Source organism: Triticum aestivum, chromosome 4A (assembly GCF_018294505.1).
Source record: "Triticum aestivum cultivar Chinese Spring chromosome 4A, IWGSC CS RefSeq v2.1, whole genome shotgun sequence".
NCBI classification, from domain to species: Eukaryota; Viridiplantae; Streptophyta; class Magnoliopsida; order Poales; family Poaceae; genus Triticum; species Triticum aestivum.
The window spans coordinates 419,274,399-419,562,756 of NC_057803.1; positions in this window are offsets into that span (position 1 = coordinate 419,274,399).

A 288,358-nucleotide genomic window follows, 5' to 3' on the forward strand; every position below is an offset into this window, starting at 1 on the left:
TGCGTTTGGCAACCAGAGCACAAACCACAACACATGGCCCATGTTTGTATGGATGTACAACCTCTCCCCTAGTTGTGCATGAAGTCAAAGTACATACACATGAGCATGCTGATTCAAGGGCCAAAACAGACGGGAAATAATATTAATATGTATCTGGGGCTACTGAAAGAGGAGTTAGACACGTTATGGAAAACACTAGCCAAGACATGGGACACCAACAAAGGCGAGTATTTCTATATGAGAGCCGCACTGATAACAACGGCGCATGACTGTCTCAGTTACGGATATGTCGTAGGCCAGGTGTGCCACAGATATTGAGGATGCACTCGGTGAATGGAATATACAATGTCTCATCAGCTATCGAAAGATGGGTGTCTGGGAAAATCGTGTACATGAGGCATCGAAGATGGCTCGAGAAGGATGACACGTGGAGAAACCATGGAGATCTATTCAATGGTTAGGCTGAGCATCGAGGACCTCCACGTAAGAGGAGCGATGCTGAAATCGATGAGCTATTGAAAAACTGGGAACAATGCCCCACGTCGAGAAGGACGATGAAAAAGCTCCGGAGCCGCTGCTGAAGGTATGGAAGACGAGGTCTGTTTTGTGGTACTTGGAGTACTGGGACAAACTAGACACGCCTCATTGCCTTGATCAAATGCATATCACAAAGAATGTCCTTGAGAGCTTGCTTGCAACACTGATGAACATGCCGGATAAGACCAAGGATGGGCCGAAGTGAAGAAAAGACTTAGAATATTTGAACATCAGGGTAGATCTCCACATGCCGCCCTGTAAAAGGTCGGAGGATACGGAGACAGAGGTGGGGGATAGGGCCAAAAAAGTCAACAAGAAGGAAGAGATTTATTGCCCCCCTTCTTGCTTCACCCTAAATCCGAAGGAGATCGATCAATTCTTCAAGTGCCTTACCGGAATCAAAGTTAGTTCCGGTTACTGTGGGAAAATAACCAGATTTCTAGACACCAAGAAGAAAAGGTTCAGCGGTATGAAGTCTCATGACTATCACGTGATGATGACGCAGATCCTTCCAGTTGCCCTTGGAGGTATAATGGACGAGCACATTCATGAGACGCTTACTGGACTCTGCAACTTTTTGACATTATATCTCAAAAGTCGATCAACGTGAAGCAACTCTAAAGGCTACAAGAAGAGATTGTTATCGTACTAAATGAGCTTGAAATTTAGTTCCTGCCCGCGTTCTTTGATGTCATGGTGCATCTGTGTCTCCACATTGTGGACGACATCATCGACCTTGGGCCGTCATTCCTTCATGGCATGATGTCGTTCGAGAGGATGAATGGAGTCATCAAAGGATTCATTCATAACATGTCCTGTCCAGATGGATGCATCATGCAGGGCTATCTGACCCAAGAAGGAATCTTCTTCTATGAGAATTATCTAGCCGACAAAAACCCTGTCGTTGGTTTGCACGTTAAAAAGCACCTTGGGAGGCTCAGAGGAGAAGGTCACACGAACGGCCGGAGGGACATTCATGTGGACTACTCTGGTCGATGCAATGACTTGGACATAGCAAACTTAGTAGTGCTACAACACCTAGATGTGCTAGGTCCTTTCGTGGAGTTGCACATAGAAACCATCGTAAAGAAGTAGCGTGACCAGGAGCTAAGCAAGACAGGCGCCAAAGTTACTAGAGAGCAGAACTCCACTTTATTGCGTTGGTTTAAAGCGCATGTTTTTTCAAATCCCCCGGAAGAGGGCAATGTAGATGGATTGCTCGTATACGTCTTAGCACATGGCCCCGTGGCCAACCTCGTGACATATCAGGTGTATGATATCAATAGATACACATTTTACAAGGAGGGCAAAGACATAGACAGTGATTACAAGAACTTAGGGGTGATGATGAAATGCATGACCGACGACAACAACACTACTAAATGATTCTATAGAAGGGTCGAAGAGAACTGAGAGCTTAACTATGCTATACTGCACAGTGGGATGATGTTCCGTGTCAGATAGGCTAAGGCAGTCAAAAGAGAGAATCGGTACTTCACTACCATGTGTATACCTGACGCGAAGAGCGCAACTATCATGAACGCCATTGGAAAAACTGAGCCATGGGTACACGCCAAGCACGTGACACAATGCTTCTTCATAACCGACCCGAGCAATCCGAGCCGTGTTGTCATGAGGAGAGGCAAAAGGAGCATCGTCAGAATTGGCGGGGTCGCTAATGAGGAAGACTACAACCAGTACAGCGAACCGATGAGGGAAGATGACGATGAAGATGAAGCATATGTCAAAAGAAGAAGCAAGACTACATTACCTAAGAAAAATCATACTCCATGGAAAAGGAAAAGTCACAATGAGGTGCTCAATTATTCGGTAGCGAACAAGAAAGGAAAGAAGCTCACTCAGAAACATAAACATTGAGGCCGAGAAATCTTATCAGTCAAATGATGTAATATATATGTTCCTATTTTGTATACACACTTAATAGTTATCGGTCAAATGATGTAATATATATCGCCTTCGCACCATGCATATACATATGGTTCTGGCACTCAATCGTCTTTCGCAGGAGAAAAAAAAAGAAAAAAGAAAAAAAAGAAAAAGAAAAAGAAAAAGAAAAGAAAAGAATAAGAAAAGGAAAAGGAAAAGGAAAAAAGAAAAAGAGAAGGAAAAGAAAATGAAAACGAAAAAAGAAAAAAGAAAAGAAAACGGAAAAGGAAAAGAAAAGGAAAAAAGTGAAGTAAAAAAGAAAAGGAAACCAAAGGAAAAGGAAAAGGAAAAGGAAAAAAGAAAAGAAAAGAAAAAGGAAAATAAATAGAAATTGCTAGTTCCTATAGTGGTAGCGCGTTTTCTCGACCAACGCTATAGCTACTTCCTATAGGAGTAGCGCATTTTATATACCAGCGATATAGAGAACTTAACTATAGCTCTGTTTCCAACCAGTGCTACCACTACTTTCGACATAACCTCCACGCGGGCTTTCTCCCCCGGTCAGTTTTCCCCCAAATACCCACTCCTCTACTGTTGCCGTCGTCGCCCTCCGCCCGCCCTACATCGTGGTCGGGCTCCGCACGCCCTCCCGTCACCCTCCGCATGCCGTCTGGTGCCCTCCCTCACAGTGCGCCCGAGCCCCGACCCGACCCCGACCTCGATGCTGCGCACCCCCTCCCTCGGCCGCTCTGCCTCCTCCTGCTCCCTACCTACACCGGTGCTCGAGGTGAGCATGCCTACACCTCCTCCTTGTCGCCCCTACCTCTGCCTAGCTAGGGTGCTTAAGTAGCTATAGATGCTTAAGTAGCTAGGGTTCACCTAATTTGTAAGGGTTCATCTAATAAGTTAGGGTTCATCTAATAAGTTAGGGTTCATCTAATAAGTTAGGGTTCATCAAATTAGCTAGTACTTGTAGATGCTTAAGTAACTAGGGTAGTAGAGTTAGGGCAGTAGGGTTTAACTATAAATGTCAGGGCATTAGGTTTAACTAGATGTTAATTAGGGTAGTAGTGTGATAGCCTGGCTTATTAGGGATGATAGACTACTCATATCAATAAGGAATTCCTTCTTTTCGGCAGCCCATTCGGACAGAACTCCAAAGTTAAGCGTGCTCAGCTTGGAGTGGTGTCAGGATGGGTGACCGACCGGGAAGTTGCTCCCGGGTGCGCACGAGTGAGGACAAAGTGCGCATAAAAGACTAGTATTGATCTGTGGGGCCAGACTACATCCCGCCAGGAGTAACGACCACCGGCGGGTGTGTCCCGGAAAAGAAGGAATTCCTTATTGATATGAGTAGTCTATCATCCCTAATAAGTTAGGCTATCACAAGTAGGGTTTAGTTTAGAGAAAGAATAATATAAAAATATAAATTTCTATTAGTGCTGCTAGTCGAGTAGGTTCTTAATTTTTACTGAATTTTTATTAGGACAAAAATTTAGGACATAATTTGAATTGAGTTGTAGGATCCATAATTTGAAATTTAGGACAATAATTGAGTTCTAGGGTTCATAATTTTTATTAGCACATAATTTTTATTAGGTCAGTAATTTAGGATAGAAATATGTAAACATTCTAGGGTTCTAGGTTTCTAGGGTTCATCCATCTATATTTGGTTTTTGAATTGAGTTTGAGAGAGCATGAGATTTGTGTAGATTTTCTTGAAGTGTCAAACACTAGGATATGCAAATTTGAAGTGGTCATGTTATATGCAAATTCCTAAATAGTGTTTTCTCATGTATATCTACAGTTGTAGTTGCGCAGGTACAGGTTCTTAAGTGGTCCTGTTATATGAAACATTGAAGTGGTTCGATTGTGCCCATGTGGTGTTTTGTTGTTTGCGAGGAATGATTCCGAGTGGCCAATGTTTTGCCAAGATGTTGATTCATTATCGTTCTGGCAAATTTCAAGGGCTCGATTTGTCCATCTTTTTAGCAAAGGTCATGCCAAAATTTTCTATGAATTTCGGCATGACTTGTGCTAGAAACTAGGACATATCGAGTTCCCGATATTTGCCGCCAAGGGAATGAATCAACATTCCAGCAAAACATAGGCCTTTTATGTCATTTTTCTTTTTCTTAGGTCTAGAATTAATTGACTAGACTTAATCGTAGGAAACATGGCTAACAACGATGAAGAAGGGGGTTCTGATAATTGTTGTGTCTATGAGGCGGCAGCTAACTGTTTGAGCTATCTGGACGAGCAACGACAGTTGTTGCAGTAACCCCCTGTCACATTCGAGGGTTGCACCGAGACTGACACCGACACCGACACCAGTGCCGAGACCGGCGCGGATGCTAGTGAATTAGCCGGTAAAGAACCGCCACCAAAGCGGATACGACGCCCAAACTAGGTCGCACTACTAGACTGGTGGTCATGGCAGTCGACCTCGGCAATTTCGAGCCAACAAAGCCCGAGGAAGTGCACATGTGCTACGGCAATCAAGTAGGCTGCATCCTATGGGAAACCGCCACCATCAACGACAAAAAATTAAGGAAGACACCAGATATGCAAAACTTCCTCCTAACGAAGCTGCACCAGAGACTCTTGTTCCCGGGCCGGGATGAAAAAGAATATACTCGACCGTGGCAAGACTCGGCAATGAAGAAGATAAACAACAAAGCCATGGGAAAGTTTAGCGGCGCATTGACCGCCTGAAAATTAAGGGTGAAACATTGGATCATCATGAAATAGGAATCCTACTCCGATATTGTAAAGGATAATCCGACTATTACGGAAGAGCAGTTCGCAATATTAAAAAAGGCTTGAATTGCCGAATCTACCAAACAGAAGTCGGAGTACATGAAGGGGCTCTGAGAAAGGAACATGGGGTACCACTGCCTCAAAAGCCATGGTTACGCAGGGAAGAGGAAAATATGGGCCAAGGAGGACCCTAAACGCGAAAGTTTGGGGCTCCCAGACCCCTTGGCGGAGTTCAGCGTACCGCGGGAGCTTGATGTCATTAGGACCCGGTACCATTGAGACCCAGTCAAGAAGGTTTTCGAAACTGATACGATCATGAGGGAGTTCTTGACACTATTGGCAATTATTAATTTACCACCATACTTTAGATTCTCATCAATTCAACTGCATGTTTAATCACATTTGTAAACGATCCGTGTTCCTTTTGCAGAAAGAGCAGCATAGGATTGTGGCCGAAAGCAACTCGCCAACTAAGGCTTTGGCGAGACCCAAGTGGGACACCCCATTCAACCGGGCCTTGAACGTATTGAAAAGACTCCCGGTGGACACTTGGTCATCATATGGTCCTACTTATTGAGCTTGCGTTGGGGAATGAATCAAACACTTGCACCCAATGCGATAAAGGGGTTGCCAATCCCTTGACGGTCACTTGCAAGGATGAGATCTATAGAGATAGATATAAAAGATTACTAAAACGTAAAACAAAGTAAGAACAAATAAATTGCAGCGAGGTATTTTTGGGTTTTTTCATTTACAGATCTCAAAATATATAATGGAAAATAGAACCGGGGGCATATGTTTCACTAGAGGCTTCTCTCTTGAAGGAAAATAATACGGTGAGTGAACAAATTACCATCGAGGAATTGATGGAAAAGCGCAAAGTAATGACAATATCCATTGCAATAATTATGAATATAGGCATCACATCCATGTCAAGTTGTCTTACTCCTGCCTGCATCTACTACTATTACTCCACACATCGACCGCTATCTAGCATGCATCTAGAGTATTTAGTTCATAAGATCAGAGTAATGCCTTAAGAATGATGGCATGATGTAGATGGATAAACTCAAGCAATATGATGAAAACCCCATCTTTTTACCCTTGATGGCAACAATACAATACGTGTCTTGCTACCCCTATGGTACGTCCATTTTGCATCATGTTTTCTTACTGTTATTTATGATGTTTTTATCCATAACAATGATTTTTGGAGTAATTATAATGCCTTTGCTCTCATAATATGCAAGGTATACACAAAGAGGGAGAATTCCGGCTGCTGGAAATCTGGACCTAGAAAAGCTACGTCAGGCCACCTATTCTGCACAACTCCAAACAAGCTGAAACTTCACGAAGATTTTTTATCAAATATATGAAGAATATTTGAGCAAATAACTACCAAGGGGGCCTACCAGGTGGGCACAACCCACCTGGGCGCGCCAAGGAGCCCAGGCGCGCCCTGGTGGGTTGTGCTCACCCAGGCCCATCTCCGGTGCCCATCTTTTGGTATATAAGTCATTTTGACCTAGAAAAAATAAGAGCAGGACTTTCGGGATGGAGTGCCGCCTTCTTGAGGCGGAACTTTTGCAGGAGCACTTTTGCCCTCCGGTGGAGCGATTCCGCCCGGGGAACTTCCCTCCCAGAGGGGGAAATCATCGTCATCATCATCACCAACAAATCTCCCATCTTGGGGAGGCAATCTCCATCAACATCTTCAATAGCACCATCTACTCTCAAACCCTAGTTCATCTCTTGTGTTCAATCTTGTTGCCGAAACTATAGATTGGTGCTTGTGGGTGACTAGTAGTGTTCATTACATCTTGTAGTTGAATACTATATGGTTTATTTGGTGGAAGATTATATGTTCATATCCAATATGCTATTTAATACCCCTTTGATCTTGAGCATGATTATCATTTGTGAGTAGTTACTTTTGTTCTTGAGGTCATGGGAGAAATCATGTTGCAAGTAATCATGTGAACTTGATATGTGTTCGATATTTTGATAGTATGTATGTTGTGATTCCCTTAGTGGTGTCATGTGAATGTAGACTACATGACACTTCACCATATCTGGGCCTAAGGGCATGCATTCTGGAGTAGCAATTAGACGATGCGTTGCGAGAGTGACAGAAGCTTAAACCCCACTTTATGCGCTATTCCGTAAGGGACCGATTGGATCCAAAAGTTTAATGCTATGGTTATAATTTATTCTTAATACTTTTCTCGTAGTTGCGGATGCTTGCTGGAGGGTTAATCATAAGTAGGAGGTTTGTTCAAGTAAGAACAGCACCTAAGCACCCGTCCACCCACATATCAAATTATCAAAGTACCGAACACGAATTAAGCAAACATGATGAAAGTGACTAGATGAAAATCCCGTGTACCCTCAAGAACGCTCTACTTATCATAAGAGACCATTTTGGCCTGTCCTTTGCCTCAAAAGGATTGGGCTACCTTGCCACACTTTTTTCACTACTATCGTTACTTGCTCGTTATAAACTACCTTGCTATCAAACTACTCTGCTACTTACAATTTCAGCACTTGCAGACATTACCTTACCGAAAACCACTTGTCATTTCCCTCTGCTCCTCGTTGGGTTCGACACTCTTACATATTGAAAAGATCTACAATTGATCCCCTATACTTGTAGGTCATCAAGGCTATTTTCTGGTGCTGTTGCCGGGGAGTGAAACGCCTTTGGTAAGGAAACATTTATATAGTGTGCTGAAACTTATTGTCACTTGTTACTATGGAAAACAATCGTTTGAGGGGTTTGTTCGGGGTATCTTCACCTAGACTGGAACCACAATTAGCTACCCTCAACCTACCGCACCTACTGAAAAATATTGAATATGAAATTCCTTCGGGTATGATAGAAAAACTGCTAGCTAATCCTTATGCAGGAGACGTAAACGAACATCCTGATACACACTTGATATATCAAGAACAAATTTGTGGATTGTTCAAGCTTGCAGGTTTACCCAGAGATGAAGTTGTGAAAAAGGTTTTCCTTTTATCATTTAAGGGAAAAGCACTAGCATGGTATAGGCTATGCGATGATATTGGATCTTGGAATTGGAATCGTTTGAAATTGGAGTTCCATCAAAAAATTTATCCTATGTATCTAGTTCATCGTGATCGGAATTATATATATAATTTTTGGCCTCATGAAGGAGAAAGTATAGCTCTAGCATGGGGAGGCTTAAGTCATGTTACATTCATGCCCCAATCATGAGCTCTCAAGAGAAATTATTATCCAGAACTTTTATGCTCGGCTTTCTCGTAATGATCAAACCATGCTAGATACTTCTTGTGCTCGTTCTTTCATGAAGAAGACTATTGAATTCAAGTGGGATATTTTGGAAAGAATTAAACGCAACTTTGAAGATTGGGAACTCGAGAAGGTAAAGAGACAGGTATTAAACTTAAGTATGATTGTGTTAAATCTTTTATGGATACCGATGCTTTTCAAAATTTTAGCACTAATGGACTTGACTCTGAGATAGTAGCCTCCTTTTGTGATTCATTTGCTACTCATGTTGATCTCCATAAAGAGAAGTCGTTTAAATATCACCCACCTATTAAAGAAGAAACTAAAGAACCCATGCCAGTTAAATAAGAAACTGTACTTTACAATGTTGATCCCATTGTTCCTTCTGCTTATATTGAGAAACCACCTTTCCCTATAGGATAAAGGAACATGCTAAAGTTTCAACTGTGGTTAAAAAAAGCTATATTAGAACACCTAAACCTGATGAACAAATTAAAGTAGAACCTAGTATTGCAATGGTTAAAGATATCTTGGAAGAAGATATGGATGGGCATGTTATTTACTTTTGTGAAGAAGTTGCTAGAATTGCCAGACCCGATAAAAAGGATAAACATAGACCTCTTGTTGGCATACCCTTTGTCTCAGTTAAAATAGGAGATCACTATTATCATGGTTTATGTGACATAGGTGCTAGTGTGAGTGCTATTCCTTACACCTTATATCAAGAAATTATGAATGACATAGAACCCACAGAGATAGAAGACATAGATGCTACTATTAACTTGCTAATAGAGACACTATATCACCAGTTGGGATTGTTAGAGATGTTGAAGTCTTGTGTGGGAAAATAAAATACCCTACTGATTTTCTTGTTCTTGGTTCCCCACAAGATGGCATTTGTCCCATTATCTTTGGTAGACCTTTCTTGAACACCGTTAATGCTAAAATTGACTGTGAGAAGCAAACTGCCGGTGTTAGTTTCGGTGATGAGTCTCATGAGTTTAATTTTTCCAAGTTTAGCAGAAAGCTTCATGAAAAAGAATTGCCTAGTGAAGATCAATTAATTGGTCTTGCTTCTATTGTTGTGCCACCTACTGATCGACTAGAACAATATTTAATAGACCATGAAAATGATTTACATATGCATGAAAGAAATGAAATAGATAAAATTTTCTTTGAACAACGTCCCTGCTTAAACACAATTTGCCTATTGAAACTCTAGGAGGTCCTCCTCCACCTAAAGGTGATCCTGTGTTTGAATTAAACAATTGCCAGACACTTTGAAATATGCTTCTTGTTGAAAAGAAGATATATCTTGTTATTATTAGTGCTAACCTTTCAGAACATGAATAGGAAAGATTATTGAAAGTTCTAAAGAAGCACCGAGCTGCTATTGGATATACTCTTGATGATTTAAAGGGCATTAGTCCCACTCTATGTCAGCACAAAATTAATATGGAACCTGATGCTAAACCCGTTGTTGATCACCAACGTCAGTTAAAGAAGTTGTAAGAACGGAAATATTAAAACTTCTAGAAGCTGGTATAATTTATCCTATAGCTGATAGTAGATGGGTAAGTCATGTTCATTGTGTCCCTAAGAAAGGATGTATAACTATTGTTCCTAATGATAAGAATGAACTTATTCCCCAAAGAATTGTTACAAGCTATAGAATGGTAATTGACTTTAGAAAATTAAACAAAGCAACTAGAAAAGATCATTACCCTCTACCTTTTATTGATCAAATGCTTGAAAGATTGTCTAAGCACACACATTTTTTGCTTCCTTGATGGATACTCTGGTTTTTCACAAATACCTGTTTCTCAACTTGATCAAGAAAATACCACTTTTACTTGTCCCTTTGGAACCTATGTTTATAGACATATGCCTTTCGGTTTATGTAATGCACCTGCTACTTTTCAAAGATGTATGACTGCTATATTCTCTGACTTTTGTGAAAAGATTGTTGAGGTTTTTATGGATGACTTCTCCATTTAAGGGAAGTCTTTTGATGATTGTTTAAGCAATCTTGACTGAGTTTTGCAGAGATGTGAACAAACAAATCTTGTCTTGAATTGGGAGAAGTGCCACTTTATGGTTAATGAAGGCATTGTCTTGGGTCATAAAATTTCTGAAAGAGGTATTGAAGTGGACAAAGCTATGGTTGATGCAATTGAGAAAATGCCATGTCCTAAAGATATAAAAGGTATTCATAGTTTCTTAGGTCATGCTGGTTTCTAAAGGAGATTTATCAAAGACTTTTCTAAAATTTCTAGGCCTCTTGCGAATCTTTTGCAAAAGGATATTCCTTTTGTTTTTGATGATTGTTAAGAAGCCTTTGAAACACTCAAGAATTTCTGCACCTATTATTCAACCACCTAATTGTAACTTGCCTTTTGAAATTATGTGTGATGCTAGTGATTATACTGTTGGTGTTGTTCTAGGACAGAGAGTTGATAACAAATTGAATGTTATTCATTATGCTAGTAAAACTCTAGACAGTGCTCAACGAAACTATGCTACTACTGAAAAAGAATTCTTAGCAATGGTGTTTGCTTGTGATAAATTTAGACCTTATATTGTTGATTCCAAAGTAATTGTTCACACCGATCATGCTGCTATAAAATATCTTATGGAAAAGAAAGATGCTAAACCTAGACTTATTCGATGGGTTCTCTTGTTACAAGAATTTGATTTACATATCATTGATAGAAAAGGAGCTGAGAACCCCGTAGCTGATAACTTGTGTAGGCTTGAAAATGTGCCTGATGACCCACTACCTATTGATGATAGTTTTCCTATTGAGCAGTTAGCTACAATAAATGTTTCTCATAGTACTCCTTGGTATGCTGACTATGCTAATTACATTGTTGCTAAATATTTACCACCTAGCTTTACATATCAACAAAAGCAAACGTTTTTCTATGATTTAAGACATTACTTTTGGGATGACCCACATCTTTATAAAGATGGAGTAGATGGTATTATTAGACGTTGTGTACCTGAGCATGAACATGGACAAATCCTATGGAAATTTCACTCCGAAGCTTATGGGGGGCATCATGCTGGAGATAGAACTGCTCACAAGGTATTTCAATCCGGATTTTATTGGCCTACTCTCTTCAAGGATGCCCGTAAGTTCGTCTTATCTTGTGACGAATGTCAAAGAATAGGGAATATCGGTAAGTGTCAAGAAATGCCTATGAATTATTCACTTGTTGTTGAACCATTTGATGTTTGGGGATTTGATTACATGGGACCTTTTCCTTCCTCTAATGGGCATACACATATTTTGGTTGATGTTGATTATGTTACCAAATGGTTAGAAGCTATTCCAACCAGTAGTGCTGATCACAACACCTCTATTAAAATGCTTAAGGAAGTTATTTTCCCATGGTTTGGAGTCCCTAGATATTTAATGACTGATTGTGGTTCACACTTTATTCATGGTGCTTTCCTGAAATGCTTGCCAAGTATGATGTTAACCATAGAATTGCATCACCTTATCATCCTCAGTCTAGTGGTTAAGTTGAACTTCGCAATAGAGAAATAAAATTGACTTTGCAAAAGACTGTCAATAGGTCCAGGAAGAATTGGTCCAAGAAATTAGATGATGCACTTTGGGCTTATAGAACAACATATAAAAATCATATGGGTATGTCTTATAAAATGGTTTATGGAAAAGCTTGTCATTTGCCTCTTGAGTTAGAACATAAAGCATATTGGGCAATCAATGAGCTCAACTATGATTTCAAACTTGTTGGGTGAGAAGAGGTTATTTGATATTAGCTCATTAGATGAATGGAGAACCCAAGCTTATGAATATGCAAAATTATTCAAAGAAAAAGTTAAAAGATGGCATGACAAAAGAATCTAGAAGCGTGAGTTTAAAGTTGGAGAATATGTTCTTTTGTACAACTCTCGTTTCAGATTCTTTGCAGGAAAACTCCTCTCAAAATGGGAAGGCCCCTATGTTATCGAGGAGGTTTACCGGTCTGGAGCCATCAAAATAAATAATGCCGAAGGTACTAACCCGAAGGTTGTTAAATGATAACGAATAAAACATTATATCTCAGGTACACCCATTAATGTTGAAAGTAATATTATCCAAACTTTGACACTAGAAGAACACATAAAAGAGTTCTTCCGGAACACTCTAGAATCGTGAAAATAAGGAGGTACGTGATACGGTAAGTAAACAGACTCTGAAAAATCTGCAAAAATATTTTTTGTCAGTTTTGGAATATTTAGAAAAATAGGAAAATAAGAAACTACCGGGAAGTGTACCCTGGTGGGCACAAGACATCAGGGTGCGCCAAGCAAGCGCCCAGGTGGGTTGTGCCTGTCGGTGTCAGAACCGGTAGATCTCGGGTAGGGGGTCTCAAACTGTGTGTCTAAGGTCGATGGTAACAGGAGACAGGGGACACAATGTTTTACCCAGGTTTGGGCCCTCTCTATGGAGGTAATACCCTATGTCCTGCTTGATTTATCTTGATGAATATGAGTATTACAAGAGTTGATCTACCACAAGATCGTAATGGCTAAACCCTAGAGGTCTAGCTTGTATGGCTATGATGATGTATATCTTCCTTTGTACTAAGTCCTCCGGTTTATATAGACACCAGGAGGATCTAGGGTTACACAAGGTCGGTTACAAACAAATGAATCCACATATTTAGTCGCCAAGCTTGCCTTCCACGCCAAGGAGAGTCCCATCTGGACACGGGTGTAGTCTTCGGTCTTTGCATCTTCACAGCCCATCAGTCCGGCCCATGGCTAACAGGCCGGATGCCCCAGGACCCCTTAGTCCAGGACTCCCTCAGTAGCCCCTGAACCAGGCTTCAATGACGAGGTGTTCGGCGCGCAGATTGTCTTCGGCATTGCAAGGAGGGTTCCTCCTCCGACAACTTCCAAGTAACGTATTTGGTTTTTAATTCAAGGTCGCGCCCCTCGGCTTCTGTGCATCGATGACTTCAGCTGCCACGCGTCGGGAGAATGCAGACAGTCAGGGTATCCTTTTGCAAATAACACCCTGCCCATGCAAGAAAGAGCATCTATTTAAAGAGATTGGGTCTCAGATCCATTCGGCATCATACGGAGAAAATCCCCAGAGATTGCCAGGAAAGACCATTCCAACATGGCCAGCATCCCAGCTCTCCTCCTCCCATTCCAACCTGGAGAAATGTGAGTGGGAGAGGTGCTCTGTGTCCCACAGTCGATTGGCGAAGTTGCAAATGTAGGGATTTCTCCCCCCTACGGATCTGGTCCCTGTTCGAGCAGGCTTGGCTCCCTTCAACGGCAAAACCCAGGCGGAGGATTTCCCCAATCCTTCCACAGGGGAACGAGTGTGCTTCGTCCCCTATCTACTGAGGGGCATGGGATTTCCAATTCACCCATTCCTCCGAGGGCTTCTGGAGTATTATGGCCTCCAGCTACACAATTTTACCCCAGCCTCCATCTTGCATATTGCGGGATACGTCGCCTTATGCGAATCATTCCTGGGTTGTGAGGCCCATTTTGATCTGTGGAGAAGGCTGTTTTGTCTTCTCCCATGCAACCACGAGGGGTCGATATTTGAAGTGGGCAGGGCCAAAATATGGCGCATTGCTGAGACTGGATACCTATCCGGCACACCGAAGAAAGCTTCCTTAGAGTGGACCTCTGAATGGTCTTATATTGACGACGTCGCACTTCCCGACCCAGTCCAGATGGGCCTCCCCGAATTTTCAAGTGCTCCGTTGAAGAAACACCATAGTTGGCGTCCTTGGAGCCTCGAGGAAGAGCATAGCGCAGAGATCAGTCTGCTGCTGGGCAAGATCGAGATGCTCGCCCTCTCCGGATTGTCAATAGTCGAGGTAATGGCGGTCTCATAACACAGGGGGTCCAACCACTCCAATATAGAGGGCTACCCATGTGGTATTTCAATGGGGAAGACGATGCCTCCTGCTATGGTCGGAAGGGCCCGAAGACTCCCGCCGCTCTCGCCAAAATATTGGTCGAACTGTATAAAGGGGAGCAGGAGGAGTTCACCCATCTCCAAAATCGAGACGGGTTTTCGATGTACAATTCTCCTAGCTCGGTAATTTCTAACTCCACTGTTCGACCCCTCTCCCTGAATTATTTTGGAAGGGCGATATCTTATTCACTCATGACAGGAATGGCGAAAGGCTGTCGAGGGGATCCATGACCCTGCAACTCAGCTGGAGAATCACAATCGGGATCTTGACCTCGGATATGAGGAAGATCCAGACATATTCGTGGAGCTCAAAGATGGAGTTTTCTATCAGACGAGTTATGACGGCACGGATGTACCCATCATCGCCGATTACCCCAGCCTCCTTCCTGTTTTGTACGTAAGTAATCAGGAGACACTTTTGTTGGGGATATTACTACCAGTATGACCCGCCCAGGAGGGGCTGGGTCAGCCCTAATGGTGGGTTACATAAGAAGCCCAATATACATTCAAGATGATGGTTTATGAAACATATAGAAGGCCCAAGGGCCTGGGGCCGGCTTAAGGCCCGATATTGTAAACCGCCGTATGTAAGGAAAGACTTGTGAAGAAAGGCATGTAAAGGAAGTCACCGAGCCGGACACGATTATGAGCCGACAGGGACTCTGTAGGCCACCAGGCGTCAACCCGTGTATATAAGGGGACGACCCGGTGGCGGTTTAGGGCGAGAAAGAACCAAGTCGATAGCCAAGCCGGCGAGTAGAGCCTCTTGGAGATCAAAACCTCAGCAATACCAATCCTAACTAGACGTAGGCTTTTACCTTCATCGTAAGGGGCCGAACTAGTATAAAAACTCTCTCATGTGTCCTTTGTCCCGATCAACCCCCTTAAGCTTCCTAGTGCGATGGCCCTACGACTGAGTCCTTGCTCTAGGACATCTGCCGTGTCAACTTCGCGATAGTTGGCACCCACCATGGGGCCAACGCACGATGGATTTGAGTTCTTGAAGGGCAACTTCGAAGGGCTCAAGGGATACGCTGTGGGCCGGATGACCAAGAGTCATCGCGGCAAACTCTACATCGACGACGAAGGCTGGGGCCTCGAGGCCGGCTCGATCGAGTACGGGTACCGGGACCCTTCGGCGGAATTCACGTCTTCATCGGCCGGATCGGCGAGTCAGGCCGAGGGCCGGACGTCCACACCAACCTTATCGAAATGGCTCAGCGCGCCGGGTCCTCCCGTGTTCAATCTGTTGTGAAGCATGCCTTCGTAGGCTGCGTCCATGGCGGTGAATACTCCGAATGATCGATGAAAGGCAGGGAGACGACCATCTGCTCTGATACTGCATCATCAACAGGTGAGACGGACTCGTTGTATCAACTGCAAGATGGCATGCTCGGGGGCTGTTCCGATGGCAGCAGTATTCCGGACCCCCTTGAGCCACCGAATTGGGCCTGAGTCTTCATGGCAGGGACGCAGCTCGGGCAGAACTCCACCGCAGCGATAGCAGCAGCCACCGGGTCGGCAGCTGTCGGGTCAGGAGACCCCGCGCGCCCCCCGGCTGAGGTTCTAATGGACCTCGTGGATAAACTGATGGCTCTGTTAACCGCTGTGGTAGAACTAGCAGATAAAGCCCAGCATGATGTAGAAGTGGCACGCGTGCGGGAGGAGATGGTGCAAGCAATGGAAGGTCTAGCCGCGGAGGAAACCCAGATGGCAGCAGAACGAGCAGCTCTAGATGCTCGTGCCCAGCAGCTTCAAGCAGAAACTTTCCGGCTCTTGGTGGATCTTAATGCATCAAACGAGGTCATGTGGAGGAGGCATTAGAAAACTCAGTCGCGTCTGCCTCTAATGCTAGATCCGAGGAACCTGTTCCATACACCCGAAGCTGGGGGGAGCAACCTGCCGGAAGCAAACCAGGTCGCGATACCTGGTGCACCGGTTCAGCCACGGACCATGGAGCCTCCTCGCATAAATACAGCTCCTCCTCGTTATGTAGCAACACCTCCGGGTCACTTCTCCAACCCCATGGAAAACCTCATCGCAGCGTTGGCTCGTTTGGCAGCTCTCCCAATGGAAGGCGACTCGCCAGCAGCCATTGAAACCCGGAGGGTAAGAGAACTACTTCAGACAGCTTTGGCCCAACAGGATGCATACTCTTACAGTCGAGACATGATTCATTCAACCCCTCGCCCAAGCCGGAGCCCGAGCTACAGTAGGCACATGGAGTCCGCAGAAATGTCAAGTAACGCTCAACGCCACAACCGGCAGTATAGGCATGCGCCGGTGCGGGCTGGAGCCCTTAACTTGGCGGATCAGGAGAGGATTCATCAAGAGGCGGAACAGGCGGCTGAGATAGCAGTAGAGTAGGCAGCTCACCAAACCTTTCCGGCTTATCCAGCAACCTCGATTGAGGCAGGAGTGGCCACAAGAACCGGAGGCGTACCTTGCTTGGTCCCAGCCATACGCAATGAGCGGTTGCCCAAGGATTTCAAGGGGCCTCGTAAGGTACCTAATTACACGGCTGACTTACAACCAGGGGCTTGGATTGAGAGTTATGAGATGGCTATGGAGCTGTTGGAGGTTAGCGATGCTGCAATGGCCAAGTATTTTACCATGATGTTGGATGGAATGGCTCGGACCTGGTTGAAAGGATTGCCACCCAATTCTATCGGCTCATGGGCAGAGTTAAAGGCACGGTTCATCCGAAACTTTAAGGATATATATAAGCAGCCAATGTCGATTGTGGACCTGACCAATTGCAAGCAAGAGGATGGAGAATCTACAACCCATTGGGTGCGCCGGGTCAAGGAGATAATACATTCATCTGATAAGATGGATGCCGGCTCAGCAGTTTTGATGTTGGAGAAAAATTGCCGTTTTGAACCTCTGAAGCAGAAGTTGCGGCAGCTTAAACATGACTATAATGACATGGGAACGTTGATGGCGGCTCTTGTCAAGTATGCTGACTCTGATACCACCAAAGACCCGGTGTCTGACGAAGAAAAGGCAACAAAGGGAAAGAAGAACGGCAATGGCAAGGGTCACCGGCATAACCCGGCGAATCAAGGAGGTAATAAATGTAAGGCTGATGAATTTGTTGCCAATACCAATGTCTAGGGTGGTAATCAGCGGCGCAAGGGAAGACAACCCCCTCGATCGGGCGGGTCAGGCCCCACCCTTGAGCAGTTGTTGAATGAACCTTGTCCAAAACACGGCACCCGGGAGAAACCAGCCACCCACTTGTGGAAATATTGCACGATCATGAAGGCATTTAAAAATTCGAATGCATTTGATGGGGGTCACGGCCCAGGTGGCGGCTCAGGTGGAGGCGGCTTTCAGGGCCCAGGCGCCGGTTCAAGCGGAGGAGGTTTTCACGGTCAGGGTTATCCTGGTCACCAAGGAGGATATAATTAGCAACACGGCCAAGGGAATCAGCAGCAACAGCAATCCGGCTATCAGAGCAACCCGAAGTAGTTGAGTAGCAGACAGTATCATGTCTTTACTACCAGTTTATGTAAGAGGGACCAGAAGCTCCACAAGAGGGCCGTCAATGCCGTTGAGCCAGCAATTCCACGTTATTTACGTTGGTCGGAGCAGCCTATTGTGTGGAGCAGAGAGGATCACCCGCCCCGGGTTGATAATCTGGGTCACTTGGCTTTGGTAGTGGCACCTCAGGTTGGTGGGTATAAGTTTACTAAGGTACTCATGGATGGAGGCAGCAGCATCAACATCCTTTACTATGAGACGTTCCGCCAGATGGGATTGATGGACAAAAATCTTAAATAATCGAACACTATTTTTCATGGTGTGGTACCTGGTAAGTCAGCATACCCAGTTGGTACGATCGAGCTGGAAGTAGCCTTTGGGGATGAGTATGACTCCAGAGCAGAAAAATTAACCTTTGAAGTGGTTAAAATCAAAAGCCCATATCATGCTCTGTTTGGGCGGCCGGCTTATGCCAAGTTCATGGCTCGGCCGTGTTATGTATATTTGCAGCTCAAGATGCCGGGTCACAAGGGCACCATTACATTCCATGGGAGCCAGAAGATAGCCTTGGAATGTGAAGAAGGGGATGCTGCCGATGCTGAATCTGTTTGTGCAACAGAGGAGTTGAAATTCTACAAGGATCATGTTGACCCGGCGGACATGACGTCATTAAAGAAACCAACAACAGAGCATCAGCCGGAGTTAAAATTCAAATCAGCTGATGACACTAAGATGGTTGACTTTGTGCCTGGCGATTCATCCAAACAGTTCATCATCAGCGCAAATTTGGATCCGAAATAGGAAAGCGCTCTCATCAAGTTCATCCGTGAGAACCGAGACATCTTTGCATGGAAACCTTCAGACATGCCGGGTGTCCCGAGGGAACTCGCTGAGCACACTCTTAATATCGATCCAAAGATTAAACCTGTTAGACAGTTTCTCCGGCGGTTCAATGAAGAAAGGCGCAAGGCCATCGGAGAAGAGGTGGCCTGGCTCTTGGCAGCCGGGTTCATCGTGGAGGTCTTTCACCCAGAATGGTTAGCTAACCCGGTGCTTGTACTAAAAAAGAATGGCACCTGGCGCATATGTGTGGATTACACAGATTTTAACAAAGCTTGTCCGGCTGATCCTTTTGCTCTTCCCCGTATTGATCAGATTATTGATGCTACGGCGGGTTGCACACGGTTGAGTTTCTTAGATGCTTACTCCGGTTATCATCAGATTAAGATGGCAGTGAAGGATCAAGAGAAGATAGTGTTCATAACTCCTTTTGGGTCTTTCTGCTATGTGTCTATGCCTTTTGGGCTTAAGAGTGCCCAGGCGACTTACCAGTAATGTGTGCAGAATTGTCTTCACAATCAGATTGGGCGCAATGTTCATGCCTATGTGGATGATATAGTGGTGAAATCCAGGGAAGAGGAAACCTTGGTCACAGACCTAAAAGAGACTTTTGATAATCTTCGGGTTTACAAGATGATGCTTAACCCGGCCAAGTGTGTTTTTGGAGTGCCAGCCGGCAAGCTCTTGGGTTTTCTGGTGTCTAACCGAGGTATTGAAGCTAACCCGGTGAAAATCAAGGCAATTACATCTCTAGCCAAACCAACCTGCGTCAATGATGTTCAACGACTGACGGGTTGTGTGGCCGCTTTGAGCCGGTTCATAAGCCGGTTAGGGGAAAAGGCTATGCCTCTGTATTAGTTGATGAAGAAAACGGATGTTTTTGTTTGGAGCGATGCTGCGAACGCCGCTTTTGAGGATCTAAAGGCACAACTAGCTGAGCCGCCGGTCCTAGCTGCTGCAATTGAGAAAGAGTCGCTATTGTTATACGTGGCTGCCAACTCACGGGCTGTTAGTGTGGCTATGGTGGTAGAGCGCAAGGAGGCTGGAAAAGAGCATCCGGTTCACCGACCAATTTATTATGTCAATGAAGTGCTAATTGAATCTAAGCAACGATATCCACATTGGCAGAAGCGTGTTTATGGGGTGTTCATGGCAAGCCGGAAGCTTAAGCATTACTTTCAGGGACATCCAATCATGTGATCAGCTCTGCTCCTTTGGGGGACATTATTCAAAACAGAGAAGCCACGGGGCGAGTTGCCAAGTGGGCAATTGAGCTTGGGTCTCATGGGCTGAAGTATGTTCCACTTTCTACAATTAAGTCTCAAGCCTTGCTGACTTCATTAATGACTGAACAGAGATGCAGATGCCAGAAGAGAAGCCGAACAACACATATTGGACTATTCATTTTGATGGATCCAGGCAATTGGAAGGCTCGGGGGCTGGAGTCGTATTAACTTCCCCACGAGGTGATAAATTTTGTTATGTGTTACGGTTGATGTTTTCATGCACTAACAACGCAACAGAGTATGAAGCATTGCTCCATGGTCTTCGAGTGGCAAAGGAGATGAGCTTGAGCCGGGTCAGATGTCTTGGTGACTCAGATCTAGTGGCTCAGCAAGTATCTGGCAAGTGGGATTCCAAAGACCCTCTCGTGGCGGCTTATCGCCGAGAGGTCGATGCTATTGCAGGATATTTTAAAGGTTATCAAGTGGAACACATTGACCGTCGAAAGAACGAAGCAGCTGATGCTTTAAGCCGGCTGGGGTCTCAGCGTAAGCCGGTACCACCCAACACCTTTTTAGATGTTTTGCATAACCCCTCAGTCAAGTTGCCCACAGAAGAAGATTTAGCTGTTCCTGACCCGGAGGCGCAGTTGGTGGCGGCTCTTCATGTCATCCCAGATTGGATATTGGCTTACATGACCTGGGTAGAGTTGCTAGCGGATGAGACTCTGGCTCGGCAGATAATCCAGTGATCTAAATCCATGACGATTTCGGATGGAGAGTTATTTCATCGCAGTGTTTCTTGAGCGTTCCAACGACGTGTTTCCCCTGAAGAAGGTCAAGAAATTCTTCGTGAGATCCATGAAGGCGATTGTGTTCATCATGCCAAGTCAAAATCTTTGGTAGCCAAAGTGTTTCGTCACGGTTTTTACTGGTTGACGGCTCACGCTGATGTAGAGGATCTGGTCAGTAGATGTGATGGATGTCAAAAATTTGCACGATGAGCGCATGTGCCGGCTCAGGAGCTCCGGATGATTCCAATCACTTGGCCGTTTGCGGTTTGGGGGCTTGACATGGTGGGACCTTTCAAAAGGTCTAAGGATAAAAAGACACATCTCTTACTGGCAGTTGATAAGTTTACTAAGTGGGTTGAGGCAGAGCCTGTGAGTAAGTGTGATGCAGCCACGATGGTTCAGTTCATGAAAAAAGTAATCTTCCGTTTCGGTTTTCCACACAATATTATCACAGACAATGGCACTAATCTGTCTCAAGGGGCTATGGAAGAGTTTTGTCAGCGAGAGCACATCCGGCTTGATGTTTCTTCTGTAGCTCATCCTCAATCCAATGGTCAAGCCGAGAGGAGCCAATCAGGAAATTCTGAAAGGGCTAAAACCCCGGCTTATGGTTCCTTTACAGCGAACGCCGGGTTGTTGGGTAGAGGAGTTACCCTTAGTGTTATGGAGCATCAATACTACGCCCAACAGGTCTACGGGTTACACACCCTTCTTCATGGTTTATGGAGCAGAAGTAGTATTGCCCAGTGACATCCGTCATGACTCGCCCCGTGTGGCGGCTTATGTTGAAGCTAACAATGAAAAAGCCAGACATGATGCACTTGCCTTATTAGACGAAGAAAGAGACCTAGCAGCAGCGTGGTCAGCAATTTATCAACAGGACCTGCGTCGTTATCACAGCCACCGGGTTAAGTCCATGACTTTTCAAGAAGGCGACTTGGTGCTCCGGCTCATCCAGGATCTGTCAGATGCGCACAAGCTATCCCCACCTTGGGAAGGACCTTTTGTGGTCAGTAAGAATTTAAACAATGGGTCATATTACCTCAATGACGTTCGAGAGCACAAAGGCTCACGTAAGTCGGAGGAAGAGACCCGCCGGCCATGGAACATTGCTCAACTTCGGCCGTACTACACCTGAGCTACCGGCTCTGATCATGTACATACGTTCACATTGTATATACGATGATAAGCAATAAAGTAAGACCATCGGTCTCTTTTCCTTTCAAAGACTATGATTCTTTATTATTTTTTATTCGCAACTGACTATTAAGGAGCTGATCATATTTGAATCAAGTTTAACCTTTTTAGTCTGGCTTATGATCGTATTCGAATCTAGCTGCAAATCTCAAGGTCACTTGGGGGCTTCCTGTTCAAACATAGGTCGTATTCGAACCAAAGAGAACATAGCTGTCGTAACCCTCTTGATCGGCTCAAGGCCAAACTCACTTGGGGGCTTCCTTATCGTATCCGAATCATAGCTTAACCCCTTTTGAGTCCGACTTGGATCGTATTCGAATCAGGGTCGTTAAAAACCTCTCAAGGTCATTGGGGGGCTTCCTGTTCAAACATAGGTCGTATTCGAACCAAAGAGAACATAGATGTCGGTACCCTCTTGATCGGCGCAACGCCAAAGCCACTGGGGGCTATATGGTCGTATTCGAACCTTAGCTTAACCCCTTTGGTCCGGTTTACTGATCGTATTCGAATCAGAAACCCCCAACCTTTTGAATACAGAGTTAAAATTATGTTTATTATCTATTGCTTGACTTTGAGTTTTTGTTGTTTTCAATATTACCAATAACATAGCCTGGTTTTCTTTGCCGGCTCAATTATTGGACAACACAGCCGCCCGGGCTATTCAAGCCGGTGGTTCAAGGATCCAAAGGTACGAGCTACTAAGATATGATGATCTTTGAGTATTCAAGGAGTATTAACTTTTCATACATATTGAATTATCAATTCATCACCCGAGTTATTTAAACCAGCGATCCAAGGATCAACAAGGATAAGGTATGGTTTTTACTTATACGTGCTTACCTGCTGCGTTAACTCAAGAGTTAGTATTAAACCTTATCCTTTATTTACATTTGTCTCTGTTTTTCTTATTGAGGTAAATTTATGGGTTGTACATTAGGTGTTTTAGCCTAGTTGGTTCTAAACCGCCTTGCCAGTCTTTTCCTTGTATTCACAGGAACAGAGTTCAACCATTGCAGAGACAAACATTAAATAATGCATACATTGACATCTGAAACACATATTCACATAAGAAGTACTTTTTGCATGATGGCATAAGCAAACATGCAATGTTTTAACTAAAGTTATTACAAGGCTTTATAAGCCTAGGAAGATGATCATCGTCCCTCTCTCGCCGGTTCACCACCTTCTGTTTGCTGGAAGTTGGATTTTGACCAATCAAAGCCGTTCATGGCGACAAATTCAGCTTCTTCATCAATCAGGCCGATCGGGTCAATTTCCGGGGCAAAGGTATCTTCTCTCGCAGGTGGGATCAGATCTGATACTTTGTATGAAGGAGTGGCCATCTTCTTATTTTCACTATCAAAACCCGACTGGTACTTGTCAACATTGGTGTCATCTCCAAGATTAGTCGCCTGTGGCCGGACTTTGCGGACACAGGCTATGAAATCATCATGACTAAAAGGAGACCCGTCCTCCTTCACGATAGGATGGCCCCTTGCTACGTCCGGCGGCTCTAGGTCTGGCACCCAAGCCTTGGAGCGGCTTAGAGCAGTCAAAGCTCCGGCTCGCGCATAGGAGCGTTTTACTTCTTGGAACCGGGCAGGAAGGATGGACAGCTTCTTCAGGACATCGCTTAGCCGGTTGGTTCCTTGATTAGCAGGAGATATGGAAGCCACAGCCCGTTGTGCGCCGATATATAATTGTTCAACCAGAGAGTATACTGCTTTCAGTTTAATCAACGGATCTTGGCTTAGATTCTTACTTTGTGGGCCTGCATATATTTTTAACAGTCAGTTGGCGGATTATACTCTGGTTTGGCATAAAATACATGAAAGGTCAAAACAAGGCAGCTTACCAAAGATAGCAGCGACCATCTGAGACACCCGACCCTTTAAACCGTTCAGCTTGGTTGATATTTCTTTCAGGGCTATTTCGGCTGTCTCAGCTTGCTGGGTCAGAAGTATTTTCTCATCTTCCCAGGTTTTCTCTCTGGCAGCAAAGCTAGCCTTCAAATTCTCCGTTTTAGAAAGGTTTATTTGCAGTTTGGAGGTGGAAGACTTGATTTCTGACTCCTGACTCGCTAGTCGGGTCTTTGCGTCAGTCAGTTGAGAGTTTAGTTCAGACAATGCATTCTGTGAAACATTAAGATAAGTCAAGACTTAGTTTTAAATTCCAGTATCCAAATTCAAGATTCAAGTCCCAAGTACTTTACGAATAAACCACTTGGCACTTGGGGGCTAATGTATGCCAAATCAAATTTTTATGACTCTACCAACATTTTGAAGTCCCAAGTCCTTTACAAAGTAACAACACTTGGCACTTGGGGGCTAATGTACGCAGTTCAGCAAGTTTATCATGGATAAATCGGAATGTTAAGTACTTTGCAGATGGTTTTAAATTCTGAAGTACCGATTCATTAATGATCAAAATAAACCGGTCCTTGGGGACTATGGGTGAAGTCTTGTTCTATCAATATCAGGCAAAGATTCAGAGGTAAAGGTCTCGACCTATATTTTAAGTCTACATGTTATTCCATTTCCCTCATAATCTACAGACTTGGGGGCTGAAGGAATATTGGTAAACCGGAAACAACGTACCTCATATTTCAACTAAAGCTGCTTGACCATCTCGATCTTAGACTCACGACTGGAGTGTACATGATTGAGATAGCCGGATAAGATATCACTGGCATTAAGACGGTCGTAGTTGGCAACATCAAAGCAAACCTTCTGCCTCTCCAATGCTTCTTTCTTAGTTGTGCACTGAGCCAACACCGTTGGGTTCCCCGGCTCAACAAAGCGGCTCCCAGGAATTTGAACATCTTGAAAACGTGGAGACGGCGGGTTAGTTGAGCTTGACGGTCCAACTGTGGAAGGATTCATAGTGGCTTTGTCAAGGGACGACTCCGAAGGATTTGCTTCATTGATAATAGGCAGGTCTTCTGGGGCGGCAGTTAATGGAGAAGGCGGCCTAGCTGGCTTAGATGCTAGTACTGGCGGGTCTTCCGCCGGTTTTGTTACCTTTGCCTTCTTGGATTTAGCCTAGCCGCTAAAGAAAAAAATATATATTACAGGACAGTCAACATCAAGATGCAATTGATCAACCCAGAAGAAAAAAGGATTTCTGATTACCCACGAGCAGTCTTGAAAGCCGGAAATTGTGTTTGTGATGAGTCGCCTCAAGAACGAGGCACCTCCTGAACAGGTAAAAGAAAGGAGTTAAAAGGAATACAATGAGCAGGATTCATTATAACAGGTTAAGGACAATAAAAGTAAACCTCGTTCGGGCGTTTCCGAGGGGTCTGTTGAAGGTCGACAACCGTTTCATCTTCAATCTCAGCTTCACGACGGCTTTCATGTTGTTGCTTTTTCAAATGAAAGTTGGGATCCAAGTGAGCTAAGGGGTTGGAAAACCTTACTTTACGGATCACTCGTCGAACTTTGTGTCTTGGTAAGGGCTCTGAGTCGAAGGAAATGATAGTTACCTCTGCTTCCCCGGCCTGACTGGCCCCAGTGTCATCCTGGTAAGGATCAGTGTCAATAAGATTGTTAAAAAATTGGCCAAGGGAATCAATGGCTACCTCCGAGTCAGATGTATCATCAAGCTTCATTAAATCTTCAATAGTGTTTTTCTTCTTCTTCTTCGATTTCCGGGTCGTCTTCTTGGTGTTCATGGAGGCGGCTTTCGCCTTCTTGGCAGCTTCGTGGTCATATTTCACCTTCCAAAAGTCAGAATTGGCCTGCAAAGACAAGAAGAAAGATCAGTGTTAAAATAGTATAGCTGGGCAAAATACAAAGGAAAGGAGATCAGAATGTACTTACTTCTGGCACCGGGTTAAGCTTGCAGAAGGGATTTAACCAAACAATACTGCAATCTTCATATTTCCCATTTACCAAAAGGGTTGACATTGAAACAATGTCTTCTTCGGTGAGTTCAACTGGGCTGTGACGAAGAGAGTTGTCCGGGCTTCCGTCATATTCATACATCAGTTTGGATCGACGGCCTAATGGAATAACCCGCCATGAGATCAAGCAGCGGGTTAGATCTACTCCGGTTAAACCATTGCCCAACAAAGCATTGATTCTTCTGATGGAGGGAAGTAACCTCTTGCGTTCAGCAATGGTGAGCTTATCCGGAAGGGTAAACTTGGAGTCAAGACGACCGGAGCGGTAACCCGACAGAGGCTTCTCGTTTGCTGGAGAAATATCCTGACAATAAAACCAAGTTTGGTTCCAGTCCTTTGGGTGACTTGGTAAGACGATGAGAGGGAAGATAGCGCCCTGACGGCGCTGAATTGAGATGCCTCCAAGTTCTAAGCTAGGACCGTTGGTGCATTCGTTCTGCCAGTTTAGATAAAAGTACTCCCTAAACAGCTCTACGGTGGGCTCTTGCTGAAGATACACCTCACAGAGTACTTGGAAGTTACAAATGTTGGAAATGGAATTGGGTCCAAGGTCCTGAGGATGGAGTTTGAAAAAATGAAGGACCTCTCTGAAGAATTTTGAGCCGGATGGTGAGAAGCCATGGTTCATGTGGTCAGTGAAGACAATCACTTCTCCGTCTTTTGGATTGGGGCCTTCTTCCTTCGGTCAGGAGCACGATAAGACATGACATTCTTTGAAGGTAGAAACCCAACAAAGAAGAACTCTTTTAACCGTTCCTCAGTTATGGATGAAGGGACCCAGTTACAGACCGTGGGTGTCTTTGATGGCATGATGTGCGGAGAACTGAAAAATAAATAACAACATGCCGGTTCAGTCTACGGTCAGTTATAAAACAAGTAATGGTGGTTTAACTAAGGGCTAATGACATATAGGGAAAAGAAAGTCGGATCGGTAAGCCGCCATGACTACAGATTTTCTCAGAAAGCAGATTTAGCAAAGTGTTGGCATAAACACGTTTTACCAAGCTGTCATGGTTATTTTGGATCAAATGGTTGTTCCTGAAAAGAAAAATAATCTAGACCTAAATATCTAGTACAGATGAGTTCATCAGCGATAACGAAGCATTTGTACAAAGAGAAGGGGATCTACGGCTATCAAAATGGATGCCAAACAAATACCGCGCGAGTTATATCTCCTTTTTGGATCCCTAGAGGTTGCGGAGGAAGAACTACCAGGAAAGTTCATGAAGAACGATGAAGAACACCGACGAACTCGCAAAGCCCTAATGCAGATCTAAAAAGATTGAGAAGGCGAGACTTACGGGTGTGGATTCGCTGCGGAGGTTTGTCGTGTTTCTCTGGACAAGTCAGGTGGATGCAGCGGCCTGAGGTGGAGACGAGGAGATCTGCGGCGGCGACAGAGCTCGAGCGGCAGCAAAGCAGTGGGAGGAGGAAGACGACCGAAGGAGGAGAATGAAAAAGACCTAAGTGGTACCTATTTATAAGGGAGTAAGCGAACAGGCGGGCGCGAAAATCAAGGAGACCCGAATAATGATTATCCAAAATAAACGGACGCCTTGATTCTCGGAAGGCATTAAAAAATGAAAGATCCGTTGAAAGATGACGTCATGAAGGTTTTTTGTGTTTTTAAAAGATGACGTCACGGCGGGTTACAGAAGTTTTCAGACAGAGGATGGATTCCACCTAAGTATTGAAGATTGACAGAGAACAAAGTTCAAAGTCAACTTGGGGCCTAATGTTGGGGATATTACTACCAGTATGACCCACCCAGGAGGGGCCGGGTTAGCCCTAATGGCGGGTTACATAAGAAGCCCAATACACATTCAAGATGATAGTTTATGAAACATATAGAAGGCCCAAGGGCCTGGGGCCGGCTTAAGGCCCGATATTGTAAACCGCCGTATGTAAGGAAATACTTGTGAAGAAAGGCATGTAAAGGAAGTCACCGAGCCGGACACAATTATGAGCCGGCTGGGACTCTGTAGGCCACCAGGCGTCAACCTGTGTATATAGGGAGACGACCCGGTGGCGGTTTAGGGCGAGATAGAACCAAGTCGATAGCCAAGCCAGCGAGTTGAGCCTCTTGGAGATCGAAACCTCAGCAATACCAATCCTAACTAGACGTAGGCTTTTACCTTCATCGTAAGGGGCCGAACTAGTATAAAAACTCTCTCGTGTGTCCTTTGTCCCGATCAACCCCTTTAAGCTTCCTAGTGCGATGGCCCTACGACTAAGTCCTTGCTCTAGGACATCTGCCATGTCAACTCCACGACAACTTTGTCCGAGTGGGTTTTCTCATTCTTCCTCACTCACCACACCATCCTGTGCTCGGCTGATGCATACATCTGAGCTGCTCGAGATGGGCTTAACTGAGCCACCGAGCAACATTTGAAAGATGTGCAGGTAAGTTTACCTTGTCCAAATTTGATAACCATGTGCCCCTAGTCCCCGAGAGTTGAATGCCTAGAGGTTGCGGAGGAAGAACTACCAGGAAAGTTCATGAAGAACAATGAAGAACACCGACGAACTCGCAAAGCCCTAATGCAGATCTAAAAAGATTGAGAAGGCGAGACTTACGGGTGTGGATTCGCTGCGGAGGTTTGTCGTGTTTCTCTGGACAAGTCAGGTGGATGCAGCGGCCTGAGGTGGAGACGAGGAGATCTGCGGCGGCGGCAGAGCTCGAGCGGCAGCAAAGCAGTGGGAGGAGGAAGACGACCGAAGGAGGAGAATTAAAAAGACCTAAGTGGTACCTATTTATAAGGGAGTAAGCGAACAGGCGGGCGCGAAAATCAAGGAGACCCGAATAATGATTATCCAAATAAACGGACGCCTTGATTCTCGGAAGGCATTAAAAAAATGAAAGATCCGTTGAAAGATGACGTCATGAAGGTTTTTTGTGTTTTTAAAAGATGACGTCACGGCGGGTTACAGAAGTTTTCAGACAGAGGATGGATTCCACCTAAGTATTGAAGATTGACAGAGAACAAAGTTCAAAGTCAACTTGGGGCCTAATGTTGGGGATATTACTACCAGTATGACCCACCCAGGAGGGGCCGGGTTAGCCCTAATGGCGGGTTACATAAGAAGCCCAATACACATTCAAGATGATAGTTTATGAAACATATAGAAGGCCCAAGGGCCTGGGGCCGGCTTAAGGCCCGATATTGTAAACCGCCGTATGTAAGGAAATACTTGTGAAGAAAGGCATGTAAAGGAAGTCACCGAGCCGGACACAATTATGAGCCGGCTGGGACTCTGTAGGCCACCAGGCGTCAACCTGTGTATATAGGGAGACGACCCGGTGGCGGTTTAGGGCGAGATAGAACCAAGTCGATAGCCAAGCCAGCGAGTTGAGCCTCTTGGAGATCGAAACCTCAGCAATACCAATCCTAACTAGACGTAGGCTTTTACCTTCATCGTAAGGGGCCGAACTAGTATAAAAACTCTCTCGTGTGTCCTTTGTCCCGATCAACCCCTTTAAGCTTCCTAGTGCGATGGCCCTACGACTAAGTCCTTGCTCTAGGACATCTGCCATGTCAACTCCACGACAACTTTGTCCGAGTGGGTTTTCTCATTCTTCCTCACTCACCACACCATCCTGTGCTCGGCTGATGCATACATCTGAGCTGCTCGAGATGGGCTTAACTGAGCCACCGAGCAACATTTGAAAGATGTGCAGGTAAGTTTACCTTGTCCAAATTTGATAACCATGTGCCCCTAGTCCCCGAGAGTTGAATGCCTAGAGGTTGCGGAGGAAGAACTACCAGGAAAGTTCATGAAGAACGATGAAGAACACCGACGAACTCGCAAAGCCCTAATGCAGATCTAAAAAGATTGAGAAGGCGAGACTTACGGGTGTGGATTCGCTGCGGAGGTTTGTCGTGTTTCTCTGGACAAGTCAGGTGGATGTAGCGGCCTGAGGTGGAGACGAGGAGATCTGCGGCGGCGGCAGAGCTCGAGCGGCAGCAAAGCAGTGGGAGGAGGAAGACGGCTGAAGGAGGAGAATGAAAAGGACCTAAGTGGTACCTATTTATAAGGGAGTAAGCGAACAGGCGGGCGCGAAAATCAAGGAGACCCGAATAATGATTATCCAAAATAAACGGACGCCTTGATTCTCGGAAGGCATTAAAAAATGAAAGATCCGTTGAAAGATGACGTCATGAAGGTTTTTTGTGTTTTTAAAAGATGACGTCACGGCGGGTTACAGAAGTTTTCAGACAGAGGATGGATTCCACCTAAGTATTGAAGATTGACAGAGAACAAAGTTCAAAGTCAACTTGGGGCCTAATGTTGGGGATATTACTACCAGTATGACCCACCCAGGAGGGGCCGGGTTAGCCCTAATGGCGGGTTACATAAGAAGCCCAATACACATTCAAGATGATAGTTTATGAAACATATAGAAGGCCCAAGGGCCTGGGGCCGGCTTAAGGCCCGATATTGTAAACCGCCGTATGTAAGGAAATACTTGTGAAGAAAGGCATGTAAAGGAAGTCACTGAGCCGGACACAATTATGAGCCGGCTGGGACTCTGTAGGCCACCAGGCGTCAACCTGTGTATATAGGGAGACGACCCGGTGGCGGTTTAGGGCGAGATAGAACCAAGTCGATAGCCAAGCCAGCGAGTTGAGCCTCTTGGAGATCGAAACCTCAGCAATACCAATCCTAACTAGACGTAGGCTTTTACCTTCATCGTAAGGGGCCGAACTAGTATAAAAACTCTCTCGTGTGTCCTTTGTCCCGATCAACCCCTTTAAGCTTCCTAGTGCGATGGCCCTACGACTAAGTCCTTGCTCTAGGACATCTGCCATGTCAACTCCACAACAACTTTGTCCGAGTGGGTTTTCTCATTCTTCCTCACTCACCACACCATCCTGTGCTCGGCTGATGCATACATCTGAGCTGCTCGAGATGGGCTTAACTGAGCCACCGAGCAACATTTGAAAGATGTGCAGGTAAGTTTACCTTGTCCAAATTTGATAACCATGTGCCCCTAGTCCCCGAGAGTTGAATGCCTAGAGGTTGCGGAGGAAGAACTACCAGGAAAGTTCATGAAGAACGATGAAGAACACCGACGAACTCGCAAAGCCCTAATGCAGATCTAAAAAGATTGATAAGGCGAGACTTACGGGTGTGGATTCACTGCGGAGGTTTGTCGTGTTTCTCTGGACAAGTCAGGTGGATGCAGCGGCCTGAGGTGGAGACGAGGAGATCTGCGGCGGCGGCAGAGCTCGAGCGGCAGCAAAGCAGTGGGAGGAGGAAGACGACCGAAGGAGGAGAATTAAAAAGACCTAAGTGGTACCTATTTATAAGGGAGTAAGCGAACAGGCGGGCGCGAAAATCAAGGAGACCTGAATAATGATTATCCAAAATAAACGGACGCCTTGATTCTCGGAAGGCATTAAAAAAATGAAAGATCCGTTGAAAGATGACGTCATGAAGGTTTTTTGTGTTTTTAAAAGATGACGTCACGGCGGGTTACAGAAGTTTTCAGACAGAGGATGGATTCCACCTAAGTATTGAGGATTGACAGAGAACAAAGTTCAAAGTCAACCTGGGGCCTAATGTTGGGGATATTACTACCAGTATGACCCACCCAGGAGGGGCCGGGTTAGCCCTAATGGCGGGTTACATAAGAAGCCCAATACACATTCAAGATGATAGTTTATGAAACATATAGAAGGCCCAAGGGCCTGGGGCCGGCTTAAGGCCCGATATTGTAAACCGCCGTATGTAAGGAAATACTTGTGAAGAAAGGCATGTAAAGGAAGTCACCGAGCCGGACACAATTATGAGCCGGCTGGGACTCTGTAGGCCACCAGGCGTCAACCTGTGTATATAGGGAGACGACCCGGTGGCGGTTTAGGGCGAGATAGAACCAAGTCGATAGCCAAGCCAGCGAGTTGAGCCTCTTGGAGATCGAAACCTCAGCAATACCAATCCTAACTAGACGTAGGCTCTTACCTTCATCGTAAGGGGCCGAACTAGTATAAAAACTCTCTCGTGTGTCCTTTGTCCCGATCAACCCCTTTAAGCTTCCTAGTGCGATGGCCCTACGACTAAGTCCTTGCTCTAGGACATCTGCCATGTCAACTCCACGACAACTTTGTCCGAGTGGGTTTTCTCATTCTTCCTCACTCACCACACCATCCTGTGCTCGGCTGATGCATACATCTGAGCTGCTCGAGATGGGCTTAACTGAGCCACCGAGCAACATTTGAAAGATGTGCAGGTAAGTTTACCTTGTCCAAATTTGATAACCATGTGCCCCTAGTCCCCGAGAGTTGAAGAAGTTGGGATAAATGTTTTAAGGATCGAGGTATAACCAGGTTCTTACGGAGAAGAATGACCTGCTAGCCCAAGAGCTGGAGCAGTGTCGGACACAGCTAACTGCTGCTACCACCAAACTGGAAAAGTTCAAGAAGGCGTCCTCTGGTAATATTTCCCTCCATCGAGAAAAAAAATTATACGCCATCTGTATTGCAACTGCTACTTGTCTCATAACTGGGTCACTGGACCAACTGGGAGAGGAACTGAAGGCCGCACAAACGAGCAAAAAAGAGGCGAAGAGACAACATGCCGCAGGAGATCGTGTTCTGACTCGAGTCAAAGAGGAGAAAAACAAACTCCAGGATTCAAACATCAAACTGGGAGAAGAACTGAAAGATGTGTGAGCTTAGCTAGCCGACTCAGTGAAGGAGAGCAAAAAGCTGCGAGGCGGCATATTTAGTATGTGGCCAAATTTACCTTGTAACAGTTTGGCGGTACAATTAGCTGATATAGATGTGATTGCAGGTATGTTGACAAGCCGTCCCGAAGAGGAGGCGTCCGGATCATCAAGTGATCTTCTGCAAGTGCTATCGCAGTTACACGAGCAAGCTCGGCAGGCAATGCAGAGTGTAGCCAAGGCCTTATGGCCACCAGCGGGTATGGAGAAGCTTGTAGAGCTGTTCAAGGGAGCGTGGAGGCGTATCCGACTGTGGAAGATATAGGCCTGCCGAGAGGGTGCGCGACAGGCCTGGGCCATGGTAAAAACGCAGTATACCAAGCTAGATACGAATCACATGGCCCGAGTCAGACTGCTCAGGTCAAATGGGGAAGAAATTCCCGTTAGTTTAGTATATGAACAAGTAGAACTAGCCTCCAGATATTCCCAGCAGGATTGTAAATTAGACCGCCTGCTGGATGGCATAGAGGAGGAAATTTTTGAGTCGTAGTGACTATGTACTTTCCCTGACATATGTGATTCTAGCTGGATTATAAAAACAATTGTCATGGCCGACCTTTTCGCTTCGACCTCTGGACCCGAAGGTGTGGAGTGTTTTCGAATACCATACTGGTAGAATATACCGGGGTATTCATGGGAACTAGGCATAGGGGTCATAGTTGCTTGAACAGACAATGTGTATCCGACTAGTTATGTTATATTACATTATGTAAGAAACATCTTCCAGAGAGAATAGTTCCATTAAGGATTCCTTTCCCTTGGTGTGCATGCGTTTAATGTGCATGTCCAAAATGTGATTGAAGAAATCGTAGAGTAAGTAATTTATGGGGTTTCACAATGGACTGAATGCGGAAACGTATTTAATTCACCGACCAAATATTCCCTTAAGAACGCTAGCTTTCGGCTTCACCCAGTCTGAGGTACACATCTGGATGATCCGACAGTAACAATCGCAGAGGTGCTCCCTTTATGCCCTAGCCGACCTAACAGGAACGTAGGGCATAAGCACAGGAGCCAGGCAACCCATTTTGGCCAAAACTTAAGTCATATAGATGCATATAATGGCAAAGAAAAGGTACATATGGGAAGAACACATATGTGGTGAGCTTGATGCTCAAAGAATAATAGCAAGCTTCTGTACAAGAAGCCCCCAGGTATAATGGACATACAAATTTGGAGATGTACGCATCACGGGAGCACGGTTTAGCCGTACTAAAGCGGTAGGCCTAAAGAGCAAAACGAAAAGAGATAAAAAAACAAAAAGAGAGAAACAAAATAACGTTGATAACAGGAGGAAGGAGACGAACACAGAGTTCAGCGCTAGGCATCAAATCGTTGGAGTCTGGCCGCATGCCAAGGGTACGGCTCCAAGTGATTGTCTGACGCATCACGCAGGTGGTACGCTCCTCCGGTGAGAATTTCGTCAATGATGAAGAGACCCTCCCACTTGGGCTTGAGTTTTGTCTTTTTTTCTTCTCCGGCAGGCGTAGAACGAGTTCACCAACGTTATAAGTCTTGGCCCACACTTCTCTACTTTGATACCTACGAGCTTGCTATTGATAAAATGCAGAACGGGCTTTTGCGACGTCGCGCTCCTCCTCCAGGACATCTAAGCTGTCCTGTTGATCAAGCTCGGCCTCTCTCTCTTCGTACGTGCACACTCGAGGTGAGTCATGAATAATGTTGTAGGGTAACACTACTTCCGCACCGTACACTATGAAGAAAGGTGTATATCCAGTAGTGAGGTTGGGCATGGTCCGCAACCCCTAGAGTACGGAGTCAAGTTCCTCCACCCAATGCTTGTATGATTCTTTGAAAGACCGCACTAGTGTAGGTTTGATGCCGCTCATAATAAGAACATTAGCCTGTTCGACTTGACAGTTTGTCTGCGGGTGATAGATAGAGGCGTAATCGATCTTAATGCCCAGATTAGCACACCAAGTTTTCACTTCGTCGGCTGTGAAATTAGAGCCATTATCGGTGATGATGCTGTGTGGAACACCATAATGGTGTACCACGCCGGATATGAAATCTATTACCGGCCCCGCCTCAGCTGTTTTGACTGGTTTGGCCTCTATCCACTTAGTGAATTTATCCACCATGACCAGCAGATACATTCTCTTATGGCTTCCTCCTTTAAGGGGTCCGACCATATTGAGTCCCCTGATCGCAAAAGGCCAAGTGATTGGGCTTGTTTGTGAGGCAGTGGGGGCATATGGCTTTGGTTGGCGAAGAGTTAGCATCCGATGCAACATTGGACAAGGTCCTCTACATCTGCTCGGGCTGTCGGTCAATAAAAATATGTACGAAAGGCCTTGCTAACAAGGGCCCGAGCTGCGGCATGGTGACCGCCGAGTCCGGCGTGAATTTCCGCCAAGAGCTGCCGCCCCTCCTCCTCGGAGATACATCTTTGAAGAACTCCAGTAGCGCTTTTCCTATGGAGTTCTCTGCCATAAACGTTGTAGGCCTTCAAACGCCGGACAATGTAACGGGCCTCATTCTGATCCTCGGGAAGCTCCTTCTTATTAAGGTAGGACAGGAATGGTTTGGTCCATGGGCAATGACTGCCATGATGAGATGCGCCGATGGTGTTATTTTGGTGGTTGTGCCTTCGACGATATCGGTGTGTTCGGAATCTGGGGTTGTGTTCGGATCCGGACTGGTGTTGCCGCCCTCCCCCTGCCACACCACGGATGGCTTAGAAAGCCTTTCCAGAAAAATGTTGGGTGGGACGGGGTCGCGCTTAGTAACTATGCGAGCAAGAACGTCCGCCGCTTGATTACTCTCTCGGGCCACATGATGGAACTCGGGTCCCTCGAACCGAGACGACATTTTTAGGACGACATTATGATAAGCTACCATTTTCGGGTCTTTGGCATCGAAGTCTCCATTTATTTGAGATATTGAGAGGTTTGAGTCCCCACACACTTCTAGGCATTGTATGCCCATGGAGAGAGCCATCAGGAGACCATGCAATAAGGCCTCGTATTCGGCTGCATTATTGGAGTCTGTGTATAGTATTTGGAGTACGTACTGAATGACGTCTCTAGTAGGGACGTTAAAACGATGCTCACTCCTAGTCCTGCCAGCATTTTGGAGCCATCAAAATACATACCCATTTGGAATATGTGCCATACTCTTTAGGGAGTTCGGCCTCTGTCCATTCGGCGACGAAGTAAGCCAGTACTTGGGATTTAATAGCTCGACGTGGTTTATATGTAATGTCAATTGGGAGGAGCTCAATGGCCCATTTGGCAATCCGGCCCATGGCATCGCGGTTGTTTATTATGTCGTTGAGTGGTACTTCGCAAGCCAACGTGATCGAACACTCCTGAAAGTAGTGTTTTAGCTTTCGGGATGCCATGAAGACCGCGTATGCTATCTTTTGATAATGGGGGTACCGGGATTTGCATGGACTAAGGACAGTGGATACATAGTATACTGGCTTCTGAAGCGGGAATTTGTGTCCATCCTGTTCTCGTTCCACGATGAGTACGGCGCTCACCACCTGATGTGTTGCCGATATGTATAACAACATGGGTTCACCAACGTTTGGTGCGGCCAGGATTGGGTTTCTCGCTAGAAGGGTTTTTATTTCTTCCAATCTGGCTGTTGCTACGTCCGTCCACTTGAAGTGATCGGGTTGTTGTAGAAGACGATAGAGTGGCAGTGCCTTTTCTCCCAATCTAGAGATAAAGCGGCTTAGAACTGCCACGCAACCCGTGAGTTTTTGGACTTGCTTAAGGTCTATTGGCGTAGCCAATTCTGGAAGAGCTCAGATTTTGGCTGGATTTGCTTCAATTCCTCTATTGGAAATGATGAATCCTAGCAGCTTTCCTGTGGGGACGCCAAAAACACACTTTTCCGGATTGAGCTTAATGTCATATGCACGGAGGTTGTCAAATGTGAGGCGCGGGTCGTCTATTAGTGTTTCAACGTGCATTGTCTTGATTATGACGTCATCTACGTAGGCTTCAACTGTCTTTCCGATCTGTTTCTCCAGGCATGCTTAAATCATGCGTTGATAAGTGCCACCAGCGTTCTTGAGTTCGAAGGGCATGGTGTTGAAGTAGAACGGCCCATATGGAGTGATGAATGTTGTTGCAGCTTGATCGGACTCCTTCATTTTAATTTGATGGTATCCATAATATGCGTCAAGGAAGCATAATGAGTCGTTTCATGTAGTAGCATCAATGATCTGGTCAATGCGGGGGAGGGGGAAGGGTTCCTTAGGGCAAGCCTTGTTGAGGTCCTTGAAATCGACTCATAGGCGCCAGGGCTTGTCTTTCTTTGGAACCATCACCAGGTTTTCCAGCCAGTCCGGATGTTTTATTTCTCTAATGAATCCTGCCTCGATTAGCTTGGCTAGCTCCTTCCCCATAGCTTGATGTTTGGGTTCGGAAAAGCGCCGCAGTGTTTGCTTGACCAGTTTATATCCCTTCAATATATTGAGGCTGTATTCGGCCAACTCATGTGGGGTTTCTGGCATATCAGAAGGGTGCCAGGTGAATATATCCCAATTCTCACGTAGGAACTCTCGTAGCACGGCGTCAACCGTTGGGTCTAGTTGTGCTCTGATGGATTTTGTTTTTTAGGGTGCGTTGGATGGACTTGGAATTTGACTATTTCTTCTGCTGGTTTGAATGAGGTGGATTTGGGTCATTTGTCTAGGACCACATCATCCCTGTCCACCGTGGAGCGCAACGCGGTTAATTCTTCGGCCGCGAGGGCTTTAGATAATGCCTCGAGGGCCAAGGATGCGGTTTTATTCTCGGCACGGAGTGCTATGTTCGAATCACTAGCTAGAGTGATTATACCGTTGGGCCCAAGCATCTTAAGCTTCATGTATCCATAATGGGGTACCGCTTGGAAGCGCGTAAATGCATCTCGCCCTAAGAGGGCGTGATATCCGCTATTGAAAGGGCCACTTGGAGGGTTATTTCTTCGGACTGATAGTTCTCCGGTGTGCTGAATACCACGTCGAGTGTGATTTTTACCGCACATCGTGCCTCCCAACTAGGAATGATTCCCCGGAAGGTCGTGTTGCTTTGATAGATGCGGCTCCTGTCTATTTCCATTTTTTGTATTGTATCCTCATAGATGAGGTTTAGTCCGCTACTGCTGTCCATGAGGACCTTGGTGAGCCAAAAGCCGTCCATGATTGGACTGAGGACCAAGGCGGCTGGTGCTCAGACTATCCTATATTTTGGTTCGTCACCGGCATAAAAAGTTATAGCCGTGTCATTCCAAGGGCTTAATGCTGCTATTTGACAGACTTCGGCGAGTCCGCGTAGTGCTCTTTTGCGCCTATTGTTTGAGGCGAATGTCTCGAAGACCATTAGTACTTTGGGGTTGTTGTCCTCTGGGGGTGTTGTTCTGGGTTATTCTTGGTGAGGATATCCTCGCCGCTCTTGGCCACTTGCCGGAGTATCCAACAAGCTCTAAGTCTATGTGTTGGTATGTTATCCGGTGTTGCGTGTATTTTGCATGGCCCATTGAGTCATCCTTCTAGAACGGTTCCGTGCCCCGTACTGGGCCTGTATTTCTTTACTATTGAAACGATCGTGTTGCAAGGGTGCGCCCTTTTCGCCTGAATAAGGGGTTGAGTGGGGACCAATGATTCCCAATGGGCTGGTTGAGTTTTCCAGGCGCTTTCCATTGCGCTGTACTTCTGTATGATAGTTGCCAAGTCAGAAAAGTGTAGGATGCGACGGCAGTTGATGGCGTTAAGGATTCCTTCGTCCCTGCAATTGTTGCGGAACACTGAGATCGCTTCCTTGTCGCGGCAATCTTTAATCTTGTTTTTGACTAGAAGGAATCTGGCCCAGAAGTGGTGGAACGTTTCCTTAGACTGCTGTTGTATGCTCATGAGAGCGCTTGTATTCGGGTGGGTGGATTTAAATCTGAACACTGACCCAGTTTTGGATCCGGAGTCTGAAGGTCTTCCGAACATAACACATCAGGCTCCGGGATGTCCACTCATTTATTAGGCCCGTCGTCCGATTCTATGTTCGGAGGGAAGGATGCATCTCCTCGCGGGTAGGTGTCCGGCTCTTCGAGACCAGAGATCCGGACATAGTCCGTCCTTAGTATGGAGGAAGAGTTGTCGACTCGCTCCTCGACTACCTCTATCTGGTGGGTGATCGGTGGAGATTTGATTTCTCTCTGATCGGGTTTAAGCCCAATTCGATCGTAGTCTGTAGCGACACCCAGGGCGCCGATGCGATCTAGGAGCTCATTTAAGGATGAAAGCTCCGCCGGATCCATCTGCTTGGAGTGTTTGGAGTCGATATGAAGTGGGTTTTCGATGACCCGAGAGGTCATTGTCGGCTTAACGACCGAACGGGCGTTCATGATAAAGCCGCCCAGGCGGAGGGTTTGGCCTGGAGCCAGCGTTCCTCCGGTGGTGATATTATCCTTGCGAACAAGGCGAGACATCGATACTGTCATCGACGTCACAGTGGAACTCTCAATCAAAGAACCAGTGTCGGTGTCAAAACCGGCGGATCTCAGGTAGGGGGTCCCAAACTGTGCATCTAAGGTCGATGGTAACAGGAGACAGGGGACACAATGTTTTACCCAGGTTCGGGCCCTCTCTATGGAGGCAATACCCTACGTCCTGCTTGATAGATCTTGATGAATATGAGTATTACAAGAGTTTATCTACCACGAGATCGTAATGGCTAAACCCTAGAGGTCTAGCTTGCATGGCTATGATGATGTATATCTTCCTCCGGACTAAGTCCTCCGGTTTATATAGACACCGGGAGGATCTAGGGTTACACAAGGTCGGTTACAAAGAAAGGAATCTAGATATTTAGTCACCAAGCTTGCCTTCCACACCAAGAGAGTACCATTCGGACACGGGTGTAGTCTTTGGTCTTCGCATCTTCACAGCCCATCAGTCCGTCCCATGGCTAACAGGCCGGATGCCTGAGAACCCCTTAGTCCAGGACTCCCTCAGTGCCCACCTGGGACACCTTCCAGACTCCGTTTTTTCGTTTGCTTGTCCCCCAACATAAAAAAATCTATATATACTTCCTGAACCTGTTAACCACCGTATCACGGAGAAATCCCGTGTCCTTCTTTCTTGCCGTTTTCTGTGCAGTTCTGAAAATATGTCGTCCCAAGACTCTGAGGGTGAGAGCTATGTTGCTGATTTCATCGCAAACCCCAAGTCCTATGGGGATGTGGAGAACTATAGTTGGACCTCCGAAGAGGATGAAGATGAATCAGTTTTTCCCCGTTTCAAAAACGAAAGAATGGAGGTTTTATGCAAGAGGATGATAAAACTCGAAATAGATAATGACGAGTTAAGGATAGATAATTTTATTCTCCGATGGAAGCTAGAGGAAATGAAGGGCAAACCCTCTGCTTCTTCATCACCACCACCACCTTCTTCTTCAACACCAAAAGAGAATTGAGTATCGGGTATGGGCACTCCCCTTTGCTTCTGCCAAGCTTGGGGGAGGTTCCCCGATATCGTATCATCCCCACTATCTTTTGCCTTTACTTATTTTAGTTCGACCTTTTGCTTTAGATGAATAAAAGTTTAGTTCGATGCTTTCTTTTCGAGAGTTTGCTTAGTGATTTATCCTTGTAATCATGTGCGAGATATATAGTAAAGTTTACTTTGAGTTTTTGCTTTCTTTATTTTCATGTTGTAATTGAAAGAAAGGAAATAAATGAAAAATATCATATGCTAATCTTATGGTAGGTGACGACACCACATAAGGAAAAGAAAAAGTATAAAATTTTATTAGAGATTGACAAACATAGCATTAGTCAATGATGCAACTCATGAAAGAATTAATAAGGGAAGAGAATATTCACATATAAATACACTATCCTAGGAATCTTTTGTTATTGTGAGCCCTCATCAAAATATTATATGCCAAATTTTTTGATGTTGGACAAGGAAGACAACCTAATGGTTCCTATTTGTTTATATTCACATAGAAGTAATATTGTCATGGATCTTTAACATGTGGTGCTTGCCCCTATCTTTGCTAGCCAAAAATTCCGCATTAAGTAGAGACATTACTTGTGCATCCAAAAACCCTTAAACCCAAATCTTATTTTCAAGTGTCCACCATAACTACCTAGGGATTGAGCAAGATCCCTCAAGTAAGTTGTCATCGGTGCAAAAAGGAAATAAAAACTGCTTCTAAAAGTGTGAGATCATTTAGTGTAAGAGAAAATTGAGTGTTGCATGAACTTGTGATGGTGAAGAATAAAAGCGACAGACTGCATAATAAAGGTCACTATCACAAGGGGAAATGCAACGTGATGTTCTTTTGCACAAAGGGGCTGAGCATACAAACAAATAAGCGCATGACAACCTCTGCTTCCCTCTGCGAAGGGCCTATCTTTTACTTTCATGTATTTACTTTTATACAAAGAGTCAAAGTTTTCCTTCTATTCCTTTTTATTTTTCTCCTTTGGCAAGCAACATGTGGTGAGCAAAGATCTAGGCACATATTTCCGTTTGAATATAGATAGCATGAATTATTATTGTTGAAATCACCCTTGAGGTGAATACGTCGGGAGGCGAAACTATAAACCCCTATCTTTCTATGTGTCCGGTTGAAACGTTTTGCTCATGTGTATGCGGTGAGTTTTAGCAATCATAGAGGACTATATGATGGTTGAGTATGTGGACTTGCCTAAAGGCTCCGATACGTGACCCTTCCTTAAAAGATGATGAATTGTAGTTGCAAAGTTGACTGAGAACATAGTTTTTGGTTTCTAATAGAGTTTTTGCTTTATATTTCAATAGTGTGATGAATTGTCACTTGTTCATGAGAAGTCTGTGATAAAAGTTCTATGATATGAGTCTTATGTTTAAGTTTGTTGCTGTTATAATAATGAACATGATGCTTCTATGTCCGTATTTTGTTTTTATCGACACCTCTCTCTCTCTCTAAGCATGTGAACATGTTTTTCGATTTCAGTTTTTCGCTTGAGGACAAGCAAGGTCTATGGTTGGCGGAGTTGATACGTCCATTTTCCATCATGTTTTCTTACTGTTATTTATGATGTTTTTATCCATAATAATGCTTTTTGGAGTAATTCTAATGCCTTTTCTCTCATAATATGCGAGGTATACACAAAGAGGGAGAATTCCGGCAGCTGGAAATCTGGACCTGGAAAAGCTACGTCAGGCCACCTATTCTGCACAACACCAAACAAGCTAAAACTTCACAGAGATTTTTTATCAAATATATGAAGAATATTGGAGCAAATAACTACCAGAGGGGGCACACTAGGTGGGCACAGCCCACCTAGATGCGCCAGGGAGCCCAGGTGCGCCCTGGTGGGTTGTGCTCACCCAGGCCCACCTCCGGTGCCCATCTTCTAGTATATAATTCGTTTTGACTTAGAAAAATTTAGAGGAGGACTTTCGGGATGGAGCTTCGCAGTCTCGAGGTGGAACTTGGGCAGGAGCACTTTTGCCCTCCGGCGGAGCGATTCCACCGAGGGAACTTCCCTCCCGGAGGGAGAAATCATCGTCATCATCATCACCAACAACTCTCCCATCTTGGGGAGGGCAATCTCCATCAACATCTTCAACAACAACATCTCCTCTCAAATCCTAGTTCATCTCTTGTGTTCAATCTTGTTACAGGAACTATAGATTGGTGCTTGTGGGTGACTAGTAGTGTTGATTACATCTTGTAGTTGATTACTATATGGTTTATTTGGTGGAAGATTATATGCTATTTAATACCCCTCTAATCTTAAGCATGGTTATCATTTGTGAGTAGTTACTTTTGTTCTTGATGTCAGGGAGAGATCGTGTTGCAAGTAATCATGTGAACTTGATATGTGTTCGATATTTTGATAGTATGTATGTTGTGATTCCCTTAGTGGTGTCATGTGAACGTCGACGACATGACACTTCACCATATTTTGGCCTAAGGGAATGCATTGTGGGGTAGCAATTAGATGATGGGTTGCAAGAGTGAGAGAAGCTTAAACCCCAGTTTATGCGCTATTCCGTAAGGGACCGATTGGATCCAAAAGTTTAATGCTATGGTTAGAATTTATTCTTAATACTTTTCTCATAGTTGCGGATGCTTGCGGGAGGGTTAATCATAAGTAGGAGGTTTGTTCAAGTAAGAACAACACCTAAGCACCGGTCCACCCACATATCAAATTATCAAAGTACCAAACAGGAATTATGCCAACATGATGAAAGTGACAAGATGAAAATCCCGTGTACCCTCAAGAACGCTCTGCTTATCATAAGAGACCGTTTTGGCCTTTCCTTTGCCTCAAAAGGATTGGGATTCCTTGCTACACTTTTCTTACTACTATCGTTACTTGCTCGTTATAAATTACCTTGCTATCAAACTACTCTGCTACTTACAATTTCAGCACTTGCAGACATTACATTGCTGAAAACCACTTGTGATTTCCTTCTGCTCGTCGTTGGGTTCGACAATCTTACTTATCGAAAAGAGCTACAATTGATCCCCTATACTTGTGGGTCATCACCCTACTTTGTAACTAGTGAGATCACCACAAGATTGAACCCAAATCTAAGCACCTCTCCCATTATAACAAGAACCAATATAGTTGGCCAAACCAAACCGATAATTCAAAGAGAAATAAAAAGATATCAATTCATGCATATAAGAATTCAGACAAGATTCAAATAATATTCATAGATAAACTTGTAACGCCCTCGATGCAGCTATAGCTCCCATGTGTCGAGGCACGACTTAGTGGCATAACCGCATTGAAAGCAATGTCGCAAGTCAGGCAATCGTTACAACATCCCATGTAACATATAATAAAAGGGGGAGATAACATAGTTGGCTTACACTCGCCATGTCACATCAGAGTACATAAATAACATCCATCAGACAAATCACTCATGGCCCGACTACGGTGCCAAAATAGAAAAGACCCCCAACATGCGACAAGGCCCTGAATCGATTACCCCAAGTAGGCACCACTACTGATCATCCGGAAAAGACACGTAGTATCGCTGAGAGTCCTCGTCGAACTCCCACTTGAGCTCGTAATCGTCAACTGGAGCAGAAACACCTGGACCTGCATCTGGAGTTGTAGTATCTGTGAGCCACAGGGACTCAGCAATCTCACACCCACGCGATCAAAACTATTTAAGCTCATAGGAATGTATAAGGCAAATATATGTGGAGCTGCAGCAAGCGACTAGCATATGTGGTGGCTAACTTATACGCAAAAGAGAGCGAGAAGAGAAGGCGAAGCACGAGTGAGAAGCTAAAGGAACATCCTGCGCAAGCATAACTCCAACACCGTGTCCACTTCCTGGACTCCGCCGAGAAGGGGCCATCACGGTAACACACACGATTGATTCATTTTAATTAAGTTTAGTTCAAGTAATCTACAACCGGACATTAACAAATTCCCATCTGCCCATAACCGCGGGCACGGCTTTCGAAAGATCAATCCCTGCAGGGGGGTCCCAACTTAGCCCATAACAAGCTCTCACGGTCAACGAAGGAATAGACCTCCACCCAAGACACACCAATCAGACTCGGTATCTCGGTACAACAAGATGATTCGACAGGTTAAAACAAGTCCAGCAACACCGCCCGAATGTGCCGACAAATCCCGATAGGAGCTGCACATATCTCTTTCTCAGGGCACACTCAGATGAGCAATCCGTACAACTAAAACCAACCCTTGAGTTTCACCGAGGTGGCGCTGCACAGGGCTCTACTTCGGACCAACACTCAGAGGAGCACTGGCCCGTGGGGGGCTAAAATAAAGATGACCTTCGGGCTCCGAAAACCCAAGGGAAAAAGAGGCTAGGTGGCAAATGGTAAAACCAATGTTGGGCATTGCTGGAAAAGCTTTAATCAAGGCGAACTATCAAGGGGTTCCCATTATAGCCCAACCGCGTAAGGGACGCACAATCCGGGAACATAACACCGATATGACGGAAACTAGGGCGGCAAGATTGGAACAAAACACTAGGCGAGAGGCCGAGCCTTCCACCCTTTACCAAGTATATAGATGCATTAAAATAACATAGCAATATAATGATATCCCAACAAGTAAATAAATGTTCCAACAAGGAACGGCTCCAATCTTCACCTGCAGCTAACAACGCTATAAGAAGGGCTGAGCAAAGCGGTAACATAGCCAATCAACGGTTTGCTAGGACAATGGTGGGTTAGAGGTTCAACATGGCAATTGGGAGGCTGACAAGCAAAAGGTAGGCATCGTAGCAGTGGCAAAGCAAAAGAGCGAGCAAACTAGCATAGCAAAGATAGTAGTGATTTCGAGGGTATGATCATCTTGCCTGCACAGTTGTCAGAGTTGACTGGATCCTCACAAGCAAACTCAACGGGCTCCTCGGTAGTGAACTCGTCTCCCGGCTCTACCCAACAAGACAAACAAGCAACAAGGATACAATCAACCACGGGCAAGACCAAGCAATATGATGAAATGACGATATGCTATGCGGGATGCGATGCGGGATGCAAAATGCAAGATATGACAGCAAATGCATGAACCTGGCATCAACTTGGAAAACCAAGTGTGCCACTGGATAGAGGGGATGAAATCGCTTGAAAACGATATAAAGATCATTGGAATCGGAGTTACGGTTTGGAAATGGCGAGCGTTTTAAGATATGACACCGGTCTGCGATTTACAGCAAGTAGGCATCTAAATGCAACGAAATGAACATGCTAAAACCACCAAACATGAAAACAAAATACATGGCAGTGATGTACACAAGATGGTTGAAAAAACACTAGCACTGAGCCATAGGCAAATTCATCCCTTAAGCGGTTCAAACAAGCATGGCTAAAACGCAAATGCAAAACAGATTCTAGACTTAGTGAAATTAACACTAGTCTGAAATTTCAGATCACGATGCTCTCTTTGGAGCAGCAAAACAACATGATAGAAAATCTGAACATGACAAGTAAGAACATGGCATGGAGCTACTCAACAAGCTTAACAAAACAACCAAAGTGACCTGGGGCCAAAAGGGTTCACAAAATACTCTACCGAGCTCACGAACATCGCTCGAACACAATCAGTTTTCAGACTTAGTGAAAACTGAGACACGCTGAAATATAACTCACGAAGGCATGTAAACAAGCTCGATGCACTCACTACGGTGCAAGTCATGGCAAGGAAAGCATATAACTAGCAAGAAGGCACAATGTTCTAGCTACACATGGCAAGAACAAAGGCATAGCATGCATGGAACACTAACGGTAGCATCGGCAAAATCGCAAACAAGTTGACGATCTGCCCAGATTAACAACGAAGCAAAAGTTGAGCTCGATTGAGTCAACCTAGAGCACTCCACATATGTAAACAAAGACATGGATGGATAGAGCATAACATAAATATCAAAACTCCCTTACTGATCATCCTCAAAAGAGGCACGGATCATTAGGAAACAAGCTGGACATATAGCATCATGAACTAAAATATCCCAGACTTAGGGAAAAATCACTAAGTCCCTGAAATCAGCAATCTCAGGTACCTCTCTTCGCAAGCTTGCACAAGACAACACACACATCCTAAAAATGCATGGGTGACACCTCTGGAAAGAAGACAAAATGCTTAACAATTCATCCCAAAGGAGCACAGGCATATCATGCACGAATTAAACATAGCAAAAATGACAAAAGTGCGTGATGAACTAACGGATCTGCAATTTAACTCATGAAGCCTCCTTCTAACAGCATTTTGGGCATCAAGATGACCTCAAATGCAAATGATGCAATGGAATGAAATGATGTACATGTCGAGGCGAAGATTTTGATATATCATATGCTCAAAACGGAGCTACGGTTGCGGAGATACAAGCAGTCAAAGGTAGCAAAAAAAATAAGGGGAGAGGGAAAGTCAACCCCTAGGGTTTCAAAATTCCAGATCTGAGATCCAGATCGAGGCACGGGAACCGAGGCGGCCGGGGTACTGTAGCTCGCCGGAGTCGGAGCTCGTCGGAGACGCGGGCCGTCGGTCGAGGAGGAGGTTGCCGGGGCGGCGCCGGCGTGGAGGCGGTCGGCGCGGCGCGGCGACGGGGACGGCGAGGCGGCGGCGGCCGGCTCGGACGGGGAGGCGTGCGCCGGCGGCGGAGTTGCGGCACGGCGGCGGCGGCTGCTCCGGCCGCCGGAGCCGGAAGGGGCGGCGGCGCTGGAGGCGGGGAGGCGCGGGGGCGCCTGGGCCCGGGAGACGGCGCGCGGGGGCCGGGCGCGGGCCAGGCGGGCCGGCGGCGATGCGGTCCCGCCCTGGGAACAGGTGGCGGGCGCTGGGTGGCTGGCGGCGGTGGGCGGACGTTGTCCGGTCGGATCCGGACACGTCCGTCGGTGGGGGAGGGGGGTTGATCTGTTTTTTTTTCGAGGAGGACGGGGAGGAATCTGAGATTAGGAATGGGGGGGTGTGTATATATAGGCATAAGTGGAGCTAGGAGAGTTCAAATGAGGTGCGGTTTTCGCCCACACGATCGTGATCGAACGACCGAGACGATGGAGCAGAGTTTGCTGGGTTTTTGGGCCAAATTTGGGGGGTGTTGGGCTGCAACACACACGAGGCCTTTTCGATCCCTCGGTTAACCGTTGGACTATCAAACGAAGTCCAAAAGGTACGAAACTTGACAGGTGGTCTACCGGTAGTAAACCAAGGCCGCTTGGCAAGTCTCGGTCCAATCCGGAAATGTTTAATTCCCAAACACGAAAAAAAGCTAGAAATGACCACCGGAGGAGAACAAAGCGCCGGAATGCAAAACGGACAACGGGGAAAATGCTCGAATGCATGAGATGAACACGTATGCAAATGCAAGGCACGTGATGACATGGTATGAGATGCATGAAAACGAAAACAACACACGGAGACAAGGACCCGAACCCGAGAAATAAATATAACTTAGCGCCGGAGATGGCAAGAGTTGGAGTACAAATGGGGAAAGTTACATCTGGGGCGTTACAAAACTGATCATAAATCCAGAACTCATCGGATCTCGACAAACACACCGCAAAAGAATATTACATCGAATAGATCTCCGTGATCGAAAGGGCAATAGAGTTGATGTAGAAGCCCTCCATGATTGAATCCCCTATGGTAGTGTGCCGGAAAAGGCCCCAATATGGGATCTCATGGGACTAGAAGGTTACGACGGCAAAAAATATTTTGGTGGATGCTTCTGGTCATTTGGGAATATTTGGGAATTTATAGGCCAAGAATTAGGGTTTGAGGAGCTCCGGGGGCCCACAAGCCCTCAGGGCGCCCCCCTGGGACGCGCCCCTGAGTCTTGTGGCCTCCTCGGGACTCCTCTGACTTCATCTCCCAGTGCTACGTGCGTCTTCTGGTCCAACAAAAATCATCGTGAAAGTTTTATTCCGTTTGGACTCCGTTTGATATTCATTTTCTGTAAAACTCAAAAACAAGGAAAAAACAGAAACTGGCATTGGGCTCTAGGTTAATAAGTTAGTACCAAAAATAATATAAAATAGCATATTAATGCATATAAATCATCCAAAACAGATAATATAATAGCATGGAACAATCAAAGATTATAAATACATTGGAGACATATCAAGCATCCCCAAGCTTAATTATTGCTCGTCCTCGAGTAGGTAAATGATAAAAATAGAATTTTTGATGTGGAATGCTACCTAACATATTTATCCATGTAATTTTCTTTATTGTGGCATGAATATTAAGATCCATAAGATTCAAAAAAAGTTTAATAATGACATAAAAACAATAATACTTCAAGCATACTAATAAAGCAATCGTGTCTTCTCACAATAACATGGGCAAAGAAAGTTATCCCTACAAAATCATATAGTCTGGCTATGCTCCATCTTCATCACACAAAGTATTTCATCATGCACAACCCGGTTTTAGTCAAGCAATTGTTTCACACTTTAGCATTCTCAAACTTTTTCAACTTTCATGCAATACATGAGCGTGAGCCATGGATATATCCCTATAGGTGGAATAGAGTATGCTGGTTGTGGAGAAGACAAAAACAAGAAGATAGTCTCACATCAACTAGGTGTATTAATGGCCTATGGAGATGCCCATCAATAGATATCAATGTGAGTGAGTAGGGATTGCCATGCAACAGATGCACTAGAGCTATAAGTTTATGAACGCTTAAAAAAGAAACTAAGTGGGTGTGCATCCAACTTGCGTGCTCACTGATACGTCTCCACCGTATCTATAATTTTTGATTGTTCCATGCCAATATTCTACAACTTTCCTATACTTTTGGCAACTTTTCATACTATTTTAGGGACTAACGTATTGATCCAGTGCCCCGTGCCAGTTCCTGTTTGTTGCATGCTTTATGTTTCGCAGAAACCCCATATCAAAAGGAATCCAAACAGGATAAAAGCAGACGGAGAATATTTTTGGAATATTAGGAGAATATGGGAAGAAGAATCAATGCGAGACGGTGCCCGAGGTGGCCACGATGCAGGGGGGCGCGCCTGCCCCCCTGGGCCCCACGTAAGGTGGTTGCTGCTATTATTTTGCCACAAGAAAGCTAATTTTTAGGACAAAAAATCTCGGCGAAGGTTTCAGTCCAATCAGAGTTACTAATCTCCATATATATACAAAACGGTGAAAGGGCAGAAGAGGAGAACACAGAAACAGAGAGAGACAGAGAGACAGATCCAATCTCGGAGGGGCTCTTGCCCCTCCCATGCCATGGAGGCCAAGGACCAGAGGGGAAACCCTTCTCCCATCTAGGGAGGAGGTCAAGGAATAAGAAGAAAAAGGGGCCCCCTCTCCCCTTCTCTTTCGGTGGTGCCGGAACGCTGCCGTGGCCATCGTCATCATCACCGCGATCTTCACCAACACCTCCGCCATCTTCACAAACATCTCCATCACCTTCCCCCCTCTATCTACAACGGCCCACTCTCCCGCAACCCGCTGTACTCTCTACTTGAACATGGTGCTTTATGCTTCATATTATTATCCGATGATATGTTGCCATCCTATGATGTCTGAGTAGATTTTCATTGTCCTATCGGTGGTTCATGAATTACTATGATTGATTTAATTTGCTTGTGGTTATGTTGCTGTCCTTTGGTGCCCATCATATGACCGTGCGCGTGGATCACACCATAGGGTTAGTTTTATGTTGATAGGACTATGTATTGGAGGGCAAGAGTGACAGAAGCTTCAACCTAGCATAGAAATTGATGCATACAGGATTGAAGGGGGACCAATATATCTTAATGCTATGGTTGGGTTTTACCTTAATGAACATTAGTAGTTGAGGATGCTTGCTAATAGTTCCAATCATAAGTGCACATAACTCCAAGTTAGGGATGACATGCTAGTAGTGGCCTCTCCCACATAAAACATGCAATCGGTCTAGTAACATAGTCAATTGCTTAGGGACAATTTCGCAACTCCTACCACCACCTTTCCACACTCGCTATATTTACTTTATTGTTTCTTTATCTAAACAGACCCTACCTTTTTATTTACGCGTTGTTTATTATCTTGCAAACCTATCCAAAAATACCTACAAAGTACTTCTAGTTTCATACTTGTTCTAGGTAAAGCGAACGTCAAACATGCGTAGAGTCGTATCAGTGGTCGATAGAACTTGAGGGAATATTTGTTCTACCTTTAGCTCCTCGTTGCGTTCGACACTCTTACTTATCGAAAACTATTGCTATCCCCTATACTTGTGGGCTATCAAGACCTTTTTCTGGCACCATTGCCGGGGAGCAATTGCATGGGGTGAATACTCTCATGTGTGCTTGTTTGGTTTATCACTTAGTAATTTTTATTTGCTGTTCTTAGTTGTTTTGTATCTTTATTTATGGGTAGGAAACGCAAAAAACCAAAAAAATTAGTTGTACCTACTTAACCAATGGTTGAAGAACCACTCAAAATCTATCACACTCCTCAAGCTTTTTACTTGGATCATCTTCGATCCCTATGTTCTCATGCTGAAACCCCAACTAGCTTAGTTGAGGGAAAATCCTTAGATGAGCATGCTTGTTATGTGCTACACCGTGCATCTGAAAAAGGGAAACATTTAGTGGATCAAATTCATCGTTTGCAATGCTATGCTTGGAATTTATGTGAAATATATGATGTTACTTGTTGTTCTGAAAACCCTAAGAAACACCTTCCCTACCAATATGAGCTTATTGATAATGGTATCATATCTTCATATGCTAAGGGTGTTTATAATTACTATGATGTTCAACAAATTGAAGAATTTGTTGCTTTTAAGAGTGCTTATGAAATTGCTTCTTTGATTGAAACATATGATGCTACTCTTTACAAATCTGAAAATTTTGCCATACTTGAATATTGTTATGATAATTATGCTTCTAATGCCTATGTTAAACCATATATTGAGGACTCCTCCGCTGTCCAAGAAGAGACTAATATTTTGCAGAAGTCTATGGAAGAAGAAATTGATGAAACTGTGAGCTCATTGGATGAAAAAGATGATGACGAGAGCGAAGAACAAAAGGAGGAAGAGCGGATTAGCTACTCGTTCCCACCTTCTAATGAGAGTAACTCTTCAACTCATACATTGTTTAATTTACCTTCGTGCTTACCGAAGGATGATTGCTATGATGATTGTTATGATCCCGTTGATTCTCTTGAAATATCCCTTTTTGATGATGCTTGCTATGCTTGTGGCCAAGATGCCAATATGAATTAAGCTTATGGAGATGAACTTTCTATAGTTCCTTATGTTAAACATGAAATTTTTGCTATTGCACCCACACATGATAGTCCTATTATCTCTTCGAATTCTCCCAACTACACTATATCGGAGAAGTTTGCACTTATTAAGGATTATATTGATGGGTTGTATTTTAATATTACACATGATGATTTTTATAGATATAATATGCATGTGCTTGCTGCTCCTACTTGCAATTATTATGAGAGAGGAACTACATCTCTGCCTCTTTATGTTTCCAATACGAAAAAATTGCAAGAAACTGTTTATACTATGCATTGGCCTTTACTGTGTGTGCATGAATTGTTCTTTTATGACATGCCGATGCATAGGAAGAGAGCTAGACTTCGTCATTGCTTGAATTATGTTACTTTGTGCTCACTACTAAATGCCAAATCATTGCTAATTAAAATTGGCTTTGATATACCTTGGGATCCGGGTGGATCCATTACTTGAGCACTATATGCCTAGCTTAATGGCTTTAAAGAAAGCGCTGCCAGGGAGAAAACCCGGAAGTTTTAGAGAGTCATTTATTTCTGCTGTGTGCTTTTATAAGGTTTAAAAATAAAAATAATGTGCCAGGATTTTCCTTTAGGATGTTTACTTTGCTTGTTGGTTTGTACGGTGCAGGACAGAAACTTTGGCTGTACTGCGTGATTTTACATTTTTTACTGGAACGTTAAACGGTTCTCAAACTTTTTGCAATGTCTTTATTTACAATTTTTTTATTTTTCCTAATTTTTGTCGAATTTTTGGAGTACGATAGATATGGTGAATGTTCAGATTATTACAGACTGTTCTGTTTTTGATGCATAGTTTGCTTGTTTTGATGAAACTATCGATTTATATCTGTGGATTAAGCCATGGAAAAGTTATATTACAGTAGCTACAATGCAAAAACAAAATTTGAATTGGTTTGCAATAGTACTTAGAGTAGTGATTTGCTTTATGATACTAACGGATCTTACCGAGTTTTCTGTTGAAGTTTTGTGTGGATGAAGTGTTCGATGATCGAGAAGATCTCGATGTGACAAGAAGGAAGAGATGCAAGAGCTCAAGATTGGGGATGCTCGAGGCACCCCAAGTAAATATTTAAGGAGACTCAAGCGTCTAAGCTTGGGGATGCCACGGCAGGCATCCCCTCTTTCTTCAACAAGTATCGGTATGTTTTCGATTCGTTTCGTTCATGCGGTATGTGCAAATCTTGGAACATCTTTTGCATTTAGTTTTCACTTTTATTTTATGCACCATACTGGTATGAGATAGTCCTTGGTTTATTTATAGAATGCTCTATGCACTTCACTTATATGTTTTGACTATGGCTTTATAGAATGCTTTATGTGCTTCACTTATATCATTTGAAGTTTGGATTGCCTGTTTCTCTTCACATAGAAAACCACCATTTGTAGAATGCTCTTTTGCTTCACTTATATTTGTTAGAGCGTGGGCATATATTTTGTAGAAAGAATTAAACTCTCTTTCTTCACTTATATCTATTTAGAGAGATGACAGGAACTGGTCATTCACATGGTTAGTCATAAAATCCTACATAAAACTTGTAGATAACTGAATATGATATGTTTGATTCCTTGCAATAGTTTTGCGATATAAAGATGGTGATATTAGAGTCATGCTAGTGGGTAGTCGTGGATTAGTAGAAATACTTGTGTTGAGGTTTGTGATTCCCATAGCATGCACGTATGGTGAACCGTTATGTAACGAAGTCGGAGCATGAGGTATTTATTGATTGTCTTCCTTATGAGTGGCGGTCAGGGACGAGCGATGGTCTTTTCCTACCAATCTATCCCCCTAGGGGCATGCATAGTAGTACTTTGCTTCGAGGGTTAATAAACTTTTGCAATAAGTATATGAGTTCTTTATGACTAATGTGAGTCCATGGATTATACGCACTCTCACCCTTCCATCATTGCTAGCCTCTTCGGTACCGTGCATTGCCCTTTCTCACCTCGAGAGTTGGTGCAAACTTCGCCGGTGCATCCAAACCCCATGATAAGATACACTCTATCACACATAAGCCTCATTATATCTTCCTCAAAACAGCCACCATACCTACCTATCATGGCATTTCCATAGCCATTACGAGATATATTGCCATGCAACTTCCATCATCATCATATACATGACTTGAGCATTTATTGTCATATTGCTTTGCATGATCGTAAGATAGCTAGCATGATGTTTTCATGGCTTGTCCGTTTTTTGATGTCATTGCTATGCTAGATCATTGCACATCCCAGTACACCGCTGGAGGCATATAGAGTCATATCTTTGTTCTAGTATCGAGTTGTAATATTGAGTTGTAAGTAAATAACAGTATGATGATCATCATTATTAGAGCATTGCCCCAGTGAGGAAAGGATGATGGAGACTATGATTCCCCCATAAGTCAGGATGAGACTCCAGACGAAAAAAGAGAAAGGACAAAAAAGAAGAAGGCCCAAAAAATGAGAGAAAAAGAGAGAAGGAGCAATGTTACTATCCTTTTACCACACTTGGGCTTCAAAGTAGCACCATGTTCTTCATATAGAGAGTCTCTTGAGTTATCACTTTCATATACTAGTGGGAATTTTCATTATAGAACTTGGCTTGTATATTCCGATGATGGGCTTCCTCAAAATGCCCGAGGTCTTCATGAGCAAGCAAGTTGGATGCACACCCACTTAGTTTCAGTTTGAGCTTTCATACACTTATACCTCTAGTGCACCCATTGCATGGCAATCCCTACTCCTCACATTGACATCAATTGATGGGCATCTCCATATCCCATTGATTAGCCGCGTCGATGTGAGTCTTTCTCCCTTTTTGTCTTCTCCACACAACCTCCACCATCATATTCAATTCCACCTATAGTGCTATGTCCATGGCTCACTCTCATGTATTGCGTGAGGGTTGAAAAAGCTGAAGCGCATTAAAAAGTATGAACAAATTGCTCGGCTTGTCATTGGGGTTGTGCATGATGTGAATATTTTGTGTGCTGAAGATGGAGCATAGCCAGACTATATGATTTTGTAGGGATAACTTTCTTTGGCCATGTTATTTTGAAAAGACATGATTGCTTTATTAGTGGGCTTGAAGTATTATTGTTTTTATGTCAAATGATAGACTATTGCTTTGAATCACTCGTGTCTTAATATTCATGCCATGATTAGATTACATGATCAAGATTATGCTAGGTAGCATTCCACATCAAAAGTTATCTTTTTTATCATATACCTACTCGAGGACGACCAGGAATTAAGCTTGGGGATGCTGATACATCTCCATCATATCTATAATTTTTGATTGTTCCATGCCAATATTCTACAACTTTCATATACTTTTGGCAACTTTTTATACTATTTTTGGGACTAACATATTGATCCAGTGCCCAGTGCCAGTTCCTGTTTGTTGCATGTTTTATGTTTCGAAGAAACCCCATATCAAACGGAATCCAAACGGGGTAAAAACGGCAGAGAATATTTTTGGAATATTTGGAGAATATGGGAAGAAGAATCAACGTGAGACGGTGCCCGAGGTGGCCACGAGGCAGGGGCGCGCCTGCCCCCCTGGGCGCACCCCTGACCCTTGTCGACCCCTCGTAAGGCGGTTGCTACTATTCTTTTGCCGCAAGAAAGCTAATTTTCATGAAAAAAATCTCGGCGAAGGTTTCAGTCCATTCGGAGTTACGGATCTCCATATATATATATATATGAAATAGTGAAAGTGCAGAAGAGGAGAACGCAGAAACCGAGAGAAACAGAGAGAGATAGAGAGACAGATCCAATCTCAGAGGGCCTCTCGCCCCTCCCATGCCATGGAGGCCAAGGACCAGAGGGGAAACCCTTCTCCCATCAAGGGAGGAGGTCAATGAAGAAGAAGAAGGGGCCCCCTCTCCCCTTCTCTTCCGGTGGCGCCGGAACGCCGCCGTGGCCATCATCATCATCACCACGATCTTCACAACCACCTCTGCCATCTTCACCAACATCTCCATCATCTTCCCCCCTCTATCTATAGTGGTCCACTCCCCCGCAACCCACTGTACCCTCTACTTGAACATGGTGCTTTATGCTTCATATTATTATCCGATGATGTGTTGCCATCATATGATGTCTGAGTAGATTTTCTTTGTCCTATTGGTGGTTGATGAATTGATATGATTGATCTAATTTGCTTGTGGTTATGTTGTTGTCCTTTGGTGCCCATCATATGAGCGCACGCGTGGATCACACCATAGGGTTAGTTGTATGTTGATAGGACTATGTATTGGATGGCAAGAGTGACATAAGCTTCAACCTAGCATAGAAATTGATGCATACGGGATTGAAGGGGGACCAATATATCTTAATTCTATGGTTGGGTTTTACCTTAATGAATGTTAGTAGTTGCCAATGCTTGCTAATAGTTCCAATCATAAGTGCATAGAATTCCAAGTCAGGGATGACATGCTAGTAGTGGCCTCTCCCACATAAAACTTGCTATCGGTCTAGTAACATAGTCAATTGCTTAGGGACAATTTCGCAACTCCTACCACCACCTTTCCAGACTCACTATATTTACTTTATTGTTTCTTTATCTAAACATCCCCTACCTTTTTATTTACGCGCTCTTTATTATCTTGCAAACCTATCCAAAAACACCTACAAAGTAGTTCTAGTTTCATACTTGTTCTAGGTAAAGCGAACATCAAGCGTGCGTAGAGTTGTATCGGTGGTCGATAGAACTTGAGGGAATATTTGTTCTACCTTTAGCTCCTCGTCGGGTTCGACACTCTTACTTATCAAAAACTGTTACGATCCCCTATACTTGTGGGTTATCAAGACCTTTTTCTTCTCTTCTTGGACAGCGGAGGAGTCCTCAATATATGGTTTAACATAGGCATTAGAAGCATAATTATCATAACAATATTCAAGTATGGCAAAATTTTCTGATTTGTAAAGAGTAGCATCATATGTTTCAATCAAAGAAGCAATTTCAGAAGCACCCTTAAAAGAAACAAATTCTTCAATTTGTTGAACATCATAGTAATTATGAACACCCTTAGAATACGAAGATACGATTCCATTATCAATAAACTCATCATCATGCATCTTTGAAAGGTAGCAGGTTCATTACATAAACCAAAAGGCATACGTCTATACGCAAAGGTACCGAAAGGGCAGGTAAAAGTGGTCTTTTCTTGATCATCAGCTGACACATGTATTTGAGAGAAGCCAGAGTAACCATATAGAAAGCAAAAATGTGTATGTTTGGGTAATCCTTCTAGCATTTGATCAATAAAAGGTAAGGGGTAATGATCTTTTTTAGTAGCCTTATTTAATTTGCGGAAATCAATTACCATCCTATAACCTGTAATAATTCTTTGCGGAATCAATTCATCTTTATCATTAGGAACGACAGTAATACCTCCCTTCTTAGGGACACAATGGACAGGACTTACCCACTGACTATCAGCAACGGGATAAATTATACCTACTTCAAGGAGCTTTAATATTTCCTTTCTTACCACTTCTTTCATCTTAGGATTCAGCCGTCATTGGTGATCAATAACTGGTTTGGCGTCTTTCTCCAAATTTATTTTGTGTTGACATAGAGTGGGACTAATGCACTTAAGATCATCAAGATTATATCCAATAGCAGCACAATGCTTCTTCAAAGTTTTCAATAATGTTTCTTCTTCATGCTCTGAAAGGTTAGCACTAATAATAACAGGATATATCTTCTTTTCATCAAGATAAGCATATTTAAGAGTATCAGGTAATGGTTTAAGCTCAAACACGGGATCACCCTTGGGTGGAGGAGGACCCCCTAGGATTTCAACAGGCAAGTTGTGTTTCAGAATAGGTCCCTGTTTAAAAAATACTTCATCTATTTCCCTTCTTTCATTCATAAACATATCATTTTCATGGTCTAGCAAATATTGTTCTAAAGGATCAGTAGGAGGCACAACAATAGAAGCAAGACCAATAATTTCATCTTTACTAGGAAATTCTTCATCACGGGGTTGTCTACGGAATTTAGAAAAATTAAACTCATGAGACATATTATCCAAACCAATAGTAACAACATCCTTCTTGCAATATATCTTAGCATTAACAGTATTCAAGAAGGGTCTACCAAATATAATGGGACAAAAGCTATCTTGAGGGGAACCAAGAACAAGAAAATCAGCAGGATATTGAACCTTACCACAGAAGACTTCAACATCTCTAACAATCCCAATTGGTGAAATAGTATCTATGTTAGCAAGCTTAATGGTAACATCGATATCTTCTATCTCAGCTGGTGCAATATCATGCATAATTTCTTTGTATAAGGAAATAGGTATTGCTCTAGCACTAGCGCCCATATCACACAAGCCATGATAACAATGATCTCCTATTTTAACATAAATAACAGGCATGCCTACCACAGGTCTATGTTTATCTTTAGGGCCAGGTTTAGCAATTCTAGCAGTCTCATCACAAAAGTAAATAACATGCCCATCAATATTATCAGCCAAGAGATCTTTAACCATAGAAATATTAGGTTCAACTTTAACTTGCTCAGGGGGTTTGTGTGTCCTAATATTACTCTTGTTGACTACAGTTGAAGCTTTAGCATGATCCTTAATTCTAACAGGGAAGGGTGGTTTCTCAGCATAAGTAGTGGAACAACAGGATCATTATAAGTGATAGTCTTTTCTTCAACTTTAATAGGTGCAACTACTTTTACTTCAATGGGAGGATTATATTTAAAACACTTCTCCTTAGGGAGATCAACACAAGTAGCAAATGATTCACAGAAAGAAGCTACTATCTCATAGTCAACTCCATATTTAGTGCTAAATTCATGGAAAGCATCGGTATCCATAAAAGATTTAACACAATCAAACTTAGGTGTTATACCTGACTCCTTACATTCGTCGAGGTCCCAATCTTCAGAGTTGCATTTAATTCTTTCCAATAAATCCCATTTGAATTCAATAGTCTTCATCATAAAAGATCTAGTACAAGAAGTATCGAGCATAGAGCGATTACTCAGAGAAAGCCGACCATAAATTTTTTGAATAATCATTTCTCTTGAGAGCTCATGATTGGGGCATGAATATAACATTGAATTAAGCCTCCCCCAAGATTGAACGATGCTTTCTCCTTCGCGAAGCCAATATATATATATATATATATATATATATATATATATATATATATATATATATATATATATATATATAATTACGATCACGATGAACAAGATGCATAGGATAAAACTTCTGATGAAATTCCAATTTCAATCGCTTGTAGTCCCATGATCCCATATCATCACATAGCCTATACCATGTCAATGTCTCTCCCTTAAAAGATAAAGGGAAGACCTTCTTCTTGATAACATCATCGGGCATACCTGCAAGGTTAAATAATCCACAAACTTCATCCACATAGATTAAGTGTAAATCGGGATGCAATGTTCCATCTCCTGCAAAAGGATTAGCTAGCAGTTTCTCTATCATACCCGAAGGAATTTCGAAGTAAACATTTTCATTTTCAGTAGGTCCATTAGGTTGAGGAGTAACTATTGGCTCTACCGGTCGGGGTGAAGATACCCCGAACAAGCCCCTCAAAGGATTACTTTCCATAGTAACAAGTGACAGTAAATTTCAGCACACTATATAAATGTTTCCTTACCAAATTCCACCTACCAAAGGTGCTTCACTCCCCAGCAACGGCGCTAGAAAAGAGTCTTGATGACTGAGGGAGTCCCCGGCCACAGACTCCAAGCCACTCGCGTCCGTGCCCCTCCTATCTGATTGGGCACCGATCATGGAGTTCACCTCCGCGGATATGCTAAACTCATTAAGGTCTCTATCCTTGTTAGGAGACCCTTGGCCGAACTATGTCCGGCTCGAGTGGGAAGCGGACGGCGAAGAAATTCGTTCCCCACCCACCACCCACTTAATAGCCACTGTCAACGACCTAACCGACATGCTCGACTTCGACTCCAAAGACATCGACGGTATGGACAACGATGCGGGAGACGAACAGGAACCACCGCCCACAGGGCGCTGGACTGCCACCTCATTGTATGATATATACATGGTGGACACCCCCAAAGAAAGCGATGGCAATAAGGCAACGGAGGATAATTCCCCCAAGAATCAATCCAAGAACCAGCATCATCGGCGCCGCTCTAAACCCTGCCATAGCAAAAACAGCGATACCGGCACAGGAGACAATAATGCTGCAAATAGTGTCGAAGACGAAGACAGTCCCCTCTAGCCAAGCTTTGAGCAGGAGGATGGGCAAGCCACCCCCAAGGAATAGGCAGCAGACAGAGAATCAAAGGATGACAATTACATGCCTCTCTTTGAAGACGAGGTGAGCCTCGGCGACGAAGAATTTATCACGCCCGAGGATCCCGTCGAACAGGAGCGCTGGCTTATTGCCACAACAGAAAGCCTGAAGAAAAAGCAACAACAGCTTGAAGCTGAGCAAGATCTGCTAGCAGATAGATGGACTGAGGTCTTGGCAACCAAGGAACACAAACTCGAGCGCCCAATCAAAAGTTTCCCAAAGCGCAGGTTGCTACCCCAACTTGAAGAGGAAGCATTAAAGCCTGCGCTTCCAGCATATGATGCGGCAGACCGGCCACCTCGTGGCCGCGACAAAGTGGCATATAAGCCCGAAGTCCATCCCACACCCCATCGCCGGTCAAACAAAAACAGCAAGGCCCGGGGTAACACGCAGGACCCGCGATACGTATTGGAAAACAAAGCAGGACACAAAAGATCGATCTTCGGATCACGAGGGCGCGCCCCAACACATGATGACGACCGTCATGCCGGATATACCAAAAACAAATCCGGCCGGGCCGAACACAGCAGACAAGACTCGTACGAACTGCATTTTGACATAGCCCGGCACAAAGGCGCCGCACACCCCCTATGCTTCACTGATGAAGTAATGGATCATGAATTCCCAGAAGGGTTTAAACCCGTGAACATTGAATCATACGATGGTACTACCGACCCCGCGGTATGGATCGAGGAATTCTTCCTCCACATTCACATGGCCCGCGGGGATGATCTACACGCCATCAAGTATCTCCCGTTGAAACTCAAAGGACCGGCTCGACATTGGCTGAATAGCTTGCCAGCAAACTCCATCGGAAGTTGGGAGAACCTGGCAGACGCATTCCTGGATAACTTCCCGGGCACATATATGCGACCACCGGATGCTGATGATTTGAGTCACATAACACAACAGCCCGGAGAGTCAGCCAGGAATTCTGGACCTGGTTCCTAACCAAAAAGAACCAAATTGTGGACTGTCCGGATGCCGAAGCCCTAGCGGCCTTTAGACATAACATCCGTGACGAGTGGCTCGCCCAACATCTCGGCCAAGAGAAGCCAAGGTCCATGGCAGCCCTCACGACACTCATGACCCGCTTCAGCGCAGGCGAGGATAGTTGGTTGGCTCATAGCAACAACACAGCAAGCAACACTGGCAAATCAGAGGCCAGAGATAGCAATGGCAAACCCCGGCGCAACAAACACAAACGCCGCAAACATGGTGAAAGCGCCGAAGACACGGCAGTCAATGCCAGATTTAATAGCTCTAAGTCCGGTCAGCGGACAGGGCCACTCAAAAATGTCAATTCGGGTCCGTCTAGTTTGGACCGCATACTCGACCGTCCATGCCAAATTCATGGCCAACTAGGAACACCAGCCAATCATACCAACAGAGAATGTTGGGTCTTCAAACAAGCTGGCAGGTTAGGCGCCAACAACAAAGATAAGGGGCCTCAAAACAATGACAGCGACGAGGAGCCCAGATCACTAAATAGAGGAGGACAAAAGAAATCTCTCCAGCAAACCCAAACGGTGAATATGGTAAACGCCACCTACACTCCCAACCCGGACCAGATGCACACCCTTAGGGATGTCGACCTAACGAAACCAGTCAGCCCGCAATACAAACTAGCACCGATCAGCTTCAACCAAATGGATCGTCCGGTCAACACCAGTCACGGCAATCCAGCTGCACTAGTCCTCGACCCAATAATTGACGGGTTCCACCTCACACGAGTCCTTATGGACGGAGGCAGTAGTCTAAATCTGCTTTACCAGGACACAGTGCGCAAGATGGGCATCGATCATTCAATGATCAAACCCACTAAAGCCACCTTTAGAGGTATTATACCAGGCGTGGAGGCCAGCTGTACCGGCTCCATCACCCTCGAGGTAGTCTTTGGATCACCAGACAATTACCGTACCGAAGAATTAATCTTCGACATCGTCCCCTTTCGCAGTGATTATCAGGCACTGCTCGGGCGAATTGCATTCGCTCGATTCAACGCAGTGCCACATTACGCCTACTGTAAACTCAAGATGCCCGGTCCGTGCAGCGTCATCACAGTTAATGCCGAGGCCGAACTCTCCCTTGGTTCCACAGAGTATGCCGCCGCTTTAACAGCAGAAGCAATGGAGGGCACCTTCCAATCAAATCTTGAGTTGATGGCTCAAACACTGGACACATTCAAAGTAGTCCGAACTACTTCGCGGCAGGAAAGCCCGAATCGTCCAGGGCTCAACTAAACATTCCGGCAAAGTCGAGAACATGCCACATATCGCGGCTGGAGCGCTCTCCGGCACACAAATATTTCTTACATTTCCTTTGCAGTCTCACCTCTGCGCAGACCGAGACCGGTGACATGGTAACAGCTCAAAGGCACAAGGGAATATTTAGATATTCCTCGCGACGTCCATCCAGCTATACTCCGGATCTGCACACATCTTCTTCCTCCCCGGTCCCAGCAGGTTCCACAGTCATATTTCCTTTTTTATCACATTACCTGTACTCATACGCTTCGACGTATTATCCAAATACAACATGTGGACTTATATGACGCTTATTTGCTGTTATTTCTTATTGAAACTCTTTTGTTAAGTGGCATCCGTATACCGTGGTATGCCTTCGCCAGGGGCTTCGTTTTACATAATATGGCAATAAAGTCCGAACACCTTCACGAAAGTTCGGCACCCCGAACTTATATCATTATGTGCATCAGCTCCGAATCATGTCTTGGGTCAAATGTTGGGTTTGCCCGGATCCCATGTTTTGCTGCCTTATGTTCCGCTATATCGGCTAAGGCGGCACAAGGAGAACTAATGCGATTGTGTCCCGGTTCTTTCGGACGAGCACCTCAGTAGAGAAAGCCGAAAACTGACTGTCATGATACGGCGAGAGCTGGTCAGCTGTTCGAGAGGTTGTAAAATTTTAAGGATTTCTCCCACATAATGCCATAACCAATGCAGCGTGTGATGGATCGGTTCTTCTGATCAGGTGCTTATAGGGCCCCTCATGCGGTCTTCTGAACACCAGGGGCTACGCCTACCTTCCTAATGCTCCTATGGCTAAGTGATAATGATAAAGCCCAATAGTCCAATTGCCTGGTTCGCCGTGCTGAACACCTCCTTGAAAGGACCCAACACTGGGGTAAAGAGTGATCAGGTTTATCCCGAACACCCCCGTATTTCTTATGAGGGGGCTGAAGATGACGACTGGCCAATTCTCAGGTTTAATATATAAAACACTCGTGCAGGAGGGTAAACCTTTATAACAGGCAAAAAATAATAGAAAGGACCTGGTTCACACATTACATAGGACAACATGACTATATTCATGGAAATAAATGTCCTTGGTGCATTGCTCCGCCGCAAGGCAGGATCCTTTCAGTACACTTTCATAATACAATTCAGGTTTGCGGTGCTCCTTTCCCTCTGGCGGTCCCTCGGTCATCAGCTTTTCAGCATCCATCTTCCCCCAGTGCACCTTTGCGCGGGCAAAGGCCATTCGTGCACCTTCTATGCAGACCGACCACGTGATGACGTCAAGTCGAGGGCAGGCACTAACAAGTCGTTTCATGAGCCCGAAGTAGCTACCTGGAATCGGCTCGGCGGGCCATAGCCGGATAATCAAATCCTTTATGGCTAGTTCGGCCGCCTTATGCAGTTCGATCAGCTGTTTCAGTTGATCGGTAAAAGGCACCGGATAATTCGGTGCCAGATACTGCGACCAGAAGAGCTTATCCATAGTATTCCCCTCTTCGGCTTGGTAGAATTGGGCGGCATCCGATATGCTGCGAGGAAGTTCCGCAAATACCACTGGAGAAATCCGAACTTAAAATTATAAAGCATAATTTTCTCCTGAAACACTTGCTTTACATGGAAAAAAACCTTACCCGTCGTGATCTCCCTCGCCTCTTGGATCTCCTGCAGGGCGCCTTGGGTTTCCCCATGAGCATCACGCACGGCCTAATGAGCCCTGGTGAGTTTGGATTCTTTCTACGTTAAACTCTGCTCCAGGGTCTCGCATTTTTTCATGGCCTCTTGGAGCTCTTGCCTAGCTTCCACAACCTTGGCCTCGTGCTTCTCACGAAGAGCCTGCTCTGCGGCTGCCTTTTCCTCGGCCTCGGCAACGGCCTTCTTCAGAGACTCGACTTCGGTCATCACCCCTGGCGCAAATCATGACACATATTCTAGCATACTAAAAACTCGTTCGCATCGAACGCAACCTGTGCATACCTTGTTGATCTTCCAACTGCCTTTTTAGCTGGCCAATCTCCGCTTCGGCCCGCTCCAGACTTTGATTCAATCCGGAAACCTCCGCGGTATGAGTGGCAGTAGCCGCCATAGACGCCTGCTTACAAAAGAATAGAGATAGATGTCATCAAATGAGTCTTCCTGCAAAAAATATACTTGATCCTCTGTCCGGTTCTTTCGTTCACCGGACAATGTATCAGGGGCCACTATCCATACTATGACACTCTTCGAAACCATATAAAACATACTTCAAACCCTCTTATAAGGCCGATACAGGCTTCATTCAGTCCATTTTCAGCGGATTGAATCTTCTCGATCACCACACCCATAAGGGCACGGTGTTCATCGATGATGGTGACGCTCTTCAGCACCGCCAATAAAGCACCCAGCGCCTCTGGTTGGACAGAGGTCGCAGGTGGAACAGGGACACCCTCTCCAGCGGAGGAAGGCCGCCTGCTGGATTTCGGAGTCGTATTGGTGTCTGAAACTGTGTCCGGCTGGGGGCCGAATTCAAGATTGTCCCCTTCGTCGACTCCTGTGGGGATCTTCTCCCCCATGTCTCGGGCCCCTGAGGTTTGACCTCCAGGCGCCGCCTTCACAATTTTCTCCGCCCCTCCTTGGACGGAGTCCCTCTGTGATGAAGCCTCGTTGTTGATCACATGTTCAGGGGGAGGGGTCTTCTGAGGCGTCCCGCTCTCCATAGCATCCGAGCTCAGCAAATCCTCGGACGAGGATTGTTCGGAACGGGACCCCGTCGGACTACAAAAAATATGGCTCAGGTTAAAATGCTATGCCATGATGGGTCCGGACACATGAACGTGTTCGGATTTTATATACTTACGAGTTCACTAGGGGTTGGGCCCTAGGAGCCCACGCCGGGCTGCTATCGGCGACGGCAGTGGACTCTTCTGGAATAAGAGTTTTTCCCCTTTTAGGCGACTTGGCCTCCAAGTGTACGGAGGCCATCCTCTTCTTTCTTCCCCCTACTGGGGATTCGTCTTCCTCCTCCTCGTCCTCTTCGGAGGTGGGTCGGGCATGGTGATGAAGGCCGCCCCGGGTTTTTTTGGCCTCCTTTTCGGTCTTCTTCTCCGCCACCTTGTAAGGCGCCGGGTCCAACATCTTTGTCAGAAGTGGGCCGGCCGGTTCTTCGGGCAGCGGGGCAGACATTGGATCCACCCCGCCTTCTTTGTCCAGCCCTAGGAGAAGTTGTGTAAAACACATTAAGCATTTCCCTTGAGTTATGCGAATAAAACGTATGGTAACTTACCGAGCTTGCAGGGCGGGACAGTTGGTACCCACGGTCCTCGGCCGAGTCCGGCCATGATTTGCCGGGCTTAAAAAGCACCTTCCAGATGTCTTTGTGCGAGGAGCCAAAGAGCTCTTGCAGGGTCTGGTGCTTGGCCGGATCGAATTCCCATAGATTGCAAGTCCGGTGTTGACAAGGTAGGATCCGGTGGACTAACATCACCTGGACTACATTGACAAGTTCGATATTCTTGTCCTCCATACCCTTGATGCGCGTTTGGAGCGCCAAAAGTTCGTCAGAAGAAGACCAGTCCAGTCCCTTCTTGAGCCAGGACGTGAGCCGCAGAGGGGCTCTGGATCGGAACTCGGGACCGATGGCCCACTTCGCGCCGCGCGGCTCTGTAATGTAAAACCACTCCTGTTGCCACTCCCTGACGGAATCATTGAAGGTACTCGGGGGCCATGTGACGTTGGGTATCTTGCTCACCATAGCGCCCCCGCACTCAGTGTCCTCACCGTCCACTACCTTTGGCTTCACATTAAAAATCTTCAGCCATAAGCCGAAGTGTGGTGGGATGTGGAGAAAAGCCTCGCACATGACAATGAATGTCAAGATATTGAGGAAGGAACTGGGGGATAGATCATGAAAATCGATCCCGTAATAATACATGATGACGCGAACAAATGGGTGGAGGGGAAACCCTAGCCCGCGGATAAAATGAGGGAGGAATACGACCCTTTCGTGGGGTTCCGGGGTAGGGACGATCTGTCCTACCGTCGGGAGACGGTGGCCAATTTCCTGGGCTAGATACCCGGCCTCCCGAAGTTTCTTGATGTCCTTCTTCCGGATGGTAGAGGCCATCCACTTGCCTCCCGCTCCAGACATATTTGGTGTGGTTCTTTGGAGAAAATGCGAACTTGGGCGCTGGAGCTCGAGTGCGCAAGAATGGATGGGCAGAGGAGAAGAAGGCGTGGGTAAAAAAGAGGAGTCCTTATTCCTTTATAAGGGCGGTAGAAACTGCGTGCCTCCCCACTTGCCTGGTAAAACTCGCTTATTCCCCAAGCGTCGTGATTGATGGCACGGTTGGGTTACCCACACCCGTATTGATGAGAATCCCGTGATAAGGGGAAACGATCTCTGCTTCGACAAGGCGTGCCAAGAAAACCGCCTCGCAATATGTGCAGTAGCTAGTTGAGAAAAATGGTTCGAATAATAACTGGGGCCATGGCGTGATGTCACGTTATGAAAAGTTGTCAGCAGATTAGGTTTGTGGAAACATTATACACTCTACGGTGGTGTGTGGAATTTGTTTTGCAGAGCCGGGCACTATCCTTGTGTTCAAAATCTTCTATGGAGTATTTGGAGGAGGAACCCGCCTTGCAATGCCGAATACAATCTGCGGGCCGGACTCATCATCATTGAAGCCTTGTTTAGGGGCTACTAGGGGAGTCCTGGATTATGGGGTCCTCGGACAGCCAGACAATGTACTTTGGCCGGACTATTGGACTATGAAGATACAAGATTAAAGACTTCATCCCATGTCCGGATGTGACTCTCCTTTGCGTGGAAGGCAAGCTTGGCGATTCTGATATGTAGATCTCCTCCCTTGTAACCGACTCTGTCTAACCCTAGCCCCTCCAGTGTCTATATAAACCGGAGGGTTTTAGTCCGTAGGACAACAACAATCATACCATAGGCTAGCTTCTTGGGTTTAGCCTCTTCGATCTCGTGGTAGATCAACTCTTGTAATACTCATATCATCAAGATCAATCAAGCATGAATTAGGGTATTACCTCCATCGAGAGGGCCCGAACCTGGGTAAACATTGTGTCCCCCGCGCTCCTGTTACCATCCGCCTTAGACGCACAGTTCAGGACCCCCTACCCGAGATTCGCCGGTTTTGACACCGACAATGACCCACAAGTGTAGGGTATCTATCATAGCTTTTCGATAAGTAAGAGTGTCGAACCCAACGAGGAGCATAAGGAAATGATAAGCAGTTTTCAGTAAGGTATTCTCTGCAAGCACTGAAATTATCGGTAACAGATAGTTTTGTGATAAGGTAATTTGTAACGAGTAGCAAGTAATAAAAGTAAATAAGGTGCAGCAAGATGGCCCAATCCTTTTTGTAGCAAAGGACAAGCCTGGACAAACTCTTATATGAAGGAAAGCGCTCCCGAGGACACATGGGAATTATTGTCAAGCTAGTTTTCATCACGATCATATGATTCGCGTTCGGTACTTTGATAATTTGATATGTGGGTGGATCGGTGCTTGGGTGTTGTCCTTCCTTGGACAAACATCCCACTTATGATTAACCCCCATTGCAAGCATCCGCAACTACAACAGAAGTATTAAGGTAAACCTAACCATAGCATGAAACATATGGATCCAAATCAGCCCCTTACGAAGCAACACATAAACTAGGGTTTAAGCTTCTGTCACTCTAGCAACCCATCATCTACTTATTACTTCCCAACGCCTACCTCTAGGCCCATACAATGGTGAAGTGTCATGTAGTCGACGTTCACATGACACCACTAGAGGGATGACAACATACATCTCATCAAAATATCGAACGAATACCAAATTCACATGACTACGAATAGCAAGACTTCTCCCATGTCCTCAGGAACAAACGTAACTACTCACAAAGCGTATTCATATTCATAATCAGAGGGGTATTAATATGCATAATGGATCTAAACATATGATCTTCCACCAAGTAAGCCAACTAGCATCAACTACAAGGAGTAATCAACACTACTACCAACCCACAGGTACCAATCTGAGGTTTGGATACAAAGATTGGGAGATGAACTAGGGTTTAGATGATATGGTGCTGGTGAAGATATTGATGGAGATTGACCCCCTCCCGATGAGAGGATCGTTGGTGATGACGATGGTGATGATTTCCCCCTCCCGGAGGGAAGTGTCCCCGGCAGAATAGCTCTGCCGGAGCCCTAGATTAGTTCCGCCAAGGTTCCGCCTCGTGGCGGCGGAGTCTCGTCCCGAAAGCTTGCTTATGATATTTTCTCGGACGAAAGACTCCATATAGAAGAAGATGGGCATCGGAGGGCCACCAGGGGGCCCACGAGGCAGGAGGTGCGCCCAGGGGGGTAGGGCGCCCCCCCACCCTTGTGGCTGGTGGGTGGCCCCCCTCTAGTACTTCTTGTGCTCAGTATTTTTTATATATTTTGGAAATAACTTCCGTGAAGTTTCAGGACTTTTGGAGCTATGTAGAATAGGTGTCTAATATTTGCTCCTTTTCCAGCCCAGAATTCCAGCTGCCCGTATTCTCCCTCTTTATGTAAACCTTGTAAAATAAGAGAGAATAGGCATAAGTATTGTGACATAACGTGTAATAACAGCCCATAATGCAATAAATATCGATATAAAAGCATGATGCAAAATGGACATATCACTCATGAAGACCTAGGGAAATTTGAGGAAGTCCGTCATCAGAATATACAAGCGAAGGTCTATAATGAAAAATTCCCGCTAGTATATGAAAGTGACAACATAGGGGACTCTCTATCATCAAGATCATGGTGCTACTTTGAAGCACAATTGTGGAAAAAGGATAGTAGCATTGCCCCTTCTCTCTTTTCTCTTATTTTTTTGGTGGGCTTCTTTGGCCTCTTTTATTTTTGTAAAGTACGGAGACTCATCCCAACTTGTGAGGGAATCATAGCTTCCATGATCCTTTCCTCACATGGGACTATGCTCTAATAATGATGATCATCACACTTTTATTTACTTACAACTCAAGAATTGCAGCTCGATACTTAGAACAAAATATGATTCTATATGAATGCCTCCGGCGGTGTACCGTGATGTGCAATGATCTAGAATAGCAAATGACATAAAATAATGTACAAGCCATGAAAACATCATGCTAGCTATCTTACGATCATGCAAAGCAATATGACAATGATGGTATGTGTCATAATAAAATAGAACGGTGGAAGTTGCATGGCAATATATCTCGGAATGGCTATGGAAATGCCATAATATGTAGGTATGGTGGATGTTTTGAGGAAGGGTATATGGTGGGTTTAATGCACCGGCGAAAGTTGCATGGTACTAGAGAGGCAAGCAATGGTGGAAGGGTGAGAGTGCGTATAATCCATGGACTCAATATTAGTCATAAAGAACACACATACTTGTTGCAAAAATTTATTAGCTATTGGAAAAAATATTAGACACATGCTCCTAGGGCAGAGGTTGGTAGGAGTTAACCATCTCGCGCTCCCAACCTCCAGACAAAGGATGACAATCAAAAAATAAATCATGCTCCGACTTCGTCACATAACGGTTCACCATACGCGCATGCTACGGGAATCATAAACTTTAACACGAGTATTTCTACCAATCCACAATTACTCGCTAGCATTACTCTAATATCACCATCTTTATATCTCAAAACAATCATAAGGAATCAAACTTCTCATAGTATTCAATGCTCTTTATATGATAGTTTTTATTAAATCCCTCTTGTATGCCCATCATATTAGGACTAAATTCATAGCCTAAGCAAATTACCATGCTGTTTAGAGAGACTCTCAAAATAATATAAGCGAAGCATGAGAGTTCAATAATTTCTATAAAACAAAGCCACCGCCGTGCTCTAAAAAGATATAAGTGAACCACTAGAGCAAATTGCCTAGCTCAAAAGATATACGTGAAGCACATAGAGTATTCTAATAAATTTACGATTCATTCGTGTCCCTCTCAAAAGGTGTGTACTGCAAGGATGATTGTGGCAAACTAAAAATCAAAGACTCATATCATACAAGATGCTCCAAACAAAGCACATATCATGTGGTGAATAAAAATACAGCCTCAAGTAAATTTACCGATAGACGAAGACGAAAGAGGGGATGCCATCTAGGGCATCCCCAAGCTTAGATGCTTGGTTGTCCTTGAATATTACCTTGGGGTTCCTTGGACATCCCCAAGCTTAGGCTCTTGCCACTCCTTATTCCATAGTGCATCAAATCTTTACAGAAAACTTGAAAACTTTACAACACAAAACTCAACAGAAAACTCACGAGATCCGTTAGTATAAGAACATAAATCACCACTCTTTTTCTACTGTTGTTAACTCGTTATTTATTAATATTGGTGTAATATCTACTGCATTCCAAATTCTCCATGGTTCATACCCCCCGATAGTACCCATAGATTCATCAAAATAAGCAGACAAAACATAGAAAACATAATGTGTCAAAAACAGAAATGTCTGTAGTAATCTGAAAACTTCAGACACTTAGTAACTGCTAAAATTCTGAAAAATTAGGAAAACCTGGGAAATTTATATGTAAATATTGTCTAAAAAATCAGATCAAAAGCCCACTTCTGTGATTTGTTAAAATTATTTTACTCGATGCAAAAGTTTATGTTTTTCAACAAGATCAAATTAACTATCACCATAAGCCATCCCAAAGGTCTTACTTGGCTCAAACACTAATTAAAACACAAAAACAAAATTACTACAGAGGTAATAATGTGTATTTATTGCAAAACAGAACCAAAAACCAAAAACATAAAAATAAAATTGAGTTGCATCCTAACAAGCGCTATTGTTTAACGCCCCTAGCTAGGCATAAAGCATAAATCTAGGTGTTGTCATGCAAGTCCTTCTTAATCAAATCTTCCAAAACATTTCTTAGCAAATCTTTCTTTTATTTTATTTCCTTTCTAGTAGGTGAAATCAATTTATGGAAAGGACTATGATTAGTGACCTTGACATTCATAAACCCATAGTCTGGATCATCACCGTAAATATCATCATATAAAACACGTATCTCATTTTTAATAGGTTCCTTAATCATCTCTTCTAACCAATTATCATTGAATCCTACATAAATTCCCCTACTTATCCAATCAAATTTATCATAAGTTTCAAGGTGGATAGTTTGGGTAATTTCTGAGTAGTGAACTCTCCTCCTAAGATTGTCATTGTCAGATTGATAATCTCTAGATTCCAAGCAAGGAAAAGTTTCTTTATCATGGAGAATTTCTTCAATCGGAGGATGTTCAATATATTTATTATAGAAATAAAAAATTTCCCTAGCCTCTTGTATTATAAAATCAAATTCCCGCATAAGGATAATAGTGGCAATCTTTCTAGCTTTAGGATGATTAATATTGGGGAGTTCGTGAAACACCATTTGCAAAGTGGGATGGATGTGCACAAATTTTCTTTATAATTTATCAATAAGCATGACAATAGCATCCGCATAACAATTTCTATCAAGAAGAATAGATCTCTAATTAATAGGCATTATTCTTGTACAATCAAAAATATTCTTGAATGACACTTTTCCCAATAATATTACCGTCTCCCACATGAAAAGTTTTTGCTTTATAATTAGGAGGGGTTTCAGTTTCGTGATCTAAAGAACAACAATCAAGTTTTTCCTCAACATTTATGCTAGCAATTTTCTCAAAATTTTCAATGATAGCCTCCCTAGTTTCAGACATGATGGCAACAAACCGATCTAGCGCACGAGCAAATGAGAAGCAAACGAAAAGAAGAATGGAAGAAGGGCGAATAAAAAGGAAAATCTTTTTGTGTTTTTTTGAAAACATTTTAGAAGTGGGGGAGAGGAAAATGAGTGGCAAATGGCAAATAATGTAGTGCAAGAGCTGAGAGTTTATGACAGGTACTTTTTAGGCTTGATGTAGATCTCCTCGGCAATGGCGCCAGAAATTCTTCCTGCTACTTCTAGATCTTGCATCGGTTTTTCCCTTGAAGAGGAGTGGGTGATCTAGCAAGTATATATAAGTATTTGCCTTATTTTTGAGAACCAAGGTCTCAATCCAGTAGGAGATACACGCAAGTCTCCAATCTATGTACCTGCACAAAGAATCAAATACTTGCACCCAACGCGATAAAGGGGTTGTCAATCCCTTGACGGTCACTTGCAAGGATGAGATCTGATAGAGATATATATAGAAGATTACTAAAACGTAAAACAAATTAAAAACAAATAAATTGCAGTGAGGTATTTTTGGTTTGTTTGGTTTATAGATCTAAAAATATATAATGGAAAATAGACCCGGGGGCCATAGGTTACACTAGAGCTTCTCTCTTGAAGGAAAATAATACGGCGGGTGAACAAATTACTATTAAGCAATTGTTAGAAAAGCGCAAAGTTATACGATATCCAAGGCAAATATTATGAATATGGGTGTCACGTCGTGTCAAGTAGACCGAGTCCTGCCTGCATCTACTACTATTACTCCACACATCAACCGCTATCCAACATGCATCTAGATTAGTAAGTTCATAAGAACGGAGTTACGCCATAAGTAAGATGAGATGATGTATAGGGATAAACTCAAGCAGTATGATGAAAACCCCATCTTTTTACCCTTGATGGCGAAAATACAATACGTGTCTCGCTAGCCCTACTTGGTCACTTGTGAGATCAATGCAAGATTGAACGCAAAACTAAGCACCTCTCCCATTGCAAGAAGAACCAATCTAGTTGGCTAAACCAAACCGATAATACGAAGAGAAATACAATGATATCAAATCATGGATATAAGAATTCAGAGAAGATTCAAATAATATTTGTGGATAAAGTGATCATAAATCCACAATTCACCGGATCTCGACAAACACACTGCAAAAGAATATTACATCAGATAGATCTCCAAGAACATCGAGGAGAACATGTTATTGAGGATCAAAGAGAGAGAAGAAGCCATCTAGCTACTAGCTATGGACCCGTAGGTCTGTGGTAAACAACTCACGCTTCATCGGAAGGGCAATAGAGTTGATGTAGAAGCCCTCCGTGATCGAATCCCCCTCTGGCAGGGTGCCGGAAAATGCCCCAAGATGGGATCTCACGGGTACAGAATGTTACGGTGGTGGAAAAGTATTTTGGTGGACGCTTCTGGTCGTTTGGGAACATTTGGGAATTTACAGGCCAATAATTAGGGTTGAAGGAGCTCTGAGGGGCATACAAGCCCTCAGGGCGCCCCCCTGGGGGGCACCCCTGAGGCTTGTGGCGTCCTCTGACTTCATCTCCAAGTCCTACGTGTGTATTCTTGTCCAAGAAAAATAATGACGGAAGTTTTATCCCATTTATACTCTGTTTGATATTCCTTTTCTGTAAAACTCTAAAGCAAGGAAAAAACAGAAACTGGCACTGGGCTCTGGGTTAATAAGTTAGTCCAAAAACTAATATAAAATAGCATATTAATGCAAATAAAACATCCAAATATAGATAATATGATAGCATAGAACAATTAAAATTTATAGATACGTTGGAGACGTATCATATGGACGCGTGCACGGCGTCGGAGAAGGCGCCACGTGGGAGCACTACTACCGTGAGGGTGCCGAGGACAGAAATAAAAGATGGAGGTTAAGCGAAATAAACATCGACAAGAAGGTTGAGATTGCGGTTGATAAGAAATCAGTTGAGACCAAAGAAGCGATATGACCTGAGTTGCTGAACGAGGCAGTCAAAGTAGTGGTAGCTGCTGCAAGAGAGGAAATGGTATCTTCTTTTGGTGCCTTGATTCCGGCTGTCATCAATTGGACCAAGAAAAATCCAGATAAAGAGGCAGCGGACGTTCCCCTGCCCAGCTTCATCGGCAACAGCTGGTTTAGCATTGCACCAGCACCTGCTCACGTGACCGCACCTCCTCCCGCACCTTCTCATAGCAGTCTGTCCTCCATCTCTGGTGTGGTCGGTAGGGCTTCGTCTTTGGCTGAGCTCGACGCCCAAATGGTAACTACCTTTCACACCGGCCCTCTTCAATATATGTATAATCTCCCGTTTCTGTTGCCTTTTGGATGTCTCATGTCACAGACATGTCTTCACAGGCAGAAGAAACACCGTGCACCACACTGTACACCATCAGCGGCCAGAAGGTGGACGTGGGAAAGGCGACGATAGTGAAGCTGAAGGAACAATTTTTCCATAGCCAGCCGATGCCCCCTGTTGTCTTCAAGGTTTCTGTGGCCAGTGTCAAAGCGTGCTACGAGAAATTGGCTCCTCCAGTATCACTAGGGGGAGATGACGATGAGACCCTGCCACGGCTTGGCAATTGCAAGAGTTGGGGGTCCGGTTGTGTCTGAAGAGTCTCCTTTGTCTAGAGGGTGCCGAGAGCACACAAACGACCAAGCAGCCTCAGGAAGGTATGAACACCACCACCCCACCTACCCAATTAGCGGCGCCTGTCATGCCGGGTGATAGCTGATGTTGTGAGGAAGATCAGGCTCCATTAGTGGTTGATGATGTCGCCGCCGTCAAAGAAGCAATGGCTGATGCCATGGACGAGGATGATGCCATGGACAAGGATGATGACCCTCTACAGTATGTCAATACCGACAGCTATGATGATGGAGGATTGATGTCTCAGTAGTATTACTCAGGGTTTGAGCGTGATGAGTTGATGCCTGAATTGCTGGAGCAGGATCGTCTAAAGTCCGATTGCACAAAGTCTCTCTTCCTGCAATCATCGCATGACACACCTTCAGATGCGCCTCAACCCAGCAACAACAACATATAGCTCGTGCATTAATGCTGATCCCGACAACACTAGGGGCGGTGGTCAGGGACGGTATGATAGGCTCACTTCCGGAACCAAAGAAGCACAGGAAGAGACCAAAGAAAGGTCCTAATGCTGCGAAAGCTGCTTCTATGAGCCATCCACCTCCTCAGCCTCGAATGGAAGATCGTATACCTGCCAAAGGTGCGGCGAAATACCATATCTCTGGTGATCCGATCCTTCCTAAGGCATCATTAGAGGCCTTAGACGGCGATCTAAGGAGACTTCATGACGATGTGCTGTTGAGTGAGAAAAGCATTATCGCCTCGAAAAATATTGGATACTCGCTTGTCACATCCCTAGAATAATGCTTTTAACTAGTGGCATTGCATCCATGCATCTTTTCTAAATTCTGAAAATTGAACCAAGGAAATTTGAAAGCCTCGAAATTTATTTAAAAGAAGGGTAAAGAACCTTGGTAAATTGCATTCAGTGTTTTCCAAAATGTTCTTATTAATTGTTTGTGCTCTCGGGACCCCGATCCTAAGTCACACCGATCTAGCATGTAACACATCATATCACTTTGCGGCCTCACGCATGGTAACCCACGGCTGCCGCCTTACCTTGGCCGGGACCTTTTGCGCCTTTTGGCTCACGTATATGCTTGTGTCGCTAGCATCCATATGATAGAGAACCCGGGCCGACATGGCTAGTCGTAAATCCAAGGTGGCACAAACTTACAGGGATAGACATACGTAACCCAGCAATGAACGTATCGGTCATCAACGTATGAACCCAAGTCATAGCAAGTTACATGGACTTAAACGAACAACGCGTCACATTTCCTCGAAGGGACAGACACTGGAACAAAGAAGGATACATGCCGGCCAACCTAAGTGTTTTGGAGTAGTAGCAAACTGCCATGGCTCAGTGGCAACACCAGGAGACATTCCCCCATAAGGAAGGCTACCATGAATAAACAACTAGGTGTTGGACCGCACACATACCAAAGCATTTTAGTAACATACACACAATATTCTCAATATGTGTAGATACAACATGGCATCACAACATAACTCTACGACTCAAAATATTTATTTGAAAGGCTCCAAAGAGCCATACATAACATGATATTACAAACGCGGTCACATTATCCATCCACAAGGAAGTCCGGCCAAGGTTTCCACTACGGCCCCAAATGATCTGTGCAGGGTTCCCAAGCCCACCAAATGGGTGCCACTTGGTACACTGGACACGGTGCCTAGTCTATCCCAAGCGCACCTGTACCAAGTGCCACTTGGTAGACTACAACATAACCTACAAACACCAGAAACTAGTTGCAAATCCTAGATAGAGATCGAGGCGGTTAATAAGTTGAGAGGGGCACTTAAGCATTCCAATGCGTGGTAGTAACTGTCTTGGATCACAAACACGGAACTTAGTTCCTGAGGACGGTCCCAATGAGACAACCCACCATGTAACCCTACATGGCTTCTCATCGCTACCTTTACCAAATCGTGTTCACACACTTAGCTATGAACAGTAGGACATGTTCAAAACCATTCCAATTCATCCCAGATGAATCAGACCTGACACAATTCTAGGAATAGCAGGCATAACTAGCAAGAATGAATGAGTAGGCACATCATGGCTCAAACAACTCCTACTCATGCTAGAGGGTTTCAACTATTTATTATGGCAAAGACAGGTCATGCAGAGGAATGGGTTCAACTACCACAACATGTAACATTTGAATCGTTGTTGTCCTAATGAAGTAAAAGAGAGCAAGAGCGAGAGAGTGGGATTGTATCAGAATGCTCATGGGGCTTTGATTTCCTGACACTTCTGAAGATAGTATTGTGTCTTCATGAGTGTCATCGATCACATCATCGGAAAACGTCTATCGAGAGAGAATAAGCACCGGCAACAAAGAAGGAACACAATCAATGCAATGCAACAATATGATGCATGATCATGACATGGCAATATGATGTTGATTGAGCTAATGCAACTAGCAACACAATATGATGTTGATTGAGCTAATGCAACTAGCAACTAGCAACGCAATAGGACCGGTGCTTGGGTGCTGCCTTACTTGGAGAAGCCTCCCACCTATGATTAACCACTCTCGCAAGCATCCACAACTATGAAAGGAGAATTAAGATAAATCTACCCATAGCATTGAACATGTGGATCCAAATCAGCCGCTTACGAACCAACACATAAACTAGGGTTTAAGCTTCTGTCACTCTAGCAACCCATCATCTACTTGCTACTTCCCAATGCCTCCCCTAGGCCCAAATCATTGTGAATTGTCATGTAGTCGACATTCACATAACACGACTAGAGGAAAGACAACATACATCTCACTAAAATATGGAACAAATACCAAATACACATGATTACTTATAATAAGACTTCCCTCGTGTCCTCGGGAACAAAAGTAACTACTCACAAAGCATGTTCATGTTCAGTATGAGAGGGGTATTAAATATCATTAAGGATCTGAGCATATGATCTTCCACCTAATAAATCAACTAGCATCAACTACAAGGAGTAATCTAAGGTTTTGAGACAAAGGCTGAATACAAGAGATGAACCAGGGTTTGAGATCAGATGGTGTTGGTGAAGATGTTCATGAAGATTGGTCCTCCAATGATGAGAGGATCATTGGTGCTGATTGTCGGTGTCAAAACAGGTGGATCTTAGGTAGGGTGTCCCGAGCAGTGGATGCTGGATCAGTGGGGAACAAGGGACGAAGGAGATGATGTTTACCTAGGTTCGGCCCCTCTCGAAGAGGTAAAACCCTACGTCCCGCTTGATTATATTGAAGTGTATAGGGTGATTATAGAGTCGATCTACCATGAGATGAGATGAACTAAACCCTAGGCGAGTAGGATGATGGACCTTCTTCTAGCCTCTATACACTAAATTGTCTTGTTTATATAGACACGAGGGGTACTAGGGTTTCACATGCTCGGTGACAGTAAGAAGATAAACATGCCAGTTTCCCTATCTTGACTCGGGTAGACACCAGACGTCATAGCCTTTGTTGGCGGGCTGGTAGCACAACAGCTCGTGCACCATGACCAGTACAGCATGCGCGTTCGCCGGCCCGCAATGAGTGTGGGAGGATGTGGCCGTGACCAGAGTGAGAGAAGGCTTGGTGGTGCGGCCATCACGCTGCACAGAGGATGGGAGGGAAGAGTCATGCTGCTCATGCGCGGCAAGGTTAGTGGCAGCGTCGGCCGTGGGAGAAGGGGAGTGGTGAGGGGCGCCCCGACCTACCAGTGCCGGGCGCTCGGCACGATTACGGCGAGCATCAGCCATGGAGATGGTGGAACTAAGGAGGAACGATGAGAAGGAACTTCGGCACGCCCCTACCTGGCATGCCAAATGTCGGAATCGGGGCTCTGCAGACCCAACAAATGTTTGAACTCTGGAGCATGTGCGAAGGACTCCGCTTGTCTACAGCAAGATGCTCACTGCCCCACGGCGATGCTCCGTCGTGCTCGAGCGGGCGGAAGAAGAAAGAAACACAATGATTTACCAAAGTTCGGGCCACCTGTCAGTGCAACAAACACCCATGTTTGCTACTCGGACTCATGCACAGGCGTGGAGTCTTTCATACGTCATGTATCCATACTTGAGTCAAGACAAGCCAGAGAAACCGCACTTCGTGGGATCAAGGAGAGCATTAAGAAGATCAAGTTGAAAGGAGCTCACCTTAGGGAAGCATCTCTTGCTGAGCAAGAGAGCCCATCCGGGTCGAGGCAACACCTAACAGAGCCAAGACCAATTCGCCCTGACCGGGCTTGCCAGGGCCGCCAAGATGAGAACCTGCCAGGGTCCCTGCCGGCAGGACTTCGCCAAAATGCCACCGCCGCACCTCATCAAATCCAAGTCACTAATCAGTGCAGTGTCAAGCTCTCTAATAACCAAGTGGATCCCACCAGGCACCTGGCAGCATGGCGAGGAGGAGATTAGCTTTATTGACACCCGTCCAGATGGTGTGTCACGTTACCGAGGAGGAGATGGCGAAGCGGCTCGACAGGCTTGTCGGTCTTCAACCTCAGCATGATACCTAGAGGAGCATTTATTGCACTTTTCCTAACTACCAGTGTTAGGTACAATAGCACTGTTAGCTATCTAATCACACCAAAATGACTGTTTTGACACTATGGTCGTGCCTTAAGCTATAAAGGAGGCCTGAGGCAACCTAGCAAAGGGTTGGATTTCTAGACTCCCTAAGACTTGTACGCGCATGTAGCTCCCCCCAAGGCAACCTTGCCGCGCTGGGGCAGGCCGTTCCATCATGTTCCTTGTAGGATCGAAAGTATGTCTAGAGGGGGGGGGTGATTAGACTACTTGACCAAATAAAAACTTAATCTTTTCCCAATTTTAGTTCTTGGCAGATTTTAGCTATTTTAGGACAAGTCAAGCAATCATCACACAATTCAAGCAAGCATGCAAAGAGTATATTGGCAGCGGAAAGTAAAGCATGCAACTTGCAATAATGTAAAGGAAAGGGTTTGGAGATTTCAAACGCAATTGGAGACACAGATGTTTTTCCCGTGGTTCGGATAGGTGGTGCTATCCTACATCCACGTTGATGGAGACTTCAACCCACGAAGGGTAATGGTTGCGCGAGTCCACACAGGGATCCACCCAAGGGTAACGGTTGCGCGAGTCCACATAGGGCTCCACCCATGAAGGATCCACGAAGAAGCAACCACCCACAAAGGGTCCACGAAGAAGCAACCTTGTCTATCCCACCATGGCCATCGCCCACACAGGACTTGCCTCACTAGCGGTAGATCTTCACGAAGTAGGCGATCTCCTTGCCCTTACAAACTCCTTGGTTCAACTCCACAATCTTGTCGGAGGCTCCCAAGTGACACCTAGCCAATCTAGGAGACACCACTCTCCATAAAGTAACAAATGGTGTGTAGGTAATGAACTCCTTGCTCTTGTGCTTCAAATGATAGTCTCCCCAACACTCAACTCTCTCTCATAGGATTTGGATTTGGTGGAAAGAAGATTTGAGTGGAAAGCAACTTGGGAAGGCTAGAGATCAAGATTCATATGGTAGGAATGGAATGTCTTGGTCTCAACACATGAGTAGGTGGTTCTCTCTCAGAACATATGAGTTGGAATGGTGTATGTGTTCTGATTGCTCTCCCTCCGAATGAAGAGGAGGTGGAGGGGTATATATAGCCTCCACACAAAATCCAACCGTTACACATAGTTTTCCAATCTCGGTGGGACCGAATCAACAAACTCGGTCGGACCGAAAATGTAAACCTAGTGACCGTTAGAGATTTTCGGTGGGACTGACATGCAACTCGGTAGGACCGATATGGTTAGGATTTGGGCATAACGTAATCTCGGTGAGACTGATTACACAAACTCAGTGAGACCGAATTTGGTAATTAGCTAACCAGAGAGTTGGTCAGGCAAACTCGGTGGGACCGATTTGCTCTTTCGGTGAGACCGAAAAGTTACAAAGGGGAAACACTGAGTTTACATTGCAATCTCGGTGGGACCGATTCGCTCTTTCGATGAGACCGAAAAGTTACGAAAGGGAAACAGAGAGTTTGCAATCCCATCTCGGTGAGACCGAGATCCTTATCGGTAGAACCGAATTGCTAGGGTTTGGCAGTGGCTAATGACAAGTGAAACTCGATGGCGCCGGATTGGAAGAATCGGTAGGACCGAGTTTGGCTTAGGGTTTAGGTCATATGTGGATATGGGAAAGTAGTTGAGGGTTTTGGAGCATATCACTAAGCACATGAAGCAAGAGGCTCATTAAGCAACACCTCATCCCTCCTTGATAGTATTGGCTTTTCCTATAGACTCAATGTGATCTTGGATCACTAAAATATAAAATGAAGAGTCTTGAGCTTTTGAGCTTGAGCCAATCCTTTGTCCTTAGCATTTTGAGGGTTCCACTTTCACATCCATGCCATGCCAATCATTGAGCTTTCCTGAAATAATCATCTTGGAATAGCATTAGCTCAATGAGCTATATGTTGTTATGAATTACCAAAACCACCTAGGGATAGTTGCACTTTCATTCCTCTAGATCAATCCACCAGAGAAGGAGTAGGGGTTTACACTACAAAGTGGCCTGAACCTGGGTAAAAGAGAGTTGTCCACCGCTGCGCTGCCCCTGCTGTTTCCGCTCTTTGTGCAATGTGACTGTCCCCTTGATGAAGCACAAAGGGGCATCCCTGCAGCATAGGTGATTGTTCTTCCGTGCCGACATCTTTGGCGCGCCAGATAGGAGGAATCGCTTGCGCGAACTTGAAGCAGTAACAAGCGCGTCGATCTTCATCATCAACTTCCCCTCAATGAAAAATATAGCACGGCGGCGCACCCCTCTGCTTTAGAGGCCTCTTCGCCTATGGCTGCTAGAGCCATGGGTGTTGCGGCCACGGCAGGCGGACCTGGCACCACAGATGGTGCCACCAACCCCCTGGTCACCGCCGGAGCAGGAGCAGGCGCCGCGGGGGCAGCCCAACTCCCTCAACCTTTTGGCGAACATGCTCACACTGTTGCGGGCCAAGGTGATGTCCAGCTACCAACTCCTCATCACACTAGCGAGCACGAGCAGCGCGGCGTCAGCGCTTGCTCCGGTGCTTGTCAGCATCCACTAGCGATGCTGTCCAGAGGGGTGGCGATGGGACGCACACTCCATCCCACACAGGGCGAGTGACACAGGAGCCTGAGCGACACCGTCAATCCTCCTTGACCAAGCCCACATGGAAAGGGCCCAGAAGATCAAGATGCTGGCCATCAGGGACAACTTCGACCATGCACAACCGCTCTTTTGATTGGTATGATGCGACAAGGGCAAGATGATGCTCTTTCTGGTTCGTTCACGCCATGCGGAGACGGCGGCCAAAGCAATAGCGAGAGCTCAACCATTGCTGAAATTTCCTCCTGCAGCAGATGATGACCCACAAGTATAGGTGATCAATCGTAGTCCTTTCGATAAGTAAGATTTTTGAACCCAACGAGGAGCAAAAGGAAATGACCAGTGGTTTTCAGCAAGGTATTCTCTGCAAGCACTGAAATTATAAGCAACGAGTAGTTTGATAGCGAGATAATTTGTAACGAGAAAGTAATGATAGTAGTAACAAAGGTGCATCAAGGTAGCCCAATCCTTTTGAGATAAAGGACAAGCCAAAATGGTCTCTTATGATAAGCAAAGCGTTCTTGAGGGTACACGGGAATTTCATCTAGTCACTTTCATCAAGTTGGTTTGATTTTGTGTTCGCTACTTTGATAATTGGATATGTGGGCGGACCGGTTCTTAAGTGCTATTCTTACTTGAACAAACCTCCTACTTATGATTAACCCCCTCGCAAGCATCCGCAACTACGAGAAAAGTATTAAGAATAAATTCTAACCATAACATTAAACTTTTGGATCCAAATTAGTCCATTGCGGAATAGCGCTTAAACTAGGGTTTAAGCTTCTATCACTCTCACAACCCATCATCTAATACCTACTCCACAATGCATTCCCTTAGTCCCAAATATGGTGAAGTTTCATGTACTCTATGTTCACATGACATCACTAAGGGAATCACAACATACATACCATCAAAATATCGAACACATATAAAATTCACATGATTACTTGCAACAAGATTTCTCTCGTGACCTCAAGAACAAAAGTAACTACTCAAAAATGATAATCATGCTCAAGATCAGAGGGGTATTAAATAGAATATTGGATTTGAACATATAATCTTCCACCAAATAAACCATATAGTAATCAACTACAAGATGTAAACAACACTACTAGTCACCCACAAGTACCAATTTATAGTTTCGGTACAAAGATTGAACACAAGAGCTGAACTAGGGTTTGAGAGGAGATGGTGTTGTTGAAGATGCTGATGGAGATTGCCCTCCCCAAGATGGGAGAGTTGTTGGTGATGATGATGGCAATAATTTCCCCATCTGGGAGGGAAGTTCCCCCGGCGGAATCGCTCCGCCAGAGGGCAAAAGTGCTCCTGCCCAAGTTCCGCCTCAAGACGGTGGCGCTTCGCCCCGAAAGTCCTCTCCGTATTTTTTCTAGGTCAAAATGACTTACAAACCAGAAGAGGGGCACCAGAGGTGGGCCGAGGAGGGAAGAACCCACCAGGGCGCGCCTGGGCTCCCTGGCGCGCCCAGGTGGGTTGTGCCCACTAGGTGTCTCCCTCTAGTACTTATTTGCTCCAATATTCCTTATATATTCCATAAAAAAGTCCCCGTAAAGTTTCAACTCATTTGGACCTGTGCAAAATAGGTAGCCCGACGTAGCTTTTTCAAGTCCAAATTTCCAACTGCCGGAATTCTCCCTCTTTGTGCGAACCTTGAATACTGTGAGAGAAAAGGCATTAGAATTACTCCAAGAAGCATTATTATGCATAAAAACAACATAAATAAAAGTAGTTAAACATGATACAAAATGGACGTATCAACTCCCCAAAGCTTAGACATCGCTTGTCCTCAAGCGAGAACCGAAATCGAAAAACATGTCCACATGCTCAGAGAGAGAGAGAGAGGTGTCGATAAAAACAAAATACACACATAGAAGCATCATGTATATTATTATAACAACAACAAACTTTAACATAAAACTTGTATCATATAACTTATATCTTAGAAATATCATGAACAAGTAACAATTCATCACAAAACCGAAGTATAAAGCATAAACTCTATTGGAAACCAACAAACTATGTTCTCAATCAACGTTGCAACTACAATTCATCATCTTTTCAAGAAAGGTCATGTATCGGAGCCTTTAGGCAAGTCCGTTGATACATCTCCAATGTATCTACTTTTTCTCGCTCTTTTCCTCTTGTTTTGGACTCTAATTTGCATGATTTGAATGAAACTAACCCCGGACTGACGCTGTTTTCAGTAGAACTACCATGGTGTTATTTTTGTGCAGAAACAAAAGTTCTCGGAATGGAACGAAACTTTGTGAGTATTTTTTATGTCAATAATAATAATTTTTGGAGCCAAGACCCACCAGAGAGGGGCCCCTGGGTGGGCACAACCCACCAGGGCATGCCCCCCTCTCCTGGCACACCCAGGTCGGTTGTACCCACCTGGTGGCCCCGCAAACGACCCCCCTGATACTATAAAATCACATATTTCCAGAAAAAATGAGGGAGAAAGAATTATCGCGATCTACGAGTCAGAGCCGCCGCCAAGCCCTGTTCTTCCTCGGGAGGGTAGATCTGGAGTCCGTTTGGGGCTCCGAAGAGGGGGATCTTCGTTCTTCATCATCACCAACCCTTCTCCATCACGAATTCCATGGTGCACCCCACCGGGAGTGAGTAATTCCTTCGTAGGCTCGCTGGTCGGTGAGGAGTTGGATGTGATTCATCAAGTAATCGAGTTAGTTTTGTTAGGGCCTGATCCCTAGTATCCACTATATTTCTAGACTGTTGTTGCTATGACTTTGCCATGCTTAATGCTTGTCACTTTGGGCCCGAGTGACATGATTTAAGATCTGAACCATTTATGAATTCATCATTATATCCATGTTCTAGATCCGATCTTTCAAGTTATAGTCACCCACTATGTGTTATGATCCGGCAACCCTGAAGTGACAACAACCGGGGCCACTCCCGGTGATGACCGTAGTTTGAGGAGTTTCGGTTCTCTATTAAAAGGTGGCCTTAATATCCCTTAGTTTCCAATATGGACCCTGCTCGCACGAGTGGGTAGGACAAAAGAGCAAGTTCTTTGAATAAAGCATGTATGACTATTTACGAAATACATGCCTACATTATATCGATGACCTGGAGCTAGTGCTGTATCGCCCTAGGTTGTATCTGTCTCATGATGAGTATCATCCAACAAGTCACCGATCCAATGCCTACGAATTTATCCTTATTGATCTTGTTGTGTTACTATTTCTATCATCACTGTTACACTTGCTACAAATTACTGCTATCACTATTACTCTTACCGTTGCTGCTGTCACTACTATCAAAACTATCAAACTACTTTGCTACTGTTCACCTTGCTGCAGATAATTAATCTCCATGTCTGGTTGAATTGAAAACTCAGCTTCTAATACCTTCAAATATTGATTGGCTCCCCTTGTGTTGAATCTATAAATTTGGGTTGAATACTCTACCCTCAAAAACTGTTGTGATCCCCTATACTTGTGGGTTATCAAGACCATTTTCTGGCGCCGTTGCCGGGGAGCATAGCTATATTTGTTGAGTCACTTTGGATTATTATAAATTTATCACTATGAAGAATCTGAAGGATCCTAAGACTAAGATATTTCCCTCAAGGACGAGGCAAGGTAAGGAACTACCATCCAGTTTTGCTTTAGATTCACCTTCTGTTATGAATAAACTTGAACACCACCACATGCTATAAATTCTGATATGTCGCAAGTTATTGATGATGCTACTTCTACTATGAATGATGCTTATGATGATGTTAGTACCTTGCTTGATAATGATGATGTGCCACTTGGTAAATTTCTTATAAACAAATTGCTAGAGTTATACAACATGATGTTGTTGAATCTGGTGATGAGCTTGAAACTGAATCTCCTGAAACACCTGCTAGAACTAGCCTTTCTAGATATGAATTTCCTAAGGTACTGGAAGGTTATGTTAACAGTGAAGAATCAACTAGAGACATTCTTGCTTGTAATGATAGAGATGATCCAGAGAAATTACTACACAAGTATAAAGAAAAATCTCTGAATGCTAGAATGAGTTGTGATCCAAAGTTTGCTACTTCACCTATCTTTATTGATGATAAGGATTGTGAATTCTCTGTCTACCCAAAGCTAATTACTCTGGTTGAATCTGACCCTTTCCATGGTTATGAAACTAAAACTGTTGTGGCACAGCTTACTAAGTTGAATGACATAGCCACCCTTTTTACTCATGATGAGAAAAATCGCTATTACTTTATTCTCAAATTATTCCTTTCTCATTAAAGGGTGATGCTAAAGCTTGGTACAATACTCTTGCTCCTAGTTGTGTGCGTAGTCCCCAGGATATGATTTATTACTTCTCTAAAAAATATTTTCCTCCTCATATGAAACAAGATGCCTTGCAGGAAATATTTAACTTTGTGAAAACTGAAGAAGAGATTCTCCCACAAGCTTGGGGGAGGCTTTGCCAGCTACTTAATGCTTTGCCTGATCATTCTCTTAAGAAAAATGAAATACTTGATATCTTCTATAATGGACTAACCGATGCTTCTAGGGACTTCCTAGATAGTTGTGATGGTTGTGTTTTCAGGGAACGAACTGTTGGACAAGCTGAAGAATTATTGAGTAATATATTGAAAAATTATGATGATTGGACTATTCCTAAACCACCTCCTAAACCCACTCCGAAGAAGAGGGGTATAGTATATCTCAGTCCCGAAGATATGCAAGAGGCAAAGAAGGGCCTGTTTGGTTTCAATAAGTCACTTGACTTATAAGTCAGGTTACTTAAAACCAGTGACTTATAAGTCACGCCCATTTGGTTGTCACCTGACTTATAAGTCACCTGACCACACCTTTTCACCTTGTTTTTTATGTAAAGGTGGTGGGACCCATGCAAAAGGAGGTGACTTATAAGCTTTAAGTTGGGGTGGAGCAACTTATGATTTATAAGTTGGGGTGACTTATAAGTTGGGTCTGTTTCGTAAAATAAGTCACATTTGTCACTTTTTGACTTATAAGTTGGTGAATTATTTGGAACCGAACAGGGCCGAAATCTATGAAGGAAAAATGTATTAAAGTTGAGGATGTTAAAAATTTACCTCCTATTGAAGAAATACACGGGCTTAATACACCACCAATGCCTAAGGTGGTAGAGGTAAATTCTCTTATGAAGTTTAATGATAATGATAATCCTCATAATATGCGTCCTAGTCAATGCCTTTATGAGTTTGAAAACTACATTAGAAAACAAGATTGCTTCAATGCAAATGTTACGAAACAATTCAAATATAATTCTGATATGATTTCTCGCTTGAGTGACTTGTTATTTAGAATATGAAATGATGTTAGAGGTGTTGGAAAACATCCTTCTATGGTTCAAACTCAGTTAGAACAGGTTGCTAAATCTCAAAGAGAATTGCTTGATGAAATGAATCATAATATGCATGACTTTACTGTTATAGTTGCAACTAGAGGAGGTAAAATGACTCCGGAACCACTTTATCCTGAGAGACACCCTAAAAGAATTGAACAAGATTCACAAAGAGCTAACACTAGTGCACCTACTTCTTCTAAAAAGAAAAGGAAAAAGAAAAATAAGAATGATAGGACTTCACATGCTCCTAGTGAACCTGAAATAGAGAAACCTCCTGACATAGATAATGAAGTTTCTATCTCTAATGTTGAAACTCAATCTGATAATGAAAATTTTAATGATGAGGTTCATGAAGACTCTCAACCAAACAATGAAAAAGAACCAGATAATGATGTTGAGATAGAACCACTTGTTGATCTTGATAACCCACAGCCTAAAAATAAAAGATATGACAAAAGAGATTTTGTTGCTAGAAAACACGGTAAAGAAAGAGAATCGTTGGTTCAAAAACCTATGACTTTTCCACCCAAGTGAACTAAAAAGAATGATGATGAAGAATTTGAACGCTTTGCTGAAATGCTGAGGCCAGTCTTTTTGTGTACTCACTTGGCTGATATCTTGAAAATGCCTCCTCATGCAAAGTGTATGAAGGACATCATCACAAATAAGAGAAAAATACCGGAAGCTGAAATATCCACTATGCTTGCTAATTACACTTTTAGAGATGGAGTACCTAAAAAACATGGAGATCCGGGAATACCAACTATACCTTGTGTTCGCACATGAACAGGTCACCGTGTACCTCCAACGTCGAGGGTGATGCACCGCAGCTCACGTCGAAGGAGACCAGCCGGAAGCGCGGTACGCAAGATAATCCGGCGGGTGCTTTTGTAGACCTGAAACCCCACACGCCCGGGAGGGACCCCATCAGGGCGCGCGGCGGCTATGGGCTGCCCTAGGTCGACCTCACCGCCCCTAGGACCTCGAGGTTTGTCGCCCTGCAATGAAGAAGAACGAACGAAGAACGAGAAAGAAGAAGAACAAGGGAGAGAGATAAAGGTAAAGGTAAAAGATGATAGATTGATTGTTCGATTGTGTGTTGTTCAATCGGCCGTCACCCCTTAGATACATAAGAGGCGGCTGGACTTCCCTTGCAAGGAAAAGGCTTGGATTCACGTCCAAAACCCTAGTCAAATTCGGATTGGTTTTATTCGAACTTTCCAAAACTATTCGGTTTAAACTGGCTGCACCTTGCGGGTCTTTTTTGTGGTGGTAAACCATCTCGGATGAAAACGAGCCCAAAAGCAATCTAGACCGCATCGACAAGACGAACAACTTTCATGTTGAAGGTTTTTTGATCAGAGGTCATTTTGAGGGTTAAATCGGTCGCGCAAAACAGGCTATTCCCTCGCGCTACCCATCAGACATGTGTCTGGTGGGGAGCGCCACATCTCGCCTCGTGACAGGGCTCCACTCCGATTGCTCTAACTTTTGCATACGAACTTGGATTTGGACAATTTTTATATCAAAATCGATCCCTTCGACGAGACGAAGACAACCCGTGTAGATCATTTTTTTTCATTTGAGGTCATCTTGGGGCCTAATAGGCCAAACTGTACTCTGAATATAAGATCTTAGTATTTTGAGCATAGTTTCGGCCTTCGAGATGAAATCGGACGGTGATGACCCAAACTTCAATGATGTTCATATCAATAATACGGAACTCTTCCATGTAGATCACTTCTCCATTTGAGGACATCTTAAATAAGTTCTTGACCGTGCCAAAATCTGGTGTCAACACATGCCCCCCTGTTTTTCGGCAAAGCTTGTGTGCCGAAAAATTACTTGCACATAGCTTGCTCTAAGGACGATCTCAACACTACATCGGCCATTTTGCATATGCTTAGGACGATAAGTTTATATCGGCCATTGCTTGTGTGAATATTTTGATGCAAGCTTGGGTGACTTTCTCAACTTCATTAATGCGACTATAAATTTCCATAGGTATGCATGTCAAGACCATCCATCAACCATATTATCCACCCTTCTTCTAGGATCTTGCAGATAATCAACAATGAACTTCTCGAATCCTTACTTTGTCTGCGTAAAAGTTTCATTAGTGGCCGAGGTAGTGAGCTCCAATTCGGCCTTACCTATGTAGGCAAGAATAAGCATCGGCTATTGATAGATATGCAATACACCATGACGGAAATGGTAGCCGGATGCTTGCTATGCCAACTCTCTTTAATTGACATGTGTAAATATATGAACAATTTTAATGCAACCCAAGGTAAATTTTGCATCTAGACATACCCCAAGATAAACTATAAGTGATTCATCAAAAAATGATTACCCTTGGATATTTGTTGTACTACTCATAGCGAATCACCCAAAGCCTCAATATGTATAGCACCTATGGCAACCAAAAACTCCAAACCGAATAAAATTTTATATTCATCTTTGATTATTGTGAAAAAATATTTGAAGCGGCATGATGCTTGTTTTGGTCTCCAATTGAACTAAGGATGGTGTTAGGATACTACACCGGCCATGCTTTGACATATTCTTAGGGCGATAGATAAATATCGGCCATTAACATGAGGTCCATGGAGAATTCACCCATCAAATTATGTATAGCCGAAGTAAACAAAAAAATAGGAATAAAATATTTCGGCCCCTTTGTATTAGCAACAATGTAACTAACCATATGTATAGTAATTTGGTAATACCCTCTCATGATATAGAAAATTATGTTGCATCCATGGATCACAATAAATCCATGGATGGTAATTGATCATACCTAGGGATGAATTCCATGACAAAGGCATCAACGGCATGGTGGAAGAAAATGGATGATGTGCTAACCGAAGATTTTGATGTTGTGATGCGCACCTTTGGCTTAATTGTTTGTTGCTTTCATTCTTTTCCTTCTTCACTTTTATTGTACTTGTTGCAATAGAAGCATGCACATCATTTTTGTCTTGATTGATCTTCTTGGGAACCCATGCCATGTTCTTCTTTGTCAGCTCTTGTGCACTAAGATTTTGTAATTTCTTCTTTTGCCAATATGATAAGCCGGGTGAGCATGTCGGCTGTGATTTTGTTTCAACCAATGGCAACTCATTTTGGGCCTTGTGCACCCTCAACCTCTTTTCTTCAGATTTGACACTCTGATTTTTATCAATTGATTGCTTCACTTCTTTGCCTTTTGTAGCCAATGTCAACACTTTAATTGGCTCTTTGTTATTTGAGATCAAATCTGAAGTAGCACACTTACGACCATCTCTTTTCATGCGGTAAACTTGCTTTACCACCTCTTTCTTCTTCCTTGAGCTTTGGACCGATTCGTTATGATTGAAATGGTCTTTAACATGTGATTGTTCAAATGTTGATCTTCTTGGAGCTGCATAATATTGGTGAGATGGTCTAAAATAAGATGGAGAATGTGCCCTTGTATCATACCTGTCCCATGAGGAATATGGATCTATATGAGCATAGGGAGGCATCCACGGCATTGGCATTGGCGGCCCAAAATAAGGATATGAATATGTTGCATTAAAATTCTCACTTTGCCAATACCGATCCTCTTATTTGCGCCTTGGGGGTGATCTTGGTTTCTTTCCATGATTTGGCCGATAAGCATTCTTCTCTTCAATCTTCTTTTGATATTTATCCAATAGTTCAGCGAAGGTGATTTTTAATCTCTTACACTTGCGCTTATTTCGGCCTTTGTTTTCTTTTGGTTTGCTTTCATCGATCATTGGATTTTCTTGCTGCCCCCAGTCCTTGGCGTCTCCATTGTAGCTTCCATGGAATTCTCGCCCTTAAGATTATGTTCATTATGCTGTTCAACAACTTCTTTACTTGAAAGCTTGATCCCATCACCTGCAGTTTTTACCTTCTCTTTAAATGGATCGGCTTCAAGAAGCCAATGCAATTTTTTTTTGCCATTAGGACCAATCGGAATAGACTGGTCATCTCTTGGTATTTCAACAAACTTCAATCGTCCTTTTTCAATGGCTGATTTAACTATTTGACGAAACATGTTGCAATCCTCAAAATTATGCTTGGACGAATCATGCAACTTACAATACATTTGTCCTTGGATTGATGGCTCAACATGGTGATCAAGAATTGTAATGTAATTATTTTTCAGCAACAAATCAAATATTTGATCACACATGCTTGAATTGAAGGTATACTTCTTGTTTTCTAGCCAATCGTGTTGTGAGAACGGCTTTGGAGTTAAGCAAACGAATGGTTCAGATTTTGCATCACCCCACTCGGCTATGCATTGTGTTTTGCACTCTATCTCCGATGTCTTTGGATAAGAAACTATACTGGCATCAGTTTGCTCAGAGGATTTTAACCTTGACTTTAAATTTCTGAAACGAAAATAGTTAGAACATACATGTCTGAATTGAGACCAAGTGTAAGCCAAGTAAGAAATAAGCAAAGCTACCCAATTATATTGAACTTTAAATAAAGCAATGGGAAAAGCTTTGGCTGCAGTGATAAGTCACTATCAGTCTCTTTGAATGGTACAATATATTGACCGGTATGCTTAGTAACAATTTTATTGCTAACAAGTAAATTGCCCTTCTTCATTGGTCTTTGAAAATTACTTATTAGAATTTTTCTAATAGATGCATCAACAATAAAGTTGTGACCAAATCTAAAAATAGGTAAATTACTTGCTAGACATACCTCTTCAAATATGTTGGGAGAGCATGATGATGGTGTGACTTGAAGAATATCTTGCTCCGCCTTCGGATAGCTCCCCAACGCCTTGTCATCATCTTTCTCTTGGTTTTGTGCATTGTTAGTTTGAAGATCTTCGTCCACCGAACTTTCTTCGGCTACTTGTTCTTGTTCTTGAAGCTCACAAATTTCTATGGCACGAAACTCATAGGGCGGGAAGTAGGTTCCATTAACTTCAGAAAAATCAAGTATGGTTGTCTTGTTATACTTCCCATGCCCTTTCTCAACAATGTCTGCCTCTTTGGATTTGATGGATTCGGAATATATACTACTTGATTCGGCTTTTTCAACCGAAGAACTTTTAGTTTCCGAATCATCATTCTTTTTGCCAGTTATATCAATTGGCAAGGCTTCTTTTCTTTGAGCCAATTCCCTATCAATTCTCTCTTGGCAAAGTACCTGCACCCTATCGCGCAAAGCTTTAACTCCCCTCTCAATTCCAGCCTGCTCTAGATTAGTTTGCCTCCCAATGCTTTTAGAATCTTTCGGCAATGAGGTGTTAGTGTTGCTGAAATTTTGCAATTGTGTAGGGGATATATAATATGCTGCGGTACTAGGTGGAGGTGTATGCACTGCTGTATAACCATATGCTCTTTCGCCAATTATATCAATGCATGTAGTTTCATCTTCTCGCAAAACTCTAGACTTTATTGCAGCATAATCAGGAAACAACCCCTTTTCATATTGTTCAAGGCAAAGAGCACTAATTTTCTTGTTTTGTGCCAAGCTCATTTTTAACGCAGCCACAAGTGCTTCTGGAAGGGATTGCTCCACAATACTTTCAGATTCTTTTGGCAATGATTCATGAGTGTTGCCGAAATTCTCGAATTGCATAGAGTATGCATTATATGCTATAGTATTTGATGATGGCACATGTGTTCCTGTAAAATTTTCACTTATTTGGCTATGACCATAAAGATGCGGGGCCGAATTACGAACATCTACAGTTGCATATGGTGCTGAAAAATTACTAAAATGAGGTGTAGCATATGATGGTTGAGAGTAACTGGCCGAATAGCTAGTAGTAGCATGGCCAATTCTCCCATCCATCGGCAAGGTTGGATTCACATACTGCAAATTAGTTGCCGATGAATAAAAAGGTGAAACACTTTCTTCTATGCTATTGGAAATTTTAACATGCGGTGTTTCAAATTGATTAACCGAACCCATCATGTTCTTCATCTGCATATGGATTTGTGGGGTTGCCGATGCATGAGAGTTAGGATACATATGTTGTATGTTACTAGTATCATAAGAAGTTGAAACATGTAAATTACTTTGAATCGGCCTATGCACGTAATTAGATGCCTTATTGAAAAACTAGGGCAGGCCGATAGAGTATAATCATTGAACGATCTAGTAACATCATATGCATTATTTGCATCTACAGTAGGGAATTGGGTATTCATATTACCTTTGTAGATTGCAAACCCTAGATGACGATCTCTTCGTAGCAAGAACGGGCCAGAGACCATTCAAAGCTTCTTCCCCAGCGGAGTCGCCAAAAAGTGTGTTCGCACACGAACACGTCACCGTGTACCTCCAACGCCGAGGGTGATGCACCGCAGCTCACGTCGAAGGAGACCCGCCGGAAGCGCGGTACGCAAGACAATCCGGCGGGTGCTTTTGTAGACCCGAAACCCCACACGCCTGGGAGGGACCCCGTCAGGGCGCGCGGCGGCTATGGGCTGCCCTAGGTCGGCCTGACTGCCCCTAGGGCCTCGGGGTTCGTCGCCCTGCAATGAAGAAGAATGAACGAAGAACGAGAAAGAAGAAGAACAAGGGAGAGAGATAAAGGTAAAAGTAAAAGATGACAGATTGATTGTTCGATTGTGTGTTGTTCAATCGGCCGTCACCCCTTAGATATATAAGAGGCGGCTGGACTTCCCGTGCAAGGAAAAGTCTTGGATTCATGTCCAAAACCCTAGTCAAATTCGGATTGGTTTTATCCGAACTTTCCAAAACTGTTCGGTTTAAACTGGCTGCACCTTGCGGGTCTTTTTTGTGGTGGTAAACCATCTCAGATGAAAACGAGCCCAAAAGCAATCTAGACCGCATCAATGAGATGAACAACTTTCACGTTGAAGGTTTTTTTATCAGAGGTCATCTTGAGGGTTAAATCAGTCACGCAAAACAGGATATTCCCTCGCGCTACCCGTCAGACATGTGTTTGGTGGGGCGCGCCACATCTCGCCTCGTAACAGGGCTGTACTCCGATTGCTCTAACTTTGGCATACGAACTCGGATTTGGACAATTTTTATATCAAAATCGATCGTTTCAACGAGACGAAGACAACCCGTGTAGATCATTTTTTCATTTGAGGTCGTATTGGGGGCCTAATAGGCCAAATTGTACTCTGAATATAAGATCTTAGTATTTTGAGCATAGTTTCGGCCTTCGAGATGAAATCGGACGGTGATGACCCAAACTTCAATGATGTTCATATCAATAATATGGAACTCTTCCATGTAGATCACTTGTCCATTTGAGGACATCTTAAATAAGTTCTTGACCGTGCCAAAATCTAGTGTCAACACCTTGCTCTATCAAAAAGAATTATGTGAGAACTGCTTTGTGTGATTTAGGAGCTGGTGTTAGTGTTATGCTTTTCTCTTTATATAAAAGACTTGACTTGAATAAACTCAAACCTACTGAAATATCTTTGCAAATGGCTGACAAATCAACTGCCATACCTATCGGTATCTGTGAGGATGTGGCCGTTGTTGTTGCTAATGTTAGTATTTTGACTAACTTTGTTATACTTGAGATCCCTGAGGACGACAACATGTTGATTATCCTTGGTAGACCATTATTGAATACTGCAGGGGCTGTTATTGATTGCAATAAAAGCAAGGTCACTTTTCATATTATTGGCAATGAGCATACGGTGCACTTTCCGAAGAAACAATTCCAAGTGAATGGTATTGATGTTATTGAAAAATCTCTAACAATCACTATTGGAAGTTTTCAAATACCTCTAGCTACTATCAAAAAGAAATATGAAATGCTTATTGTTGGGGAAATGCATATCCCCATTGAGGAAACTTAGTGATTTACGTAAGTTCTTCGGTTTCATGCTAATCGAAAGTGGTTGTTAATAAGACTTCATCAACCTTATTAATGGATCATTTTTGAATGGTGTGAAGTTGATGAATTTAGTAACTAAAAGTGCTAGTTGTCGACTAGAGGGGGGTGAATAGGTGATTTTTATGAAAGTCTTCAAAACACGGGGGTTTTGAAGACTAACAGAAGAAATGAACCTATTGATATGCAGCGGAAAGTAGACTACACTAGACAAGCCATAGTCAAGTAAGCAATGAAGTGGAAGCACGAAGACTATTAGCAGCTAGGTAGTAAGGACCAGGATGGAAGATAGTATGAAGCCCACCAACAACAGTCTTCACACAGTGAAGTCAATTAGATCATGCAAGCAGGCAATGACTTCATGAAGAAAAGTTGTAAGTAAAGAGCGGTATGAGATAGAACCAGTTGCTTGGAGAGGACAAGGATTTGTTGGACCAGTTCTAGTTGCTGTGACAACTGTACGTCTGTCTAGGGAGGCGGAGATTTAACTCAGAAGACCGCGTCTTCACCTTATTCCCCTTAAGATAAGGACACTTAGTCCTCGCCCAATCACTCTAGTAAGTCTTCAAGGTAGACTTCCAAACCTTCATAGACTTCATTCACCGACAATCCACAATGACTCTTGGATGCTCAAAACGCGATGCCTAACCGGCTGGAGGATTCACAGTCCTCGAGTGTAACAAGTCTTCAGATCACGCGGACAGAAAGACTTCAGTGATGCCTAACACTCTTTGGCTGTGGGTGTTTTGGGCTTTGTCCTCGCAAGGATCTCTCTCTCAAGTGCTTCGGAGGTGGGTTGCTCTCAAACGACAACAGCCGTGTACTAACTCTAAGCAGCCACCAATTTATGGTGTAGGGGGTGGGCTATTTATAGCCAGGAGGCAACCCGACCTGATTTGTTTGAAATGACCTTGGGTCACTAAGGGACTGACACGTGTCCAACGGGCAGATTTCAAACACACACGACAGCTTGACTTGGGCTACAAGTAAAGCTGACTCATCCAACTCGGGATAAGATTTGCTCTCATTGTCTTTGTCTGAAGACATATGATTTAGTTGAACATCACATCAGTCACTCTGACTTTGTTCACTTGGAACCCACTTAACAGTATGGTGGTTCCTATGACTCAACAAAGAAGAAAAGGAAACTACAAAACAACTATGTCTTTGCACCCCATAGTCTTCATACGATGTCTTCTCATGTCATAGTCTTCAATGTGAATCTCTTCACAGACCACCATTGTCTTCAATGTCTTCACACATTTTAGGGGTCATCTCTGGTAGGTAAACTGAATCAATATGGGACTACTACCTGTGTTATCCTGCAATTCTCACAAACACACTAGTCCCTCAACCAAGTTTGTCGTCAATACTCCAAAACTAACTAGGGATGGAAGTAGATGCACTTACAATCTCCCCCTTTTGGTGATTGATGACAAACTGGTTGAAGTTTTCAACGCGGATAAAAGTATGTGAAAGTTGAGAATTACGACATTGTCTTCATAAGTAGCAAAAGGCTCCCCTGAAGATGTGCATATAAGTAGTTTGCTTTTGAATGCAAATGCACATGGCAGGTTTTACTTTGTGGAGATCCTCTTCAACTTAAGAAGACAATTCATCATGCATATAAAGATATAACATAGATAATGACATGCATAATAAAAAATGGACGTCTGCGGAATGACTTCATGCGGAATTTATCATTGCATCATAGAGTAGCAGAAAAAGTAGCAGACGACCATCGAGTTTAAGTGTTACAACCCAAAGAACCAAATGTATCAAAAGGTGAGAGTTGTAAACACTTGGAAAAAATAGTGCAACCACCCATAAGGACCCGCTTGAAGACTATCAACTCATCCGATTGCCCCCCTTTTGTCAGTAATGACGAAAAAGGTTTGACGACATAGAGTATCTACTCATCCCCATTAAGAGTAGATGAAGGTGTTGGGCCGACGCTGGAGTTCGGTGGTGCAGAAGGGCCTGGTGCAGTGTCGAGATGCAGTGTGAGGAGTCCTGGATTAGGGGGTGTCCGTATGGCCGGACTATACCTTCAGCCAGACTCCTGGACTATGAAGATACAAGATTGAAGACTTCGTCCCGTGTCCGGAAGGGACTTTCCTTGGCGCAGAAGGCAAGCTTGGCGATACGGATATGTAGATCTCCTACCATTGTAACCGACTTTGTGTAACCCGAACCCTCTCCGGTGTCTATATAAACCGGAGGGTTTTAGTCCGTAGGACAACATGCAGAACAACAATCATACCATAGGCTAGCTTCTAGGGTTTAGCCTCTCCGATCTCGTGGTAGATCTACTCTTGTACTACCCATATCATCAATATTAATCCAGCAGGACGTAGGGTTTTACCTCCATCAAGAGGGCCCGAACCTGGGTAAAACTTCGTGTCCCTTGCCTCCTGTTACCATCCGGCCTAGACGCACAGTTCGGGACCCCCTACCCGAGATCCGCCGGTTTTGACACCGACATTGGTGCTTTCATTGAGAGTTCCTCTGTGTCGTCGTCGTTAGGCTTGATGGCTCCTACGATCATCAATAGTGATGCAGTCCAGGGTGAGACCTTCCTCCCTGGACAGATCTTCGTCTTCGGCGGCTTCGCACTGCGGGCCAATTCACTTGGCCATCTGGAGCAGATCGAAAGCTATGCCCCTGGCCGTCAGGTCAGATTTGGAAGTTTAAACTACACGGCTGACATCCGCGGGGACTTGATCTTCGACGGATTCGAGCCACTGCCGAGCGCGCCGCACTGTCACGACGAGCATGATCTAGCTCTGCCGCCGAACAGTGCCCTGGAGGCCGCACCCGCATCGGCTTCGACCCTTAATTCGGAGCCAACTGCGCCGATCGAGGATGGGTGGTTGGACGCCGCCTCGGGGGCTGCGATCCCAACGGCGATCGAGCCGAACACCAGCCCCGCACTCCGCGAGACTCGTGACTCCAAGGAGCCGGACTCCTCTCCAGACTCCGAACCCTCCGCGCCCCTGCCGATCGAATCCGATTGGGCGCCGATCATGGAGTTTACTGCCGCGGACATCTTTCAGCACTCGCCTTTCGGCGATATTTTGAAGACACTAAAGTCTCTCTCTTTATCAGGAGAGCCCTGGCCGGACTACGGTCAGCAAGGTTGGGATACGGACGATGAAGAAATTCAAAGCCCACCCACCACCCACTTTGTAGCCACTGTCGACGATTTAACCGACATGCTCGACTTCGACTCCGAAGACATCGACGGTATGGACGCCGATGCAGGAGACGATGAAGAACCAGCGCCTATTGGGCCCTGGAAAGCCACCTCGTCATATGACATATACATGGTGGACACCCCAAAAGAAGGAGATGGCGATGGAACAACGGAGGATGACCCCTCCAAGAAACAGCCTAAGCGCCGGCGTCAGCGGCGCCGCTCAAAATCCCGCCAAAGCAAATACGGTGATTCCAGCACGGGAGATAATAATACTCCGGAGAGTGCCGAAGAAAACCCCCTCCAGCAAGATTCAGCACAGGAGGATGGAGAAGCCAGCCCTCATGAGAGAGCGGCAGACAGAGAGGTCGAGGACGATAATTATATGCCTCCCTCCGAAGACGAGGCAAGCCTCGACGACGACGAATTCGTCGTGCCAGAGGATCCCGTCGAGCAAGAGCGTTTTCAACGCAGGCTTATGGCCACGGCAAGAAGCCTCAAGAAAAAACAGCAACAGCTTAGAGCTGATCAAGATTTGCTAGTCGACAGATGGACTGAAGTCCTTGCGGCCGAAGAGCATAAACTCGAACGCCCCTCCAAGAGCTACCCAAAGCGCAGGTTGCTACCCCGATTAGAGGAGGAAGCACTTAAACCTACATCACCAACACTTGATACGGCCGACCGGCCACCTCGTGGCCGTGATAAAGAGGCCTCTCGGCCGTCCACTCAAGCCGCACCCCATACCAAGGCACGGGAAAATGCGCCAGACCTGCGAGATATGTTGGAGGACAAGGCAAGGCAAACAAGATCGATCTACGGATCGCGTGGGCGCCCCACGACTCGAGACGGTAACTGTCACGCCGGACACAAATCCGGTAGGGCCGAACACAGTAGACAAAGCTCATTAGAGCTATGTCGTGATATAGCCCAGTACAGAGGCACCACACACCCACTATGCTTCACAGACGAAGTAATGGATCATCAAATCCCCGAGGGTTTCAAACCCGTAAACATCGAATCATATGATGGCACAACAGATCCTGCGGTATGGATCGAGGATTATCTCCTTCATATCCACATGGCCCGCGGCGATGATCTCCACGCCATCAAATACCTCCCACTCAAGCTTAAAGGACCAGCTCGGCATTGGCTTAACAGCTTGCCAGCAGGATCAATCGGTTGTTGGGAGGACCTGGAAGCCGCATTCCTCGACAATTTCCAGGGCACTTATGTGCGACCACCAGACGCCGATGACCTAAGCCACGTAATTCAGCAGCCAGAGGAATCGGCCAGGCAATTCTGGACACGGTTCCTAACAAAGAAAAATCAAATAGTCGACTATCCGGACGCAGAGGCCCTAGCAGCCTTCAAGCACAATATCCGTGACGAGTGGCTTGCCCGGCACCTTGGACAGGAAAAGCCGAAATCTATGGCAGCACTCACGACACTCATGACCCGCTTTTGCGTGGGAGAAGACAGCTGGCTTGCTCGTAGCAACAATATGACCAAGAACCCTGGTAATTCGGATACCAGGGACAGTAGTGGCAGGTCGCGTCGCAACAAGCAGAAGCGCCACATTAACGGCGACAATGCTGAGGATACGACAGTTAATGCCGGATTCAGAGGCTATAAATCCGGTCAGCGGAAAAAGCCATTCAAAAGAAATCCTAGGGGCCCGTCCAGTTTGGACCGAATACTCGACCGCTTGTGCCAGATACATGGCACCCCCGAAAAGCTGGCCAATCACACCAACAGGGATTGTTGGGTGTTCAAGCAGGCAAGCAAGTTAAATGCCGAAAATACCGACAAGGGGCTGCATAGCGATGACGACGAAGAGCTCCGGCCGCCGAACAACAGTGGACAGAAGGGTTTTCCCCCACAAGTGCGGACGGTGAACATGATATACGCAACCCACATCCCCAAGAGGGAGCGGAAGCGCGCGTTAAGGGACGTATACGCGGTAGAGCCAGTCGCCCCAAAGTTCAACCCATGGTCCTCCTGCCCGATCACCTTTGATCGAAGGGACCATCCCACTAGCACCCATCATGGCGGATTCGCCGCATTGGTTCTAGACCCAATTATTGACGGATTTCATCTCACTAGAGTCCTTATGGACGGCGGCAGCAGCCTGAACCTGCTTTACCAGGATACAGTGCGGAAAATGGGCATAGATCCCTCGAGGATTAAGCCCACCAAAACGACCTTTAAAGGCGTAATACCAGGTGTAGAGGCCAACTGTACAGGCTCAGTCACACTTGAAGTGGTCTTCGGATCTCCGGATAATTTCCGAAGCGAGGAGTTAATCTTCGACATAGTCCCATTCCGCAGTGGCTATCACGCACTGCTCGGGCGAACCACATTCGCCAAGTTCAACGCGGTACCTCACTACGCATACCTTAAGCTCAAGATGCCAGGCCCTCGAGGAGTAATTACGGTCAATGGAAACACCGAACGCTCCCTCGAACGGAGGAGCACACGGCGGCCCTTGCAGCGGAAGTACAAAGCAGCCTCTCCAGGCAGTTCTCCAGTCCGGCCATTAAACGTCCGGACACCGTCAAGCGCGCCCGGAGTAACCTACAACAAGACCGCCTGACACATTCCGAGCAGGCGTAGCAATGCGGCCCCAACCCCAGCCCTCGCAAAAATGCGACGCCAGTGCTTCGCGTACATAACTACGCTCTAGAAATACCATGGGTACAGGGGAGGGGCACCATCACGGCACGCCCGAAACACGGCTTAAACCGCACCAGGGGCTGCCGATTTTTTAATTTTCTCTTACTTTCAGGACTCCATTCTTCGGAAGGCCTGTTCGGCAGTTCAATTGCCGCACAAACGATGCAAGAACCAGGGAAGCAGACAAGCCATGCCGCATTACGGAACTCCCAGGTGGTCTCTATCACGAGCAGTATACCTGTTTCGCATACCATTCCGCAGCCTGCCCCTGGAACGGACATGTTAAATAGTCCAACCTTTTGCTTATCGCATTATTTGTATCGTTCTGCTTTGATCGCAGCCCTTTTTAATAAACAATGCATAGCTTTTGTCTATTTTTGCATTACTCTTTTTTTACAAATATATGTTCCTTAACGACATGTTGCACCCGTACACTTTGGTACGGCCAAAATACGCCAGGGGCTTTAGTACCCCTCAATATGGTGTGAGAAGTCCGAACACTTTAACAAGTGCGGCACCCCGAACTTATAGCATTATATGCATCGGCTCCGAATCATGTCTTGGGTCAATAGTTGGGTTTGCCCGGCTCCTATGTTTTGGTGCCTTACGTTCCGCTATGTCGGCTAAGGTAGCACTAGGAGAACTACTGCGATTGTGCCCCAGTTGAGCTGGGTCGAGCACCTCAGTAGAGAAAGCTAAAACTGACTGTCATGATGAAGCGAGAGCTGGTCGCTGTTCGAGAGGTTTTTCGAGTCCCTAAAGACTTATGCCGCTTAGAGCGAGGAGTCGGCTCTGTCCGGCCAAGGCGTGGATAGCGCCCCGAACTCGGTCTTCCGAATACCAGGGGCTTCGCCGAAATTTAAAATTATAGAATTCTATGGCTAAGTGAGAGTGTTCACGCATTATAGTCCGATTGCCTTGTTCGTTGTGCTGAGCGCCTCCCTCGAAGGACCCAAACATGGGAAAAAGAGCGCTCAGGTTTATCCCCGAACACCCCAGCACTAGCGGCACGGGGGCAGAAGCCGACGACTCGCCATCTCTCAGAATTGATAAACAGCCGCACAGAAGGTAATATTTTAAATTCCAACAGCATTGCTTAGCGCATATGAACAAGTTTTCAGCGCACAGGACAAAACGAGCGAGTTTTACTCAAAAATTACATCCCTGGAACATTCATCCGCCATAAGGCAGGCACCCTTCAGAACATCCTTATAATAATTCTCGGGCTTGCGATGCTCTTTCCCCGGCGGTGGCCCGTCCTTCACAAGCTTCTCAGCATCCAGCTTGCCCCAGTGCACCTTAGCACGGGCAAGGGCCCTACGGGCACCTTCAATGCAGACGGAGCGCTTGATGACTTCGAGCCTTGGACAGGCCCCCACCAGCCGCCGCACCAGCCCGAAATAGCTCCCAGGCAGAGCCTCTCCAGGCCACAGCCGAACTATGAGGCCCTTCATGGCCTGTTCGGCCGCCTTGTGGAGCTCGACCAGTTGCTTCAGCTGGTCGCTCAGGGGCACGGGGTGTCCGGCCTCAGCATACTGAGACCAGAACACCTTCTCTGTCGAGCTGCCCTCCTCGGCTCGATAGAATGCGGCGGCATCGGACACGCTACGGGGAAGATCTGCGAATGCTCCTGGAGAGCTCCGGATTCGGGTAAGTAACAAGTAACTCACGTTTATGTGTTTGCTTTGCATAAAGAATGCCTTACCCGCCGCTATCTTTTTCACCGCATCCAACTCCTGGAGGGTCTTCTGGGATTCGGCCTTGGCAGACTTGGCATTTTCAATAGCCACCGCGAGCTCGGACGCTCGCGTCTTTGAGTCAAGCTCCAAACTCTCATGTTTTTTCATGACAGCCTGGAGCTCTTGCCGCACCTTGCCAACCTAGGCCTCATACTTCTCCTGCTCGGTGCACTCCGTGGCCGCCCTCTTCTCGGCCTCGAGCAGCGCTTGCTTAAGGGTCGCCACCTCAGACGTGGCCCCTACAATAGCCACGATAATCCTGTCATTTTTTGCAATTGCACCTTTTTATATATATTTAAAAATGGTATTTCTTACCTTCCTTGTCCTCGAGCTGCTTCTTGGCACGCCCGAGCTCTTGCTCGGACTGCTCGAGGTTCTGCTTTAGCGTGTCCACTTCCGCAGTCAGTGCGGCGGACGCCAGCAGAGAAGCCTGCATACGCATATTGACTCCTTTTTGTTAGACTCCTGCGAATTTTATTTGATCCTCTATTCGGCTTTTCTTCCCGAATGCCAAACAGAGCATCAGGGGCTACTGTCTATGCGGTAATATTATTTAACATTCTTTACTTACCTCAAAGCCTGTTAAAAGACTAGCACAAGCTTCAGTCAGTCCACTCTTCGTGGACTGAACCTTCTGGACCACCGCACTCATAATGGTGCGGTGCTCCTCGTCGATGGAGGCGCCTTTGAGCACCTCCAACAGATTGTCCGGCGCCTCCGGTTGGACGGGGGTCACCGGCACGGTGGGCTTGCTCCTCTTGGAAGGAGGTCGCCCGCCGGACTCTGGAACCTTTGAAGGTTCTGGAGCGGCGTCCGGCCTAGAGCCGGACTTGGAGCCCTGGGGGTTTTATCCCCTTCACTCCTGGAGTCCGGGAGGTCGCCTTGCGGCGCCTCCAGGACCACCTCCTCCTGGCTTGGAACCTGTTGGGATAACACTTCAGTGTCGTCCGTAGGGCGGGGGGAGGTAGCCGTCGGAAGCGAATTCACATCCGACGAGTCCAGTGAACCACTCGACGACGCGTCGAGCCGGTCTTTGGGTGGGCTGCATAATCATATTCGACATAAGGGAAAGATGTGCAATAAAGGAATACTATGAATTACTCTGGTATCCGGATACTTATGATTTCGCCAGGGGCTTGGCCCTGAGCGGCCACTCCTCTCCGCCCTCGTCGGCATCGGTGGAGTAGTCCAGAGGAATGGTTTTCCCCTTCTTGGACCCTTCGGCCTCCCTAGTGAGGGCGGCCTTCCTTTTCTTCTCTCCTCCAGCTGGAGGGGGAGAGGTCTCTTCTTCCTCCTCCTTGTCTTCACGGGAGGAATGCGCCTTGGAGCCGTCGGATGATGAACCTGACACCTCCTGGCGCCTGGCACTTTTTCGAGTCCCCGTGGCCTTCTTCGTGGCCTTCTTCTCCGGCACCACATAGGGTGCCGGAACCAGCAGCTTCGCCAAGCGGGCATCGGCTGGGTCTTCGGGCAAAGGAGCCGGATAGTCGATCTGTCAGGACTTCGCCTGCCAATCCTGTCAAAGGTAAGGGAGCTTAGATCCCGCATAGAGTTAAACTATGAAAAACTAATACCCTGTAAAAGGTACAAACAACTTACCGCGCTAGCGTGACGCTGCGCGCTGAATCCGCGATCCTCGGTAGCGGATGCGGGAGCCTCGGCGCCCTTGAAAAGCACCTTCCATGCATCTTCGTATGTCGTGTCGAAGAGCCTGCTCAGAGTTCGGTGCTGCGCCGGGTTGAACTCCCACAGATTGAAGGCCCGTTGTTGACACGGGAGGATCCGGCGGATGAGCATAACCTGGACTACGTTGACAAGCTTGAGCTGCTTGTTCACCAGGGTTTGGATGCATGTTTGCAGTCCAGTCACCTCTTCTTTGCTGCCCCACGACAGGCCCGTCTCTTTCCAGGACGTGAGCCGCGTTGGGGGTCTGGACCGGAACTCGGGGGCTGCGACCCACTCAGGGTCGCGCGGCTCGGAGATGTAAAACCACCCTGGTTGCCACCCCTTCAGGTTCTCCACAAAGGAGCCCTCGAGCCATAAGACGTTGGGCATCTTGCCCACCATGGCGCCTCCGCACTCCGCCTGGTTGCCACGCACCACCTTCGGCTTGACATTGAAAGTCTTGAGCCATAGGCCGAAATGGGGGCGGATGCGGAGGAAAGCCTCGCACACGACGATAAACGCCGAGATGTTGAGGATGAAGTTCAGGGCCAGATCATGGAAATCCAGGCCGTAGTAGAACATGAGTCCCCAGACGAATGGGTGGATAGGAAAGCCCAGTCCACGGAGGAAGTGGGGAAGGAACACTACCCTCTCATGGGGCCTTGGGTGGGAAGGAGCTGCCCCTCTTCGGGAAGCCGGTACGCGATGTCGTTAGACAAGTATCCGGCCTTCCTCAGTTTTTTGATGTGTCCCTCCGTGACGGAGGAGACCATCCACTTGCCTCCCGCTCCGGACATGGCTGGAGAAGGTTGAGGTGGGGAGTGCGGACTTGGGCGCTGGAGCTCGAGTGCGTGAAAATGGATAGGCAAAGGAGGAAGAAGGCATAGGTGAAAAGGTGGATCCTTATCCCCTTATATGGGTGGACACAACTACGTGTCCCCACCAGCCTGGTAAAACTCGCTTATCTCCAAGCGCCGTAATCAATGGCACAGTTGGGTTACCCATGCCCGTATTGATGAGAATCCCGGAATAAGGGGACACGATCTCTGCTTCAACAAGACGTGCCAAGGAAACCGCTTCGCATGACACGCTGAGGTGGGACAATAAAACGATTCGAATAAAGGCTTGGCCGTGTTGCGATGTCACACTACGGAATATGCCAGCAGATTATATTTGTGTAAATATTATTCTCTCTATGGGAATATGTGGAAACTTATTTTGCAGAGCCGGACACTATCTTTGTGTTCAAAATCTTCTATGAAGTACTTGGAGGAGGAACCCGCCTTGAAATGCCGAAGACAATCTGCGCGCCGGACTCGTCGTCATTGAAGCCTGGTTCAGGGGCTACCGAGGGAGTCCTGGATTAGGGGGTGTCCGGATGGCCGGACTATACCTTCAGCCGGACTCCTGGACTATGAAGATACAAGATTGAAGACTTCGTCCCGTGTCCGGAAGGGACTTTCCTTGGCGCGGAAGGCAAGCTTGGCGATACGGATATGTAGATCTCCTACCATTGTAACCGACTTTGTGTAACCCTAACCCTCTCCGGTGTCTATATAAACCGGAGGGTTTTAGTCCGTAGGACAACATGCAGAACAACAATCATACCATAGGCTAGCTTCTAGGGTTTAGCCTCTCCGATCTCGTGGTAGATCCACTCTTGTACTATCCATATCATCAATATTAATCAAGCAGGACGTAGGGTTTTACCTCCATCAAGAGGGTCCGAACCTGGGTAAAACTTCGTGTCCCTTGCCTCCTGTTACCATCCAGCCTAGACGCACAGTTCGGGACCCCCTACCCGAGATCCGTCGGTTTTGACACCGACATAGTGCATCCATGGTTGGTGAAGTGGGGTCGTCTTCTTCATCGACGACTCTCGCAACAATAGTTGCAGCCGAAGATGAGTACTCAAAATCTTATATTGATGGAGTGCGGCCCCAGCTTGCATTGCATGGAGGTCTGGAATAAAATTTGAAGCCCTTAGTGAAGCCATCTTCACGAAGATCTTCTTGTGGGCATAATAGTGTGAGACTCTTCCAAGACCGCCGACAGGCTTCATGGGTTACGAATGAGTTCTTGGTGGCCAAGTTTCAAATGTGATTGACATGCACCCCGATACTCTGCATCTGACGCTAGAGCCAGTAATGATGCTTATCCTTCTTTTTATGTAAGGCCACAAGAAGCTCTCGGTCATTGAGTACATGAGAACGCTTCTGAGGCCTTTGAGCAATTGTACTGTCAGTGGCTTCGGTGTTTGCACGATGAGGCACACGCATATTGCCAGCCAGAGGATAGGATCGAGTTGCAGCATTTGGAACAAGAATACCCTCCATTGGTTGCGAGAGGCTTTGGTGATCAGCATTATGAAGATATAATGGCTCCTTGGCAGGCTCCGGGTAGATGGCTTCAACAGACAGATCAACCTCAGGCAGGAAGACAAGATGGTTGCGTGCTGAGGGCTGATAGTCAACAAAAGAGTGTTGTTTGATTATGTGCATCACCCATGGAGCATAGAACTTCAGGCCAAACAGAACAATCCCAGATGCAGCAAGTTGTCTGATGAAGAAATCCTAGGTGTTGAATCTCATTCCATTGACGATATAGAATACCAAAGTCTTCATGGCTCCTTCAAGTTTGGCTTCCGAAGTATATCCCTTGATTGGTCATAGAGTACGCCTCAGAATATGATAAACTGTGTGGGGCAAGTACTCGAGATCTGTGACGAAGAACACTTTGGGGTATGCAGCATCTTGTGGCAGGGACTTCATCATGTTGAGCATCTCGCTCATATTGGGTTTAGGACTCTGAAAATGCTCTGCAGTTCATTCCTATGAAGCTGACAACCAGGTTCATAAAACTCACCTGGAGTGGGCAGGGTAGTAAGCTCGATTATGTCTTGAGCTTTGGCTTCATGATGTACATCTCCTCACATCCACTCAAGGACCCATGTCTTCGGATCCCTATTGTAGCCACGAATGTGAAGAGTGGCATAGAACTGCAGCAGAAGCTCTTCATTCCGGTGCTCCTTGTCAGTAACGAATTGGAGAAGACCAACCTCCCTGAAGCAATCAAGAGCTTCTTCCAGACAGGGCAGCCCAGCAATAGCTTCATAATCAAGATGCATGTGAGGAAAGATTTGCTCTTGATTGTATAGGATGCAAGAGTAGTAGCTGTGCTGCTGATAGCTCCAGAATCGATCGGAAGAGATCTTTGGCTTCCAGTAAGAATTCTTGGCGCTGGCGCAGAAAGTATTATGTGCCCTGAAGCCGTTCACATTGAACGATCCTGGGGATGTGGCAGCACCTAGAAGCCTTGACATCCTGGGCTTTGGCTTCTGAACCTGAGGCCTCTGCTCAACATGGTAGTCGTACTGTGGTCCGGGAGCAGTTGGTGGAACCAAAACATGCCATCTCACTGTGCCAAGATGGCCGCGATCATAGGCCCGTTCAATGGTGTGAGGCCTTGGAGGTGGAACAATGGCTTCAGCGTTCACAGTGGCTTCAGGTTGTTCTTGAGCTTCAGGCACCACATTAGCTTCAGGATCCACATCATCATCGGCCATGACAACATCATTGGCCTTAGTAGAGTTATTTGTGGCAGCCTTAGTGTTTTCAACCTCCGTTTCTTCAATAACAGGAGGGTCGGGCACGGTCACATTCTCCTCAAGAATGACTTGATCAGTAGCAGGGGGTGTGGCAACACGTTCTTCTTCTCTTTCTCCTTGATCTTCATCGGCTGATGTAGCCAGAATGTCTTCAGCAGCTTTGGCTTCAGACTCAGAGACATTCACAGTAGGGGTGGCTTCAGGAAACACGTGGCGTGCTACTGAGCTTTGTTGCACTTCCCCTTCTGGAATGCTCGACATGGTGACCTATGGCCTAGGGCCTTTGTGAAGCCTGTGGAAAGCAGGCGACGCCTGTGGTGATGGAGTGGTCTGCATCATGTAGTTGTCGTTGTCAAGCACCGGAGTGGTGACTTGAGGTGGTGGAGTTATGGGTGTCCCATCATGAATGGGGGTGTCTTGTTGAGGGCGATCGGCCCATGAATCATCCTGAGCAATTAGCGTCAAGGGGCGACCAATGCTGATGAGTTCGTTGTTCATAAGAACAGGCGATGATACCAATTGGTGATCGAGTTTAGGAAGGACTTCATCCAACTTCAACATTGTCTTCATGACCAATGTCTTTAGCTGTGATGGGGTCAATAGTTGGAACTTCTTCATCTTCAGGAGCCTCTGTCAAAGTAGGCTCGTGGATCACAAGGCAACATTCCTGGTTGGTGGAGGCTGGACGGGCAACAAAAATGGGCTCAACAACAAGGGGCTCAGAGGCCGCATCATGCTCTTTCTTGGAAGACTTTGTCTTCAATTTCTTCTTTGATGGTGCATCATCAGAAGCATTCTTGTGCTTGCGTTTCTTGGCTTCAACTTTAGCTGCCCTTTTCTTCTTCATTTCTGAAGCTGCTGAGGTGACCTTGGGCTTCCATCCTATCATGCTGGCAGGGAAGACAATGCGAGGTGCTTCCTTCCTTGGTGCTTCAGCTTGGTCCACAGTAGACTTCTTTTGCTTGGCACCCATCTTATGGTCGATGCCAGGACGCCCAAGAGGCTTGCACTTCTCATCCTCATTGTGTGCTTGAACATATTTCTGCGCAAAGTACTTCATGTGCTCTCTTGAACCTTTAGCTTCTTCACGCTTCTTCTAAAACTGTTCGTTGAGCTCATGCAACATCTTCTTGAAGATCTGAACATCTGCCATGCTGAGCGTGGCCATGTTCTTCTTGAAGTGAGCCTTCTCATAGTCCATTTTGTTCTTGAGCTCAACAATCTTCTGAGCCAAGGCCAACTCATTAGCAATGGCTCCGTGGAAGGTGATGCTGATAGGGATGGCAATGGGTCGGGTTTGGGGTGGGTGGAGCTGGTCCAAATCCAACCCATGACCCATCTTCCTACCCTCCGTCCATCCACCAAATTATCCATGGGCAAAACTTGTGCCCATGTCCAAACCCACTGGATACCCACATACACATGGAGCTCCATGGGCATAGAAAAGTCAGCATGAAGCCTTCCCAAAGAGCAAATTAACTCATCATCATTCACTCACAAATGACAACATAAGTTACATGCATAAGTAGGCAACAAGTAATATGATGAGTCCTTAAGTGTGACATACCAGAGGTTGATTCTCCAGCATATAGCTCATGGAACAAGTTGCATATTTCCTGCCATTTCCCATTGATTCGCTCTTTCTACTATCGCTGGCATATGGCCCCACATGTCATAGGGGTATCCATTGGATATCCATGGAGCACAAACTATAACCATGCCCAACCCGGTTGTTCGTGGGTATCCATATCCATGGACCCATGGGCGAAAATGTGCTCCATACCCTTGCCCAACCAGGTCGGATATCCATGGGTATCCAGATCTGTGGATAAAATTGCCATCCCTAGATGCTGATGTCCACTAGTAGTTGAAGATCATCAATGCTGATGCTCTGGTCATCAAACCACTCGTCGATGAAGTTGTTCAGAATATCCACGTCAAAGAGGGGCAGATCATTGAAGATCTCCACCTCTTGCTTGCTCTTGATCAGTAGCTCAAGGGCATCATCAGCAAGATCTTCATCGCTGGATAGATCAATAGTGTCATCCTCATTGCGCAGAACGACAGCAGGAGTTAGTTCATGCCCAAAAGTCTTCGTTGGCTTCTTGGTTTTCTTTGTCTTCTTGGTCTTCTTGGAGACAAGAGATAAATCTTCAGATTGCATACTGGGTTCAGGAGGTGCAGTGGCCAATGGCTTCACACGCGAAGCCTTTGGTGAGGCAGAGGGCTTTGAAGCCTTTAACTTCTTAGGCTTCGACTTCGGTGGTGCTGGTGCATCTTCAGAGTCTGTGTCATTAGCAGACTGCTCCACCGTAACCCTTTGTATAGCTATATGAGAGAGAAGGCCATCGAAGTTGTAGAAGGGTCCGATGACATTTGGATTGGCATCGCGTGTGCCATCAGCCCTTGGAGCAGATGGGCAAGGGTTGAAGTTGAGGCCAAACTCCTTCTTGTGTTTGACAGCGGACTCCTTGGCAAATTTATAGTTGCATTTGAAAAGACTGTCTTCACGACACCATATCATTAATGATGTGTCGGCATTCTCTGGCTTCGGTCCTCGGACCATGCATGGGTAGATGCCTTGAGCAATGGCTTCAGATTTGGACTTGGGCTACAGATTTCTGTACAGAATATCTCCCCATGGGCACTTGATAGCGTTCTTTTCAGCATATTCAGCAATCACAAATCTGTATTTGAACCATTCTTCTGCCCAATTTCTTCGAATCCATTGGATTCGGGTCTTGCACTGGCCATAGATTTCCTCAAGACCTGTCTTGTACATTTCAAACAGATCAAGAGGTAAATCCTTAGTTGTATCCCCACGGCGCTGCCTGCACCCTTTCTAGCTGATTTCTCTGTTGCCATTATATTCAGATTGAATGGCTTCAAGACAGTGAATGGCTTCCTTTTGCTGGTCAGACAGGAACTGGCTTCAGGTGAGTGAATATGATGCTGTAAGAACTCTGCAAATGAATGCAGACTATGAGAACCAAGGGATTCTCCCATGGACATGTACCTATGACAGCATTAGAGGTGCGAGGGAAGGGGAAGAGGTCATATGCATTCTCAGAAGATTTTGAAGATAAATCAGTTTGAATACATTGACCTCATAGTGCGAAGACATTCACTTGTTTGTACGAATTCATGAATAAGTACAAGTGAGGAATCTAACTAGTTGTGAAGCATAAGTGAATATACTTGGCATGATATGAGAGGCAGACGAAGACGGATCCAGATTTGAAAGTGAAGAAACCACTTTTGATTGAAGTGCATGGATTTGACGGATCAAAAAGGCAGTAAAAAGTAAGTTTTAATTACCACCAACGAACTGCTAGACGAGGTGGAGAGAGAGGCCGAGCAGTTCAATCTTCTACGCCCTAACTTGGCAGCGGAAGACACGTACGGCTGCGGCGGAGAGGATGAGGTATGCGGCCGGTGTGAGGACATCGTCGAAGAAGTGTCGGCAGCTAAGCGCTTCGTCTCCGGCGTCGACGCGAGCTAGCGGAGGCGCTAGGGTTTGTGCGAGGTGGCAAGGTGGAAGAAGAGATAATGACCATGGTGAGTGTGTATTTATACGGAAGGGGGGGCAGCACAACGTAATTACGCACGTACCCCTGGCGGTTCACATCTGAAGGACACGTCGCATGCATGCAACATATTGGAAGTTGTTCCATGTTCCCACGCACGCCTGGATTGTCGGGTGGTCATTCCGGCTTCTCCGGTATTCAGGCAATAAGGATATGGCATTAAAAATAGATTTAAACTTTTGTCTCTTTGTCTTCTGCTCACAAGGATTCAGATAAGACAATCGACAGGTTTCAATAGAATGCATATGATATAGATAGATAGAGTTTGAGGTAGAAGCACAAAAGGGGTTAGGGTCCAATCACATTCACTTAGATCAAGAAAAATTCAAATATGAAGACATAGCTATAAGTGAATGTTGTAGAGGAGTGAACACGAATATATGTATATATCAGCATAAGACCAACTCAACATTGTGAAGATAAACATGAAGTCAAATCAATGTTGATACAAATCAAATGCGAAGACTATGCAATTATGACGCCAATTGAAACACATCAAACAAGAATTTGGTGATGGCATTACCCACCGTATAGGAAGTATTAGACCTATACACGACGCACAATTATCGTGGCACTCCGAAGTCAAATTCCACATTAATGTATTCACACTTAGAGTGTATGTCTTCATTGGTCAAAGATATACGTTACTTCGTGTGTTGCACATCTAAGTCATCAACATGCATAAGTGTTAGGATGTGTGTCCAATTACAGGACATTCGAGGATTCTAAGATATTTAGCTCACACACAACTTGCAAAACCTTTTCTCATCCAAGGGCTTTGTGAAGATATCTGCCAATTGTTCTTCAGTGTTGACGTGGATGATATCAATATCTTCCTTCATGACATGATCTCTGAGAAAGTGATGACGGATCTAAATGTGCTTTCTCTTCGAGTGCTGGACTGGGTTGTTGGAAATCTTGATGGCGCTTTCATTGTCACAGTAATGTGGCACTTACTTCAGGTGGATGCCATAGTCCATGAGATTTTGGTTCATCCATAAAAGCTGAGCGCAGCAAGGTCCAACAACAATGTATTCAGATTCAGCAGTGGAGAGAGATACGCAGTTCTGCTTCTTCGAAGACCAACATACAAGAGATCATCCAAGAAAGTGACATGTGCCTGATGTGGACTCGTGATCGACCTTGTCACTAGCATAGTCAGCATCTGAGAATCCAACTAGATCAAACTCTAAGACCTTTGGATACCATAATCCTAGTGTTGGGGTTTAAGCCAATATATCAAAGAATTCGCTTCACTACTAAGTGACGCCATTCCTTTGGTGCTGCTTGGAATCGGGCACACATGCAAACGCTAAGCATTATAGCTTCCCTAGATGCACATAAATAGAGTAAAGAACCAATCATGGAGCGGTATAGCTATTGATCGAACTCTTTACCATTGTTGTCGGGACCCAATTGACATTTAGTTGGCATTGGCGTCGTGTACCCTTTGTAGTCTTGCATTCTAAACTTCGTCAGGCAATCTTTGAGGTATTTCTCTTGAGATATGAAAATGTCGTCACTCTACTGACGGATTTGAAGACCGAGGAAGAGTTTGAGCTCATCCATCATGGACATCTGATAATGCGCTTGCATCATGTGTCCAAACTCATCATTGTATCTCTTGTCAGTGCAGCCGAAGATAATGTCATCCACATAGATCTGGCATACAAACAGTTCACCATTGTATGTCTTTGTGAAGAGAGTGGGGTCCAGGGAACCAGGTTTGAAGCCTTTGCTCTTCAGGAAGTCTTTAAGTGTGTCATACCAAGCGCGAGGGGCTTGTTTGAGGCCATTGAGGGAGTCCTGGACTAAGGGGTCCTCGGGCGTCCGACCTATTTGGATATGGGCCGGACTGATGGGCTACGAAGATACAAGACCGAAGACTCTCACCCGTCTCCGGATGGGACTCTCCTTGGCGTGCATGGCAAGCTTGGCGTTCGGATATGAAGATTCCTTTCTCTGTAACCGACCTTGTATAACCCTAGCCCCCTCCAGTGTCTATATAAACCGGAGGGTTTAGTCCAAAGGGACAATCATAATCACATAGGCTAGACTTTTAGGGTTCTAGCCATTACGATCTCGAGGTAGATCAACTCTTGTAATACTAATATTCATCAAGATCAATCAAGCAGGAAGTAGGGTATTACCTCCATAGAGAGGGCCCGAACCTGGGTAAACATCATGTCCCTTGTCTCCTGTTACCATCAACCTTAGACGCACAGTTCGGGACCCCTACCTGAGATCTGCCGGTTTTGACACCGACATTGGTTCTTTCACTGAGAGTTCCGCTTGCCATCGTCAGATGGTTCGATGGCCCCATCCATCATCTACAACAACGCTGCCAGGGGGGATGTATTTCTCCCTAGCCAGATCTTCGTATTTGGAGGCTTCACACTACGGGCCAACTCGCTTGGCCATCTAGAGTAGATCAACAGCTACGCCCCTGGCCATCAGGTCAGGTTTGGAAGCTTGAACTACATTGCGGATATCCGCAGAGACTTGATCTTCGACGGATTTGAGCCCATAGCAGCCGCTCCCTGCCACCATGATGAACATGACCTAAATCTGTCATCAGACCATACACAGGAGATTGCGCCTGTAAGCGTTCCGGCCCTGGATTCAGAGTATCCTGCACCATCTGAAGATGGGAAGCTTAACCCCTCCACGGAAGCCGCAGACTCAGCGGCGTTGGAGCCGCACACAGACCCAACTTCGAACGAGTTCTGTGTCATCAGACCCCCGGATTCGTATCCGGTCACTGCTTCCGAACTACGTGCATCCACGGCCGACGAGCCTTACCAGGCGCCGGTCCTCGAATTCAGTTTCGCGGACATCCTCCGGCACTCACCTTTTGGTGATGTGCTAAACTCATTAAAAACCCTCTCTTTAGCAGGGGACTCATAGCCGAATTATATCCGGTTTGATCTGGGGGCCGATGACGGGGAATTTCGCTTCCCACGCACCTCCCACTTAATAGCCACTGTCGAAGATCTAATAGACATGCTCGACTACGACTCCGGAGAGTTCGACGGTATGAACGACGATGTCGAAGAGGAGAAGGCCCAAAACCCGCCATTTACCGGGCGCTGGACGGCCACCTCCTCCTATGACGTGTACATGGTGGACACGCCCAAAGAAATCAACAGCAGTGACAAAGAAGACCCAGTGGAAGACAAACCTCCTGAGACACAGCCAAAGCACCGACAACAGCGGCGCCGCTCGAAATCACACCGTGAAAAAAAGCAACACCGGCAGAGGAGAAAACAATACCCTAGACGATGCCGTAGACAATGAAGACCCCATTCAGCCAACTTCCAAACAGGATGAATGGGAAGATGGGCAAGTCAGCCCCGGTGAACAGGTCGTGCACGAAGACTCGGAGGAGAGCAATTATCTTCCACTCTCCGAGGATGAGGTGAGCCTCGGCGACAAAGACTTTATCCTGCCTGAGGAACCTCTCGAGCAGGAGCACTTTAAGCAACAGCTAATAGCCACTACAAGGAGCCTGAAAAAGAAGTAGCAGCAGCTTCAAGCTGATCAAGATCTGCTCAACGATAAATGGACTGATGTCCTGGTAGCAGAAGAATACGACCTAAAGCGCCCAACCAAAAGTTACCCGAAGTGCAAACTGCTACCTCAATTCAATGACGAGGCGCTGCAGCCCGTACCATTAGCGCACCATGCGGCTGACCGACCACCATGCGGCCGGGACAAAACTACAACTCAAGCCGAACACCAGCCCGTACTACCTCGCAGTAAAGGCAGAGATAAAACAACTCAAGCATACACATATGATCTCCAGTAGGGCCTGAAGAATAAAGCAAGTCCGTCCAGATCGATCTACGGATCATGAGGGCGTGCCTCGATGCGCGACAACAACTATCAAGCCGAATATGGCAAGCACAATTATGTCCAAGCCGAAAATTGCAGACGGACTCCATCCGAACTACGTCGCGACCTGGCTCGATATAGAGGCGCCGCACACCCCCTCTGCTTCACTGATGAAGTAATGGAACATGAATTCCTAGAAGGGTTCAAACCCGTGACCATCGAATCATATGATGGAACCACAAATCTTGCGGTATCGATTGAAGCCTTTATTCTCCATATTCACATGGCCTACGGCGATGATCTTCATGCCATCAAATACCTCCCCCTAAAACTCAAGGGGCCAGCCTGACACTAGCTGAACATCCTGCTTGAAAACTCCATTGGCAGCTAGGAAGACTTGGAAGAAGCCTTCATGGACAACTTCCAAGGTACATATGTTCGACCTCCGGATGCTGACGACTTGAGTCACATAATCCAACAACCCGGAGAGTCAGTCAGGAAATTCTGGACTAGATTCTTAACCAAAAATAACCAGATCGTTGCTACCTCTTGAGCACTAAGTTGGATTTCCTTAAAGAGGAAAGGATGATGCAGCAAAGTAGCGTAAGTATTTCCCTCAGTTTTTGAGAACCAAGGTATCAATCCAGTAGGAGGCTACGCGCGAGTCCCTTGTACCTGCACAAAAAAATAACTCTTTGCAACCAACGCGATAAGGGGTTGTCAATCCCTTCACGGTCACTTACGAGAGTGAGATCTGATAGATATGATAGGATAATATTTTTGTTATTTTTGTGATAAAGATGCAAAGTAAAATAAAAGCAAAGTGAAAAGCAAAGGAAATAACTAAGTATTGGAAGATTAATATGATGAAGATAGACCCGGGAGCCATAGGTTTCACTAGTGGCTTCTCTCAAGAGCATAAGTATTTTACGGTGGGTGAACGAATTACTATTGAGCAATTGACAGAATTGAGCATAGTTATGAGAATACCTAGGTATGATCATGTATATAGGCATCACGTCCGAGACAAGTAGACCGACTCCTTCCTGCATCTACTACTATTACTCCACTCATCGACCGCTATCCAGCATGCATCTAGAGTATTAAGTTCATGAAAACAGAGTAACGCCTTAAGTAAGATGACATGACGTAGAGGGATAAATTCACGCAATATGATAAAAAAACCATCTTGTTATCCTCGATGGCAACAATACAATACGTGCCTTGTTGCCCTTACTGTAACTGGGAAAGGACACCACAAGATTGAACCCAAAGCTAAGCACTTCTCCCATTGCAAGAAAGATCAATCTAGTAGGCCAAACCAAACTGATAATTCGAAGAGACTTGCAAAGATAACCAATCATACATAAAAGAATTCAGAGAAGATTCAAATATTGTTCATAGATAATCTAGATCATAAACCCACAATTCCTCGGTCTCAAACAACACACCGCAAAAAGAAGATTACATCGAATAGATCTCCACAAGAGAGGGAGAACATTGTATTGAGATCCAAAAAGAGAGAAGAAGCCATCTAGCTAATAACTATGGACCCAAAGGTCTTAGATAAACTACTCACACTTCATCGGAGAGGCTATGGTCTTGATGTAGAAGACCTCCATGATGGATGCCCCCTCCGGAGGAGCTCCGGAACAGGCCCCAAGATGGGATCTCGTGGATATAGAAAGTTACGGCGGTGGAATTAGGGTTTTGCTCCGTATCTAATCGTTTGGGGGTACGTAGGTATATATAGGAGGAAGGAGTATGTCGGTGGAGCAACAGGGGGACCACGAGGGTGGAGGGCGCGCCTGGGGGGGTGGTAGGCACGCCCCCTACCTCGTGGCCTCCTCCTTTATTTCTTGATGTAGGGTCCAAGTCTCCTGGATCATGTTCTGTGAGAAAATCATGTTCCTGAAGGTTTCATTCCGTTTGGACTCCGTTTGATATTCCTTTTCTTCGAAACCCTAAAATAGGCAAAAAACAACAATTCTGGGCTGGGCCTCCGGTTAATAGGTTAGTCCCAAAAATAATATAAAAGTAGATAATAAATCCCAATAATGTCCAAAACAGTAGATAATATATCATGGAGCAATAAAAAATTATAGATACGTTGGAGACATATCAAGCATCGACTGTCCGGATGGCAAAGCCCTAGCAGCCTTCAAACATAGCATCCAGGAAGAATGGCTCGCCCGACACCTCGGCCGAGAAAAGCCGAAGTCCATGGTGGCCCTCACGGCACTCATGACCCGCTTTTGCACGGGCGAAGATAGCTGGCTAGCCCGTAGCAATATTAATGCAAGCGAACCTGGTACTTCAGAAGCCAGAAATAGCAATGGCAAGCCACGACACAATAGGCACAAGCGTCGAAGCAACGGTGATAATACCGAGGACACAACAGTCAATGCCGGATTCAGTGGCTCCAAGTCTGGACAGCAGAAGAAGCCATATAAAAGGAATAATCAAGGCCCTTCTAGCCAGGACCACATACTCGATCGTCCAGGTTAGATCCATGGCACCCTTGATAAACCAGCCAATCATACTCACCGGAGTTGTTGAGTCTTCAAACAGGCCGGCAAGTAAAATGCCGAAGACAAGGAGAAGGGGTCGCAAACTGAGAATGATGATGAGGATCCCCGTCCACCGAACATAGGGGGACAAAAGAAGTTTCCCCGTCAAATCGAAATGGTGAACATGATATACGCTACCCATATGCCCAAGAGGGAGCCCAAGCGTGTGCTCAGGGACGTCTATGCGATAGAGCCAGTCGCCCCAAAATTCGACCCATGGTTGTCATGCCCGATCACCTTTGATCACAGGGACCATCCGACCAGTATCCGTCATGGCGGCTCAGCCGCATTGGTCCTCGACCCAATAATTGATGGATTCCACCTTACACGAGTCCTCATGGACGGTGGCAACAGCCTAAACCTGCTATATCAGGATACGGTGCGCAAAATGGGCATCGATCCACCAAGGATCAAGCCCACCAAAACTACCTTTAAAGGAGTTATACCAGGTGTAGAGGCCCACTGCTTGGGCTCAATCACATTGGAGGTCATCTTCGGATCTCTGAACAACTTCCAAAGCGAAGCATTAATCTTCGATATCGTCCCCTTCCGCAGCGGCTATCACGCACTGCTCGAACGAACCACGTTTGCCTGATTCAACGCGGTGCCGCACTATGCTTACCTCAATCTCAAGATGCCCGGACCACGCGGTGTCATAACAGTCAATGGAAACACGGACCACTCCCTACGTACCAAGGAGAACACCGCTACCTTGGCAGCAGAGGTACTGAGCGACCTTTACAAGCAGAACCTTAATTCGGCGACCATGCTCCCGGACACTGTCAAACGAGTCCGGACTACTCTGGGACAGGATAGTCCAGCTCGTCAGGACCTCGATTAGCAATTTGACCTCCGTCTCAGTCCCGAACAAGTGGCGGCGTACGTACCGCACGTACATAACTACGCACAAAAAATACCATGGGCAGAGATGGAGGCATAACCATACTATGATCAACAATACGACTCGACCTTCCAGGGAGACACATACACTACCTTTCCTTTTATGTTTTTTTAAGTTTCTTTTCACAGGCCCCCCTCGACGGCCTAATAAATTGGTCCTTTCGAAGGACGGATACACCAAGGTGACAAGTAGCACAGACGTATGGGGGAATCTCTACATGTCCTTCTTGGCGATCATTCTACCTATTTTCAGGACCCATACGCAGCTCCCCCTTGGTCTTGGCATGCTAAATAGCCACTGTTGCTTCTTGCACTTTTTGTTCAAGTATGCTTTGATGTATTAATGACAATTATAATGGAAACAGTTTGTAGGCCAACATATGTGGCACCAGCTTCTTCTTCTTTATTTTTTATTTCGCTATTTTAATTTGCATCCGTACACCTTGGTACACCGTAATTCGCCAGGGGCTTTATTGCGCCCCACACTATGGCAACAAGTCCGAACACTTTTACAGTATAGTTCGGCACCCCGAATTTATCATTATATGAATTGGCTCCAAATCATGTCTTTGGTCAATATTTGGGTTGCCCGGCTCCTGTGCTTACTACCTTACGTTCCAGTATATCGGCTAGGTTAGTAAAGGGAGAACTACTGCGATTGTGTCCTGGTTTATCCGGATGATCACCTCAGTAGAGAAAGCCAAAAACTGACTGTCATGATGCAGCATGAGCCGGTCAGCTCTTCAGAGGTTTCAAATCTTTAGCAATTTTTCCAGCATTATGCAACGAATCGGTTCTTAACCGATCAGGTGTTTATGGCACCCTAGTTCGGATACTAGGGGCTGCACCTACATTTTTATTGTCAAACTCATATGGCTAAGTGAGGGTGATAAAGCCACATAGTCCGATTGCCTGGTTCGTTGCGCTAAACACCTCCTTTAAGGACCAAACTCTTGGATAAAGAGTGTTTAGATTCAACCCGAACACCCTTGTACTACCTACGTGGGGGCTGAAGCCGACAACCGGCCAACTCTCATACGTGATAAAATGGCCACACATGAGGTACAACTTTAAATTAACAAACAGCAAAGCATTATATTACATATCAAGCCTTGCTTTCATCATACAGGACGGGATAACATGAATGTATTCATTCAAATATAATGTCCTTAGTACATTGTTCCGCCACAATGCGGGATCCTTTCAGAACATCCCCTAAATACCGCCCGGGCATGTGGTGCTCCTTGCCCTTGGGCGGTCCTTCGGTCACGAGCTTGACGGCGTCCATCTTCGCCCACTGTATCTTGACACGGGCGAAGGCCATCCGCGCACCTTCTATGTAGACCGATCGCTTGATGGCGTCAAGCAGAGGGTAGTCATTGACCAGTCGCTTCGCGAGTCTGAAGTAGCTGCCTGGTAGGGCTTCCCCAGGCCACAGCCGGATTATTAAATCCTTCATGGCTAGTTTGGCCACCCTATGCATCTCAACCAACTGTTTTAGTTGGTCGCTAAAGGGTGCCGGATGTTCTGGCGTAAGGTATGGCGAACAGAATAGCTTCTCCATTGAGCTCCCCTCTTTGGCTCGGAAGAACTCCGCAGCATTAGAAACACTGCACGGCAGATCCACAAACGCCCCTGGAGAACTCCAAATCCGGGTCAGTAAGAGATACCTCTTCTTCACATACTTGCTTTGCATAATGAAAACCTTACCCGCCGCGATTTTCATGGCCTCTAGGATTTCTTGGAGGGCGCCTTGGGCTTTGGTCTGGGTCTCTTGCACGCTTTGCCAGGCCTTAGCGAGTTCGGACTCTTGGTCCGCATTCTGGCACTCCAAGGACTCGCATTTCTGCACAACATCCTGGAGCTCCTGCTGGACCTCGCTAACCCTGGCCTCGTGTTTTTCACGAGCGGCTTGTTCCTTCGCTGCTCTCTCCTTGGCCTCTGCCAGCGCCTTCTCGAGGGCCTCCACTTTGGCCGCCGCCCCTAATAAATGTCATGACACTATGATCAGCTCATATCATTCATCTCTTCTGGACATACACAAGATCCTTGCGTACCTTGGGTATCCTCCAGCTGCATTTTTGTACGGCCGAGCTCTTCCTCTGTCTGTTCCAGCCTCTGCTTCAGTTCAGAGACTTCGGCAGCATGAAAAGTCGCGGCTAGCAGCGATGCCTGCTTATTCACAAAGACATATATGATTAGTATCCCACGAAAAACTATTTGATCCTCGGTTCGGCTCTTCTTTCCGAACACCGGACAGAGTCTTAGGGGCTACTGTCTATACTATAACTTTATTTTCACATAAATGCAGCGCTTACCTCAAAGCCTGTTAGAAGGCTTGCGCAGGCCTCGGTCAGTCCACCCTCCACGGACCGAATCTTCTCAATCACTGCACCCATGAGGGTACGGTGTTCCTCGACGATGGAAGCACTTTGCAGCGCTTCCAGTAGAGTATCTGGTGCCTCTGGTTGGACAGAGGTCACCAGATGAATCGACATACCTCCTTCTTTCGAAGGAGGCTGCTCGCCGGACTCCGGAGCCGCATAGGTCTCCGGAGTTGTATCTTGCTGGGGGCCGAATTGGACATGGTCCCCATCGCCAGTCTCCATGGGGATCTACCCCCCCATGTGTCCGGCGGCCGAGGTCTCACCCTCTGGCGCTGCCCAGACGGCCTCTTGCGTCTCTCCCTGGCCTGGGATCCTTCGGGACAACATCTCGATGTCATCCATTGCCCTGGGAGAGGAGGCCACCGGAAGGGACCCGCTGTCCATCACCTTTGGGTCCAGCGAGTTCCCCGAAGACACAGATCGCTGAAGGGCGGAACGAGCCAGACTGCAAGTGCATGATTCGACATGTTAAAATTATAAAGTAAAGAGGCGGATATATGAATGTGTCAGGGTCGTCGGATACTCACGATTCGGCCAGGGGCTTATCTCGAGGGTGTTGTTCTGGGCTGCTATCGATGTCAAACGTGGAGCTATCCGTGAGGGAAGCCTTTCCCTTCTTGGACGCCTCTGCCTCCAGATCTATGGAGGACGCCCTCTTCTTTCCCCCTCAGGGAGGGGGAAGTTGCTTTCTTCCTACTCTTCCTCCTCCTTGTCGTCTTCGATAGCGGAGTGAGTTTCGGCATCTTCGGACGCCATGTCCGAAGTACCCTTGGGACGGAGGCCTCCTTTGGTCCCCTTGTTCCTCGACGTAGGGCGCCGGAACCAGCATCTTTGTCAAGAGCGGGATGGATGGTTCCTCGGGCAGCGGAGCCGAACACCGAATCCGCTCCACCTTCTTTTTCCAACCCTGAAAGGGAAAATAGGGAAGTTAGGACATCCTCCTTGAGCAAGCAAGAAAGGGATACACCTTGTAGCACGGAAAACTTACCGAACGGGCGGGATGGGCCAGATCATGCCCACAGTCCTCGGTTGTCTCCAGCCACGTCTCGTTGGCCTTGAATAGCACCTTCTAGATATCTTCGTGCGTAGTTCCGAAGAATTGTCGCAAGGTCTTATGCTTTGATGGATTGAACTCCCATAGATGGCAAGCCCGGTTCTGGCATGGAAGGATCCGGCGAATTAGCATCACCTGAATCACATCGACGAGCTTGACGTTCTTGTCCATCATGCTCCTGATGCGCGTTTGAAGTGCTGTCAGCTCGTCCGATGAAGACCAATCCAGGCCCTTCTCCTGCCGGGAGGTTAACCGCATTGGGGCCCCAGATTTGAATTTGGGAGCTGCGGCCCAGGCAGCGTCGCGGGGCTCTCCAACGTAGAACCACAACTTCTGCCACCCCTTGACGGTCTCCACGAAGGTGCCTTTGGGGCATAGGACATTGGACATTTTGCTCACCATGGCGCCTTCGCATTCTGCATGTTCGCCGCCCATCACCTTCGTGTTTACATTGAAGGTCTTCAGCCACAACCTAAAGTGCGGGGGGGGGGGGGGGATGCGGAGGAAGGCCTCACACACGACGATGAATGCTAGATGGTGAGGAAGGAATTGGGGGCCAGATCATCGAAATCCAGCCCGTAGTAAAACATGAGTCCGCGGACGAAGGGGTGGAGAGAATATCCCAGCCCGCGGACGAAGTGAGGGATGAACACCACCCTCTCATGGGGCTCTAGAGTGGGGACGATCTTCCCTTAGAAGGAAGCCGATGGGAGATTACCTTGGCCAAATATCCGGCCTCCCGAAGTTGGCCGATATCCTTCTCCTTGGGTGGAGGCCATCAACTTGCCCTGCACTCCGGACATGGTTGGAGTGCTTTATTGAGGCGGAAAGGATGAGAACTTGGGCGCTGGAGCTCGAGAGTGGGTAGGTAGGAAGAGAGAAGGCGTGGGTGAAAGATGTGAGTTCTTATCTCCTTATAAAGGCAGTGAATATGATCGCCTTAACACTCGCCATAAAACTCGCCTATTCCCCAGGGGCCGCGCTGATGGCATGATTGGATTAACCATACCTGTATTGATGAGAATCCCACAATAGGGGGACATGATCTCTGCTTTGACAAGACGTGCCAATAATGCCGCGTCTTGAAATATGGAGCGGCAGGCCGAAAAACGGTTCGAAATAATGACAAAGTGGTGATGTAGTGTAATATTGCAAAAAGTTGTCAGCTTATTGGACTCGTGAAATATTATACTCTCTATGGTGGTGTGTGGTACTTGTTTTGCAGATCCAGACATGTTCGAAGACTGTGTTGGAGTATGCGGAGGAGGAACCCGCCTTGCAATGCCGAAGACAATCTGTGTGCCGGACACCACGTCATTGAATCCTGGTTCAGGGGCTACTGAGGGAGTCCTGGACTAAGGGGTCCTCGGGCGTCTGGCCTATTGGACATGGGCCGGACTGATGGGCTACGAAGATACAAGACCGAAGACTCTCACCCGTGTCCGGATGGGACTCTCCTTGGCGTGGATGGCAAGCTTGGCGTTCGGATATGAAGATTCCTTTCTCTGTAACCGACCTTGTATAACCCTAGCCCCCTCTGGTGTCTATATAAACCGGAGGGTTTAGTCCGAAGGGACAATCATAATCACATAGGATAGACTTTTAGGGTTTTAGCCATTACGATCTCGAGGTAGATCAACTCTTGTAATACTCATATTCATCAAGATCAATCAAGCAGGAAGTATGGTATTACCTCCATAGAGAGGGCCCGAACCTGGGTAAACATCATGTCCCCTATCTCCTGTTACCATCAACCTTAGGCGCATAGTTCGGGACTCCCTACCCGAGATTCGCCGGTTTTGATATCGACAACCATATAGTGACTTGTTGAGCTTGTATACCATGTCAGGATGTTTTGGATCTTCAAAGCCAGGTGGTTGTGCAACATACACTTCTTCTTCAATCTTGCCATTGAGAAAAGCAGTCTTCACATCCATTTAGTATAGGAGGATGTTGTGATGGTTGGCACAGGCTAGCAGTATGCGAATGGCTTCAAGCCTAGCCACCAGGGAAAATATTTCATCGAAGTCAATCCCTTCAACTTGAGTGTATCCTTGAGCAACGAGACGAGCCTTGTTTTTGACAACTTGACCATGCTCATATTGTTTGTTGTGATAGATCCATTTGGTGCCTATGATATTGTCCTTGCGAGTATCAGAACGCTTAACCAATTCCCACACATTGTTCAGCTCGAACTATCGAAGCTCTTCTTGCATAGCTTGAATCCATTAAGGTTCCATGAATGCTTCAGTAACTTTCTTGGGTTCAGATATAGAGACAAATGCAAAGTGCCCACAGAAATTTGCTAGCTGTGTTGCTCTTGAACGAGTAAGTGGACCAGGTGCATTGATGCTATCAATTATCTTCTTGATCTGTCCTTCATTTGCAACATGAGGATGAACTGGACGAAGATTTTGCCCTTGCCGATCATTGTCTTCATCTTCAGCATTGGCTTCAGGGTGAGCAGTGTCTTCAGGTTGATTAGGTGCAGAAATGATGATTTATTCTTCAGCCTGTGCCTCTGAAGGTATGATTTCTCTAGTACCCATAAGCTTGATTGATTCACTAGGTGAGACTTCATCTAGCACATTTGGCAGGTGCTCTCTTTGCGAGCCGTTAGTCTCATCGAACCGCACATCCACAGTTTCAACCACTTTATAGTGAAAGAGGTTGAAGACTCTGTAGGAGCGTGAATCCTTTCCATAGCCAAGCATAAAACCTTCATGTTCTTTCGGTGCAAATTTTGAAGTGTGATGTGGATCCTTGATCCAGCACCTAGCACCAAATACTCTGAAGTAACTGACATTTGGCTTCTTACCAGCTAGGAGCTCATGGGATGTCTTCTTTAGAAGCCTGTGAAGATAAACACGGTTGATGACGTGGCATGCAGTATCAATGGCTTTAGGCCAGAACTTCCTTGGAGTCTTGTACTCATCAAGCATCGTCCGAGCCATCTCAATGAGGGTTTTGTTCTTGTGATCCATGATGCCATTCTGCCAAGGTGTGTATGGAGCAGAGAACTCATTAGTGATGCCCGATGTGTAAAGATAAGTGTCGAGGCAAGTGTTCTTGAACTCTGTGCCGTCGTCATTTTTGATGTGCTTGATCTTGATGCCATAGTTCGTCATGGCATGATTGGTGAATCGTCTGAAGACATCCTGCACTTCATTCTTATATAGGATTATATGCACCCATGTATATCTTGAGTAATCACCAACAATGATGAAGCCATAGAGTCAAGCAATGGTAGTAAGAGTAGAGTAGTGAGTAGGGCCAAATAAGTCCATGTGAAGCAGCTCGAAGGGACGAGATGTCTTCATGATTGTCTTCGAGGGATGCTTGGCCCTTGTCATATTTCCAGCTTCGCAGGCACCACACAGATGATCCTTCTTGAACTTGACGCCCTCGATGCCTACGACATGTTTCTTCTTCGCGAGTTTGTACAAGTTCCTCATGCCAGCATGCCCTAGCCTCCGATGCCAGAGCCAGCACTCTGAAGCTTTTGCTAGAAGACATACGGCCAACTGTGGTCCTGCTGAGAAATCTACCATGTACAGATCATCTTCTCGGTACCCTTCAAAGACTAGAGATTTGTCAGATTCCATAAGAACAAGGCAACAATATTTTCCAAATATTACAATCATGTTCAAGTCACAAAGCATTGAGATAGACATTAAGTTGCAACCAAGGGATTCAACAAGCATCACTTTATCCATGTGCTGATCCTTTGAGATTGCAACTCTATCTACACCTAATACCTTGCTTTTACTAGTGTCAGCAAATGTGATGTGACTTTTGTCAGATGGATGTAAGGTTAAGTCCATGAGAAGACTTAGATCACCAGTCATGTGGTTAGTGCATCCACTATCCATAATCCACTCAGAAGCCTTTGGTATCATAACCTACAGTGCAGTTAGAAATATGAAGGATAAACATTTGACGAAAAAGCAGATTATCAAAGTTCAGATCCTGGTTAGGGCAGATAGGATGATTGTCAAGGAATCCAGGAACAAAATACATAGTAAGACCATTTGGGAATTTTATTTTGCGCCCCACAAGATGTTTTAGGTCCCCAGCATAAGCATCAGATGCCTATGATTTGCGGCTGGAGACCTTTCCCTGCAAAAGGGAGTTAATTTTTCTTAACCACCCACATCTTCAAGGGTGGCTTAGAAGCAATGAGTCTAAGTGAAGCATCTAAGAACTTCGGCTTTGGAGCCCTAGCAAATAGCCTTGCAGGAGGTGGATAAAATTCATAAGAATAAGCAGAAAAGTTCTTGGTCTTATGAACATAGCGGCTTGATGAAACACGCTCATATTCATAAGTCTGAGTATGGTTTCCCTGCAAAACATTGACATTAGGATGACTCTGGTGAGTCCTCTGTCTGTATGAAGCCTTTGGACCATATGAAGCCTTTGGTCTGCAGTTTGTCTTCTTCCTAGGTGGTGTCATCATGATATTCACCTAAAGATTCTCAAGACAACTCTTGGGCACCCAGATCTTCTTCAAAGGGGGTCCATTCCTACAATTAGTACCAATATACCTGGCAAACACTTCACCATTCTGATTTTTAAACAATTTATAGTTTGCATCAAAGGATTCATCAATGATAATCGGGTTAGCACAAATAAAGCCAGATAGGGTAGATGGATCCACTTAGGTCCCTTTGCAGCAGCCCATGTGGTTTTAGGGTACTGCTCGGGCTTCCAGTAAGAGCCATCAACATTCATTTTCCTCCCGAATCCAACACCCTCTTTCCTAGGGTTTCAGTTCAGAATCTGCTTTTTGAGGACATCACATAGTGTCTGGTGCCCTTTGAGATTTTTGTACATTCCTGTCTCAAGCAATGTCTTGAACCTGGCATTCTCATCAGCAATAGTAGTGGTATCCTCGGTAGAGGGGTTAGTTACCATATCAGCAGTTGAAGATATTGCAACAGTAGCAGAAGTAGAACATTCAGCAATAGAGACAATGTTATCACGCTCAAGACATTTTAGACATGGTGATTCAAATCCTTCCTAAGTGGAACTGATCTATTGAGTGCGGAGTGACTCATTCTCTTTTTGAAGATCTTCATGAGCCGCTCTCAAGTTCTCAAGTTCTTGCTTCATTTTAAGATGATCGTAGGAAAGCTTTTCATGAGTTGTTGAGAGCATTTCATGACGACTTTCAAGTTCCTCGTACTAAACTTGAAGATTTTTTATGTCTTCAATTAAGGACTGAGATCGGGTCATTTGCGCGTCCAACAGGTCATCACTTTTGTCTAGCAATTTTTGAATATGTTCCATAGCATTCTGTTGTTCAGTTGCAATTTTAGCAAGTGTTTTGTAGCTAGGTTTAGATTCGCATTTAGAGTCATCTTCACTTGATGTTTGAAAGTAAGCATCGCGTGAGTTTACCTTGGCACCGCATGCCATGAAGCAGTAGGTGGTAGCAGAGTCATCCTCATCATTAGCATAAGCGTTGGTCATGGGGCCATTGTCTTCAGTGTTGAAGATGGACTTGGGAACAAAAGCAGTAGCTAGAGCCAGGCTTGCCATGCCTAAATCGGAATCCTCCTCAGACTCCACCTCTACCTCCTCAGAAGCAGACTCCTCCTTTGAATCCATCTCCTTGCCAACAAACGCATGAGCCTTGCTAGATGAGCTCTTCTTATGTGATGAATACTTTGATGAGGACTATGAAGAAGACTTTGAGGATTTCTTCTTCTTCTTGTCATCAGAATTATATTCATTGCTCTTCTTCTTCTTCTTGGTCTCATTGTCCCACTGTGGACACTCAGAGATATAGTCACCAGGTTTCTTGCACTTGTGGCATGTTCTCTTCTTGTGTTCACGAGAGGAAGCTTCATCATTTCTTGAGCTAGATCTTGAAGACTTTCTAAAGCATTTCTTCTTGGTGAACCTCTGAAACTTCTTCACAAGCATAGCAAGCTCATTTCCAATGTCTTGAGGATCCTCGGAACAGCAGTCAGATTCTTCTTCAGATGAGGAAACAACCTTTGCCTTCAAAGCGCGAGTTCAGCCATAATTGGGACCATAGATATCTCTTTTCTCAGATAACTGGACCTCATGTGTGTTAAGCCTCTCAAGTATGTCAGATAGTTCGAGAGTCTTGAAGTCAGGGCATTCTTGAATCATCAGGGCTAGGGTGTCGAATGAGCTGTCAAGCGATCTCTAGAGTGTCTTGACGATTTCATGCTTGGTGATCTCAGTGGCACCGAGCGCCTGAAGCTCATTTGTGATATTAGTGAGGCGATCAAATGTAAGTTGAACATTATCATTGTCGTTTCTCTTGAAGCGGTTGAAGAGGTTGCCAAGAACACTGATCCTTGAGTCTCTCTGGGTTGAGATGCCTTCGTTGACCTTGGACAGCCAGTCCCAGACTAGCTTTGTAGTTTCCAGAGCACTCACACGACCATATTGTCCTTCAGTCAGATGACCACAGATGATGTTCTTGGCAGTCGAATCCAGTTGAATAAACCTCTTGACATCAGTAGCAGTGACACCTTCACCGACCTTGGGAACACCGTTCTTGATGACATACCAGAGGTCGACATCAATGTCTTCAAGATGCATAAGCATCTTATTCTTCAAGTAGGGGTAATCAGTGCCATCGAAGACAGGGCACACAGCGGAGACTTTGATTACCCTTGCAGTCGACATAGCTAAAACTCCAGGTGGTTAAACTGAATCACACAGAACAAGGGAGCACCTTGCTCTGATACCAATTGAAAGTGCTAGTTGTCGACTAGAGGGGGTGAATAGGCGATTTTTATGTAAGTCTTAAAAACATGGGGGCTTTGAAGACTAATAGAAGAAATGAACCTATTGATATGCAGGGGAAGGTAGACTACACTGGACAAGCCATAGTCAAGTAAGCAATGAAGTGAAAGCACGAAGACTATTAGAAGCTAGGTAGTATGGATCAGGATGGAAGATAGTATGAAGCCAACCAACAACAATCTTCACACAGTGAAGTCAATCAAATCATGCAAGCAGGCAATGACTTCATGAAGACAAACTGTAAGTAAAGATAGGTATGAGATAGAAATAGTTGCTTGGAGAGGACAAGGATTTGTTGGACGAGTTCCAGTTGTTGTGACAACTGTACGTCTGGTTAGGGAGTCTGAGATTTAACTCAGAAGACCGCGCCTTCACCTTATTCCCCTTGAGCTAAGGACACTTAGTCCTCGCCCAATCACTCTGGTAAGTCTTCAAGGTAGACTTCCAAACCTTCACAAACTTTGTTGACCGGCAATCCATAATGACTCTTGGATGCTCAGAACGCGACGCCTAACCGGGTGGAGGATTCACAGTCCTCAAGTGTAACAAGTCTTCAGATCACGTGTCACATCCCTAGCTTCTGGCAATGCACTAGGCTAGCCTCATGAGTGTCATCATGTTTAAGTTTCAAATGAACTTGAAATGGGGATTGTTTAAACCCTAGCATCAAAGGAATTCACTAGGTTCAACTAAAATATTCTCAGTGAATCCAAATGGCTTTCAAAAATGTTCATGATTTCTGGGCTCTGAATTTTTCCATGACATATTTGGGCTCTGAATTAAATCATATAGTATTTGCATTTTGGCATATAAATGCTATTAAATATTTTAAATTCTCAAATAATCATAAACTAAAATGTTTGATGTTGGTTATATTCCAAACAGTGGCATTGAGAAGTTTCATGATTTTTGGATCTGTTTAAGTATTTTTCTAATAAAGCCCTAAAGACTACAGAAAATAGAAAACATAAACAATTAATAAAAGAGAGAGAGAGATGGTTTTTACCTGGCACTCACCTGGGCCTCACATGTTTTGGCCTACCCACCACCTAGCGCTGCCAGTCGTCGTCCAGCTCCCGCCAGTCGGACGCCGCGCGCCGGCACGCGCCTGAGCCACCTCCTGCTTCCGTCGACGCTGGAGGCTAGCTGGACGCGCCACGCAACCGCCCCAACCCCTCTGGCCTATCCACTCCTTCTCTCCCCTCCTCTGCTCTCTCCCCGCAGCGCACGCGAGCGCGGCCGTCGCCGCCGTTCGCCATAGCCGCAGCCGCAACCATCCTCGAGCCTCCCCGACACGGCCCCGAGCTTCGCCGTGCCGCCCTCGTCCTCTCCATCGTCTCACGCGACCAGAAGAGCCCCGACGCGTTGTTCCCACCCCCTTGTTCCTCCTTCGGCCACGGAGATCGCCGACGACTTTCCGCCGTCACCAAGACATCTTCGAGCACGCTGAGATCACCGACGACCTCGCCATCAGCTTCTCTATCGAACCCCTCTCTCCCTGCCGTCTATTTCCTCCTATAGCCTCACTAACCACCACAGCCGAAGCTCGCCACCACCGTGCTTCATCGCCGTCATGGCTAGAGCCACAGTGGCTTGAAGCCAAGCACAACTCTGCGCCCAACACGGCTCCAGGAGCCCGTAGCGCCCACCAGCTCCTCCTCCCACGCACTGCAGCAACCGCGCCCGTGTGTCCCGAACTCCGGCCGCCGCATTCGTGCTTGCCGATGTCGACCTAGACCACCCCAGCTCCTCCCGCTTGGCCTACCAGATGCGCAAGAGCCCCAGCTACGCATAGGACCAAACCGCGGTCGTTTTGGTCGACCGTGGGCAAATTCCGAGCCCCTCTGCCATCTCGGGCTTCACGGGCAACGAGCCGTGGACCAAGTCCGGCAGGTTTGACCCCGCTTGACCGGGGTTTGACTTCCCCCTGACCCACTGACGTGTGGGCTGCCCCCGTTAATTATTAGTTAGGTTAGTTTAGCGCTAATTAACCTAGTTTAGTGCTTAACCTAACACTAACTAACTCTGTTAAGTTATTTATGACACTGACACGCGGGACCCACTGGTCAGGTTTGACCTGGACCGTCCCTGTTGACCGCTGACGTCACCCTGACGTAGTGCTGACGCAATAATGTAATTTCTGGATTAAAAACAATTCTGGAAATTCCTGAAATTGCTTTAAACTTCAAAAATGCATAGTAATTCAAGCATAACTCACATGAAGATAATTTATATATGAAAAATGATCAGAAAAATCCAATCTATCAATTTGTACTGGTTTCATGCATGCTCAAACAACTTAACCTTGCTGTTTAGATCAAAACATGATAATGCACTTTATAAGTTCTTAATTTGAATTTGAATTTGAACATTTGGTTCAAATCAACTCAAACCCTTCTGTTCTTAGCTGCATTAGCTCAAATCACAACATATTGACATGTCATGATCATGCATCATATTGTGCATTGCATTGATTATGTTCTTTCTCTGTTGCCGGTGTTGTTCCCCCTCGATAGTCGTTGTTCCGACGCTGTGATCGATGACACCGATGAAGAGTTATACTTTCTATAGAAGTGCCAGGCAAGCAAAACCCCCTTGTTCATTCTGATACAATCCCACTATCTCGCTCCTTCTCTCTTTTACTGCATTAGAACAACAACGATTCAACTGTTACATGTTGCGGTAGTTGAACCCCTTTCCTCTGCATGACCTGTCATTGCCACAGTAAATAGATGAAACCCACTAGTATGAGTAGCAGCCGTTTGAGCCCTGATGTGCCTACTCATTCATGCTTGTTTGTCATGCCTGCTACTGCTTAGAGTTGAGTCAGGTCTGATTCATCGGGGATGAATTGGAATGGTGATGAACATGTCCTACTGTGTGTGAGCTAAGTGTGTGAACACGATTTGGTAAAGGTAGCGGTGAGACGCCATGTAGGAGTACATGGTGGGTTGTCTCATTGAAACCGTCCTCAGGAACTGAGTTCTGTGTTTGTGATCCATGAACAACTACTACCAATCATTGGGATCCTTAATTAACCCTCTAGACTTATTAACCGCCCTTGTACTATGTCCAGGAGTTGCAACTAGTTTCTGGTGATTGTAGGATATGTGTTGGAGGCCGTGCATAGCACTGACCCTAGGGGTGGGCTATGATGTAGTAGATACACTGTGGCACGGTCTACCGGGCGCCCGTTTGGTGTCTCGGGAACCCTGCACACATCGTTTGGGGCTGTGAGAGAAACTCCGGCCGGATCTCCTCGCGGATGGAACCCGAATAGGCGATAAACCTGGACTAGAGACTTGTGTGGTTAGTCAGGTCGTGGTCGACTCCCTCGCCAGGCTTCCGCTTGAAGGTTGCTGAGATACACGGCGTGTACATGGTGGTAAGTGGCGAGAGCATGTGTGAAGAAGTACACCCCTGCAGGGTTAACATCGTCTATTTGAATAGCCGTGTCCGCGGTAAAGGACTTCTGGGTTGCTTGTATAGTTCATAGACAAGTGAAAGTGGATACTCTAAGATGCGCAAGATAAGCGTGAGCGCTATGGATTGGTGAATATGTGGACTCGTGTGCGCCACCTCAAAAGAGTTACTTGTAGTCGTAGTTCAGGATAGCCACCGAGTCAAAGTTGGCTTGCTGCAGTTAAACTCCACCACCCTCTTTATTGATACCGATGCATATGTAGATAGTTCTAATGTAAGTCTTGCTGGGTACATTTGTACTCATGTTTGCCTATTTTATGTTTTGCAGAGAGATGTCAGTCTCGCTAGTAGTTCCATGTGGACTTCGACGTTTAGCTTGATACCTCAACTATGATCTTGTGCCCTCGGCAGGATCTGGTAGATAGTCAAGCTTCTCAGCTTTTTCCATTTGTAGATGTCTGTACTCAGACATGTTAAGCTTCCGCATGTGCTTGTTGCTTGTATGCTCTGTATGTTGGGGTCATGAGACCCATGTTTGTAATGCTTGGCTCCTCGGAGCCTAATGAATAAATACTTTGAGTCGTAGAGTCTTGTTGTGATGCCATGTTGTATTTACACATATCGAGCATATTGTGTGTATGATTTGAAATGCTTGGTATGTGTGGGATCCGGCAACCTAGTTGTTTATCCTTGGTAGCCTCTCTTATGGGGAAATATAGTCTTGTGCTTCCATGAGCCATAGTAGTCCGCTACAGCCCGGTTCACCGGAGTCCTACTAGCCCAGCACTACTGCTCCAGAACACTTGATTGGCCGGCATGTGATTCACTTTGTTCCTGTGTCTGTCCCTTCGGGGAAATGTCACGCGGTGACATCCGGAGTCCTGCCTAGCCTGCTATAGCCCGGTTCACCGGAGTGCTGTTAGCCCAGTGCAACAGCCCGGTTCAGCGGAGTCCTGCTAGCCCAGCACTACTGCTCCGGAACACTTGACTGGCCGACATGTGATTCACTTCGTTCTTGTGTCTGTCCCTTCGGGGAAATGTCACGCGGTGACATCCGGAGTCCTGCCTAGCCTGCTACAGCCCGGTTCACCGGAGTCCTGTTAGCCCAGTGCTACAGCCCGGATTCGCACGCTGCTGACCAACATGCTTGATGTTGATTCATGTATGCCCGTCCCCGTAAGTTAGTGCCACTTTGGTTCACGACTAGTCATGTCGTCCCGGGTTCTTTGTCATATGGATGCTAGTGACACTATCATATATGTGAGCCAAAAGGCGCAAACGGTCCCGGGCCAGGTAAGGTGGCACCCGTGGGAATACCGTGTGTGAGGCCGCAAAGTGATATGATGTGTTACATGCTAGATCGATGTGACTTAGGATCGGGGTCCTAATAGCTTTGGTATCAGAGCCTGACTGCCTATAGGATTACCAAGCCAAACCAGTCGAAGTTATGTCTAGAAATGCTTTAGTTATGTAAGGGAATTGATTGTGGAAGGGAACGCAAGGCTCTTTTTACTCCTTTGCCTTATGCCCTTCTGATCTGAGTCATCCTCTTCTCTTCTACGGGGATTAAGAACTAGGCCTTCTCATCTATCTATCAGGATGACGAGTTACTATGATAGTGACTTATATGATTGATGGATTTAAGCCCCAGTTCAGTTTCTACTACTTCCGTGTGTTCATAGATGGCCTCAGAACCTTGATATGATGTTGTTGAGTGGTTATGCCACCATTTTACAGGATGTCTCAATTCTTTTTGAGCATTTACAGTCGTTATGTTGTCCGAATCATCCTAGGTTACTAAATAGTCTGATGCATTTGCAAATCCGTTCTTTCCGTTCCCGATGTCCTTTTTGGTCAGAATAAGCACACTATCCGGTACGTTGAGGTACTCTATTGCCTTGGTATATATGTTGGGGCTATTTTTATGACCCTAGGTGTTTTAGGGAGTCATCTAGTAAACTAGCCATGTTTTGTGTTCCCAGTGTGATGATTCTGGCCGTCATTCTCGAAAGCATCCCGTGATGCCATTTAGTTAGTAGGCATTCTATTCCTGGGTTTTGAACCCGAGATTCACCCTACTTATTCCATGTTGATAGTGTTTGCTCGTTCCTTTAGGTTATTAGTAACCTTGTGATAGTCCTCGAGGTAGGTGGTATTTCCTTCTTCCAAATACCATGAACTCCTTATGGCAGAAGTTCTTCAAACCAAAAGATCACAACAAGAGTGCTCTTGAGGAGTTCTCCATTCTGCATTGTGAATCTGCCAGTCCTACCTTTCTGCATGGATTATCTGGAAGAAATATGTTGAGCTTTTGTTCAACATACTAATCTATGCATCCACAACTCAAAAAGTGCTATGTTCCATTCAGTTGTTCCTCTTCGGTTGGATTCCGACCCTCGTGTATCAGTTGATAGTCAAGAGTATGTTGTGCATTTGTGCTCATCGATGCCTATTATTCTTGTGGTCCGTCAAGCCATTCTATTCCGGAATGACTAGGAGAAACAAACTCTAGTACCTCATCCATCTCTAGGATTGGGTCAAAGCAGTTGTATTCCGCAGATCAAAATGCCAATCCAGCTTTTGTTCTGTTCTACCTCGGAGTGTTGCCTCCTTATGTCAGGATCGTCATGAGAATTGCACCACCTCTTATGAACTCTGGATACAGTGATACTTCTCACCATCATTATTCATTCCTCGGTTCCGTGTTATTGTAACCGTAACGCCGACAAGTGAATCGTGATGTGTGAAATCTATACTCCTAGCAACTCAGTTGCTTGGTAGTTAAATGGACAATAACCTCATTCTTAGCGTGTTGATTATTGAATCATCATTCTAGGATTGATTGTGCTACCATGTCCTTATTTCTCAACCAAGATTTAGGGTTGTATCAATCCCTTTCCTATTTAGTTTTATCGTCTTGCTCTGAAAAGAAAGATTGTTCTCGAGCTTAGTAACATATCGGTGGTTCATGATGTTCCGAATATCTTCTCGGAAGTATTACTAGGTTGTCACCTGACCTCTATGTTGAGTTTGTGATCATGTTGGTTTTCCTCCAAATCACCCCTTCTCCAAGAATCTGTGTTGGATATCCCTGAGCTAGTTGGTTGAGCTAGACAACAACTTGGAGAGTTGGAAGATAAAAGCTTGTCTGACTTAGTTCATGTTAAGGGATATCTTTTTATGTGTGTGTTGAAGAAAGATGATATCTCCATAGTCTTCCAACTCTGTGACTCAACAAAGAAGAAAAGGAAACTATGAAACAACTATGTCTTCTCACTCCATAGTCTTCATATGATGTCTTCTCATGTCATAGTCTTCAATGTGAATCTCTTCACAGACCACCATTGTCTTCAATGCCTTCACACATTTTAGGGGTCATCTCTGGTAGGTAAACCGAATCAATATGGGACTACTACCTGTGTTATCCTGCAATTCTCACAAACACATTAGTCCCTCAACCAAGTTTGTCGTCAATACTCCAAAACCAACTAGGGGTGGCACTAGATGCACTTACAGTAACCACTACCTTCTGTCCCTACCTTTTGTTTTCTGTTTTTATTAGTTAAATAAAATAAAATGCCATGTTTTGTCTGTTTTCTGAATTTCCCGTGCAATAAAAAATGACCCAAAAATAAGAGTTCTCAGAATGCCCTGAAAATTTAATACAATTTTTTTTGAATATTTGAGAATTTTTGGTGCAATAAACATCAGAGGGAGGTGCAGCGGGTGGGCACAACCCACCTAGGCGCGCCCTGGTGGGTTTTGGTCCCCACATGGGCCCCCTCACGTACTTCTTCATACCACATCATCACTTACCTCCATAAAAAAATCCACATTGCTCTCTCTCCCGTGTTCTTGAGCTCAAACCCATGGATTTCGGTCTCTTTGCTCGAAGCTCCGTTTCCGAAGCTGTTTCGGGGGATTGTTGCTTGGTATGTGACTCCACCATTTGTCCAATTAGTTTTTGTTTTAGCGATTTATACTTTGAATAATAAGCTACTATTGGTGCTGCTGTAGATGTGATTGCATGTTGAATTCTTGGTGTTCTAAGTTGTTTGAATGCTTGCGATGGCCTCTATGTATCCCTATGAGTAGTTTCTATCAATCTTACAAAGTTTGGTTGACAAATTTTTGTCACTCCAAAATTTTTATTTTCAGAAAATTGTATGCAGACATGAATATCTTCAGGAAGTTTGGCTCTAAGAAGAACTCCAAGGGTATTATTGGGGAGTCTTTTGACAATGATCTCCACCCTCGGAGGTTGGCCGAACTGAAAACCATTAGATACCACTTACTGAGTTTTGTGACATATGCATGATCCCTTATGATGGGAGCTTGGCTGAGCCTAGGCCGGCCGAGTTTGAGGCTTTTTATCATACTTTGACAGTGGGTGGTGAGAGAGGAGTGACAGCCATCACTACCATTGGCTTACATTTTCCTATTGTTCATTACTTTGCACTTTTTATTGCCAAATGCTTGCTTGCTAGGGAGAATGTGGGTGCACTTAGTTTAGCAGACCTTGCTGTTCACTGTTGTGCACTGGAGGGCGACAACACACATAGCTTGGGAGCTATCGTGGCTCGTCGCCTCCATCTTAATAAAACTCAGGGCAAAATACATGGTGGGATTTATGCTACTCGTTTGGTGGCTCACTTCTAGGTTGAAATACGCCCTCATGATTTCCCTCTGACCAAAGTTTACCTAGACCGTGCAGCCATGGATCACCACCATTTTACTGATATCAAATCTCCTCACATCCCTATTCCGTATAACCTAGTTTTTAGTGTGAGGACTCGTGATGTTATTCCATTGCCTGCTCCTACTTTGCTTGATCCTGTTGCCAGGGGCGGATATAAGATTACGCCTGCAGACATCATCGCCTATCAAAACGCTCGGGCTGCTGAGGAGGCAGCATAGGAGGAGCCTCCACAGTGGGGTTAGTGGATGCCTGCTCCTCAGCAGTGGGATGAGTCGATGCCTGCTCCTCAGGATCCATACTACCCTCCAGGCTACTAATTCACTACCAAGTTAGGCCAAAAGCCGATGCTTGGGGGAGTACATGTTTCCACCGAGTTTATATTCATGATCACTTATTCCATTTGACGGTGTCCACACTTTTTCATTGTATCATCCATGATTAGAATTATTTTCTTGCTTTCTTCTTGTGTGTTTGATAGACTTTAGAAAAACCAAAAAAAAATAGTTGTAGTTAATTTACTTTCTATGCATGCTTAGTAGTAGTACTAAAAAGAAAATCCAAAAGGATTTCCTTGTTCTTCTTTTGCCTGTTGGAAGCTTTCCTGTGTAAATAGTTTTTCTCATTTTATCTCTCCCCTTTATTTGCTTGTTTAAGAAAAACCAAAAACTCCAAAAATATTTAAGTTTGTTTCTTTGAATTTCTTCTCTTTTATTCGAGTTGTACCGAGGAGAAGACCATGATCGAAATGTTGAGTGGCTCTCATATGAATAATTGTTGAACTAATAAAGAGCCCATTTTACCTTGTCTTCTCCTGTTGAATAAAATGTTTGCAGATTCCAGCTTAGTCCAAGGCACTCTTGCACTATTATTATTTCCATATCATTCGGTCATGCAAGTGAAAGGCAATAATGATGACATTCGATGAACTGGTCGTGTCAAAGAGAAACTAGTATTCACTCGACTTGTCCTGCCTGTGTAAATATGTTTAACCTAGCATCCATGATTTAGACCGTTATGATTAAACATGTTTGCAATGACAATTAGAGATTCTAGTTTCTCATGCCATACATAAGTAGCTAGGAGTTAATAATGATTTATCTTGGATATCAACATAGCGTTAAAATGATTGTGATGTAGTATGATGATATGGTATCCTCCTCTGAATGTTTCGAGTGGCTTGACTTGGTACATGTTCATGCATGTAGTTGAATCAAAACCAACATAGCCTCTATAATGTTTATGTTCATGGTGTTCATATCCTACTAGCATGTCCAATGTTACTTACACATAATGCATGGTTATGATCATTGTTGCTCTCTAGCAAGCCGCTTCTCAATCTAAATTGCTAGCCTTCACCTGTACTAAGTGGGGATTCTACTTGTAGATCAAAAACCTTGAACCCAAAGTTATTCCATATGAGTCCACTATACCTACCTATAAGCGGTATTACCCTGCCATCCTCAGTAAATTTGCATGTGCCACCTCTAAAAACTTCTAAAAATTATTTGTTTTGTGTGCCCGGATCGTTCATGGAACGACAGGAGGTGGTCGATATCTTCCATGCTATGCGGGTTATTCTCAGGTCGAGTGTTTATTCACTCGCCATCGCACGAGAAAATGGGCGGTAATAGGATGCTAGTCCCAAACTGCAAACATGAAAAAGAGTGCATCTCTGAAATAATTAAACAAAAAACTCACAATCGAGTCAAAACCTTTACTTTTATCGCTTGGGAACCGCCACTAGCATGCTTAGCGTGGAAGATGTTTATAACTAATAGTCGTGAAGTGAATAAGAAGGGTGCATGTCTCAAAATATCATTTATCTCTATTTTAAAAACTGAGCTCTGGCACCTCTGCAAATCACTGCTTCCCTCTACGAAGGGACTATCTATTTACTTTTATGTTGTGTCATCACCCTCTAAAACAAGCGCCAGAAACTGAGTAGAGCACAGTGGTCATGATTTATGCATTGTGTGTAGGTAATGTTGGGTGCATCATGACTGGATCTTTTCTACCATGAATTACAATGTTTAGTCATTGCTTGAACTTTGGATGTGCTCTGCATTTATGTTTTGTGGTCTTAGAAAGGGCTAGCGAGATACCATTATTGTCATATTATATCATGGTTGTTTTGACAACATGTTCCCATTTGAGATATCTTATTATTGCTCGCTAGCTGGTTATGTCATTTATATGAGTCATTATAATCTTTAAGAGTTATTGTTGACATGGTTAGTTATAATGTTGGCTAAAAACCTGGGTGCCGTTTATGCTTATTTATGCAAAAAAGAGCAAAAGATTTCGTAAAAGTTTTTCTTTCTCACTTTCAATTTATCAACTGAATTTCTTGAGGACAAGCAAAGGTTTAAACTTGGGGAAGTTGGTACGTCTCCAACGTATCTACTTTTTCTCATGTTTTTCCTCTTGTTTTAGGCTCTAATTTGCATGATTTGAATGAAACTAACCACGGACTGACTTTGTTTTTAGCAGAACTACCATGGTGTTATTTTTGTACAGAAATAAAAGTTCTCATAATGGAACGAAACTTTGCGAGAATTTTTTATATCAATATAAGAATTTCTGGAGCCAAGACCCACCAGAGAGGGGCCCTGGGCAGGCACAACCCACCAGGGTGCGCCCCCCTCTCCTGGCACGCCCAGGTGGGTTGTACCCACCTGGTGGCCTGGCAGACAACCCCCCTGATACTATAAAATCACATATTTCCAGAAAAAAATGAGGGAGAAAGAATTATCACGATCCACGAGATGGAGCCACCGCCAAGCCCTGTTCTTCCTCAGTAGGTCAGATCTGGAGTCCATTTGGGGCTCCGGAGAGGGGGATCTTCGTTCTTCATCATCACCAACCCTTCTCCATCGCCAATTCCATGATGCTCCCCACCTGGAGTGAGTAATTCCTTCATAGGCTCGCTAGTTGATTAGGAGTTGGATGAGATTCATCATGTAACTGAGTTAGTTTTGTTAGGGCCTGATCCCTAGTATCCACTATGTTCCTAGATTGATGTTGCTATGACATTGCCATGCTTAATGCTTGTCACTTTAGGCCCGGGCGCCATGATTTCAGATCTGAACCGTTTATGAATTCATCATTATATCCATGTTCTAGATCCGATCTTGCAAGTTATAGTCACTTATCACGTGTTATGATCCAGCAACCCCGGAGTGACAACCACCAGGCCCACTCCCGGTGATGGCCGTAGTTTGAGGAGTTCATGTATTCACTATGTGTTAATGCTTTGTTCCGGTTCTCTATTAAAAGGAGGCCTTAATACCCCTTAGTTTCTAATATGGACCCCGCTACCACGGGAGGGTAGGACAAAAGATGTGATGCAAGTTCTTTTAATAAAGCACATATGACTATTTACGAAATACATGCCTACATTATATTGATGAACTGGAGCTAGTGTCGTATTGCCCCAGGTTGTAACTGTCTCATGATGAATATCATTCAACTAGTCACTGATTCAATGCCTACGAATTTATCCTTATTGATCTTGCTGCGTTACTATTGCTATCATCACTGTTACACTTGCTACAAATTACTGCTATCACTATTACTGTTACCGTTGCTGCTGTCACTACTATCAAAACTATCAAACTACTTTGCTACTGATCACCTTGATGTAGATAATTAATCTCTAGGTGTGGTTGAATTGACAACTCAGTTGCTAATACCTTCAAATATTCTTTGGCTCCCCTTGTGTTAAATCTATAAATTTGGGTTGAATACTCTACCCTCAAAAACTATTGTGATCCAGTATACTTGTGGGTTATCATCCACATACTCAACCATCATATAGTCTTCTATGATTTCTAACACTCACTTCATACACATGAGCAAAACATTTCAACCGGACACATAGAAAGATAGGGCTTATAGTTTCGCCTCCCAACGTATCCACCTCAAGGGTGATGTCAACAATAATAACTCATGCTACCCACATCCAACTGGATATATGTGCCTAGATCTTTCCTCACCACATGATGCTTGCCAAAAGAGAAAATAAAAAGGAATAGAGAGAAGAACTTTGACTCTTGCATAAAAGTAAATACATAAAAGTAAAAGATAGGCCCTTCGCAGAGGGAAGCAGAGGTTGCCATGATCTTATTTGTTTGTATGCTCAATCTCTTAGTGCAAAAGAACGTCACATTATATTGCCCCTTCTAATAGCAACCTTTATTATGCAGTCTATCACTTTTATTCTTTGCCATCACAAGTTCGTACAATGCTCAATTTTCTCTTACACTAAATGATCTAACACTTTTAGAAGCAATTTTTATTGCTTTATTGCACTGATGACAACTTATTTGAAGGATCTTACTCAATCCATAGGTAGGTATGGTGGACTCTCAAAACAAGATTTGGGTTTAAAGGTTTTTGGCTGCACAAGTAGTATCTCTACTTAGTGCGGAATTTTTGGCTAGCAAAGATAGGTGCAAGCACCACATGTTAAAGGATCTATGACAATATAACTTCTATGTGAATATGAACAAACATAAATCATTGTGTTGTCTTCCTTGTCAAACGTCAACAATTTTGGCATATAATGTTTCTAAAATGGGGCCTCACAATCACAAAAGATGTCCAAGATAGTGTATTTGCATGTGAATCTTCTCTTCCCTTATTAATTCTTTCATGAATTGCATCATTGACCATTTCTATGTTTGTAAATCTCCAATAAAATTTTCTACTTATACTCTTCCTTATGTGATGTCATTACTTACCATAAGATTAGCATATGATCCTTTTCATTTATTTCCTTCCTTTTTATTGAAACATTGAAGTAAAGAGAACTAAACTTCAAACTAAACTTTATTATATATCTCACACATGATTAGAAAGATAGGTCAGTAAGCAAACTCTCGAAAAGAAAGGATCGGACTAAACTAAGTAAAGGCAACAGATAGTGTAGGTGATATGATACTGGGACACCTCCCCCAAGCTTGGCACAAGCCAAGGGGAGTGCCCATACCCGATACTCAAGTTCATTTAGGTGATGAAGGAGGAGGTTGTGATGAAGTAACGATCTTATCCTCGGGTTTCTGTGGCAGAGGCTCACCATCATAAGTGTAGGAGTGAGTCTCATGGGTCCTGCAATTGGAAGCCAAACTCATACCTTTAAACCTCACCTCATATTCAAAGACTTGGTTTTGTAGATCATAGATTTGGCTTTGGAGCAAGTTGACTTGCTCGTTGAAGGTGAACACGATGTCCTTCATGCACTTGCCATCCACCTTGAGATCACAGGTGTAGTCCGCGATCATGAGGTGATTGGCATTGAGTCCACGATCCACCATCCCCTTGCACTAGAAGACCTCCTGCTCCATAGCTTCAAGCCTGGCCTCCACGGTTCCCTTCCCTTTGGGACCCTGCACATCGCAGATGTGAAGCACCCCCTCATGCATCTGGATAGCCTAAGGGTGCTGCATCACCTCCCGCAAATATGGGTTGATGACGTTCTCGAAGAACTTGTCCTTGGAGGAGCATGAAACAGCCATGGTAGATGGGATCTGTCAGAAAACAGCAAGGAAAAGAAAACATGAGATTTCTCTGTGATACGGTGGTCAATAGGTTTGGGGATTATATAAAGATTTTTTATCTTGGGAAACAAGCAAATAGAAGAAAAATGGAGTCTGGAAGGTACCCGAGGTGGGCACTGGTGTCTGTGCCCACCAGTGTCACCTTCCTGGTAGTTTCTTATTTTCCTAATTTTTTAAATATTCCAAAACTGACAAAAATTATTTTTGCAGATTTTTCGGAGTCCATTTACTTACCGTATCACGTACCTCCTCTTTTTCACGATTCTGGAGTGTTCCGGAAGGTTCTTTTATGTGTTCCTCCGGTGTCATAGTTTGGATAATATTGCTTTCAACATTAATGGGCATAACTGAGATATAATGTTTTGTTCTTTGCCCATTGACGACCTTTGGGTTAGTACCTTCGACATTATTTATTTTAATAGCCATAGATTGATAAACCTCCTAGATAACATAGGGTCCTTCCCATTTGGAGAGGAGTTTTCCTACAAAGAATCTGAAACAGGAGTTGTACAAAAGAACATATTCTCCAAATTTAAACTCACGCTTTTGGATTCTTTTGCCATGCCATCTCGTAACTTTTTTTTAAATAACTTGGCAATTTCATAAGCTTGGGTTCTCCATTCATCTAGTGAGCTAATATCAAATAACTTCTTTTCACCAGCAAGTTTGAAATCATAGTTGAGTTCTTTAATTGCCCAATATGCTTTATGTTCTAACTCAAGAGGCAAATGACAAGCTTTTCCATAAACATTTTATAAGGAGACATACCCATGGGATTTTTATATGCTGTTCTATAAGCCCAAAGTGTATCATCTAATTTACTAGACCAATTCTTCTGGGACCTATTGATAGTCTTTTGTAAAATTAATTTTATTTCTCTATCGCTAAGTTCAACTTGACCACTAGACTGAGGATGATAAGGTGTCGGTGCAACGAACCCTGGGTCTGTCGCCCAGACTGTACAGAGGCACAGGAACAAGATTGAAGCACCAGCCCAAGTTAGAGATTGAGAAACTAAGAGATTTGAAGAACCAACATACAGCTCAGAGGGACCAAGATCGAGCCAGAGGAGCAAGATATTGGCAAGATAAGGGCCTCCCTTGCTGGGAAGGCGAGCCCGGCAAGGGGCGATGCCACTGCCAGAAGCAGGCAAGCAAGGCCCCCAACAAGGTCTGCCTGGGCTCACGGGGGCAAAACCTACCCACCAACCACTCAAGTGCGGCCCACGTCGTCAATCAATGTGGTGTCAAGCCGCAAGATGAATAAGTGGCAGCCATTCGCCCCATGGCAGACAATTCCTATATAAGAAACCCACAAGTGACACCCGTCCTATGACGTGTCAAGAGAACAGGTGCGGAGCTGGCAAAACCAGTGATGTGACACTAAGCGGTGCATTTAATGCACCCTGTCAGCCCGTATAGTTAGGTATGATAGCACTGTTTGCTACCATATCAGTGGATAATGACTACTTTGCCATTGTGGTGACCCCTTAATCTATAAAAGGAGGCCCATGTCACCCGTATGGTGGTGGTAGAAGGTTAGAAAGTGGATGAACCTGTACCACCATATGCGCGTAGTCACTACAGCCCTATGGCACCCCCTGCCGGGCAAGTGTATTGCGTTCCACCATCCTCATTCCACCATCAATCCACCCAAGCAGGAGTTGGAGTTTACGCCTCGCGATGGCTCGAACCTGGGTAAATTGCTTGTGTGCTCTCTGCCGTGCTGCCGTGTGCTGGTCTGCTCTTTGTGCAAAGCGACATCCCCTACCGAACCAACAAGGGGCCTCCTGGTCCCATAGGTGGTCGTGGATATCCCACGACATCTTTGGCGCGCCACGTAGGGGACTCGTTTGCGCGAACCTGAAAGTGTGCGCAGCACGTCATCTTCATCACCATCTTCGTCTTCGACGATGCCCACAACCATGGTGCCTAAGAAGAAGAAGTCCGGCCCTTCAGTCCATCCGTCCACCTCAAAGGCTCCGCAACCAGCGGCCTCTAGTGCTTCGGAGGATGTGGGAGAGAGAGGACGTGAACGCTGTTGCGGGTGTGATTGGAGTAGGTGGTGCCACCGCCGCTCCCCCCCCCCTGCGCGGCTGATACGTCTCCGTCGTATCTACTTTTCCAAACACTTTTGCCCTTGTTTTGGACTCTAACTTGTATGATTTGAATGGAACTAACCTGGACTAACGCTGTTTTCAGCAGAATTGCCATGGTGTTGTTTTATGTGCAGAAAACAAATATTCTCGGAATGACCTGAAACTCCACGGAACATCTTAGAAAAAATAATAAAAAATCCTCGCCAAAGATGAAGACCAGGGGGCCCACACCCTTCTCACGAGGGTGGGGGCGCCCCCCCTAGGGCGCGCCCACCTACCTCGTGGGCCCCCTGGATGCCCTCCGACGCCAACTCCAACTCTATATATTTGCTCTCGGAGAGAAAAAAATTGGAGAGAAGAAATCATCACGTTTTACAATACGGAGCCGCCGCCAAGCCCTAAAACCTCTCGGGAGGGCTGATCTGGAGTCCGTTCGGGGCTCCGGAGAGGGGGATTCATCGTCGTCGTCATCATCAACCATCCTCCATCACCAATTTCATGATGCTCACCGCCGTGCGTGAGTAATTCCATCGTAGGCTTGCTGGACGGTGATGGGTTGGATGAGATTTATCATGTAATCGAGTTAGTTTTGTTAGGGTTTGATCCCTAGTATCCACTATGTTCTGAGATTGATGTTGCTATGACTTTGCTATGCTTAATGCTTGTCACTAGGGCCCGAGTGCCATGATTTCAGATCTGAACCTATTATGTTTTCATGAATATATGTGAGTTCTTGATCCTATCTTGCAAGTCTATAGTCACCTACTATGTGTTATGATCCGGCAACCCCGAAGTGACAATAATCGGGACCACTCCCGGTGATGACCATAGTTTGAGGAGTTCATGTATTCACTATGTGCTAATGCTTTGTTCCGGTTCTCTATTAAAAGGAGGCCTTAATATCCCTTAGTTTCCAATAGGACCCCGCTGCCACGGGAGGGTAGGACAAAAGATGTCATGCAAGTTCTTTTCCATAAGCACGTATGACTATATACGGAATACATGCCTACATTACATTGATGAATTGGAGCTAGTTCTGTGTCACCCTATGTTATGACTGTTACATGATGAACCGCATCCGGCATAATTATCCATCACTGATCCGGTGCCTACGAGTTTTCCATATACTGGTTCTCGCTTATTTACTTTCCCGCTGCTACTGTTACAATCACTACAAAATACCAAAAACATTACTTTTGTTGTCTTTACTTTTGTTGCTGCTACCACCACTATCATATTACTTTGCTACTAAACACTTTGCTGCAGATACTAAGTTTCCAGGTGTGGTTGAATTGACAACTCAGCTGCTAATACTTGAGAATATTCTTTGGCTCCCCTTGTGTCGAATCAATAAATTTGGGTTGAATACTCTACCCTCGAAAGCTGTTGCGATCCCCTATACTTGTGGGTTATCAAGACTAATTTCTGGCGCCGTTGCCGGGGAGCATAGCTCTATTCTTTGAGTCACCTGGGATTTATATCTGCTGGACACTATGAAGAACTTGAGAGATCCAAAAACCAAGATCTATCCCTCAACTACGAGGGGAGGTAAGGAACTGCCATCTAGCTCTGCACTTGATTCACCTTCTGTTATGAGTAAGTTTGCGACACCTACACCTGCTTCTGCTATTCGTTCTGATATGTCGCATGTTATTGATGATGCCACTTCTGCTATGCATGATACTTATGATGAAACTGCTTCTATGCCTGATACTACTGTGCCCCTTGGTGAATTTCTTGATGAACAAATTGCTAGGGCTAGAGAAAAAGAAATTATTGAATCTGAATACGATGATGATAGTGATGATGAAAATATGCCTGTTATTCCTGAGGGTTATCTTTTTGATATGGAATCTTCTGCCGCTATTTTAGCTTGCAAGGATACATATGAGCTTAAGAGGTTATTAGTTAAATGGAACAAAGAATCACTTAGAGATAAAATGAAACCCGACCCTGCTTTTGCTACTTCACCTATATGTGTTCCTGATAAGGATTATGAATTCTCTGTTGATCCTGATATAATTACTTTGGTTGAATCTGATCCGTTTTATGGCTATGAATCTGAAACTGTTGTGGCACATCTTACTAAGTTAAATGATATAGCTGCCCTGTTCACTAATGATGAGAGATCGCGTTACTTTTATATACTCAAAATATTTCCGTTCTCATTAAAGGGTGATGCTAAGATATGGTTTAATTCTCTTGATCCTGGTTGTGTGCGTAGTCCCCAGGATATGATTTATTACTTCTCTGCTAAATATTTCCCTGCTCATAAGAAACAAGCTGCTTTGAGGGAAATATACAACTTCGTGCAAATTAAAGAAGAGAGTCTCCCACAAGCTTGGGGGAGGCTTCTCAAGTTACTTAATGCTTTGCCTGATCATCCTCTTAAGAAACCTGAAATACTTGATATCTTTTATAATGGACTAACCGATGCTTCCAGAGATTACCTGGATAGTTGTGCTGGTTCTCTTTTCAGGGAAAGAACACCGGATGAAGCTGAAATTCTATTGAATAATATGTTGACAAATGAAAATAATTGGGCACCTCCTGAGCCAGCTCCTGAGCCAACTCCTGCTCCAATTACTGAGCCTATTCCTAAACCAACTCCAAAGAAGAGAGGTGTTCTATTTCTTAGTCCCGAAGATATGCAAGAGGCAAAGAAATCTATGAAAGAAAAAGGTATTAAAGCTGAAGACGTTAAGAATTTACCTCCTATTGAAGAAATACATGGTCTTAATTCACCGCCTGTTGAAGAAACATATGATCTCAATTCTTTATTTATTGAAGAACCTCCTGATCCCGATATCCCGACACAGGTAGTAAAGGTAAATTCTCTCTATAGATATGATAAAGCTGAAGTCCCTCCTACTAAAATTGCTAGTCAGTGCTTGGATGAGTTTGATAACTTTATGTTTAAGCAAGACGACTTCAATGCTTATTTTGGTAGACAATTAAAAGAAAATGCTTATATGATTAGACGCTTGGGTGATTATATGGCTAATATTAAAGGTGAACTTAAACTTGTTAGCAAACATGCTTCTATGGTTACCACTCAAGTAGAACAAGTACTTAAGGCTCAAAAAGAAGTGCTTGATGAAATGAATAGTAAGAAAAATGATTATGCTGTTAGAGTGGCTACTAGAACTGGTAGAATGACTCAGGAACCTTTGTATCCTGAAGGCCACCCTAAGAGAATCGAGCAAGATTCTCAAAGAAATAATATTGATGTTCCTAGTTCTTCTAAAAAGAAGAAGAAGAAAAATGATAGAACTGTGCAAACTTCTAGTGAACCTATTGCTGAACCACCTGATAATCCAAATGATATTCTATGTCTGATGCTGAAACACAATCTGGTAATGAACATGAACCTAATGAAAATATTAATGATGTTCATGATGATGCTCAACCTAGTAATGATAATGATGTAGAAATTGAACCTGCTGTTGATCTTGATAACCCACAATCAAAGAATCAACGTTATGATAAAAGAGACTTTGTTGCTAGGAAACATGGTAAAGAAAGGGAACCTTGGGTTCAGAAACCCATGCCTTTTCCTCCGAAACCATCCAAGAAAAAGGATGATGAGGATTTTGAGCGCTTTGCTGAAATGATTAGGCCTATCTTTTTGCGTATGCGATTAACTGATGTGCTCAAAACAAATCCTTATGCTAAATATATGAAGGATATCATTACTAATAAAAGAAAGATACCGGAAGCTGAGATTTCCACCATGCTTGCTAATTATACTTTTAAGGGTGGAATACCAAAGAAACTTGGAGACCCCGGAGTACCTACTATACCTTGCTCCATTAAAAGAAATTATATTAAAACTGCTTTATGTGATCTTGGAGCCGGTGTTAGTGTTATGCCTCTCTCTTTATATCGTAGACTTGACTTGAATAAGTTGACACCTACTGAAATATCTTTGCAAATGGCTGATAAATCAACTGCTATACCTGTCGGTATTTGTGAGGATGTGCCTGTTGTGGTTGCAAACGTTACTATTTTAACGGACTTTGTTATACTTGATATTCCCGAGGATGATAGTATGTCTATTATTCTTGGAAGACCTTTTCTTAATACTGCAGGGGCTGTTATTGATTGCAACAAAGGCAATGTCACTTTTCATGTTAATGGTAATGAGCATACGGTACACTTTCCGAGGAAACAACCTCAAGTTCATAGTATCAACTCTATTGGAAAAATTCCATCGATTATATTTGGAGGTTTTGAATTTCCTCTTCCTACTGTCAAGAAGAAATATGATATTCTTATTATTGGGGATGTGCATATCCCCGTTGAGGTAACTTAGTGTTATTCGAAATTTCTCCGGTTTCATGATTATCGGAATGAGTTTGTTAACAAGACTTGATCAACCTTGTTAGTGGATTCTTTTTGATGAGCATGAGATGGATGAAACTAGAAGCACAAACTTCTGTACCCTCTCTATATTTTCTGTTAATTAGTAGAAATAAAGTAAAAATAGTATTTTTCTGTCTGTTTCCTGACTTATCCGTGCAATATAAAAATATCCCGAAAATAAAAGTCCTCAGAATGACATGCCAATTTAATATGATTTTTTCGGGAATATTTGAGGATTTACTGTGCAAAAATTACCGCGGGAGGAGCTGCCACCTGGCCACGAGGGTGGTGGGCGCCCCCCCCCTCTAGGGCGCGCCCCCTGCCTCGTGGGCCCACGGTGGCCCTCCTCCACTTATCCCAGCACCCATCTTCTTCCTCTGTCTCACACAAACCCGAAAAACCAACTCAAGCACGAGTTCCAGCCACTTTTGCTGTGATTTTCGATCTCCTTGCTCAAAGCACCTCTCGCAAAACTGCTTGGGGAGATTGTTCCTTGGTATGTGACTCCTCCATTGGTCCAATTAGTTTTTGTTCTAGTGCTTTATTCTTTGCAAATTTGTGCTGCATAGGTGACCATGTTCTTGAGCTTGCATGTCAAATTTATATGGTTCCAAGTAGTTCTAATGCTTGATATAGGCTCTAGGCACTTGTAGGAGTAGTTGCTATCAGTTTTATTGAAGTTGGTTCACTTTTGTTTGAAGTTACTAAAAATTTCAGAATTTTTCAGAGAAAAACAATATGCTTAGGAAGATGTTCCAAGGTGGTTCCTCTAAGAAGCAAGGACCCAGGATTGCTATGCGCGATGCTGACGAGGATCCACCAAGAGACGCTCCAGTACGGCCTTGCGAATGGCCGTCGGAAAATTTTATGGACCGTGCGGGAATTAAAGAAGAATTCAAAGCATATTTGCGCAATGCCGGTCTTGAGGATTTTGAGGCTAACAAATGCCCCCAGTATCATGATCTCACAAGTTCATTTGTGAGGAGGTTTGAGTATTCATCTTCGCGTAATTCTCCTTCAGTCATGTTTGATCTCTATGACAAATCTTATACCATGGACTTAGAGGATTTCACTTCTGCTTGCAAACTTCCATCATGGGGTAGTGTTAGGGATCCCCCTAAATCTGAATTTAGAAACTTTCTTGCTAGTATAACTGTGGGGGAATCTAGAGATATAACGCAGGCTACCATAGGGAGCATTCACTTTCCTGCTATACATTATTTTGCTCTCTTCATCGGTAGATGCATAAATGCTAAGGATGAAGCATGTCACATGTGTGTCCCTGATCTTAGCATTCTTAGGAGTGCTGTGTTAGGAGACCAATCTTATCATATGGGAGCCATTGTAGCTCGTAGGTTGCATCATAATAGACATAATGGAGATTTCTTTGGAGGAATTTATGCAACCCGCTTAGCTCATTTTCTTGAGATAGACATTCGTGAGGGTGATACGGAGTTGCCTCCTGCATATTTAGATTATGACTCTATGGCTTCGCACCAGTTTGTCGAGAGGCCTGAATCACCTCTCTTATATCGTTTAATTTTTGATAAACGACGTGTTTTCCGTATTACTCTCCCTGCTCCTGCCTTCTTTGATTCACAGACAAAAAGAAGATATGTTATTACCAGAGAGGAGGCAGAAGAGTACGAGAGGAGAGCGGAGGCAGCTCGACTCCACGCTGCAGCTCAGCAGGCGATAACCGCTGCACATCAGTATGATCCCAACTATTCTTCCTCATCACAGTACGACCCCAACAACTATTATTATGGATATCCGCCAGGCCAGCCGTGGCCATAGACCAACTTAGGCCAAAAGCCTAAGCTTGGGGGAGTACGTATTTCTCACCGACATTACATTTATGTTCACACACACTCATTGCTAGATGTCGGTGCTCATACTTTTTCACTGTAATATCCATGCTAGTTTATTTTCTTTTTCCTGCTTTCTTCTTGTGTGTTTGTTAAACCTTAAGAAAAACCAAAAAAATTAGTAGTAGTTTATTTTTCTGCTGTAGTAGTAATAATTAAAAAGAAAACCCAAAAATATTTCCCGTTCTTCTTTTGCTTGTTGGGAGCTTTCCCGTGTAAATAGTTTTATTTCTTTTCTTTTCTTTGGGGGTCAGTAGGAGAAGACCATAATTAAATTGTTGAAGTGGCTCTTATATGCATTATTGTTGATTTAACCAAGAGCCCATATTGCCTTGTCTTCTCCTGTTTATTGAATGCTCGCAGATTCCAGCTTAGTCCAATGCACGTACACTCTTATTATTATTCACACCGTTCGGTCGTGCAAGTGAAAGGCAATTATGATGATATATGATGGACTGACTGAGATGAGAAAAGCTGGTATGAACTCGACCTCTTTTGTTTTTGTAAATATGATGAGTCCCTCGTTCTTGATTCAGCTTATTATGAATAAACATGTTTGCAATGACAATTAGAGATCATAGTTGCTTGTGCCATGCTTGATTAGCTATGAGTTATAATGATTTACCTTGTGTGCCAACATGCTATTGAGATGATTATGATGTGGTATGATGGGGTGGTATCCTCCTTTGAATGATTTAAGTGACTTGACTTGGCACATGTTCACGCATGTAGTTGAAACAAAATCAACATAGCCTTCACGATATTTATGTTCATGGTGGATTATATCCTACTCATGCTTGCATCCAATGTTTATTAATTTTAATGCATGTACATGGCTGTTGTCGCTCTCTAGTTGGTCGCTTCCCAGTCTTTTGCTAGCCTTCACTTGTACTAAGCGGGAATACTGCTTGTGCATCCAATCCCTTAAACCCCAAAGTTATTCCAGATGAGTCCACCATACCTTCCTATATGCGGTATCTACCTGCCGTTCCAAGTAAATTTGTATGTGCCAAACTCTAAACCTTCAAATAAACATTCTGTTTTGTATGCTCGAATAGCTCATGTATCAACCAAGGCTGTCCTTATCTTCCGTGTTAGGCGGGTTATTCTCAAGAGGAGTGGACTCCGCTCCTCACTCACGAGAAAATGGCTGGTCACCGGGATGCCCAGTCCCATGCTTTATGCAAACTAAATCAAAATTAATTGCAAACAAAACTCCCCCTGGGACCTGATGTATGTTGGAGGCACTCGTTGTTTCGAGCAAGCCATGGATTGATGCTTGTTGGTGGAGGGGGAGTATAAACTTTACCATTCTGTTTGGGAACCGCCTATAATGTGTTTAGCATGGAAGATATCGCCATCTCTTAGTTGTTACGTTGACAATGAAAGTATACCGCTCAAAATACAATTTATCTCTATTTCAAAACCGAGCTCTGGCACCTCTACAAATCCCTGCTTCCCTCTGCGAAGGGCCTATCCATTTACTTTTATGTTGAGTCATCACCCTCTTATTAAAAAGCACTAGCTGGAGAGCACAGCTGTCATTTGCATTCATCACTATTAATTTATGTTGGGTATGACTATGATTGGATCTCTTTTACCATGAATTACAATGTCTAGTCAGTCCTTGATCTTTAAAGGTGCTCTGCATTTATGTTTTGCGGTCTCAGAAAGGGCTAGCGAGATACCATCTTGTTATATCATATTATGATTGTTTTGAGAAAGTGTTGTCATCCGAGATTTATTATTATGACTTGCTAGTTGATTATGCTATTGATATGAGTAATTATGAGACCTGAGAATTATTGCAAATGTGGTTAGTTATGATCTATGCTGAAAACTTGAATGCTGGCTTGACATAGTTACAACAACAAGAGCAAACAGAGTTTGTAAAAGTTTTTCTTTCTTTCTTTCAGTTTGTCAACTGAATTGCTTGAGGACAAGCAAGGGTTTAAGCTTGGGGGAGTTGATACGTCTCCGTCGTATCTACTTTTCCAAACACTTTTGCCCTTGTTTTGGACTCTAACTTGTATGATTTGAATGGAACTAACCCGGACTGACGCTGTTTTCAGCAGAATTGCCATGGTGTTGTTTTATGTGCAGAAAACAAATATTCTCGGAATGACCTGAAACTCCACGGAACATCTTAGAAAAAATAATAAAAAATCCTCGCCAAAGATGAAGACCAGGGGGCCCACACCCTTCTCACGAGGGTGGGGGGCGTGCCCCCCCTAGGGCGCGCCCCCCTACCTCGTGGGCCCCCTGGATGCCCTCCGACGCCAACTCCAACTCTATATATTTGCTTTCGGAGAGAAAAAAATCAGAGAGAAGAAATCATCGCGTTTTACGATACGGAGCCGCCGCCAAGCCCTAAAACCTCTCGGGAGGGCTGATCTGGAGTCCGTTCGGGGCTCCGGAGAGGGGGATTCGTCGCCGTCGTCATCATCAACCATCCTCCATCACCAATTTCATGATGCTCACCGCCGTGCGTGAGTAATTCCATCGTAGGCTTGCTGGACGGTGATGGGTTGGATGAGATTTATCATGTAATCGAGTTAGTTTTGTTAGGGTTTGATCCCTAGTATCCACTATGTTCTGAGATTGATGTTGCTATGACTTTGCTATGCTTAATGCTTGTCACTAGGGCCCGAGTGCCATGATTTCAGATCTGAACCTATTATGTTTTCATGAATATATGTGAGTTCTTGATCCTATCTTGCAAGTCTATAGTCACCTACTATGTGTTATGATCCGGCAACCCCGAAGTGACAATAATCAGGACCACTCCCGGTGATGACCATAGTTTGAGGAGTTCATGTATTCACTATGTGCTAATGCTTTGTTCCGGTTCTCTATTAAAAGGAGGCCTTAATATCCCTTAGTTTCCAATAGGACCCCGCTGCCACGGGAGGGTAGGACAAAAGATGTCATCCAAGTTCTTTTCCATAAGCACGTATGACTATATACGGAATACATGCTTACATTACATTGATGAATTGGAGCTAGTTTTGTGTCACCCTATGTTATGACTGTTACGTGATGAACCGCATCCGGCATAATTATCCATCACTGATCCGGTGCCTATGAGTTTTCCATATACTGGTTCTCGCTTATTTACTTTCCCGCTGCTTTACTTTTGCTGTCTTTACTTTTGTTGCTATTACCATCACTGTCATATTACTTTGCTACTAAACACTGTGCTGCAAATACTAAGTTTCCAGGTGTGGTTGAATTGACAAATCAGCTGCTAATACTTGAGAATATTCTTTGGCTCCCCTTGTGTCGAATCAATAAATTTGGGTCTAATACTCTACCCTCGAAAGCTGTTGCGATCCCTATACTTGTGGGCTATCAGCGGCCTGCACGGTGGCTGGAGATGTCGGAGGAGAACAGCATCAACAACGCCTTGGATGTCATGCTCCACAAGGTGCGGGCGAGGGGGTCACTCCGTCCGCACCCCCTCCTCCCACTAATGGGCACAGCCATACCAACGGCGCTTAGTCCGGGGTGAGCCATCGCCCTCCGGCCGCCCCCACCGCGGGGGCGTCCACAGCCCATGCACCTCATCCCGGATGAGCCTACCGGACCACTGCACCCAATGGAGCCGCTGACCCTCAAGCCCCACTGCCACGTGACCCTGCTGCCCAGGTAGTTATCCCATAGCTGCGTGGACGCGGCACCACAGCCGTTGCCACCGCTGGCACCGTCAGGAGCCAGGCGACGGTGCGGTCGACGTCATCAACATCTATGCCAAGTACAACCTCAAAGGCTATGGTGCGAGCTCAGTTGCTACTGAGGTTCCCACCAGTGGCCGAGCAGATGGATGAATGGCATGCCACCATCTAGAGCCTGCTCGGCTTCGCCAAAGCTGGGGACTCACGACGAGTTGGCCCGCCATGACCTCCCCAAGAGACAACGACCGCCCGTGCCACTGGCCGAACGGAGGGGGCCGTCCCCACGGTGTAGCCCCCACCACAGCAACCGACATGGGCGCAGCTGAATCAAGACCTTGACAACGTCTCGATGGCCTCTTTTGACCCTCCAGCATGTCCAGGCCAACATCGAGCCCTAGAGGATAGGCGGCGGGAGACACGCGCTTCGTCACAAATCGACGCCATGATGACCTCCGCCAGATCGATGGGTGCGGCGGCCTCAACGTCAACGAGCCTGCGCATGGTGTTGGCAGGTGCCTACCTTTCGAGGTCGGCTGCCCTGCCTTTACACGAGAGCTGCGGCAAGTCCGTTGGTCGTCCGTTGGCACGTTCAAGCCAGATATACCTGAGAAGTACGACGGGAGGCTGAACTAGGCAGAGTTCTTGAGCATCTACACCATTACTATTCAAGCTGCCGGGGGAAGAGATGAGAACGTGTTCGCCAACTACTTCCCTTTGGCTCTCAAGTCCAACATGAGGTCTTGGCCGATGCACCTGCCGGAGAACTCCATTTCGTCATGGGCAGACATGTGCCACGAGTTCATCGGTTCCTTCACTGGTGGCCACCAAGAACCCGGCAGGCCCAGCGACCTGCAGCTTCTCCAGTAAAAGGAAGGGAAAACTCTCCATAAGTATTTACAGAGATTCAGTAAAGTTCATAGGAATATTCCAAATATCCATCTGGCAACTGTTATAGCAGCCGTCCAGTCCAATGTGCGTTGTCGCATTCGTTCTAAGATGAATGTGCGGTTGCCCAAGACTATGAAGGAGCTATACACACTGGTGGATTAGTGTGCTCGGATGGAGGAAGGAAGGAAGTTGCCCGGAGAGGAGGATTGCATCAATGTTGATTTAGAGGATGAAGATGAATCAACCAGTCAGAGCAAGGGCAAGAAGCGCGGCAACAAGCCAAGCGATAAGGCAGTGATGACTGTAGAAGCTTCGGGCACACCTAGTACCGGCAAGAAGGCCAAAGCTGAGGCCCCCGGCCAGGAAGGTGCCGCTTGCACAGCCTGCCTGGAAGCCGCTGCCGCCGAGAAAGCTGGGAAAGGCGATGGACCGTACTGCAAGATCCACGGGATTTAGGGCCATGACCTTCAGGAGTGTTACCAGGTTGAGTAGCTAGTCAAGAAATAGAGGGCAGAATATGATAAGCATGACAAGGAAATAGATGAGAATGCCACTGGCGGAAAGGGCCGAGGCGGTGAAGCAAATCGCCTTGGCAAACCCTTTCGGAACCAAGGAAAATCCACCAGGGGTCAAGAGAAGGAAGTCTGTGATGAGGGGAGTGATGAAGGGAATGAAGAGGAAGCCAGTGAGCAGGAATTTCAAAAGGCCATTGACGCCCTATGCATTGATGGGGTTTCATCTTTGCACGCCTCCCACCGCCAGCTCAAGCGATGGGCATGAGCGATCAATGTCGTGGAGCCAGCACCAGAGGTGCGGAAACCTCTCAAATGGCCCCGCACGCCTATCATCATTGATGAGGAGGATCATCCTGGCTGCACCACCATGGTAGGATGCTTTCCATTGTTGGTCTCCCTAACAATTTGCAACTTCAAGGTCACAAAGATGTTAGTGGATGGCGGTGCCGGGATGAATCTGATTTCCCCAGCGGTCATCAACAAGCTTTAGATAGGAGAAGAAGAGCTAGAGGTTGCCAGCACGTTTCAATGAGTTAACCTCAGCAGGAGCCATCCTAAAGGGAAGATTATGTTGCCGGTGATGTTTGCGGGATAGCTAAACTACCAGACAGAGAAGGTTGTGTTTGATGTGGTTGATCTCCCCATGCCGTACAATGGGATTCTTGGGCACCCGACCCTGGCCAAGTTCATGGAAGCATCCTACTATGCTTATAATGCTTTGAAGATTCCTGGGCCACTGAGAGTCATCACTATCCCATCAGATGAGAAGGATGCAATTATCTACATGGATAAGATGTACCAGGATGTAGGAGCAGCAGAGGCTGCGGCAGCAACAGCTCCTGCCAAGGACAGCAAAGGAAAGAAAAGGGATGGTAGGACCTCCGGCACCCGTTGACGACGTGCCGGAGTGTTCGAACAGCAAGAGATCCAAAGTTGCTGCACCCCAAGTGAAGAAGGTCCCGGCAGGACTGGCTAGCATTGACGATACTTTCCCCATCAGCGCCACCCTTGATGACAAATAGGAAAGCTCGCTCGTAGCCTTCCTGGGAGCGAATATCGATGTGTTCGCCTGGCATCCATCTTATATCCCCGGTGTTCCCAGGGAGTTAATCGAGCACCACCTTGCTATCTTCCCACACGCCCGACCTATCAAGCAGAAAGTACAGAAGCAGGCCTTGGAAAGGCAACAGTTCATTGCCGAGGAAATCAAGAAACTGGACACAGCTGGTTTGGTCAGAGGAGTACTGCATCCTACATGGTTAGCAAATCTAGTGGTAGTCCAGAAGGCAAATGGGAAATGGAGGCTTTGCATTAATTTCACAGATCTCAACAAGGCTTGCCCGGAGGACTGATTTCCCTTGTCGTGCATCGACCAGATTGTGGACCCCAGTCCAGGATGTGATTTTCTCTCCTTTCTGGACACATACTCTGGATATCACCAGATGTTCATGTCCAAAGAAGATGAAGAGAAGACATCGTTCATCACTCCATGTGGTATGTACTGCTTTGTCGGCATGCCATTCGGACTAAAGAGTGTTGAGTCCACTTTTGCAAGAGCAATTCAGATTGGTGTTTGAGACATAGTTACACAAAAACATAGAAGCCTATATGGATGATATCGTGGTCAAAACCAAGGATAAGACCACTCTTATCCAATATTTGGAGGAAACATTTGCTAATCTGCGCAAGATCAATTTGATGCTTAATCTAGAGAAGTGTGCGGTTGGATTCCCCTTGTAACACCCACGATGCAGCTATATCTCCCACATGTCGGAGCACGACTTAGAGGCATAACCGCATAGTAGTCATGTCGCAAGATGGGTAACCTTTACACATCCCATGTACTGAATAAGGAAGGGATAAAGAGTTGGCTTACAATCGCCACTTCACACAATACATGAAAATAGCATTACATCATCCAGATACAATCAAGGTCCGAGTACGGAACCAAAATAAAGAAAGACTACCCCTAATGCTAGATCCCCGATCGCCCCGACTGGGCTGCGGGGCCACCTCGGGGAAACTCGAGGGTTGGTTTTACTCGTAGCTTGACCTATCCGGTGTTGCCCTGAGAACGAGATATGTGCAGCTCCTATCGGGATGTCAGCGTATCGGGCGGCTTTGCTGGTCTTGTTTTACCATTGTCGAAATGTCTTGTAATCGGGATTCTGAGTCTGATCGGGTCTTCCTGGGAGAAGGAATATCCTTCGTTGACCGTGAGAGCTTGTGATGGGCTAAGTTGGGACACCCCTGCAGGGTTTTGAACTTTTGAAAGTCGTGCCCGCGGTTATGGGCAGATGGGAATTTGTTAATGTCAGGTTATAGACAACTTGAAGCTTAACTTAATTAAAATGCATCAATCGTGTGTGTAGCTATGATGGTCTCTTTTCGGCGAAGTCCGGGAAGTGAACACGGTTCTTGTGTTATGCTTGAACGCAAGTAGTTTCAGGATCACTTCTAGTTCACGACCGTGCATTGCTTCTCTTCTCGCTCTTATTTGCGTATGTTAGCCACCATTTATGCTTAGTGCGTGCTGCAGCTCCACCTCATTACCCCTTTCCTATCCATAAGCTTAAATAGTCTTGATCGCGAGGGTGAGAGATTGCTGAGTCCTCATGGCTCACAGATACTTCCAAATAGTTTCAGGTGCCGATGATACCAGTGCAGGAGACGTAACCCAGCTCAAGTGGGAGCTCGATGAAGATTGTGTTGGTTGTGTTGTTTCGTTTCCAGTTGATCAGTAGTGGAGCCCAGTCGGGGCGATCGGGGATCTAGCATTAGGGGTGGTCTTTCTTTATTTTGGTTTCGTACTCGGACCTTGATTGTATCTGGATGATGTAATGCTATTTTCATGTATTGTGTGAAGTGGCGATTGTAAGCCAACTCTTTATCCCTTCCTTATTCAGTACATGGGATGTGTAAAGATTACCCCTCTTGCGACATGCCTACTATGCGGTTATGCCTCTAAGTCGTGCTCCGACACGTGGGAGATATAGCCGCATCGTGGGTGTTACACCCCTCTGGCAAGCTGCTTGGTTTCTTCGTGTCCCATCGGGGGATCGATGCTAACCCCGACAAGATCAAAGCCATCGAGCAAATTCAAGCACCAAGGACAGTTAAGGATGTGAGGCGCTTGATGGGATGCGGTGCCACACTAAGTATTCATTTCCAAGTATATCGAGCGTGCCCTGCCGTTCTTTAAAATTTTAAAGAAGGTGGGGCCTATGAAGTGGACCTCGAAAGAAGATGCAGCTCCACGGGAGTTGAAGGCCTACCTATCGACTGTGCCTACCTTGGTTGCACCCAAACCCCAAGAGCCGTTGTTGCTATACTTGGCGGTAACAAACCAAGTGGTCGGTGTGTCCTTTGTAGCACAACAAGAAGTGGATGAGGCAGAAAATGGGCCGATAACGGCAGAGTCAGAAAAGGATCAGAACGGCAATGAGCACGACAACGAGAGCTACCCCAAGGACACGACAAGGAAGAAAGTAGTGCAGCGCCCAATGTACTTCGTCAGCACCTTGTTACAAGGGGCTAGATCGAGGTACTCTGGCATGCAAAAATTGATCTTTGGTCTCATTATGGCCTCAAGCAAACTGCGCCACTACTTCCAAGCCCATGAGATCACGGTTGTCATTCGTTTTCCATTGCAAAGGATACTCCAAAACCCTGAGGCTACCGGAAGAATAATGGAGTGGGCTTTGGAGGTATCCAGCATTGGTTTGAAGTTTGAGAGCACATCAACTATTCAAAGCAAGGTGCTGGCAGAGTTTATTGTAGAATGGATGCCAACCCCTGATGAGGAAGTGACAGAGACAGCTATCCCTGGCAAGGAATCACCCAAAGAATGGATTATGTATTTTGATGGTGCTTTTTCCCTACAAGGTATAGGGACCGGCGTGCTTCTTGTTGCCCCTTCCGTGGAGCACTTGAAGTACGTCGTCCAAATGCACTTTGCCCGAGAAGAAGCCACCAACAATACAGCTGAGTATGAAGGGCTCCTTGCCGGGCTCAGAATTGCACCAGAACTGGGAATCAAGAAGTTGATCATACGAGGAGATTCACAGCTTGTGGTGAGACAAGTCAACAAGGATTATCAAAGCCCATTGATGGAAGCATACGTTGAGGAAGTAAGGATATTGGAGGAGCACTTTGACGGGTTGCAAACAGAGCACGTACCCCGTTCGAAAAAACAGCATAGTTGATTACCTATCAAAGTGTGTTGCGCAGAAGCTACCTGTGGAACCAGGAACTTTTGTTCTCCATCTCTCTCAGCCCTCCGTATCACCAGCCACAATGGCCCGTAAAAGGAGAAAGTTGGATTACAATAATCCTCCCCCGGTCGAGCCGTCCGCTCCCGGCAGAGACCCTATCATAAACAACTCCTCACAGCTTGCCGGACCACCCCCTCCAGCCGGGCCTATGGACCCCTTGAATGAGGCTAGTGCACCCGCAGCAGAGGAGGTGCCGCTAGTCCTCGTTGCAGAGTCCCAGGCTCCAGCTTGGGCAAGGCACATCGTATGCTTCCTCCAAACTGGAGGACTTCCCGGCGACCAAGATGAAGCTAAGAAACTAGCCCGAAGGGCTTGTATGTATAAGTTTGTAGATGCACTCCATACAGAAGGAGGCCCAACGGTGTGAAATTGAAGTGTGTCTGCTGGGAGGATGGAAAGGAACTGCTGGCTGAGATTCACAGAGGAATGTGTGGCTCACACATTGGGTCAAGGGCATTAGTTGGGAAAGCATTCCGGCAAGGATTCTATTGGCCCAAAGCCCTCCAAGATGCGGTCGAGCTCGTCACGACATGTGAAGCCTGCCAGTTCCGTTCCAAGAGAACTCACCTGCCTGCCCAAGCCCTTGAGACAATCCCTTTATCATGGCCATTTTAGGTCGGGGGGCTCGATATCCTCGGCTCCTTCCCCTGAGAAATCGGGGGCTTTGAATTCTTGTCCGTTGCTACCGACAAGTTTACAAAGTGGCCGAAAGTGACTGCCATGAGGAAGGTGACTGCTCAGTCAGCTATCAAGTTCTTGAAAGAATTGGTGTGTTGTTTTGGACTTCCGGCAAGGATCATCACCGACAACGGCACCCAATTCATGAGCCACGCCTTCATGCAATAGGTTCGTACCCTCGGATGCAAGATCTCATTCGCCTCTATGGCACACGCCCGGAGCAATGGACAAGTTTAGATGTGATGTCTACTACACAACCTTCTTCTTGTAGACGTTGTTGGGCCTCCAAGTGCAGAGGTTTGTAGGACAGCAGCAAATTTCCCTCAAGTGGATGACCTAAGGTTTATCAATCCGTGGGAGGCGTAGGATGAAGATGGTCTCTCTCAAACAACCCTGCAACCAGATAACAAAGAGTCTCTTTTGTCCCCAACACACCCGTGCACTAGTTTGGCGAAGAGATGGTGATACAAGTGCAATATGGATGGTAGATAAAGGTTTTTGTAATCTGAAAATATAAAAACAGCAAGGTAACTAATGATAAAAGTGAGCACAAACGGTATTGCAATGTGTTGAAACAAGGCCTAGGGTTCATACTTTCACTAGTGCAAGTCCTCTCGACAATAATAACATAATTGGATCATATAACTATCCCTCAACATGCAACAAAGAGTCACTCCAAAGTCACTAATAGCGGAGAACAAACGAAGAGATTATGGTAGGGTAGGAAACCACCTCAAAGTTATCCTTTCTGATCGATCTATTCAAGAGTCTGTAGTAAAATAACATGAAGCTATTCTTTTTGTTCAATCTATCATAGAGTTCGTACAAGAATAACACCTTAAGACACAAATCAACCAAAACCCTAATGTCACCTAGATACTCCAATGTCACCTCAAGTATCCATGGGTATGATTATATGATATGCATCACACAATCTCAGATTCATCTTTTCAACCAACACAAAGAACTTCAAAGAGTGCCCCAAAGTTTCTAGCGGAGAGTCAAGACGAAAACGTGTGCCAATACCTATGCATAAGTTCACGAGGTCACGAAACTCCCAAGTTGATCAGCAAAACATACATCAAGTGGATCCCATGATATCCCATTGTCACCACAGATAAGCACGTGCAAGACATACATCAAGTTTCTCAAATCCTTAAAGACTCAATCCGATAAGATAACTTCAAAGGGAAAACTCAATTCATCACAAGAGAGTAGAGGGGGAGAAACATCATAACATCTAACTATAATAGCAAAGCTCGTGATACATCAAGATCGTATCACCTCAAGAACACGAGAGAGCGAGAGAGAGATCAAACACATAGCTACTGGTACATACCCTCAGCCCCGAGGGAGAACTACTCCCTCCTCGTCATGGAGAGTGCCGGGATGATGAAGATGGCCACCGGAGAGGGATTCCACCCTTCGGCAGGGTGCCGTAATGTGTCTAGATTGTTTTTCGGTGGCTACAGAGGCATCTGGCGGCGGAACTCCCGATCTATTCTTCTCCTTGGTGTTTTTAGGGCATATGGACATATATAGAAGAAAGAAGTCGGTCAGGGGAGCCACGAGGGGCCCATGAGGGTGGGGGCGCGCCCAGGGGGTAGGGCACGCCTCCCTTCCTCGTGCCTCCCTCGAAGCTTCCCAGATGTCTACTCCAAGTCTCCTGGATTGCTTCCGTTCCAAAAATAAGTTCCGTGAAGTTTCAGGTCAATTGGACTCCGTTTCATTTTCCTTTTCTGCGATACTCTAAAACAAGGAAAAAACAGAAACTGGCACTAGGCTCTAGGTTAATAGGTTAATCCCAAAAATCCTATAAAATAGCATATAAATGCATATAAAACATCCAAGGTTGATAATATAATAGCATGGAACAATCAAAAATTATAGATACGTTGGAGACGTATCAATATTTTTGTTCATGGTGCTTATATTCTACTCATGCTAGTATTCAATGTTAGTTCTTCATAATGCATGATCATGACCGTTTTCGCTCTCTAGTTGGTCGCTTCTCAACCTAACTACTAACCTTCGCCTGTACTAAGCGGGAATACTGCTTGTCCATCGAAATGCTTAAACAAAAGTTATTCCAGATGAGTCCACTATATCTACCTATATGCGGTACTACCCTGTCGTTCCAAGTAAATTTGCAAGTGCCACCTCTAAAAATTCAAATGAACATTTGTTTTGTGTGCCCGGAGCGCTCATGGAGCGACAGGGGTGGTCAGTGGGTTATTGTAACATCCTGAGACCGATGCTCCAAAAGGATTCCAGTTATTTCATTATCGTCATTTGTTTTATTTGGCTTGTTGCATTTCATCATGGCATCATGTGCATTGCATCCGCATGTTTTCATACAACTCATCGCCGTGTGTAGTTGCCGCTTTTGCTTTTGTCTCTGGTGTCCTTTGTTAGACCAACTAAGTTTTTTCGAGTCTTTCTTGTCTGACCGCCTAACATCTTTGCACAGTGCACAGACCCCATCACGCGCGTCAGAAAACTTCCCCGAACCCAAACCAGGCTGTCGTTACCTATGAGTCCGGATCATCTCCAGATATCCATAAAACATCTTCGGTTTCTTGTTGGACTCTCCTAACCTATTTATCTCGGACTGTGCGATGACGATTGAGGGACCAATTAGCCCCTAACCTAACCGCTCGCTATATATATCAGCCTAACCCTAGCCCCTAGCTATCCCATCCATCATTTCCTCCCCGCCGCCGCAAAACCTTCACCTTGTCTCCTCCTCGTTTTCCCCTACAGCCCAATCTCGACAGCCTCTCTCCATCTTGAGGATCCTCTCATTCCCCACCATGCCAACCACAAGCCACACCCATATCCAATCCATCCATGCAGCCCTGCACCCGAGCTCGTCCTCGAACATGACCCCGCCCCTGCTCAATGCTGGCAACCAGCTCTGTGCCTTGTCCTCAAGCTCGACCTGGCCTGCCTTCCTCACCCTCATCCCTGACCTCCTCCTCGCCAAATCCCCGTCGCCCGCACCATCTGAGTCCTCGCCGAGTCACCGGGCTCCTTCTCTGCCCCGGACCAGAGGAGCTCGGGGGGCTCTATGCTCCTCTGCTCCAGGAGCTCGGCCCCGCCGCTTTGACCTCCAGCGACCACTAGGTTGGTGCGGGAGTCCTGGACTAAGGGTTCCTCGGGCGTCCGGCCTGTAAGCCATGGGTCGGACTGGTGGGCTGTGAAGATACGAAGACCGAAGACTGCACTCGTGTCCGGATGGGACTCTCCTTGGCATGGAAGGCAAGCTTGGCGACCGGATATGTAGATTCCCTTCTTTGTAACCGACCTTGTGTAACCCTAGATCCTCCCGGTGTGTATATAAACCGGAGGACTTAGTCCGGATAGGATATTCATTACCATAGCCATACAAGCTAGACAACCATTACGATCTCGAGGTAGATCAACTCGTGTAATACTCATATCCATCAATATCAATCAAGCAGGACGTAGGGTATTACCTCCATAGAGAGGTCCCGAACCTGGGTAAACATCGTGTCCCTTGTCTCCTATTACCATCGACCTTAGATGCACAGTTCGGGACCCCCTACCCGAGATCCGCCGGTTTTGATACCGACATTGGTGCTTTCATTGAGAGTTCCTCTGTGCTGTCGCTAAAAGGTTTGATGCCCCCTTCAATCATCAAAATTGACGCTGTCCAAGGAGAAACTCCCCCCGGATAGATCTTCGTGTTCGGCGGCTTCGCACTGCGGGCCAACTCGTTTGGCCATCTAGAGCAGACCGAAAGCTACGCCCCTGGCCATGAGGTCAGATTTGGGAGCTTGAACTACGTTGCGGACATTCGTGGAGACTTGATCTTCGCCAGATTTGAAACCGCGGTAGCTGCTCCCGATCACCCTGATGTCCATGACCTAAATCTGTCATCAGACCGCATCCAGGATATCGCTCCTATAACCGCTCTGGCCTTAGAGCCGGAGCAGACTGCGCCATCCGAGGACGGGAGGATCGACCCCACCACGGAGGCCACAGATTCCACGGTGTTGGAGCCGCACATAGACTTAACCTCTCACGACGTCTTTGTCACCAGAACTCCGGACTCGTCTCCAAACGCAAGTTCTGAACCATGTGAGCCCGCGGACGCCGAGCTTGATCGTTTATCGATCTTCGAATTCAGCGCCGCAGACATCTTACAGCACTCGCCCTTGGGCGATGTGCTAAATTCCTTAAAGAGCCTGTCCTTGGCAAAGGATTCACAGCCGAACTATATCCGGCTTGAACCAGGGGCTGGCGGTGGAGAATTTTGCTTCCCACCCACCACCCACTTCATAGCCATGGTCGAGGATTTGACCGATACACTAGATTGCAACTCCGAGAACATCGACGGTATGGACGATGATACCAAAGACAGCGAAGACCCCGTTGATATAGCTAATGACCAAAATAAACGGGAAGATGGGCAGGTTAGCCCTGGTAAACTGGCCACGTACGAAGATTCGAAGGACGACAATTACCTTCCGCTCTCTGAGGATGAGGTGAGCCTCAACACCGAGGATTTCATCGTGCCTGAGGAACCTCTTGAGCGGGAGCGCTTCAAGCGCCATAATAGCCACTGCAAGGAGCCTGAAAAAGAAGCATCAACAGCTTCAAGCTGACCAAGATCTGCTCAATGATAGATGGACCGAAGTCCTAGCCGCCGAAGAATATGGCCTTACTGGCCCAGCCAAAAGCTACCCAAAGAGTAGATTGCTACCCCAGGGCGACGACAAGGCGCTCGAGCCCGTGCCATTATCGCACAAGGCGTCAGGTCGACCACAACTTGGTCCAGGCAAAGCGGCAACTAAAGCTAAACACCAGACCACCCCACCTCGCCGTAAAGGCAAGAACAAAGTAGCTCGGGGTTGTGCATACGACCATCAACAGGACCTGGGTAGTAGAGCAGGACACTCAAGAGCGACCTACAGATCGCGAGGACATACCTCAACACGCGACGACGGCCACCAATTCGGATGTGACAAACCTAGCCACGCACGGGCCAAAAACCGCAAACGGACTCCACGGAGGTACGTCGCAGTGTGGCCACACATAGAGATGCCGCACACCCTCTTTGCTTCACAGACAAAGTAATGGAGCATCAATTCCCAGACGGGTTCAAACCTATTAATATTGAATCATACAATGGAACAACTGATCCCACGGTATGGTTCGAGGACTTCCTCCTCCATATCCACATGGCCCGTGGGGACGACCTTCATGCCATCAAATACCTACCACTAAAACCCAAAGGACCGGCTCGATACTAGTTAAATAGTCTTCCGGAAAATTCTATTGGCAGCTGGGAAGATTTGGAGGACGCATTTCGCGAAACCTTCCAAGGAACGTATGTCCGGCCACTGGACGCCGATGACTTAAGTCACATTGTCCAGCATCCCCGAGAGTCATCCAGGCAGCTCTGGACTAGGTTCTTAGTTAAAGAGGACCAAATCGTCGACTATCTGGACGTGGAAGCCCTTGCAGGCTTTAAACACAGCGTCTGAGATGAATGGCTTGCACGCCACCTCGGTCAAGAATGACGTAGATCCATGACAACCCTTACCGCTCTAATGACCCGCTTTTGCGCGGGAGAAGACAGCTGGCTTGCTCGTAGAAGCAATAGCGCCAGCGACTCGGGCATTTCTGAAATCTGAGACGGCAATGGCAAGCCATGACGAAGCAAACACAACAGTCGCAATGATAATGAAAGATCACGCGACACAACGGTCAACGTCGGATTCAGCAATCACAAGCCCGGTCAACGGAAAAAGCCACTCAAGGCGAACAGAGACGGACCATCCAACCTAGACAGGATATTGGACCGACCCTGCCAGATTCACGGCCACCCCAATAAACCAGCTAATCATACCAACAGAAACTGTTGGGTCCTCAAGCAGGCCGGCAAGCTCAAAGCCAAACACAAGGGAAGGGGACCGCCAGGCAACTGGGATGATGGAGCGGTTCACCAGCCAAATGTCGGGGGCCAGAAGCAATTTCCCCCCAAAGATCGATCAAATCTGGAGCAGAAATAGAAGTTCGGCTTCCGTTGCCCATCTCATATACCCGTTAAAACTATACCGCGCATACATAACTACGCACTGAAGATACCATGGGCATTGGCGGAAGCATAATACGGACAAGTCCGCAAGCACTCCGGTAACATTTTTATCTACTTTCCTTTTTCTTTCTTCATTACCTCTCAAAAACAGGTGGCGCAAAGGAGAAACATCTAAGACCGCCTCTATCGGAGTTCGGATCCGTACACTCACCTACGGGGCTACTTCCTTCACGGATTCCCCTCGCCGAGGTCAAGCGGCGCAGACGTGCGATAGGAGGTCCAAAATAACTTTTTGTAGACCGCACTCTTTTTTGATCCTATAACATGCCTTTTTCCTCTGCCTTCGACCCAGGGCATATCAAATAGCCGGGGTCGTGGCCTTTATATATATCAAGTAATCTTTGGCATATTGCTAAGGTCCCAGTTCACATTACCCGTATTAATTATACGCGTCTTTCTACAAATGAATACGCATCCTATGGTTGTTTCATAGATATACCCCGGCTTAAACTTGCCAGGGGCTCGGCATGGGAACAATTGAGTTGCCAACAAAGTCCGAATAGCTTTTACATCATACTTTGGCATCGCGAGTTTGGCCTTATATGCATCAGCTCCGAATGATGTCTTGGGTCAATAGTTGGGTTGCCCGGCTCCTGTGCTTGCTATCCTACATTCCGCTATATCGGCTAGGGTAGTAAAGGGAGAACTACTGCGATTGTGCTTCCGGTTCACCTGGCTCAGCACCTCAGTAGAGAAAGCCGAAAACTGACTGTCATGATGCGGCGAGAGCTGGTTAACCACTCGATGACTTATCGGAATCTCTAGCGATTCCTCCGTGTCACACGAAGGACCTCTTTTCGGTCAAATATGTACACGCATTGTATGAATAAGCCGCATACATACCAGGGGCTATGTCATAGACCCATCATAAAACTCCTATGGCTAAGTGAAAGTGTTAACGCCCTATAGTTAGGTTGCCTGGTTCGCCGCATTGACACCTCCTTCACGGACCAAGACGTTGGGTAAAGAGTGATCAAATGCTTTTCTGAACACCCCCATACTTCCTACGAGGGGGCTGAAGCAAATGACTGGAAAACTTTCAGATTATATTAAAACGGCCCCACAGGAGGAACACAAACTTTCGAGCAATATATAAAAACTGATTAACTATAAAATTGTCTCGTACAATTCTCATACACCTCACTCGAACATTATGTCTTTCGAGCACTAACCCTCTGTCAAGCGGGGGGGGGGGGCACTAGGACGTCTTCAAAATAATGCTCCGGTTCATGGTGGTACTTGCCCTTGGGTGGACTCTTCACCGCAACATCGATGGCCTTCATCTTCCCCCGGAATGTCTTGACTTGGGCAAAGGCCATCCGTGCACCCTCGATGCACACCGACCGCTTCACAGCATCGATACGTGGCACCGCTTCAACAAGCCGTTGCACCAAACCGAGGTAACTATTCGAAACAAGCTCAGTCGGCCATAACAGGGTTATGACGTTCTTCATGGCAGCGTCGGATATCCTATGAAGCTCGGCCCACTGGGACATCTATTCATTTAGCAACAGGGGGCGCCTCGATGCGCTGAACTGGCACCAGAAAAGCTTCTCCATTGCGTACCCCTCTCGCGCCTGGTAAAACTGCGCCGCATCGAAAGAACTCTTCGGCAAGTCTAAAAAATCGTCCCGAAAACTCCACAATTGGTTAAGCTGAGCATAGTTCGGATCGTCGAACTTAGTCTGTAGCAAAAATGGCTCACCAGCTGCAATCTCCCTAGCTTGCCGGATCTCCTCACGGGCGGCTCTGGATTCAGACCGCGCTTCCCTCGCCTCTCGTAAGGCCTTGTCAACTTTGGTCGTTTGGCTTCATTCTCCTTCTCAAGGAGTTCACAGCGGCTAGCATCATTTTTTAGTTCGAGCGCCATCATGGATATCATCTCCTCGTCTTGACGCCGAGCAGCTCATTCGGCTTTTAGCTAAGCCACTGCTTTTTTGGCAGCCGCATTACTACACCGGGCCTTCTCCTTGGCCCGGGCCAGCTCCGCCCGAAGAATTTCAATGGCGGCAGCACCATCTGCAGCCATGCATATTACAGTATATAAATTTCAGCATCATGCTTATATCACAAAAATGTATGTGAAGGGACTGCCCCGAATACATACCTTGCGATTCGTCAAGACGCATATTGATTAATGCAATGTCATCCCTGGCCATATCAAGCTTCCGTTGTAGCTCGGCAATATCCGTAGTCTAAGAAGTAGCAAGGGGGGAAGCAGCATGTGTTCAAGTTAATCAGATTAGTCCTTGAATATTTCTTCTTGATCCTCCATTCACCTCCCATGGGAAGCCAACCCGAGTCTCAGGGGCTACTATCTATACACAGGTGTATTTTGCGAATAACACACAATTGCACATATTACAGTACACACCTCAAAGCCTCTTAGTAGGCTCGCAAAGGCCTCATCCAACCCGCTCTTCACAGACTGGACCTTTTCAACCACCGTGCCCATTAAGGTACGATGTTCCTCTGAGACGGACGCCTGCCGCAGCATGTTCGTCAAGATATCTAGCGCCTCTGGGTCTTCGGAGGCTGCCGTAGGAGTACGGCCACCCTTTGAAGGGATCCGTTCATTCGTATCCAGCTGTATATCGGATTGTCCGGGGCCCTCATTGTTGTCCCCTGGACCCTGGGCCACCGAAGTATCACCTTCGGGCAATGTCTTCATCATCCCTTGCACCACTTGTTGGTCGGGGGAGACCCTCCACGACGACACCTCTAAGTCGTCCACCCTATTGATCGGAGAGTCCGGTGGGGGCGTCTCGCTTTCCATCATATCTAGGAGAATGTCCCCCGAGGAAGAGGATTGTTGAGGAAGACTGCGAGTTGAACTGCAAAAACAAAAAGTATATATTCCAGGCATTATAAGAAAGGAACGGGAAATGTTTAAAGCAGCCTTGATTCACTTATGATTTGGCCTGAGTCTTGTCCTCGTCATGAGACTGCGCTTCGACGTCCTCCAAAGCTCGAGCCAGCCAACTAAGGCATCTTGCTTCGCTTACAAGCCTGCTTCTCCTGATCTTCGGAGGTGGCCTTTCTCTTCCTAGAAGGAAAGGAGATAGTGGCCCCCCTTCTCTTTTGTCTTTGGATGAGGGGACTTTGATTCCTCCGGATGCAATGTCCGATGCACCCTTGGAATAGGGGCCCTCTTTGGTCCTCTCACTCTCCGCCTCGCCCTCCTTCGCAGGCATCTGGTATGGTGCGAGGGCCAGCATCCTTGTTAGAATAGGATTCGCTGGGCCCTCGGGCAGAGGGGCCGAACACAAAATTAGTCCCGCCTTCTTTGTCCAGCCCTCAAAGAAGATAGCTTGCTTAGTACCATATTACGGTATGCATAATTACAAAGTGTTCGGGAGCCAAGTGCTTACCGGGGTATCCGGACGGTTGCAGTTAAGGCCAGCATCTTCGCTAGTGTCCGGCCAATGTTTCCGCTTCCCAAAAATATAACTTCCACATCCCTTCGTGTGTGGTGCCAAAGAAGTGTTGGAGGATTTGTGGACCTTCTAGATTAAACTCCCACATGTGGCGAGACCTGCGCTGGCACGGTAGGATTCGGCGAACTAACACCACTTGGATCACGTTGACAAGAATGATGTCTCTCTCGAGGAGGGTTTGGATGCGGCTCTGTAAAGTCTACACTTCATTAACTGATCCCCAGTCCAACCCCTTGTTGACCCACGATGCAAGCTGTAACGGTGGGCCAGGACGGAATGTGGGTGCAGCTACCCACTTGGTGCTGCAGGGCTCCATAAGGTAAAACCACTCCCACCGTCAGTGATTGGAAGTTTCGGTAAAAGAACCTTTTGGCCAAGGAGTGCCGGTGAGTTGGCTGATCGTAGCACCGCCGCACTCCACCCGTTCCCCGTCGACTACCTTCGGCTTCACACTGAAGGTCTTGAGCCATAAGTCGAAGTGTGGGGGATTTGGAGGAAGGCTTTGCATGTAATGATAAACGCCGAGACGTGGAGGATAGAGTCCGGGGCCAGTTCATGAAAATCTAGTCTGTAATAAAACATTAGCCCCCAGACGAAGGGGTGAAGAGCAAACCCTAGCCCCCAGAGGAAGTGGGAGATGAATACCACCCTCTTGCTAGATCTGGGGATCGGAATAACCTATCCTTGAGCAGGAAGCCTTTGGTGGACCTCCGTAGTCAAATATCTGGCCGTTCGAAGCTTATATCCTCCTCCATAAAGGAGGAAGCCACCCACGGCCTTGGGAGCTGGGTCCGGACATGATGGGAGGCTTGAAATGATGAAGTCGAACCTTGGGTGCTAGAACTCGAGGTCGCTAGGGCTGAGGAGAGGTTTGGCATAAAAGACGGTCCTTGGTTCCTTTATAAAGGCAGCGGGTGTTGGACACCTCCTCCTAAGCCTAAGAACCTGCCTATTCCTAAGGAATCTTTCCCACAGGACGGTTGGGTTACCCACGCTCGTATTGATGAAAATCCCGCAATTAGGGGACACGATCTCTGCTTCGACAAGATGTGCCAATGACAACCACGCCCCGAAACATGGAATGGCGGGATGGGAAACGGTTCGAAAAAATGACTGAGAAGCGTGACTTCACATTACTAAAAGTTATCAGCAGGTTGGATTCGTAGAATACTATACGCTCTACGGCTATGTGTTACAGGTCCGGACACGATCAATTCGTCTGAAGATTATTCTGGAGTTTGGAAGGAGGAACTCGCCTTGCAATGCCGAAGACAGCACTATGCGCGGGATACCTTGTCATTGAAGCCAGGTTCAGGGCTACTGAGGGAGTCCTGGACTAAGGGGTCCTCGGGCGTCCAGCCTATAAGCCATGGGTCGGACTGGTGGGCTGTGAAGATACGAAGATCGAAGACTGCACCCGTGTCCGGATGGGACTCTCCTTGGCGTGGAAGGCAAGCTTGGCGACCGGATATGTAGATTCCCTTCTTTGTAACCGACCTTGTGTAACCCTAGATCCTCCCGGTGTCTATATAAACCGGAGGACTTAGTCCGGATAGGGTATTCATTATCATAGCCATACAAGCTAGACCTCTAGGGTTTAGCCATTACGATCTCGAGGTAGATCAACTCTTGTAAATTTGTAATGCTCATATCCATCAATATCAATCAATCAGGACGTAGGGTACTATCTCCATAGAGAGGGACCGAACCTGGGTAAACATCATGTCCCTTGTCTCCTGTTACCATCGACCTTAGACGCATAGTTCGGGACCCCCTATCCGAGATCCACTGGTTTTGACACCGATAGTTGGCGCCCTCGCCTGCGCCTCTTCCTCCTTCCCGCGCTTCCTCTCTCTCTCCCTATCACATCGCTCCCTCTGTCCTGGTTCGTCAATAGGAGGAGCCCCGTCTGCGCCATGGATCCCTGCCTCGCCGGTCCGAGGTGGATCCATCCGTCCCCGCCATTTCCCGCGACCCGGATCCGCCGCCGCCTGCCGTTTCCGGCCTCTGCCTCGCACTACCGCCCTCTGCTTCGCGCCACGTCGAGTGTTTCAGCGAGGACGCCAGCTCCCGCCCGGCCACTGATACGTCTCTGTCATATCTACTTTTCCTAACACTTTTCCTCTTGTTTTGGACTCTAATTTGCATCATTTCAATGAAAACTAACCCAAACTGACGCTGTTTTCAGCAGAACTACCATGGTGTTGTTCTTGTGCAGAAATAAAAGTTCTCGAATTGAAACAAAACTTTGCGAGGAATTTTTATATAATAAAAGAGAATTTCTGGAGCTGAGAACCACCGACGGGGGGCACCTGGGTGGGCACAACCCGCCAAGGCGTGCCCAGGTGGGTTGTCCCGACCTGGTGGCCCCATAGACCTTGAAACCGACGCTATAAAATCACATATTTCTAGAAAAAAATCAGAGAGAAAGGATTATCATGTTCCACGAGATGGAGCCGCCGTCACCTCTTGTTCTTCATTGGCAGGCCAAATCTGGAGTCCGTTTGGGTCTCTGGAGAGGGGAATCTTCGATCTTCGTCATCACCAACCCTTCTCCATCGCCAATTCCATGATGCTCCCCACCGGGAGTGAGTAATTCCTTCGTAGGCTCGCTAGTCGGTGAGGAGTTGGATGAGATTCATCATGTAATGTAGTTAGTTTTGTTAGAGCTTGATCCCTAGTATCCACTGTGTTCTGATATTGATGTTGCTATGACTTTTCTATGCTTAATGCTTGTTACTTTCGGCCCGGGTGCCATGATTTCAGATCTGAACTATTTATGTTATCACCATTATATCCATGTTCTAGATCCAATCTTGCAAGTTATAGTCACCTACTACGTGTTATGATCCGGCAACCCCGGAGTGACAATAGTCAGGACCACTCCCGGTGATGACCGTAGTTTGAGGAGTTCATATATTCATGCTACCTCTTGAGCACTGCGTTGGTTTTCTCTTGAAGAGGAAAGGGTGATGCAGCAGAGCAGTGTAAGTATTTCCCTTAGTTTTTGAGAACCAAGGTATCAATCCAGTAGGAGGCCACGCACGAGTCCCTCGCACCTACACAAACAAATAAACTCTTCGCAACCAACGCGATAAAGGGGTTGTCAATCCCTTCACCGTCACCTACGAGAGTGAGATCTGATAGATATGATAAGATAATATTTTTGGTATTTTTATGATAAAGAGAAATAAAGATGCAAGTAAAATAAATGGCAAAGGAAATAACTAAGTATTGGAAGATTAATATGATGGAAAATAGACCTAGGGGCCATAGGTTTCACTAGAAGCTTCTCTCGAGAGCATAAGTATTACGGTGGGTGAACAAATTGCTGTTGAGCAATTGACAGAATTGAGCATAGTTATGAGAATATCTAGGTATGATCATGTATATAGGCATCACGTCCAAGACAAGTAGACCGACTCCTGCCTGCATCTACTACTATTACTCCACACGTTGACCGCTATCCAGGATGCATCTAGAGTATTAAGTTCAAGAGAACAGAGTAACACTTTAATCAAGATGACATGATGTAGAGGGATAAACTCATGCAATATGATATAAACCCCATCTTGTTATCCTCGATGGCAACAATACAATACGTCCCTTGCTGCCCCTACTTTCACTGGGAAAGGACACCGCAAGACTGAACCCAAAGCTAAGCACTTCTCCCATTGCAAGAAAGATCAATCTAGTAGGCCAAACCAAACTGATAATTCGAAGAGACTTTCAAAGATAACCAATCATACATAAAATAATTCAGAGAAGATTCAAATATTGTTCATAGATAAACTTGATCATAAACCCACAATTCATCGGTCTCAACAAACACATTGCAAAATAAGATTACATCGAATAGATCTCCATAAGAGAGGGGAGAACTTTGTATTGAGATCCAAAAAGAGAGAAGAAGCCATCTAGCTAATAACTATGGACTCGTAGGTCTGAAATAAATTACTCACACTTCATCGGAGAGGCTATGGTGTTGATGTAGAAGCCCTCCGTGGTCGATACCCCTCCGGCGGAGCTCCGAAAAAGGCCCCAAGATGGGATCTCGTGGATACAGAAAGTTACGGTGGTGGAATAAGGGTTTTGGCTCTGTATCTGGTATTTTGGGGGTACGTAGGTATATATAGGAGGAAGGAGTACATCGTTGGAGCAACGTGGGCCCCACGAGGGTGGAGGGCGTGCCTAGGGGGTAGGCGCGCCCCCTACCTCGTGCCTTCCTGGTTGATTGCTTGATGTAGGGTCCAAGTCCTCTGGATCATGTTCGTTCTGAAAATCACTTTCCCGAAGGTTTCATTGCGTTTGGACTCCGTTTGATATTCTTTTTCTATGAAACTCTGAAATAGAAAAAAAATAGCAATTCTGGGCTGGGCCTCCGGTTAATAGGTTAGTCCCAAAAATAATATAAAAGTGTATAATAAAGCCCAATAATGTCCAAAACAGGATATAATATAGCATGGAACAATAAAAAATTATAGATACATTGGAGACATATCAATTCATCGCGTGTTAATGCTTTGTTCTGGCTCTTTATTAAAAGGAGGCCTTAATATCCCTTAGTTTCCAATTGGACCTCGCTGCCACGGGAGGGTAGGACAAAAGATGTCATGCAAGTTCTTTCCATAAGCATGTATGACTATTTACGGAATACATGGCTACATTATATTTATGAACTGGAGCTAGTGTTGTATCGCCCTAGGTTATGACTGTCACATGATGAATATCGTCCAACAAATCATCGACCCAATGCCTACAAATTTCTCTTATATAGTTCTTGCTAACTTACCATTGCTATCGTTACTATTGCACTTGCTACCAAAATTACTGCTATCACTGTTACCATTACTATTGTTGCTGCTACTATTATCAAAACTATCATACTACTTTGCTACTGATCACTTTACTGCAAATAATTAATCTCTAGGTGTGGTTGAATTGACAACTCAACTACTAATACCAGCAAATATTCTTTGGCTCCCCTTGTGTCGAATCTATAAATTTGGGTTGAATACTCTACCCACAAAAACTGTTGCGATCCCCTATACTTGTGACTTATCAAGGCTTTTTTCTGGCACCGTTGCCAGGGAGCATAGCTATATTTGTTGAGTCACTTGGGATTATTAACATATTATCACTATGAAGAATCTAAAGGATGCTAAGACTAAGATTTTTCCCTCTAAGACAAGGGGAGGTAAGGAACTTCCATCTAGCTCTACTTTAGATTCACCATCTGTTATAAGTAAACTTGCAACACCACCACATGCTATTAATTCTGATATGTCGCAAGTTATTGATGATGCTACTTCTACTATGAATGCTACTCATGATGATGCTAGCACCTTGCTTGATGATAATGTGCCACTAGGTGAATTTCTTAATGAACAAATTGCTAGAGTAAGACAACATGATATTGTTGAAACTGATGATGAGCTTGAAACTAAAAATGTTGAAACACCTACTAGAACTAGCCCTCCTAGATATGAATTGCCAAAGGTACCGGAAGGTTATGTTATGGGTGAAGAGGCAACTAGAGATATTCTTGTTTGTAAGGATATAGATGATCTAGAGAAATTATTATGAAAGTATAAAAAAATCATTGAATGCTAGAATGAAATGTGATCCTAAGTTTGCTACTTCACCTATCTTTATTGATGATAAGGATTATGAATTCTCTGTCGACCAGAGTTAATTACTTTGGTTGAATCCGATCCTTTCCATGGTTACGAAACTAAAACTGTTGTGGCACATCTTACAAAGTTGAATGACATAGCTACACTTTTTGCTCATGATGAGAAAATTCGCTATTACTATATCCTCAAATTATTTCCGTTCTCATTAAAGGGTGATGCTAAAGCTTGGTACAAAACTCTTTCTCCTGGTTGTGTGCGTAGACCCCAGGATATGATTTATTACTTCTCTAAAAAATATTTCCCTGCTCATAAGAAACAAGTGCCTTGCAGGAAATATTTAACTTTGTGCAAATTGAAGAAGAGAGTCTCCCACAAGCTTGGGGGAGGCTTCTCCAATTGCTTAATGCTTTGCCTGATCATCCTCTTAAGAAAAATGAAATACTTGATATCTTCTATAATGGACTAACCGATGATTCTAGGGATTTCCAAGATAGTTGTGTTGGTTGTGTTTTCAGGGAACAAACTATTGGGCAAGCTGAAGAATTATTGAATAACATATTGAAAAATTATGATGATTGGACTCCTACTGAACCACCTACTAAACCCACTCCGAAGAAGAGGGGTATTTTATATCTCAATCCTGAAGATATGTAAGAGGCAAAGAAATCTGTGAAGGAAAAAGGTATTAAAGCTGAGGATATCAAAAATTTACCTCCTATTGGTGAAATACATCAGCTTGATACACCACCACTACCTAAGGTGGTAGAGGTAAATTCTCTAATGAAATTCAATGATAATGATAATCCTCACAATATGCACCCTAGCCAATGCCTTTATGAGTTTGAAAATTACATTAGAAAGCAAGATCACTTCAATGCAAATGTTATGAAACAATTGAAATATTATTATGATATGATTGCTTGCTTGAGTGACTTGTTATTTAGAATCTCAAATGATGTTAGAGGTGTAGGGAAGCATGCTTCTATGGTTCAAACCTAGTTAGAACAAGTTGCTAAATCTCAAAGAGAGTTGGTAGATGAAATGAATAATAATATAAGTGACTTTGCTGTTAGAGTAGCAACTAGACGAGGTAAAATGACTCATGAACCACTTTATCCCGAGGGACACCCAAAAAGAATTGAACAAGACTCTCAAAGAGGTAACACTGATGCACGTAGTCCTGCTAAAATGAAAAAGAAGAACAAAAATGATAGGACTTTACATGCCTCTAGTGAACCTGAAGTAGAAAAACCTCCTGATAATGAAGTCTCTATCTCTGATGCTGAAACTCAACCTGGTAGTGAACACTCAGCCTCTGATAATGAAAAATATAATGATGAGGTTCATGAAGACACTCAAACAAATAATAAAGAACTAGATAATGATGTTGAGATAGAATCTGCAGGTTATCTTGATAACCCCCGACCTAAGAATAAAAGATATGATAAAAGAGACTTTGTTGCTAGAAAACATGGTAAAGAAAGAGAACCATGGGTTCAAAAACCTATGCCCTTTCCACCTAAGTCAACTAAAAATAAATATGAAGAAGAGTTTGAACGCTTTGCTGAAATGTCGAGGCTAGTATTTTTGCGTACTCGCTTGACTGACATCTTGAAAATGCCTCCTTATGCAAAGTACATGAAAGACATCATCACAAATAAGAGAAAAATATCGAAAGATGAAATCTCCACCATGCTTGCTAATTTTACTTTTGAAGATGGAGTACCTAAGAAACTTGGAGATCCGGGAATACCAACTATACCTTGCTCCATCAAAAGAAATTATGTGAAAACTGCCTTATGTGATTTGGAAGCTGGTGTTAGTGTTATGCCTTTCTCTTTATATAAAAGACTTGATTTGAATAAACTCACACCAACTGAAATATCTTTGCAAATGGCTGACAAATCTACTGCCATACCTATCGGTATTTGTGAGTATGTGCCCGTTGTTGTTGCTAATCTTACTATTTTGACATACTTTGTTATACTTGAGATGCCCGAGGACGACAACATGTCGATTATCCTTGGTAGACCCTTCTTGAATACTACAGGGGATATTATTGATTGTAATAAAATCAAGGTCACTTTTCATATCAATGGTAATGAGCATATGGTGCACTTTCCAAAGAAACAATTCCAAGTGAATGGTATTAATTTTACAATCACTATTGGAAGTTTTCAACTACCTCTACCTACCATTAAAAATAAATACGAAATGCTGAGTGTTGGGGACATGCAAATCCCCGTTGAGGTAACTTAGTGATTTACGAAAGTTCTTCAGTTTCATACTAATCGAAAGTGGTTGTTAATAAGACTTGATCAACCTTATTAATGGATCATTTTTGAGAGGTATGAAGTTGATGAATTTGGTGAGCACTACCTTTTGTCCCTACCTTTTATTTTCTACTTTTATTAGTTAAATAAAATAAAATGCCATGTTTATCTATTTTCTGAATTTCCCGTGCAATAAAAAATGACCCAAAAATAAAAGTTCTCGGAATGCTCTGAAGTTTTAATATGATTTTTCTGAATATTTAATTGTTTTTGGTGCAAATAGCATCATAGGGAGGTGCACCAGGTGGGCACAACCCACCCGGGCATGCAAGGACCCCCAGGCGCGCCCTGGTGGGTTGTGGTCCCCCTCACTTATCTCTTATTCCCACATCACCACCTACCTCAAGAAAAAATTACCATTGCTCTCTCTCTCTCTCTCTCGTGTTCTTGCTCTCAAACCCGCGGATTTCGATCTCTTTGCTCGAAGCTCCATTTCCAAAACTGTTTCGAGGGATTGTTGCTTGGTATGTGACTCCTCCGTTTGTCCAATTAGTTTTTGCTTTAGTGGTTTATATTTTGAACAATAAGCTACTCTTGGTACTGCTGTAGATGAGCTTGCATGTTGAATTCTTAGAGTTCTAAGTAGTTTGAATGCTTGTTATGGCTTCTATGCATCCGTATGAGTAGTTGCTACAAACCTTGTGAAGTTTTGATAACAAATTTTTGTGGACAATATTTTTCAGAAAATTGTACGCGAGTATGATGAACTTCTTTGGAAGGAGTTCTTTGATTAGGAGATCCTCGGAGGCATCTTCTAGTAGCAGCCAAGTGAAAGTTCCATATGAGATGCTGCCACCAAAACATGCTTATGGCCATGTGACGGTTATATGGCGAGTGTGGACATTAAGGAAGAATTTGAGCAATATGTTCACAATGCCAATCTCGGTCCCTACATTGCAGATAAGTGCAACCAACAGCACATTCTCACTAAATCATTTGTCAAACCATTTAAATTCCATCCTCATGAGTCTAGGTTGTCATTTAAATTGTATGAAAATCCATTCACTATATCTTTAGAGAGATTTGCTCACCACTGTAAAATCCCATTCTGGGGTTCGCTTGACGAACCGCCAAGGTCTGAGTTTGAGATGTTCCTGACTAGTCTTTGCTATGGTGAAACTAGGGGAGTGACACAAGGTAGAATAAAGAGCATCCATTTTCCCACAATCCAGTACTTTGCTTTGTTTAATGGAAACTGTATTGTAGGAAAACAAAATTGTAGTACACTTTGTGCTCCAGACTTGAGCCTCATACATACCGCTCTCACTGGTGATAAGAGTTATAACCTTGGAGTGATTGTTGCACGTAGGTTGCAACACAACGCTGGTAGTGGATATTTTTTGGTGGAATTTATGCCAGGTGCTTAGCAAGAGAGCTGGGTGTTCCACCTTTGCCTTATGATCCTATTTTACCCATGCAGTAATTATACTTTGATGCTATGAAACGTCATAAGATCCTTAGAGGTGAACCTCATAATTTCACTTATAAATTGTTGTTTAATCAAAGTTCCGTTGTGCACACATATTTGCACGCGCCTGCTCTTTTTGAAGCTCACATTAGGGGAAGATATTTTGTTCTTGAGAGCGAGGCCTAAGCTCATAACGTGGCGGTTGTGGCCACATGGCAGGCTGAGGGATCCGCCCCGAGAGCCTTCGTGAGCTACCACTCTGGCCACTATGCAGGCTACTGACTGATTACCAAGTTAGGCAAAAAGCCTAAGCTTGGGGGAGTACGTATTTCCATTGACTTTACATTAACGTTCACATATTTCATTTGTTGGTGTCTACACTTTTTCATTGTATCATCCATGTCAAACTTATTTTCTCGCTTTTCTTCTTATGTGTTCAAAAAACTTTGAGAAAATCCAAAAATATTTCCTGCTTCCATTTTTTATTTCTAGAGTAGTTAGTTGTAGCACTAAAAAGAAAACCCAAAAGGATTTCCTTGTTCTTCTTTTGCTTGTTGGGAGCTTTCTCGTGTAACTAGTTTTTCTTGTTTTTGCTTTTCCCTTTTATTTTTCTTGTTGAAGAAAACCAAAAACTCCAAAAATATTTCAATGTGTTTCTCTGAATTTCTTTCTTTTTATTGAGTCATACCGAGGAGAAGACCATGATGAAAATGTTGAGTGGCCCTCATATGCATTATTGTTGATCTAACAAAGAGCCCATTTTACCTTGTCTTCTCCCATTGAATAAAATGTTTGCAGATTCCAGCTTAGTCCATGGCACTATTGCACTATTATTATTTTCATATCATTCGGTCGTGCAAGTGAAAGGCAATAATGACTTTATGTGATGAACTGGTCGTGGGAGAGAGAAATGGGTATCCACTCGACTTGTTCTGTTTTTGTAAATATGTTTAACCTAGTACCCATGATTCAGCCATTATGATTAGACATGTTTGCAATGACAATTAGAGATTATAGTTTCTCATGCCATGCATAAGTAGCTAGGAGTGGATAATGATTTATCTTGGATGTCAACATTGCATTAAAATGTTTGTGATGTAGTATGATGATATGGTATCCTCCTCTGAATGTTTGAGTGGCTTGACTTGGCACATGTTCACGCATGTGTAGTTGAATCAAAACCAACATAGCCTCTATGATACTTATGTTCATGGTGTTCATATCCCACTCATGCTAGTGTCCAATGATACTTATGCATAATGCATGTTCATGACCGTTGTTGCTCTCTAGCTGGCCGCTTCTCAACCTATTTGCTAGCCTTCGCCTGTACTAAGTGGGAACTTTGCTTGTACATCCAAAGCCATGAACCCAAGTGATTCCAGATGAGTCCACCATACCTACCTATATGCAGTATTACCCTGCCTTCAAATAAATATCATTTTTGTGTGCCTGGATCGTTCATGGAGCGACAGGAGGTAGTCGGTATCTTCCATGCTAAGTGGGTTATTCTCAAGATGAGTGTTTATTCACTCACCATCGCATGAGAAAAAGGCGGTAATAGGGATGCCCAGTCCCTAATTGCGAAAAGAATTGATCTTTCAAATAATCAAACAAAAAATCCTACGGAGTCATAGCCTTTACTTTATCGCTTGGGAACCGCCACTAGTGTGTTTAGCATGGAAGATATAGATAACTGATGGTCGCGAAGTAAACAAGAAGGGTGCATTTCTCAAAATATCATTTACCTCTGTTTTAAAAACTTGAGCTCTGGCACCTCTGCAATTCACTCCTTCCCTCTGCGAAGGGACTATCTATTTACTTTTATGTTATGTCATCACCTTCTAAAATAAGCGCCAGAACCTGAGAGCACTGTTGTCATGCTGATGCATTATGCGTAGCTAATGTTGGGTGCATCATGACCGGATCTTTTCTACCATGAATTACAATGTTTAGTCGCTGCTTGAACTTTGGAGGTGCTCTGCATGTATGTTTTGCGGTCTCAGAAAGGGCTAGCGAGATACCACTATTGTCATATTATATCATGGTTGTTTTGATAACGTGTTGCTGTTTGAGATATCTTATTATTGCTCGCTAGCTCATTATGTCATTACTATGAGTTAATATAATTTTTAAGAGTTATTGTCGGTATGGTTAGTTATAATATTGGCTGAAAACCTGGGTGTTGCTTAAGCTTATTTATGCAAACAAGAGCAAAAGATTTTGTAGAAGTTTTTCTTTCTCACTTTCAGTTTATCAACTGAATTGCTTGAGGACAAGGAAAGGTGGGGGAGTTGATACGTCTCCGTCGTATCTACTCTTCCTAACACTTTTCCTCTTGTTTTGGACTCTAATTTGCATGATTTGAATGAAAACTAACCCGGACTGACGCTGTTTTCAGCAGAACTGCCATGGTGTTTTTCGTGTAGAAATAATAGTTCTCGGATTGGAATGAAAATTTGCGAAGAATTTTTATATAATAAAAGAGAATTTCTGGAGCTGAGAACCGCCGGAGGGGGCACCTGGGTGGGCACAACCCACCAGGGCACACATGCCCCCCCCCCAAGGCGCGCCCAGGTGGGTTGTCCCCACCTGGTGGCCCTGCAGACCCTGAAACCGACGCTATAAAATCACATATTTCTAGAAAAAATTAGAGAGAAAGAATTATCGCATTCCACGAGACAGAGCCGCCGTCACCTTGTGTTCTTCATCGGGAGGCTAGATCTGGAGTCTGTTTGGGGCTCCGGAGAGGGGGATCTTCGATCTTCATCATCACCAACCCTTCTACATTGCCAATTCCATGATGCTCCCCACCAGGAGTGAGTAATTCCTTCGTAGACTCACTGGTCGGTGAGGAGTTGGATGAGATTCATCATGTAATCTAGTTAGTTTTGTTAGGGCTTGATCCCTAGTATCCACTATGTTCTGCGATTGATGTTGCTATGATTTTGCTATGCTTAATGCTTGTCACTTTGGGTCTGGGTGCCATGATTTCAGATCTGAAACGTTTATGTTATCACCATTATATCCATGTTCTAGATCCGATCTTGCAAGTTTTAGTCACCTACTACGTGTTATGATCCGGCAACCCCGGAGTGACAATAGTTGGGACCACTCCCGGTGATGTCCGTAGTTTGAGGAGTTCATGTATTCACTGTGTGTTAATGCTTTGTTCCGGTTCTTTATTAAAAGGAGGCCTTAATAACCCTTAGTTTCCAATTGGACCCCACTGCCACGGGAGGGTGGGACAAAAGATGTTATGCAAGTTCTTTCCATAAGAATGTATGACTATTTACAGAATACATGCCTACATTATATTTATGAACTAGAGCTAGTGTCGTATCGCCCTAGGTTATGACTGACACATGATGAATATCATTCAACAAATCATCGATCCAATGCCTACGAATTTCTCTTATATAGTTCTTGCTAAGTTATCACTGCTATCATTACTGTTGCACTTGCTACAAAATTACTGCTATCACTGTTACCATTACTATTGTTGCTGCTACTATTATCAAAACTATACTATTTGCTAATGATCACTTTGCTACAGATAATTAATCTCCAGGTGTGGTTGAATTGACAACTCAACTTCTAATACTTGCAAATATTCTTTGGCTCCCCTTGTGTTGAATCTATAAATTTGGGCTGAATACTCTACCCTCGAAAACTATTGCGATCCCATATACTTGTGGGTTATCAACCACTTTGACTCGATCGAGTCAACCGCCAGATCCGCTACGTGCCTGGGCCGCCTCCCCCCTTCGCCTGTTGTCCGAGGGCCTAGTGCACTGACCCTCCGCCAGCCCGTCCAGCGGCTGCACTAACTGGGCCAGAGCCCATGGTGAGCCACCGCAAACCCAGTGCCCGGCAGATTTGTCCCGTATAGGGTTTTTTTGTTCAGCAAAATTGTCAAATTATCCAGAGTAAAACAGTTTTGCAGATTAGTCCCTAGGATCATGCATCTAATAACTTTTCACCCATGCATCCAAATTAAACAAACTATATATGTAAAATGCTTAGAATTTCATCTAGTTTCATAATATCCAACTTCCATCCATGTTTAAAATGTTTAACTTGTTGTTTTCTTGTAATTTGCATAAATGACATGCTCAAATGATTTATTTCATAACTAGATAATTGTAGCTCCGAATTAAAAAACTTTATATGTAAATGGGGTAGAAAAATGCATAGATTGACATGGTGCACTTTATTTTCTTGTTTAACAATAATAAAATTATGTAATAGGAAGAACAGTACCAAATTCAAAAATTGCATATGGGTATTTTCCGGAATTGTTGTTTGTTGTTCTCGGCCTCATTTAAACTTGCATAAATAGTTAGATTGTTTATGCTAATGGTGCACTTTCCATGTTAATCAACATTTAATATTGATGAGTAGCATGAACGAGAGCGGACTAAATAATTGAATGTGGTGTTTCATCAATATGCAACTCGTTGCATACTGAGCTCCACTAAACTTGTAGTATTGTTTGCTGCACTTTGCCATGCCATGCCTATTTAAACCAGACATGCATCATACTTGATTGTGCATCATGCCATGGTTATGATATGTGTGTTTAGAATGTTGTTTCGTTCTTTCTTGTGTTGCTTCTTCTTGATAGTTCTGGTAACATTGCGATTGTGAGGATTCGTTTGACTATGTTGATTCATCTTGTTCATGGATTCGGTCTTCTTCCTAGCAGGATTTCAGGCAAGATGATCATTCCCTTGGATATCACTACTATCTTTGCTCTGCTAGTAGTCTCGATGCTATTGCTATGTCGTGCTACTTACCACTTGTTTATCAAGCCTCCCAATATGCCATGATAAGCCTCTAACCTTTTCCACCATCCCAGCAAACCATTGTTTGGCTATGTTACCGCTTTGCTCAGCCCCTCTTATAGTGTTGTTAGTTGCAGGTGCAGTGTAGGTTGTTCCATCTTGGGACATGGATGTCATGGGATATCACAATATCTCTTATTTAACTAATGCATCTATATACTTGGTAAAGGTTGGAAGGCTTGGTCTTTTGCCTCATGTTTTGCTCCACTCTCGCCGCCCTAGTTTCTGTGATACCGGTGTTATATTTCTTGATTTTGCGTTCCTAACACGGTCGGGGTTTATGGGCCCCCCTTGACAGTCCGCTTTGATTAAAACTCTTCCAGCAAGGCCCAACTTTGGTTTTACCATTTGCCTACCTAGATGAAACCCCGCGCGTTTCCGCGGGATGTTTGGTTAATATTTTTTTAGAAATTTCAGCAAGTCTGAATAGGATTATTTTGAAAATATTGATTATGAAGCTCAAAATAATATAGTTGCGTCTATAATGAAAAAAAGGAGTTTCTCACTGGTCCTAAACCGTTTCTCGCGTACCTTGACAACATGACTACCAAAAGAGAAACTACAACCCTTTAGTACAATTAGCATGGAAACATAACTTGAGAAGGACAAACATAATCTCCATGCTTCAAAGCAAATACAACATGGAGAGACAAATTATGTGCACTTTCAGATTACAACATGAAGTGACAATGTGGAAGATCGCAGACAACTACCTACAAATATTCGGATGGCATGACTACACCATCAGAGTGAAAACAACATCATCTTAGTACGTAGCTCAATGATACCTACTTAATTACAAATCCTACTCTCGTCATATAGTGAACTGAGAAACTAATACTCTATGGCCATGCAGGCGCAGCTAACATTATGAAGACAGAACATCTAAACCTCCCTCCCTCTGAATATCAAGTCAAATCTATGAAATGCAAGAGAATTGGAGACATGCTTAACAAAAGTATATAGCATAATTGCTCTAATATAAATATCCAGTAAGACGACTTAACATTTCTTAGTAGCATACCTCTTGAAGCTAATTAAACAGGCTTAGAATTTTGAAAACCAACCCTTCATAGAAAATGCTTAGATTATTATATCTCGCAATGTAAACTTATCAATGACTAACCATCCACGGTGAAAAACTGGGAGGCGAATAGAGACGCATCTTAAGGATATGCATGGTAAGCCGATTTTTGAAGTACATGGATGTTCATATGTGCCATGAATCGCCCTTTATGGATTTCTACAAAAAAAACTTAGAAAAATGATGGTAAGGTAGCTAAGGTCATACATGCATATGGTTATTTCTCTAATGAGAAGAAAAAAAACAAATTCCCTAGAACGTCGCCTTGGTCCCCTTCTTCCACCAGGGCTTCACCCGTATGGTCTGTGTCACCTCCTTCTGGGCGATCAGCCTGTCAATCAGCAACCAAATCGTGCAGGTAATGGCCACTGATCAATACCCCCTCACATGCAAGCACCATACATGAATTAGATACCACCTAATTAATTCTGTGAAGGACCACTACACCACGCAAATATAGTCTCCAGAATAGAGGTATTCAACCAAACCTGACTTTTACATTGAAAAGTATAATACTACCTTCGCAAGAATCTTCTTCTAATTAAATTTTAACATTGTCCAAAATGCCATCAACAAAATAAATTAACAGATCTCTCACCTTATCAAACTCTAGATGTTCACGATTCCAAAAGTCCAAACAAATTTGAGATCAAATCATCCAATGTTGCAGCATAAAAAATCTCATATATTTTTCTCACCTTCGGTCGGCAAAAGGGGTCATCGCAACTCCTTGTCGATGAAAGCAACGATAGCGGGGGTCAGCCAGGTTAGATCAAATGCAGAGTATTGGACATTGGGTAGTGTCGCGGGTTTGTCACGGTAGATGTCCTCGTGAAAGGACTTAGTCGTGGAGCCATCACTACAGGTTAACTTGAAGGGGTTAAACTGGACAAAGGGACACATGAGTTTATACTAGTTCGGCCCCTTCGATGAAGGTAAAAGCCTACGTCTAGTTGTGATTGGTATTGCTATGGGTTCGAAGGCCAGGGAGCGAATCCGCTTTGTCTGGCTCTCGAGTTGTTGTCTGCCCCTGAACCACCACCGGGTCACCCCTTTATATATGCAGGAGGACCCCGGCCGGTCTACAGAGTCCGGAGGCTGGCTCATACAAGTGTCCGCCTCGGTCTCCTCTTTCCTATCTTACAATGCAAGTTTATACAATCATGGCGGTTTACTACCATGGGCCCTAAATCTCCTACGGGCTCTGGGCCTCTAGGCCTCATCCGTAAAGCGCCATCTTCTAGGTTTCCTTGGGCTTCAGTTTAGGTGAAGGTGAACCGGCCCCTCCTAGGCGGTTTACCCTTAGTGGTTATATCCTCAACATTAGGCCCCACATTGATTTGAACCTGTTCATGTCAATCTTCAATCCTTAGAAAAAACTACCTGAATTTCTGGCAATTATCGTAAACTGCCATATTGTCTTCTCCTTGTGAACTTTGGTGAACCGCCATGACGTCATCTTCTGTCACTGTAGTAAATCATTGTGACGTCATCCCTGTATAAAAAGATTTATGAAGATTCCCTTCTCCTTAATTAATTCCCGAAGATCGAGGCGACAGCTGCATCCTCTTTTGCCGCTTCCGTCTCCTCGATTTTTGCACCTGCTGTTTTATCCCACTTCCCTTATAAATAAGACCGGGGCGCCTTCCATTTCCCCCCTTTCCTATTCGCATCGTCTTCCTCCTCTCGACCCGAAGACCTCAAGCATCGCCGCCGCCGCCGTCGTCGATCTTCCAGTCTGCACCAACTAGGCCGCTGCATCACCCTGTTCGTACCAGATTTCTTAAGATACTCTGCCGCTGCGTGTCTCTAGTAAATACTCCTTTCCTTTACTTGTTAAATATGCATTAGGGTTTTGAAGTTTCTTCGGTGTTTGTTAGTGTTCATCAGTACTTTCTGTGCTTTTCCTTTAGCATCGTACTGAATGTAGCTAGGCCTGATAGTTTCCCCTTGCAGCTGGATCTGTGGCTTTAATCCGCCGTACTATAGCATCTTACTGTTCCTGTATAAATCCTTATTTGAACCTTCTCTTGTTCTGTTTAACACCATTGTAAGACTCAGAAAAATTTGTTTTTTGAACAATGGTAGATCCAAAATTATATCACCATCTTGTGAAACTTGTTTCCGCAACACTTAGCAAATTTTCAGATTGGGTTCTGCCTCCCAAGGGCGGTTTAACCTTTAGTAATTGATAATCTGTCATATGTCATTAGCCCTCTCTTAAACCGCCATCTAGACTTGGATAGCAATGCCTGGTTCACTTCACATGTATACCTTGAATTGCCAGTTTAACATTCAAACACATATGAACCGCCAATCGTAAACCGTCCATTTTCCTTTTACAGACTTTGTAAGATGACGAAGAAATTTGCCGCTTGCAACTAGGTTCCATCTCGGATCACAGAAATGCAAATCAATGGTTATGTCACCACAGGCGCTTTAGCTTCAAAAAATGTCCTCCATTGGCGAGTTCCTGGCCCTGAGTGCCCTCCTGAGCCTCAAGATGGAGAAGTGATTGTGTTCATGCAACATTTAGCTCGAGGTTTCAGTCCTCCCGGATCAAAAAATTTCCGGGATGTTCTTGCTAGCTTCCAACTTCATCCTCAAGATATTGGACCAAATTTTGTGTCCAACATAAGCGATTTCCAAGTATTCTGCGAGGTTTACCTGCAAGAAGAACCAACTGTCGATCTCTTCCAAGATCTCTTTCACTTAAACCGCCGGACTGAATTTTCTGATGGTCCCAATACTGAACTTGGTGGTGTGTCGATCCAAAAGAGGAAAGAGGTTGATTTTCCTCACGCCAAACTTCACAGCCATCCAAAAGACTAGAACCAAACTTGGTTCTACTATCAGAATACTGCCCCTGCTGAAGAGAATCCTTTACCGGGCTATCGTCCGCACCGGCTCATCAATATTCACCCTTTACCTCAGAGATTGTCTGCCAAAGACCGACAAGCCTATGCACCTCAACTCACCAAACTCCGGGCTTTACTTGCCAACGGTTTAACTGGTGTTGATCTCGTCCGCTGTTGGATTTCATGGTGCATTCTACCTTTAAGCCGCCGCCCCGGTTTGATGTTTGAATATACCGGCAATACCAATGATCCACAACGGTTTAATGAAATACAACTGACTGATGATGAAGTCACTGAAGGTGTAAACAAAATACTTGACGAGCCGCTCACCGTATGTACTCAAATTGGTCTACGCCCTTTTTACGCCTCCAATAAACCGCCAGCGGTAAATACTTTAACCTTGTACTTGTCCTGATCCTTCCCCACTTTAACACTGCTATAATAACCCTTTGTGCAATCTCGCAGGCCAGTAGCTCCTTCTGGAAAAAGAAATCTCAAGACAAAGCGGCTAAGGCTCCTCGTGTTAAGACCAAGGTCATCAAGAGAGCTGCCAAAAAGAAAACTGCTGAGTCTTCGGAACCACCAGAGGATGTCGGTGATTCGGCTAAAGAGGTAAAGTTTGATTCCCTTGACTTCTATTCGTATATTTACTGATAATAATTACTCCCAGGATGATGCGGAGGCCAGCCAAGCAGATCATGTTGAGGTAATTTGTCTTTTTGACTTAGAACTTGTGCCGGTTCAACGATTTCGCCGTGCAGTTCGGAAAGTGAAATGCTCTCACCCTGTTGCTCATTTGGATAAAAAACTTTCTGTGAAGACACAGCAAACCGAAGGGCATCGCACAACCCGGCATAGTGGTCAACAGGTCACTTCTTCCGGTTTACCTCATACACCAAACCGTGAACATCGTCTAGAGGTTGCTTGTTCTCCTGAAAAATGTTATCTTTTGAAAGGTTTCTTCCGATGCCCTCTCAATCCATCTGATTCAAATTACCAGGTATCTTCTAATTCGTCTGGCGGTTCATCAACCACTCAGCTGCCTCCATTAAAAACCGTCCCTGGGTAAGCATGCAGCCCTCTATTCTCCTTCATAATTCGCTTTGTCATTCTAATACTTGTTTTAATATTAGTGCCAAAGCTCGTCTGAGTAAGAAAGCCAAGACCAGTGCCCCTACCGGCGAAGTTGAACCGGAGGAAACTCCTGAAACTCCTGATAAAAATCTTGATAAAATCATGGATGATTCTGTCCCACCGGAGCCAACTAACAACGTTGATCCGCCGGAAGCTGATCCGGCCACACATGAAGGCACCTCAAGACCACATGCTATACCTGCAAGTCCAGTGGTTGATCCACTGAGGTCAACTGCCAATCCGCCAAGCCCTGCTACCACTCCTAACCCAGCCAAAGATGATGACGTTATTGTTACTGGCACTGCTTATACCGCTCTGGGCAATCCAGTTATCTTGGCAAAACATACTGCCAAGGGTGAGTTTACTTCTATGGGCAAGGGGAAGATGGAAGCTGACTTGTCAAAATATTCTAATCTTTCTGCCCAGGATCTTCATTCCAGATTCTTGAACCGGCTTTATACAAGCCGAGATAATGAGGCTGACTTGGTAAATCTGATGAAGGAACGCTATGAGGTAAACATTTTCATCCTTATCTTTGTATTTTCACTGCCTTGTATCTTGTAGCCCCCAAGGGCCGGTTTAGCTTGTAAAGACAAACCGGGACTTTTGAACTTCCAAACTGCACATTGTTGACTTTTAAGTTTTTGAACAAATACACATTAGCCCCCAAGTGCCAGGATTGAAACTTGTATTAATCCTTGGGACTTTGAATAAGCAGTAGTAAAGAAGCAATCCGCATTAGCCCCCAAGTGCTAGGATTGAAACTTGTATTAATCCTTGGGACTTTGAATAAGCAGTAGGAAAGAAGCAATCCGCATTAGCCCCCAAGTGCCAAGTGTAGAACCAGTTGTATGCTTGGGACTTTTGATAAAATATTGATATGCTCCTCTGATTGTGGCAGGCTGATACAAACCAGCAACGGACGCAGATTGCTGATCTTCAAGAGAGTATCAAATCCCATCAAGAAGAATCTTCTAAAGCCAAAGATGAGCTTCGAGCCGCTTTAACTTCCATGGAACGACTAAAGGAAGAATTCAAGACTGAACGTGCCAATTGGGACACTGAGAAGGGTACATTGCTGAAACGGGCTGAAGACGTCGAGTCTGCTCTTCAATCGGTGGCAGAAGAGCTTTCTGGGTTGAAGCGTCAAGTGAACGCCATGACCTCCGCAGCATTTGGTAAGTACTCCTAGCAAGCCATCTGAAATATCCATCTTGTAAGGCGCCGGTTGAAATATGAAATTCTTAAACCGTTGCAGGTAGCCGCATTACTCATCTGGGCTCAGATGTATGGATGAAGCTGAAAGCAGCATATACTCTGCTTGAACAACTATATGCCGGTGCCCAACGGGTTATCTGCGCAGCATCCTACGACAATCCGGCCCCAACACTGATCAAGGACACTCTGGCAAGGCTATCCATGGCACCAGCATAGATAGAAGAGGTAAAGCGGTCCGCTGCCAGGGCTGGCGCTTTGTTGGCACTCACCCGAGCCAAAGCGTGGATAGCCGACTTGGATCCGGTTGACCTCGCCAAAGGCTTTCCAACCACACAAGAGAACGGGGCAGATTTTGATGCTGAAGCCCTTAAAAAGGTGACAAGGGAAATGCGTCCTCTGGCGAGTCAGCTGGTAGAAGATGCTAACTTGACTGTTCACCGATCTTATTATGATGCCAACAACAAACGGGTTAATGCTGTCATGCTAGAGGCGCAAAATATTATTCCGCCAATCCGTAAGCACACTTATGCCCCTGACATTGATCCGCCAGAACTTATCAGTGAAGAAGCTATCTTTCAGGCTTTAACCCGGATTGACTGGACCACCACAAACTTCCAGCCGATAGGTGGGGATGAGGAGGCTGATCCGACGCCAAATGACCCGTCAACTTCACATCAACATGGTAATTAGGCTTGATCCGGCAATCAGAGTGATGCTCCATAAACTTTGTTCTGTTGGAAACACCATATTTTGGGCCTTCAAGCGCCTTGTAATAGGCTAGTGAAAATACTTTAAACCGTTGCCATCGTGCACTAGGATACACTTTGCATTGATCCGTCATGATAATTTTAGTACTGGCTTATGTATTTTCACAATATTATGCAATCCCTGTGTCTGCATAAGAAAAATTTGTCCGGACGGTTTACCACCGGACGGGTCAAAATACCCAACACAACTTGGTAAGCAACTATGGTTGCAGCAATAACAAATCATACCTGTGATACGAAACATTGTTGTTGGTTTACCAATTGTGATTTTAAGAAGGGTGAAACCCCAACTTCCACCATGCCATGCTGGTATATATGATATAGAACCGGGTTGTGATGAACACCGGATGATTGCTGGAGACAAGGTGTCAAAGCCAGGCCGGTTTGAAGGATGTCGGGTTACCTTTAATTGTATGCTTTAACAGAAGATCCGTAAGCCATACCGGGTTAAGAAACACCGGTTTTAACATAAACCTTACGAAAAAACAAAAACTTGGCAAGAAGCAAACAAAAAACCATGGTCAAGGCTTTTCAAGGGCTGCCAGGCCACTGAGTTAAACCATTTTGACAAAGCCTTTTAAGATGGCCCTCCAACTAACCAATCATCGTTTTAACTTTGACAAGTTCAGGGTCTCAATGAGAGTAACTGTCAAACGTTCGATGGGTCATGCCAGGATTACCTGGATAGGAGTGGCTTACTTGATGAAGGCAGGTTAACCTGGGGTTTTAGGTGAATACACCAGGCTTCCAAGCCGTGGGTCGATACCCAGCTACAAGGGTCCTTTCAAACTCTTTGTTTTTTAACCAAAGAGTCCCCAAGTAACTTTGTGAGCTGTGCTCAATGGGTGCCTATGTTTGAGTCGTGCTTTGAGCAATCAAACTCTCTTTGGCCCCTTGGGTGTGAAGCTCCCAAGCTAGGTAGTGGCATGGTAGCCGGGCTAACAGGTAGTACTTCGCTTTATTAACTGAAGCCCCCAAGTTAACAGATATTCAACGAAAAAACGATGGAGACCCTGCTTAATAGCAAGGATGCCGGTTTATTATATTGATCATAATATATACATTGTTGAAATATGTACATAAGAAAAGCCTGTGGCTTCAAGTGTAATAAGGCCATAGGAGAGCTATGTTCCATGGCCGCCGGGTCTCCTCCTCAGAGCTACGTGAGTCTTCTCGAACGTCAATGAGGTAGTATGATCCGTTGTGCAGATTTTTGCTGACCACAAAGGGCTCTTCCCAAGGTGGGGATAACTTGTGCATATCAGTCTGGTCTTGAATGAGCCAAAGTACCAAATAGCCTTCTTGAAAGGCTCTTGTCTTAACCCGGCGGCTATGATAATGCCGCAGGTCTTGTTGATAAACCGCCGACCAAGCCAAAGCCATGTCCCGTTTCTCATCTAACAGGTCCAGCGCCTCTTGGCGTGCTTGCTCGTTGTCCGCTTCAACATAATTCGCAACCCGGGGCGAGTCGTGACAAATATCACTTGGGAGGACAGCCTCAGCCCCGTAAACCATGAAAAAAGGTGTATGTCCCGTAGATCGGTTTGGGGTGGTATTTATACTCCATAACACAGATGGTAATTCTTCCACCCAACAACCCGGCGTTCGCTTCAAAGGGACCATAAGCCGAGGCTTGATACCCTTCAGGATTTCTTGATCCGCCCTCTCAGCTTGACCATTAGACTGGGGGTGAGCCACGGACGCTACATCAAGCCGGATGTGCTCTCGTTGGCAAAACTCCTCCATCTCACCTTTAGAAAGGTTCGTACCATTATTTGTGTTGATGCTGTATGGAAAGCCAAAACAGAAAATAATCTTGTTGAGAAATTGAACCGCCGTGGCTGCATCACATTTACTGATGGGCTCCGCTTCAACCCATTTGGTGAACTTGTCAACCGCCACCAACAGGTGGTCTTCTTGTCCTTGGAGCACTTAAAGGGTCCAACCATATCAAGCCCCCAAGTAGCAAACGGCCAAGTGATGGGAATCATGCGTAACTCTTGAGCCAAAACATGAGATCAACGTGAAAATTTCTGACAAGCGTCACACCGCTTTACCAAGTCTTCTGCATCAGACTGAGCTGTCAACCAGTAGAACCCGTGCCGGAAAGCTTTAGCCACCAAGGATTTTGAACCGGCATGGTGACCGCAATCCCCTTCATGGATTTCATGTAGAATCTCTTTTACTTCTTTAGGAGAAACACAATGTCGGAATATGCCTGAAACGCTAGAACGGTGCAACTCGCCATTGTGAACAACCATAGACTTGGACCGCCGGACTATCTGTCTGGCGAAAAGTTTGTCATCTGGTAATTTGCCCCGGTTCAGATACGCCAAATATGGAACCCTCCAATCCGGAGTGGCATGTAAAACGGCTACCAACTGGGCCTCCAGATCATGAACAGCTAAGTCCTCTTCTGTAGGAAACTTTACAGATGGGTTATGCAAGATATCTAGAAAGGTATTGGGTGGTACCGGTTTACGCTGAGATCCCAGCCGGCTTAGAGCATCTGCTGCCTCATTCTTGTGTCGGTCGATATGTTCCACCTGATAACCCTTAAAGTGACCTGCTACAATATCCACCTCGCGCCTATAAGCTGCCATGAGTGGGTCCTTAGAATCCCAAGTACCAGAAACTTGCTGAGCCACCAGATCAGAATCTCCAAAGCATCGAACCAGGCTTAAGTTCATTTCCTTAGCCACACGAAGGCCGTGGAGTAAGGCCTCGTACTCTGCTGCATTGTTAGTACAAGGAAACATTAAGCAGAGAACATAACAAATCTTATCTCCTCGTGGGGAAGTGAGGACAACCCCAGCCCCCGAGCATTCCAACTGCCTGGATCCATCAAAGTGAATGGTCCAGTATGTATTATCCGGTTTGTCCTCTGGTGCCTGTAACTCGGTCCAATCATTGATGAAGTTAACAAGCGCCTGAGATTTGATGGCTGTTCGGGGCGTATACTTCAAACCATGGGGACCAAGCTCAATTGCCCACTTCGCAACCCTGCCAGTTGCTTCTCTATTCTGGATTATATCGCCCAAGGGAGCAAAACTAACCACTGTGATAGGATGGCCTTGAAAGTATTGCTTGAGCTTCCTACTTGCCATAAAAACTCCATACACTAGCTTCTGCCAATGCGGATATCTTTGCTTTGATTCGATCAGTACCTCACTGATATAATAAACTGGTCGTTGAACCGGATATTCTTTTCCAGCCTCCTTACGCTCAACCACAATCGCCACACTGACCGCTCTGGCATTGGTAGCCACATACAACAATAGAGGCTCATTATCAACCGGAGCAGCGAGGACTGGCGGTTCAGCCAGCTGCCGCTTCAAATCCTCAAATGCCGCATCGGCGGCGTCACTCCAGACGAATTTATCTGTCTTCTTCAACATCTGATACAAGGAAATCGCCTTCTCTCCCAAACGGCTGATAAACCGGCTGAGGGCTGCAATCCGGCCCGCCAGACGCTGAACATCATTGATACACGCCGGTTTAGCCAAGGATGTGATTGCTTTGATTTTTTCTGGATTGGCCTCAATACCTCTATTGGACACAATAAAGCCCAAGAGTTTGCCTACCGGAACACCAAAAACGCATTTGTCTGGCTTGAGCATCATTTTGTAAACCCGAAGATTGTCGAACGTCTCCTTGAGATCATCTATCAAGGTTTCCTGCTTCCTGGACTTCACCACAATATCATCCACATAGGCATGAACATTACGCCCGATCTGCTTGTGAAGACAATTTTGCACACAACGCTGGTAGGTTGCTTGGGCACTCTTGAGCCGAAAGGGCATAGAAACATAGCAGAAGGCTCCAAAGGGAGTGATGAAGGCTGTCTTCTCCTGGTCCTTAACTGCCATTTTAATCTGATGATAACATGAATAAGCATCCAGGAAACTCAGGCGCTCACAACCCGCAGTCGCATCAATGATCTGATCAATACGCGAGAGAGCGAAAGGATCTGCCGGGCAGGCCTTATTCAAATTAGTGTAGTCCACACACATACGCCAAGTGCCGTTTTTCTTAAGAACAAGCACCGGATTAGCCAACCATTCGGGATGAAACACTTCGACGATAAACCCAGGTGCTAGTAGCCGGGCTACCTCTTCACCAATGGCCTTGCATCTTTCTTCGTTAAAACGGCGAAGGAACTGCTTGACAGGTTTAAACTTAGGATCAATATTGAGAGTGTGCTCAGCGAGTTCCCTCGGTACACCTGGCATGTCAGAAGGTTTCCATGCAAAGATGTCCTGGTTCTCACGGATGAACTCGATGAGCGCGCTTTCCTATTTCAGATCCAGATTGGCACTGATACTAAACTGCTTGGATGAATCACCAGGAACGAAGTCAACGAGTTTAGTCTCATTAGCTGGTTTGAACGTGAGGGCCGGGTCGTGCTCAGTTGTGGGCTTCTTCAGAGGGGTCATGTCCGCCGGATCAACATTGTCCTTATAGAATTTCAGCTCCTCTGTAGCACAAACCGATTCAGCATAGGCCGCTTCACCTTCCTCGCAATCCAAAGCAATCTTTCGACTTCCATGTACTGTGATCGTCCCCTTATAACCCGGCATTTTGAGCTGTAAATATACATAACAGGGTCTCGCCATGAATTTCGCGTAAGCCGGCCGTCCAAATAGCGCGTGATATGGGCTCTGGATTTTCACCACCTCAAAGGTCAATCTTTCGGACCTGGAATCATGCTCATCTCCAAACATGACTTCCAAGGCAATCTTTCCAACAGGGTATGCCGATTTACCTGGTACTACACCATGAAAAATAGTGTTTGACGGTTCAAGATTATTATCTGTCAACCCCATGCGACGGAAAGTCTCGTAGTACAGGATGTTGATACTGCTCCCTCCATCCATCGGAACCTTGGTAAACTTATAGCCCCCCACCTGAGGTGCTACCACCAAGGCTAGTTGACCCGGATTGTCAACTCGGGCGGGTGATCCTCTCTGCTCCACACAATGGGCTGCTCCCACCATCGTAGATAACGTGGTACGGCCGGTTCAACAGTATTAACTGCCCTCTTGTGAAGCTTCTGATCCCGCTTGCATAGGCTAGTAGTGAACACATGACACTGCCCGCTGTTTAACTGCTTGGGGTGACTTTGGTAACCTGACTGTTGCTGATTCCCTTGGTTATTCGGCTGGTTATTACCATGGTTGCTCTGATGGCCCTGGTTATTCTGAAATCCAGAGCTTGAACCGCTGCCCCCATGGAAACCTGGACCTGAACCGCCCGGCGGATCCTGATCATATCGGTATAAATCAGAGTTTTTGAACTCCCTCATTATGTGGCAATCCTTCCAAAGATGTGTGGAAGGGGCCTCCTTGGTTCCATGCTTCAGGCAGGGTTGGTTTAACAAACGCTCCAGATTCATCCCTCCACCGTGCTGGGGCGGTTTACCTTTGCGACACTGCATATTTGTGTTAGCCACCAAGTTTGAACTATCCGCTTTACGCTTAGCATTATTCCCATGGCCTCCTTGGTTGTGGTGCTGCCCTTTTGCCCCGTCGTTCTTCTTTCCCTTCTCTGGTTTGTCCTCCTCTGAATCCGAATCCTTGGTATTATCTGAATCGGCATATTTAACCAAAGCGGCCATGAGTGTTGACATGTCATTGCAGTGACGTTTGAGCCTTCCCAACTTCTGTTTCAACGGCTTGAAACGGCAATTGCCCTCTAACGTTAACACTGCAGTATCTGCATTGATATGATCTGATGAATGCAGAATCGCCGAGACCCGTTTAACCCAATGGGTCATGGACTCTCCTTCCTCTTGGACACAAGCGGCCAGATCTACAATCGACATTGGCTGCTTACACGTATCCTTGAAGTTCTGGATAAACCGGTGTTTCAGTTCGGCCCATGATCCAATAGAGTTGGTCGGCAAGCTCTTCAACCAAGTGCGAGCTGTTCCTTCCAACATCATAGTGAAATATTTAGCACACACCACCTCATCCACATCTAACATCTCCATTGCCATCTCATAGCTCTCCACCCACGCCTCTGGCTGCAAATCGGCGGTGTAATTTGGTACCTTACGAGGTCCCTTGAAATTCTTGGGCAGTCGCACATTACGCAATGCGGGAGTTAAACACGATGCCCCTAGGGAACTGAACATCACCCCTGGCTCCATAGAGACAGTGGGGTGAACCGGAGTATGTTGTCGTGCTTCGTGTCGAGCTGTCAACTCGGCCTCTCGACGTGCGTGGCCGTGGTCCACAACATCTTGCACATTAGCACCTCCCCCGGCCGGGTTGTTCCCCCGTGGCGAATTTCAGCAGCGTCCACTACTGGGCACGGCCGGTTCGTCCTCCACGTGTCTGCTATAACTCTGGCTTGGACCAGAAGTGGAATGAATCCTCTCACGGCTGTGTGAATATGCTTGCTGTTGATTTAGTGCTGTCTGAAGGAGATCCCTAGCCCGACGCGCTTCCATTGTAACTGGTGACTCGTCGTCGGTTGGGAGGGCCGCCAGACGCGAAGCGGCGGCCACAATGTTGTCCAATGGGTTGGAATAATGCCTGGGCGGCGTTGATGGTACAACGTTGTTCTGGCGAGGCAGGTCTGTCGCGCGCGACTGAACCGGCGCTCCTGCTCCCGGCGCCCCCGCCCGGGTTAGCGTGGGTTGGTTACCAGCTCCTGCACCTAGCGTGTTAAAAAGATTCTATGGCTCATAAACCGACGGGAGACGTGATCGGTACCTTCTTCTCATGACCTCCTCCGACGCATTCTGATCCAATCTTATTCGATAAGCCTGTGCTTCCAACTCGGCCCGCTCCATAGCCATCCGGGCGTTCTCTGCTGCCAGGTCCGCTTTAGCCTGGGCTATCTGATCTTTCACTTTTAGAATCTTCGCATCGTGTTGATCCCTGGCTGCTGCGTCTACCTCCGCGGACATCAGTGCCGCCAGAGGGTCGAACAAATCAGATAAGACTTGGGCCGGAGGCGGCGCCGAGCTTCCTGCTCCTGCTGGTGTGGCTGTTGTTGAACCGGAGAGCACTGCTGCGGCGGTAGATGAATGAGGCGCCGATCGTGTGCCGGCCATGAAGATGGCGGCCCGGTTTGGCAGACTGGGGGAATCTGGAATACTGTTGCCCTCGGATCCTCCCTCAATCCGGCCGTCCTACAACTGGTAAAGCGATTCGGTTTCTCCAGAAGACTCGTCATTAGAGCAGACTACGGTTTCTCCATCGGAGACCGGTCCGTCCTCGTACCCCAATCCATGGACGACACCTATGAAAACATGCCTTGCCACGGGCTGAACCGGTGAAGAACTTGCACGCTGTCGTGGAATTGTCACGGCAGATGTCCTTAGTGTCAGGACTTAGTCGCGAGGCCAACGCATTTATGTGGTAGCTTGAGAGGGGTTGAGCAGGACGAGAGACGTGATGTTTTACCCAGGTTCGGCCCCTCATGGTGGAGGTAAAAGCCTACATCCTGCTTCATTGATATTGATGATGATGATCACAGTTACAAGAGTGCTCTATCTTGGGAGCTATTGTCTAAACCTTACTTGTCCAACTTGTGGAACTTGTGAATCTTGCCCCTCTTGGGGTGCCCTGCCCCTCCTTATATATGTTGAAGGGGCGGGTTACATGTGGAGTCCCATTAGGATTAGGACTAGTCTACCTTCTAATAAAAACCGGATACAAGTCCGGGTCTTAACTCCTTGTAAGGTAAATATTCCTCACGCCTTTCCTCTTAAACCGGCCCACCATTAACATAAACTGGCCTTCTGGGCCTTGGGCCTTGTCATTCATCTGACCCGTCCGCCGGGTCACAAGTGTGTCATAATGTTCCGGCGGGTTGCTTGTAAACCGTCAGGTCAGGGCAGGTCGCCAGTGAATCACCAAGTATAAACCGGGTCTCAAGTAAACCGCCAAGTCCAGCCGGGTCACCAATGAGTCTTCAGGCTTGTGAATCGTCATACCAGTAAACCGTCAGACACGTAAACCGCCAGACATGTAAACCGCCAATCACGTAAACCGCCAATCATCTGGCGGTTTACCAATGAAACGCCTAGTCCGGCCGGGTTATACTTCCGGCCGGTTTACACCGCGGGGTATATCCCCGACACATGCCGAGCCGTTTCGATGATATCGGTGCAGATGTCCGGCTGGGGGGCCGGTTCGCCGATCTTGCCGATGAAGACGTGAATCCCACCAAAGGGGACCTGATACCCGTATTCGATTGAATCGGCCTCGGGACCCCATCTTGCGTTGTCGATGTAGAGCTTTCCACGGCGACTCTTCATCATCCGGCCCATGGCGTACCCCTTGAGTCCATCGAAGCTTCCCTTCAAGAACTCAAAACCACCGTGCGATAGCCCCACGGTGGGCGCCAACTGTCGCGGGTTTGTCACGGCAGATGTCCTCGTGAAAGAACTTAGTCGTGGAGCCATCACTACGGGTTAACTTGAAGGGGTTAAACTGGACAAAGGGACACAGGAGTTTATACTAGTTCGGCCCCTTCGATGAAGGTAAAAGCCTATGTCTAGTTGTGATTGGTATTGCTATGGGTTCGAAGGCCAGGGAGCGAATCCGCTTTGTCTGGCTCTCAAGTTGTTGTCTGCCCCTGAACCACCGCCGGGTCACCCCTTTATATATGCAGGAGGACCCCGGCCGGTCTACAGAGTCCCGAGGCTGGCTCATACAAGTGTCCGCCTCGGTCTCCTCTTTCCTATCTTACAATGCAAGTTTATACAATCACGGTGGTTTACTACCATGGGCCCTAAACCGCCTGCGGGCTCTGGGCCTCTAGGCCTCATCCGTAAAGCGCCATCTTCTGCGTTTCCTTGGGCTTCAGTTTAGGTGAAGGTGAACCGGTCCCTCCTGGGCGGTTTACCCTTAGTGGTTATATCCTCAACAGGTAGCGAAGAGTTGAAGGCATCTATGGATGAGAGAGAGACATGTGCGCGGTGGAGATGTCGTCGCTCCGGGGCCGTGCGCCAACGCTGTCAGGATGGGACTCCTTGGGAGCAGTGCAGGGCCGAGGGCCACTAGAGCAGCTATGGATGTTGGACGTCTGAGCCACAGATGTTGGCGGATGTGCAGGGGCCGATTTTTGTATACTGTGTCAGTGTTGCTGCCGGTGTCAAAACCGTCCGATCTCGGGTAGGCGGTCCCGAACTGTGCGCCTGAAGGTCAATGGTAATAGGACGCAGGGGACATGATGTTTACCCAGGTTCGTGCTCTCTTGATGGAGGTAATACCCTACTTCCTGCTTGATTGACTTTGATGAGTATAGGGTTACAAGAGTTGATCTACCTCAAGATCGTAATGGCTAAACCCTAGATGTCTAGCCTGTATGATTATGATTGCCTCTACGGACTAAACCCTTCGGTTTATATAGACACCGGAGGGGCCTAGGGTTGTACAAATTCGGTTAGAAAGGAATCTTCACATCCGAACGCCAAGCTTGCCATCCACGCAAAGGAGAGTCCCATCTGGACACAAGGGAAGGCCTTATATCTTGTATCTTCTCGGCCCATTAGTCCGGCCCATATCACATAGCCCGGACGCCCTGGGACCCCCTAATTTAGGACTCCCTTAGTAGCCCCTGAACCAGGCTTCAATGATGATGTGTCTGGCGTGCAGATTGTCTTCGGCATTGCAAGGCAGGTTCCTCCTCTGAATACTCCAAATCAGTTGGTCAAAAAAACTATGTTCGACTCCATATAACAGTCACAACCCTGAACCATAAGGGAAAAACACTTAAACAAGATAAGCCGTGTCCATGGACAGATTTTTTGGTGAGATGTTATGTTCTGGCCGTATTATTATTATTATTATTATTTCGAACCATTTTGTTAGCCTCCCACTTCGTATTTTGAGGCGCGGTCCTCATTGATACGTCTTGTCAAAACAGAGATCATGTCCCCTTATCACGGGATTCTCATCAATACGGGTTTGGGTAATCCAACCGTGCCGTTAGCACGACCCCTTGGGAATAGGCGAGTTTTAAGGCTCGTGGGGGCACTTGATATTCACTGCCTTTATAAGGAGATAAAGACCCATCTTTTTACCCCACGCCTTCTTCCTCCTCAGCCCATCCTCCATTGAGCTCCAACGCCCGAGTTCAATTCTTTCGTCCCCAGCAAACACTCCAGCCATGTTCGGATCCGGCGCTCAGGGAAATTGGATGGCCTCCTCCGTCACGAGGGAGAACATCAAGGAACTCTAGGAAGCGGGGTACTTGGCCGTGAAAATCACCCACCGGATTCCTGCCGAAAAGCAGGTCGTCCCCACTCCAGAGTCCAATGAGAGGGTGGTATTTATCTCCCACTTTCTCTGTGGACTAGGGTTTCCTCTCCACCTTTTTGTCCATGGGCCCATGTTCTATTATGGGCTAGACTTTCACGATCTAGCCCCAAATCCCATCCTCCACATCTCGGCGTTCATCATCGTGTGTGAGGTGTTCCTCCTGTCGAATTTCGGGTTCCAACAAAACCCTTGAGGTTCAAACACTAGGGTGCGCACGAAGATCTCCCCCCTCAATAGCTCGCACACTCAACGATCTCATGTCCTAGCTTCGTCGGGCTCATAGAGCACGAGACACAAGATTTATACTGGTTCGAGCCACCGTTGTGGTGTAGTACCCTACTCCAGTGTGGTGTGGTGGATTGCCTCTTGGGCTTAGGATGAAAAGTTACAAGAGAAGAACAGCCTCGTGAGGAGAGGTGTTCTTGTGCTTAGTGAGCTGGTGTGAGGCTAAGGATGGAATGGCTCCGATCCAAGAAGAGGTCGATCCCTAGCTATGGTGGTGGCTAGTCCTATTTATAGAGGCCCTGGTCCTCCTCCCAAATATTGAGCGGGAAGGGATCCCACAACGACCCATTTGAAGGGAGACAACTAGTACAAGTTATCCAGACCAAAGTAGTCTTCGCCTGCCAAAGGCTCTGGTGGTGACGCCATCTTGGGCTCCACGATGACCTTCGTCCTGCCATCCTGCTGGTCTTGTCTTGTTGCACCGATATGGAAACCTTTGCCTGATGCCTTGGAACTCCTCGCCTGCGCTTGCCTCCTTAGCACCAAAGAGGAAACGAGGACACTGCGCTTGCTGGCACTCGCCTGGTCTCGATCGTCATGGCTTACGTCATTCGAACCTTGCGAGGTTCGCCTTGCCTTGATCTCTCTGCCCCTTGCAAGCCAGCCTGGTGAGGCCGCCCTTGAGGAGGTCTTGCATCGTCCGCCTCGCGAGGCTTGGCCCCTCGCGAGGGTCTTGGGTGTTTGCTGATGAAGATGGGCCGTACGGGGCCGCCGGAGGAGCCATGCCGCGGGCCGTAGGCAGGCATGTCCGGGGACCCCCGTTCTTAGAAGGCCGACAGCAGCCTCCGGGCCCAAGGCGCGCTCGGGCTTGGCTTCGAGGTGAAGCCAAAGGGAAAGTACGGAGTGCCGCAGGCCCCAATAGCCTACGGCCTTGGTTGACGCGTGGTGACTGACTCTACGTGGGCGTCTCCGCTTCCCCACGCAGGCTCGGCAACTGCCCGACTTGACGGGTCCTTGCTGCATGCAGGAAAAAGATCATTATTACCTTAGATCGTGGAGGTCGGCGGTTGGCCTCCCCTTGGCTATAAATGGGAGGTGGGGACGGAGCCCCCATCACCCGTCTCTCCTCTGCCTCTCCCGCTTCTTCTTCTTCCTTGCTCCACTTCTTGCTGGTGTAATCATGGCGCCGATTCGGAGGTTCTCGGCTGCGGAGAAGGGCAAGGCTCCCCTCAACGAGCCCGAGCTGCTCCCGCCGAAGAAGAGGAGGTCCCATCATGGCGAGATGCTCGTGAGGCCGATGGTGTCGCGGCCATGGTACGAAAGGCCGCCTCCTGGGTACCCGTTGCCCTTGTATGCTCACGCTGATGATTCCGGAGGGAGAAGCGATGAGCGCCGCCGCCCGTGCCAGGGTCGTGGCCGCCAAGCCGCGGAGGCGCACGCCGTCGCCCCAGGGGTCCATGCTGCGGACTCCTCGCACGAGTTCGTACTGTGGGCGGCGATGCCCCCGAGCACTTGGATTCGCCTTCCGCAGTTCTTCACCGCCGAGATGCCGCCGAGGGACCCACTCCAGCTTTGGCTGCAGCACGCCAACTACGATGCCCCGGCGACTGGAGCGAACGTTGAAGTCGTCGCCTCTGGGAGGATCTTCATGACTCAAGGCTGGGGCAAGATTGCCCGAGCCTGCCGCGTGGACGGCGCCCTCGCCATCCACTTCGAGTATGATGGCGCCTCCATGCTGTTCTTTAAGGTTTTGGACGGTGAAGGCCGTCGCTTGGAGTGCTGCCCTGAAGGAGGTCACCAGGACGGCGCAGCGGCGGGCGCCGGACCTACCCACTACTAGGGAAAAGCCTATACACAGAATCTTATCAGTAGCGCGCTTTAAAATAAGGCGGTGCTGCTAATTAGCAGTAGCGAGCTCAAGAATAACTCGCTACTAAAATAAATATAGCAGTAGCGCACCACCTCAAAGACGCGCTACTGCTATAATTCCCACGAGGCCGCCGCGAGGCTAGATATAGCAGCAACGCGTTATAACGACGGGCGCTACTGCTACATAGCATAGTAGCAGCGCATTTCGCCAATAAGCGCTACTGCTAAGTTTACTACAAAAATTTAGTCCCACCTTGCTCCGTGAAGAGAGTTTCTACCACCTTAAATATGTTACTTCTCAAACTTTGACAAGCACTTGGTCTTCATTGAACTCTATGTGTAGAATTTGTGGTTGCAATATGAGTCTTCACCTGTTCCTAAACCGGTGAAGACTCATATTGACAAATCAGATTGTACACAAAAAGATCGTTGATGATCAATGTATTTTTGATACATTGAACTAAGTCTATTTTTACATGCTGACGCATAGTAGTAGCGCTTCTTTGTGAAAGGCGTTGCTGCTAGGTAGTTTAGCAGTAGCGTCTTTCTCTATAGCGCGCTACTGCTAAGCCATTTCATCTCCCACCCCCCATCTCCTCTATCTGATCCACTCACAGTCACACACTCACTGGATCCCTCTCAATCCCCCGTGCCGGTCCTCCCCCGTCGCCCCTCCTCCCTCTGCGCCTCCGTCACCTCCTCCTCCTTGCTGGACTCGGTACCGGCCTCCTCCTCCGTCCTCCCTATCCACTCACCGCTGGCCGGCCCCTCCTCGCTCCGCCTTCCTCCTCCGTCCTCCCTCCACTGGCCGCTGGCCGGCCCCTCCTCGCTCCGCCTTCCTCCTCCATCCTACTCTCTTCTCCCTCCTTGAGTCGCCCCTCCTTCTCCCTCCTACCTACTACATTTTTATTTAGTAGGCTAGTTCATATGCAACATTTTGATTTAGTTGATATGATTTAGTTGATTTAGTAGGCTAGTTGATTTAGTTGATTTAGAACATTTTGATTTAGTTGATTTAGTAGGCTAGTTGATTTAGTTGATTTAGAACATTTTGATTTAGTTGATTTAGTAGGCTAGTTGATTTAGAACATTTTGATTTAGTTGATTTAGTAGGCTAGTTCATTTAGTTGATTTAGAACATTTTTATTTAGTTGATTTAGTAGGCTAGTTCATTTGGTTGATTTAGTATGCACCATTTTCATTTAGTTGATTTAGAACATTTTCATTTAGTTGATTTAGTTACTTTTTGGCAAAATGTAGGTGGTACCTTGTCATCTAATATGTTACTAGATCTTAGGATTATAATTGTCCATCAAATTGCTTCTCGCGGAAGAACCAAAAATATCTCATGCTACTGTTTTTCTTTCCTGTGAAGTGGATCGTTAATCCTTTGCTCATATTGCTTTAGGAAAAATGGCGCTACCACCACCACCACTATGTCGACTGTGCAAGTCAAGGTGCGCCAGCAGCCTTGCAACTGGCAAGCTATTCGGCATCTACTTCCAGCCGGGTTTTCGTCATGCGGCGGTAAGAAATTAGATGAAATGTAATAACTATTTTATATTTAGTGTTGGCATTACTGCATTGTGTCATTTTGCTTATTTTACACAGATCGTCCCATGCAATGTGAGGTTGAAATTCAACAAGCTAACAGGAGACACTGTGACATTTGAGGCTCCTAGGGGGGCGTACACTATGGAGGTCGAGAAAGGACGCAATATGTCACAGATTGGAGGAGATGGATGTGCCCGTTTCATTGCTCGCATGCGTCTTACTGGTGGTGAGTTGATCAGCTTCTCCTTTAGAGCAGAAAGACCCAAGATGGCTGTCATTTATCTCAACCTGGTGGAAGATGATGAAGATGACGAAGATGATGAAGACGATGAAGATGATGAGGACCCACTTCATGAAGCCATCGTAGCTCAAAGAACAAGGCTGAGCGAGGAGGAGGTTTCCAACCTATGGGACATAATTCCGCCACGTGCTGACTTTATCGGGGTGCCATTCGTGACCCGCCTGACAAATACCATGGTTGATCGACATGATATGGTATGTTATACTTTCAAATGCAAATTATCCGATGAAATACTCAGTGTACAGTCCAATGATATGGTATGTTGTGTGGAATCTAGTCGATGATATGTTTTAGTGTAGAGTTCGATCACATGCTTATTAGTGTAGAATCTAAGGAAACTATTAATAGTGTAGACAATCCATATGTACTTATTTGCGAGGCTATTTATTAATTGAAATGTTTTTCTTATTCAGAAATTGGCAAAGAGCATATCTGTGAGTTATGGTATCAAGCCTGATGAAGAAGGCTCAGCTGGACTACGCCTTACTGCAAGGGGCTCCATCACAACCTGTACTTACCGCGTGGACACGGACGGTCGCACACACTTAAACTCGGTTTGGTGGAAGAAATTCCTCGATGGCAAGAATCTTCGTGTTGGACAGGTCATCCTAATTACTATCAGGAACACCAACTGCCCAGGCTTGAGGATGATGATTGTCTTCGATATCATCTAGAACTACATATGTGTGTGTGGCTATATCATCTAGAACTACATATGTGTGTGTGGCTATATCATCTAGAACTACATATGTGTGTGTGGCTATATCATCTAGAACTACATATGATGATCGTCGTCGATATCATCTAGAACTACATATGATGATTGCCGTTGATATGACCTTGTACTGCTTGAGGATGCATGTTGACTATGCATGAAATTGTTATCTAGTACTCCCTTTGTTCCAAATTACTCGTCGTGGTTTTAGTTCAAACCACGACGAGTAATTTGGAACGAAGGGAGTACTACCCAGTAATGGTATACGAATTTGATATCTACTAGCAGTACCTAGTATCTAGTATCTGACAGGGAAACTAAAAGGGAAAGGGGTACGGGGAAAATGATGAAAGATATAGCAGTAGCGAGGGACTGCGAAATCGCTACAGCTAAGTAATAGTAGCGCGTTCATAAAAAGTGTTGTTGATATCGTCAATAGTAGTAGCGCGGGTGAGGACCGCGCTACTACTATAAGTTAGTTGTAGCGCCTTATTAGTAGCGCGGCCACCCGCGCTACTACTAGGGTTTTCCCTAGTAGTGACCGCAGGCCTCGCCTACAGCTCCTCCAGCGACAGCAACGACTCCTGGTGGTCTAGCGACTGTCCCGAGCTCGTGGAGTCTCCAGAGGCGAGCGATGACAGCTACGTGCCCCCGAGCTCCCGTCGGGCCCGGAGCAAAGTCGCCACGTCTAGCCTCCGTCGCCGTTGATCTAGATGGGGTTGGCGCCGGCCCTTCTTGGCCCACTTTTGATGATGGCGTCGCGATGTACGGCGCATGTAGATAGTGCTTCTAGGAATTCCCTTCCATTTGTTCCCTGCGAGGAATCGAAAGGGACCCCGCGGGGGTGTGTAAAGAGTCTGTAATACCTTTTGTTGATATTATCCTTAGTGTGAAAATTTGCGAACACATGTCCTGCTGAGGCTCGGTCTCCCCTTTCCAATCCCGCAGCAACTTGGTGCTCTACGCTGACACGTCCCGGTCCCCAGGCGGGCTGCAGCCGTCGCTGGTATGCCAGGTCGCGATGCCGTGGTCAAGGCCAGGAGGTGAGCGGCCCGAGGTCCAGTAAGAGCTCCTGAGGCGCGATGCTCAAGAGGTCCCCTTTAGCACGCAAGAAGCTACATGAGGATGGGAAATGGAGGTACTATCGCCGCAGCAGGGCAGCGAAAAGGCGAGAATCTTATATCGCGGTGTTGGGCCGGTCCAGGTACAAGACTTATCTTGGCGTTCTGGAGCCTGCTTCAGGCGCCACACCAAACTTGGGTGTTGGCCGCTGCTGGGTAGCTAGGTTAGGCCCGCGCATGCCTCCCCCTCTTCTCCATGCTCTTCCTAGTGCTCTACGTCCTTAGATTCCGGCCCTCGAGTGAGCTCAGCCGCCGCTGGTATGCCAGGTCGCGATGCCGTGGTCAAGGCCAGGGGGTGAGGGCTGGAGAGCCAGTAAGAGCTCCTGAGTCGCGATGCTCAGGAGCCCCCCTTTCAACGCGCAAGCTAATTACATGGGAGAAGAGAGAGAGTCCGCGGTACCACCCATCGTAGTCCTTAGGAAGTTCCTGCAGGTCAGGGCAAGGAGGGGAGCAAATCGCCGTGGTAGGCACCCGTCCGTTGTTGGCTTGTGGGAGGGGACTCCCTACTGCGGAGAGCCCCCGAGACGTGTACAGCCCCATCCTAGCACGTGGCTTGCACGGAAGGGTTAGGCGAGGTGTATTTGCACGCTCGTGAGCCAGCGCGGGACTCACGAGGCCCTACCTCAAGGCGGGTTGCGCCTGGTCTTGATTCTTGATGGCTGTGGCGGTCCTGCGAGATGGTTAGACAACCTGCGTCGAAAGAATTTCCTGAGGCTATCGCACGAGAAGGCCAAGCACCAACGACCCCAGGAGGTGACGTGAATGGGGCTGGCCTGCCAGACAGAGCTCAGCCATTGGATTTATCAACGCTGCAGGGACGGGCCTGAGCACAGATGCCGTGCCTAGCCTTCTTATGCAAAGGATCCTGAAGAAAGACAATCGGCGCGCGGCTCCCTTGGCAGGTGACAATCAAGCAGGTGATATCCATAGATAGATTATGCATGAGAAGCAAGCTGGCTTAGGTAAACACAGGAATGATACATGCCACTGGGTCGGACCCGAGCGGCCTGGGGATGATGCTGCCCGAGGGGCGCTCCCAGCAGGGTGAACTGAAGATGCAAGCAGATACATGTCGCAGGGACGGACCCACACGGCCTGGAAATGATGCAGCCCAAGGGGCGCTCCCAGCTAAATGGGCTTGGAGAGATGTCACCTGGTTTGGTTGCTGAAGGGGTGTTGGGGTAGCTGAAGACATGCAGCGGAGAAGTCGCCCCTCATGAACTGTCAAGCCCCTGAGCCTCGGGAGGCTCTGGAGGCTCGGGCGGCCTCCGGAGGACCGTCTCCATCTCCGCCAGGACTGCGTGATGCCTGTCCTCTTGACCCGCCATGATGCTCCGCAGGTTGCACTGGAAGGCAGCAGCCACGCTCGGCAGGCCGAAAGGCATGCGAGCGTAGCTGTCAGGTGGACCCTCGCAGCATCCAACACGTGAAGGACAGAAGCGCTCCTGAGATGCTGCCCGGTTGACCCCTGGGATGTCGATGCAGACGCGCAGCTCACCACCCTCACCTGAGTGGGGAGCAATGCCAGGTGGGCGGCGGTCGCCGCGTATTGCTCTTGCTTCCTGAAGCTCCTGAGATGCCTCATCGATGAACTCCTGAGCGCCAGGCGCTTTTCGCCTGGCGCCCTCCTGAGGGAAACGTGCTGTGAAGCACGCCTCCATGTGGTGCTCGAGTGCCTCCCTCATGATGTTGGCTAGGTCTGAGGCCCTCCAGAAGAGAGCCCCCGAGCCCTGCCCGAGGAGGGCGCCGGGCACGCCTCCGTATGCGAGGGAGGGAGGCGCCCCAGGCGTGGGCGTAGATCCTGAAGTGGTGCTGCTGGAGGTGCCGCTCCCTTGGGGTCCAGTGTGGAGCTGCTGCTTCTTCTTGGGGTTGGCCTCAGGAGGGTACAGCGGTGCGTTGCTGTCGGGGTCTTCGAGTGATGCAGCTTGGAAGGCACGCTCGAGGGAGCACACCGTGTCTCTTTCTTCGCAGGGGATGGTGATGATTCCGCCGCTTTCGGGCATCTTGAGGACGTTGTAGCCATGGTGGGCGACTACCATGAATTTGGCCAGCGCTGGGTACCCGAGTATGGCATTATACGGCAGACGGATGTGGGGAACGTCGAAGTCGATGAGCTCGATGTGGTAGTTGTCGCGCTGACCGAAGGTGACAGGGAGACGAACTTGCCCTATCGGGGTGGTAGAAGCGTCAGTCACTCCTGAGAAATACTTGGTAGGCTGGAGCTGATCGTATGGAACTTGAAGGCTATCGAAGTCTCCACGGATAAGACATTGAGCCCTGCACCGCCGTCGATGATGGTCTTTGTAAGTTGGACATTGCTGATGACGGGTGAACAGAGCATCGGGAGAACGCCGGCCGTTGCCACGCACTTGAGCTGGTCTGCTGCGCTAAAGGTGATGGTGTACTGGGACCACCTAAGCGGGCGCGTGGCTTCGAGCTTGGGGAGGACTGCATTCACCTCACAAGCAAACTTCTTGAAGACGCGCTGAGAGGCTGGGGCTTGAGCTCCGCCCAAGATGCAGGCGATAGCTCATGTCTCTTGGAAGCCCCCAACCCCCTCGTCCTGTGGATGGTCGTCGTTCCTTCTTGGTGGCGGCAGCGGTGGGAGACCAGGGTTGCCCTGAGGACGGTCCTCGCGAGCCTGGTCCCTCCAAGCGCCCTCACAAGGCTGATTCTGCCAACGATCCTCGCGAGGCTGGTCACACCACTCCTGGTGAGGCCCACGGTCATCCCAACGTCCTCCACCACGTCCACCTCCTCGGTCGTAGCCCCGGTCGTTCCGCTCGGGGCTTCGACTGAAGCGTCCATCTCGAATGGCCCTGAGCTCTTGACAGTCATTAGTGTTCTGCGTGCGCATGTTGTGGAAGGCACAGAACGTGCGGCTGCCCTTGGACGACTCGGGAAGATCTCGGCCGCGCTTGGTGTCTGGTTCTGCCGCGAGCACGGCCACTCCCTTGCGCTTCACGTCCTTGACCTTGGCCTTCTTTGTCGGATGTGGGGTTCTGGCAAACCCTTAAGGTTCGAACACTGGGGTGCACGCGAAGTCTTTCCCTCCTACCAATCTACGCCCTAGCTCACTAAGGTCTCGCGGACGAACTCGACGAACTCGCAACACAGAAAGACACGGGATTTATACAGGTTCGGGCCACCATTGTCGTGTCATACCCTACTCCAGTGTGGTGGTGGTGGATTGCCTCTTGGGCTGATGATGAACAGTACAAGGTGAAGAACAGCCTCGTGAGGTTGAGGTGTTATTGTGCTTGGCTAACTTGTGCGGGTGAGAGTGATCTGCCTCCCCTCTATGGTGGTGGCTAGCTCTACTTATATAGGCCCTGGTTCTCTTCCCAAATATTGAGCAGGAAGGGAGCCAACAAAGGCGGGCAAATTCGAAGGGGGGCAGCTAGTACAAGCTATCCTGATAAAAGTGGTGTTCGCCTGCGAAAGGCTCTGGTGGTGACGCCGTCTTGGGCTCCACGATGACCTCCGTCTTGCCGTCCTTCTGGTCTTGGTCCCGTTCCACCAATATGGCAGCCTTTGCCTGATGCCTCGGTACTCTTCGCCTGCGCCTGCTTCCTTAGCATCAAAGAGGAAACAAGGACGTTGCGCACGCTGGCGCCCGCCTGGCGCCCGCCTGGTGTCGATCGTCATGGGTCACGTCATGAGAGCCTTGTGAGGTTTTCCCCGCCTTGATATCTACGCTCCTCGTGAGCCTGCCTAACTAGGCCGCTCCAGAGGAGGTCTTGCATCGTCCACCTCGCGAGGCTTGGCCCCTCGCGAGGGTCTTGGATGCCTTGTTGATGAAGATGGGTCGTACAGCCTGCTGGCTTAGCCATGCCGTGGGCCGCAGGCAGGCAAGTCTGGGGACCCCCATTCCCAGAATGCCGATAGTAGCCCCCGGGCCCAAGGTGCGCTCGGGCTTGGCTTCGCGGTGAAGCCAAGGGTCATGTTTGGAGTGCCGCGGGCCCCAAAAGCCTGTGACCTCGGTTGACGCGTGGCGGCTGATTGGACATGGGCGTCTCCGCTTCCCCATGTTGCCTCGGCAACTGCACGACTTGACAAGTCCCTGCGACATGCAAGGAAAACCATCATTACATGCGATTGTGGGAGGTGCCGGTTGGCCTTCTCTTGCAATAAATGGGGAGGGGCAGAGCCCCGTCGCCCATCCCTTCCTCGCTCGCTTGCTTCTTCCTCCTCGCTCCATTGCTTGCATTGCCACCAATGGCACCACGAAGGAAGTTCTCCTCCGCCGAGAAGGGAAAGGCCCCTCGCGAGGGACCAGGCTCCCCAGCGCCCAAGCACGGACGCGGCCGCTCGCGCAAGCACGCCACGTCTCCCGCCGTGGCCCACTGTCGTGGCGGCCCCGCGGCATGCGGAGGGGGTCATCCAGCCATGGCGACCCAGTTGACGAGGGGGGGCGTGCTGTGGTGCCCCCCCCCCCCCCGTCCATGCTTCCACATGGCGGAGGTGTTGCTGGAGTTTGTCGTCTGGTCGGAGAACCCGGCCAGCAACTGGCTCCAACTTCCGCGCTTCTTCGCCGGCGAACTGCCGGCCTCCGGTCCAGGCGGACTCTGGTTGCAGGTGGATGGTTGCTGTAGCAAGGCCTCTTGGGTTGCGGTCGAGACTTCCGCCGCGGGCAACATAGCCCTGGCCCACGGCTGGCAGACGTTCGCCCACGCACAGCCTAGGGAGGCGGTGCACCCTCCACTTCAAGTACAATGGTGGATCGACCCTCTATGTGAGGGTGTTTGGGGAAGATGGTCGCCACGCCGGGTGCTGCCCCGAGGAGAACAACGGTGAGGAGGTGCTCGGTCTTGGGGACGGTCGCGACGAGGATGAGGGCGAGCCTGCCCTCGGCGGCGACCGTGTCCTATCCAGCTACGGTGGCTCTTCCTCCGGTGACAGGTCTAGCAGTGACGGCTACGACCAGCCGCCACGCCCGCTTTGAGGGCGGCAGTGGGTCATCCCGCCGCCGTGCCTCCGTGAAGCGCGAAGAAGGATCCGGCTAGGCTCGGGGTGCCACTAGGGGTCTACCTCCACGGATTGCTACAACGCTACTTTTGTTTTGATCTTTTTCCTGCATCAAGAATGAAACCAGTATGGGCCCAGAGGGATGTGTACCGAACTATGGTTCCTCGGTTATTGCACTATGCATGTTGTTCCCGTGCCGTGTCGTTATTTCGTGCAAAGATAACTTAACCTGGTATATTCAGGACGCCCTCTTCCTCACGAGGCGCTTAGTTCCTCGTGTCCATCTTGCCTTGGTGGCCTGCATTCGCTCAGGAACTGCGAAAACTCGTGAGGAAGTGCATTAAAAGATTTGCTGTTCATCCTGGCCCTGACCTGGCGCTTTGTATCGCGGTACCCGAGGGGCACCGACTAGGAGAGGCGCGCCAGCTTTTGGGGCTCGAACAAGGGTGGCTCGCGAGAAGGCAGAGGAGAAAAAATGCTCGCGAGGGCACCTGCCTAGCCCCCTCGGGAGGCATGCGAGAGAGAGAACACGAGCAAACCCGAGCCAGAAAAATGATGCGAGAGGGGAGGGAATCAAATCAGCAAGGAACGCCAAGAGCAAACTTCGATTAAGGAAAAGCGAGACAACTACGTAAAGCAAATGAAAAGCCGCGTCCGGCACCTAATCTAGTCTTCAAGTCTTCTCACCAGCGCGGAGCTAAGTCCTGCCACTAGGCGTGGGCGGGAGCCCCAGGGCCTGAGGCTGGCGCTCCTGAGACTCCGGGGCGTGTACAGCCCCAACTCATTATTACGTGAGAGTGTCACGGGCGGCGATTCTTCACAGGCATCGGGCCTTATTCACAGGCTCTAGGCCTTGCTTCATGGGTAAAACTTCCGGAGGTGCTGGATGTTCCAGGAGATTTGGATAGGTACCCCGTCTTGTGTCTCCAGGCGCACGACACCAGGCCTGGATATGTGGACGACCTTGAATGGGCCCTCCCACATTCGTGAAAGCTTATGCAGCCCTTCCCTGGAGAGGACCCGCCTCAGGACTAGGTCACCTGTCTCGAGTTTCCTGGAGCGGATGTTGCGGTAGTGGTATCGCCGCAGTGCTTGTTGGTACCTCGCCGCCCGTAGTGCAGCTTCGCGGAGACGTTCCTCCCCCATCACGAGGTCCATCCCCCGCGTGGCGTCCTGCTGCGTCTCGTCAAACGCCAGGACCAGCGCGGAGCAATGCTTGACCTCATGAGGGAGGACTGCTCCTGCTCCGTAGACGAGGAAGAACGGAGTTTCGCCCGTTGGCTTTGTGGCGGTGGTGCATATCAACCACAGCACGGACTGGAGCTCGTCGTGCCAGCCCCTACCGCAGGCTTTGAGCTTCTTCTTGAAGGTCCTGGTCTTGAGGCCCCTCAGGACCTCCGCGTTGGCACGTTCGGCCTGGCCATTGCTCTTGGGGTTTGCTACCGAGGCGTAGCAGATCTGCGTTACAAGGTTAGCACATTAGGTTTTGAAGAGGTTGCTAGTAAACTGCGAACCGTTATCTGTGATGATGCGGTTGGGGTCCCCGAAGAGGCTCACAAGGCCCTTGACGAACTTGACAGCCGAGCCGGCTGGGATGGTACGGACGGCTTCCACTTCTGCCCACTTGGTGAACTTGTCGATGGCGACGTAGAGATAGTGGTAGCCCCCTGGCGCCCGAGGGAATGGGCCTAAGATATCCAGCCCCTAAACCGCGAATGGCCATGTGAGCGGGATAGTTTGGAGGCCCTGAGCAAGCTGATGGACTTGCTTGGTGTGGAATTGGCAAGCTTCGCAGGACTTCACCAGCTTGGCTACGTCACTGAGTGCTGTAGGCCAGTAGAATCCACTATGGAACACCTTGCTGACGTGGGTTCACCACCTTGTCCACAGTCCCCACCGTGTATGTCAATCAGCAACTCCCTTCCTTGGTCGCTGGAGATGCAGCGCATTGTGACATCGTTCGGTCGTTTCCTGTATAACTCACCATCTTGGATACAGTATGTCGTGGCTTGTCGGGCCACGCGCTCCGCATCCTCTTCCTTCTCCGGCAGCGTCCCATGCATCAGGTACTCCTTGAATTCCTTGGTCCAGCATTCCTCCTGGGGCTCAAGCGCCAAGAGCAACCGAGCTCCTGAGGTCGGGCCACAGGCTGGGGCTCCCGTGGCCAGAGGCTGTGGGAGCTCCTCCCGAGGTTGAGTCGTGCTTGAAAGAGGTGGCCTAGCTGATGGCTTGAAGAGTCGCTGCTCAAAGACACCGGGCTCCTGCGGTTGCCGCTTGGATGCTCTCCTGGCGATGTCGTCGGCTTCCTTGTTGGTGCCCCGGGGCACGTGTTGCAGCTCCAGGCCCGAGAACTGCTTCTCCATCTTGCACACCTCCGTGAGGTAGGCCTCCATATGCTCGTCCTTCGGCTCATACATTTTGTTGGAGAAGTTGACGAGGAGTTGCGAGTCGCCTCTGATGGTGAGGCGCTTCACCCCTAGAGCCGCCACAGCCTTCAGGCCAGCTATGAGGCCTTCGTATTCTGCGATATTGTTGGACACCTTCTCACCGTGCTGAAAGCAGAGTTGCACGCCATAGTAGAGCTTGTCCTGAGTGGGCAAGATGAGCACTGCTCCAACCCCCGCGCCCTGGTGCGTGAAGGCGCCATCGAAATACATGACCCAGCCATCTGGAGCTTCGGTTCCTGGGGAGGTGGACCAGTCTTCTCCTTCCTCAAGTGTCGGGGCATCCGTCCATTATGCCACAAAGTCAGCGAGCGCGGCCCCCTTGATGACCCTGGTAGTGCTGAACTCCAACTGGAATGCTTGCAACTCGATGTTCCACTCAGCAACCCTTCCGGCTGAGTTTGGGCTCCTGAGTACCCTCTCCAATGGGTAGGCTGAGACGACCTTGATGGGGTGGCCCTGGAAGTAGTGTCGCAGCTTGTGTGAGGCCACCAGGAGTGCGAGCAGGAGTTTATGGGGCATGGGGTAGCGTGCCCTCGCGTCCCGCAGTACGGTGCTGACGAAGCACACCAGGTGTTCGATGAGGGCTGCCACATTGTCGAGGCTCGGGTCCTGCGGAGATCGGGCCATATCCTGAGGTGGAGGGATCCCTGAGACCTGACTACCCTCAGGAGCTGCTGTGATGTCACCCTGCTGAGCTTGGTCTTCCACCGCTGATGCCTTTGCCGTGCCTTCCTGACCCTGCGCTACTTCAGCTCCGGCTCGACGCAGCGTGCCCTTGGCTTGCCGCTCCTCCTTAACCGCCACCAGTGCCGCGCTGGCGAAGTACGGGGTGGCGGCAAGGTAGAGTACCAGAGGCTCGAGAGGTCGTGGTGCTACCATCACCGGGGAGCTAGTAAGGTATTTCTTGAGGTCTTGGAAGGCCTGATCGGCCTCCGGGGTCCACTCGAACAGGCCCTTATTCTTCATGAGCTTGAAGAAGGGTAAGGCGCGCTCTCCTAGTTTGGAGATGAAACGCCCTAATGTGGTCACCTGCCCTGCTAGCTTCTGCATCTCTTTGACGGTCTATGGTGGGCTCATGTCCTCGATGGCCTTGATCTTCTCTGGGTTCGCCTCGATCCCTCGGTGGGATACGAGGAATCCCAGCAGCTTGCCGGAGGGGACGCCGAACACGCACTTCTCCGGGTTAAGCCTCAAGTTCACTTGGCACAGGCTCTCGAAGGTCTCCTCCAAGTCTTGAATCAATGTCCTCGCCTTGCGAGACTTGACCACTGTGTCATCGACGTAAGCCTCTATATTTCTCCCTAGCTGCCGCCCCAGGGCGATGTGCATCAACCGCTGAAAGGTCGCGCCCGTGTTGCGCAGCCCGAAGGGCATGCAGGTGTAGTAGTACACCCCACATGGTGTCAGGAAGGTTGTCTTCTCCACATCTTCCACCGCCATCTTGATATGATGATACCCTGCGAACGCATCCAGGAAGCACAGCAGGTCACACTCGGCGGTGGAGTCGACAATCTGGTCGATGCGCGGGAGTGGGAACGGATCTTAGGGCAGGCTTTGTTAAGTTTGGTGAACTCGACGCACATCCGTCCCTTCCCGCCTTTCTTCGGCACTACGATGGGGTTCGCCAGCCATTCGGGATATCGAACTTCTCGGATGGCACCTGCCGCCTCCAGCTTGCGTGTTTCTTGGACGATGAAGGCCTGCTTCTCAGTGGACTGCCATCTTGCTGGCTACTTCACCGGGCGTATGTTGGGGCATACCCTTAGATGATGTCGAATCACCTTCCTCGGGACCCCTACCAGCTGACTGGGCTCCCACGCAAATATCTCCTTGTTCGCGCACAAGAACCTCACCAAGGCTTCTTCTTGTCCCGGGTCGAGGCCGGCTCCTATGGTAAAGGTGGCTCCTAAAGGCCCATCCTCGTTGACCGGCACCTGTTTGGTTTCCGCCTTGTCTTGGGTGAACAGCTACTTCTTCTTGGTAGGCGCGACCTCCTTGGCCTCGGGGGTACCGGGCCGGTGGGCTGTGCTACTGCCGTGGTCTTGAAGGCGAGCCTGAGCGCCGCCACGGCCTCCTTAGTGTCCCCCTTGATGGTGAGGACGCCCTTGCTCCCTGGCATCTTCATGAGGTTGTAGGCTGGGTGAGTCGCCGCCATGAACTGAGCGAGAGCCGGGTATCCGAGGATGGCGTTGTACGAGAGATCAATGCGAGCGATGTCGAAGTCCACCAGCTCGGTGTGGTAGTTGTCGCGTGTGCCGAAGGTGACAGGGAGGCGGATCTGCCCCAGAGAGTGGGTAGCTCCACCACCCACTCCCGAGAAGGGCTTGCTGAGGCCGAGCCGCTCGAGCGGCACGTGAAGAAGGTTGAAGGCTTCTAGGGAGAGCAAGTTGAGGCCAGCACCACCGTCGATGAGGGTCTTGGTAATGGACACGTTGCAGATGGTGGGCATGTAGAGCATTGGGCGCATTCTGGAGCTGACGGTGGAGTCAGGGTGGTCTTCTAAGCCGAAGGTGAGGTCGGCCTCTGGCGCAGCCCAACCCGGCGGAGCCCCCAGACGCTTGGAGGTGGCCCCGATCTGACGGAGGAACGGCTTGATGTGGCGGTCTGAAGGTGGTGCTTGAGAGCCACCCAGCAGGGCCGCGACTGCGTGGTGCGCCGGCACCGCGTAGCGAGCGGCGAAGAGGTCGCAGAGTTCCCCCCAGGAGGCCACCGTGGATCCCGGGAGGTTGAGCAGCCAGGCGCGCGGCTCGCCAACTCGGGCCATGGGGAACCAGTTGGCCATGATCTTGTCGTTGCCTCTGGCTTCGAGGACAGCCTCCTCATACGCCCGCAGGAACAGCGTCGGGTCTGCCGTGCCGTCGTAACGTGGTGGCATCTCCGGTTTGAACTTGGACGGCCACCGCACTCGCTGTAGGGCGGGGGCCAGGGCTTGGTACCCAGACGTACCGCTGTCAATGTCGGCCGCAGAGGTGCATGGCGGGGCACCTGCCATGGGGACAACATGCAGCGGCACGGGGTGCAGGTTGGTGAAGAGGAGCTCCGGTGCACCCCTACCTGGCGCGCCAAATGTCAAATGTGGGGTTCCGGCAAACCCTTAAGGTTCGAACACCGGGGTGCATGCGAAGTCTTCCCCTCCTACCAATCTATGCCCTAGCTCGCTAAGGTCTCGTGGACGAACTCGAAGAACTCGCAACACACAAAGACACGAGATTTATACTGGTTCGGGCCACCATTATGGTGTAATACCCTACTCCAGTGTGGTGGTTGATATGTCTCCGTCGTATCTACAATTTTTGATTGCTCCATGCCAATATTCTACAACTTTCATATACTTTTGGCAACTTTTTATACTATTTTTGGGACTAACATATTGATCCAGTGCCCAGTGCCAGTTCCTGTTTGTTGCATGTTTTTTGTTTTGCAGAATATACATATCAAACGGAGTCCAAACGGGATAAAAATTGACAGAGATTTTTTTGGAATATATATGATTTTTGGGATGAAAAATCCACGCGAGACGGTGCCCGAGGTGGCCACGAGGCAGGGGGCGCGCCTGCCCCCCCTGGGCGCACCCCTGACCCTCGTGGGCCACCCGTAAGGTGGTTGATGCCCTTCTTTCGCCGCAAGAAAGCTAATATCCGGATAGAGATCGTGTTAAAATTTCAGCCCAATCGGAGTTACGGATCTCCGGGAATATAAGAAATGGTGAAAGGGAAGAATGTGAGAACACAGAAACAGAGAGAGACAGAGAGACAGATCCAATCTTGGAGGGGCTCTCGCCCCTCCCACGCCATGGAGACCATGGACCAAAGGGGAAACCCTTCCCCATCTAGGGAGAAGGTCAAGGAACAAGAAGAAGGAGGGGGCTCTCTCCCCCTCACTTCCGGTGGCACCGGAGTGCCACCGGGGGCCATCATCATCACCGCGATCTACACCAACACCTCCGCCATCTTCACCAACATCTCCATCACCTTCCCCCCTCTATATACAGCGGACCACTCTCCCGCAACCCGCTATACCCTCTACTTGAACATGGTGCTTTATGCTTCATATTATTATCCAATGATGTGTTGTCATCCTATGATGTATGAGTAGATTTTTGTTGTCCTATCGGTGGTTGATGAATTGCTATGATTGATTTAATTTGCTTGTGGTTATGTTGATGTCCTTTGGTTCCCATCATATGATTGCGCGCGTGGATCACACCCTAGGGTTAGTTGTATGTTGATAGGACTATGTATTGGAGGGCAAGAGTGACAGAAGCTTCAACCTACCATAGAAATTGATGCATACGGGATTGAAGGGGGACCAATATATCTTAATGCTATGGTTGGGTTTTACCTTAATGAACATTAGTAGTTGCGGATGCTTGCTAATAGTTCCATTCATAAGTGCATAGAATTCCAAGTCAGGGATGACATGCTAGCAGTGGCCTCTCCCACCTAACACTTGCTATCGGTCTAGTAAAGTAGTCAATTGCTTAGGGGAAATTTCACAACTCCTACCACCACTTTTACACACTCGCTATATTTACTTTATTGTGTCTTTACTTAAACAGCCCCTACTTTTTATTTACATAATCTTTATTATCTTGCAAACCTATCCAACAACACCTACAAAGTACTTCTAGTTTAAAACTTGTTCTAGGTAAAGCGAACATCAAGCGTGCGTAAAGTTGTATCGGTGGTCGATAGAACTTGAGAGAATATTTGTTCTACCTTTAGCTCCTCGTTGGGTTTGACACTCATACTTACCGAAAACTGTTGCGATCCCCTATACTTGTGGGTTATCGAGACCTTTTTCTGGCGCCGTTGCCGGGGAGCAATAGAGTGGGGTGAATATTCTCGTGTGTCCTTGTTTGCTTTATCACTAAGTAATTTTTATTTGCTGTTCTTAGTTGTTTTCTATCTTAAGTTATGGGTAGGAAATGCAAAATACCAAAAAAATTAGTTGTACCTACTAAACCAATGGTTGAAGAACCACTCAAAATCTATCACACTACTGAAGCTTATTAGTTGGATCATCTTCGATCCCTATGTGCTCGTGCTGAAACCCCAACTAGCTTAGTTGAGGGCAAGTCTTTAGATGAGCATGCTTGTTTTGTGCGACACCGAATATCTGAAAAAGGGAAAACTTTACTGGATCAAATTCATCGTTTGCAATGCTATGCTTGGAATTTATGTGAAATATATGATTATACTTGTTGTTCTGAAGACCCTAAGAAAGACCTTCCCTACCAATGTTTGTTTAGTGATAATGGAATCGTATCCTCTTATGCTAAGGGTGTTTATAGTTACTATGATGTTCAACAAATTGAAGAATTTGTTGGTTTTAAGGGTGCTTACGAAATTGCTTCTTTGAATGAAAAGTATGATGCTACTCTTTACAAATCTAAAATTTTTGCCATATTTAAATATTGCTATGATAATTATGCTTCTATGTTGAACCATATATTGAGTACTACTCTGCTGTCCAAGAAGAGACTAACATTTTCCAGGAGTCTATGGAAGAAGAAATTGATGAAACTGTGAGCTCATTGGATGAAAAAGATGATGAGGAGAGCGAAGAACAAAAGGAGGAAGAGCGGATTAGCTACCCGTGCCCACCTTCTAATGAGAGTAACCCTCCAAATCATACATTGTTTAATTTCCCTTCGTGCTTACCGGAGGATGATTGCTATGATGATTGTTATGATGCCGTTGATTCTTTTGAAATATCCCTTTTGGTGATGCTTACTATGCTTGTGGCCAAGATGCCAATATGAATTATTCTTGTGGAGATGAACTTGCTATAGTTCCTTGCATTAAACATGAAATTGTTGCTATTGCACCCACGCATGATAGTCCTATTATCTTTTTGAATTCTCCTGACTACACTATATCGGAGAAGTTTGCACTTATTAAGAATATTGATGGGTTGCCTTTTACCATTGCACATGATGATTTTGATGAATATAATATGCATGTGCTTGCTGCTCCTACTTGCAATTATTATGAGAGAGGAACTATATCTCCACCTCTCTATGTTTCCAATATGATAGAATTGCAAGAAACTGTTTATACTATGCATTGGCCTTTACTATGTGTGCATGAATTGTTCTTTTATGACATGCCGATGCATAGGAAGATATTTAGACTTCGTCATTACATTATATATCTTACCTTGTGCTCACCACTAAATTACAAATCATTGTTAACTAAAATTGGCTTTGATATACCTTGGGATCCGGGTGGATCCATTACTTGAGCACTATATGCCTAGCTTAATGGCTTTAAAGAAAGCGCTGCCAGGGAGACAACCCGGAAGTTTTAGAGAGTCATTTATTTCTGTTGAGTGCTTTTATATAGTTTAAAAACAACAAAAATAAAGAGGGGAACCCAAACTTTTTCAAAAAGGAAAGTGAAAGTGAAAGAGACAAGCATTGTTGAAGTGGAAGCTAGCCTTGAACTTTGTTCATGCTCATGAAAACTTTGTGAATCTTGATTACCAAAACTTTTCAACAAAAATAATTATCCCCTTGTACAATTCCATTGTATTATAAAAATAATGTGCCAAGGTTTGCCTTTAGGATGTTTACATTTGCTTGATGGTTTGTACGGTGCAGGACAGAAACTTTGGCTGTAGTGCGCGATTTTACATTTTTTCGCTGGAATGTCAAATGGTTCTGATTCTTTTTGCAATGTATTCCTATACAAATTGTTTATTTTTCCTAATTTTGGTAGAATTTTTCAAGTATCAGAAGTATGGTAAATGTTCAGATTGTTACAGACTGTTCTGTTTTAGACAGATTCTGTTTTAGACAGATTCTGTTTTTGATGCATAGTTTGCTTGTTTTGATGAAACTGTCAATTTATATTAGTGAATTAAGCCATGAAAAAGTTATATTACAGTAGACACAATGCAAAAAAATATGAATTGGTTTGCAACAGTACTTAGAGTAGTGATTTGCTTCATTATACTAACGGATCTTACCGAGTTTTTGTTGAAGTTTTGTGTGGATGAAGTGTTCGATGATCGAGAAGGTCTTGATGTGAGAAGAAGGAAGAGAGGCAAGAGCTCAAGCTTGGGGATGCCCGAGGCACCCAAAGTAAATATTCAAGGAGACTCAAGCGTCTAAGCTCGGGGATGCCCCGGAAGGCATCCCCTCTTTCTTCAACAAGTATCGATATGTTTTCAGATTCGTTTCGTTCATGTGATATGTGCAATCTTGGAGCATCTTTTGCATTTAGTTTTCATCTTTCTTCTATGCATCATGCTGGTATGAGATGGTCCTTGGTTGATTTATAGAATTCTCTATGCACTTCACTTATATCTTTTGAGTATGGCTTTATAGAATGCTTCATGTGCTTCACTTATATCATTTGAAGTCTGGATTGCCTATTTCTCTTTACATAGACAATCGCCATTTGTAGAGTGCTCTTTTGCTTCACTTATATTTGTTAGAGCGTGGGCATATATTTTGTAGAAAGAATTGAACTCTCTTGCTATACTTATATCTATTTAGAGAGATGACAGGAATTGGTCATTCACATGGTTAGTCATAAAATCCTACATAAAACTTATAGATCACTGAATATGATGTGTTTGATTCCTTGCAATAGTTTTGCAATATAAATATGGTGATATTAGAGTCATGCTAGTGGGTGGTTGTGAATTGTAGAAATACTTGTGTTGAGGTTGGTGATTCTCGTAGCATGCACGTATGGTGAACCGTTATGTAACGAAGTTGGAGCATGAGGTATTTATTGACTGTCTTCCTTATGAGTGGCGGTCGGGGATGAGCGATGGCCTTTTCCTACCAATCTATCCATCTAGGAGCATGCGCGTAGTACTTTGTGTCGATGACTAATAGATTTTTGCAATAACTATGTGAGTTCTTTATGACTAATGTTGAGTCCATGGATTATACGCACTCTCACCCTTCCATCATTGCTAGCCTCTCTAGTACCGCGCAACTTTCGCCGGTACCATAAACCCACCATATACCTTCCTCAAAACAGCCACCATACCTACCTATCATGGCATTTCCATAGCCATTCCGAGATATATTGCCATGGAACTCTCATCATCATCATATACATGACTTGAGCATTCATTGTCATATTGCTTTGCATGATCGTAAGATAGCTAGCATGATGTTTTCATGGCTTGTCCGTTTTTTGATGTCATTGCTACGCTAGATCATTGCACATCCCGGTACACCGCCAGAGGCATTCATCGCCGGGGTTAACTTGCCCATCCTCCCAATCATCTTGTTCAGATGTTGGCTCGATAGGGGCTTCGGGGTCTTCGGCATTCTCTGGAGTATTATTGTCTTCAGTGTCGGTATTGTTGTCTTTCTCGCGACGTGATTTTGAGTGGCGTCGCTAACGTCGACGCTAAGGAGGTGCTTCAGCAAGCTTGTCCTCAACCGGATCCTTCTTGCCGTCGTTGTCATCCTCTTTGGGTGTGTCTACCATGTACACGTTGTATGTGGAGGTGGCCGTCCAACGTCCGGTAAACAGAGGGTCTTGGCCTCGTTCATTTCCGGCATTATCGCCATGTCGTCGATGTCTTCGGAGGCGTAGTCCAACATGTCGGTTAAGCCTTCGACGGTGGCTATGAAGTGGGTGGTGGGTGGGACGTAAAATTCCCCGCTATCACCCCTAGTCTAGGTTGGATGTAATTCAGGAGCAATTCCTCTGTAATTGTGAGGGATCGCATTAAGTCTAGAGCCTCGTTTAGTAGCGAGGTTTGGGCAGGGAAGCGAGAGTCCGCGGGGGCGGTGAAAGTGCAATCATGCCCATAATCATATTTTGATGTTGATGACAACATGCATGTTGGGACTAACCATGTTTATCAAGTATATCTCAGTATTATGTCGCAAGGGTTGTGTGTGTGGACCATGACTATGGACATAAACATATATACATATATCACTCAAGAGCAGAGACACAAGAGAAAGATAGAAAGCTTCAGCTCCTTTTTCGTTTTGTTCTTGAGTATAGGGATCCCGCACTATTAAGAGGGGATCATTGGATTTCGTGAAAGAGCTTGCTCAAACACACAAAATTCCCTCTCATATCATCTCAAAATTATTCCTATAAACGTATGCACAAATATTGGTATGATTCTAAGATAATGGGTTCAACTATTACCAGACAACTGAAAGTCTACGGACGTCCAGCGTCTCTCAGCCAACCAGGCTTCCGGTTTTCCCCGGTTGCCCGGTGCATCTCCACAGAACAGATATTAGCGGAAGTTCGATCCCACCGGACGTCCGGCCACCAGACGTCCGCTCGCCTCCGGATATCGGGTGCACTTCAATAGAATGTTTATTAGTGGATTTCCGACCACACCGGACGTTCGGGCTCCGGACGACCGGCGCCTTCCGGACGTCCGGGCTCCGGACGACCAGCGCCTTCCGGACGTCCGCTGACTGTGAGACTCATACCTCGTCTGTGCCCCTGGTAGATGTTCCAGCGACTGGACGGCCAGCGGCCCTGCCGGACGTCTGATCCAATGTGAGTCACCAGTCGTCCAGTACCCACCGGACGTCCGTCAGCCCCTGTGCACTAAGTGGCTCAACGGTCTATTTTGCACTCACACTATATATAGCCTTATCCCTCCCACGGGATAAGGTTGACCATTCACTTTGAGCTTGCTAATAACACATTGCACACTCTCTCTCTCCTCCACACCAAATCTTAGATCTCCAAGGGATTTGAGAGCATTTGAGATAAGTTGTCCGATCAAGTGATAGATCCACTCCTTCCCCTCCTTTGCACCAAAGGAATTCGCAATTTGAGCAAGTCTTGAGCTTTTCCCTTCGTTCTTGTTACTCTTGGAGGTTGGAGACTCCTAGGCGGTAGGAGTCTTTCGGAGAGGAATCGACCATTGTTATTACCCCCGGAAAAGTTTGTGAGGGTTTGGAGACCACCCCAAGGTCTACCACTAGTGGTTGAGAAACGCCTTTGTGGTGTTGTCTCAAAGGGAGAATAGGGCGAGCCTTCGTGGCATTGGTGTGCCTTCGTGGTAACATCCACCTCTCTAATAGTTACGTAGCTTCCCTCCAAGGAAGTGAACATCGGCATACATCCTTGTCTCCCGGAGTTGCGGTTATTCCTAACCCTAACTCTTTACTCATGGTTACTTGTCTCTTAGCACTTACTTATATCATACTATGATTGCTTACTTACATACTTGTGTTACTTGTTTATCTTGCTTAGCTCTTAGCATCATACTTGCAATTGTTAGGCTCACTTTCATATTCCACATTATTGCCTAAAATTGGTAAGTAACAATTAAAATTTGTAACTTTACATATTCACCCCCCCCCCTCTAGGTCCATCTTGATCCTTTCAATTGGTATCAGAGCCTCATGCTCTGTTCTTGTGGCTTAATGTAACGCCCTGTATGTAACTTACCTTATTTGTATTCCAACTCTTGCCATTTTCGGCACTAAGTTATGTTATTCCCTCGTGGTTGGGTTTTGTCTTCGTGTTGCTTTTGGTCCATGTCATGCATCTCATATCATGTCATCATGTGCATCGCATTTGCATACGTGTTCGTCTCATGCATCCGAGCATTTTCCCCGTTGTCCGTTTTGCATTCCGGCACTCCTATGTCCTCCGGCGTCCCCTTTTGCCTCTTTTCGTGTGCGGGTGTTAAACATTCTTGGATTGGACCGAGACTTGCCAAGAAGCCTTGGTTCACTACCAGTAGACCGCCTGTCAAGTTTAGTGCCATTTGGAGTTCATTTGATACTCCAACGGTTAACCGAGGAACCGTAAAGGCCTCATGTGTGTTGCAGCCCAACACCCTTCCAAAGTGGCCCAAAAACCCCTCCATCCTCTCGGTCGTTCAACCACGATCGCGTGGCCAAAAACCGCACTCCATTTGGAGTCTCCTAGCTCCCTCTACCTATAAATATATGCCCCCCTCCGAAAATCTCGCAGTCCAAACCCTAGAAATTCCCCTCGCGCCGCCGGACATTTTCCCCTCCACCGACGGACGTGTCCGCTCCCTCTCCACCGCCACGTGTCGTCTCCTCATTCGCCGGGGCAGCCGCGCCCACTTCCCCGTGCCGCCGCCCGCGCCGGCCCGCCGGGGCCCAGGCGGGGCCCTCCCGGCTCGGACGCCGCCCGCCGACGCCAGCCGCCTCCCCGCGCCGGTCCCGCGCCGGCGTCCGCTCCCTGCAGCAGTATGCGCCGGCGCTGCTCTCCACCGCCGCCCCCCGCAGCTTGCCTGGCCGCGTTTCTCGCCGGACCTCGCCTCCTCGCCACCGTCTGCATCCTCCGCCGGTGCCGCGCCCCGCACTCGTCGTCCCGCCTCCTCGCTGGCCCCTCCACCATCTCCGGCCGCTGTCTTCGTCGAACTCCGGCGAGCCCCGCACTGTTCTGGCCAACCTCGAGAACCGTGTCCCCAGATCCAGATCCTAAATTCTAGGGTTGACCCCGTTTTCTTCCTAAGTCCCTAACATTTTTAGTTATGTTCGTCGCATCATAACTTTGCATCTGTAGCTCCGTTTTGGGCGTGTAATATATCAAATTGTTCGACTGGATGCCCTCTTCATTTCATTCCATTGAACCATGTTTGTTTGAGTCCATCTTGATGCCCTAAATGCTATTGCAAGAGTGCTATATAATGTTAGTTTATGTTTCTTAACAGATTATGGACATTTGTCATTTTTGCCATGTTTAATGTGTGCCTCCTATGAACTTGAGCCCTACATGTGTTTTGGGCAATGCCATGCCATCTTTACAGGGGTGTATGCCATGTATTTTTGTGATCAATGTGGTGACTAGCACAAGCATGCAAAGTAGCTCTCGTGATGTTGTTGATTTTAGGGACTTAGAATTCTTCTAAGTCATTTCCCTGATGTTATTTTTATGATATGTATTCATGTTGCTATAGAGTGATCCATGCCTCTTTTGAGCATGTTCGGTATGGACGATTTTGGGATATTGTTATGTTCTATCCATCCATGTCTTTGTTTGCAATTATGGAGTCACCTAGCATGACTCAATCTTGCTCTACGTTTGCTATAAAATGTTCCTGGCAGATTGTTTACGTGTTAATCAATTTTGCCGAGGTTGTTGTAGTTGATCCATGCATGCTATGAGATTGTTCTTGCCATGGTTAGCTTATTGAACATGTCTTCTTGCTAGGTGTATGCTTAGTTTGTCATGCAATGCCTTGTGGTGAGTGCATCGAGCTCGCAAACATGCCTACGTAACTCTATTTTTGCCATGTCCAGTTTTCTGCTAAGTCTGAATCTGTTAACGAAACTTGCTATGTTTACATGGGTGCCATCATATCTTCTGATCCTTTTTGGCTTATGGTCAGTAAGGGACTTTTCTTATATGATTTGAGTAGTTTCATGCCATGCCTTGCTTTGCCATGATATGTTCCTGTAGCATGTCGTTATCTTGCTCTAAACTTTGCTTCCTGATGTTAAATCATGACATGTTATTTTCACTAAATTTGTGAACCTGATATCTTTTGCACTTTTGCCATGCTTGTTTGAACCTGCTATTGTGTGAATTAGCCATAGCTCAGTGTTCATCTTTTGTCAACCATCTTGAGTGGATCACTGCCATGTGCTTTTTTGCTATGTTCGAGTGCAGTAGCTTAGTTTCTAGTTGCATTCTAGATCGCATCGTGTTGTTAATCGAAGAATTGTGCCATTATTGTTTTGCTTGCCTTTAGCAAACCGTGCATCCGATTCCGGTGATCTTTATATCGATTTCGAAAATAATCAACTCATCTTTCCAGCGGCACTCTTGATTTGCCAAGTTGAGGCCTGATTCAATTTTTTCCTTCCGGAGCACGCATATGCATTGCATATTACATCCCGCATATCATGCCATGTTTTGCATCATGTTGCTTGCGCATTGCACAGTGGTTGATCGTGGTTCCCTTTGCTTGTGTTCTTGCTTTGGGTAGAGCCAGGAGACGAGTACGTGATCGAGGAACCCGTTGAGTATGCTTACGAGGATCAAGCTTACGTCAACTCGGAGAACTTTGCAGGCAAGATGACCATACCCTCGAAATCACTTCTATCTTTGCTTGCTAGTTGCTCGCTCTTTTGCTATGCCTATGCCGCGATACCTACCACATGCCTTATCATGCCTCCCATATTGCCATGTCAAACCTCTAAGCCACCTTGTCCTAGCAAACCGTTGTTTGGCTATGTTACCGCTTTGCTCAACCCCTCTTATAGTGTTGCTAGTTGTAGGTGAAGTTTGGAGCTTGTTCCTTGTTGGAACATGTTTATTGTTGGGATATCATTTTTATATCTTTTTACTTTAATGCACCTATATACTTGGTAAAGGGTGGAAGGCTCGGCCTTATGCCTGGTGTTTTGTTCCACTCTTGCCGCCCTAGTTTCCGTCATACCGATGTTATGTTCCTTGATTTTGCGTTCCTTACACGGTTGGGTTATAATGGGAACCCCTTGATAGTTCGCCTTGAATAAAACTCGTCTAGCAAGGCCCAACTTTAGTTTTACCTTTTTCCACCTAGCCTTTTTCCCTTGGGTTTCGTGGACTCAAGGGTCATCTTTATTTTAAACCCCCGGGCCAGTGCTCCTTTGCAACGCCCCCTCGGGGAAACTCGAGGTTTGGCTTTATATGTATGGAGCGCTCATCCGGTGTGCCCTGAGAACGAGATATGTGCAGCTCCTATTAGGATTTGTCGGCACATTCGGGCGGCTTTGCTGGTCTTGTTTTACCATTGTCGAGATGTCTTGTAACCGGGATTCTGAGTCTGACCGGGTCGTCCTGGGAGAAGGAATATCCTTCATTGACCATGAGATCTTGTGATGGGCTAAGTTGGGACACCCCTGCAGGGTTTTGAACTTTCGAAAGCCGTGCCCACGGTTATGGGCAGATGGGAATTTGTTAATGTCTGATTGTAGAGAACTTGAAACTTAACTTAATTAAAATGGATCAACCGCGTGTGTAGCCGTGATGGTCTCTTTTCGGCGGAGTCCGGGAAGAGAACACGGTCTCGTGTTATGCTTGAACGTAAGTAGTTCTAGGATCACTTCTTGACCATAGTTTCTCGAACGTGCCTTGCCTTCTCTTCTCGCTCTCTTTTGCGTAAGTTAGCCACCATATATGCTAGTGCTTGCTGCAGCTCCACCTCATACCTTTTCCCCTACCCATGAGCTTAAATAGTCTTGGTCGCGAGGGTGTGAGATTGCTGAGTCCTCGTGACTCACAGATTACTTCCAAAACCATATGCAAGTGCCGATGATACCATTCTAGGAGATGCGACTGAACTCAAGTGGGAGTTCGATGAGGACTCGGGACGTTACTACGTTTCCTTCCCAGACGATTAGTAGTGGAGCCCAGTTGGAGTGATCGGGGATCTTATGCATTTGGGGTTGGTTCCATAGTCGGACCTTGATTGTATCTGGATGATGTAATGTTATATTTATGTATTGTGTGAAGTGGCGGTTGTAAGCAAACTCTGTACCTATTTCTTATTCAGTACATGGGATGTGTAAAGATTACCCCTCTTGCGACATGCCTACAATGAGGTTATGCCTCTAAGTCGTGCTCCGACACGTGGGAGATATAGCCGCATCGTGGGTGTTACAAGTTGCTAATCAGAGCCATCCACGACTTAGGAGCCCCGTGCTTGATCGAATCGCTGGCGTTGTTGAGTCTAGAAAAATGTTTTTGAGTCTTTTAGGATTATATATATCGGAGAGTAGGATTCTTTTTACTCCTCAGTCCCTTCGTCGCTCTGGTGAGGCATCCTGACGTAGAATTTTGACTCCTCTCTTCTCAAATTTCACTAAAAAATTTAGGATCACGCGGGTATCTTGGAATCATTCCGATGGTTTTGTGACAAGAATATTGTTGTTGGTGCCTCCTGACATTTAGGGGTTGTGGCAGTGTCCCGGGGAGTTGAGCTCCAAGGTGTCCGACATCGAAAATCTCTTTTATGCAGTTGTTGGTGAGATAACCTCGATGGCACCCAGTACTGGGGCGGGAGTTCGGGAGTATTGCGATAACTCGTATAACAGATGCTTTCCGAAGGTTGAGGTAAATGATTTCCGAAGGTTTCTTGGTTATGTGTTGAAGGATGGATACATCTGGATGTAGGATTTGCTAGTTTTGGGTGAGATATTATGCTTCCCCTGTATCCCCTACACCTGATTGCATAACCGGAAAATTTCGGGAGTTTCATAGGTGGGAATTCATATAGCTCTAGTATTTCTTCCGCAGATATTTGGTTTGTGATTGGGTAATCCTTACCAAGTATTTGTTCATGTCCGTACCTTGTTGTTTTATTCATCTAACTCTATCTAAGTGGCTTCTCAATTTATGGAAGTGTGATCATTTAATTTGGAATTCATTCGTTCATTTTTGTTCGAATGTTAAGGCTACATGTTACAATTTTGATCCATTTGATTCATCTTGAATATATGTCTTTCAAGATGCTAACGGATGTCACCCTCTTCGGGATGGCTCCTCCAACGCGTCAGAATCCAGAACCACCGCCACCACCTCCACCTCCGGAGGCGTGGCAAGGTATGATGGCCGCTACCAATGCCAACACACAGCTGATTATGCAACTCTTGCAAGCACGCAACCAAGGAAATCAAGGCAATGGCAACAATCAAACTCAGTTTTCTACCCTCAACCAGTTCCTCGCAAACCAGCCAAAGACCTTCAGTAACTTTGACGAGGCCACAGACGCTGATGATTGGCTCGTGGATATCTGCAAACATTTTGAGTGCAGCAACGTCAGGCCTGAGGACTTTGTCAAGTTTGCTTCGTTCCAACTCAAAGACCAAGCTGCTGAGTGGTATCAGCAATGCAAAGATTCCAGAGGAGGTCGTGTGATTGCCTAGGATGATTTCCGCCAAGACTTCAGAGCTCACCACATTCCTTAGAGTGTTGTTGAGAGAAAGCGTGAGGAGTTCTGCAATCTGAAGCAAGGCAGCTTGTCTGTTTACCAATACAACATCATGTTTCAGAAGATCGCTCACTTTGCCAAGCAAGATGTCCCTGACGAGAAGAGCATGATTTATCAATTCAGAGGTGGCCTCAGAGAAGATCTGCAACTAGCTCTCGTGCTTTTCGAGCTGAAAAGTATGATGAATTCTACAACATGGCATTAAAGCAAGAGGCCGCTCAGCTCAAGTGCGATGCTTCCAAGAAGAGAGTCAGGGATGCAACTCCTTCTTCTTCAACTCAAGTGGCAGCTAAGCAGCAAAAGTATTGGTTGCCTCCTCCTCCTCCGTTCCGTCAACCTTATCAGCTGAATAGCAAAGGTGGCAATCGATCTTCCCACCCACCCAACCCAGGCTTTCAGAACAAGGCTTCGTCTCATGCTCCAAGATCAAGTGCTCTGTATCACCGTCCGCTCTCGGAGGTTACGTTTAACAAGTGTCAGCAGAAAGCTCATTATGCAAACAAATGCTTCAACCAGAGGCGTCTTCCGCCTCCTCCTCCTGTGAGAACTGCTAGCAATGCAGTGGTCAAGCATAATCCCAAGCATGTCAAGGTTAACATGATGAACGCAGCTCAAGCAGAGGACTCGTCAGAAGTCATCATGGGTAACCTTCCAGTTAACTCTATTCCGGCAAAAGTTCTTTTTGATACTGGTGCATCGCATTGTTTCATTTCTAAACCTTTTGCATCAAAGTATGAGTGCGATTATCAACATTTTCCAAGAACTTTATCAATTATGTCCTCGGGCAAGCAAATGTCAGCTAATATCTGTGTCCCGGATGTTTCTATCATGTTGGGTGACTACAAATTTCTGGCTTCTCCAATTGTTCTGGGAGACTCGGATATTGATCTAATTCTTGGAATGGACTGGCTTTCTAAGCACAAGGCTCAACTTGATTGTGCTACCAGGCAGATTCAATTGACACACTCGTCTGAGGATGTGATCGTCTTTGCCGCTCGTGATGATACCATTCAACTGTTTTCTCTCAATGAGAAGGGCGAGTTGAATGCCATTTCTCAGATTCCAATCGTTTGTGAATATCAAGACGTCTTTCCAGAAGAGCTTCCCGGAATGCCTCCTCACCGGCCAGTTGAATTCGTCATTGATCTTGAGCCTGGCACAGAACCTGTTTGCAAATGTCCTTACAAGCTTGGACCAGAAGAGTTGAAGGAGCTGAAGAAACAACTCGATATACAAGAGCGTATGGGTCTCATCCGACCAAGTTCTTCTCCGTGGGGTTGTGGTGTTCTTTTTGTCAAGAAGAAGGATGGAATAGACCGACTTTGTGTCGACTACCGTCCATTGAACAAGAAGACCATAAAGAACAAGTACCCACTTCCCAACATCAATGAGCTTTTCGAACAACTCAAAGGTGCTCAAGTATTCTCCAAGCTTGACCTTCATATGGGCTATAATCAGATTCGCATTTGTGAACAAGATATCCCCAAGATAGCGTTCAGAACAAGCTATGGTTCCTATGAATACACTGTCATGTCTTTCGGCCTTGTCAACGCTCCTCCAACATTCTCTCGCATGATGAACTTCATCTTCAACCCCTACACAAATGACTTTGTCTTGGTCTATCTCGATGACATTTTGGTCTTTTCCAAGAACAAGGAGGATCATGCCAAGCACTTAAGATTGGTGCTGGATAAACTCATAGAACATCAGTTCTATGCGAAGTTTTCAAAGTGCGAGTTTTGGCTCGATGTGGTTCTCTACCTTGGGCATATCATCTCGGCCAAGGGCATAGCTGTTAATCCTGAGAAGGTGTCTGCAATTGTGAATTGGGAACCACCTCAGAATGTGAAGCAGCTCTGCAGCTTCCTTGGGCTCGCAAGCTATTGTCGAAGGTTCGTTGAGAATTTCTCTAAGATCATGAAGCCTCTTTCTAACCTCCTCCAGAAGCATGTGAAGTATGTCTGGAGGCATGAATGTGACATCGCTTTCAACACCCTCAAAGAGAAGTTAGTCACAGCTCCAGTTCTGACTCCTCCTGATGAATCCAAACCATTCGATGTTTTCTGTGATGCTTCCCTGCAAGGTCTCGGTGCTGTGTTGATGCAAGAGAAGAAAGTTGTCGCCTATACCTCTCGCCAGTTGAAGCCCAACGAAAAGAACTACCCCACTCATGACCTCGAGTTGGCGGCAGTTGTCCATGCTCTTTTAACATGGAGACATCTCTTGTTGGGAAGAAAAGTGGACATCTTCACTAATCATAAGAGTCTCAAGTACATCTTCACTCACCCAACCTCAACCTCAGGCAGACTCATTGGGCCGAAATGATTCAAGAGTATAATCCGAGTATGGAATATACTCCAGGAAAGGCCAATGTCATTGCTGACGCTTTGAGCAGGAAGGCTTACTATAACAGTTTGATTCTTAAGCCCTTCCAACCGGAGCTTTGTGAAGCTTTCCGCACACTTAATCTCCAAGTTGTTCCTCAAGGATTCCTTGCCAACCTCCAAGTCTCTCCTACTTTGGAAGATCAGATTCGTGAGGCTCAACTTCTTGATGCTATGGTGAAGAAGGTGAAGATTGGGATTGCCAAGGGCCAACCCGAGTACAAGTGTTATCGCATTGATAACCAAGATACTATATTCTTCGAGGATCGCATTGTTGTTCCTAAGGGTGACCTTCATAAAGTCATTATGAACGAGGCTCACAATTCACTCATTTCTATTCATCCTGGAAGTATAAAGATGTACCATGACCTCAAGCAGTCGTATTGGTGGACTCGAATGAACCTCGAGATTGCTTAGTTCGTGAATGAATGTGATGTCTGCAGAAGAGTGAAAGTAGAACACCAACAACTAGCTGGTCTCCTCCAACCTCTTGCCATTCCAGAATGGAAGTTTGACCATATTGAGATGGACTTCGTGACTGGATTTCCCAAGTCCAAGAATGGCAATGATGCTATCTTTGTTGTCATCGACAAGCTCACTAAAGTCGCTCATTTTCTTCCTATCAAAGAATCTATCACAGCAGCTCAGTTGGCAGAGCTATATACCTCCAGGATTGTCTCTCTGCACGGCATTCCGCAGTTGATATCTTCAGATCGTGGAAGCATCTTTACCTCTAAGTTTTGGGACTCCTTTTAGAAGGCCATGGGCACCAACATTCGCTTCAGCACAGCCTTTCATCCTCAAACTAGTGGCCAAGTCGAGCGAGTCAATCAAATTCTTGAAGATATGCTCCGGGCATGTCTCATTTCTTTCGATATGAAGTGGGAAGATTGTCTTCCATATGCCGAGTTCTCCTACAACAACAGCTTCCAAGCGAGTTCGGGCAAGGCCCCATTCGAGATTCTTTATGGCAGAAAGTGTCGTACTCCTCTTAATTGGTCAGAGACTGGTGAACACCAACTTCTTGGCAATGACTTGATCACAGAGGCTGAAGAAATGTGCAAAGTCATTCGTGAAAATCTCAAAGCCACGCAATCGCGCCAAAAGAGTTACTATGATAGCAAGCATCGTGACTTGGCTTTCGAGGTCGAAGACCATGTCTACCTCCGCGTCTCTCCAATGAAAGGTACTCGTCGCTTCGGTATCAAAGGGAAGCTTGCCCCTAGATATGTGGGTCCTTTCAAGATCATTGGCAAAAGAGGCGATCTCGCCTATAAACTTGAGCTTCCATCCAACTTTGCAAACGTGCATGACGTGTTTCACATGTCTCAGCTTCGCAAGTGTTTCAAGACTCCTGACCGCACCATCAACTTCGAAGAGATTGATCTCCAAGAAGACATGTCTTATCATGAGCATCCCGTTGCTATTCTTGAAGAAACTGAGCGCAAGACTCGCAACAAGTCTATTAAATTCCTGAAAGTGAAGTGGTCACATCATTCCGACCGTGAAGCCACCTGGGAACGCGAGGACCACCTCCGTTCCGAATATCCGGAGTTTTCCAGTCCTAGATCTCGGGACGAGATGCTTTTGTAGTGGTGGAGTGCTGTAACACCCCGTATGTAACTTGCCTTATTTGTATTCCAACTCTTGCCATTTTCGGCACTAAGTTATGTTATTCCCTCGTGGTTGGGTTTTGTCTTCGTGTTGCTTTTGGTCCATGTCATGCATCTCATATCATGTCATCATGTGCATCGCATTTGCATACGTGTTCGTCTCATGCATCTGAGCATTTTCCCCGTTGTCCGTTTTGCATTCCGGCACTCCTATGTCCTCCGGCGTCCCCTTTTGCCTCTTTTCGTGTGTGAGTGTTAAACGTTCTCAGATTGGACCGGGACTTTCCAATCGGCCTTGGTTCACTACTGGTAGACCGCCTCTCAAGTTTCGTGCCATTTGGACTTCGTTTGATACTCCAACGGTTAACCAAGGAACCGTAAAGGCCTCATGTGTGTTGCAGCCCAACACCCTTCCAAAGTGGCCCAAAACCCACCTAAACTCCCTCCATCCTCTCGGTCATTCGATCACGATCGCGCGGCCGAAAACCGCACTCCATTTGGAGTCTCCTAGCTCCCTCTACCTATAAATATATGCCCCCTCCGAAAATCTCGCAGTCCAAACCCTAGAAATTCCCCTCGCGCCGCCGGACATTTTCCCCTCCACTGACGGACGTGCCCGCTCCCTCTCCACCGCCACATGTCGTCTCCTCATTCGTCGGGGCAGCCGCGCCCACTTCCCCGGGCCGCCGCCCGCGTCGGCCCGCAGGGGCCCTCCCGGCCCGGACGCCGCCCATCGACGCCAGCCGCCTCCCTGTGTCGGCCCCGTGCCCGCGTCCACTCCCCGCCGCCGTACGCGCCAGTGCTGCTCTCCACCGCCGCCGCCCGCAGCTCGCCTGGCTGCGTCTCTCGCCGGAGCTCGCCTCCTCGCCACCGTCCGCATCCTCGGTCGGCGCCGCGCCCCGCACTCGTCGTCCCGCCTCCTCGCCGCCCCCTCCACCATCTCCGGCCGCCGTCTTCGTCGAACTCCGGCGAGCCCCGCACTGTTCCGGCCAACCTCGGGAACCATGTCCCCAGATCCAGATCCAAAATTCTAGGGTAGACCCAGTTTTTCTTCCTAAGTCCCTAACATTTTTAGATATGTTCATCGCATCATAACTTTGCATCCGTAGCTTCGTTTTGGGAGTGTAATATATCAAATTGTTCGACTGGATGCCCTCTTCATTTCATTCCATTGCACCATGTTTGTTTCAGTCCATCTTGATACCCTAAATGTTGTTGCAAGAGTGCTATATAATGTTAGTTTATGTTTCTTAACAGATTATGGACATTTGTCATTTTTGCCATGTTTAATGTGTGCCTCCTATGAACTTGAGCCCTACATGTGTTTTGGGCGATGCCATGCCATATTTACAGGTGTTTATGCCATGTATTTTTGTGATCAATGTGGTGACTATCACAAGCATGCAAAGCAGCTCTCGTGATGTTGCCGATTTCAGGGACTTAGAATTCTTCTAAGTCATTTCCCTGATGTTATTTTTATGTCATGTATTCATGTTGCTACAGAGTGATCCATGCCACTTTTGAGCATGTTCAGTAAGGATGATTTTGGTATATTGTTATGTTTTATCCATCCATGTCTTTGTTTGCAATTATGGAGTCACCTAGCATGACTCAATCTTGCTCTACTTTTGCTATAAAATGTTCCTGGCAGATTGTTTACGTGTTAATCAATTTTGTCGAGGTTGTTGTAGTTGATCCATGCATGCTTTGAGATTGTTCTTGCCATGGTTAGCTTATTGAACATGTCTTCTTGCTGGGTGTATGCTTAGTTTGTCATTCAATGCCTTGTGGTGAGTGCATCGAGCTCACAAACATGCCTACGTAACTCTGTTTTTGCCATGTCCAGTTTTCTGCTAAGTCTGAATCTGTTAACGAAACTTGCTATGTTTACATGGGTGCCATCATATCTTCTGATCCTTTTTGGCTTATGGTCAGTAAGGGACTTTTGTTATATGCTTTGAGTAGTTTCATGCCATGCCTTGCTTTGCCATGATATGTTCCTGTAGCATGTTGTTATCTTGCTCTAAACTTTGCTTCCTGGTGTTAAATCCTGACATGTTGTTTTCACTAAGTCTGAGAACCTGATATCTTTTGCACTTTTGCCATGCTTGTTTGAACCTGCTATTGTGTGAATTAGCCATAGCTCAGTGTTCATCTTCTGTCAAGCATCTTGAGTGGATCACTGTCATGTGCTTTGTTGCTATGTTGGAGTGCAGTAGCTTAGTTTTTTGTTGCATTGTAGATGGCATCGTGATGTTAATCGCAGAATTGTGCCATTATTGTTTTGCTTGCCTTTTGCAAACCATGCATCCGATTCCGGTGATATTTATATCGATTTCGACCGAAATCAACTCATCTTTCCAGCGGCACTATTGGTTTGCCAAGTTGAGGCCTAATTCAATCTTTTCCTTCCGGAGCACGCATATGCATTGCATATTACATCCCGCATATCATGCCATGTTTTGCATCATGTTGCTTGCACATTGCACCATGATTGATCGTGGTTCCCTTTGCTTGTGTTCTTACTTTGGGTAGAGCCGGGAGACAAGTACGTGATCGAGGAACCCATTGAGTACGCTTACGAGGACCAAGCTTACGTCAACTCGAAGAACTTTGCAGGCAAGATGACCATACCCTCGAAATCACTTCTATCTTTGCTTGCTAGTTGCTCGCTCTTTTGCTATTCCTATGCCGCGATACCTACCACCTGCCTTATCATGCCTCCCATATTGCCATGTCAAACCTCTAACCCACCTTGTCCTAGCAAACCGTTGTTTGGCTATGTTACCGCTTGGCTCAGCCCCTCCTATAGCGTTGCTAGTTGCAGGTGAAGTTTGGAGCTTGTTCCTTGTTGGAATATGTTTATTGTTGGGATATCATTTTTATATCTTGTTTACTTTAATGCACCTATATACTTGGTAAAGGGTGGAAGGCTCGGCCTTATGCCTGGTGTTTTGTTCCACTCTTGCCGCCCTAGTTTCCGTCATACCGATGTTATGTTCCTTGATTTTGCGTTCCTTACACGGTTGGGTTATAATGGGAACCCCTTGACAGTTTGCCTTGAATAAAAATCCTCCAGCAAGGCCCAACCTTGGTTTTACCTTTTGCCACCTAGCCTTTTTCCCTTGGGTTTCGCGGACTCAAGGGTCATCTTTATTTTAAACCCCCGGGCCAGTGCTCCTCTGAGTGTTGGTCCAGACTAGAGTCCTTTGCAGCGCCCCCTCGGGGAAACTCAAGGTTTGGTTTTAGTTGTACGGAGCGCTCATCTGGTGTGCCCTGAGAACAAGATATGTGCAGCTCTTATGAGGATTTGTCGGCACATTCGAGCGGCTTTGCTGGTCTTGTTTTACCATTGTTGAGATGTCTTGTAACCGGGATTCCGAGTCTAATCGGGTCGTCCTGGGAGAAGGAATATCCTTCGTTGACCGTGAGATCTTGTGATGGGCTAAGTTGGGACACCCCTGCAGGGTTTTGAACTTTCGAAAGACATGCCCGCGGTTATGGGCAGATGGGAATTTGTTAATGTCCGGTTGTAGAGAACTTGAAACTTAACTTAATTAAAATGGATCAACCGCGTGTGTAGCCGTGATGGTCTCTTTTCGGTGGAGTCCGGGAAGACAACACCGTCTCGTGTTATGCTTGGACGTAAGTAGTTCTAGGATCACTTATTGATCATAGTTTCTCGAACGTGCCTTGCCTTCTCTTCTCGCTCTCTTTTTCGTAAGTTAGCCACCATATATGTTAGTGATTGCTGCAGCTCCACCTCATACCTTTTCCCCTACCCATGAGCTTAAATAGTCTTGATCGTGAGGGTGTGAGATTGTCGACTCCCCGTGACTCACAGATTACTTCCAAAACTAGATGCAGGTGCCGATGATACCATTCCAATAGATGCGACTGAACTCAAGTGGGAGTTTGATGAGGACTCGGGACGTTACTACGTTCCCTTCCCAGACGATCAGTAGTGGAGCCCAGTTGGGGCGATCGGAGATCTTATGCATTTGGGGTTGCCTTTATTTTGGTTCCATAGTCGGACCTTGATTGTATCTGGATGATGAAATGCTATATTTGTGTATTGTGTGAAGTGGTGATTGTAAGCCAACTCTGTACCTCTTTCTTATTCAGTACATGGGATGTGTAAAGATTACCCCTCTTGCGACATGCCTACAATTCAGTTATGCCTCTAAGTCGTGCTCCAACACGTGGGAGATATAGCCGCATCGTGGGTGTTACACTTAACCACCCTAGAGCGAGATGAACCTCGATGGGACCCCCCTTGTTGCAAATCCGATGAATGCGGGTGCGGCTTCCACGGAAGCCAAGACCTTCACTTCATAGGATCTGGAATGAGCTCTTGATAAGCAAAAGGAGGAGCATGATGCCTCTCTTGAGGCCTTGGTCCAAATGAGGATAGCCTCACTAACCTCGACGCTTGCACCATCTTCTGGTGATGCGGCCTCGAGGCAGCTGCGCCTATTCCTTCACTTGGCCAACAACCTCCTAGCAATGAACACTCCAGTGTTCATTGGCTCTATGCAAGACCTCAAATAGAGAAACCTAAGTATAATCCTCAAGGCAAACCTCCTTTACTTGATGAAACTACCAATTTTTCTTTGTGGAGAGTTGCTATGCAGGACCATCTTCAATATGGAAATGATGAGATGTTGGAGATCTTGGAGTATGGCTACCAAGCTGTTGACCCGAAGAATCTTACACCAAGAGAGGTGTATGACAAGAATCTCAATGATACAATAAGCATGTGCATAAGAAGAGCATGACTGACAAGCAAAAGAGACCATACATACATATCACAAGTGCCAAGGAATTATGAGATAGCATTGTGAGTACCAAGACCGGTACCTCCACTCTCCGGCTTGCTCAATATGAAATTGCCAAGGGTCAATTGCAAGATTTCTGTATGGAGGAAGGTGAAAGTCCCAAGAAACTTCTTGAGCGTCTCATGACTCTCACCACCAACATCGAGTCATGTGAATGTGACAAGACACAAGATGGATTCAACTTGACCAAGCGATTTCTCGTGGATAAGTTGCTTCATGCTTTTGCTCCATATCATCATCAAATGGTGTGGGACATAAGACAACACCATAGATTTAAGGGAATGACTCCGGATGACATCATATCCACCTTCCAATTATTTGAAGAGTCAAAGGCAAATGCTATGAAACATCTTGCCATGCATGGTACCTCAACATCAAAGATAAATCTTGCATTGAAGGCGAAGCATGTATGCGAAGAAGAGCAAGGTGAAGAAGAAGATGATGATGATGATGAAGAGGATGGTGATGAGGTTGACTCAGATGAGGGCCCGTCATATGAAGACATTGCTCTCTTTGTCAAGAAGTTTAGCGCAGGAAAATTCAAGGGAAGATTCCAGAAGAAGAAAGTGAGAAAATGCTACAACTGTGAAGAAACCAACCACTTCTCCAACGAGTGCCCTTATGAGAAGAGAGAAGATAAACCAAGGTTTCCCAAGAAAAAGTTGTCGAATCCTTTGAACTCCAAACTCAAAAGGAAAGATGGGAAAGAAATGGTTGCTCATGAAGAATCCGATCCGGATGATGTTAGTGGTGTTGCCGGAGTTGCTCAAGATTCTCAAAACACGTTGAGGCTAGTCAACAAGAGTGGTGATGTTGTCACCTAAAACTATTGTGAAGGATTACAAGGGGAACGCTCACAAGTGCCTAATGGCAAAGGTCGTGGTAGAAGATGGAGAGGACCAAAGCTCTCTCGACAAGGTCAAGGTAACTCCACGATCAAATCCTCCTCTTTTCACTCCTCCTACTCCTAGTGATGAGTATCTTGATGCGGAGGATAGTCATGAGGATGATGATATAGATGATCCCATGCTTGCTAAACTAAATAAGTTCATGTGCTCCCTCAAAGGAAAGAAGCTCACTATGTTTCGTATGCTTATGGAGATGGTGAGTAAGCACACCATCACCATTAAGGAACTCGAAACCCTCGTCACCGAGGAAAAGGAAAAATATGAAATCCTTGAGCGGAAAGTCCAATATGAGGAAGCATGAAATGATGAACTATTCTTGAAAATTGGTACAAACATTGATGTTCATACTAAAGATCTTGCCTCCTTGAAAAAGTCTATTGACTCTTGCGAAGAGTTGATGAATGATAAAAGTAAGCTTGTGAAGTCTAATGCTTCTCTCTCTAAGGATTGTGAGCTCCTATCCATGTCCCTCAAGACTAAGGAAGAAGAGCTCACCCTTCTTACAAAGAGTTTTGATACTCTCAAGCTTACTTATCTTGAAACTCTATCCAAGGCTTACTCTTCTCCTATTATCAATGTTGATGCTTGTCCTACTAACTCTAGTAGTGATTTAGCATCTATTCTTAAGGAGAATCACTTTCTTAAGGCTCAAATCGAGAAAGGTCTCATGACATGTGCTCAAGGGCAAAAGAACCTTAATGAGGTATTGAGACAACACAATGAGGTGTTTGCCAAAGAGGGACTCCGGTTTGACCCAAGCACAAGCAAGAAGAAGACGTCCTCTCAAAAGTGCACCACCCCTCTAAATGAAACTTTTGTACAAGAAGGGCACAAGGAGAAAGGTAAGGTTGTTGGTGGGAAGTCCACAAGGGGCATGCCCACTCTCAACAATCCAAAAGAGTTCATGCCTTCCTCCTATGTACTTCGTAAGACTAAGGATGGAGAAGTTTATGCAAAGTTTGTTGGTCCTCGAAATGCATTCCATTTCTATACTATTTGGGTCCCTGAGACCCTTCTGACTAACCTGAGAGGTCCCATTGCAAAATGGGTGCCTCTAACCAAGCCATGATTGTGTGTAGGTTGCCTTCTCTGGTGGAGTAAAATGGGTAATTGATAGTGGATGTACCAATCATATGACCGGAGATAGGAAATTACTCTACGATTTCATGGAAGCTATTCAACCATTTATGAGCATTATGTTTGGTGGAGGATCAAAAGGACAGGTACTCGGTTTGGGAAAGGTGGCCATCACAAATGACATGTCTCTTGCAAATATCATGATTGTCCAATCCCTTAAATAACATTTGCTTTATGTTCGCTAATTGGCTTCTGTTGGTTATGATACACTCTTTGGACTAACGGATGTGAAAATCTGTAAGAGAGATACTCTCGAAGTGGCCTTTGTTGGAGAGTTGGATGGCAACCTTTACATGGTTGATTTCTCGAAAGAGAGCACATTCCATGCAACTTGTCTAATGGCCAAGGTCGACAAGGGGTGGCTATGGCATCGCCGGCTAGCCCATGTCGGCATGAAAAATCTTCAAGATCTCTTAAAGGGTAATAATATCCTTGGACTAACCAATGTCTCTTTTGAGAAAGATCGTGTGTGTAGTGCATGCATAGCCGGGAAGCAAAATCGATCAAAGAACCCACCCAAGAATATTGTGTCTACTTCAAGGCCTTTGGAGCTCCTTCATGTGGATCTCTTTGGGCCTCCTTCATGGGATAGTCTTGGTTAGAAAAAGTATGGGTTTGTCACTGTTGATGATTACTCAAGATATACATGGGTATTCTTCCTCAAGTCCAAGGACGAAACGAAGATCACCTTCATTGATTTTGCCAAGCAAGAACAATGCAAGTTTGACAAAGAAATCTTAGCAATAAGAAGTGATAATGGCTCTGAGTTCAAGAACTACACCTTGGAAGAATTTCTTAGTGATGAAGGGATTGAGCATCAATATTTAGCACCATACACTCCCCAACAAAATGGTGTTGCAGAAAGGAAGAACCGCACACTTGTGGAGATGGCAAGGTCCATGTTGGATGAATCAAGTCTCCACATAGTTTTTGGGCTGAGGCTGTCAACACCGCATGTCATGCATCAAACCGGCTCTTCCTCCGCACTATATTGGAAAAGACTCCATATGAGCTCCTAACCGGGAACAAGCCAAATGTCAAGTACTTTCGTGTATTTGGGTGTAAATGTTTCATCTTCAACAAAAGAGAATGGTTAGGAAAATTTCAATCCAAAACCATTGACGGCATATTTGTTGGCTATGGATCAAACTCTCACGCCTATAGAGTCTACAACAAATCAAGTGGATGTGTTGTAGAAACTTGTGACGTGGTGTTTGATGAATTTAATGGCTCCCATGGGGATCAAGTTGATCTAAGTGATGTAGGTGAAGAAGATTATTCCCAAGATATCTTGACCATGGGTGTTGGTGCACTTCTTCCAATGGAACAAGAACTTCATGATGATGAAGAAGAAGATGGAAGATTCACGCATCATCAAACTACTTCAACACCCATACCACCACAAGCTCCTGTTGCTCAACCAATGCCTGTAGACCAAGTACAAGATTATGATCAAGTTGCTTTCCATGATAATCATCAAGAACAAGATCATCTTCAAGGGCAAGAACAAGAAAGTGCAATCATTAATGACGAACCTCAACAAATGCAAGATGAAGAAGAAGATCTTCCACCACACATTAATGATCCTTATGTTGAGGACGTGGATGATGGACATGAAGTTGAACCTCGTGAAACTCTTACCTCCATCATGCCTCGAGTGGCCGGTCGTGTTGATGTTGACAAAATTCTCACCGGCATATCGTAAGGTAGAGTCACTCGTAAACAATTGACAAACTTTTGTGCTCACTTCTCGTTTGTGTGTTGAGCCTCTCAAGGTACAAGAGGCACTAATGGAAAACGATTGGCTCGTTGCGATGCAAGAAGAGTTGAACAGTTTTGAATGCAATCAAGTGTGGTCATTAGTCAAGAGGCCAACTACCAAGCACAACGTCATTGGGACAAAATGGATTTTCAAGAACAAGCAAGATAAGAATGGTGTAATCATCCGAAACAAGGCAAGGTTAGTGACACAAGGGTACTCACAAGTTGAAGGTTTGGACTTTGGTGAGACCTTTTCCCCCATTGCCTGTCTTGAATCCATTCGCATCTTACTTGCTTATGCCGCGTTCAATTGTTTTACATTACATCAAATGGATGTGAAGAGTGCTTTCCTTAACAGTCCTCTACAAGAAGAAGTATATGTATCACAACCACCTGGGTTCGTTGATCCCGATCACAAAGACTATGTGTATAAACTTCATAAGGCTTTGTATGGCCTCAAACAAGCACCTCGTGCTTGGTATGATCATCTTAAGAAGTTTTTACTCGATGATGGTTTTGTGAGAGGGGTGATCGATCCCACTCTTTTTACTAAGAGATACAAGGGTGATTTGATCTTATGCCAAATCTATGTAGATGATATCGTTTTCGGTTATCCTAACATTCATTTGTGCAAGAAGTTTGCGGCTACAATGACCAAGAATTTTGAAATGTCACTCAATGCGGATTTGAAGTTCTTCCTCCGATTTCAAATTCAACAATTTCAAGAAGGAATTTTCTTGTCTCAAGCAAAATACCTCAAGGATATCCTAGAGAAGTTTGGCATGTCTGATGCTAGTCCATGTAAGACACCCATGCCAACCAAAATTGCACTCACTTAAGACACAAATGGTATTCCATTCGACCCATCTATTTACCGCTCTATGATTGGTTCATTGCTTTATCTTTGTGCATCTAGAACAGACATCATGTTTAGTGTATGCATGTGTGCTAGATTTCAAGCTTCCCCTAGGGAAAGTCGTCATAAGGCGGTTAAGCATATTCTTAGATACCTTGTTCACACCCCAAAGTTGGTTCTATGGTACCCCAAGGTACACGGATGCGGATTGTGCTGGAGACAAAGTGGATCGTAAGTCCACCTCCGGCGCATGTCAGTTTCTTGGACGCTCCTTGGTAAGTTGGTCCTCAAAGAAACAAAATTGTGTTACCCTCAACACTGCAGAAGCTAAATACATTGCAACCGCCAGTTGTGCAACTCAATTACTATGGATGAGGCAAACTTTGAAGGATTACGGTATCACCTATAGACATGTGCCTCTTCTATGTGATAATTAAAGTGCCATCAATATTGCTGAGAACCCCAAAGATCATACCTGCACCAAGCACATTGATATTAGGTATCACTTCTTGAGAGATCATGTGGAGAAGGGTGATATTGACATTTCTCATGTTGGCACAGATATGCAACTTGCAGATATTTTCACGAAGCCATTGGATGAAGCAAGGTTTTTTCAACTTAGGCGTGAACTTGGTATCTTGGAGCTTGGCAACATTATGTGAAAACTAGTACCCATGCATGCATTGTCATAATGTCTTGTCTCGATGTAGGCATATATTTAGGGGGGGGGACACTCAACTCATGAGTACTCTCACCCTATGAAATGCATAAAAAGAACAAACACTCTCAAAGCTACCATGTTATTCTAACTATGAAGCTTTCAATGATGGAGTAGTGATTATGTACCCAAAGTTCCATTCTTTGTGGAGCCATGTTGCGTATACTCATACATGGTGGCAGTAGCCACCGCTCTTGTCATTAGGACAATATATGAGCGGTATGTGTTTCCGTGTTGTCGACATAGGATACTCATTGCTTGAATATATATTGTGTCATTGCATCCTACTACGTATTGAACTCATCATATTCCCATCATTGTCATTGGCACCAACTTTGACACCCTATTTTTTTCTTCTTTAAAAAAATCCATAAGTGCTTTCGGTCGTTTGCTATGTACCGGACGTCCGTAAAATCCTCTCTGGTTCCATATCACCGGTCTTCCGCTGAGACTGGACTTCTGCTAATTCCCACCCCTGCCTAAACGCGTCGGACGTCCGGTCTTGACGGTCATCCACTACCTGGCGTATCTGATTGCCTTCTCAGGCCCAGGACGTCCATTTCACATCGGCTGCCCGGTCAATTCCTGGCCCGCATATATATAGCGGCGTGTGGTTTGAGCAGTTCCTAAACCTAACTTCGCCCCCTCCTCATCTCTTCTCCACCGCCGCCGCCGCTAGGTCTCCTTGCTGTGGTCACGCGCCGGTCGTGCGCCTTGCCCTCGAGACCTCGTTGGGTCGTCCCGGCCGTCGTTGGGGGACTCGTTCATCCCTGTCGCATCTCCTCCTCGCTCGGTTCGTACTCCCGAGGTCGCGATGCCCAAGACCAAGCACTCCACACGCAAGCAGGTCACCGGTGGGCCTTCTCGCATGTCTCGTCGAGGGGGCTCCGACGATTCACAAGAGCGGGCTCGTCCTCGAAAGCGTGCCGCTCGTCCTCACAGCTCTACTAGCAACTCCTCTTCGGAGGCATCCGACTATGAGGATGAACTGGACGATCTGGAGCAGCCCAAGTTTGTTGTTGTTCGCACCTCTGCACCCAAGCCGGGCACTCATCGTCCCACCTTCAAGCCTTCTCCTCCTCCAGTGCAACCTCGTGCTGATGCTCGTCATATCTCTCTTAAACCTCCTTTACCACTCGGCCGCCACGTTAAGCGGTTCAACAAGGTTCCCATTGCTTCATATCTTAAGTTGCATCATGATGTTGATCAATTTACGGTTGCTCATGACTCTCAAGACAATCGTTTTTGCACTAATGTCCAAGCTGACATTTTTACCACTATCATCATTCCTAAAGGCCTATCTCTCCATGTATGCATTGATCTTGAGCACATTCGTGCTCATCCGGAGAAATATCCGGGGGCTATTGAGCTCATTGAGTCATCTAATCTTGCTTCTCCATTTGCATTTCAATATGACTTTAACCAAGCTGCCATTCATCAATTCTATGCCACATGTTATTTTGGTCCAAATAACACCGTCACTTGGATGACCTCCGACACTGTGCTCATGGCATCTTATTCTCAATTTGTTGCTGCCCTTGGGTTTCCAGACACTGGGTTCAAAATCCATAAGGATGACCCCAACCATAGGCCCAAGGGCATTGACATCTATATGGATCTTCTCAAACCGATAGGAGATTTGACTAATGATGAGAAACAAAAGGGTCTGAACCAAGTCTCCATTTGGTGCTCACCTTTCTACATCATCTATCAGTGTTTCATTCATACCATCTATCCCAAGATGGGTGGCAAGGGGTCGTGCAATAGCTACTGCATTGATATCATGCATCTCCTCTATGCATCTCCAAAGGGGAAGATAAATGTTCCTCATTTTCTGTGGCATGAGATCTGTCTCGCTAGATTTCAGCACAAGCGAGCCTTTCCTCATGCCCCCTATCTTCAGGCTTTTATCGAGAGTGTTGCTCCTTTTTCCCATTGCCCGCACTCACTTGCATGAGCGGTGGGGCATTCCACCTCACATGGCGGATGATTGGGTCCCCAAGGACTCTTCTGCTCCTACTCATCGCACTACAGCCAGTGTTCCTCCTCCTACTTCTAGCTCTACTACTTCCAGATTTGCATCCTTTGGGCGCATTGCTCGCTTTCTTGGGAAGACTCACTCTGCCATGATGAAAGTGTTTACCTTTCATTGCTCCCAAAATCACGACATTTTCACTCGCATGGTCACTTCTAAGAATGCTCTGAAGGCTCGTCTGAGAGACTCCGGAGTTTACGATGTGAGTGATGATGAACGTCTCCCTGACGAACCACCTTCTGACTTTGGTTTTCCCTCGGGTCCTAAGTCGGCTGACTTGTTTGATGAGGCTGGTGGCAGTGATGCTCATGATGATGATGATGATCTTTGATGATGTTACGACCCCTTTTGGGAATTTGATGTCAAGGGGGAGTAGGCACTTATTTATGTGATGCTATGATATTATCTTGTATCGAACTCATGTTATGTTTTTTTAGCTTGTATAGAACTCATGTTATGAGTTTTATCGACTTATGTTCTATGCTATGAGTTGTTGGGGAACGTAGTAATTTCAAAAAAATTCCTACGCACACGCAAGATCATGGTGATCCATAGCAACGAGAGGGGAGAGTGTTGTCCACGTACCCTCGTAGACCGAAGCGGAAGCGTTGACGCAACATAGAGGAAGTAGTCGTACGTCTTCCCGATCCGACCGATCCAAGCACCGTTACTCCGGCACCTCCGAGTTCTTGGCACACGTTCAGCTCGATGACGATCCCCGGGCTCCGATCCAGCAAAGCGTCGGGGAGGAGTTCCGTCAGCACGACGGCGTGGTGACGATCTTGATGTTCTACCGTCGCAGGGCTTCGCCTAAGCACTGCAACAATATGACCGAGGTGGAATATGGTGGAGCGGGGCACCGCACACGTCTAAGGAACGATCATGAAGATCAACTTGTGTGTCTATGGGGTGCCCCCTGCCCCCGTATATAAAGGAGTAGAGGAGGGGAGGGCCGGCCCTCTCTATGGCGCGCCCTAGGGGAGTCCTACTCCCACCGGGAGTAGGATTCCCCTTTTCCTAGTCCAACTAGGAGTCCTTCCATGTAGTAAGAGTAGGAAACAAGGGGCGCATCCCCTCCCCCTAGTCCAATTCGGACTAGGCCTTGGGGGGCGCGCGGCCTGCCCTAGGCAGCCCCTCTCTCTTTCCCCTATGGCCCAATAAGGCCCAATACTTCTCCCGGCGAATTCCCGTAACTCTCCGGTACTCAAAAAATACCCGAATCACTCGGAACCTTTCCGATGTCCGAATATAGTCGTCCAATATATCGATCTTTACGTCTCGACCATTTCGAGACTCCTCGTCATGTCCCCGATCTCATCCGGGACTCCGAACTCCTTCGGTACATCAAATCTCATAAACTCATAATATAACTGTCATCGAAACCTTAAGCGTGCGGACCCTACGGTTCGAGAACAATGTAGACATGACCGAGACACGTCTCCGGTAAATAACCAATAGCGGGACCTGGATGCCCATATTGGCTCCTACATATTCTACGAAGATCTTTATCGGTCAGACCGCATAACAACATACGTTGTTCCCTTTGTCATCGGTATGTTACTTGCCTGAGATTCGATCATCGGTATCCAATACCTAGTTCAATCTCGTTACCGGCAAGTCTCTTTACTCGTTCCGTAATACATCATCCCGCAACTAACTCATTAGTTGCAATGCTTGCAAGGCTTAAGTGATGTGCATTACCGAGAGGGCCCAGAGATACCTCTCCGACGATCGGAGTGACAAATCCCAATCTTGAAATACGCCAACCCAACATGTACCTTTGGAGACACCTGTAGAGCACCTTTATAATCACCCAGTTACGTTGTGACGTTTGGTAGCACACAAAGTGTTCCTCCGGCACACGGGAGTTGCATAATCTCATAGTCATAGGAACATGTATAAGTCATGAAGAAAGCAATAGCAACATACTAAACGATTGGGTGCTAAGCTAATGGAATGGGTCATGTCAATCAGATCATTCAACTAATGATGTGATCCCGTTAATCAAATAACAACTCTTTGTCCATGGTTAGGAAACATAACCATCTTTGATTAACGAGCTAGTCAAGTAGAGGCATACTAGTGACACTCTGTTTGTCTATGTATTCATGTATTATGTTTCCGGTTAATACAATTCTAGCATGAATAATAAACATTTATCATGATATAAGGAAATAAATAATAACTTTATTATTGCCTCTAGGGCATATTTCCTTCAGTCTCCCATTTGCACTAGAGTCAATAATCTAGATCACATCACCATGTGATTTAACATCAATAGTTCACATCTTTATGTGATTGGTTCACATCTCCATGTGACTAACACCCAAAGGGTTTACCAGATTCAATAATCTAGTTCACATCGCTATGTGATTAAGACCCAAAAAGTGATCATGTTTTGCTTGTGAGAGAAGTTTAGTCAACGGGTCTGTCACAATTAGATTCGCATGTATTTTGCAAATTTCTATGTCAATAATGCTCTGCATGGAGCTACTCTAGCTAATTGCTCCCACTTTCAATATGTATCCAGATTGAGACTTAGAATCATCTGGATCAGTGTCAAAACTTGCATCGACGTAACCCTTTACGACGAACCTTTTGTCACCTCCGTAATCAAGAAACATGTCCTTATTCCAATAAGGATAATTTCGACCGCTGTTCATTGATCTACTCCTAGATCACTATTGTACTCCCTTGCCAAACTCAGTGGTAGGGAATACAATAGATCTGGTACACAGCATGGCATACTTTATAGAACCTATGACCAAGGCATAGGTAATGACATTCATTCTCTTTCTATCTTCTGCCGTGGTCGGGCTTTGAGTCTTACTCAATTTCACACCTTGTAACATAGGCAAGAAACTCTTTCTTTGACTGTTCCATTTTGAACTACTTCAAAATCTTGTCAAGGTATGTATTTATTGAAAAAACTTATGAAGCGTCTTGATCTATCTCTATAGATCTTGATGCTCAATATGTAAGCAACTTCACCGAGGTCTTTCTTTGAAAAACTCCTTTCAAACACTCCTTTATGCTTTGCAGAATAATTCTACATTATTTTCGATCAACAATATGTCATTAACATATACTTATCAGAAATGCTGTAGTGCTCCCACTCACTTTCTTGTAAATACAGGCTTCACCGCAAGTCTGTATAAAACTATATGCTTTGATCATCTTATCAAAGCGTATATTCCAACTCCGAGATGCTTACACCAGTCCATAGATGGATCGCTGGAGTTTGCACATTTTGTTAACACCTTTAGGATTGACAAAAACTTCTGGTTGCATCATATACAACTCTTTTTTAAGAAATCCATTAAGGATTGCAGTTTTGTTATCCATTTGCCAGATTTCATAAAATGCGGCAATTGCTAACATGATTTGGACATATTTAAGAATAGATACGAGTGAGAAACTCTCATCGTAGTCAACACCTTGAACTTGTCGAAACCCTTTTGCGACAATTCTAGCTTTGTAGATAGTAACACTACTATCAGCGTCCGTCTTCCTCTTGAAGATCCATTTATTTTCTATGGCTTGCCGATCATCGGGCAAGTCAACCAAAGTCCATACTTTGTTCTCATACATGGATCCCATCTCAGATTTCATGGCCTCAAGCCATTTTGCGGAATCTGGGCTCATCATCGCTTCCTCATCGTTCGTAGGTTCGTCATGGTCAAGTAACATGACCTCTAGAATAGGATTACCGTACCACTCTGGTGCGGATCTCACTCTGGTTTACCTACGAGATTCGGTAGTAACTTGATCTGAAGTTACATGATCATCATCATTAGCTTCCTCACTAATTGGTGTAGTAGTCACAGGAACAGATTTCTGTGATGAACTATTTTCCAATAAGGGAGAAGGTACAATTACCTTATCAAGTTTTCTATTTTCCTCCCACTCACTTCTTTCGAGAGAAACTCCTTCTATAGAAAGGATCCATTCTTAGCAACGAATGTCTTGCCTTTGGATCTGTGATAGAAGGTGTATCCAACTGTCTCCTTTGGGTATCCAATGAAGACATATTTCTCCGATTTGAGTTTGAGCTTATCGAGATGAAACTTTTTCACATAAGCATCGCAACTCCAAACGTTAAGAAACGACAGCTTAGGTTTCTTGCCAAACCATAGTTCACACGGTGTCGTCTCAACGGATTTAGATGGTGCCCTATTTAACATGAATGCAGCTGTCTCTAATGCATAACCCCAAAACGATAGTGGTAGATCTGTAAGAGACATCATAGATCGCACTATATCTAATAAAGTACGGTTATGACGTTCGGACACACCATTACACTATGGTGTTCCAGGTGGTGTGAGTAGTGAAACTATTTCACATTGTTTTAATTAAAGGCCAAACTCGTAACTCAAATATTTTACCTCTGCGATCATATCGTAGAAACTTTTATTTTCTTGTCATGATGATTTTCCACTTCACTCTAAAATTCTTTGAACTGTTCAAATGTTTCAGACTTATGTTTCATCAAGTAGATATCCCCATATCTGCTCAAATCATCTATGAAGGTCAGAAAATAATGATACCTGCTGCAAGCCTTAATATTCATCAGACCACATACATCAGTATGTATGATTTCCAACAAATCTGTTGCTTGCTTCATTGTTCCGGAGAACGGCATTTTAGTCATCTTGCCCATAAGGCATGGTTCGCAAGCATCAAGTGATTCATAATCAAGTGATTCCAAAAGCCCATCAGCATGGAGTTTCTTCATGCGCTTTACACCAATATGACCTAAACGGCAGTGCCACAAATAAGTTGCACTATCATTATTAACTTTGCATCTTTTGGTTTCAATATTATGAATATGTGTATCACTACGATCGAGATCCAATGAACTTGTTTCATTGGGTGTATGACCATCGAAGGTTTTATTCATGTAAACAGAACAACAATTATTCTCTGACTTTAATGAATAACCGTATTGCAATAAACATGATCAAATCATATTCATTCTCAACGCAAAAACCAAATAACACTTATTTAGGTTCAACACTAATCCCGAAAGTATAGGGGAGTGTGCGATGATGATCATATCAATCTTGGAACTACTTCCAACACACATCGTCACTTCACCCTTAACTAGTCTCTGTTTATTCTGCAACTCCTGTTTCGAGTTACTACTCTTAGCAACTGATCCAGTATCAAATACTGAGGGGTTGCTATAAACACTAGTAAAGTACACATCAATAACATGTATATCAAATATACTTTTGTTCACTTTGCCATCCTTCTTATCCGCCAAATACTTGGGGCAGTTCCGCTTCCAGTGACCAGTCCCTTTGCAGTAGAAGCACTTAGTCTCAGGCTTAGGACCAGACTTGGGCTTCTTCACTTGAGCAGCAACTTGCTTGCCATTCTTCTTGAAGTTCCCCTTCTTCCCTCTGCCCTTTTCTTGAAACTAGTGGTCTTGTCTACCATCAACACTTGATGTTTTTCTCGATTTCTACCTTCGTCAATTTCAGCATTACGAAGAGCTTGGGAATCGTTTCCGTTATCCCTTGCATATTATAGTTCATCACGAAGTTCTACTAACTTGGTGATGGTGACTAGAGAATTCTGTCAATCACTATTTTATCTGGAAGATTAACTCCCACTTGATTCAAGCGATTGTAGTACCCAGACAATCTGAGCACATGCTCACTGCTTGAGCGATTCTCCTCCATCTTTTAGCTATAGAACTTGTTGGAGACTTCATATCTCTCAACTCGGGTATTTGCTTGAAATATTAACTTCAACTCCAGGAACATCTCATATGGTCCATGACGTTCAAAACGTCTTTGAAGTCCCGATTCTAAGCCGTTAAGCATGGTGCACTAAACTATCAAGTAGTCATCATATTGAGCTAGCCAAACGTTCATAACGTCTGCATCTGCTCCTGCAATAGGTCTGTCACCTAGCGGTGCATCAAGGACATAATTCTTCTGTGCAGCAATGAGGATAAACCTCAGATCACGGATCCAATCCGCATCTTTGCTACTAACATCTTTCAACACAATTTTCTCTAGGAACATATCAAAATAAACACAGGGAAGCAACAACGCGAGCTATTGATCTACAACATGATTTGCAAAATACTACCAGGACTAAGTTCATGATAAATTTAAGTTCAATTAATCATATTACTTAAGAACTCCCACTTAGACAGACATCCCTCTAATCCTCTAAGTGATCACGTGATCCAAATCAACTAAACCATGTCCGATCATCACGTGAGATGGAGTAGTTTCAATGGTGAACATCACTATGTTGATCATATCTACTATATGATTCACGCTCGACCTTTCGGTCTCCGTGTTCCGAGGCCATATCTGTATATGCTTGGCTCGTCAAGTATAACCTGAGTATTCCGCATGTGCAACTGTTTTGCACCCGTTGTATTTGAACGTAGAGCCTATCACACCCGATCATCACGTGGTGTCTCAGCACGAAGAACTTTCGCAACGGTGCATACTCAGGGAGAACACTTCTTGATAATTAGTGAGAGATCGTCTTATAATGCTACCGTCAATCAAAGCAAGATAAGATGCATAAAAGATAAACATCACATGCAATCAAAATATGTGACATGATATGGCCATTATCATATTGTGCCTTTGATCTCCATCTCCAAAGCATCGTCATGATTTCCATCGTCACCGGCATGACACCATGATCTCCATCATCTTGATCTATATCAATATGTCGTCACATGGTCGTCTCGCCAACTATTGCTCTTGCAACTATTGCTATCGCATAGCGATAAAGTAAAGCAATTATTTGGCGCTTGCATCTTATGCAATAAAGAGACAACCATAAGGCTTTTGCCAGTTGCCGATAACTTCAACAAAACATGATCATCTCATACAACAACTTATATCTCATCACGTTTTGACCATATCACATCACAACATGCCCTGCAAAAACAAGTTAGACGTCCTCTACTTTGTTCTTGCAAGTTTTACGTGGCTGCTACGGGCTTAAGCAAGAATCAATCTTACCTACGCATCAAAACCACAACGATAGTTTGTCAAGTTGGTGTTGTTTTAACCTTCGCAAGGACCGGGTGTAGCCACACTCGGTTCAACTAAAGTTGGAGAAACTGACACCAGCCAGCCACCTGTGTGCAAAGCACGGCGGTAGAATCAGTCTCGCGTAATGTCGGTCCGGGCCGCTTCGTCCAACAATACCGCTGAACCAAAGTATGACATGCTGGTAAGCAGTATGACTTATATCGCCCACAACTCACTTGTGTTCTACTCGTGCATATAACATCAAACCATAAAAACCTAGGCTCGGATGCCACTGTTGGGGAATGTAGTAATTTCAAAAAAATTCCTACGCACACGCAAGATCATGGTGATGCATAGAAACAAGAGGGGAGAGTGTTGTCTACGTACCCTCATAGACCGAAGCGGAAGCGTTGACGCAACGTAGAGGAAGTAGTCGTACGTCTTCCCGATCCGACCGATCCAAGCACCGTTACTCCGGCACCTCCGAGTTCTTGGCACACGTTCAGCTCGATGACGATCCCCGGGCTCCAATCCAGCAAAGCATCGGGGAGGAGTTCCGTCAGCACGACGGCGTGGTGACGATCTTGATGTTCTACCGTCGCAGGGCTTCGCCTAAGCACTGCAACAATATGACCGAGGTGGAATATGATGGAGGGGGGCACCGCACACGGCTAAGGAACGATCATGAAGATCAACTTGTGTGTCTATGGGGTGCCCCCTGCCCCCGTATATAAAGGAGTGGAGGAGGGGAGGGCCGGCCCTCTCTATGGCGCGCCCTAGGGGAGTCCTACTCCCACCGGGAGTAGGATTCCCCTTTTCCTAGTCCAACTAGGAGTCCTTCCATGTAGTAAGAGTAGGAAACAAGGAAGGGGCGCAGCCCCTCCCCCTAGTCCAATTCGGACTAGGCCTTGGGGGGGCGCGCGGCCTGCCCTAGGCAACCCCTCTCTCTTTCCCGTATGGCCCAATAAGGCCCAATACTTCTCCCGGCGAATTCCCGTAACTCTCCGGTACTCGAAAAATACCCGAATCACTCGGAACCTTTCCGATGTCCGAATATAGTCGTCCAATATATCGATCTTTACGTCTCGACCATTTCGAGACTCCTCGTCATGTCCCCGATCTCATCCGGGACTCTGAACTCCTTCGGTACATCAAATCTCATAAACTCATAATATAACTGCCATCGAAACCTTAAGCGTGCGGACCCTACGGTTCGAGAACAATGTAGACATGACCGAGACACGTCTCCGGTAAATAACCAATAGCGGGACCTGGATGCCCATATTGGCTCCTACATATTCTATGAAGATCTTTATCGGTCAGACCGCATAACAACATACGTTGTTCCCTTTGTCATCGGTATGTTACTTGCCTGAGATTCGATCATCGGTATCCAATACCTAGTTCAATCTCGTTACCGGCAAGTCTCTTTACTCATTCCGTAATACATCATCCCGCAACTAACTCATTAGTTGCAATGCTTGCAAGGCTTAAGTGATGTGCATTACCGAGAGGGCCCAGAGATACCTCTCCGACGATCGGAGTGACAAATCCCAATCCTGAAATACGCCAACCCAACATGTACCTTTGGAGACACCTGTAGAGCACCTTTATAATCACCCAGTTACGTTGTGACGTTTGGTAGCACACAAAGTGTTCCTCCGGCACACGGGAGTTGCATAATCTCATAGTCATAGGAACATGTATAAGTCATGAAGAAAGCAATAGCAACATACTAAACGATCGGGTGCTAAGCTAATGGAATGGGTCATGTCAATCAGATCATTCAACTAATGATGTGATCCCGTTAATCAAATAACAACTCTTTGTCCATGGTTAGGAAACATAACCATCTTTGATTAACGAGCTAGTCAAGTAGAGGCATACTAGTGACACTCTGTTTGTCTATGTATTCACACATGTATTATGTTTCCGGTTAATACAATTCTAGCATGAATAATAAACATTTATCATGATATAAGGAAATAAATAATAACTTTATTATTGCCTCTAGGGCATATTTCCTTCATGAGTGATGAAACTATATGGAGCCTATTCTAATTTTATGTTGTCTTGAATATCTTGTGTATGAGATTTGGTTGTGTTGGTACCATATTGAGGGGGAGGTCTCTTCATGCTTACTCTTTATTTATTGCACATGTTTAGGGGGAGCTCCACAGCAAATCTTTCGAAATTCAAAGTTTTTTTAAGTGCATGTATGTTGTCATCAACTACCAAAAAGGGGGAGATTGAAAGTGCAATCATGCCCTTAATCATATTTTGATGTTGATGACAACATGCATGTTGGGACTAATCATGTTTATCAAGTATATCTCGGGATTATGTCGCAAGGGCTGTGTGTGTGGATCATGACTATGGACATAAACATATATATACATATATCACTCAAGAGCAGAGACACAAGACAAAGACAGAAAGCTTCGGCTCCTTTTTTGGTTTGTTCTTGAGTATAGGTATCCCGCACTATTAAGAGGGGGTCATTGGATTTCGTGAAAGAACTTGCTCAAACACACAAAATTCCCTCTCATATCATCTCAAAATTCTTCCTCTAAACTTATGCACAAATATTGATATGATTCTAAGATAATGGGTTCAACTATTACCGGACGACCTAAAGTCTACGGACGTCCGGCCTCTCTCAGCCAATCGGGCTTCCGGCTCTCCCCGGTTGTCCGGTGCATCTCCATAGAACAAATATTAGCGGAAGTCTTATCCCACCAGACGTCCGGCCACCGGACGCCCGCTCACCTCCGGATATCCGGTGCACTTCAACAGAATGTTTATTAGCGGATTTCCGACCACACCGGACGTCCGGGCTCTGGACGGTCGGTGCCTTCCGGACGGCCGCTGAATGTGAGACTCATACCTTGTCTGTGCCCCTAGTAGATGTTTCAGCGACCGGACGACCGGCGGCCCTGCCGGACGTCCGGTCCAATCTGAGTCACCGGTTGTCCGGTACACGCCGGACGTCCGTCAGCCCCTGTGCACTAAGTGGCTCAACTGTCTGTTTTGCACTCACACTATATATAGCCTTCTCCCTCCCACGAGATAAGGTTGACCATTCACTTTGAGCTTGCTAAGAACACATTTCACTCTCTCTCTCTCTCTCTCTCTCTCTCTCTCTCTCTCTCTCTCTCTCTCTCTCACTCCTCCACACCAAATCTTAGATCTCCAAGGGATTTGAGAGCATTTGAGAGAAATTGTCTGATCAAGTGATAGATCCACTCCTTCCCCACCTTTGCACCAAAGGAATTCGTGATTTGAGCAAGTCTAGAGATTTTCCCTTCGTTCTTGTTACTCTTGGAGGTTGGAGACTCCTAGGCGGTAGGAGTCTTTCAGAGAGGAGTCGACCATTGTGATTACCCCCGAAAAAGTTTATGAGGGTTTGGAGACCACCCCAAGGTATACCACTAGTGGTTGAGAAACGCCTCTGTGGTGTTGTCTCAAAGGGAGAATAGGGTGAGCATTCATGGCGTTGGTGTGCCTTCGTGGTAACATCCACCTCTCTAACAGTGACATAGCTTCCCTCCAAGGAAGTGAACATCGGCATACATCCTTGTCTCCCAGAGTTACGGTTATTCCTAACCCTAACTCTTTACTTGTGGTTACTTGTCTCTTAGCACTTACTTGTATCATGTTGTGATTGCTTACTTACATACTTGTGTTACTTGTTCATCTTGCTTAGCTCTTAGCATCATACTTGCAATTGTTAGGCTCACTTTCATATTCCGCATAATTCCCTAAAATTGCTAAGTAACAATTAAAATTTGTAACTGTACCTATTCAACCCCCCCCCTCTAGGTCCATCTCGATCCTTTCAGGCGGCAGAGGTGAGAGCCTCCTGGCCACACTCGCTTGACGTGAACCTCGAGAATTCAGATCTGGAATCCGAGGAGGAGTCTGATACTTTAGCGACAAGGGGATCCTGGTTTGCCTTTGGATTTGTCGATGATGCAGTCCCCTCTAGGTCTCCGGTAGCAAGTTCCATAATTGCAGGATGTCCGGCGGGCTCTAGACTCCCGTCTTCGGACCTGGTAGTGTCTCTAGTCCTAAGGCCAGTGCGGTGGTAGGGGTCACGAACCCTTCGAAGATCAAGTCTCCTCGGATATCAGCGACATAGTTCAGATTTCCAAAACTGATCCGATGACCAGGGGCATAGCTGTCGATCTACTCAAGGTGGCCAGTTGAGCTGGCACGCAGTGTGAAGCCGCCAAATATGAAAATTTGACCGGGGAGGAAAGTCTCCCCCGAAACAGCATTGTCGTGGATGATCAAGCGAGCCATCGAACCTTCTGACGACAGCACAGAGGAACTCTCAATGAAAGCACCAATGTCGGTGTCAAAACCAGCCGATCTCGGGTAGAGAGGTCCCGAACTATGCATCTGCCGAAGGCAGGGGACATGATGTTTACCCAGGTTCGGGCCCTCTTGATGGAGGTAATACCCTACTTCTTGCTTGATTGACTTTGATGAGTATAGGGGTTACAAGAGTTGATCTACCTAGAGATTGTAATGGCTAAACCCTAGATGTCTAGCATGTATGATTATGATTTCCTCTACGGACTAAACCCACCGGTTTATATAGACACCGGAGGGGCCTAAGGTTGTACAAAGTCGGTTTATAGAGAAAGGAATCTTCACATCCGAACGCCAAGCTTGGCATCCATGCAAAGGAGAGTCCCATCCAGACAAGGGGGCGGGCCTTCTATCTTGTATCTTCTCAGCCCATTAGTTCGGCCCATATCACATAGCCCGGACGCCCGAGGACCCCCTAATCCAGGACTCCCTCAGTCGCCGCCATGCCAAGACCTTGCTATCCTCCGCCGCTGTCGTCGGCAACCGTGTGACAGGTGGATATGCTGGAGGGCACGGCACCGCGTCAACGCGTGTTGGGGAGGGTAGTGTTGTTGCTATTGGGCTGTGCTTCAAGTGGACGTGCGCTTCATCGATAGTGGGATGGCTCGGGCCGTGTTACCTCGTGGCAAACTAGGGAAATGATGTTGCCAATGGTCTTGTATGATGGAGAATCGCTGGGAGTGGTTCCGTCACCATTGTTGCTCGTCGACCACCATTGTTGCCTTGGATGACCCTTCCGCCATGAGGACCTTGACGCGTACGGTGGTGACCAGAATTTTGCTTCCAGCCAAATCTCCTTGTTGCAAATGGATGGATGCAGAGGCAACTCGAATCCTTAATGCCATTGATGAGGCACAAGTATAGGGGATCAATTGTAGCTCTTTTTGATAAGTAAGAGTGTCTAGCCCAACGAGGAGCAGAAGGAAATGACAAGTGGTTTTTAGCAAGGTAATGTCTGCAAGTGCTGAAATTGTAAGTAAAAGAGTAGTTTGATAGCAAGAAAATTTGTAATGATCAAGTAACGACGATAGTAGAAAAAGTGCAACAAGGTAGCCCAATCCTTTTGAGTCAAAGGACAGGCCAAAACGGTTTCTTATGATAAGCAAAGCATTCTTGATGGTACACGGGATTTTCATCTAGTCACTTTCACCATGTTGGTTTGATTTGTGTTCGCTACTTTGATAATTTGATATGTGGGTGTGTCGGTGTTCTGGGAATGGGGGTCCCCAGACTTGCGTGCCTGCGGCCTGCGGCGTGGCTCAAAGGGGGGCCAAGCACGGCCCATCTTCACCAACACAAACCCAAGACCCTCGCAAGGGGCCAAGCCTCGCGGGGCGGACGATGCGAAGCTTCCTCAGGCACGGCCTCGTCAGGCTGGCTCACGAGGAGGCGGAGGGATCAAGGCGGGGTACCTCACGAGGTGCCCATGACGCAAGCCATGACAACTCAGGGCGCCAGGCGGGTGCCAGCCCGCGCAGCGTCCTCCTTTCCCCTTTGGTGCAAAGGGGGCAAGCGCAGCCGCGGAGTACCGAGGCATCAGGCAAAGGTTGCCATTTCGGTGCAACGAGACCAAGACCAGGAGGACTACGAGATGGAGGTCACCGTGGAGCCCAAGACGGTGTCATCACCAGATCTTTGCGCAGGCGAAGACTACTTTTGTCAGGATAGCTGATACTTGCTGTCCCCCTTCAAATTAGCCCGCCATTGTTGGCTCCCTTCCCGCTCAATATTTGGGAAGAGGAACAGGGCCTCTATAAATAGGACCAGCCACCCACATAGAGGGGAGGACGAAAAAGAGGAAGGAAGAGGCTCGTTAGAAGGGTCGGTCGGTCAGTCAGAGCCGAGAGAGAGAGAGAGAGAGAGAGAGAGAGAGAGAGGTGGCTGAACTCCTCCCAGCAGTTCATCGCCTCAGCCAAGAACAGACCCTCGCGAGGCTGTTCTTCCTTGTATTGTTCATCATCATCAGCCCAAGAGGCAATCCACCACACCACACACTAGAGTAGGGTATTACACCACAATGGTGGCCCGAACCAGTATAAACCCTGTGTCTCTTGTGTTGTTCTTTCCTTAGTTTAGATCCTAGCATGGCGGAGGGGTGCAGGTAGGTAGGAGGCGAAATCTCCGTGCGCACCCCAGTGTTCGAACCTCAAGGGTCTGTCGAAACCCGAAATCCGACATTTGGCGCGCCAGGTAGGGGTGCGCCGAAATTCGTCTTCCATCGCCCCGTTCTCCTCCGACCATCACACCCATGTCTGACGCTCGTCGGGCCCACACTGAGCGCCGGGCCGCACTCGCTTCCCGTGTCGCCTAGACGGCCCCTGTCAGCGGGCATTCAGCCGTTCCCCGTCACCTACCGTCAACACCGCCACCGGCCCGGCGGGGGACGAGCGGCAAGCATCGTCCCAGCATCCGTCCGTGCGGAAGGACGGCCGCACCGCAACTCCCTCGCTCGCCCCAGCTGGATCTTCGTCTCGCGCGCTCTGCGCGCCCATGGAGGCTCGGGCTGCACTCATCGCAGCAAACGAGCTCCTGTGCTACCGTCCCGTCGATGACGTCTACGAAGAATGGCTCGACCGCGTCGCCGAGCTCATCCACGCTGCAGGGGGCTCTTCTGCGCCGTCTGTTCCGCTGCACCGCACCACGCCCCGCGTGGGCGAAGAGGCTCCGGCGGCGCCCCGGCCGCCTCCTCCTCAAGAAGACGCCATGGCTCCAAGGCACATGGCCCCTGGGCGGAACCCGCTCCGTCAGGTGCCAGCACAGCAAGAACAGAGCTGCCAAGAAGTCCCTCGCCCGCTAGAAGCTGCCCGGGCGCTCCCTGCTCCAGCACGACGCGACCATCCCCCTGCTCCAGCGCGTGGGGGCATGCAAGACCAGGCTCTCCGTCACCTAAGGCCTCTCGTGGCCACAGCAGGCTGCCACGCCTACACCACCGAACTACGCAGTGTCGCGTGGCCCGGCAAGTTCAAACCAGACCTGCCTCCTTGCTACGATGCCACGGCCGACCCTGTGGAGTTCCTCCAGCTCTACGAGCTGGGCATCGAAGCTGCCAACGGAGACGAGAAGGTCATGGCGAACTGGTTTCCCATGGCGCTCAAGGACGGGGCCTGCACCTGGCTCCTGAACCTGGCTCCAGGCACAATCTCCTCCTGGGAAGAGATGCGCACCCGCTTCATCGCCAACTTCCAAGGTACTCGCGACCGGCCACCCGCCGTGAGCAACATGCGCCGCATCAAGCAACAACCCGGGGAGACCCTACAGAAGTACATCCAGCGCTTCAACAACGCACGCCTCAAGATCCCCAAGGTGACTGAGGAGGCCATCATCTCAGCTTTCTCCGACGGAGTGCGCGACGTCAAGATGAAGGAGGAGCTGGCGATGCATGAAGACCTGTGCACTTCCTTGGAGCTGTTCAACTTGGCAAACAAGTGCGCCAGGGCTGAGGAGGGGCGTCTCTCCCTCCTCGAGCTGCCTGCCACAGACCCAGAAGAGAAGAAGCTCAAGGCCAAGGATGTGAAGCGCAAGGGGGCTGCAGTGCTCGCGGCAGAACCAGACACCAAGCAGGGCAGAGATCTGCCCGAACCTCCCAAGGGCAGCCGGTACTGCGTGTACCACGACCTCCACACCCACAACACCAACGAATGCCAAGAACTCCGAGCCGTGCGTGAAGGAAGGATCGGCCGTCGCCCTGACCGCAGTGACCGGGGCTACGGTCGAGGAGGAGGAGGAAGAAACGCAGGACGCTAGGAAGACCGTGGGCCGCGCCAAGGGTGGCGCGACCAACCTCGCGAGGATCGCTGGCAAGACCCACCTTGCGAGAGAGGATGGAGGGATCAGCCTCGCGAGGGAGACTGGAGGGATCTGCCTCGCGAGGATCGCCCGCTAGGCAACGCAGGCCTCCCACCGCTGCCGCCGCAGCCAAGGAGAAATGAGGACCGCCATCAGGACGAGGAGGCTGGGGGCTTCTAGGAGCCGTGCGTGATCGCCTGCATCTTGGGCGGAGCACAAGCCCCAGCCTCTCAGCGCATCTTCAAGCAGTTCGCCCGTGAAGTGAACGCAGCACTCCCCAGACTCGAAGCCACACGCCCTCTCAGGTGGTCGGCGTGCGCCATCACGTTCAGCTCAGCAGATCAGCTCAACTGTGCGGCAACAGCCGAAGTCCTCCCGATGCTTTGTTCCCCAATCATCAGCAACGTGGTGGTCACCAAGACCCTCATCGATGGCGGGACAGGGCTCAACGTCCTGTACATGGAGACGTTCAACAACCTCCAAGTGCCCTGCAGCCAGCTTCAGCCAACCAAGCCCTTCTCCGGCATCACTGACGGCTCCACGGTCCCGATTGGGCAGGTCCGCCTCCCTGTCACCTTCGGGGCACGCGACAACTACCGCACCGAGCTCATCGACTTCGACGTCGCTCACATTCGCGTGCCGTACAACGCCATCCTTGGATACCCAGCGCTGGCCAAGTTCATGGCCGTAACTCACCACGGCTACAACGTCCTCAAGATGCTAGGAAGTGGCGGAGTCATCACGGTGCCCTGTGAAGAGAAGGACGCGGTGTGTTCCCTGGAACAAACCTTTCAGGCCGCATCATTGGAAGACCCGGATTGCAGAAGCAGGAGGCTTCCCGAGACCACCCCCAAGAAGAAGAAGACATCGTCCGGCCCGGCCCCTCAGGAGGTAGGCCCCTCAGGGCCCGCGCTTGCCCAGGGGGAACCTCCCTCCATTGCCTAGGAAAGCGCGCCCGGCGCCCTCCCCAGGCAGGGCTCGGGGGCTCCCCCCTGGAGGGCCACCGACCTAGCTAGGGTCACGAGGGAGGCGCTTGGGCACCACATGGAGGCGTGTTTTGAAGCACGTTTCCCTCAAGAAGGAGCAAGCCAAGGAGATCCAGACCCACAGGAGTTCGTCAGCCAGGCCATTCAGGAGCTACAGGAGTCAAGAGTCATGAGAGGCGCCCGCCGCCTACCAGCAGTGGCCCCCCATCAAGACGAGGATGGTGGGCTGCGCGTCTGCATCGACATACCAGGGCTCAACCGAGTCGCCTCTCTGGAGCGCCTCTAGCCCTCGCGAGTGGGGCACTGCAGAGGTCCACCCCACAGCTATGTTCGCATGCCTTACGGCTTGCCGAACGCGGCTGACGCGTACCAGCGCCTCATGAGGGGCATCACGGAGGCACGAGAGGCTAGGCATTCCGCAGCCCTGGCAGAGATGGAGATGGCCCGCGAGGAGCCGCCAGCGCCTCCAGAGCCTCCCGAGGCCCCTGGGCCTGGGGGCTCGTGAGGATCGGCTCCCGCAGCCCCCCGAGCCTGCTACACCAACACCCCTTCGTCCTCAACATCATCAGGTGACATCTTTTGAGTTTTACTTCCAGCTGGGAGCACCCCCAGGGCTGCATTATTCCCAGGCCGCATGAGTCCGTCCTTGTGGCGTGTATCCCTTTGTTCCATGTTGTTAGCTTACCTTGTTGGGGGCGCCCCTCAGGCTGCATGATCCCCAAGCCGCTCGGGCCAGGCCCAGTGGCATGTATCCCGTTTGCGTTTATTTCCGATCATGCATTAGGACCACCATGCTTGATTATTTGATGCCGGTCCACGACACCTCTTCTCCTCCATGCCGACCACTTGCACGTTAAAGGGGGGGCACCTGAGCATCGCTACTCAGGGCTCTTACTGGCTCTCCAGCCCTCACCCTGTGGCCTTGTCCATGGCATCGCGACCTGGCATACCAGCGACGGCTGAGACCAGCTCGAGGGCCGGGACCCGAGGACGTAGAGTGCTGACATCTAACCAAATTTGCAGGGACACATCACAAGATAAGGCCCAGTGCCAGGTGCAACCCGCCTAGAGGTAGGGCCCCGTGAGTCCCGCGCTGGCTCACGGGTGCCCAGATACACCTCGCCAGGCCCTACCATGCCAGCCACGTGTCAGGGCGGGGCTGTACACGCCCCGGGGGCTCCTCCCGGAGGGGAGCCCCCTCCCACGTACCAGTGGAAGCACCATGCTCCGTGCTGGCTGACGACACTGCCGAGGAGCGGCTATGCTCGTACACATACGGTAGCACTATGCTCCGCGCTGGTGATAAACAACTGAGGGTGGCCCCCGGGCCGCATCAACCTCAGGGAGCCCAGAGCTTAGTGTCTAGCCTCATCGTAACGCCTCCCCTCGGGAGTGCCGCGCGGGGGGGCTGGGCACGGGGGCTGCGCCTGGGTCACACCCAGACGCACGCCGCCCGGCCAGGTCCCCCCCGGGCCTGGTTCGTCGCACGTCTCTCCCCGAGCGGAGCCAAGGTACGAAGGCCGTTTGAGCATCAAGGGGGACTCCTGAGCATCGTGACTCATGAGCCTAACTGGTCACGTAGCCCCTCACTCCGTGGCCCCGTCCTGGTTTCTGGTCGGACCATCGCTGGGTGAGGCACGCGCGCGGCCGGGCTCTGCAGACGTAGAATGGTGGATCCACCCGCATCAAACCTCCCTACTTGTTGTTCGTGCGCCAAGGGGGACTCCTGAGCATCGCGACTCAGGAGCCTAACTTGTCACGTAGCCCCTCACTCCTTGGTCCCGTCCTGGTTTCCAGTCAGGACTATTGCTGGGTGAGGTACGCGCGGGGCCAGGCTCTGCCGGCGTAGAACATAAGCAAGTAGGAAGGAAAAGCGCTAATCTCAAGGAATTCAAAAGCAAATATTATAGTCCCCACTATTATTTCAATGCCAAACACAAGTTTAAACGCCTCCCCGAGGCATGATACGTGTGCAGGAATTAAAAGCGGGACAGGAGCCATGACGGAGTCACTTGGCAGCGGGAGAGCAGCACGGAGCGGGTTCGCCTCACGGAGCAGCGGGGTCGGCAGCGCCTTGCTCCGGCTTGGTGCTGAAGGCCCGGAACTTCCCCAGCAGAGCCTCCGCGTGACCCTTCACGGCCTCGGCAGCGGCAGCGGCACGCTCACCGCTCACTGGTTCCAGCAGGCTGTCGAGGTCGACACCGGGATCGCGAAGGTAGATGTGGGTGAGGACCCGCGTTAGTGCTGCAGAAGACAGGACACGCGCCTCGGCCTCAGCCGTGGGGCCAAGGCCAAGGGCGACATCTTCAAGAGCGTGAACCAGGAAGGGAAGCAGCTTGGCGGGGCCGTCCTCGGCGCCAGCCAGCGGGCTCTCCAGGCCGCTGTCGTAAAGCGTCCTCAGCGAGGAGCGAGCCTTCGCCTCCAACTCCGTGAAGGCCGCGTGGTCCTCGGCAAGAACCAGGGCCTTGCCATCCAGCTCGGCCTTCCTCGCCCCAACTCCTACTCCAGCGTGCCTAGGCAGTCGCAGCGCTTCCTGAGCTTGGCCTCCTGGCCCGCGACGGCTGCCTCGCAAGCCTTCATGCCTTCTTCCTGCTCTTGGCGAAGGCGGACCTCTTCCATGAGCCGATCCCGCAGGCCTTGCAGCTCGTCCTCTAGCGCCTTGCAGCGACCGCGGACGTCGACCACCTCCCCCAAGGCTGCATCACGGCTAGCCTTCGCCTCCAGGACGGCCTGCTTCTCCTCGTCGCATGCCGTCGAGGCCTGGACCAGCACCGCCCGAATCGAGGCATCGGAGCGAACCCATCCAGAAGCCAGCTCCAAACGCCCGGCCACCAAGCGGGGGTCGGCGCCAAGAAGATCCTGCCGCAATCGGTCCAGCTCAACAACAGCACGATCCAGAACGGTAGAAGGAGTCGGAGAGACAGTGGCCGGTGGAGTAGGAGGAGAAGGCGGCAGCACAGCCGCAGCATCCTGAGGCGGAGTCTGTCGCGCCCCGACAGCTGTAGTGGCGGCGGCGGGCAAGAGCACCTCGAGAGCCACTTGGGCCGTGGGTGCTGAGCTCGCCCCAGCCGGCTCAGCCAGACCTCGCGAGGACAACCGGGCAGGAGAAGCCTGTGCGTCGCGGTCACCTTCCTTCGCGGGCAGAAGCGCCGCCACGGATGGAACCTCGGGAGCCCCCTTCGGCTTCTTTGCTGCGGGCGCCAACCTATCCAAAGATGCGGACGTCAAGCCTCAGAAGCAGAGCAAGAGATAAAGACAAGAATCGAATGCTTACAGATCGTCGCCAGTGAGCTCAAGCGGCCTCCGGCCAAATTTGAAGCCTGAAAGCCGGCTGGAAGGGTCGACCTCGGGAAGCTTGGAGGCAGAAGGTGCGTCTGCGGTTCGCCCCGGGGCCGGGGGAGACCCGCGGGAGATCAGCCCGGTCCTGTCCTTCTTCGGGATCGGGGGCGAGCTCCCGCCATCCTGCTCGTCGTCTACGTCGTCATCCTCGTCGTCATCATTCGGAGAAAGCCGGAGAACGCGGGACCTGCGCCGGGGGAGGGGAGACCTCGACTCTCCGTCAGTCGCCTCGGAGTCAGGCCCTTTTCCGCGCTCCCCTCCCTCTTCCTCTTCGCTGGAGTCACCAGAGGACACGTCCACTGGTTCCTCGGGAGCTTCCAGGGGCACTGGCCCATCCCCGTTGAAGACGGGCATGGACTTCACCACCTGCTCCCAGTCATTGCGGAGGAACAAGGGCGTAGGAGCGCCCTCCAGCCTCGCCACATTGCCCCCGACTAGAGATTGGAGAACCGCAGCCAGGTCTCCGGCGACCAAGGCTGCGGGGTTCAGACGGGGCCTCCACATTGGAAGCGAGTACTGCCGAAGCGGAGCCAGCCGGTGCTCCAGGAACTCCCTCAGCAGCGACGCGCCGGTCAGCTTCGCCGCTGCCATGTCGGCCGACCTCAAATCCGCGTCCATCTTCTCCAGCACCATCTTTGCGCGGGGATCCGTGAGCTCCACTCGACCCCAGTCGCTGGAGCTCGTGGGCTGCTCCGTGGGCAGGATCAGCCGAGGGTGGATGCGCCCAGCATCCACCAAGATCCACTTGCTCCTGAAGCCCTCAATCCTCTTCCCAGAGTTCGAGATGGCAATGGCGCCGCCGGACGCAACGAAGCTCGCGCACGCGGAAGTAGTCCCACGAGAGGTCCGGAGGTAGAAGTAGTGGCGCAGCAAGGCCACTGAGGGCTGCACCCCAACATGTGCTTCGCAATAATAAGCAAAGATTGCCAGGAGAAGGATGGAGTTGGGATGGAGATGCAGAGCCTGTAGCTTGTAATGGCGGAGGACAGAGAAGAAGAACTCGGAGAAGGGAGGCACCAGGCCAGCAACAGTGGCACTTACGAAGAGCGGATAGAAGGTGCTCCTTTGACCCTCAGGGGTGGCGGAGCCAGCCTTGAACACCTTCTCCCCGTCGATGCCCCACGCCATCGCCATCCGGCGCAACCGGGCAAGGCCCGCCTCCAACACGTTCGGCGAGTCCAGGGCAGACGAGTACCAAGCTGCGGCCGGGGGCTGACGAGGCGCCATGGCTCCCTAGGCCGCACGGTCAGAGCAGATCTGGAAATCCCGGAGGAAGGAAGGAGAGGCGCAAGAAAGGGGATCTGAGCAGCAACCGGAGAAAGCAAGAAGCAGGGCCTAGGCGGATGCCACTCCTTTATCAACTTGTGCGGTTACTGAGGCGCCCACGTCTGGTCAACCGCCACGCGGCGCCCAAGGCCGCAGGCTGTTAGGGCCCGCGGCGCTTCGCTCTTGCCCTTCCGCCTCCCTGCACAGCCAAGTCCGAGCGCGCCTTGGGCCCGGGGGCTACTGTCGGTGTTCTGGGAACGGGGGTCCCCATACTTGCCTGCCTGTGGCCTGCGGCGTGGCTCAAAGGGGGGCCCAGCACGGCCCATCTTCACCAACACAAACCCAAGACCCTCGCGAGGGGCCAAGCCTCGCGGGGCGGATGACGCGAAGCTTCCTCAGGCACGGCCTCGTCAGGCTGGCTCACGAGGAGGCGGAGGGATCAAGGCGGGGTACCTCACAAGGTGCCCATGACGCAAGCCATGACAACTTAGGGCGCCAGGCGGGTGCCAGCCCGCGTAGCGTCCTCCTTTCCCCTTTGGTGCAAAGGGGGCAAGTGCAGCCGCGGAGTACCGAGGCATTAGGCAAAGGTTGCCATTTCGGTGCAACAAGACCAAGACCATGAGGACTACGAGACGGAGATCACCGTGGAGCCCAAGACGGTGTCATCACCAGAGCTTTGCGCAGGCGAAGACTACTTTTGTGAGGATAGCTGATACTTGTTATCCCCCTTCAAATTAGCCCGCCATTGTTGGCTCCCTTCCCGCTCAATATTTGGGAAGAGGACCAGGGCCTCTATAAATAGGACCAGCCACCCACATAGAGGGGAGGACGAAAAAGAGGAAGGAAGAGGCTCGTTAGAAGGGTCGGTCGGTCAGTCGGAGCCGAGAGAGAGAGAGAGAGAGGTGGCTGAACTCCTCCCAGCAGTTCATCGCCTCAGCCAAGAACAGACCCTCGCGAGGATGTTCTTCCTTGTATTGTTCATCATCATCAGCCCAAGAGGCAATCCACCACACCACACACTGGAGTAGGGTATTACACCACAAAGGTGGCCCGAACCAGTATAAACCCTGTGTCTCTTGTGTTGTTCTTTCCTTAGTTTAGATCCTAGCATGGCGGAGGGGTGCAGGTAGGTAGGAGGCGAAATCTCCACGCGCACCCCAGTGTTCGAACCTCAAGGGTCTGCCGGAACCCGAAATCCGACAGGGTGGACCGGTGCTTAGGTGATGTTCTTACTTGAACAAACCTCCTACTTATGATTAACCCTCCCACAAGCATCCGCAACTATGAGAAAAGTATTAAGAATAAATTCTAACCATAGCATTAAACTTAGCACATAAACTGGGGTTTAAGCTTCTGTCACTCTCGCAACCCATCATCTAATTGCTACTCCACAATGCATTCCCTTAGGCCCAAATATTGTGAAGTGTCATGTAGTCGACATTCACATGACACCACTAAGGGAATCACAACATACATACTATCAAAATATCGAACACATATCAAGTTCACATGATTACTTGCAACATGATTTCTCTCGTGACCTCAAGAACAAAAGTAACTACTCACAAATGATAATCATGCTCAAGATCAGAGGGGTATTAAATAGCATATTGGATCTTAACATATAATCTTCCACCAAATAAACCATATAGTAATCAACTACAATATGTAATCAACACTACTAGTCACCCACAAGCACCAATCTATAGTTTCGATAACAAGATTGAACACAAGAGATGAACTAGGGTTTGAGATGAGATGGTGATGTTGAAGATGTTGATGGAGATAGCCCTCCCCAAGATGAGAGAGTTGTGGGTGATGATGATGATGATGATTTCCCCCTCCGGGAGGGAAGTTCCCCCGACGGAATCGCTCCCCCGGAGGTCAAAAGTGCTCCTTCCCAAGTTCCGCCTCGAGACAGTGGCGCTCCGTCCCGAAAATCCTCTCCTTATTTTTTTATAGGTCAAAATGACTTATATACCAGAAGATGCGCACCGGAGGTAGGCCTGGGTGAGCACAACCCACCAAGGTGCGCTTGGGCTCCCAGGCGCTCCAAGGTGGGTTGTGCCCACCTGGCGGGCCTCCTCCGGTACTTATTTGCTCCAATATTCATCATATATTCCATAAACATTCTACGTGAAGTTTCAGATTGTTTGGAGTTGTGCAGAATAGGTAGCCTGGCGTAGCTTTTCTAGGTCCAGATTTCCAGCTGCCGGAATTCTCCCTCTTTGTGTATAACTTGCATATTATGATAGAAAAGGCATAAGAATTACTCCAAAAAGCATTATTATGGATAAAAACATCATAAATAATAGTAGGAAAACATGATGCAAAATGGACATATCAACTCCCCCAAGCTTAGACCTCGCTTGTCCTCAAGCAAAAACCGAAATCGGAAAACATGTCCACATGCTTAGAGAGAGAGGTGTCGATAAAAATAAAATACGGACATAGAAGCACCACGTTGATTATAATAACGGCAACAAACATAAACATAAGACTCTCATCATAGAACTTTTATCATAGACTTCTCATGAATAAGTGATAATTCATCACACTATTGAAGTATAATGCAAAAACTCTATTAGAAGACAACAAACTATGTTCTCAGTCAACTTTGCAACTGCAATTTATCATCTTTTCAGGAAGGGTCACGTGTTGGAGCCTTCAGGCAAGTCCACATAATCAACCATCATATAGTCTTCCATGATTTCTAACACTCACTGTGTACGCATGAGCAAAACGTTTCAACCGGACACATAGAAAGATAGGGCTTGTAGTTTCGCCTCCCAACGTATTCATCTCAAGGGTGATGTCAACAATAATAATTCATGCTATCTATATTCAACTAGACATATGTTCCTAGATCTTTCCTCACCACATGCTGCTTACCAAAGGAGAAAATAAAAAGGAATAGAGAGAAAACTTTGACTCTTTGCATAAAAGTAAATACATGAAAGTAAAAGATAGGCCCTTCATAGAGGGGAGCAGAGGTTGCCATGCACTTATTTGTTTGTATGCTCAACCCCTTAGTGCAAAATAACGTCACACTGCTTTGCCCCTTGTGATGGTGACCATTATTATGCAGTTTGTTGCTTTTATTCTTCACCATCACAAATTCGTGCACTGGTGGATTTTCTCTTACACTAAATGATCTCACACATTTATAAGCAAATTTTATTGCCTTTTTGAAGGAAATATGCCCTAGAGGCAATAATAAAGTTTTTATTTATATTTCCTTATATCATGATAAATGTTTATTATTCATGCTAGAATTGTATTAACCGGAAACTTAGTACATGTGTGAATACATAGACAAACAGAATGTCACTAGTATGCCTCTACTTGACTAGCTAATTGAATAAATGATGGTTATGTTTCCTAACCATAGACATGAGTTGTCATTTGATTAATGGGATCATATCATTAGAGAATGATGTGATTGACTTGACCCACCCATTAGCTTAGCACGATGATCGTTTACTTTGTTGCTATTGCTTTCTCCATAACTTATACATGTTCCTACGACAATGAGATCATGCAACTCCCGAATACCGGAGGAACACTTAGTGTGCTATCAAACGTCACAACATAACTGGGTGACTATAAAGATGCTCTACAGGTGTCTCCGATGGTGTTTTTTGAGTTGGCATAGATCGAGATTAGGATTTGTCACTCCAAGTATCGGAGAGGTATCTCTGGGCCCTCTCAGTAATGCACATCACTATAAGCTTTGCAAACAATGTGACTAATGAGTTAGTTGCAGGATGATGCATTACGGAATGACTAAAGAAACTTGTCAGTAACGAGATTGAACTAGGTATTGAGATACAGACGATCGAATCTCGGGCAAGTAACATACCGATGACTAAGGGAACAACGTATATCGTTATGCAGTTTGATCGATAAAGATCTTCGTAGAATATGTGGGAGCCAATATGAACATGCAGGTTCCTCTATTGGTTATTCACCAGAGACATGTCTCGGTCATGTCTACATAGTTCTCGAACCCGTAGGGTTTGCACGATTAACATTCGGTGACGATCGATATTATGAGTTTATGTGTTTTGATGTACCGAAGGTAGTTCGGAGTCTCGGATATGATCTCGGACATGACGAGGAGTCTTGAAATGGTTGAGACATAAAGATTGATATATTGGACGGCTATATTCGGACACCGGAAGTGTTCCGGGTGATTTCGGAGTAAACCGGAGTGCCGGAGGGTTACCGGAACCCCCCCCCCCCCCCGGGGGGGGGGGCTAATGGGCCACACGAGCCTTAGTGGAGAGAGAGAGAGGGCTGGCCAGGGTAGGCCACGTGCCCCTCTCCCTCTAGTCCGAATTGGACTAGGGAAGGGGGGGCGGCGCCCCCCTTTCCTTCTCCCTTCTCCTCCTTCCTTTCCCCTCCTAGTAGGACTAGGAAAGGGGAGTCCTACTCCTACTAGGAGGAGGACTCCTCCTCTCAGGGCGCGCCACAAGGGCCGGCCGGCCTCCCCCCTTGCTCCTTTTTATACGGGGGCAGGAGGGCACCCTAGAACACTCGGGTTAAACTTGACGAGCCTAGCATATGCAGATATGGCCTCAAAACACTGAGACCGAAAGGTCGAGCGTGAATCATATAGTAGATATGATCAACATAGTGATGTTCACCATTGAAAACTACTGCATCTCACGTGATGATCGGACATGGTTTAGTTGATATTGGTCACGTGATCACTTAGATGATTAGAGGGATGTCTATCTAAGTGGGAGTTCTTAAGTAATTTGATTAATTGAACTTTAGTTTATCATGAACTTAGTACCTGATAGTATTTTGGATGTCTATGTTGTTGTAGATAGATGGCTCGTGTTGTTGTTCTGTTGAATTTTATTGCGTTCCTAGAGAAAGCTAAGTTGAAAGATGATGGTAGCAACTACACAGATTGGGTCCGTAACTTGAGGATTATCCTCATTGCTGCACAGAAGAACTACGTCCTGGAAGCACCGCTAGGTGACAAACCCGCTACAGGAGCAACGCCAGATGTTGCGAACACCTGGCAGAGCAAAGCTTATGACTACTCGATAGTTCAGTGTGCCATGCTTTACGGCTTAGAACCGGGACTACAATGACGTTTTGAACGTCATGGAGCATATGAGATGTTCCAGGATTTGAAGTTAATATTTCAAGCAAATGCCCGGATTGAGATATATGAAGTCTCCAATAAGTTCTACAGCTGCAAAATGGAGGAGAATAGTTCTCTTAGTGAACATATAATCAGAATGTCTGGGTGCCACAACCACTTGACTCAGCTGGGAGTTAATCTTCCTGATGATAGTGTCATTGACAGAGTTCTTCAATCACTGCCACCAAGCTACAAGAGCTTCGTGATGAACTATAATATGCAAGGGATGGATAAGACGATTCCTAAGCTCTTCGCAATGCTAAAGGCTGCGGAGGTAGAAATCAAGAAGGAGCATCAAGTGTTGATGGTCAACAAGACCACCAGTTTCAAGAAAAAGGGTAAAGGGAATAAGGGGAACTTCAAGAAGAACAGCAAGCCAGTTGCTGCTCAAGTGAAGAAACCCAAGTCTGGACCTAAGCCTGAGACGAAGTGCTTCTACTACAAAGGGACTGGTCACTGGAAGCGGAACTGCCCCAAGTATTTGGCGGAGAAGAAGAATGGCAAAGTGAAAGGTATATTTGATATACATGTTATTGATGTGTACCTTACTAATGCTCACCGTAGTGCCTGGGTATTTGATACTGGTTATGTTGCTAATATTTGCAACTCGAAACAAGGGCTACGGATTAAGAGAAGATTGGCTAAGGACGAGGTGACGATGCACGTGGGAAATGGTTCCAAAGTCGATGTGATCGCCGTCGGCACGCTACCTCTACATCTACCTTCGGGATTAGTTTTAGACCTAAATAATTGTTATTTGGTGCCAGCATTGAGCATGAACATTATATTTGGATCTTGTTTGATGTGAGACGGTTATTCATTTAAATCAGAGAATAATGGTTGTTCTATTTATATGAGTAATATCTTTTATGGTCATGCACCCTTGATGAGTGGTCTATTTTTACTACATCTTGATAGTAGTGATACACATGTTCATAGTATTGAAGCCAAAAGATGCAGAGTTGATAATCATAGTGCAACTTATTTGTGGCACTGCCGTTTGGGTCATATTGGTGTAAAGCGCATGAAGAAACTCCATTCTGATGGACTTCTGGAATCACTTGATTATGAATCACTTGGTACTTGCAAACCATGCCTCATGGGCAAGATGACTAAAACTCCGTTCTCTGGAACAATGGAGCGAGCAACAGAGTTATTGGAAATCATACATACTGATGTATGTGGTCCAATGAACATTGAGGCTCGCAGCGGATATCATTATTTTCTCACCTTCACAGATGATTTGAGCAGATATGGGTATATCTACTTAATGAAACATAAGTCTGAAACATTTGAAAAGTTCAAAGAATTTCAAAGTGAGGTGGAAAATCATCATAACAAGAAGATAAAGTTTCTACAATCTGATCGTGGAGGAGAATATTTGAGTTATGAGTTTGGTCTTCATTTGAAACAATGGGGAATAGTTTCACAACTCACGCCACTCGGAACACCACAGCGTAATGGTGTGTCCGAATGTCGTAATCGTACTTTACTAGATATGGTGCGATCTATGATGTCTCTCACTGATTTACCGTTATCATTTTGGGATTATGCTTTAGAAACAGCTGCATTCACATTAAATAGGGAACCATCTAAATCCGTTGAGACGACACCTTATGAACTGTGGTTTGGCAAGAAACCCAAGTTGTCATTTCTTAAAGTTTGGGGTTGCGATGCTTATGTGAAGAAACTTCAATCGGATAAGCTCGAACCCAAATCGGAAAAATGTGTCTTCATAGGATACCCAAAGGAGACTGTTGGGTACACCTTCTATCACAGATCTGAAGGCAAGATATTTGTTGCTAAGAATGGATCCTTTCTGGAGAAGGAGTTTCTCTCGAAAGAAGTGACTGGGAGGAAAGTAGAACTTGATAAGGTAATTATACCTGCTCCCTTATTGGAAAGAAGTTCATCACTGAAATCAGTTCCAGTGATTCCTACGCCAGTAAGCGAGGAAGCTAATGATGATGATCAGGAAACTTCTGATCAAGTTACTACCGAACCTCGTAGGTCAACCAGAGTGAGATCCGCACCAGAGTGGTACAGTAATCCTGTTCTGGAGGTCATGTTACTTGACCATGACGAACCTACGAACTATGAGGAAACAATGATGATCCCAGATTCCGTAAAATGGCTAGAGACCATGAAATCTGAGATGGGATCCATGTATGAGAACAAAGTGTGGACTTTGGTTGACTTGCCCGATGATCGGCGGGCCATAGAGAATAAATGGATCTTCAATAAGAAGACTGGCGCTGAAGGTAATGTTATTGTCTACAAAGCTCGACTTGTTGCAAAAGGTTTTCGACAAGTTCAAGGAGTTGACTACGATGAAACCTTCACACCTGTAGCGATGCTTAAGTCCGTCCGAATCATGTTAGCAATTGCCACATTTTATGATTATGAAATTTGGCAAATGGATGTCAAAACTGCATTCCTTAATGGATATCTTAAAGAAGAGTTGTATATGATGCAACCAGAAGGTTTTGTCGATCCAAAAGGTGCTAACAAAGTGTGCAAGCTCCAGCGATCCATTTATGGACTGGTGCAAGCCTCTCGGAGTTGGAATATATGCTTTGATAGTGTGATCAAAGCATATGGTTTTATACATACTTTTGGAGAAGCCTGTATTTACAATAAAGTGAGTGGGAGCTCTGTAGAATTTCTGATATTATATGTAGATGACATATTGTTGATCGAAAATGATACTGAATTTCTGAATAGCATAAAAGAATACTTGAATAAGAATTTTTCAATGAAAGACGTCGGTGAAGATGCTTATATATTGGGCATCAAGATCTATGGAGATAGATCAAGACGCTTAATTGGACTTTCACAAAGCACATACCTTGATAAAGTTTTGAAGAAGTTCAAAATGGATCAGGCAAAGAAAGGGTTCTTGCCTGTGTTACAAGGTGTGAAGTTGAGTCAGACTCAATGCCCGACCATTGTAGAAGATAGAGAGAAAATGAAAGTCATTCCCTATGCTTCAGCCATAGGTTCTATATCATGTATGCAATGCTGTGTTCCAGAGCTGATGTGTGCCTTGCTATAAGTTTAGCAGGGAGGTACCAAAGTAATCCAGGAGTGGATCACTGGACAGCGGTCAAGAACATCCTGAAATACCTGAAAAGGACTAAGGATATGTTTCTCGTTTATGGAGGTGCCAAAAAGCTCGTCGTAAATGGTTACGTCGATGCAAGCTTTGACACTGATCCGAATGACTCTAAGTCACAAATCGGATATGTATTTTTATTAAATGGTGGAGTTGTCAGTTGGTGTAGTTCCAAGCAGAGCGTCATGGCGGGGTCTACATGTGAAGCGGAGTACGCATCTGCTTCAGAAGCAGCAAATGAAGGAGTCTAGAAGAAGGAGTTCATGTCCGATCTAGGTGTCATACCTAGTGCATCGGGTCCAATGAAAATCTTTTGTGACAACACTGGTACAATTGCCTTGGCAAAGGAATCCAGATTTCACAAGAGAACCAAGCACATCAAGAAACGCTTCAATTCCATCTGTGATCAAGTGAAGGAGGGAGACATAGAGATTTGCAAGATACATACGGATCTGAATGTTGCAGACCCATTGACTAAGCCTCTCTCACGAGCAAAACATGATCAACACCAAGACTCCATGGGTGTTAGAATCATTACAATGTAATCTAGATTATTGACTCTAGTGCAAGTGGGAGACTGAAGGAAATATACCCTAGAGGCAATAATAAAGTTGTTATTTATATTTCCTTATATCATGATAAATGTTTATTATTCATGCTAAAATTGTATTAACAGGAAACATAGTACATGTGTGAATACATAGACAAACAGAATGTCACTAGTATGCCTCTACTTGACTAGCTCGTTGAATCAATGATGGTTATGTTTCCTAACCATAGACATGAGTTGTCATTTGATTAATGGGATCACATCATTAGAGAATGATGTGATTGACTTGACCCACCCGTTAGCTTAGCACGATGATCTTTTAGTTTGTTGCTATTGCTTTCTCCATAACTTATACATGTTCCTATGACTATGAGATCATGCAACTCCCGAATACCGGAGCAACACTTAGTGTGCTATCAAATGTCACAACGTAACTGGGTGACTATAAAGATGCTCTACAGGTGTCTCCAATGGTGTTTGTTGAGTTGGCATAGATCGAGATTAGGATTTGTCACTCCAAGTATCAAAGAGGTATCTCTGGGCCCTCTCGGTAATGCACATCACTATAAGCCTTGCAAGCAATGTGACTAATGAGTTAGTTGCGGGATGATGCATTACGAAATGAGTAAATAGACTTGCCGGTAACGAGACTGAAGTAGGTATTGAGATACTGATGATCGAATCTCGGGCAGGTAACATACCGATGACAAAGGGAACAACGTATATCGTTATGCGGTTTGACCGATAAAGATCTTCATAGAATATGTGGGAGCCAATATGAACATCTAGGTTCCCCTATTGGTCATTGACAGGAGACATGTCTTGGTCATGTCTACATAGTTCTCGAACCCGTAGGGTCCGCACGCTTAACATTCGGTGATGATCGGTATTATGAGTTTATGTGTTTTGATGTACCAAAGGTATTTCGGAGTCCCGAATATGATAACGGACATGACGAGGAGTCTCGAAATGGTCAAGACATAAAGATTGATATATTGGACATCTATATTCGGACACCAGAAGTGTTCCGGGTGATTTCGGAGTAAATCGGAGTGCCGGAGGGTTACCGGACCCCCCCCGGGGGGGGACTAATGGGCCACACATGCCTTAGTGGAGAGAGAGAGGGGCGGCCAGGGCAGGCCACGCGCCCCTCCCCCTCTAGTCTGAATTGGACTAGGGAAGGGGGGGCGTCGCCCCCCTTTCCTTCTCCCTTCTCCTCCTTCCTTTATCCCTCCTAGTAGGACTAGGAAAGGGGAGTCCTACTCCTACTAGGAGGAGGACTCCTCCTCTCAGGGCGCACCACAAGGGCCGGCCGGCTGCTACCTCTTGACCACTGCATTCGATTTCCCCGAAGAGGAGAGGATGATACAGCAAAGTAGCGTAAGTATTTCCCTCAGTTTTTGAGAACCAAGGTATCAATCCAGTAGGAGGCTACGCGCGAGTCCCTCGTACCTACACAAAAACAATAGCTCAACGCAACCAACGCGCTTAGGGGTTGTCAATCCCTTCATGGTCACTTACGAAAGTGAGATCTGATAGAGATGATAAATAATATTTTTGGTATTTTTGGTATAGAGATGCAAAGTAAAAAGTAAAAGCAAAGTAAAAACAAAGCAATAATAAAGTGATGGAGATTGATATGATGAGAAAGAGACCCGGGGGCCATAGGTTTCACTAGTGGCTTCTCTCAAGAGCATAAGTATTCTACGGTGGGTGAACAAATTACTGTTGAGCAATTGACAGAATTGAGCATAGTTATGAGAATATCTAGGTATGATCATGTATATAGGCATCACGTCCGAGACAAGTAGACCGACTCCTACCTGCATCTACTACTATTACTCCACTCATCGACCGCTATCCAGCATGCATCTAGAGTATTAAGTTAAAAACAGAGTAACACCTTAAGCAAGATGACATGATGTAGAGGGATAGTTTCATGCAATATGATAAAAAAACCATCTTGTTATCCTCGATGGCAACAATACAATACGTGCCTTGCTGCCCCTTCTGTCACTGGGAAAGGACACCGCAAGGTCGAACCCAAAGCTAAGCAATTCTCCCATGGCAAGAACAACCAATCTAGTAGGCCAAACCAAACTGATAATTCGAAGAGACTTGCAAAGATAACCAATCATACATAAAAGAATTCAGAGAAGATTCAAATATTATTCATAGATAGACTTGATCATAAACCCACAATTCATCGGTCTCAACAAACACACCGCAAAAAGAAGATTACATCGAATAGATCTCCACGAGAGAGGGGGAGAACATTGTATTGAGATCCAAAAAGAGAGAAGAAGCCATCTAGCTACTAGCTATGGACCCGTAGGTCTGAAATAAACTACTCACACTTCATCGGAGGGGCTTGGATGATGATGTAGAAGCCCTCCGTGATCGATGCCCCTTCCGGCGGAGCTCCGGAACAGGCCCCAAGATGGGATCTCGTGGATACAGAAAGTTGCGGCGGTGGAATTAGGTTTTTGGCTCTATCCCCAATCGTTTGGGGTACGTAGGTATATATATGAGGAAGAAGTACGTCGGTGGAGCTTCGAGGGGCCCACGAGGCAGGGGGGCGCGCCCTCCACCCTCGTGACTGCCTCGTGGCTTTCTTGACAGAGGGTCCAAGTCTCCTGGATCTTATCTGATGAGAAAATCATGTTTCCGAAGGTTTCATTCCGTTTGGACTCCGATTGATATTCTGTTTCTCCGAAACACTGAAATAGGCAAAAAAACAGCAATTCTGGGCTGGGCCTCCAGTTAATAGGTTAGTCCCAAAAATAATATAAAAGTGGAAAATAAAGCCCAATATAGTCCAAAACAGTAGATAATATAGCATGGAACAATCAAAAATTATAGATACGTTGGAGACGTATCAAGCATCCCCAAGCTTAATTCCTGCTCATCCTCGAGTAGATAAATGATAAAAACAGAATTTTTGATGTGGAGTGCTACTTGGCATAATTTTAATGTTTCTTCTTAATTGTGGTATGAATATTCAGATCCGAAAGATTCAAGGCAAAAGTTCATATTGACATAAAAATGATAATACTTCAAGCATACTAACTAAGCAATTATGTCTTCTCAAAATAACATGGCCAAAGAAAGTTCATCCCTAAAAAATCATATAGTTTAGTCATGTTTCATTTTCATCACACAAGAATGCTCTCATCATGCACAACCCCGATGACAAGCCAAGCAATTGTTTCATACTTTAGTAATCTCAAACCTATAAACTTTCACACAATATATGAGCGTGAGCCATGGACATAGCACTATGGGTGGAATAGAATATAATGAGGGGGTTATTTGAAGAAGACAAAAAAGGAGAAAGTCTCACATCAACGAGGCTAATCAATGGGCTATGGAGATGCCCACAGATTGATGTTAATGCAAGGAGTAGGGATTGCCATGCAACGGATGCACTAGAGCTATAAATGTATGAAAGCTCAACAAAAGAAACTAGTGGGTGTGCATCCAACTTGCTTGCTCACGAAGACCTAGGGCACTTGAGGAGGCCCATTGTTGGAATATACAATCCAAGTTCTATAATGAAAAATTCCCACTAGTATATGAAAGTGATAACATGAGAGACTCTCTACTATGAAGATCATGGTGCTACTTTGAAGCACAAGTGTGGTAAAAGGATAGTAACATTGTCCCTTCTCTCATTTTCTCTCATTTTTTGGGCCTTTTCTTTTTCATGGCCTTTCTCTTTTTTTGGGGGGGGGCTTCTCTTTTTTTATGGCCTTTCTTTTTTTATTTCTCACTTGGGACAATGCTCTAATAATGATGATCATCACACTTCTATTTATTTACAACTCAATGATTACAACTCGATACTAGAACAAAGATGACTCTATATGAATGCCTCCGGCAGTGTACCGGGATATGCAATGAACCAAGAGTGACATGTATGAAAGAATTATGAACGGTGGCTTTGCCACAAATACTGTGTCAACTACATGATCATGCTAAGCAATATGACAATGATGAATGTGTCATGATGAACGGAATGATGGAAAGTTGCATGGCAATATATCTCAGAATGGCTATGGAAATGCCATCATAGGTAGGTATGGTGGCTGTTTTGAGGAAGATATAAGGAGGTTTATGTGTGAAAGAGTGTATCATATCATGGGGTTTGGATGCACCGGTGAAGTTTGCGCCAACTCTCAATGTGAGAAAGGGCAATGCACGGTACCGAAGAGGCTAGCAAGGATGGAAGGGTGAGAGTGTGTATAATCCATGGACTCAACATTAGTCATAAAGAACTCACATACTTATTGCAAAAATCTACAAGTCATCAAAAACCTTGGCACTACGCGCATGCTCCGGTTAATAGGTTTGTCCCAAAAATAATATAAAAGTGGAAAATAAAGCCCAATATAGTCCAAAACAGTAGATAATATAGCATGGAGCAATCAAAAATTATAGATACGTTGGAGATGTATCACCGGCCTCCCCCCTTGCTCCTTTATATACGGGGGTAGGGGGCACCCTAGAACACACAAGTTGATCATTGATCCCTTAGCCGTGTGCGATTCCCCCTCCACCATAATCCACCTCGGTCATATCATCATAGTGCTTAGGCGAAGCCCTGCGCCGGTAGCTTCATCATCACCATCATCACGCCGTCGTGATGACGAAGCTCTCCCTCGACACTCAGCTAGATCGAGAGTTCGTGGGACATCACCGAGCGGAACGTGTGCAGATCGCGGAGGTGCCGTACTTTCGGTACTAGGATCGGTCGAATCGTGAAGACGTACGACTACATCAACCGCGTTGTCATAACGCTTCTGCTTACGGTCTACAAGGGTACATGGACAACACTCTTCCCCTCTCGTTGCTATGCATCACCATGATAGATCTTGCGTGTGTGTAGGAAATTTTTTAAATTACTGTGTTCCCCAACACTTTTTGCACCGATGACAACTGACTTGAGGGGTCTTGCTCAATCCCTAGGTAGGTATGGTGGACTCTTGAAGATAAGATTTGGGTTTAAGGGTTTTTGGATGCACAACGACTATCTCTACTTAGTGCGGAATTTTTGGCTAGCAAAAGTAGGGGGCAAGCACCACATGTTAAAGGATCTATGACAGTATGACTTCTATGTGAATATAAACAAACATGGACCATTAGGTTGTCTTCCTTGTCCAATGTTAACAATTTTGGCATATAATATTTTGATGAGGGCTCACAATCACAAAAGATTTCTAGGATAGTATATTTATATGTGACTCTTCTCTTCCCTTATTAATTCTTTCATGAGTTGCATCATTGACTAATGTTATGTTTGTCAATCTCTAATAAAATTTTCTACTTATACCTTTCCTTATGTGGTGTCATCACCTACCATAAGATTAACATATGATATTTTTCATTTATTTCCTTTCTTTCACTTGTTTCCTTTCTTTTATTTGTTTCCTTTCTTTTAATTGCAACATGAAAACAAAGAAAGAAAAAACTCAAACTAAACTTTGTTATATATCTTGCACTCGATTACAAGGATAGATCACTAAGCAAACTCTCGAAAAGAAAGGATCAAACTAAACTTTTATTCATCTAAAGCAAAAGATCAAACTAAAATAAGTAAAGGCAAAGGATAGTGGGGACAATACGATACCGGGGCACCTCCCCCAAGCTTGGCGAAAGCCAAGGGGAGTGCCCATACCCGATACGCAATTCTATTTTGGTGATGAAGAAGAAGGTGGTGGTGGTGATGATGTAGAGGGTTTGCCTTTCTTCCTTAGCTTACGCTTGAGGATGGAATTTTCCTCCTTCAATTCACCGACCTCCTGCTCAAGCTCCAGTACCCCCTTACATAGGTCCTGCTTGCATTCCTGCAAAAGGCAAAAAGGTATAAACTGAAGCTTAGGCCTCTTTGCTTTATTGGGGAGGCTTGACTTCTTGAATTCCACATGCATGTCCCCAGGTTGAGGTAGCGGAGGTTCGTCTTCATCTGAGCTCATCTCATGATTCTTCATAGGATAATAGTCCTCCTCTTCCTCCGTGGTCCAGCCATAGTGCTCCACATCCCCATAGGACTTGGGGTCTGCGATGAAATCAGCAGCATAGCTCTCACCCTCGGAGTCTTGGGATGACATATTTTCAGATCTGGCAGGAAAGCAGCAAGAAAAGAAAATAGAAGATTTCTCCGTGATACGGTGGTCAACAGGTTCGGGGGGTATATAAAGATTTTTTATCTTGGGAAACAAGAAAGCTATAGAAAAACGGAGTCCGGAAGGTACCCCGGGTGGGCACAACCCACATGGCCAGGCGCGCCCTGGTGTCTTGTGCCCACCAGGATATCCTTCCTGGAAGTTTCTTATTTTCCTATTTTTCTAAATATTCCAAATCTGACAAAAAATATTTTTGCGGATTTTTCGGAGTCCGTTTACTTTACCGTATCATGTACCTCCTTATTTTCATGATTCAGGAGTGTTCCGGAAGGACTCTTTTATATGTTCCTCTGGTGTCATAGTTTGGATAATATTACTTTCAACATTAATGGGCGTACCTGAGATATAATGTTTTATTCGTTGCCCATTAACAACATTCGGGTTAGTACCTTCAGCATTCTTTATTTTGATGGCTCCAGAACGATAAACCTCCTCGATGACATAGGGGCCTTCCCATTTTGAGAGGAGTTTTCCTGCAAAGAATCGGAAACAAGAGTTGTACAAAAGAACATATTCTCCTACTTTGAACTCACGCTTTTGGATTCTCTTATCATGCCACCTTTTGACTTTTTCTTTAAACAACTTGGCATTTTCATAAGCTTGGGTTCTCCATTCATCTAATGAGCTAATATCAAATAACCTCTTTTCACCGGCAAGTTTGAAATCATAATTGAGTTTTTTGATTGCCCAATATGCTTTATGTTTTAACTCAAGAGGCAAATGACAAGCTTTTCCATCAACCATTTTATAAGGAGACATACCCATAGGATTTTAATATGTTGTTCTATAAGCCCAAAGTGCATCATCTAATTTCTTAGGCCAATTCTTTCGGGACCTATTGACAGTCTTTTGCAAAATTCATTTTATTTCTCTATTGCTAAGTTCAACTTGACCACTAGACTGAGGATGATAAGGTGATGCAATTATATGGTTAACATCATACTTGGCAAGCATTTTACGGAAAGCGCCATGAATAAAGTGTGAACCACCATCAGTTATTAAGTATCTAGGGACTCCAAACCTTGAGAAAATAACTTCCTTAAGCATTTTAATAGAGGTGTTGTGATCAGCACTACTGGTTGGAATAGTTTCTACCCATTTAGTAACATAATCAATAGCAACCAAAATATGTGTATACCCATTAGAGGAAGGAAAAGGTCCCATGTAATCAAATCCCCAAACATCAAATGGTTCAACAGCAAGTGAATAATTCATAGGCATTTCTTGACGCTTACCAATATTACCTATTCTTTGGCATTCATCGCAAGATAAGACGAACTTACGGGCATCCTTGAAGAGATTACGCCAATAAAATCTAGATTGCAATACCTTGTGAGCAGTTCTATCTCCAGCATGATGCCCTCCATAGGCTTTGGAGTGACATTTCCATAGGATTTATCCCAGCTCATGCTCAGGTACACAACGTCTAATAATACCATCTACTCCTTCTTTGTAAAGATGTGGGTCATACCAAAAGTAATGTCTTAAATCATAGAAGAATTTTTTCTTTTGTTGATATGTAAAACTAGGTGGTAAATAGAAACATGCCTATAAAACTAGGTGGTAAATAGAAACATGCTTTGAACTTGCCTGTATTGATGATTCTTCAATCTCACAATCTTGATCATGTTACTCTTCGCTCTCCGTACAATCTATCGTAGGTAAAGAGCAATCATAAACAACCATACAATAGAAACAACAAATGATAGGTGTTGTGCATGGTGTTTGTGTCATTGTGTTGTGAGATCTAGTGTCAGGATTAACTCATAAGAGTTTTGGAAACAACATAGTGGTTGTTAATTGGAATACATGTGACATAAGAGTTCCCATGCAAGTTCCAAAATAAAAGGTTCATCACATAAGGAGTATGTGATGTCAAGTTGTGATTGTTAGATTTTGGAAAAGAATCTTAACAACAGAGTCATGATCTTATGAAACTTCAATAGCCAAGTTCATGTTCAAGTTTGAATGACAATTCAACTTGTTGACCTTTCGTGATTTTGAATACACTAAGTCTGAAAATGGTCTGGCTTCCTACTCAAGTTGGGTTTGGATACGATTCATCTTATCTGAATTCAAATTGAATTGAGTTCACAATTTGATTTGGTTTCAATTATGTCAATTTGAATTGTGGATTATTTCATAATTGAGTAAGTTGGTTCAAACAATTCAACATGTTTGTTGCTTCCCTAAAGTCAAGTACAAATCCAATATGATGACTAATGCCCATTGTTTAATTCAAGTTCAACCTAAAGTCAAATATAGTACCACATAATACTATAGTTTATTTATTTGATTTTTAGTTTAACGGAAGTCAAACATAATCCACTAAGATCACTATGGTTTATCCATTTGATTACTAAGGTTCATTACTCAATTGATTCAATTAAGGTCTTGTACCAATCCAATGTGGTTGCTAAGGTTTATTCATTTGATCTTTAGTTTTACTAAGGCCAATTATAAATCCAATGCCATTACTATGTTTTTATTTAATTTGAAATAAGTCAAATTTAGAACAATTGGTTTACTATGTGCAAATGGTTTCAAATTTAATTTAATTTGAGTTCATCTTTGCCTATAGTCAAGTATTAACTCCAACAATGATTACTAGGTTTAATTCATTTCATTAAATCACATTGCATTAGTTTTATTTAGATTAAATCTAGGGTTTCAATGTTATATTCAAACTATGTCTGAATTTAATTCAATTGTTGTTTGAATTACCCAAAGTCAAATAATAATCCAAAATAATTTTTATGGTTCATAATATAGTTTCTAAACTCATTTGTAACACAGTTGTTTTATTACACAATTTTTACTTCAAAGTCAAACCTAATTAGGTTTAATTTCTATTTGAATTTTGTCCTATATTATATTCTATGTCAAATGTATTTTAAAATTATTTAAACTTGAACTAAAGTGTTATGGGATGAAAATACATTTCACTACGTTCAATTTGCCAAAAGAATCATTTAATTTGGATTTACTATGTGCAAGTTATGCCCTATTCAAATTCAAATTCATTATGCTTGAACTTGAATTTTAAATTATTCAAATGTGAAATTTTTCTGGACAGGATGAAAGAATTTCATAAGGATCGTTTTGAGAAAACAATCATCTATTTTGGACTTGTAGATAATTAGCTTATGAGTGTTTGAAGTTCAGGGATTTTTCTACAAAATTCCCTTTTAATTTAATTAACTGATTTTCTTCTGGATAATGTTGATGACATGGCGTGATGTGGTTGGCCGATACAGTTTTAGTTTAAGTGAGTGTGTGAGACGCGTTGGATCGAAGATCTGCGGCTGACATTACATGGAGAAGGTCCTCAGCAGAGCTAGGTCACCGGAGAAGTCACCAGGGACGACGCGGACGGCAACGCATGGCTCGGACCTTGTTGGGGACGGAGTTCTAGGGGTCGCCAAAGATGATGGAAGGCACAGGTGGACGCGTGATTCGACGGCAGGGTCGATGGTGGTGATGAACGGCCTTGAGGATGACTGCAACAACGGCTACGAGCTCGCCGGAGCTCGGGTGCGGTGGCGGAGCTACAGGCATGGACGCGCGCGTCGATCTGGAGCACCTAGGGGTGAACCAAATGGTCGAGGAGGCGTGCACGTGTGCGGTGAAGATCATGGACAAGGTGTGCAGGCCAAATTACCTCGGTGATCGCCGGAGTTGGGATCGCGGCGGAGGATGGCTCGGGTCACTGGTGGTCAAGGGCATCCAGGGGGTTTCGGGCATGGCGGAGATGTTTAGGGGGTCGCCTAGACACGGGGAGTCGAGTGGTGTTTGTGGTTGATCTCGGGGGTAGCTAGGTTTGTCGGAATCCTCGCCGGAGTGGCTAGGTCAGAGGTGGAAACGGGTGCTCGCCGGCGAGCAGCCTGGCGGCGATGTGGAGCGAAAGGAGAGGGGAAATGGAGAGGGGTTCCAGTCCTATTTATAGAACATGGCTGTTGGGCTGGCGTCACCGGAGGGCGCGTGGGCGTGGGCGATGTGCGCGGCGTGGGGCTCGGGTCGTGCGCCCATGCAAGCGGGGGCGGTTAGAGATAGGGGCGAGGGAACTGGCGGGTGGGGTCGGGGTGTTAGCGAGAGGGGGAGAGAGAGAAGGGTGCGGGCGGGGCTGGCTTAGCTGGGTCGGCTAGCTGGGCGGCGGCTGGCTGGCTGGCTCAGCTGGGCCTGCTAGCTGGGCCTTTTCTTTTTGGCGACTGCTACGAATCAGCCGAATGATTTCTCTAACAAATCATCCGGCTAGGCAGTCGTCCGATCAGCGTAATGTGGCCATTGGATCACAGCAAGGCTATAGCAATAGTAAGTGCATGACTGTTCCAATGCAACCTGATGTACCCTGGCAAAAGCTACTGCAGCTCTCATGGGCTCATCGCGCACCACCGGCGTCCTGCGAAGCTCCAACGCTGCACCGCCGGCATCCGGCGAAGCTCCAATGCAACTCCGGCAGAGCTCCAACGCAGCACGGACGGCCCTGGCGAAGCTCCAATGCAGCTCCGGCAGATTTTCAACGCAGCATCGACGGCTCCGGTGAAGCTTCATTACAACTTCAGTGAAGCTCCATTGCAGCGCCGGCCATGCTTCCGGCGGCCCAGGGTTGCTCCATTGCAACACCGGCGGTGCTCCCGAACAGCTTGAAGGCAACATCGCCGGAGTTGCAGCGTCCCCTCGTCCACTCGCTGCGGTCACCGTCGCAGCGCCGCTCCATTGCAGCTCAAGGAGGCCATGCGCGATGCTCAAATCACAGATCCGACGCCATGCGCAGATGCTACCCATCATGGCAGCAGCTCCGGCGGTCATGGCAGGCGGTGGTCGGCGTCGAAGCTTCTGGCAATTCGCTGCAGCGCCGTGGTGCCGCTTGCAGCAACAACTAATCCGTTGTGGAAGAGAAGGGGGTGCGCGGCTATGGTAGTGCAGCAGGAGAGCGTGCGGCTATGGCAGCGGGCAGCAGCAGAGTGCGGCCATGGGCCATGGCAGTGGGCATCAGTAGAGAGAGGGATTTGCACGAGGGGATCGCGAGAGTCGCGAGGAAGATGACGATGGGGCAGTAAAATGCGTGGCTGTGGGCGTTTGCGTGGGATAAGGCAGATGGTAAAGCGGCGCGTGGGGCCAGCGAGGGACGCGTGTCGATCGCTCGAGGAGGTTTGTGTTCGGTAGTTTTCATCCGGTTTATTTTAAACATTTTCCTTTCTTTTTCTTTTTATTTCCTATTTCAGTTTTCTGTTTTTCTGTTTTGTCTATCTTTTCAAATGAATCTGAATTTGAATTTTCTTTGAACAAAGAATGTTTTCTAAATTCCAAATGGAATATTAAGAAATGTTTGAACATTTTGTTTGGACAAAATGCACGTGTAATTCCTGCACTTATATTTCCTCTTTGAACTTGAATTTGGTTTCAGAACCAAATTTGTTTCAAATCCTTTTTAGAAAATTTGCATAGGGTCAAGATTATTATTTGGACTTATGAAATTTGATTTCCTGCCAAATAAAATGCAAATTCATTTTTGAA